This window comes from Erpetoichthys calabaricus, chromosome 7 (genome assembly GCF_900747795.2).
Source record: "Erpetoichthys calabaricus chromosome 7, fErpCal1.3, whole genome shotgun sequence".
In the NCBI taxonomy this organism is placed as follows: Eukaryota; Metazoa; Chordata; class Cladistia; order Polypteriformes; family Polypteridae; genus Erpetoichthys; species Erpetoichthys calabaricus.
Window position 1 is genome coordinate 107383505 of NC_041400.2, and position 213381 is coordinate 107596885.

Here is a 213381-nt window from a genome sequence, read left to right on the forward strand (position 1 = left end):
GAACTTGGTCGTCATGTTATTATATAGTTCTTCAGAAAAGAATGACATACAGTATGTTGTTGTTTACTGTCTAATGCATTTGTAACAATTGACCAAGGAATACCTTGGGCTCTGCTACACTTTATGTGAAGTTGTTGCTGCAGCAAGTTTTCTTCTCCCTCTCTGGATATTCTGGCAAAACTTTGAGCATCATGTGGTGAATATATCACAAGACATTCCACTTAATTTGGATTTTTTATTTTATTAAAAAAAGCTTGTTCAACATCATTCATTGTGAAAAGTGTTTTACAGATTAAACCTCAATGAGATTAGGTTAAATATCCAAACATTTTGTTAATGGTTAGAAGGTTTACCAATAATTTCTGTGTCCAATTCTTTTGCACATTGTCCAACCTGCTATATCCTAACAGAGGGTCACGGGAGTCTGCTGGAGCCAATCCCAGCCAACACAGGGTGCAAGGCAGGAACAAATCCCCGGGCAGGGCGAAAGCCCACCACAGGGCATGCACACACACACACCCACACACCAAGCACACACTAGGGACAATTTAGGATCGCCAATGCACCTAATCTGCATGTCTTTGGACTGTGGGAGGAAACCCACGCAGACACGGGGAGTACATGAAAACTCCACGTAGGGAGGACCTGGGAAGCGAACGCAGGTCTCCTAACTGCGAGGCAGCAGCGCTACCACTGTGCCATCATACCACCCCTCTATTGCTCATATTATGACATATTTTAATGTAATATAATGTTATTTAAATAAAAACACTTGAAAGCAAACATGGCCATTAGTTTCTTCCAAAAACAAGAGTTTTTTCTAGTGTAACTGGTTAAGAGTTTTCCACTCTTTCTCGTTTTTGTGGTCACTGCTAGTAAGTATGTTACATATTACGTTGTGAAATTAACCATAATGAAAACTTAAAACACAGCCTCCTAGTCTACAGTTTTGTTTAAGCCTCATAGGCTTTCTACACAAACTGGAGAATGGAAGGCTGTTGACTTGTATCATGAAAAAGTTGGCACAGCTAAGTCGAATCTGCAACAAAGTGTTCTTGAGCAAAGAAGAATGAGTCCAAATAATTCAACACATAGGAAATCTAACTCAAAGTTAGGTCATTGCAGAATGTATCAGATTTTTTTCTACGCTGTGGGAAAGATTTACCTTTTTATTTTTCTCTATTCTCCAGATTTACAGGAAAAGCTATTCTAATCAGAGATGTGCACTCTGACTAATCATTGTATTGGAGCATCTGTAGAGTTTAAAAGATAATGTGATTTTGGGCATCCATTCAAGACTCAGACAAAGAATTAACTAATATTCTGATCTGATAGTTACATAGAAATGTTCTGATCTGATGGTGTATATGGAAATTTGAATGGGGTACCTCAGATGTACAGTATATTAATCCATACAGTATATCACAGCATAAATGCTACAATCCTCGGATGATATATTTGACCTTATATGCATTTATGCACATATCTAATGTAGACCTGATGCATAAATGGCTTGAGTGGATAAGCTAAGAAGAAATTTTAATGAACGGTTAACATCTTATTATTAACAGTATTGCAACTAGTCTTTCACAGATATGTAGGATGATTACTGTTACACAATATGTATCTATGTATGAAGAAAACTAAATGTTCCGGAGAGACTCACTGACTAATTTCACAAGAAATTCTTGACTATTTGCAAACAACCTCAGGAAAAACAGTCTTCACTTACTGATCAATGCCATGGCCCTGAGCACCACGAAAATTAAAAAAAATAAACTGCAATGATGGCTTGAATTTGACATCCAGAAAAGGCAATCTTAGTGCCGGTCTACAGTGGCTGTAAAACAGCACAGATGGTATCACATTCAACTGCAAGTCAGCTACATCTTGTTTTGTCTTCTGTCTTTTTTTTTTTAATTGATCTTATTAAAGTTTCATACATAAAAATAAATGAAGAATCATTATCAACACAATGTAAGCGATATTAAAAATGAATTAAGTAATATGAAATTGCTTTATCATAGAAAAATACTGTCCAGTGTTCTAAAAAATGTAACACTTGTTTGTTTTATAATACAATACAATACAACTTATTTTTGTACAGCGCAGGCACAGAGCACTGTGAACATTTCGCATTTAAAATACAAGTATTGATTATACTAATTACTAAATACAGAATTAGCACACAAAAAAATACTAATTTGTTCAAACACGTGGAAAACAAGGTAGAAAATGATTAAACATATAAGGAAACCAACAATATTTGTCAATTAATTAATTGACTAACTATGGCCAGTTGACAATAAAGGAAATTTAAATTATAAAAGAGAAAGTCAAAAACAAAGTCAGGCACAGTTGCAGTCCTGGAGACCCTGTTTAACTGGCCACATACCCTGTCTGCTGGGCATTCTATAATAGAGTCTGTGCTGGGCCATCCAATCTGGTGAAAAGAATCTTTCCATCTGACGATTCCAATGCTCTATTACCCAGGATGCCTTTTATATACACAGGACAGCAGTGTGGCAGCACAGCAGTGGCATCAAGTATTTTAGTGAGAAAGGGAAAATTAGAAAAGGGGGCCTGCGGTGGGTTGGCACCCTGCCCGGGATTGGTTCCTGCCTTGTGCCCTGTGTTGGCTGGGATTGGCTCCAGCAGACCCTCGTGACCCTGTGTTTGGATTCAGCGGGTTGGAAAATGGATGGATAGAAATGGGGGTCTATGATCTATGATTATTAAGCATATGTGGGTCTAGCTCTGGCATCTTAAGTAATGGTCTGATAATTAACACTTTTAGTTCATCAGAAACTGCACCATTCAGTAAAGAACTATCGATAACAACAATAACATTTATTTCTACAGCACTTTTCCATACAAATGATGTAAGCGCAGTGGGTAGCGCTGCTGCCTCGCAGTTGGGAGATCTGGGGACCCGGGTTCGCTTCCCGGGTCCTCCCTGCGTGGAGTTTGCATGTTCTCCCCGTGTCTGCGTGGGTTTCCTCCGGGCGCTCCGGTTTCCTCCCACAGTCCAAAGACATGCAGGTTAGGTGGATTGGCGATTCTAAATTGGCCCTAGTGTGTGCTTGGTGTGTGGGTGTGTTTGTGTGTGTCCTGCGGTGGGTTGGCACCCTGCCCAGGATTGTTTCCTGCCTTGTGCCCTGTGTTGGCTGGGATTGGCTCCAGCAGACCCCCGTGACCCTGTGTTCGGATTCAGCGGGTTGGAAAATGGATGGATGGATGATGTAAGTTAAAGTGCTTTACAAGATGTCTAAGTAGTTACATCCAATGAAAAACAAATTGAAATTAAATGAGAAAAATACTGTATAAATAGTAAACAAAACATAAGGCAGATTTACATAAAATAGATATATAATTAAGAGAAGCAGAGTCCTTAAATGCAGAATTGATGTTTTAGTCTCAAAATGACAGTTTGACGAAAAGTTTAGTTGGCCATGGTGAACAGGAAAAAATTAAAAATTAAACTCAAGTTAAGGTGGAGAAAAAAACAAAATCTTTACGGGTTTCAGATCAAATGCCAAGCATAAATGTTCTCAAGCATTTCTTTATTGTTGTATTTCTTATTTTAAGAAGTTGTCTTGGATGATTTGACACAGTGGGTCTTGTGGCAGGTTTGGGTATCTGCTTTCATTCAAACATCACAGGTGGCTGCACAGGACTTTACCACCACAGAAGAACTGGAAAAGAAAAGAGAGAAAAAAAAAGATTAACAAAGATTGCAGATTCATTGAAGAGTATGATAATTCAGTGCATATATACCGTAGTTGATTTAAGGTGGAACTAAATTGTAGCTACAAAAAGGCCACATTAAAAAGGGGTTTTTAGGAGTTTTTTTGAAATGACCCACAATGTAACTCTAGAGTATCTCTATTAGTAAAATATTTCAGATTTTAAAGGCTGCCTCATCACTGCTTTTATATGTGGCTCTTGCAATAATAATAGAAGATCTAAGGTTATAACTTGAAATGTAGGAAGATAGGTACTCCAAAATATAGGAAGGAGCAACATTATTTTATAAAGTTTTGTATACCATTAGTAGTATTTTTAAGACATTTCTAAAAGACACAAGGTAAAACCGATGAGATGTGCCCTGGCTTTCTTTTTCTGGCTAGGATTCTTGCTACTGCATTCTACACTAACTGCATCCAATTGATGCCTTTCTTTGGTGGACCGGTTAGGAGCGCGTTACAGTATTCTAACCAACAAAAAACAAAAATGTGAATTAATTTCTCAGTATCTTTAAGTATTATAAGAGTCTTTTTAAATATTTAGTTGGGGCTGGGTCTAAGAACAAGTAGAAGGTTTCATTTTAGAAATTAAAGCTATGACTTCCTGTTCTGTTACCAAATTAAAATGACAAAAGTGATGTAAGACAAGACAGAGTTTGCTAATCTCGTATCAAGTTTACAAGGTGAAGGTGAAATCTGGGATCTTATGTTGTCAATTTTCTCATTAAAAAAGTTCATAAAGTCTGCACTGCTAAAGTCTGTAGGTAATTTGCATTTGCTGCAGCTTTGTTGCTGTTCATCTATGTTCCAGTTTTAGACAATCTAATTTAAGAGTCTGAGTACTCGCATTAAAACAAGGAAAGTTTATATGTTCTTTAACCACTCTGTCACAGTCATTTTGTTTTCTATAATTATGCCTGAGTTTCTCAAAATAACTTTGAGGTTTTATTTGTCTGGAAACATTGCAACATTTTTATAATTTCCTTTGACTTTTCCACCACCCTCCTCAATGATCTGCAATTTAAACTGATTACATTACTGTGGTCCCTTAAGAAATCAGAACTATTGTTGACTTTCTCTATCCTGCATTGTCCTTTATTATTTCTATGTTTGCTTTTCTGCACAATGGCTTAGAAGTGAGTTTAAAATTATTAGACCAGTTCATAAGTATGTACGGACACTAGAGGGTGCTCCAGCTCCCCAAACCCAACACAACAGACAAAGGGCTCAAGTTAAAAGCTCAAAAGAGCCTTTTTATTGCGTTGGAAACTCTTCACACCAGTGTTTCCCACCATCACGCCACAAGTACAAAAATAGTACAGCACAATGGCTCTTCTTTCTGTCTGTGTTTTGGTCTTTGCCTCCTCAACTCCTCCCAGCATGCTTAGTCCACCTTCCACCCAACTCTGGCTCGCCTCTGTGAGATTGCCTTTTTTGGCAAGTCCTCCTATATTGGCCAACCTGGAAGTACTTCTCCTTTTCCGCCCACATAGTCTTGAAGCACCTCCAGGTAAGGTGGAAACCCCATGCCATATGGTTCCTCAGTCTTAGCAGCACCCCCTGGTGACATCCACAGTAACCTTAAAGGGTGAGGTAAAGAACTCCAAGTCCCATGAAGCCTTGTGGGAATCTGGGTTACTGCTGCAATCCAGAGGAGTTGCCATCTAATGTTCTGGGGGAGGCAATGCCCTAAAGAAGCTGCCTTCCCCCATCCTTTAATCTCTTGGGTGTCCCTGCCGGGTTGGGCTGCTGACCGTCCCTTACATATGTTATTATTACTCCTTTATGTACTGTAATGATGGTATAAGGAGCTGGATTAAAGCTCCAGCCACTTGAGGGTATGGGATTGAATCCTACTGGGACTGCAGGAATACACCTATTCACTTTTTTTCTGAAATTTCTATGCTACTAATGTTGAAGCGAAAAATACACACTTTGAATGAAGGCTCTAGGAGTCGGAGGACAGGCAAACCGAGTAATTAGTTTTATTGCAATAAACAATAATACAAACTCAACCCAATTAAGCCAAACTGAGCTGAGCCCTCAAAAAGCCAAAAATCACAGTTTATATAATCATGTCTTATCATTTTGACCTTGCTCGTAACAATGCATTTACTGCCTTATTCTGACTCACTAATCCAGCTGGTTTCTCATGGGCCTTTATTGGCCACCAATATTTTCTGCATCTCGTCATTCAATACCATTTTCTGCTTCCCTTATTTCTTAGCCGACCTTCAAACAACAAGTGTTCTCCCTGTTCCCCCTTATCTGTCCTCGGCTAGTTTCTGTATGTCATTCTCTTCCTGCTCCTTCTTTCCGAGTTACTCAATATTCATGGTTTGCTCTGAGCTTAACTAAAAAAGAAATATGGCAAATGCCTTTATTTAACTATTTGCTTGACATATCTAATTCTTGCTTACAGAAGCTCTTAATTAGTTTTATGTCTATTTATGCTAATATGACTTTATTTTCCATACTAAATGCATATATAACGTTTATATATATATATATATATATATATATACAGGTCTTTAGAAAGTGACCATCTTTACAACACCTGAACCACACCTGTAATGCACGAATTGAAACTGATGACGCTTTGGCAAGCCAAACAACTGCACACAAAGTGGAACTCGTATCATTTTACTTATTTTTTTTATTACGTTGTAATGTTGCCAGGACCAAGCAGATAAAGCTGTTATCTGAAAGGATGAGAAGGTATGCCTCAAAACACTTAAACAGATATGATAGTAAACGAAAACATACGGCAAATATTTTACCAACAATGATCTAAAACTCTGATAAGCTAGTTTATAGATAGTCATTGCACTGTTTTATACTAAATACAGAGGCGTTAACCATTGCTGCTAAATTATGGCAAAAAGAAAGATCGATCCAGGTATTACGTAAAAGTCTCAGCCTGCACTAAAACAGAACTTTTGCATGTTGAGTCTCAAACATCGCTGTTTGCAACGGGAAGAATTTACGACTGTACAGTGTTACACTCGTACATTCCAAGTCTTTATTGTTAATAACTGTACAATATTACGAGTTAGAAACATATCAACTGTTTTTTTTTTCTTAACTTTTTTTTTTTATTTTGGTGCCTTTTGCAAATTCGCCTAATATACTGCAAAGCGTTGCTCCGTTGCTTCGCTTTACTCTACGTCACAATTACGTGGCTCCCCGCCCACCTTGGGACCGGAAGCAATTCTATGGGGTTGCAGCCGTTCTAATGTCCCACCCAACTGCTACCGGTTGTTATGTTTTGATTTACGTTTTTTTTTTCTGCTTTCACTGTGGTAACCAGGTGGAAGCGCAGGGTGTTTAAATGGGAGGCGGTAAAAGGTTTTGTTGCAGCGGGTAGAAAACGGTTAATGTGGATATTGGCTGAAATCTACAAGAAGCATCTAGAAAGGATTTGTAAGCGAAGAACGTTGAGATGATGGGGCCGAAACAGGAGCAATTTCTGATTGTTGTCTCTATTCTGGAAGGTACGATTGAATATATTTTGGCATAGCAAAGCTCATTTTATTGCAGCCATTGCAACATTTGTAGATTTCATTTTTTAAGTACGGTGATTTCAGCTTTTTAATGTGTGATTTAGTTTTTGTTCTTATTCACGTTTTATACATTTGACTATTTAAAAAAATGTTAAAAAATGATGCAGCTATACTTTATTTTGAGCTTTAAACGGATATAGATATTTTTGCTCATAATCAAAAAATAAGTTTCACCAGTTTAAGTTGATCACCATCGATGAATGAGTTTTTTACGGCTTTGCAAGAATATGTAATTGACAGGAAAACTTTGATTTATGCAACTTTTATTTGTATCTTTTTTCCCAAATCACTTTGGATAGCATTTAAAAGTTATAAAGAGAAATTTAAAATTGTAAGCAGCTTTGAACTTAAATGAGGTTTACAAAACATGACGTGTATCCTCGTTGCAGTGCGAATCTGTTTTATTTCTTTATTTTTTTATTATTCATTTTATTGTAATCATTTCTTACAAATAGATACATTTTTACAAAAAATAGGATTGAAAATCAAATCAAATCGAATCTCAGTTTTAGATTTTTACATAATTTGTGAAATGTGTATTATCTGGAGTTTTTTTTTTTGTTTTTTCTGTCCACCCTGGCCATCGGACCTTACTCCTTTCTATGTTAACTAATGTTGTCTTATTTTAATTTCTTATTCTGTCTTTTATTTTTCTTGTCTTCATTATGTAAAGCACTTTGACCTACTTTTTGTATGAAAATGTGCTATATAAATAAATGTTGTTGTTGTTGTTGTATTAGTTTCATAGTGGCAGTGCTCCCCGCATATGTGGATTTGTGTTCTACTGTACTGTACTTTCATTCTTACTTAGAGCGCTCCTTGTAATGATTTTAGTAAGCATTTTATACCAAATACCTTTCAAACACAAAAGCTTCCCAAGTATGATATAATAATTTTGTAGCCTAACAAACGATAAGTAGAAGATTGCAAATGTTTACGAGAATAAAATCAAAATTTTGCGGTCTTGGTAAAGAGTTGCATTTCTTGACAGTATGTAGTATTCAGAACTTTGAAGTGGAAATGTCCTGGTTTCTGAAATCTGTTTTAGGTTGTCATCTGAAATCTACTGTAGACATAACCACATAGCGTGTGGTGACTTTTAATAAACATGTATGCTTGAGGATGGTAGTAGAGGGGATGGCACGGCACAAAATGGGCATTGCTGGCATGCTAATGTCACAATGAATACGCACAATACCTTTTAAATAATGCCATTTCTCTAAAATGACTAAAAGTTAAATTCTGTAATTTAATTTGGTTTGTAATATGAATCAGAAGCTTTTGTTGATGTTTATGTTTGTGAGCCATACTGTAGTCCAGTGCTTCACTCTCGGTTTTGGAGGGCTGCAGGTTTTCATTCCAACCAGTTTCCTAATAAGAAGACAGTCTTTACTGATTTAAAAAAAAAAAAACAAATTGGAATTTAACAGTATTGCTTGTTAGAGAATTCATTTGTCTAAGATTGTTTGTAGAGTTCCCATTTCAGAGAACATTTTCCGTATATTTTGTGGACCTGAACAGATTTACACTTCTACAACCCCTCCCCCCCCCGGGCCGCATTTACTATATCTCTAAACGTTTTATTAAAGGATATTGTATTTCTTCACACGGATGGTATACTGTATATGCATTTGCCACACAAAATTGTATTCCAAAGTCTATGTTTGCAATACATTGTAAAAAAAAAAAAAAAAAAAAAAAAAATGAATACTGTGCTCACACTGGCATTTTACACTGGAATTTATGAGGTACTGGTACTACTGCAAAACAAAACCCTTATGAAGTACAGAAAATATCCATTCCTTAAGCCAAAAATGTTGTTGTGTCTTGATCTGCGTCTGGAGCTTGCATGCCTATTGCAAAACAGTGTATCCATGTTGTTTTAAGAAAGACAAAAAAGCAAAAAGTAAATCATTATTGTGAAATTCTGACATTTTCAAGAGGAGGCTGTGCAATTTGCTGTGCTGCTCGTCTCATTCTGTGGCATCTTTCAGGGCTAGGGGGCAAAGATTCACCTTGTACAATCATCACCAAGCACTGTTGTTGACACTAAATGTTTATGCCCTGATGTAAATTGCTCACTTACAATTTCTTAAATTCTTTCATTATACTTGCGCTAATGGTCACGAAGTGAAGTGGCAACTCATTGTTGTAATCACTGAGATTGAAAAAGACAACCCTTACTCGCAAATCATTATTTTCAGTAGTTTTAACCATGTCCTTTCTAAATATATGCAGCAGAATAAAATGACCTACCAGAGATGGAAATATTCTCGATCACTGCTTGCAGCTATTCAGGATGCTTATCATGCCTTCTCCCATTCCTCCCGTGATACTTCTGACAATTCTAAGATTCAGCTTATTCCTACTTACAAACAAAAGCTGAAAACTGCAGAAAAACAAACTGTTAGAAAGTGGACCAGCAAGGCAATGGAGGAGCTTCAAGAATGCTTTGCCTGTGCAGACTGGAGTGCCTTCAAAACTGCCACCTCCAACATACAAAAATACACTGCTGTAATTTCATATATTGGTTGTTTGCATTCTAACAAAAACAATTGTGAAGCTTAGCAATGATAAGCCTTGGTTCACTCCAGAACTCGGACAACTCCGCCAGGACAAAGAGTTTGCTTTCAAACTTGTTGGCAATCATGAGGAATACAGAAAAGCTAAGTAGATCTTGGAGAAAGGGCTCAAAGGTGCAAAAAGAAAATACTCAGATAAGCTGCAGGAACAATTGTCTGCGAATGACAGTGCATCAGTCTGGCGAGGCCTTAAACAGGTCACTAACTACAAGAAACAAACATCAAACAGTTCTTCTGATCCCAGTCTGGCTAATCAGTTACATCAGTTTTAAGGTGGCTTTGAAAGACAATGGGACATAAATCTACCTGACGGGCTCACTGTTACTACTCTACACTCCACTTCTCTCAGCTCCACCCAAACATCCCCAACCCGCCCATGTCATCACTGCCAAAGATGTCTGCATCTTATTGAAAAAGCAAAATATTAAATAAGCTGCAGGCCAGGACCTTATTTCCCCTTCTACACTGGACCAGTTGTCTACAGCATTTGCATATATTTTTAACTAATATCTGGATCTGTGCACCATTCCTGCCTGCTTCAAGTCCTCCACCATCATTCCAGTATCAAAAATAAAATCAAACGTCACTGGCTTAAATTACACACAGGCACAGTGATACTCCAAGGTATAGTTTGTGAAACACTGTTATAAAAAAATTGTGAATCATAAAAAAGTAATGTTTGAAATGATTGTGTGTGTGTGTGTGTATATATATATATATATATATATATATATATAATATGATCAAATTAAATGGTTTAAATCAAAATAATTCAAATGATACATGATAATATGTATAAATTGTATAATGAAAATCATTTTATCATCTCACCAGAATTAATCAGGTTGGCACAATGGTACATTGGCTCACACTGCTCTGTCATAACTTCAACGCCCAGGTTTCCATCCCAGCCACTGTCTATGTAGAGTTTGTGCTGTGATTTAAAAACATTCACATTATCTTATGTGGCAAGGTGTACTCTTCACTGATATACTTTTTGATTTAGTGATGTTTAAGATAAAGATCAATTAAATATCTGAGCAGCTAGAAATTGTTTAAAATTGGCATTTTATGACCTTTTTGACTTAGTTTCATATTGGCAATGAAGGAATCAGACACCAGGTAGTTCCTTAGATATTGATGGTGTCACTATATCTATATTGTATATCTTTCACTGTTGTTTATGAAGGAAAACTAAGCCTGCTCTTTTTGCTTATTATGGAAATACTGTATTATAACTGGGGTGGCATAGGTGGTGTGGTGGATAATGCATTGGTTTTGAGCTCCAGATGACTTTATTCAAATTCTGCATGTTTACATTCATTGGGCTGGTGCCTGCCTCTGAGTATTCTGGTTTTTTTTTTTCAATTTAAAGATGTGCAATTTATGGTACTTGCCAATATGAAATTGGATCAATATGAGTATTTACATAAATGTGCTCTGCAGTGAACTTGGTAGCCTTTCCTAAGTTGCTTCCTGGTTCTATGTGGGTAGAACAATTCTTTCATGAACCCGGAAAAGTGGATTCAGTAAATAGGTAGATTTGAAATGTGGCAATTTGGTTCTAGTTTTTCCTGACAGGTTACCTTTTGGGACTTGATTTCAGCATGAAATGCAAAGTTCCAGTTTTGCCCTTATTTGCAAGATGTTCTTGTTTTCCACTCGAGAACTGATTAGACAGCACTTATATGCTCATTGGATGGACTAAATTACTAGAAAATAGAAATGGGTGATCACTGACATAATCTATCCCATAATTATGAATGTGGCACGTAATAACTTTTAAATGTGTTCAGAAGGGCCTTGCCTATCCACAGGAAAGTATCACGATGCTAATCAATAGATAAATGCAAAGTTTTAACTTTAATAAAGTTTATTGACATACAGTACATTTTAAATTATTCTTGCATGTCTGTTATTGACTCATAATGTGCATTAAATTGAGACTGAGAATACCAGAAAGAAAAATAAACGTCTATCAAAACTGGTAGCCGATGATCACCCAGTTTGTAAGAAGTCTGTAGCAGCACTGCTCACCTATACGGTATATCAATTTGGCATTCAAGGGAACCTGTGATATTTCTGTATTTACAGCTTAAATCTATATTCAACTTTTGTCAATGCATCATTATGTACAGTACATAATATGAGATATTATTAATCTGTATTACATCAACAAATATTCACTAAACACCAGTGATGTCCAGGACTTCTAGTTTATACCTGCTTATAAGTATTGTGTACTTAAACTGTTTTCAGTCTTGCAATCCTAATAAGAGTGCAGTACAAAATGAAGATTGATTGACAGACAGTGTGATGTAGCAACTAAGGCATTGGGTTTTAGACCACAAGGCTGATGGTTATGTTCTTGCTTGTGACGTTGCTTGCTCATGATCAAACACAGTTTCTGTGCTTCAGTAGTAAGAAATGTAATTAAACAATTGCATGGTGCCCTAATCATGTAAGTCACCTCGGATAAAGCAGTTTGCCAAATAAACAACACTTGACTGGTAGCTTAATAAAACTTTTTCAGGAGTCAGTTGAGGTTGCTTTGTGACAGTTGAATATTTGACTTGAAGTTGCATGTTTTGGACACATCCAGTTCAGTAGTTGTTATACTGGTAATCTTTGTTAATTCTACGCTAATAATACTTATTTTGATAACAGTGATGGATGGATATAGATTAATTTAGATTAAGTAGGCTTCCAATATGGTACACATTGAAATCCCAGAGGTGGCAACGTGGGGGTACACTTGGTATACTGACAGAATTCATTTTTTCTTTTCGTTAACACTAGAATTACCAGAGCCTACGAAAAAACTCGTAAATCCGTCCCACCTTAAATCGCGTCTTACATCCGTTTGCACCTCTCCGCCAGAGTCTTTTGTCATCTAAATGTGCTGATAAACACAAGCTACTAGCAGCCAGCTATTCCATCCCCCCACCGACTTAGAACGAACTTCTCCTAGCTCATGCCTTGCCTTGATTTGATTACAGTATCTGGGATTGAAGTGGAGTTTTAGAGTGGAAATAATATAGCGTTATTTGGAATACACGCATTTGATGTGTGTTCCGTTTCTATAGTAGTCTGTGCAAACACATTTTTAAAACAGAAACTTTTTTCATATTCTAATAGTAAATGACAAAATGTAGGCATAAACTATATAACGTATGCAGCCTGAAGTCCATATATCAAAGAAACACTTTCACAAAAGGTACAAATAAGAGAACACGTGCGCTTTTATTCAAAAATATAACTGCACAAAAAAAAAAAAAGCCGCGTTAGCATGTCACATTGACACTCTTACTACAACCGCCGCGGTGGCGTAATGGTATCCGCTCCTGACTGGGAATCAGAGGGTGGCGAGTTCGATCCCGCACGGCTCCACTTCGAGAAGTGAACTGCTCTTATTCTTACAATTGTAGAATAACAACATAAATTTGATTTCAGTCTGTAACAGCCGGTGTAACTTATGATACTGGTAAAGGTTAGCTTTTTTTTTTTTTTTTTAATTCACTTTTCATTCTCGCAGTCGCATTCAGAATCAATCCATACAACCCCATCTGACATAAAGACGTGCTATAGGTCTGCAGTGTACCACGATGCATACTACCGCCCCCCCCCCCCCCCCAAAAGGGTTCTGACACACAAACGCTGGCGAAGCTGCCTTCTTCGTATCTCACCGTCACTTGAAATCAGCAGTTCTTAGCATTGCACCACGCAAGCTGTTGTATCAACCACCAACTGTAACTTGCTTTCTTTATTCTTCGGTTGTAGTCTTGAATAAAAGTGCACTTTTATTTATGTGAAAACAGCTGTGTCAGATGGGGTTGTATGGATTGATTCTGAATGCGACTGCGAGAATGAAAAGTGAATTTAAAAAAAAAAAAAAAAAAAAACTAACCTTTACCAGTATCATAAGTTACACCGGCTGTTACAGACTGAAATCAAATTTATGTTGTTATTCTAAAATTGTAAGAATAAGAGCAGTTCACTTCTCGAAGTGGAGCCGTGCGGGATTGAACTCGCCACCCTCTGATTCCCAGTCAGGAGCCGATACCATTACGCCACCGCGGCGGTTGTAGTAAGAGTGTCAATGTGGCATGCTAACGCGGCTTTTTTTTTTTTTGTACAGTTATATTTTTGAATAAAAGCGCACGTGTTCTCTTATTTGTACCTTTTGTGAAAGTGTTTCTTTGATATATGGACTTCAGGCTTCATACGTTATATAGTTTATGCCAACATTTTGTCATTTACTATTAGAATATGGAAAAAGTTTCTGTTTTAAAAATGTGTTTGCACAGACTACTATAGAAACGGAACACACATGAAATGCGTGTATTCCAAATACCGCTATATTATTTCCACTGTAAAACTCCACTTCAATCCCAGATACTGTAATCAAATCAAGGCAAGGCATGAGCTAGGAGAAATTCGTTCTAAGTCGGTGGGGGGATGGAATAGCTGGCTGCTAGTAGCTTGTGTTTATCAGCACATTTAGACGACAAAAGACTCTGGCGGAGAGGTGCAAACGGATTTAAGACGCAATTTAAGGTGGGACGGATTTACGAGTTTTTTCGTAGGCTCTGGTAATTCTAGTGTTAAATGGTTCAGCCTGGGTCTTCTATGATGCCGTTTCTGTCTGGTTTCTACCTTGATTCCATTCTATTATGTCAGTTTGTAAAACCTCTGTGCCAAGGCTTACAGTATTACCTTTACTAAGCATACAGTTGTCATACACCAGGTTATAATTTGTTTTATTGTTAGTACTGTTTATACAGGTAGTCCCCAGGTTACGGACATCCAACCTACAACATACGAATGGGGCCGCAGCTGCGACGCATGCGCCTCAGTAACTGCCGCTCAGTCATCTTCGGCCTGCGGACGCTGCAAGCGGTGGCTGGACTGAGGCTGGAGGGGGGCGATTTCACTGCTCGCGCAGTGTAGTGTCCCTCGGGTGGCTCCCAGCAGCAAGCGGTTTCACTGCCCGCCCACCACACACGGCTGCCCCGTTCGTTCTAGGTGCGCGGCTGGTAATACTGCAAGCAGTGATCCGGTTGTGGCTGAACGGGGCGGCGGGGGTAGCATTGTAGTGTGCCTCGGATGGCTGCGTGTTGAATGGGGGTGGTGGTGTTGCGTACACTGCAGGCAGCATACTGTAGTGGAGGTGACTGTGAGGTGTGCTGGTGATGAACCGTCCCTCGCTGCCCCCATTCATTCTCAATAGCAAGCCTACTTGTACTGTTGCGCACACAGCAGGAAGTTGTCTCTTGTCAGTACAGGGTGGTCCAGATCTAATTATGCAGATCCGGATCGTCTGGATAACTTTGATTTGTGCAGGGACGATTCCAGTTCGGCGCGAAGACGATTCTTCATGTCATCAGTTCACACACTTCTCGATGGTCCGGAATTTTTTGGGTGATTTTCTATGTAATAAACTGAATAAGTTATAGTGAAATGAAAATTGCATAATTAGATCTGGACCACCCTATACATCAGACGTGTTGACGACTGGTGCCTTCCTGCTGTGATAGCTGTACAGTGCTGTGCAGAAGAGCTCATCTTAACCTTTTGTCTTCACCCTTCAACAATGTCTCTGAAACACAAATCTGATGCAAGTGCTTGTGATATAGTAAAGAAGAGAAAAACCATCACCATTGAAAATAAAGTAGAAATAATAAAAAGGTCAAAAAGAGGTGAAACTCCATCATTCATTGGCAGAGCACTTGGTTACAGTCGGTCAACAATTGCATTTGTTAAAATAATGTACCTGTTCCGACTTGCATACAAATTCAACTTGAGTGTCTACTCCGGGTTACGTATGAGATAGGGACTGTAGGTTTGTACTTAAGAACACATTTTATTCCAAATACATCTTTGCTTCTTTGAATATGAAAAAAACAAATTCTCCAGGTCTACTAAAATGCTGTATAAAATAACAAATACCAAAACTTGTATGAGAACTAGTGATACTTGCATTATTTGAGACTGTGAGAGTTGTAAACCTGTGGCCTCTGGTGCATAATATAACAGAGAAAAGAAAAAAACAAAACTTTCAGAGTTCTTCTTTCAGTGAATTCTAACGGACATTTATTTAATTTCATCTCATATTAAGATTTACTTTTTATTTTTAGGTCAACATTTTCCCAAACGTCCTAGACATTCTCTTGTTGTAGAGGTCAGGTTTGATGGTGAGCAGTTGGCTACTGATCCTGTAGATCATAAACATCAGCCACAGTTCTCTACAGAATTGGCCTGGGAATTGGACAGGAAAGCTCTCCACCAGCACAGGTAATGAATATATACACTGGTTATATTGTTGTCACAGAAGCTGTTGTAACCTATTCCACAAAATCTACCATAGACTAATAGATCTTAGTGGTTTGTTTGAATGAGTTTCTAATTTTTTTTTTCTGATTTTTATCAAAAATAATAAGATGCAATAGCAGAAAAGTGACCAGGAAACACACATGCACAATTAAAGTAGTAAACATTTGGGTACTCCAAACAGGACTTCTTTAGAAGATGACATGCACTTTATCCAACAAAGGGGTCACTTAATCTACATACCTCTCCTATTCTAAAATTGAATTTTCTGTCTCTGTTACTGAATTTCACTTCTATTTTCATCCATCCATCCATTTTCCAACCCGCTGAATCCGAACACAGGGTCACGGGGGTCTGCTGGAGCCAATCCTAGCCAACACAGTGCACAAGGCAGGAACCAATCCCAGGCAGGGTGCCAACCCACCGCAGGACACACACAAACACACCAAGCGCACACTAGGGCCAATTTAGAATCGCCAGTCCACCTAACCTGCATGTCTTTGGACTGTGGGAGGAAACCAGAGCACCTCGAGGAAATTCACGCAGACACGGGGAGAACATGCAAACCGGGTCTCCTAACTGCGAGGCAGCAGCGCCCCACTTCTATTTTCCAAAGTCTATTCTGGTATATTGTAATTGTTACAAATATGACAGGCTCCCTTTCTTGTTGAAACTTAAACATACAATTAAACTAAAATGATGTCATTAATTACATCTAAGTTGGACATTTGGACCAAGTTTAAATTTTACTATTTGTATGTAATATACGGAGGTTAAGTACATTATTTCTTAAATAAAGAAATAAAACAAACACCACAATTTTCAAGGCCATTTATAATTTTTTGATGGGTTATGGGTAGCTATTTCCCAGTTAACATGTTTACTGCGTTGAATTGTAGCCTGCAGCTTCACATGTTGATGTATTCTTTTCCACTTTCCTTCTGTTTTCCAGTGTGTTTATGTTATGTTGTTTGAACCATCCATCCATTTTCCAACCCACTGAATCCGAACACAGGGTCACGGGGGGGTCTGCTGGAGCCAATCCTAGCCAACACAGTGCACAAGGCAGGAACCAATCCCAGGCAGGGTGCCAACCCACCGCAGGACACACACAAACACACCAAGCACACACTAGGGCCAATTTAGAATCACCAATCCACCTAACCTGCATGTCTTTGGACTGTGGGAGGAAACCGGAGTGCCCGGAGAAAACCCATGCAGACACGGGGAGAACATGCAAACTCCACGCAGGGAGGACCCGGGAAGCGAACCCAGGTCCCCAGATCTCCCAACTGCGAGGCAGCAGCGCTACCCACTGCGCCACCGTGCCGCCCTGTTTGAACCATATGCTTGTAAAATTTTTTGTATGAAAATGTGCTATATAAATATTATTATTATTGTTATTAAAATACAGAAATGAAGTACTTGGGCCATTTTTGTTTTATATCAGCATACTGTTTTATTAAAGTAATATTGCATTTGTTAATTTAATTTTCTCTCTCTTGCTTGCTGCATTTCACTTCTACATTGCAACATCTATTCTGGTATTTCCTTATTTATTATGAATATGAGAGGCTTCCTTTCCTGTTAGTATATTAGCATACAGTTATGATAAAACGCAATAAAATAAAGTAGTTGTTGAGAAGTAAATATTTCAGTTTAATTTTGTATAGTTTTTTGTGAAATGTGCACAATTTTTGGTTTATGATTATTTTAAATTTTCCTTATTTGGAAGTTCAAGTACATTGTTATATTTATTTCTGGCGTTTCATTCAATCACCTTGGAAATGTCCTAATTTTTAAGACTTTAACTTTTTATTGTGACTGAAGTTATGGGATAGAGTAGTAGAAGCTAGGCTAAGAAGGGAGGTGATGATTAGTGAGCAGCAGTATAGTTTCATCCCAGGAAAGTACACTACAGATACAATGTTTGCTCTGAGGGTGTTGATGTAGAAGTATAGAGAAGGCCAAAAGGAGTTGCGTTGTGTCTTTGTGGACTAAGAGAAAGCATAAGACATGGTGCCTATAGAGGAGATGTGTTACTGTATGAGGAAGTCGAGAAGTATGTAAGAGTGGTACAGGATATGTAGAAGGGAAGTGTGACAGTGGTGAGATCTGCGGTAGGAGTGATGGATGCATTCAGAGTAGAGGTTGGATTACATCAGGGTTCTGCTCTGAGCCCTTTCTTATTTACATTGGTGATGGACAGGTTGACAGACAACATTAAACAGGAGTCCCCATTGACTATGATATTTTCGGATGACTTTGAGATCTGTAGCGAGATTAGGGACCAGGTTGAGGAGACCTTGGAGAAGTGGAGATATGCTCTACAGAGGAGAGGAATGAAGTTCAGTAGAAACATAACAGAATACATGTGTGTAAATGATAGGGAGTGTCGAAGAGAGATGAAGAAGACAGTGCAGGCAGGGTGGAGTGGGTGGCGAAGAGTGTCAGGAGTGATTTGTGACAGATGAGTACCAGCAAGAGTGAAAGGGAAGGTCTACAAGACAGTAGTGAGACCAACTGTGTTATATGGGTTGTAGATGATGACACTGACCAAAAAAGAGATGACAGCCTGTTGTTTAATCCTGTTTTGGTGAGTAGTATTTTAAAACTAAGGATGCTTTGCTTCCTTGCTTGAATTAGTTTTTTACATGAATTGTTTCTTAGTGAATGTCTACATTGTCCTTCAGGGTACCATTCCATTTTCCATTCATTAGTATTCCTTAACAGTTACCATGAAATTGAAACCTGATGTTTCTACATATTATAGGTAAAGTGTGCTGCTTAAAACACTTCAGACTAAAGTGTTTATTTGTTGCACTCGTTATTTTTATTTTGAAAGGAACTTTGGGGGGAAAAAGTAGTCTTTATATAGTGAATTCTACCCTGACTGTGTCATAGACAGATTTATTCTGTAGTGAAAAATGTTTCCCAACTTCTTGCTTAAAAAAGTATGAAAATTTTATTTTTTGGGTACAGTTGATTTTACTGATGTAAATGTAGGTAATCATCTTAATTGGGAACCTTATTCATTTCTGACATCACGTAATTCCAATAATATTCCCTCTCTGTGATGGATAATTAACATGTAGTTATTTGGTTATTACTAAACTAACTGATCCATCAGTTCATATTTATATTTGCATAATTTAATCCATATTAATAGAGGGTGCAGGTGTTATTCTATCCTTACTAGGCAACAGACAAGATATAAACCTGGAGATCTCCAGTTTATTTCTAGACCCATTCATGAACACACAATCATTTTAATGGGGCCAATACAGACTTGCTAATATTCAAAAATGCAAATCTTCAGGACATGAAAAGAGATCACAAAATGACATGGAGACAGAATCCTAAGACTGAAGTTGTCTTACTATTACTGCAGATTTTATTTTTTTCTCTAGCCGTCTGGAATTTTTTTTTTGTTTTTTCTGTCCTCCCTAGCCATCAGACCTTAGTTTTATTCTGTTAATTAGTGTTCCCTGATTTTAATTATTTTGTCTTTTTTCTCTTTCTTCATCATGTAAAGCACTTTGAGCTGCATTATTTGTATGAAAATGTGCTGTATAAATAAATGTTGTTGTTGTTGTTAAAAAGCTGGAGGTGGCAGAGTTAAAGATGTTAAGATTTGCAGGATTAGAAATGAGTACATTTAGTGGGTCAGCTCAGGTTGGACAGTTGGAAGACAACGTCAAAGAGGCGAAATTATGTTGGTTTGGACATGTGAAGAGGAGAGATGCTGGGTATATTGGGAGAAGAATGTTAAGGATTGAGCTGCCAGGTAAGAGGAAAAGAGGAAGGCCTAAGAAAAGGTTTATAGATGTGGTTTGAGAGGACATGAAGGTGGTGGTGTAACGGAGCAAATGCAGAGGACAAAAAGATATTTCTAATGGGAGCAGACAAAAGAAGAAGACTGTGGCTTAATTCTTATGTGTTTGCAGCGTTTGTGTGTTTCTTTTTTTCCCTTCCCACTTGTATGACAAGAGTAAAGTACAGATTTTCTTTTCTGGTTTGCATTCAGGTTACAGCGTACTCCAGTGAAGCTTGAGTGTTTTGCTGTTGATACACTGTCCTCTGCAAAGGAATCAGTTGGATATATTATTCTGGACCTGAGATCTGTTCAAGAAAAGAAACCGGCGAGTGTTCTTTTATTTGAACTACATTGATGTCTTCGATAACTGCTAATAATAAATAAAAAATACATAATATTTTTTTGTGTAGTTTTGATTTCAAAGAAAAGTTTTTTGTCACATTTATTTTTAATTTATAAAATTTTCTTTTTTTGTCAGAAAATCCCATCATTACAGGGCCAAAATCTTTTAATGATAGGTTTAATATTGCTCAAATGTTGAAACAAGATAAATACTGCATAATGTTTGACGTATCAGTAGTTCTTATTCGTATTCTTCATTCTGCATCTCAGTTTTTTTTGTGACTACTGCTTAAGCAACCGAATTACCTATTCACTATCCTGTATTTGCACTTTATTTTCAAAAATAACTACTGACAAGTGTCTTTTGGCAGAGTTGCAGTATTTATTTCTTAAAACTTGTGAGATTAGTGAGTATTGCAATAAATGTATCATACATGAAGCACTGCTGTATGTCTTTATGTAAAGCCATGCATTTTTTGCTAATTGTTCAAATTAATATGTGGTTTGAGCTATACTTAGAATTCAAGAATTCAAGAATTGAAAAAATACGTAAAAGGCTAAATGTGCATAATCAAAGCACATTTGTACCAAACTAAAGAGAGAAAAAAAAATAAAATGTGTTTTTTCTTTTTAGGCACCTAAATGGTATCCATTATTAAACACCAAATATACAAAACTTAAACCTGCTCTTCTGATTAGCATGGTGTTAGAAAGTGATTCAAAATCTATAGATGATGGATTTAAAGCCAAAGAAGCACCACCCAGAGAAGGTATAGGTGAGTTTAAGCTATGGTTTTTGACTGCTTTCTTTCAGTGCTAATAGTTCACTTTAATCATGAAACATTTACCACCTCTTTAGAACATGCACACAAATATATAATTTTTATATAATAGCTTTGATACAGTAGGTTCTTGTAACTAAGGAAAGATTAACTAGTTTTGTGTTCTGTTTGTTTTAGGACTCTTCACTTGAGATTATCTATTTTAACTGTCCTGTAACACTTATTCCTAAATAGTACCCCATGATGTTGTTTAATCGATTTATTTTGACCTTTTTTGTGGGTTGCTTTTGGTTAAATGCATCTGCTAAGTGAATAAATGTAAACATATGCTAGTTGCCATGCTTAATGTGTAAAACACTGCTAAACTTGTATGGAGTTTTGCACTCCATTTTCAAGTCTGTTCTTTTTTAACAGATGCTAAATTACCATTTCCATTCTGGTATACATTAGAGATGCTAATATCTTAAAAAGTATACATATTGGCAAACTGAATTGCATATAATTGCTAATCACCTTAAAAACCTAGTGTATTTTCCTGCTCAGTTTATTATGTTATGTGAAATTTATTCTAAAAAGTTAAAAACATCATTCTAGTTATGTATCACTGGAATAAAATAGTTGCATTTTACTCTTGTTGCCTTAAAGCACATACTCATCTCATTCCTCTTACTATATAACATTTGACTGTGGTGTCTGCATGAATGGACTCACACGGGATAACGTTGATGATGTATTTATCAATTCATTTTCTGAACCCTCTTACTGAAACTTTAGGATTGCTCTGGGTTCCAGATCCTATTCTGGTAGCCTCATACTCAAGGCATGAAATATCTTTGTAATGAATGCTCTTATGCTTAAACTTCTATAACAGGAGGGACTGTTATAGGTTATATAATGACTGACTTCTTATCATGCCTTTATGAAATACTAGCTGTGGTACCTGTGTAGGATGTGTTAAAATCTAGTAATCAACATAGGCCTCATGTTTTTATTTGATACATGGATTGTCCATTGGGTCTGGTATAATAATATGCACCCGATCCCTTTCCCTTGTGGCTGCCTTTTCATCTTTGGACAGAGCATCTGTTTCCTTTGAGTGTCGCTTGTTAAACTGACCACTCTTATAGTAGGTTTTTGCTGGGAAATTGAGTCAGGAGTTGCTACCACATTGTCCTGGTTTAGCAGCTCTAGCCTAGTTGTTTCAGGACTTTGGCTTCCCAACATGCACATTGTTTATCATCATGTTCACTTATCCCTTGCCCACTACACAAAGTTCTCAGACAACAGCATTACAGCTGTGGGAACCTTTTTCACGTTGCCCAGGCAGGTTCAAGAAAGTTGCTACCACATTGCCGTTATATAACGGTGGGCAACAGAATAGGAAGATAACATTAATTTTCTAATTTTTAGACCCTTATTTTGTAATTTTATAATTTTACCCTTCTTCTACATGTTTTGTCAATTTTTTCCCCCTATCCCTAGCAACTAGACAAACACACTAATACACAGAAACACACACCTCAGCACTTGTCCTGTTATTAAGGTGTATAAGCTGATTTCTGTCCATCTAGTAGTTATTCTCTGTTGGATATATTCAGCATTAATGTTTGCAGTGTACCATCTATTGGAGTGTATTTTGTAATCCATGTAGTAATAATGTGAACGCCATTTTTTTATTCCAACAGATGTCGCATCACAAACATTTGCACTGCTTTTATGAATCCCATAACAAATAACATTTAACAGAAACACAGCAACGGTATGGATACACAGACATAATCAGACACTTGTCCTTTTATTAATATGGATATGTACTATACTAATTTGATTTTCTTTAACAAATGAAGGGTTATTCAAACACATTCCCGTATTGTGTTGAAATTATTTTTCACTAAGCTGCCAGGCGACAGAAACGGGAACCACTTTCCCACCAACAAAGCGGTTTTCCTGTTACTCTGTGTAGACCAGTTATTTTTAAATTGATATCATATTCCATATCTATATATATAATTCACTAAGCCACCGACAAGTAGCCACCCATGGAAAGCACGCAAGACAGCCACGCCCACCAACTCTAAGACCATTGGATACGACGAAAACTTGCAGAGCCACGCCCACCAACTCGGACGCAGCAACTCACAAAACACGATGTCATTGGATACGACGACAACTCGCCGAGCCACGCCCACCACCTCGGACGCAGCACCTCACAACACAGGGCGTCAGTCACATTCGTCTCTGCTAGACTCCACATGCACATTTGAGCCACGTTGACTTTTCATTATTCTTTTCGGTTATGACGCACGCACCACCATCGCAAACTGTTTTACACGCCATGGTGTTAGAGTTGGTGGGCGGGTCTCCGTGAGTTGCTCTTGCGAGCAGGCACATGACCAGGCGGTGTGTATGCTTTGAGAATGAGGGTGAACGTGGCAGGACCATGTAAGAAGAGGCATGTTTGTCGCGGATGTGAATCGCTGAATGAGCGTGCGACGGCGGTCCTCCAATTGTCAGTCACGGACAATTGTATGTTTCCCTCTCAAAACACAATGAAGGAAGCAGTCTTTAAAAACCAATAAGCCCTGTGCCTCTGTTTCATTAGCGTCTCACCTGCTTCACTGATGCAGGCCCTGCCACCGTCGAGACGCTCTCTCAGCAGCTGACCTTCTACACAAGCTGTGTGGGTGGGTGGGTGTTACTTAATTAGTTACTCGAAGCATTTCAAGATTTAATATGCACAAGCGGTAACACTGCAAAACCAAACCAGAAAAGACGGCTGGCAAAAAGTGTCCGACAAATTAAACGCGTGTGCATTGTACTTACTGAAAGCAGCGTTACGGATTTTGCAAATGTTCATTTTTTTCCCTCCTTTTAGACAACTATGTCTTTCCGGAAGTGTTCAGCCATCAATAAATAATTATGCGGCGTATGCCTGCAGGAACACGTGCAGCGAGCGAGAGAGAAAGCGCGAGTGACACACACACATATACAGGTGCGTGTGCGAGAGAGAGAGCACTGGACACATAAGAATAATAATACTTCGTTACATTGATATAGCGGTGTTCTCAGTATTCAAAGCGCTATCCACACAGGGAGGAACCGGGAAGCGAACCCACAATCTTCCACAGTCTCCTTACTGCAAAGCAGCAGCACTACTACTGCGGCACAAGGCAGTTAAAGAATGCACCGGGCTCGATTTTGTTTTCACTTGTGTTTACAGCGATCGGGTCATAAATAGCATTGTTGCAATGTTACTTTTCTTGGTGGCTTATTACATTACGGATGTTTCACATGTTCATTTTTTCCCCTGTGCTTAAAAGACATTAAAAAAGTGTTTCTCCACTGTGACTCTGGAACCTCACAGTATGCAAGCTATATTAAGCGTCAACAACGAAGACCCGCTATACCTTAATTTACAAGTACAGACAACTGTGTTGTTCAGGAAGTGTTCACCCATCAATACATAATTATGCGGCGTATGCTATGCTGCGGGTTGGCTAGTATTAAATATTGCATACTTTGGCAGTGGTGGGAATATGATTACTTTTAGTTAAGTAAAATAATCTGTAATCTTCATGTATCTCTTATTCCGGTAACATATTCTAATTGAGTATGAATCCCTGGATCTCTTTTGATTGACAACAGTTTTTGGTAGAGAATATAAACAGGAAGTTATCCTGGATTTCCTCTTCATAGCTAGCCAATCAGTTATGAGTTCATTGCAGTCTGATTCCGACCACAGTTTCAATGTATAGTTATAGAAGTGAAAATTGATTGTGTGATAACTCTGTCTTTAAAAATATGTTTACTAATACTATGGATAAGAGTGTTCTATATCATTAATAATATTAATAGCCATAGTGTTGTATGATACAACTGGTGCCTTGCCAAATTTGGAACATAGAATAAAGAACCATCACAAACTTAAACACTGTTATTACACAGTACTTAAAGTAATACTATTGCATGAAACCTATATTAAGATTGATAATCATTTTAGCATTTGCACACTTCACTGTTTAAAATTTAGAAAACAGCTCTTAATTTTAATCGCTTTTATAAGGTCAAAGGCCCTAACTAGTCCATATACTCTGCTGTAGATTTATTGTAATGATAATAGTAATTCATTATATTTATACAGTAATCCCTCGCTATATCGCGCTTCGACTTTCGCGGCTTCACTCTATCGTGGATTTTATATGTAAGCATATTTAAATATATATCGCAGATTTTTTGCTGGTTCGCAGATTTCTGCTGACAATGGGTCTTTTAATTTCTGGTACATGCTTCCTCAGTTGATTTGCCCAGTTGATTTCATAAAGGGGACGCTATTGGCAGATGGCTGAGAAGCTACCCAACCAGAGCGCGTATTACATATTAAATAAAACTCCTCAAATATATTGTGAGCACGGGGGCTGTTTGCACCCCTAGAGGATACGGCCGCTCCTCAAAAAACGCTGAAAGATTACCTTCACATTGCTCTCTTCCTTGCTGGGCTTACATATGGCTGCTTTGTCAAGCGATACGCTTCCTGCACGGTGCTTCGCATACTTAAAAGCTCGAAGGGCACGTATTGATTTTTGATTGTTTGTTTTTCTCTGTCTCCCTCTCTGACCTTCTCTGCTCCTGACGGAGGGGGTGTGAGCAGGAGGGCTGTTCGCACCCCTAGACGATATGGGCGCTCGTCTAAAAATGCTGAAAGATTACCTTCACGTTGCTCCCTTCTGTGCAGCTGCTTTGTCAAGTAACATGCTTCCCGCACGGTGCTTCGCATACTTAAAAGCTCGAAGGGCACGTATTGATTTTTGATTGTTTGTTTTTCTCTGTCTCTCTCTCTGACATTCTCTGCTCCTGACGGAGGGGGTGTGAGCAGAGGGGCTGTTCGCACACTGGCCTAGAGGATACGGACGCTCCTCTAAAAAATGCTGAAAAACTACCTTTACATTGTACATCCTTGCAGCTGCTTTGTCCGGCAGTGCTTCGCATACTTAAAAGCCAAACAGCCCTATTGATTTTTGTTTGCTTTTTTCTCTCTCTCTCTGACATTCTCTGCTCCTGACGCGCACTCTTTTGAAGAGGAAGATATGTTTGCATTATTTTAATTGTGAGACGGAACTGTCATCTCCGTCTTGTCATGGAGCACAGTTTAAACTTTTGAAAAAGAGACAAATGTTTGTTTGCAGTGTTTGAATAAAGTTCCTCTCTCTCTACAACCTCCTGTGTTTCTGTGCAAATCTGTGACCCAAGCATGACAATATAAAAATAACCATATAAACATATGGTTTCTACTTCGCGGATTTTCACCTTTCGCGGGGGGGTCTGGAACGCAACGCCCGCGATAGAGGAGGGATTACTGTATAGCACTTTTCTCTCTACTCAAATCGCTACCACACAGGGAAGACCCGGGATGCAAACTCATGATCTCCTTACTGCGAGGCAGCACTGCTACCACTGCACCACCTGTGTGTAAAGCAATATACAAAAAATGAAAATACTAGAAAGGTCATTTAATCCCATCCAACTACTCCATGAGCAATCACACTCAGTACCTTAAGAGAACACCCAGTGTTAAATAGTGTGCCACATGGGGACACGAGTTTGGGCAGCTGCTACACTGTAATCTGTAAATTTACAATTATAGTAATCTAAAGTGTAAACTGAAATATTATCATTAAAGTTAAAACTTATTTTATTAATATTTAATAATAAAATAAGACTATTACACATTAAAAATAAACCCTAGCATGAAAAATATATATTGGAATTTTCCCTGTCTTTATTCAATTTTTAAGACTTTCTTATATTTCTTGGTTGCATTTCTAAATGTTGCTGTCAGTCCAGCTTGTAAACATAACACCATATTGTATTCCTGACTTACATTGCTGCTGCTCAATACCATTTATAGGATGTTCTTTTTTTTCGTCAATTTCAGACTTTTAACCATTGACTTGCTCCATGGTTCAGAGGAATACATTTTATCAGTCTTCAAACCAGAAAGTTTTTAGTAAAGAATCTCAAATTAAATTTACTAATATTTCAATCCCCTTTTCCCTCTGAGATCGCAAGAAGTCTCAGGTTCCATCTCTGAGATATATTTTCAGAGTCTGTGCTTTTGTCTAATAGGCCATTTTACTACAATGATTCTGATACTTTACCATAGTTACCATTTATTCAGCTTTTTCTATACAGTATATCGATAGATAGATACTTTATTAATCCCCAAGGGGAAATTCACATACTCCAGCAGCAGCATACTGATTAAACACAATATTAAAGAGCAAGAAAAACACAGTGCAAGTTAAAAAAAGAAAAATGCAAGGTGGAGAGTGCGAGGCAGGTATATAGATAATAATCTTGTGTAGTGTTAACGTTTACCCCACCCCGGGTGGAATTGAAGATTCGCATAGTGTGGGGGAGGAACGACCTCCTAAGCCTGTTAGTGGAGCAGGACAGTGACAGCAGTCTGTTGCTGAAGCTGCTCCTCTCTCTGGAGATGATACTGTTCAGTGGAAGCAGTGGATTCTGCATGATTGACAGGAGCTTGCTCAGTGCCCATCACTCCGCTACAGATGTCAAACTGTCCAGCTCCGTGCCTAATAGAGCCTGCCTTCCTCACCAATTTGTCCAGGCGTGAGGTGTCCCTCTTCTTTATGCTGCCTCCCCAGCACACCACTGAGTAGAAGAGGGTGCTCGCCACAACCGTCTGATAGAACATCTGCAGCATCTTATTGCAGATGTTGAAAGACGCCAGCCTTCTAAGGAAATATAGTCGGCTCTGTCCTCTCTTGCACAGAGCGTCAGTATCAATGTAGCTTTTATTTGATCTGTACTTATTTTATCTATCTGTTCATTTCCATACATCTTTTTCTGTGTTTGCTGCAAAGTCGGCTAGTTCTACTTTTTAATGCCTTGCTGGCTTTAACTCAACTGTGTTATTGTGTTATTTACTCTCTAAACTCCCAGGTCACCCTAATCAGCCAGGGTTTTCATTACATATTGTATTCTTTGTTAAATTTCTTGAAGTAGACCCTGTGGATGGCACATTAATTAATGACATTAATATTGGAAGCATGCCACCCTTGGCCTGACTACAGCCAGGTGTAACATTCATTGTCTAGGCCTTCTCCACCACCATTTTTTTGGACTGCCTCTGGGATCTGCATCATGCTTTTCTTTCATATCTGAAATATCGGGTGATATCTGCTAGGTGTTTAAAATGTGGAAATCCAAAGGTAAATAAAGTAACAATACATATAAAGTCAAAGGATGTCAGGGAGACATCTAAAGTGTTCATATAGGAGATTCAATGTCTTCTTTGTATGATGTTTAATTTTTATTTTGCTACATGCACTCTGGGCTCCTTGATTGTATTCATTTCTCTTTATTTGCAAGTTGCTTTTAGCAGCCATACACCACTGGCAGACTACTTCATACAAAGCTTTTGAATTTCCGTACAGAGGGTGCTGTGGTCTTAAAAAAATCCTCTGATGTTCATTTTTGTAATGGTTGCCATTGCACAAAGTATGACAATATAATTAAATCCTTTGCATCTCTTGCTCAGGTTTTTTACTTGCATTGCTTTTTGAACTGTACATTGTATTTTATTATTTGGCATGTAGATTTGCCAGTGAAAAGTGTATACACACCCATATAAACTTTTTTGTAACCACAATTTGCTGTGTAATTATGTAGTATGTTGTATTCACAAACTTGTTTAATACTGAAAACAGTGTACTGAAAAAATAGACTTTGATTTTTGGTAAGCTTAACCTTTTTTTAAGGACAGATATTAATTAAGCTGAGTGCCCCTAAAAATAAAACTCAATATGTACTTCAGAATTAAAAGATCACACATTTCAAGCATTTCAGCCAAACTCAGCCTAACAGTACTGCTATTGCATTTTTATAGGATCGTAGAAAAGAGACAAATTATGTTGTTATGGCCCTGACAATAATGCATGAGACAATAAGTCATTTCTAACTTTTAAAAAATATTTCTGAATTGTTGCTAATATGCTTTTTGCTATTTATCTCATTATAGTAATTCCTCCTTTAACAAGTCTCGATCCAAAAAATGTAGTACCTGCACTAAATGAAGATGAAGGATATTATCAAATTGGTCCATCTGAATACTGCAATGAAATGTTTGTTTTGTCAGTAACTATAGCTTTTGCAGCACAACTGGAACAGGTAAATTTCATATTTTGGCAATTGTTCCTTTTAGTTTTGGCTTTGTAAAATATGATTATTGCTGTAACTGTAATGTTACTTACAAGCTCTTTAAACCTTGTTTAATGCTGAAAAACTAGCTTTTCTTCTGTAGAGGAAATCATCAGTTTTCCATATATAATATTGACTTGTCAGTTTGGATCATTGATTAACATTTAAATTTTATTTTGAATCATATAAGCATTGTAGAAATTTGATTTTTTTCCCCCAGTGGAATTGCTCATGGAAATGGTAATACATGCAGAAGCAGAAACCTTAATAATTTATTTGTAACAGTTTTTGCTTAATACTTGACTGTAAATATCACATCCCAAATCAGTATTGTGTGTCTTGCAAAAGATCAAATGGACAAATTTTTTTCCTTTAAAAAAATACATGTGAATTTAACCACTACTACTATATTAATATAATATTGCATATTTATAAGTGCTGTATATGGGTACGTTATTAATTTACTTTCTTGGGGTAGAGAAAGAAAGCCATCTGAAGCAAGAACAAAAATAAAAGTCTCCATTTTAGCTGGCCTTTCCAACTGTTATCGGTTATAAGCAGCACTTAACTGTGAATGAGGGTTTCTCATTTTAACAGATTTACAGCCATAAATAAAATTATGCCTCCAGTGAGTTGCTTTCTGGTTTTAGTGCACCAATATTTCTATCCTTAAGTTTAGCGATAAGGTGAGTCTCGTTCCTGCGTAGATTTTGCAAACTGTGTAGGTTTCTTCTGCCTAGTCTTTGATGTTTGTTTTTTTGTTATCAAGTCGACATAACATGATCTCCTCCATTGTGTTAGCCTTCATCTCATACATTGAGTGCTGGACCATCATGTACTATGGTCTTTTACAGATGAACTACAATTAAGAGTGTTTTGTTCAGCTTATTGTAATGGGATGTTTTTACATTTGAATGTGCATTTTATCACTGTTCTGCCTCGCAGAATAGTTGTTTGATGTTCAAATGAATATTAATATAACCTTATGAATATTCATGTACATAGGTGTAAGGAAGTCGAAATAGAATTACAGGAAGTCAGTAGTTAGCATGTTTTACGATTAGTCAGTGTTAGTCCCATCGAAGCAAAGCCTGTATTATTTTAAGTTAATTTGATAAGTATAGAGCAAAGTTATATTGTTTATTTAAATCAGTAATTATTTGTATTTTACTTCTTTTCAGTTTCACTCTAACTTCATTAAATCGAATTAAAATTGGAGCAAGGCGCTATCTCCTGACTCTATTAATCTTTTGTGAAGTAGAGTTTGGCTGCTGTTTAGTTTCTGGTTCAAACACCAAAGACGAGAACAGTACAATTGCATTTAAAGATTATGAAAAAAAAATCTATAATTTGTTTTACTGTTCTTAATTATTACATTATTAATGTACTTTAATATTATGAAGCAATTTTTTGATGATTATTTTGTGAATATATTTTAATATTCATTTAATTTTGCCTTTATTTCAAGTTAATCCCTAGCACAACAAAACTCCCAGATGAGAGACCAGAGTTTTTCTTCTATTATACATTGCTTGGAAATGATGTTACCAATAAACCTTTCACTGACCTAATTAATTGTGATTTTAAACCTGAGAGAGCATCAGTGAAGATACGAAGTAGTCCTGAAGTCCTGAGAGTGTATTTTAGTGCTCAGCCCAATTTACAGGTTTGTGTGGGTCTATAATATTCATACTAAATACAAATGATTGGAGAAGATTAGAGAAATGGATGACACATTACTAACAATACTAAGGTGAATGTCTTCCCTCTTGCAAATCATTAGTATACTAACAACTGCAGATGTTTCTACCTTAGCAGATGATACAATATTGGTCACTTTATAATAGGATGATGGGGAAATAACATGGACCATTTAGGCTGTTATTGCTACAGGTGTTGGTCATTCTTATTTATTTTTACATGTGACAAAGGTATACATCTGACCACATATTTCAGTGGAAAGAGCCTATTAGACATGTATTTATGAAAGTAGATAACATTAAAAAATGTTTTTTTTTTTTTTTTTAATTTGACACTACATCAGTGATTTTCGTTATTAAAAACATTCCTATATCATATGTATAGTTAAATAGGAACACTGCTAACAAGAGTATGTAGTTTGTAAAGATTAACCTCCAAGCAATCTAGTATAACATAAGTGTTTTACTGAAATCTTTAAAGTTGTGGCAGTCCAGAAATATCCTCTTTGTCATGATTTTTTGTGACAATCCAAGCAGTGGAGGAGAGAGCAAAGCATTTTTTGTGTTGTCTGAATTTGTTTTGATAGATGGGTAGGCAGGCATATTTTAGATTATTTTTTTTTTTTTTTTACATTTTCTTGAAACTTTTATACTTTTAATTTTAAAGTGCTTGTTTTGTTTTAATTTGTTTTGAATATTTCTTGATACTGATTTCACTGTAATATTACTTTGTTAATGTTTATTCTAATGTAATGTGAAAAAGGAATTTGAGGAAATGGTTGAATTACTCTGAATTTCCATCATTACAATTTATAGTACATTTTTCTAAGCAGGTTAATGTAATTTTGAACTATGAATGTGAGATTAGCATTGTTTCTAGTAGTTAATTGAAAGCTGCCTTCATTTATATTTGATCAAGTATTTATCTGACACTGCAGAACGTATTAAAATGTTATACTGATCAGTGGTGATAGTCTCAATAAACAGACCAACAGAGGGCATGTTTCAAAATATTATTTCAATTAAAATGTAACAAATGATACTTGTGTTCCTTACAGTTTTTTCCATAAATATTTTACATGCAGTCCAGTACACCTTAAATCTAATGCTTTAGCTTATTTCATTTTCTGTTGAACATCTGGGTGGATAGGCAATCGTCCTTACTATAATTGAACATTTAAACATATGTTAAGGTAATGCACAATGTCACATAATGTAATTTATAGGTTTTTCATTATGTGGGGACACCTATATCACAACCCAATCAAAGGTCCACATGATCCAATTAAGAGATATAGGAGAGAGGAGGATCTGATGCAACACAGATGACCAACATGAATAGCATGCTGACCCACTACAGAACCCACTTATGCTTATACCCGTTGTCACTCATATAGGCCAATTTATAATCATGATTTTTAGCTTAATTCACATTTTTTGTATATGGAAGGATAACCAGAATACAAAGGGAAAAATATAGACAAACACCACAAAGACCATGATGACGGATAGGTTTCAATCTTAGAGAGTTGGATCACTGTGTCACCCTATACTATTAGTACAAATTGTCAATTATTGTTTATTCACCTTTATTTCTTTATAGTCAAAATAGTGAAAATGTTTTTATGAATAAATACTAAAAGATTTCCTTTATCATGCAAAATTATTCTAAAAATAAATATAAAGTACAAATAATAAATATGTGTATACAGGGTGAGCCAAAATGAAGTACCACATTTCTCAAATTCATTGCACAAGTTAGAGGCAGCTGAGTTGGTTGGGGCGGGTTCCTTTGATAGCTGATCCCTTGTAGTTTTCATTCGGCAACATGCCTTGGTCTGATGCACACGATGCCTTTGCTATCAAAGCATTCTTCAAAGACAACGAATCCATCATCACTACGTAACGTGCCTTCTGAACGCACTTCAGCATTCCTCCTAACGGTGATGTCCCAAATTGAAAACAGTTCTTCGTGGCTATATTTAGACAGATGGGTACAACATTGAACAGAAAATCTCTAGGCTGTCCTCAGACTGTACGAACGCCTGAAAACATCCAAGCTGTAAGAGCATCAATTTTGCAGTCTCCTAGACGTTCTGCATGCAAACATGCTTCTGCCTTAGGCATTTCCAACACGTCTTTGAGGAGGATTTTGCATGATGACCTTTAATTTCCATCCGTACAAAATGATGTTAGTGCGGGAACTCACTGAGAGTGACAGTTGTGCGTGAACATTCTGCAAACCGTTTATCATGACATTTCCATTTGAATTGTTGCGTAAATAAGCAAAACTTTTGCTGTTGGGCTGCAACCAACCCTCATGAACTTCATCAGAGACCTATGCACAGTGAGCATGTTATAGTTTTGTGCGCCATTGCAGAATTTGGCATTGTAGGCCCTTACCTTTTTGAGGAGGGGGGAGCAACGGTCACTATCACTTCAGAACATTACATTGAAAGGCTAGAGAACTTTTTGCAGCCCCAACTAGAAGAAATGGATATGATGGATGCCAGGTTTCAACAGGATGGAGCAACGGCTTATACGGCGTGGAGATCCATGCAAGATTTGCGGGAGATGTTTCTGGGGAAACTGATCTCCCTGCGAGGCAATGTTGGGTGGCCTTCACGTTTGCCTGATCTTGCTCCGTGAAATTTCTTCTTGTGGGGCTATCTCAAGTTGAAGTTATACACTCACCGACCTCAAAACCTTGAAGCCCTCAAGGACGCTGTTTGCCACAAAATCGGCGCTGTTCCCCTTGAAATGCCTGAACGAGTCATGCAAATGTTCAGAAATTGTCTCGAAGAGTGTATTGCTAATGATGGCCACTAGCTTGAAGACATCATTTTTAAAATGCAGTGAAAAAAAATCTATTTTGTATACCCTTTCTTGTCATGTAATGAAATTTATTTTACTAGCCAACCCGCGGCGTACAATACGCCGCATAATTACGTATTGATGGGTGAACACTTCCTGAACGACACAGTTGTCCAAATGGGGTGGGTTTGAGGATACCACTGTGAGTGAATGAAAAGATGGACCTCTGGAGAGAGCAACATACAGTTGTCCGTGACTGAAAGCGGGATCGTCTGTGACGATGGAGGCCACGCTGGTGAAAGTTACTTCGTCGGTAGGGATAAGTTTCAGCACTTGTTCATTAAGGTGTAGCGAGTCTTCGTTGTTGACGCTTAATATAGCTTGTGTACTGAGTTGTTCTGGAGTCACAGTTGAGAAACACTTTTTTAATGTCTTTTAAGCACAGGGAAAAAAATGAACATGTGAAACATCTGTAATGTAATAAGCCACCAAGAAAAGTAACATTGCAATAATGCACGCTACGACCCAATCACTGTAAACAGAAGTGAAAACAAAATCGAGCCCGGTGCATTCTTTAACTGCCTTCTCTGCCTTGTAGCGCAGTGGTAGTGTTGCTGCTTTGCAGTAAGGAGACTGTGGAAGATTTTGGATTCGCTTCCCGGTTCCTCCCTGTGTGGATAGCGCTTTGAATACTGAAAGTGCCGGTATATCAATGTAATGAAGTATTATTATTAATAATATTAATTATTATTATTATTAATTAGAGTCCAGCCCTCTCTCTCTCTCTCGCGTGCGCCTGTATGTGTGTGTGTGTGTCACTCGCTCTCTCGCTGGCTCGCTCACTGCACGTGTTCCCGCAGGCATACGCCGCATAATTATTTATTGATGGCTGAACACTTCCAGAAAGACACAGTTGTCTAAAAGGGGTGGGTTTGAGGATACAACAGTAAGTGAATGAAAAGCTGGAACTCTGGAGAGAGGAACATACAACTGTCCGTGACTGAAAACTGGTTTTGGCAGATACATGCATATCTTTTTGAAAGTTTGGCCCTGTGCCTTATTAATTGTCATTGCAAAGGCCAATCAAACAGGAAAAATTGTCTTTGTGTAAAGGTAAAAGGCAAATTATCCGCGACAAACAAACTGTTTTACACGCTGCATACCAACCCGCGGCGTAGTATACGCCGCATAATCACGCCGCTTTTTTAATGTTTTTTAAGCAGAGTGAAAAAAATGAACATTTGCAAAATCCGTAACGCTGCTTTCAGTAAGTACAATACACATGCGTTTAATTTGTCGGCCACTTTTTGCTAGCCGTCTTTTCTGGTTTGGGCTGCTTTTGCAGTGTTACCGCTTGTGCATATTAAATCTTGAAATCCTTCGAGTAACTAATTAACTAGATAGATAGATAGATAGATAGATACTTTATTAATCCCAATGGGAAATTCACTAACTAACTAACTAACTAACACCCACCCACCCACACAGCTTGTGTGAAAAAAATGCGCCCGTTCTTTCATCATTTTGTTGCAGCCTATCAAAGACTTGCTGATCATGTTTTCTAGACTTAATATACATTGGCTTTTCACTCAGCGCGGGGGCGCGCATTCATCTCGGATTATTACATTCAGCTAGACTAATCTGCTACACGGCTGTGTTTGAAAAACCGACTTATCCCGGATGAGTTTCACCGGCATTAATGATTAGGAATCCGGTTGGAACAAAACCCTGCAGACACAGGAGTTTGGGAAACACTGCTGAACACAGACGAAACCGACTCAGGTGAGGAGTTGGGGCGGGCAAAGTAGTTGCAGCTATTGATTATTCAGTGTTGTTTGCCTGGGTGTCTGATCTGCTCGACGGGATCAGAAATAAAAGGAAAACAATGTGAAGGCAATGTCACAGGTGTTCCTGTGGTATAGCGGGTCCACAGCTCCCCTTCAAAAGGCCATTTTTAAATAAATGATCACCGCGCTCACAGCGTAACGAGGGGCGTGGAAGTGTGGCTGAAACGGTTTCCGGGAGGAATCCTGCTGCGGGCGTTTCTCCCCTGTGCAGTGTGCGAGCGAGTGAGGAGAGAGAGAAAGCCGGTACGTTAGAGTGAGCGAGAGCAGGCTCGAAAGCAATGTGTTCCTGTGGTATAGCAGGTCCATAGCTCCCTTTCAAAAGGCCATTTTTAATCAGGCGACTGACAGTAGTGGAGTCAGGCACAGAGAAGGTCAGCTGCTGAGAGAGCGTCTCGACTGTTACAGGGCCTGCATCGGTGAAGCAGGTGAGACGCTAATGAAAAAGAGGCACAGGGCTTATTGGTTTTTAAAGACTGCTTCCTCCATTGTGTTTTAACCTCAGTTTTAAAGGATTGTTTTAAGGATCCCATGGGATACCCCTCGCAAGCTGTTTTACACGCTACATACAGCAATTCACATCCGCGAGAAACATGCCTCTATGAATAGTCAACGTGGCTCAGAGGTGCATGTGGACTCTAGCACAGACGAACATAAATGACGCTGTGTTTTCTGAGTTGTCGTGTCCGAGTTGGTGGGCGTGGCTCTGCGAGTTGTCGTCGTATCCAGTGGTCTTAGAGTTGGTGGGCGTGGCTCCGTCCTGCGTGCGCCATGGGTGTCTGTCTTGTCGGCGGCTTAGTGAATTATATATATAGATCCTGTAGCTTTTTTGTAAAATAAACGTTTTAAATGTGGTACTTCGTTTTGGCTCACCCTGTAAATATAATATAAAATATAGATTAGCAGCCATTTGTTTTACTTCTATACTTAAGATACCATAGTCCCTTGTGATGTACTATCTTCCGTTACATTTTGCTCTTTTTGGAAACCAATCAGCTGTACTCTTAAGCGTTATGTGGTGAGGAGTTAAAAGAATATGTACACACCTTTTATCTGTAATATTTTAATTAAGAAACCCACAATTTTTTGCAATACTTCTTGATTGTAATTATAGGTGTGGTAGAAGTTAAATAAAGAAACTCATCCTCTGTTAGGACAAGTTTGATAAAACCTCTTCGAGGCAGTAACCAGTGAACCGAAAACTTATCCAATGTGTCCAAATGTTGAAGAGGGAGCATTCATCAGAGCAGTCTGTTACAAAATGGTCAAAAAAGTAAGGGCAGAGGTCTGTTTTATAACAACTGAATTTGCATAACAGTGCCGCATTAATGCTTACATATCATACTCTGATTGGGTAAAAGACATGAGGTGCTTTAGCACAGAACACAACCGGCATAAAATAGATGTCTTTCTCCATTATATCCATGTTCTTCAAAATCTCTTGAATTCAGCTTATCTTGTTATGAAAACAGTATGCGTTCCAACTAGCAAATCTTATTAGGTGCATGAAAGAACATTACTTCAGCTGGTTTCTTGAACCACCCCCCTGGAACATTCTGCTTGTTTGTTTGACAATTTCAGCAGTCTCTTCATGACATTTCTAAAACAAAATACTTAACTATTGTTACCTCTAAATTTATTCTCTCACACAGGTGTAATATTTTTTTACTTATGTGTTTTTTTACATATAGTATCTGTTTTATGTTCCCTATTAATCCTATAATTTCATTAACTCTTAAACGTTTCTTCTTTAGATCTACCTTTGCTGTGGAGACCAGTCTCTTGGAAGCACTAACATTTCATTGGCAAGCTTCTTGAAGAAAAGCATCACTGATGTTGAAAACCAACCAGTTGCAATAGAAGGAGTCTTCACTCTTATACCTCCTAATCAATCTAAACAGAAAGTGCTATCTGTTCCTCTTGAATTACAACCAGCAGTTGGTGTATCTGTAACATTGAAGAAGGAGAATATTCATTCACAGGTACCTGTCACAATTTATGTTTATATAATATAGTCTGTAGATTTGCACCTGTGTTATTATCTCAAGAGCCTCACGTTTGGAAATTTTTTTCTGCTACTTTGATTGAACTATCCATTGCTTTATCATTCTTCAGTCAGTATTCATATTCCATTTAACAAAGTAAAAGGAGGCATTTCTTATCTCTTTCAGAATTTTTACATCTGCAGAATGAATTACAACATTTAACCACATCATAAATGTTGGAGTAAGCATCAAAACACCATAAAAGCAACACATTATTTGTTGGGAGTAACTAAAAAAAAAAAAGGTCTCAAATGCCCCAAAATAATATGTGTACTATAAAAACAGGATTTTTATTCTGTGCTTTTACTGTTGTCAAATAAGTAACCAGAACATCATTCTTGTTTAGCCAGCACACTTGTTCTGTATTTCTCAGTGAATGTCAGGCATTGTTCTTTTTGAATACTGTATATACAATTGTTTAATGAATTGCGTATTGTATAAATATTACAACATGATAATGTTAAAATGCCTCTACCAAGAAAAAGTTTACAATTGTAAAATCAATCCAAATAAAAAAAACTTAAGAAATTGGTGAAATTGAAGAATCAGCACTGAAGTGAAGCTTCAATAAAATTTTCCTGATATTACCATAACAACAATTTTTTTAAAAATGACATCGCTCCACCTAATAAATTGAATACAGTATTTGTTTTTAAACTTTTTTTGTTTGTTAAAAGTTGTTCACGTTTCATTTGTACATTGAGCCCTCCATATATACTCTGTATATATGTAATTATACATACATGCAGGCATACTGTACATATAAGATGATATCTTCCCCCTCCAACTTAGAGCTGGATCTAGAGCAGTATACGTTTTCAAACGTTTTCTGACTCCTGCTCCTACTAGTTTTGTTATGCGAGTACCAAGAATATAACATTCACAGACTTGGGAAGGACATTCTAGCTGCACACAATGTTTGGCCCAGGATTTAAACCCAAGATTCCTGAGTCTTGAAACAGCACTATTAACCACTGTACAACCAAGCTGCCCCACAGAAGAATAAAGCTGGTTATATTATTGCAAGTTTACAGTATATGGACACAATTTTCGGAATGTTTAAGCTAAATAAAGTTTTCCTGTGTTACTTCTTTTATGTAGCTTTCTACTCCAGAAAAAACCCAGGGTATAGGTAAAAAGGGAACTACCTCCTCCCCTCTTCCAATGTCTCCTATTCCAGAGCAGATTACCACCACTGCCTTGCATACCAGGAGCCCATCTCCTCATAATGTCCGTATTCCTACTGGCAGTGAAATCACAACAGAAAGTGAAGCAGAAAGCATTCAGGATGACCACAAGATGACTAGGAGAGGTTTGCTGGGTATGTCAATGAACCTTTTATATTTAGAATTTTTTCCATTTATTTGTAATTGTAAGTATGCTTAGTTAATCTAGTTTAAAGTAACATTGGCAATAGAAAGCTGTTATATGCCTATCCAGTTAAATTTCTGGTGACAACAGGTAAGCATAAAGCGATTCTTAAATAATCCAAAGAGTGTGTTAATGTCGAGAAGTAATGAGAGTTCCCGTGAAAAAAGGGCTGGGTATCAGCACTGATATCCTGATTTGATTTGATTCTTATTCACAATGCCTCGATTCGATACAGATTTTTTTTTTTTCTTTTTCTCCTCTTTGACTGAATTAGCATGCATTAATATATCTGAAGTGGTGGCTTTTTTTTAGAAGTTACTGAACCATGCATAGTGAACATTAATATTATGTGACAAATTTTAGTAACTCTTTATTTGAAGGATGTCTACACACTAACTTCATAACATATGCATAAGCTTGGAATGACATTTAAGAAGAAATATTTGAGTAGTAATGAACAGTTAACATCAGTATTTGGATGATGTGGAACAAAATATCATTGCTCTTTTAAAAGAAAAAAAAACTAATTCAAAATTCACCATAATTTAACTAACCACATCAGAATCCCACATTATGGGAGGGGGCACCTTGTTTTAATACAGCGCAATGGCATCTACTTTATAAAACATCTTCTGAATAATATTATAAAATAATCAAATATTGCTTCTTAAATAATTCAATGATATACAATATCATATTCATGTGTTATGAATAACCATGTAGACACCCTTCAACTAAACTGTTTGCCAAATTTATTCCCCTATTGGACATTTAAAATAATCTTGACTTAGTCAAAATTAAAGATATAGTAGTAAGACTGGTGTCTTTCTATAATTATACAGATTACACATATCTTCAGTTGCTCATTTGTAGCAGTCATGTTAATTAGTCTTGAAAATGTGTCCTCACAGTCTTAAGACTAAAGGGAAGCATTTTAAAATGAGGATCTAGAGCTGATGCTTGTGTGACAGTAGCTTTGAATGATTGGAACATAAAAGAAAAAGATCAAGCCATCAAGACTGATAACGTCGCTATTATGGAGCTGATTTGCTTTGCGCACATGCTCACTTTTGTATCATGGGCTGCTCTGAAAATTTCAGCAGTTGCTCACTTGCTTTGCTAGGTGAGGCACGATGCAAACTTTTTTAGCAAACTTCTTCCACTGTATTAGTACAGCTAGCCTGGTCCTTAAAGAGAAGCATTTGGGACAACAGCGAGTCATCTCGGCAACTTAGGCAGCAAGGTTGCTCCCAGTGTGACTGACATGCAGCACACTTGTCTACAATACATCCACCACAAGTACCCAGTCAATTTTAAAGTATGATTGTCATGTAAGAATCTGCTGCTGTCACAAGTTAGGGCTACTCTCTCCACTGACCTGAGAGACATGGCAATGCTTTGCATAAGAGCTTCATAAAGCCTACAGTAGGTACAGTAACTTCACTTAATCACTTTCTGGTTGGCAGTTCAAAAGCCACAATTCAAAAACCTGTATCATTTGTAGAAAGCCATCATTTTCAACAGCAGCGTAGGGTCTCTTAACTTTACAGACAAAATCTGCTATAGATTCTGTTATTTTTAGGCCATGAGGTGTATTAAATGGAAGCTTGGAGCTAACCATCATCTCCAGTGTAGATTGTTTAGGTTCAGCTTGTTTTGGATTTCAACAGTGTTTACTATTATGGATGATGTTGGGATAAATGATTTCTCAAATTTGTTGTGCTACAACAATAATTAACATACGAATTGCACAACTTGCATATGGGTTTGCTTTTATCCAGTTGTTCTTTATCAAGTCAACATTTGAATCATTAGTAAGTCCACACATCTGATTTAATTGTCGAAGATGCTGATTTCAGTTAAAGAGAAACACACCATTTTATGCAAGATAGTAAAGTGCTTTTTCCTTAGAAAGCCTTAACAGGCACATTAACAACATCTACTGGATTGGATGACAAAAACAAAGATAAGCAAAAATCTACATACAGTGGAACCTCGGTTCTCGAACGTCTCGGTACACGTACAACTCGGTTTTTGACCAAAAAGTTCACCAAACTTTTGCCTTGGTTCACGACCACACACTTGGTATACGAACAAGCCAGTTTCCCTTTCGGTTTGTACGCGACGATGATTGTTCTTGGTCAGACGTGTGTGCTTGCGCGTGCGTGCATGCGTGCTTTCGCTGTGAAGTCTTTGTGCTCTATTTCATTTCCCTTCTGGTTCGTACGCGCCGATTACTGTATTTAAGCACGTGTTCAGCCTCTCCCTGTTCATTGTTCTCAGTCAGACGTGCGTGCTTAACCTGTTAACTCTTACTCTTACAGTATTTCGTGTGCTTTTGCAGTTAACCATGGCTTCTAAGCAAGTGAAGAGTGGTGAGAAGAAAGTGTTGCAATGTTACTTTTCTCTTTTTTCAAATGTTTATTTTTTTCCCTGTGCTTAAAACTCATTTAAAAAGAGTGTTTACAGTGATCGGGTTGTAATGCTATTAGCGTGAACTCCTGTAATGTTACTTTCTTGGTTGGCTTTTAAATAAAGTTCGGATTTGTTCAAATGTTCCTTTTTTTCCCCTGTGCTTAAAACTCATTTAAAAAAAAGTGTTTATACAGCGATTGGATTGTAAGGCAATAGCGCAAGCTGCTGCAATGTTACAGATTGGGGGGGGGGGCTCGCGTGCTGCTGAGAGGAGAGAGAGAGGGCTCGTGTGCCGCTGAGAGAGGGCTCGTGTGCTGCTGAGAGAGGGAGAGGGCTCGTTTGCTGCTGAGAGAGGGAGAGGGCTCGTGTGCTGCTGAGAGAGAGAGAGAGCACAAACAACTTGCTAGGCCTCCCTGCAGCGTCATCTGTTGGCCCCTGTGATATCCAGCAGGGCTGTAAAGGAAAACTCCATTGTCCATAATTCCCTGCTGGTCTTCGGGGCACTTCCATGCTACAGGGAGGGCTCCATCTAGCGGCCTGGGGGTATTGGCCGGGGTAAATGGCCGGCCATCCCTCACAGTTCCCTCTCCTAAGTGAAGACCACTGGGGCGGAGCGGCCAGCCCCGCGAGGGACGTCTTCCTCCAGGAGAACCCTTCAGTCGGGCCTTGGCTGCGCTGTCTAGACTCCCCAGAGAACCTAGGGGGAACGGTGTATCGGTTGTCCCTCCGATCCCCTGTCCTCCAAGGACAACTTCGCCATATGTGGCCCGGCTGACGACAGTTATAACAAAGGCGTCGCTCTCCTGGTTGTCTTTCTCGGCGAGACTGGAAACACCTCGGAAACTCCGTCAACTCCGCCCTTTTCTCCGCCAAGGGAGGTTTTAAGGCCGCCTCAGTACACTCCGCCCTTCTCTCTACTTTGTCAGGAGACCCGCATTTTATTTTGAGGATCTCCTGCTTAATCTGGGGTTTGTTCACAGTTTGGGTCTCTCTAACAAAAGAGAGCCCTTTCACTGTCTGAACACCCTTTGACCTTATTTTATTCCACGGCGGCGTCTTCAGCACCACATCGCCCCGAGAGACAGTACTTTCCAACTGCTCCGGTTTGATTGGCACTTCCCCCGCCCCTTCTGTTACCAAGGACAACTCCCTTACAGCGTGCATCAAGGTATTGAGGTCTGCCTCGCTCCGAGAAGCCATCTCGTATAGCTGCCCCAGCTCGATCGGTCCTTCCCCCAACCACTCGGTTACCATTTCACAATCTTTTGATGGGCACGCAGTGCTTTGGCACCCGCTACAGCACAGGTTTTATTTACCTGAACCGCTCTTTTAATCTGGGGCATATCCACAGTTTGGGTTTCTCTATGTGTATAAGAAAGCCCCTTTACTGTCTGAATCCCCTTTGATTTACATATGACCGGTGTTGGTGTCTTCAGGGTCGCATAGCTCCAGCAGACAGCACTATTCAGCTGCTCCGGCTTGATCGACCCTTCCATCAAGCACCCGGTCCACGTTTCCGCCTCTCTTGTAGGGCTCACGGTGACTTGGCACCCGCTACTTATCAAATGCGGGCCCGTTTCACACTGCGTCCCTATTTCATTATATACGGTACCGGTTTTACCCACCTGTACCGCCAAATCAAATAATACGGGAGGCTGTCTACCCAACTGCCGCAGGTACTCATCTACCTTTCTTAACGGCGCTTCAGCCGCTGCTCCCAGCTCTCCAACGATCTTCTTTATAGATGCCAAAATCTGCAAGAAACTGTGCACGGGCTGATGCAACTTCTCCAGCTCGTGCACATCAAAAAAGTTATTTAATTCAGCCGGAGGCAGGCATAAGCCATCACTAGCCAAACCTCCCAGCTGGGAGCCAATGAGCACGCCCTCTCTTGGCACGTGCTCGATTGGGTTGCGCACAGGCTTCTGGGAATTGGTTTTCTTATTGTCTGAGGACCGGGTTGCCTTCTTCGGCAGACTGCGGTCTGTCTTTTTTAATTTGTCGGCAGACCGATCAGCCATTTCCCGGCCCTCCTTACCTTCTTGCGGGGTGAGCGGTGCTTCGCTCGCCTCCCCCATTCCCTTCGGAAAGTCCAAGTCCGTCTCTTCAGAGACGAAGGCGCAAACAGCGGGACGCGGACCTCCTCCTTCCGAGAACACACCGGGGTTGATTACGTGTCCCTCGCCAGCACCCGACCTGCGGAAGTTCGTTGTGTTGTCCGTCTGCCCGCACAAAAGCGCCACACCGTCTTCGGGAGATTCTCCTGCATCTCGCAGAACTCCGGATGATCTTTTCCGAGGTATGTGCACGGTACAAAATGAGTAATTTTAAATAAGTTATCTATTATATCTCCGGCACATCCCTCGTTGTAGTTTTCTTCGTCCGGAGGCCTCTCCCGATCCGTGTAGCCACCCTGTAACTCATCCCGAGTGTCGGCCATGACGAACATGGAATCTCCGCAAGCGTTGTTGCCCTGCTTTGCCTTCTTCTTCCCCATGACGGACTTGAAAATAGGGTTAGTGGCGATTTTTCTGCGTGTCTTGATGCTGCCTTCTTGGGGTATTCTGCCCACGGTAAAATTTATTTAAATTCAGGTCCTCTGCCAACTGACGGCCAGAAAATCCTGCCGAGACTACGCCAACTGTGACAGATTAAGGTCTCCGTGACCCCTTGAACCCTCAGACTAGACGTCAGACACCAGATAAAAGTCCAAATAATAGTTTATTATTAATAATAAATGTGCACAAAGCACCCTCCACTCCACAATACTCAAATAATAATATTTCCATAAACAATAACCAATGCTCCACTCCCAGACGCGTTGCCACCCTTCCACCCAGCTCAGCTCAACGTCTGGGATTTCCCATCATCCTTTTATATTCCCTGACCCGGAAGTGTTTCCCATCATTCCCTACAGTCCATGTTATTTCTTATCACTTTCCAGGTCAGATAAAAAGTCCTTTTCTTCAACCTGGAACTTGCCTATGACGAACTTCCGGGTTATAGGGCACAAACAACTCTCTGGGCCTCCCTGCAGCGTCATCTGTTGGCCCCTGTGATATCCAGCAGGGCTGTAAAGGAAAACTCCATTGTCCATAATTCCCTGCTGGTCTTCGGGGCACTTCCATGCTACAGGGAGGGCTCCATCTAGCAGCCTGGGGGTATTGACCGGGGTAAATGGCCGGCCATCCCTCACAGCAGCAAACAGTCTGCTATCCCATCAACCCCTAAAAACCAACACAGTTGAAGGTGCCAGGAGTTGTATTAGGTCAGGTTAGAGAGCATGCACTGGTACAGGTAAATAATACATCGTTATTTGGAATATGTGTTCTGTGTCTACAACGATCTGGGTAAATGTTGGATGACAGGAAATGCGAGGCAAGAAATGTTGAACACATAACTAAAACAGAAATTTTTTTCATGTTATAGTAGTGTTTGACAAAAAGCTGATGTGAAATGTATAATGTGTGAAGACTGAAGTCCAAATAGAATAAATGCTTTCACAAAAGGTGTTACAAAACAAGTGCGCTTTTATTCAAGAATATAACCAAAGAAAAATAAATCAATTTACATGTTACTGGCAATGTGTAAAAACTGAAGCCCAACTATTAATCGACAGAGAGCCGACACGTCTGCTTGGCTGGTGCAGAGGGAAGGACTGCCGCCTCATAATCAAGAGGTTAGCGGTTCAAACCCGGTTTCTTCCCGTTTTGAGTAGTGAGCTGCTTTTATTGTTACTATTATATACTGTAATAATGATTCAAATCAAATGTATGTTTTTAACACCCAGTATACATTTTTCCTAACTGTAAAAGTTACCTTTTTTTTTTTTTAATTCAGTTTTATTCACGTTGTATAACAAACTTGCCTCTCCCTCTCTGAGTTGATGGTGTTTATCTCCATTCTTTTCACAAGAGCAGCGATGACCACAGTTGGTGCTGTGATTGATGCCTTCTCAGAACTACAGTATTCGTTGTACCAGCAATCAAAGATTCAATGCCCCGTGACTGCTATCAGACTGTCATGCAGCATTTGCGCTTTGACAACGAAGACACTTGTGCAGAATGTGTGAAAAACAACAGATTTGCTGTGATCTTGGACACCTGACAACGTTTTGTTGAGAACTGTGTTTTGAGTTACAACCCAGGGCAACAACTGTTTCAAAACAAGGTCCGTTGTCCTTTCTTCGAAAACATCTCAACCAAGCCTGACAAATTTGGCATAAAGTTTTGGATTGCAGCAGATTGGGAGACAAAGTACACGTGCAATGCCACTCCTTATTTAGGAAAGAATCCCAGTCGTCCCATGGGAGAAAGACTTTCAGAGACTGTGGTCATTAAGCTTATTGAGCCGTTTCTGGAGGACAAAGGCAGAACTGTAATGACAGACAACTTCTTCACATCGCTTTCACTGGCTAATAGACTGCTGCACTGCAACACAACTCTGCTTGGCACCACGACCAATTCTCCGTACCTTTTGTTTACAAGCTACAGCACAAAGTGCCAGCGCACAATGCTCAGTCCTTTCTTCCTCTTCTTCCTTCTCTGTTTCTTAGCCACCTCCACTCTTCTCCAAGCAAGCTTTGTCTTCCTTCCTCCTAACTTTGGCTTCCTGAATGGAGTGAGGCGGCTCCTCTTATTTAGGCCCTGGGAGTGTTCCAGGTGGTTCATCAATATTACCTATTATCCCAGGTGTGCTGGATGTCCATTATAGGGCTCTGCAGCTCCCCCTAGCGGCCCCCACAGAACCCAGCAGGGCTGCACCAAACTCCAGCTCCCAGCCTGCCCTGCTGGAATCCATGGTGCCACCCATGATGGTTGCACTCTAGAGTCTTAGGGGAGGTATTGCTTGACCGATGCTCTCTCCTCTGAACCTTCCACTTCGTTGACGTCCCGGCTAGGTAATGGACATGGCTGTCCGTCACAATGCATAATAATAATAATTTTAACATGTATTTCTATCAATATTGCACTAAAAGTAGAATTGCATTTATTGTTATGCTTTTTTTTGTCAACATTGTCATTCATGAACAGGACTGATTCACTGTGAAACTGTTATACCTGCTGTAATCATGAACAACAATAAAACCAACAACAACAACACAACACTCTTAAATGGGCCAGTCTAGCACTGAAATCTGGAAGCTACATTGGCTCAAAATAAAAGGCATATAAAACTTAAACTTTCTCTCACAGTAGTACCATTGGTACCAGTGATTTTGTGAAGGGTGGCAAAATATAAAGAAATGCTAGGTTTACCAACCTCAGTTAACTAAGTATCATATGTCTGCAGACAATAGGTAATGATCAATTGCTCTAATGATGGTCTTTGAATGAGTTTATTTATGTTAACCAGCCAAGAAACTGCTATCAGTGATTCTCAAAGTGTATTCTATGGACCACCTGTTATCTACAAGCACAAGTCAAGTCACCTTTAAATTGCTAAGTTATGTCAGTTCATTTATATAGGTGTTTATGTTTTAACACCTAAGCAACTGCTCAACATCCACATGCAGTAAACTTGGATCCAAGAGGAACTGATATAAAACTACCACCATGAAGCATTCTATCTTACTTTCTTGCCATTGTTAACAAATGCTTCACTAACTTTGTCAAACGTTGACATGTGAAGAAGATTCACAATGAGTAAACACAATGAATGAACAGGAACATAAGTGAACATTATTAATATCCAAGCAGAAAACTGTATGGATGATGTCCTCTTCACCACTTCTTAGACACGGGCACTGGTGTTTACTTAGGGCACCATTCTTCATTACTATACTTCATTTAATGAACTTGCATACTGCTATGTTACTGGTCATATATAAATATGACACACCATATACTACTGTTGGGACCATCAAAGTGTATTGCTGATGGGTCCAGTATCTGCAGGTTTTTGTTCCATCAATTTTTCCTAATTAATTTATGCTGACTGATACAATTATTATTCAGACAGCTTTTTTGTGCTTCATTTTAATTAAGTTGCTTGTTAAGATTCCCAGTCTTTAGTGGCATTTATTATTAAATAGCTGTACAGTATTCACTATTTTTAGTTGATTTTTGTTTCTTTATAAGATGTCAATTTATAAGGAGTTTCAAATGGCATAAAAAATGTGAATTATTAGGAAAATTATAAAAAGAGTTAAGCATTTATAACTATAGCAAGAATACAAAGGATTATAATTTGCTTGTAAACATAAATCTTAATACTGTTGTAATTTTTGGAATACAGAATAGAAGAAGACAAAAAGAACATCAGATTAAACAATGAGACCAGTTGGTGGAAAATGAGTCACTGATTGTAAAACTGATTGGAACAACAACCTGTTGCCACAAGGGCTTCCAGAACTGAACTAAAGAAAAAAACCCATCTAACAAATTTCACTGTACAACAAATTTTTTGCTTCTTGAACACTGTTGGGTGTTTCGTATAGATTTTTGGGTGCTGATCACGAATATTACTTTAAAATTTACCCATCACGTACCGTTTCAGAGAAATCTTCAGTTTTTTCTTATATTTGTATCCAAACATTTTTGCTCCAGTAAGTGACTTATCAACAACGGTTTGTGTAGCCTGGGCATGTCCAGGCATGGAATCAGGCCAGGTTGGAAGCTGTTCTGTGGAAGTTGACATGCTGGGCAGGTCTGAACAAGCTTGACGCTGTCTCAGCATGCTATAAAGGTGGCTTGCATACACCGATCCTGCTCATTTGGTTAATATAGATAGCCAGTGTCTATGTATAGCATCAGTATAGTATCTGTAGCAATATAACAGTAAATAAGCTTGATGCTATAGACGTTTTGGTGTCGGGCGATATGTCTCGTCAATGTCGTAACAGCCACAATACATTCAGCTATATATGTGGCGAATATACACTTGCACCTCTGAGACGTTGGATGACTGCTCTTGTGAAGAAAGCTTATCATCTGTATTTCGGCTGCAAAATTGGTGATCAAGACAAGGAATGGGCGCCTCACATTTGCTGTGCGACATTTGCTGTCGGTCTGAGAGCCTGGCTCAGAGGCACTCGAAAGACGATGCCGTTTGCCTTTTCGATGATATGGCGAGAACAGAAAGACCTGCTGGACTGCTACTTCTGTTTGACTAATGTGTCTGGTTTCTCTGCCAAAAACAGAAGTCAATTGAATATCCTAATCTGCCTTCAGCAATGAGACCCATGCCACATGACGACAGTCTTCCAATTCCGAAACCACCAGAGGATTGGACCTTAGACGAACCAGATGAAGAAACTGCAATACAGGGTACTGACCTGGATTTTGAACTGTGCTCATCAGGCGATCCACATCTGATAACACAGTCTGAATTGAACTATTTGGTTAGAGATTTGGGTCTGTCAAAAGCAAAAGCCGAGCTGCTGGGTTCGAGACTGCAGGAATGGTGTTTGCTGTCACCAGGTACGAAAATTTCTGTGTTTCGAGGCCGACATCATGATATAACCACATTTTTGCACAAGTCAACAGTCTCTGTTTCTGTTGTGACATTGAAGGATTGTTCTTGGCCTTGGGTTGTGATTCATTGATTCTTCAATGTTAAGCCTGAAAGCTGTTCTGCTACACAATGGCAACGCTTATCCTTCAGTACCTGTTGGCTATGCAGCACACATGAAAGAAACGTATGAGAATGTGGAACTGTTGCTGAAGCACGTCCAGTATAGCAGATACAACTGGAATATCTGTGGAGATCTTAAAGTTGTTGCTCTGTTACTAGGACTGCAGCTCGGCTATACAAAGTACTGTTGTTTCATCTGTGAATGGGACAGCCGTGCCAAAAAGTCGCACTATTCTGGACAGAACTGGCCACTCCGTAAAAAGTTAGTTCCAGGACAGAAAAATGTGGCACATGAATCGCTTGTCGACCCTGCAAAGATATTTTTGCCTCCTCTTCATATGAAACTGGGACTCATGAAGAATTTTGTGAAAGCACTGAACAAAGAAGGTGAAGGTTTTCGTTATTTAAGACCGATGTTCCCAAGAATAACTGACGCCAAGATCGAACAGGGCATTTTTGTTGGCCCCCAGATCAGACATGTTATGAGTGACAAGCGGTTTGAAGATCTGTTAGTTGGGCCGGAAAAAATTGCCTGGAAAGACTTCAAAGACATTGTTGACAATTTTCTGGGCAGTTACAGAGCCCCAAACTACAATGACAATGAAATGCAACATGTCACTCAAGATTAATTTCCTCCACTCACACTTGGACTTCTTCCCTGCAAATTTCAGTGCTATCAGTGACGAACACGGTGGAAGATTTCACAAGGACATTGCTACAATGGAGAAACAATACCAGGGGAACTGGAATCCGTTAATGCTTGCTGACTACTGTTGGACACTGCAACGTGATGCACCAGACATTGAATACAAAAGAAAATCAGGTGCAAAATACTTAATTCTATTGAATTTAATAGCTTATGCGAAACATAAATGTGACTAAATACGTTATTGTCAGTAAACATATAAATGTCTATTTCTCAGCGTTCCTACATGATGCAGTAAAACCAAAACCATATTTGTGCATACCCAGTAGGTACCTGTCACAATCAGCAAAACTTTTCAGGAAGGAAGAATTTTCAAAAAAAAATTGTTGTGCTGTGTTCAGGGAGAAAACAAAAAAAAACAATATGGTTAAATGCAGCTCTGTTTTATTGCATTTTATGAAATACTAGTCCCATGTGTTAGACACCACACCAGATATTCAGCAGAAGATTTGTATGCACTATCCCCAAAAAAAGAAAACAAGTTCAACTCACTAACAGGATCCAAACTAACTAACCTTTACATGGAAGTCCAGATCTCTTCTCCAACTTGTGTCCAGTCCGTTTCTGTGTTAATTTAAAGGTAGCTATCTCAGACAGTGCACATCCCAGGGTGATTTCTGCCTTGGTATTATTTTTGCTACAGATATCTGTCTCCTGTTCTGATGTTCCCAATCTCCACTGTGTTAGTTGGCAGTCCTTAAATGTTCCCCCTACCATCTAACGGTACACCACATCACTTTCTTCTTCAGCAGTTATCGCAACCTGAAACGTCAGACTTTGCTGAATGTGGTCCTTAAAACTCGGCCGTTGCCTTCAGTTCCTATATAAATATAAAAAATAAGTTTAATTAATGTAGTCTTGCAAAATTAATTCACCACCCAGGTCTTTTTTTTTTTAAATGCACTCTGATGTAAGCCTGGAGAACCCACCTGTGGCCAATATCTTGTCTATTGCATATGTGTTAACGCATTTTTAATCAAAAAAGAAAGAATATTGAATGTATAAACAGCAAAATTTGTTGTTTATCTTATATTGATGAAACTAAACAGCCAATTTTACCATTCTAATAATGTGAAATTTTGTTTTGAACGAGTTTTAAAAAGCATCCTAATTGTTTCCTACTCATATTTAGAATTATCCTCATTGTCATAACCAGTTTAACTGCTCTTTTTTTTGGGTTTATCTAAGTTAGCTACTTGAAAGTTCTTTTTCCTTCTCTTACTACAGTCTTGGGCATTATTTTGAGATCCATTCTTCTCATTTTACCTGACACCCCCAACTGCAGATTTATTGGTCTCTGTTGGGGCCTTATCCCCACCACATCCATCGTGGTGCACGTGTGTGCCCATAACTTCTATGCTAAGTCGTTTTGTCCACTCCTTCATTTTCCTTTGTCATCCATGATAGCCCACACATCCATCTGATAATTATCTGGTTTTTTTTTTCTATCTTTCATGTTTTGCCTTTAATGACCATGTGTCACTCCCATATTGCATACTGCTTATCTTCATACAAGTATCAAACATTTTACACCAATGCCGGAGAAGCTCCTTTAGCAAACGTACTTCTCACACTGTCCTTTATTGCTTTCAAAATTGTAACCCTCAGTACATGCTTCCTCTTGCATTTCTCCATGCCTCTCACTAAAACATCTACAATGAAGTGATGTTGTGATACACACCCTATCCCATTGATAATGTTACATTTTTCACCATGTCCCAGTCCCCTGCTCAGACCAGTAGCCTATTGTGTACCTTACATCACAAAATTGAAATATCCCCAACTTTTTTACATCCTCCTTAAACATGGAGTTGTAACACCAAACTTCAGAATTCTCTTACTTTCAATAGCCACTGTGGACACCTTCATAACCTTAAGCCATGGTTCAAACATTCCTATTCAGCACCACAGATTCCATCTTCATCAACTTGTTGTAAATCTCGTTATCTTCAATTCTTTTGTCAACCTCTGTCAACAATCATCTTAACAACTGCAACACACTCACTTACCCTTCTTAGCTCCACCACTTTTTTTTTTTTAACACAAGTACACCAACATTGTCATCACTGCTCCCCTGCTAGGAAAATTTTTTTTTTTTTTTTGCTACTTGCACTAAATATTTAATTAAACAGAGAGAAACAGATCAAAAAGTTAATATGGTGGCAGTTGAGGAATCCAAAAAAAGAGCAAGTGGTTTGGAGAAACTACCACTACATGGCTAACTTGTCTTTTCTAATTGTTGCTTCAAGGGCCATATTATGGTGGAAGTATTTCATAGATGTAAATGCACTTGTAACGCAGGCAGTTTATTGATGAGGAGTGTTAGTGAATTATGACACCTGTTTAGTCAGACATGCCAATGACAAATGTGAACAACAGATCACTCATGTATAGGAAGAGATAAAATTAAATCTTACCCTAAAAATAGACAACCAAATTACATTCTTTGACTTTCTGAGAATTATGCCAATGCTATTCTTTATACCTACTTCAAGAGATATCCAGTTCTGTTTAAAATGTTTGTCACATAAACATTGGGGTCCAACAAATGTCCTTCTATTACATTATGATTATTAAAAATGATAAAAGTGCTAGTAAAGATTTTACAAAGATTCATTAAACTTTATTTTTCTTGGTTGCTTATAATCTGAGATATTCCCCTTTACACCCCATTCTTGCTTGCTATGAATAACTTTAAATGTTATTTATGACTTATTTTTCTATAACAAAGTTTCTTTGCTTTTATTTATTTTTATGGTTTATAAACATATTTATGTTTATTGATATGGTTTTGGTTTCTCAGATTCAAAAAAAGAAATCAGTAAATACTCTGACCAGATGAGAGCAGATTCTCTGAACAAGGAGCGAACATTTCAGGCAACACCTGAAGGTAAATTTTAGGCAACTGTTCTGAATAAATCATTCCTCTTAGTACACATAAGGTTTGCAACAATGTTGTGTATGCTACCATCTTAAGCTACATAGTTATTTTATTTTTAGAGTATCTTTTCAACTTGTATCCTTTAGCTATGAATGGGGAAAAATTTACCATGGTTTAAACTTCCATATTTCCCTTATGTACAGTACTGTAAAGTGGATTTTGTTTTGTCTCTAGTTCTTTCACTTTTTAAATTTGTTACTGTGTCATTTTGGAATTTGTTTTCTTACAATTTGGGAAATGGTTCCCATTCTGTATATATACAGTTTTTTTGTGGTTTTAATTGTACTTTTTTCTCCTAAGTAAAATATTAAAATGTTTGTTAATGTTTAAAAGTATATTATAATTTACACTTGAGTATTTGTAGAAAATGAGCAAGTGCCAAAGATGATTGAGTATCCACTAGACTTGTCTGTATACAATATATGGGTCTAGGTTCTAATTTTAATTCTGCAGTTGTATTTTGCTAAATATTAAAATAAAAAAATAATTAAAATTTACTTGACAGGACTTAATTTAACCTTTTAACTGAATAACTTTTAAATGTTTTTGTAACTAAAAAAGTAAAAATGCAAGCAAGGAAAAGAAAATGTGTCATATTTAGAAACAAAATAAAGAGGAAATAGCTTAATAAGCTGTTGAACATACATTGAATAAGCATGTGCTGTTTTTATATCGTACTAAAAACAATATCACATCTCTATTATCTGCCGATATAATGATTCACCATTTCTCTGACTTTAATAGTTTTATTAATAGGCCAGTTTGCAAGTCTGCATTTATATTATCTGCATGTGCATATAATTTGGCAAAAAAGTGTAATTAAATTAACCCCATACTTCCAATAAAAAATGTCTAAGTGGCATAGCCTTAGTTGATTACTGTATTGACTGTTGTCCAGTTTCAGTACTGGTAATAAAAAGCCATTAGTCATACATAAATGTGTAAAAAGCTTTAGTGATTAAAAATGTGTTAATTTAATCCTAAAACAGTGCTCCCCACACAAGTTTTTTACTTCTGTAAAATTAAAGATCTGAGAATTTTACTGCAAGCAGTGCAGTTATGTTAATTATTTGAACAATTTTCCAGTATTATTTTAATAGGTCCTTTCTATGTTTCAGAAAATGTTTCCCACTTCCAATCAGAAGCTGATGCTACTGCCTTCAATAGTTCTGTTTCAAGTTCTGAACTGAAGATTGCAATTCCAGCATCTGCTCATCATTTTTGCTTTGCTTTGGATTTAAGAAGTATAAAAGATATGGATGTTGGATTTCCTGTCAATTGTATGTTAAGGTAATGCTCATTTGAAAGTATAGTTTTTTTGCTATATAAACTGATGACATATTACTAAGTAGCAGTTTTTCATGATATAGTTGTAGAATGATGGGCTTGGGTGATTTTATCTTTAAGATATAAAAAGTAGTTTTAATTGGATATTAACATGTTCAGTTGCATTATAAACCATTAAAACTATTTTATCATTCAATATCAGTGATTACTGTATTTATTTCTTAATACTCCGTTTTACATTTCAATAGTTACATTGGATGTAACAACCAACAGTATGAATGCCAGCATGTTTCAGATATTTATTGGACTTCAATGCAACATCATTAATCAACTAAAACTGTGTGTCACTGGATGAGTGTTGCCACCTGTGCTTGAAATACTATCTTGTTCCAGTAATGCACAGGCACACTTTGGCCAAAAGAGTCTCTTGGAAAGAATAATTTGCAGATCTTCTACTGAAGTGGACCATACAGCTAAAAATAGTTAGGATAAAAAGTAGATTTCAGATAGTGGTAATTTATTGCAAAATACAGTAAATAATACTTTATGTTCTTTATAGTAGAAAGATAACAAAACCTCCCTTTACAGAGCAGAGCACAATTTTGACACTGTTGGTGGAATAAAAGGTTTAAAATTCTAGCTAAAGTGGTGATAAAAATCCCATCTCGTACAGCACACTAGACTAAGAAAACTTTATTGTGAAAAATAACCCACCATGTTGTTATCATTGCTAAGTAGTTTAAAATATTTAATAATTATAACTGCCATTTTATCACTTGGCCCTGTTTACAGTGTTACTTATGTACTATGGAAAACAGTGTTTGATATATACAGTATATATAAAATTGTTTTCAGGTGATAACCTTTAAATCTGCAAAAACATTTTGTGTGTTTTTCTCCTTTAAAAAGGTATTCATATTCCTTTTTTGGAAGTGCGGCACCTATCATGACAAATCCTCCAGTCGAAATACAAAAAAATATGGAAGTATTCCTACCTCAGTCATACTGTGCATTTAATTTTGCCGCTTTGCCACATCAACTGCAAGATACCTTCCTTAGGTATGTATTTATTTATTTCCGTAATTATTCATTTTACACTATACAATTAACTCACTCACTGACCTTACTAATTAATAAAAATTATAATAAATAATAGCTTCTTTTTTGTGTGTCTTTTTCTCATTTGTTTAATTTTTTACTTTTGTTTGTGAATCTGTAATGCTATTTTAGATTGCAAGTATGTTGTATATACACAGCCAGTCAGTCCTGCATTTCTTAAAAAGACAATTCATTAGTTTTAATAGCTTTAACTAACTGTGGTAAGGAATAATTTTATACAACTTTGAACACTTTACTTTTTAGAAAAGCATGCCAGTTTGCTTATTAAATATAAGTACAAGTCTGGGACTTCTCTAATGCACTTCATTTAATAATATGAGATGCATTGCAAGAGCATAAACATACTTTAATCTATTTTCAACTCTTTTAATGTCTGGTGTAAGCTGTTAAGGCACAGAATTCTAGTACATATTGTATACAGAGAGTGTATTAGACAATATCTGGTTTCTTTTCAGGCTCCCAAAGTAGGACTGAGTGCCCATTTGGAGTAAACTGGCCTAAGTAGTGCTGATCCTTGATCTGCTAGGTTGTGGGCCTGGTTTTTATATCAATATACTGTTTACTAATGGTGTAATGGTTTTAAACCAAATCGTGATGTAGACTCCCTTTTTTGTAATTGTTGCGCTATATATAAATCAGTATTCATGTTCACTATCACTACCTTTTTTTTTTCCCCTCATGATTCATTCTCTCTTGTTTCCTTTTAGGTCACCTCTGTTAGTTGAGCTGTGGCACAAAGATAAAACATCTAAAGATATTCTTTTGGGGGTTTCAAAACTTCAGCTCTCCAATGTTCTTACAGGAGAAAAAAAAAGACTTTTAAGCCATTCTGGTGACCAGTGCTGGAAGCAGTCTTGCACAGAGAGAGTGCCTGTAATATCAGCAAAAGGGTATTTATTTTCCACAAAATTATTTCTTACATATAAAATGAATGTGCATATATTATTTATCGTATATTTTTGACAGGCAGTGGGGATATTAGATACAAAACTGGAACCCACAAAGTTCCATATTGAGTAACCCAGAGAAAATTATGTATGTGTGGTTTTTGTAGATTTTTACATACTCAGAAAATTAAGAGAACACTTAATCATCACAGGCTAACACCAAATAATTTAAGCTTCAGGGATATCAATCTGTCCAGTAAGGAAGCATAAGCGATTGTGAAAAAACTTCACCTGCTTTGGTGCAAATGAATGTGACAACTGGAGAGGCAACAGCAAGACAACTCCTAAAAAGTCAGTGCTTTTGCAGGTGGTGGCAATAGACAATTGCTCTCTCCTTATCCTACCTGACTGATTCTTCTCTGGTTTTGCATTTTGCTAAGGTTCTTGTCACTACTGGTAGCATGAGGTGGTACTTGCAGCCAATTCAGGTTGCACAAGTCATCCAGCTCTGGGATGGCACATACATACATGCTGCCACAAGAAGGTTTGCTGTGTCTCCCAGCACAGTCTCAAGAGCATGGAGGAATCACCAGGAGATGAGCCGTTACATGAGGAGAACTGGTCAGGGTTGTTGGAAGGGCATCAACCCAGCAGCAGGACTGGTATCTGCTCCTTTGTGCAAGGAGGAACATGAGGAGCCCTGCCAGAGCCTTACAAAATGACCTCCAGCTGGTTACTGGTGTGCATGTTTTGACCAAACTATCAGAAACAGACTCCATTAGGGTGGCATGAGGGTCCAGTGTCCTCTAGTGGGATCCGTGATCACAGCCCATCACCATGCAGTATGGTTGGCATTCGCCAGACAATACCACAATTAACAGCTTTGCCATTGGTGCCCCATTCTTCTCACAGATGAGAGCAGGTTCATACTTGGCACATGTGACAGACGCGAAAGAGTCTGAAGATGCCATGGTGAACGTCATGCAGCCTGCAGAATCGTCCAGCATGACCAGTTTGGAGGTGGATCAGTGATGGTCTGTGGAGGCATATCCTTGGAAGGTCGCACAGACCTCCATGTGCTAGGCAACGGTACCCTGACTGCTGTTAGGTACCGGGATGAAATCCTCAGAGCTATTGTCAGACCTTACATTGGTACAGAGGGCCCGGGTTCCTATTTGTGCAGGACATTACCCAGCTTCATGTGGCCATGTGTGTAAGCAGTTCCTGGATGACGAAGGAGTTGATGCCATTGACTGGCCCACAGGTTCCCCAGGTCTTTGAATCTAATTGAGAACCTCTGGTATGTTATGTATTAGTGCATCCGGTGTCTCCAAGTGATTCCACTGACTGTCCAGTAGCTCACTGATGCCCTGATCCAGGTCCCAGAGGAATTCCCCCAGGACACCATCTGCCATCTCATTAGGAGAATGCCCAGACGTTGTTGGGAGTACATACAAGCACCTGGTGGCCATATGCCATACAGAGTCGCATTATGAGTTGTCATGATGAAATTCACGCAAAGTAAATCAGCCTGTGATTTCAATTGTTGTCGTTGATTTTTGGTGTGATGTTGAATCCAGTCCTCAGTAGTTGGTGATTTTAGTTTCCATTGACCATTGTTACATCATTTGTTTGCAACAAATTACACTATTACTCAGTAAATTTTTTCCACTTGAATATTTTGCTCACCAATATCCAATATGTGATTTAAGTGTTCCTTTCATTTTTTGAGCAGTGTATTTCTGCCTTTACTTATCATTTATAATCAATAAAAAATGTACCTCTTCATATTAAATTTAAAATCCATACATACAGTAAAGTTTAATGAATCTTGGTGTATTTAGTTTAAAAAATTAACTCAATTACACATTTGTCACTAAGCATTTTTCTTTCTGTGATTATAATTTTTTTTATGAGATGAGAAATTTTAATACATTTAATGTGATTCTGTTTTCCGTGTTACTTTATTTATCTTGAGCAGTTTTCAAAGTTATGCCCTAAAGTCTGATGTTTCACTAGATGGCAGCAGAGTACCCCTGTTGATAGCTAAGGAGCTTTTTTTGTACTTGAATAGCTTTTATAATAAAGGCTTTACTTACATTGTGGTACATGTTTTATAGGTAAATGGGAATTGCTATGTTAAATGTACTTGATAAACATGCTTGCATTACTATTCAGAAATTTTTTTAATTTGCTTATTTTTTCCTTTTCTTATAGACCCAGTGTGCAAATAGCTGAGCTTCTGTACTTTATGACCATAAAAGACTTTGGTTTAGTTAAAACACAAAATGTCTTTGTTTCTGAGTCTTCAGAGGTAATATGTTAAATATTACATACGAAACTAGTGATTTTTTTAATTTGTGAAAAATAATGGTAATAGTAATAATAATAAATAATACTAATAATTTCATTTTGGTTGACATCAACAAATTACTATTGACAACATCTACTCTTTGACCTTAAAGAATCATCATTGGTATTAAAAGATTCGTCATTAGACAAAATTGTTTTTATTTAAATGAAACATTACAATCTTTCACATTTGAGGAGCCTGGTCTTCTGTCTGCAATAGGGTGGTTGTGTTGATAACTCTTTAAAAGGCATTTTAGGCTACTTTTAGTTTATTTTAGATTTCTAGGAAATATTTTGTGCTTTTTGGAATAACAACAAGATCAATGTAAATTCGTATCTTGAAACATTTATTAAAACTTTTTTTTTTTAGTTTTTTTTTTTATATAACATAAAAACAACAACCAAAACAATAACAAAATAATGATACTCTAACTAGAGTACCATATGAGATGCACAGAAGGCATACTAAAACTATACAATCAACACAGCTTCTTGACTGTAACACTAGACTTTGAATGAATCCCTAAACAATTAAAATATAAAACTTTAAAACAAGAAAAGCAAGTTAATTGTTAAAAAGGAATATTTCAGTCATCATGTTTTGTTATCATATTGGGCTGATCAGTTTATTCCACGGACGTGAATTTAATTTTTATGTTTATGGGGCTGATTTTGTAAGATTATGATTTTTGCACTCACTGACACTGGTCAACTGATACGTCAACTTCAATTCCACCTTAAGTAGCCTGTAGCAATATATAGACCTAAACACAACTAATATAGCCTCGTCAACCCAATTTTATGAGCATGGCATTTCTTTAGAATCACTTCAGGCTTTGTGGGTCATTTTACCCTATGTCCCCCCATAGCCATGTCCCTCCATAGCCAGTGGCTGATTTTATATATGTGTGAAAAAACTGATAAAATTTCTAGGTCAGGCTTTAAACTATACTTAATCCTTATATAAATGATGGTAATGTAAAAGCAACAAGATCGATTATAAGAGGCCTATGTGCTTTTTTAATTATATGCACATATACAGTGTGGGTGTGTATTAGTGTTAGATTAGTACTAAACTTTTTACTTCGGTATTGATACGAGCTTTCTGATTTCTCTACTAGTACCAAAAGGGTTCTGAAGAAAATAACAGGTAATTCTAAAACCTTGTGTGTTACTCTAGCCTACCAGGTACACTGCAGCATTGTGCCACACTATGCACTGCTTGCCTGTTTTTTTTAAATTCCTGTATTGCTTCATGGAACTTTTTTTGTGTAATGTCACCTAGGTCCCATGGTGAATTTTCTGTTGTTTAAAATCTGTGACCTTTCAGGGTGGATTTCAACTTAAGGAACAAAATAATGTTAGCAGGGGCAGAACACCCATGTCTGTGCTGGACGATTGTCACTCAGTCGGTAAATGTGATGCAGCTAAAAGTTTTCAGTTTTTTTAAATTGGCATGGTCCAGCAACAAGATCAGTAGCTGCAGCTGACAACTCTGACTTACCCCAAAACTAAAAGTGGAAAAATGTGACATCAGCTTAAGTACAATATTGAATGCCATTATTTTGACCTTTCAAAATTAACCATTCCTTCATAAGGAATCATTTGTAAATAAAATATTCAGCATAGTTTTCCCACATAGAAATACATTTTGTCCTTGTAATAATAGTTTTTGCTGAAGTTTCTAAGCATTTAAATTGTAAGTCCTTTTTGAAAATAAGCTCAAAGACAAAAACATGAGATTAGATGCAACCTAATGGTTTTTATTTTACCACAGTATTCAGTGTAAAAAAATGAACAGAAAATATCTTATCTTTCAAAGTACCATTTACTGGTTTTAAGTTAGCTACAGGTGAGATTATGTAATTAAATTAAATCATTAAAAACTAAGAATTGTTTTAGATATTATAAATCCTCTGTTGCAGCCAGCATTTTAAAATTAAATCATAGGCTAGGTGATGGATTAAAAGTCTAGTTATGATAAATTGTTCAGCCTTAAATATTATACTTTGACTTGTGATCTTTATATTCTCCAAATTAATGTACATGTTTGTTTTTTAAATGCAGAGTGTATGTGCTGGGCAGTCAAAATCCTCTCAGCCACCTCATATTCCAATATCAGAACCACGGGAGACACTGGAGTACAAAGCAGCTTTAGAGCTAGAAAAATGGAAGGAAATGCAAGAGGATTTGTTTGAAAATCAGGTCTGCTAATTCATTTTATTATTATTTTTAATTCTATACACCTGTTTAGATTAACTAAAGGCACATTCATTAGGGAACTATAAAAAATATATATTTTTTTTGCCAAATGGAACATGAAAATTTGTTAGCAGTTCAGGTTGCCAAAGGTAAAATCTAAAACACTGAACGCTTTGCATATTTCTGAATATTTATTTGATACTGCCATTTTGTATGTGTTTATTATTATTTACAGTTTTGTCATACAATTTTCTTTCTATTATGCAGATTAAGTAGGAATACGAGCATCGAAGAACTACTCAAAGACACTTTAAGCACGATCTTTGCTAGATTTTTGTTTTTAAGGTGAAAGAAATGTATGGATGTTATTAAATAACATCAAAATTGGTGATGGTGCTCAAAAGTACAGTAAAGCTGGAATAAAAAAAGGCCCAGAAATTGTTAGTTTTATTGTGAAACATACCGTAGCTCTGATCCAGAAAAAGAAATTGTTTTGAGCAGTTTTTCTTTCTTCAGCTTTTATAGTCACTATTATTGAATTAAAATAATTTTTGAATTATGGTTTTGTAGCTGGAACAGATGGTATGAAATCTAATTTAGTTCATTCCATAATAGACACTTTAGCTGTTAACATTATTGTTTACTTTCTGCCGAATTTCTATTTTTTCATTTCAAAGAACTATCATTGGAATTAATATGTGCGTTTGTGTATCTGTATATGTATAGTCTTGCGTGCGTGCGTGTGCAAATCCTGCAATGTAAATTTAGCTGTCATCTCCACCATACTTTGTATAGATTTTTGTTGCTCTGATTTAAAGTTGTTTTCCATCTAGTATATAATTTTGTTTTGTATTATGATTTTAAGTAAAGCCATTCTCTAAGGAATGCCACAGTTACTAATGACTAGAGTGAAAAATATAATTTTAAAATGATACTTCAACATTTCATGGATGGTGTGACTGTTGAATGATTAACATTTCCAATACACATTTAATAGTATTTTTTTTTCTTGCATGCATTTGTGTTCATAAAGTAATTTATCTTATAACACCCTATATTCAAAAAATAGATTATTATATTAATGTGTTTCACATAACGTACATGGAAAATAGAATATTGTTTTAATGCATTCCATACTTAAATCATATTAAATTAACTTGCAATGTTTATTTTTAACCTGATAATTGATATCCAAAATAACTTCAGGCTGAACATGATGAACATTCAGGTGCATTTTACAAAAGTAAATAATATTTTAGTTATAATTTGCATTAATTGGTTGTAGTTTTGTCATTTTTATAATTTTAACAGGTAAAACAGAAGGAACTTGCTTACCTGCAAGCCTTAGCCGAAGAATGGAATAAAAGAGAGCGTGAGAGAGAAGCACTTGTAAAGAAAAAAGTAAGTTATGTCACCATATTTAATTATTGTTGGGAGTTCTTCTGTATCATGACAGAGCTGAAATAGAATTATCAAATTATGTAAAATTACACAGGGATAGATTCTGTATTATATTTTTGTTTTATTCCGTGTCTGTAGTGGTAAACACTTTATTTAAAAAAAAAAAAAAAAAACTCTTTTGAACATCAACATCTTGGAATGGTAGAACTTTTATTACTGTTTGAGCAATGGCCATAATAAAATTTAATAGTAAGTTGTATATGCGAGAAATAGAGTGGTAGTTTAACTATTCCTAAAGCAAACAGGACTGAAATATTGTTGGATAAACTTGACAACCAAAAAACCTCTGTGACCAAACTGTATTATATATGAATCCATCACTTACGTAGTTGAAAATCATAAAAACGCAGTGAGTATTTCCGTCAATTTTCAGTTATATATCCAGTGTACTTCACTTGGGCCCAAAAATTTCAGAATTATGTAGATCAGAAAATAATTACATTCTTTGCCTTTATGATTTTCCATCTATTGATCCATTTTCAGAACACCTTCCTAATGTGCATGTCACAATCACAGTACATTGAGTAACAACTGCTTGTTTTACCAGGGCCTTACTCTGTTCCAGATTAGAATACACTTTAGATTAAGTATCTTCTCTTCTGTCCACTTAGTTAAATTCTAAACTGTCTTTTAAAGACATTGAAATTCCGCACTTAACAATTATTGGCTTTTGGATGATCACTGTGTTATTAGTTCTTATCTTTTCAAACATATTCTTTATAATCCTCATGATGGTTATGTACATTTCTGTGGTAATGAAGCACAAATGCCGGTCAGACTTTTCCTGGCAGTGGACAGCATGCAAACTGAGAACACTGTGATCCCCCTTGGAAATCTTGCAATGTTCAGTACCAGAATAGATGAAAAAAAATCCATCCTAGACTAGAGCCTGTACCCAAAGCTCAAACAAAGTTCGAGGAAGTCTGACTACCATGAATTCTGCAATCTGATATTCCATGTTGAGACAACTAGCTTACCACATGTGAAGTTACACCTCTGTAATATCTAGGAGTAGAGGTGGTAAGACCAAAAATCAGTATCACAATACATTTCGAAATTCTGATGGTTTTGGCATATATTTATATATACTTTTAATAATGAAGCACGTTTTTAAAATAAATAACAGATGTAATAATTGATTGATTGTGCACGTAGTAATGCTACTTATTTGTCAAAATGCTTGTTGACACTACTTGGATTGATTCACTTGCAGGTACTCGCCTCTCAAGCTTAAACCAATAAAGGTGTAGTTTTTTTCACTCTTACTCATCGTTCCACCCAAGCAAATGCACTACCAGACACAACATTTCCTGTCCCTGCTCCCAGTTTCAAATGACTTTAAACAGACATGTGTTGTCAAAATCTCTTAATACAGTGTGGTACTGAGCCAGAATTGACACACCAGATTGAACTACAAACTGTAGCACTCTGGGCAGTATTTTTAAGGGATAAACTCACTTGCTGCACACAGGTTTTGTTGAATGCAGATTTGACTGGTTTTTTTGATAAGATGTACTGTATTTTACATTTAAATGTTTCCAAGTCTTCTAGTAATTTTAAGCAACTAGCAAAACATTAAAAAAAAACAAAAAAAAAAACCCTTGCCATAAGAAGAACTTCATTGAGTATGCTAGATCAACCGATTTATTGCTTACCCCTAGTAATATCCACTAATAACCTTATTGTAGTCAGTAATTTTTTGAATGTGATATAGCTGGGATAGACTTTGGTTCCCCGTGACCGTGAACTGGATTAAATAGGTTTCATAATATTGTGTTTATATTGTCATTTGAAATAAACGAGGAATAGTTTTACTCATTGCAGAATTATGACTAAAAGATGTTTTATTTGTTTGAATTATTTTGCTTATACAGTATGGAATTGGTTTTTATTTCCTCTGCTGGAGATCTTCTTGGGTAGCACCACTTTCTTTGGGGTTCTGGCTCTCTTTTGAAAGAAAGCAGAACATGCTTTTAGGCATCCAGAGTTGTTGTTTGTCTGTTGTTGTCACTGTGTTCCCATCACCGCAATTAGGCAAAGAGAATTCTGAACACACCATAAAGAACCTTAAGGATGCCCTGGATTTCAACATATGGAGACACGATCTTTTCCCTAACAAAACCTTGTAACTTCATCAGGTCCTTCTGCAGAAAAGGGATAGCATCCAACAATTGCAACAATTTAGAGGCTTATTATCACTTATTGAAAAGTTAATTAAGAGACAACTATTTAACAAAACTGAGTCCCTTCTGCACCTTTACCAGTTTGTATACAGTGCAAAGAATGGTATAGAGGGTAACACAGCAACACTTTACAGTATGAGCAATTAGAAGGATCAAAAAACAACGCAAGATTGCCATTTATAGACTTTTTTTTTCATCTTTTAACATGATCCAGTCCCACATTTTAGTTGACAAACTGATTGATCTGTTCTGTTTGGACCCTAGCTTGGTGGGATGGATTCTGGACTTTTTAACAAACATAGCACAAAGAGTTGGGTGTTAATTGCTGTTTTTCTAATAGCTTAAGCACATATGTTGGTGCTGCCTAGCTCCTCTTTTGTTTGTCTTATATACAAATGACTGCAGGAGTTCACACAAGAATAGACATATCCTGAAATTTGCAGACCACTCTGTCCTTGTGAGTCTTTTACAAGATAAGGAAGACCGCTATGGACCTATGGTCGATGAATTTGTACAATGATGTGACCACTCCAATTTACGACTAAATATTTCTAAGACAAAAGATATGGTGGTAGATTTCAGGTGCTCCCCACCATCCACTGTCTCAACTTTATTTAAAGGGGAGACAGTAGAGATGGTAGGTAGATACCCATCAGTCTTAGGAGACTATGGAGTTGATTGCTCAGTTCAACTTCTAATGCAGCATCTGTTATGACTTAGCAGGCCTGGCAGACTACTGCACTTGGTGAGAATAAAGTCTGTTGTCGGTTTTTCTGTAAGCTGTTTAGCCTTTCTTCTTGGACGTTTTATCTCTGTCTGTTGGGCAAGTGATTCTTTGAATTGCATTTTTGCATCATTTCTTATATGTCTGTGTTTGTGTTTAAGGACTTCATGGCTCTCTCTTACACACATCTTTGAATCATAGCTGTGGTCGTCCTGCAGGCCTTTTCCAATTTACCAGTTCTCCGTACAATAGGTCCCTGAGTATTCGGCCAACACCCATCTGAGCAACATGTCCAAGTCGGTGCATCCGTCTTTGCTTCAGGGGCGGCATGTATGTGCTACCGATCCCAGCCCTCTGAAGGACAGCATTGTTGCAGACTTTGTCCTGCCAAGAGATATTGAGGATTCACCTGAGGTTTGCTCCACGCTCTTTTGTTTAGTCAGGACATGGTAGTAGCGTTTTCATCGATACATTACTTTAATTGGCTTCAAAGGAGAGGGAGTTAGAGGTGGTTGAGCTCAGGTATACAAATTCATGGACAACCTCCATTTCATGATTGGAGATTTTGATGTTGGGCAAATGGTCCACGTCCTGCCCCATGACCTGTGTTTTTGTCAGACTAATGGTGAGACTTAAGTCACAACAAGCTCCACTGAAGCAGTCCAAAAGTAGTTGGAGGTCATCGACTGAGTCAGCAGTAATTGCTGCATTATTTACGAAAAGAAAGTCATGCTGGCATTTCACCTGAACCTTAGTCTTAGCCCTTAGCCTGGAGAGTTTGAAGAGCTTTCCGTCTGACCTTGTGCAATGGTAGATGTCCTCAGTAGGAGATCCAGAGGAGTGCTTCGATAGAACTGAGAAGAACATCCCAAACAGTGTGGAGGCAAGAACTCAATCCTGCTTTACTCCTCTTTGTATGTTGAAGGTGCCAGATGTTAAGCCATTAAAGACCACTATGATTGAAGACTGCAGTTGCTCACTTTTTAAAATTGTCATTGAAGCCAGGTATCCTAACTGTACAGTACAGCAATACAAATATCTGGGAATCATCATTGATAACAAACTAAACTTGGATCTTAACACGGAGCAAATTTGTAAAAAGGGTCACTACTTTTCTTTCTTAGGAAACTCAATTATTTTAAAGTAGACAAAACCATAATGACACCTTTTAACAAGTTCTTTATTGAATCCATTGTTACATTTGCTTTTTTGTATTGGTTTGGCAACCTCGGCAAAAAGAATATAAATCATCTTAACAACATTATAAAAATTAGCAGTAAAATTATTGGTTTACAGCAGACCTCTATCACTAAAACATATTGCAAACAAGTTAGAAAGGTTCTGTCAGACAGATACAATCCTCTTTTCTATAAATTCTAGCTGTTGTCACCAGGCCTCAGATTTAGGTTTCCAAAGGTAAAGAGCAACAGGTTTAAGAACTCTTTTATTCCTAGAACTATAAGCATTTTAAATTTAGTTACTATTAGGGATACTGCTAAATATTAAATGTTAAATTCTGTGTTATTGTTTTGCGCACTGTTGAAAGTAATTATTCATTTTTGTACTAATCTTGAATGTGTGTTTATGTAATAACATTGGTTGTCAAATGTTGTTTCGTTGTTTACTTATTGGATCTCTGTAGCAATATCTTCTGTTTTTGTACTTTCCTGCTGTAGACAAGATTCCCTCTGGGATAATAAAGTCTACCTATCCTAAGCGCCCAAGGTTTTTAAAAGTGATTGCTGCAAGAGATGGTCTGATGAAATATTCAAACACTGCATGATCACTGTTAATATTCACAGTTGTTATTGTTTTCCTGTTCTCATTTGTTTTTTTTATTTTATAAGTGATCTTTGTAATTTCACTCCAATAATGAGTGTTGGAATTATGGTTTCAATCAGTATATGTTATTATATATAAAATTATCAACTAATTTCACTTATTCCACAGGTAGCAGAGTACACTGCTCTCCAGGAACAGCTTCAGAAAACCTATGCTGATCTGGAAAAAAGAGAACAGCACCTTGCATTTTCTGAATTAGAGGTTGGTGTGGAGTTGTGTTTTTTTTTTTTTTTTAATAAACCAGATGGTTGTGTATATGTTCTATTTGACTTCATTACTTTGTCACAGAGAATAAAGAAAGAACATTTAAACCACGTGAAAACCTAAAGTAATGATCCTAATTTGCTGTGTGTGGAATGGCCAAGTTCCTACTGAAGGAGATAGTTGCCCTCCTTTTTCCTCGGCTGTTTCAAAACTGTAGCTTAACTGTCTTATTTTAATTTGCATCTCTACCTCTATGCCAGCTAGCCTTTGCTCTTTGCTTTTACACTTATAATTTGTACATCACCAGTTATAGGTGACCATTTAACACCAATGTTGGTTGTCACTCCACGTTTAAGTATAATATTGCGCTGTTACAGACACAAGTTATTACTGTTTCATGTAGGAACAAGAGATCAGGCATTAATAAGACTCTACATATAGACCTACCCACCCTAGAGCCACCTACCTTCAGTATAGAGTTCTGTTACTTTTTTTCTTACGGAATAATGGGAATCAGGAAGGAAATTTATAGGGGGACTCCAACCTCAAACACAACATGGTTGTACTCCTAACAATGCTGCTTTGGTCATGGAGCAAATATCATGGGACTCTAGTATATGACTGCACCCCGTTGTTGTGCTTAGTGACATTTAATATTTCTTTCACTGTATGTTACTTACCATATCTTTCTTTATACATGCAGACTCCAACTTAACACATTTTCTAATACACTTTGACATTTTGTTAATCTTTGTATTAATTCAGTCACTTGCTTTAATTTTAGTATTTAATGTTTTCCTTTCTTTATAAATGATATGCAGATATTTGATAATTTACACTGCCAAATGAAATGGTATAATTATTACGAATTAAACCAGCTTTGTCACTTGTAGGTAGCAGAAGTGAGCTAAAATTTTTCGTGAATATATTTTCTCTCTCTCTCTCTACTCTATCTGTATTTATTTTTAATTGGGATTTTCTTAGATGGTTTGGATAATTACATTTTCTTATTTGGCTGACATTTTTATCCAAATCATTACAATGTTTGGAATACAATTGGTTACATTTCATTTGTTTTTCTAATTAGAGCACAGGCAGATGAAGTGACTTGCTCTTTCTTAGTATCAGTAGCAGGATTTGAACCCATAATCTGTGTTTGAAGTCCAAAACCTTAACCACTACACCATGCTGCCTGCCTATACTCCCAAGATAGTTTTTTTTGACAAATACACATTCGTATGCAGATGTCTAAACATGGGATTATTTACATTTTTTATGAGTGAAAATTTAATTTGAATCCAATAATCTACACACTTACTTTACTTGTAGTGCATAACTCTAAACTACTAAGCACTTTCCCTCACTTTGGTGCTTTTTGTAAATATAATTATTCTTTAAAAATTTCAGTAAGGCCTTGCTGGGTACCCCTGGAAAATTGCTGTTAAACCGATTATGATGATTTAAAATTTACAAAAAACTGTTCATATTGTCCCTTGCCAGGCCAGACTACAGCACCTCTCATTTCAGCAGAGGTGCTGCAATGTACAACGATAGCGCAAGACATGGTGCCAATCAGCATGATTGACAGCAAAAGCTGCTAATCTGTTATTTGAAGTAGAATACCACTTTCCATCTAGAGGCACTGTAACAAGACATATGAAAAACATTTTGTCAAGAAGAAATAAAAGCTGGAAACTCCACTTACCCCAGCCAGAAAGCTTGTACTCGCAACACTATTGAACTAAACTAACAGCTAGGAATTATTTAACAATGATGAGCTGCTACTTAGATAAAGACTAACAGAGGATGCTGGACGTAGCTATAGATACAAGATTTTCCAGCTATATGTACAGGTGATAGCCTTGATAAGAATATAATTGCTATCATATAGACTTGAGGATTTGTAGGAATAACAGTTTCATGTGTTTCTAATATTGCACAAGACTGGGAGGCTTCTAATTCATCATCCCACATGTATGTTAATGATGGCATGAGGATACCAGAGTATGTCTGGTACTTGGGCCCTCTGGAATAGCTACTCATGTAATTGGTATGTTGCTTTTCCTAAACAAACGGATTTAAAAAAAATTATAATGTAAAGAAAGAGTTTTTGACTTACCATAAAAATGGATTTTGAATGCATGTTTATATAATACATAAAATAAACCTTTTCTGCTAAATTTATCTCATTTTTATGTGTTATTAAGCAGGGTGTCTCTTTTTAACAATTACCAGTTATTACTTGATAGAAAGGAGCCAACTATTGAATAGAAAATGTGAGAAACGTTTTTGTCCTTGGTACAGGTACATAATATGGCCAGTCTTCAATATCTTTATTGGCCAGAAATGGCATAAATACAGAACTTCAGACATCAATGAATTATACATTTGTGCTCTCATTGTATTTATGTGCAGATGAGTGTTAATAGGTCTAAATGAAGTTCAACATCTTATCCAAACATAAAGCTTTCTGTTTTTTCAATTTTCAATGTGCTCATTGATGATTACAGTGCTTCCAAGTTTGGAAGGCACAGTCAAGTATAGAGAACTGACAATGAAATGTCATTTTTTGAATTCAGCATTTCTATCACTGGTAGTCCTTTTGTAAAGTGTATAAAGAGGTACATTATATTTTCAGCACAGACACCATCTTAACTGTCTTTGAACAGTCACAACCAAAATCCCTTGGTATAAACCAGCATCCATATTTCTGATCAGTCATCCTCTAGAGGCAGTGTGAAGTATGATTATACCTTTTTACCATGGACTACTTGGCTACATAGTCTCTCCTTTAATATTTGAAAATAGTATGTTTTAGTTTGTTTCTGATATGGAACTTTTAATTGCAAATAGGATCATTTACTCCTGTATTTTTTATTTGCCTTTAAATTTATATTTTATTTCACCTGCTAATTTTGATCATTTTAAATATTTTTGTGTATGAAATATATAATTACTGTTGCTGCTATTTAGCTGAATACTGTTTTTGAGAATAAAAGTGTAAACGATGTACTAAATTTGTTTAGAAATGTACTAAATTTGTTTTGTTTTAAAAGAACATGACAATTATTTGTTCAGCTTGGTGGTTGTCAAGTAATGTAAGGTTGCATAATCAAATTTTCTTTTGCATCTAAATTAAGCATATACTGTACATCATTATGAAAAAGCATTCAGCAAGTTGGTTCTGGCTATGGAAATTATACGTAGAGTCAGTGCACCACTACTCCTATTTGAATAAGAGGATTTAGAAAATGAGTAAATACATATTTCTGGAAGAGAACTTTAATTTAACTGTACTTACACAGTGTGTTGTTTTTTATGTTTGTTAGATAATACAAAATAAAATGTTTTTATATTAAAGGTTAAATACACATTATTTTTACCATTATTATCTTTTTTTCTGAAGCTGAAGAAAATGAGGAAGGAAATGCAATCTGACCATGAGCGTGGAATGAGAGAGTTACAGGACACCAGCAGACGAATTCGGGAAGATTGTGCCCATCAAGTTGAGTTGGAGAGGTTAAAGGCTAAACAGCTGGAAGATGATAAGCACCGTCTTCAACAGCAGGTAAGTAACAAACTTTTGAAATGTTGACCCTGATAAGATATTGACTTAAAAAGTTGAATTTTATTCTAGTACTAGCAAAATACCCGCGCTTCGCAGCGGAGAAGTAGTGTGTTAAAGAGGTTATGTAAACATATATATACATAAACATATATACTTATATATACATATCTACATATACACATATCTACATATATACATATATATATATATACATATACACATCCACATATATATACATATATCAACATATATATACACATACATATACACACATACATACACACACACACACACACACACATATATATATATATATATATATATATATATATATATATATATATATATATATATATATATATATACACATACAGACACATATTTACATATCTACATATATATACACATATATACATATCTACATATCTACATACATACACATATATCTCATATATCTATCTATATATATATATATATATATATATACATACCCGTGCTTTGCAGCGGCGAAGTACTGCTTTTAAATTTTTATTAAGAAGAAAACCTTTTTAAATTGAGTGAAAATCTACCAATAACAATTTGTTAAGGATCTGTTTTTTTGTGAAGCTGACTTCACACAGCCTCTCCGCTGTTTTATAAACGAACGTCATATAAGGTCTTCCTTTTTCGTTGCTTTGCCAACAGAAGCAGCCTTTTTATTTAATCCTGTTTTTACGATTGTTCTGTTTGTATATCACGTTGTCAGTTCAGCACTCCGGTTGTAATATGACCAAGCCGTGCAAGCACGCTCTTGAGAATGCAACGTATACTTGTACAGGAGAAAAGCAATCTTGCCTGAAATCAATGGCAACCTTTTGTGGGTCTATGAACTTAACTTAAACTTTAGGTTTACACGGTGCTTTCTTTCCGAAGTACCTGCACTCATGAATATGTCTGCATGCGTCAGTCGCTCAAATCCCCGCAGTTCGCACCGGCGAAGTTCTGCTTTTAAATTTTTATTAAGAAGAAAAGAAAACCTTTTAAAATTGAGGTAAAATATACCAATAACAGTTTGTTAAGGATCTGTTTTTTTTGTGAAGCTGCCTTCACTCGAGTGATCACTTCGAGCTTTAAGCCTGAGAAATCACCCCGTAAATGCACATGTTTAATTGCACATCTCTATCTATCCATCCATCCATCCATCCATCCATCCATCCATCCATCCATCGCGGGGGTTGCGTTTCAGAGCCACCCGCGAAATAAGAAAATCCGTGAAGTAGAAACCATATGTTTATATGGTTATTTTTATATTGTCATGCTTGAGTCACAGATTTGCGCAGAGACACAGGAGGTTGTAGAGAGACAGGGACGTTATTCAAACACTGCAAACAAACATTTGTCTCTTTTTCAAAAGTTTAAACTGTGCTCCATGACAAGACAGAGATGACAGTTCAGTCTCACAATTAAAAGAATGCAAACATATCTTCCTCTTCAAAGGAGCAAACAAATCAATAGGGCTGTTTGCTTTTAAGTATGCGAAGCACCGCGGCACAAAGCTGTTGAAGGCGGCAGCTCACACCCCCTCCATCAGGAGCAGAGAGAGAGAGAGACAGATAAAAAATCAATACGTGCCCTTTGTGCTTTTAAGTATGCGAAGCACTATGCAGCATGTCGGTTCACGAAGCAGCCGCACAGAAGGTAGCCAACGTGAAGATAATCTTTCAGCATTTTTAGACGAGCGTCCGTATCGTCTAGGTGTGCGAACAGCCCCCCTGCTCAATCCCCCTACGTCAGGATCAGAAAAAGTCAGCGCAAGAGAGAGAGAGAGAGAAAAGTACGTTGGGTAGCTTCTCAGCCATCTGCCAATAGCGTCCCTTGTATGAAATCAACTAGGCAAACCAACTGAGGAAGCATGTACCAGAAATCCGCGAACCAGCAAAAAATCTGCGATATATATTTAAATATGCTTACATATAAAATCCGCGATAGAGTGAAGCCGCGAAAGGGGAAGCGCGATATAGCGAGGGATCACTGTATATATATATATATATACTAGCAAAATACCCGCGCTTCGCAGCGGAGAAGTAGTGTGTTAAAGAGGTTATGAAAAAAAAGGAAACATTTTAAAAATAACGTAACATGATTGTCAATGTAATTGTGTTGTCATTGTTATGAGTGTTGCTGTGTTTTATATATATAAAATACACACACACACATATAAACATATATATACATATACATATACACATATATATATATATATATACATATCTACATATATATATATATATATATATATATATATATATATATATATATATATATATATATACATGTACACATCCACATATCAACATATATATATACACATATATACACACACACACGCTTTATGGGTGATGATTGTTTTACTCTTTTTATCTTTATTTTATTTTATTGTAGAATCAACTCCTATCTGCGCACAGCAGGGCAGCCGTGGGCGGATGCGTATGGTGTATTCACTCCATGTTATCGTGCATTGCGCTGTCAGTGGTATTTTGATAAAAGAATTTGAACAACATATAAGAAGCGTATAAATTATTAAACAGTAAAACATTAACATTTAAGAAGTAAAGTTACATTAAGTACTACTGCAGTGCCTTCGGGTATACCTCATTTTTTGTTTGCCCATTACATGCTTAAATGTATACATTTTTTGGTGCACCTACCGGAGAACACGCGACATATAACCGAGCGTGGAAGAAGCATGGATTTTAAACACGCGTTGAGTTCATCTGCTGGTCTCCCTCGTGGAATAACTGGTAATGTTTGACTAAAATCTACAGCGAGTAAAACGACATTACCTCCTATTTTTTTTTTTACGATCTCTGAGATGTTGCTTTTTTCGGTTCAAGGCTTCATAAGCTCTTTTATGTTGTATGGTGTACTTATCCCAAACCATCATCTTTGAATGTTGCAAGACTTTCGCCTTGTATGTAGATCGGGGTAATTACATTCATTGCATTCCTAGTCTGAATCACAATCTGATTGTATGGGTGGTTACCTGGCACTGTAGGGTTGCCACCCGTCCTTTAAAATACGGAATCGTGGCGCGTTTGAGAATGAAATTGCGCGTCCCGTTTTGAATCAATACTGGACGGGATTTATCCCGTATTTTTTTTATCATTTTTTTTTTAAAGCAGCGTCTCATGCAAATCATCCCACACGCATTTTATGAAGATGCCTCCTTTCCTACTTTTGATTGGGTAATACTTGATGTCATCGTTAGTTTGATTGGTGTTTTTAACTGTCCAGTGAGGAGGGCGTGTCTTTTAAGTACAGTCTGCAAAGTGTTGGCACTGAGATGTGGCGTCAGCGCCATAGTTGAAGCCCCTAACATTGCGGTCAGCAAGTCGGCTAACATCCACCATGTGCCGTCTTTCAGTTGCGAGAAGCAGATCATAGAATGGTTGAAACTGTTGCCCCTAACGTTGCGCCACGGCGTGTGGTTCGTTTATACCTCGTGTCTTCTCATTAAACTTTTATCTCGCGAATATGTTATTGCAATCCGCCGCGGGAGCGTTTCTATAAACTTAATTTAAACTTACGTTTTACACCGTGCTTTGTTTCCCTTATGAACATGCTTGTATGCTTAACTCGCTCCGTTCTCAATTGTTTAATTAATTTTTTGCTCTTCGCTGTGTGCGGCTGTTCCTCCATTTCCCCCTACTTCGTTCTTTTATCTCGCGAATATGTTATTGCAATCCTTAACGGGAGCGTTTCAATAAACTGATTGAAAATAGTTTTGCATTTACCTTTTTAGTAAAAGGCGAGCTTTTAAGCCTGAGAAATCACCCCGTAAATGCACACGTTTAATTGCACATGTGTTAATATGTATGGTTACACAGTATTAAAAGACAGTGAACAACGTCAGTTACCTTTGTTCCCGCGTTTGATAAAAGGTGAGCTTTTAAGCCTGAGAAATCACCCCGTAAATGCACACGTTTAATTGCACATGTGTTAATATGTATGCTTACACAGTATTAAAAGACAGTCAAAAATTAACGTCATTTACCTTCGTTCCCGCGTGTGACTCGTGCTGTAAATGTCTTCCTTGTTTTTAGTTCACGTGATTACGTAGGAGGCGTGATGACGCGATACGTGACTCCGCCTCCTCCATTACAGTGTATGGACAAAAAATATGTTCCAGTTATGACCATTACGCTTTGAATTTCGAAATGAAACCTGCCTAACTTTTGTAAGTAAGCTGTAAGGAATGAGCCTGCCAAATTTCAGCCTTCCACCTACACGGGAAGTTGGAGAATTAGTGATGAGTCAGTCAGTGAGTGAGTCGGTCAGTCAGTCAGTGAGGGCTTTGCCTTTTATTATTATAGATATATATATATATATATATATATATATACTAGCAAAATACCCGCGCTTTGCAGCGGAGAAGTAGTGTGTTAAAGAGGTTATGAAAAAGAAAAGGAAACATTTTAAAAATAACGTACAGTAATTATGTTGTCATTGTTATGAGTGTTGCTGTCTTTTATATATATATAATATACACACACATAAACATATATATACATATACATATATATACATATCTACATATACACATATCTACATATATATATATATACATATACACATCCACATATTTATATATATATATATATATATATATATATATATATATATATATATATATATATATATATACATACATATTGCCCCCTTCCTGATTTCTTATTCTTTTGCATGTTTGTCACACAAAATGTTTCTGATCATCAAACACATTTAACCATTAGTCAAATATAACACACGTAAACACAAAATGCAGTTTTTAAATGATGGTTTTTATTATTTAGGGAGAAAAAAAATCTTATTTGACAGATATATATATATACACAGACACATATATATACATATATATTTACATATCTACATATATATACATATCTACATATATATACACATATATATATATACATATCTACATATATATATATATGTACATATATACATATATATATGCATATACACATCTACATATATATACATATCTACATATATCTAGACATACATACATACATACATACATTGACACATATATCAAAATACCCGCGCTTCGCAGCGCCGAAGTACTGCTTTAAAATTTTTATTAAGAAGAAAAGTAAACCTTTTTTAACTGAGGGAAAATGAATCAATAATTATTTGTTAAGGATCTCTTTGTGTACCACGTTGTCAGTTCGCCCCTCCCGTTGTAATATGACCAAGCTGTGTGCTGAGCTTACTGTTGAGCATGCAACGTACAGTTGGCCATGTGAAAAGCAGTCCTGCCTCAAATCAATGCCAACCTTTTGTAGGGTCTGTCCCTGAGACTTATTGTCATTGCGAAGCAGAGCCTTAGTGGAAATTGTAGGCGTTTGAATTGAAATGGGAGATCAGAGGGTATAACGGGGATGCGAGGAATAAAACCTCTCTCCCCTGAGCCACCGCCAGTAAAAATAGTTACCTCAATGAGGTTCTTTTGCAGACACGTGACCTGAAGTCTCGTGCCGTCACAAAGATTAAGTGGCTGTATGCAAATCCACAATCGGTTTCATATTGTTTTCGTATGTTATCAATTGTGTAATGTGTTTTTTGAACAGGTTTGATTCATCAAAGTGGTCACTCCTGCTGCGTTCAGTCACTTCACGTGTGCCGCTCTCTTGTGTGATGTTGCGATGTCCACGGGTTTATTTAATGTTAGCTAAGACCCGGCAGTTAAAAGTTTCTCGCTACAGCAATTTTAACTCTATTACAAAGTGATCCAAACTGTCGTTTATACCTCGTGTGTTCTCATTAAACTTGTATCTCGCGAATATGGCATTGCAAACGGCAGCGGGTCAGTTCACGTGCTTACAGGGGAGGCGTGATGACGCGATATATTTTGATATATATCAAAATACCCGCGCTTCGCAGTGGCGAAGTACTGCTTTAAAATTTTTATTAAGAAGAAAAGTAAACCTTTTTAAACTGAGGGAAAATGAATCAATAATTATTTGTTAAGGATCTCTTTGTATACCACGTTGTCAGTTCGCCCCTCCTGTTGTAATATTACCAAGCTGTGTGCTGAGCTTACTCTTGAGCATGAAATCTAACGTGGTTTGTGCCCTTCAGAATGAAAACAGTTTGCAGTTACCTTTTTAATAAAAGGCGAGCTTTTAAGCCTGAGAAATCGCCCCGTAAATGCACACGTTTAATTGCACATGTGTTAATATGTATGCTTACACAGTATTAAAAGACACTCAAGAATTAACGTCATTTACCTTCGTTCCCGCGTTTGACTCGTGCTGTAAATCTCTTCCTTGTTTTCAGTTCACGTGATTACATAGGAGGCGTAATACGTGATGACGCGATACGTGACTCCGCCTCCTCCATTAGAGTATATGGACAAAAAACAGGTTCCAGTTATGACCATTATGCATAGAATTTCGGAATGAAACCTGCCTAACTTTTGTAAGTAAGCTGTAAGGAATGAGCCTGCCAAATTTCAGCCTTCTACCTACACGGGAAGTTGGAGAATTAGTGATGAGTGAGTGAGTGAGTCAGTCAGTCAGTGAGGGCTTTGCCTTTTATTAGTATAGATACCCATGAAAGAGTGATGATTTGGGGTTCAGGTCTTAATTATTGGGAAAGCTTTAGGAGTAGACAGTTTAGGTGAGTGCATGAATTCCTTCTTAGGAAAAAGAATTGTGGTTCAGATGAACAAACAAGTAATGGTCTTCTTTCTAGATCTTATTTTTACAGGAATAGTAGTGCAATTGACACTGCTAAATAAACTTTTACCTAGAAAAGACATTTTGTCTAATCACACAGCCTTTATATGTTGTACATCCTTTTGCTTCCCTAATGTGATTGCTTACATTCAGCACTCCCATTCAATAGTGCATCTCTTCATGTAGCAGGTTTTATGAATGGGTTAAGGCAGTTTTTCTAATTTTACCGTATTTTAAAACATAGAGATATTTAGGAGTATAATACATTAAAGGAGTATAATATATTAAAGGGTTGTAGATTTCCAGAGGCTCTCTTGACAACAAAAGGTGCAAGTTGGAAAGCATCACATGACTTTTCATCATAGAGAAAAACAGGATTCCCATATATATCGAGCTCCATGGTGCCGGGCAGTGAACACAGGTCCCACTAGAGGACATCGGGCCCTTAGGCCACCCTCATGAAGTCTGTTTCTGACTGTTTGGTGAGAGACATTCACACCAGTGGCCTGCTGGAGGTTATTTTGTAGGGTTCTGCCAGTGCTCATCCTGTTCCTCCTTGTCCAAAGGAGCAGACACCATGACCTGCTGATGGGTTAAGGACCTTCTGCGGCCTTATCCAGCTCTCCTAGAGTAACTGCCTGTCAACTGGAATCTCCTCCATTCCCTTGAGACTGTGCTGGGAGACACAGACATCCTTCTGGCAATGGCACGTATTCATGTGCTATCCTGGAGAAGTTGGACTACCTGTGCAACATCTATAGGGTTCAGGTATAACCTCATGCTACCAGTAGTGGCACTGCCCGTAGCCAAATGCAAAACTAGTAAAAAAAAAAAAAAAAAAAAAAAAACCTGTTAAACCATTCCTGTTTTGGGGGTCATCTAATGGTTGCCCCTCTAGTGCACATGTAATTTCATTAACACCAAAGCAGCTGAAACTGATTAACAACCCTCTCTGCTACTTAACTGACCAGATCAATATCCCAGATATAGTATTTAATATAATAAACAATGCAAAATAACATAAGAGTAGCATAATGTGGCATTGTGAAACCTATTTTTTCCTGTTCAATGTTAAAAGAAAGGTAGAGCCAGTTTCAGCAGTTAACAACCATGGACACAGTAGTAGTCCATCAAAAGTCCTGCTCCACATACATCTGCAATCACACAGGGCCAATTTAGGAACATTAGTCAACCTAAGTATTATTTCTTTGGGGATGTGAGAGGAAAACTAGAGTGACTGTAGGGGAATCCTTGTAAGCCCATGGGGAATATGCAGATACAGTATCACACATACAACATCCAGGTGTGACATTTGAGACCAGAACATTGAAACCATGTGGCAGTAGCCCTACCTACTGCCCCACTATATATCCTCAACATCAATGAAATTTGCTCCAAGCAATAGAAACAATTCTCAAACAGAATTGCACTGTTCAGAACATTGTGTGAGCAAGGGAGAATATGGTAAGACATAACAGTGTATATTAAAACATCTAACACAGTAACTTAAGATGCAAGTTGTTTTGGAGAAGCAAAAGGAAGCTGTCAGAATACTTCACTTAAAATTATTACCTCTAGAAACTACATCTCTTCCTCCCACTAAACATAAATTCTGTTAGTGCTCAAGGCATTGTTGCCAAATAACTGTTTTTTGTCTCTTTCTCTCTTGCTCTTTCTCTTGCCTTCTCTCTCTCTCCACATTTATATACTGAACATACAGTGCATCCGGAAAGTATTCACAGCGCATCACTTTTTCCACATTTTCTTATGTTACAGCCTTATTCCAAAATGGATTAAATTCATTTTTTTCCTCAGAATTTTACACACAACACCCCATAATGACAACGTGAAAAAAGTTTACTTGAGGTTTTTGCAAATTTATTAAAAATAAAATAATTGAGAAAGCACATGTACATAAGTATTCACAGCCTTTGCCGTGAAGCTCGAAATTGAGCTCAGGTGCATCCTGTTTCCCCTGATCATCCTTGAGATGTTTCTGCAGCTTAATTGGAGTCCACCTGTGGTAAATTCAGTTTACTGGACATGATTTGGAAAGGCACACACCTATCTATATAAGGTCCTACAGTTGACAGTTCATGTCAGAGCACAAACCAACCATGAAGTCAAAGGAATTGTCTGTAGACCTCCGAGACAGGATTGTCTCGAGGCACATATCTGGGGAAGGTTACAGAAAAATTTCTGCTGCTTTGAAGGTCCCAATATGCATAGTGGCCTCCATCATCCGTAAGTGGAAGAAGTTCGAAACCACCAGGACTCTTTCTAGAGCTGGCCAGCCATCTAAACTGAGTGATCGGGGGAGAAGGGCCTTAGACAGGGAGGTGACCAAGAACCCGATGGTCACTCTGTCAGAGCTCCAGAGGTCCTCTGTGGAGAGAGGAGAACCTTCCAGAAGGACAACCATCTCTGCAGCAATCCACCAATCAGGCCTGTATGGTAGAGAGGCCAGACGGAAGCCACTCCTTAGTAAAAGGCACATGGCAGCCCGCCTGGAGTTTGCCAAAAGGCACCTGAAAGACTCTCAGACCATGAGAAAGAAAATTCTCTGGTCTGATGAGACAAAGATTGAACTCTTTGGTGTGAATGCCAGGCGTCACGTTTGGAGGAAACCTGGCACCATCCCTACAGTGAAGCATGGTGGTGGCAGCATCATGCTGTGGGGATGTTTTTCAGTGGCAGGAACTGGGAGACTAGTCAGGATAAAGGGAAAGATGACTGCAGCAATGTACAGAGACATCCTGGATGAAAACCTGCTCCAGAGCACTCTTGACCTCAGACTGGGGCGACGGTTCATCTTTCAGCAGGACAACAACCCTAAGCACACAGCCAAGATATCAAAGGAGTGGCTTCAGGACAACTCTGTGAATGTCCTTGAGTGGCCCAGCCAGAGCCCAGACTTGAATCCGATTGAACATCTCTGGAGAGATCTTAAAATGGCTGTGCACCGATGCTTCCCATCCAACCTGACGGAGCTTGAGAGGTGCTGTAAAGAGGAATGGGCGAAACTGGCCAAGGATAGGTGTGCCAAGCTTGTGGCATTATATTGAAAAAGACTTGAGGCTGTAATTGCTGCCAAAGGTGCATCGACAAAGTATTGAGCAAAGGCTGTGAATACTCATGTACATGTGATTTCTCAGTTTTTTTTATTTTTAATAAATTTGCAAAAACCTCAAGTAAACTTTTTTAACGTTGTCATTATGGGGTGTTGTGTGCAGAATTCTGAGGAAAAAAATGAATTTAATCCATTTTGGAATAAGGCTGTAACATAACAAAAGTTGGAAAAAGTGATGCGCTGTGAATACTTTCTGGATGCACTGTATATACATCCTTATAATGTCTCTCAAATAAACCCTCAAACAGAATATTTACTTTTCTTCCTGTCTAATGAGAGATTTGACGATAAGCAACATGTTCAACTTCCCCAATATTCTTTCATTATCTGCTGTAGAAATTAGTTTTCATCTGTTATAAAGATAAAGTTTACAGTTCCAAATTATACCATTTATTTTGAAAAGAACACCTCTCTATATTCTTAGTGTTGTCAATGAGACCTTTCACTTAGAATATCAATACACTTTTTCTTAATATGTGCAAAACATGATGTAACATGATTTAAAATTGCACATTACAGATGTTTATTTGACTGATTATCCAAAATGTATAAAGGAGAAAACCATCTTGTAAAACATGTTGTCGGGCATCTGCATCACTGGTGCATGTGTTCTGTGAATGCTTACACCCATTTGTAAAAAAAATGTTGCTTATTTAGTAGAGAGTCTTAGGATCACAGTAACCCCAAATCCTCTAACAGCTCTACTTGGGACATTACTGCTTAGAGCAGTGTTTATGAAAGTGGAGTTCATGATAACTTGCAAAGGGTTCTGTAGAATAATTGGTAATTCTTAAATATTACCTGTACCTTGTGTACCAGCGATCTGATTATTCACTGTAGTCGTATTGTCACATCCCATAAATATTGTTTTCCAGCAACCAATCAAAACCTGATTAGCTATTGCCCTGTGCAGCTCTGCCCAACACATCCACTTTTAAAGGGGAATACAGTAATATAGCCCTTGCAAGAAGTCAGGGCATAAGCACGCAAGCTTAAATTTGTGCCTGTCACTACCGTAATGTTCTGAGCCAATAAAAATCATTGGGAAGTCTTGCATCACTCTTTTTGTATACAGTGATATCATTCACATGAGCGTCAATCACTCTTTACTCTGCTTTGCTCAGTTGCACTGAAGCTACTTTGCTAGTTTGTAAAAAAAAAAAAAAAAAAAAAATTAAGCTAACTTTGCAGGTAACAGATTCTTGGGTCAAGCGTCTACATTGTCAAGTGAAAATAAGGCAGCTTCATCTAAAAAAACAAAAATATGATGACAATTATAGAGTATGGCTTTGTGAATCCTCATTAAATGAATACCTCTGTTACCTTATTAAAAGAAACCCGCTGTGAGAAAGTTGTAAAACACATAGTGAAGTAAGTAAAAACTGCAACAAATTACAATAAAGTAATTCTATGGTATTTACAATTGCTCCCATATGCCTTATCTAACTCCCTTAGAAGGCAAGCTATCTGTACTCGGGAGCAAGGGTGGTGGTATTTTTTATTGTCAACCTCTTGTTTCATTTCCCTGTGACTATAAGAAACTGAAATAAATCATAGATATATGGATTTCATTAAGCATTACATTATTAACTTTGTCATACACTTGCTCCTTTGTTTTCTCCGTGACCTTTTAGTCAAGAGAGGCCCCAGGATCTTACAGTGAGAAGTGTAAGCTATTTAACAGAGGATTCACATTTTATTTGCATTCCTATGGCATTGCTATCAAGGCAGAGATAATAAAACCATTTATCTGTGTTTACTGTTATGTACTTGTATATGCTACTTGTAGGTCATTCTTTTTATGGACACAAATGGCATTCATTTATTATAGAACTTGCTATTTAAGCTCCTGTATTTGTTTCACAATAGATTTCTGTGATAATTTTGTTAGCTAAGAGTGCTTTTGCATGCCAGGTATTCACCAGGCATTTATAGTCTTATCTGATTGTTTGATTGTTTTATCGTTTTTCCTTTATCCTTATTATTGATATTTTAAAAGTAGTTGTTACTATATTTAATAGTGATTAGAACAGAAGAAAGTGTACATTTTCTATTAATTCTAAAGTAAAGCTAGTTTTTCGTTACCGTGTAGATATTATTACATTCAGATTTTAATTAGCACAATCTGAAAGATTGCCTTCTTTTATTCACTTCACTGTAAAAAAATTTGCTAGTTTACTCTCGTTAGCAGTTCACATTTGATTCGAAGGCAGTGTACTTGTTGCAGTACTTTAAATTTTGAAATATTATAGTTTACTGACCCTTTTTTGCCTCAACTAAGTGAATGTAACTTCTTAAATCATTAAAATGTTCAATTTCAAATAACAAATCATTATCCATTCCCATGCTTTTGACAGTACGATAAAGATGTTCCATGTGTATAATGCACTTAATAATGAGTTCTTAATGGATATGGTGTCAAACTTGTTTTCTGTATTATGGATCTGTGCATCGCTTAAATTGCTCTTGTATTAGTTGGACATCTCCTAAGAAGGATAAATAATGAACTGTGTAGTGAAAAAAAAAAAACTAAACTAAAGACTAGATACTATACTGCTTTCTGTTGTTTCTACTCATGTCAAGACCATGTAAACAAAGACATTTTTCTTCCATTTCCTAACTAATGTATAATTTATCTGTGCTAAATTTTCTGTCCCATATGTTGAGCACTCCTCCACACCACTGAATCCCAATTCTTGTAAACATTATTTTCTTCAGCATCTGCTTATTGTCAATGATAGCACTTAAAGCTTAGGCTATTTCAGCAAAAGCATAGCATTATTGATGCTTACAAATGTTATACATTTTCTGTTTCTAAAACTCTTTGTCATGTCAAACAAATCTGTTTTAGTTTTCTTTGCAACAACTGATAAAATATGTCATCACTCTTGGAGCCAAAAATGAGCTTACAAAAACAGTCCATGATGTACTGACATTAAGTCAAATAATCTACAACTTTATGTAGAAATTTCCCCATAACACAGGAATATAGTTTTAACATTAGTGTTGAATGGAATTTAGAAATTTGTTTCCCTTAACTCTTTTTGGCGTTTTAAAATTAAAAAAAAATACTGTTTTAGATTCGCTTCATTTTTATTGTCTGTCTTGTGCAGAATGTTGTGGAGCAACCAATTTTTTAGTCCCTTTTTGATTCATTACTCAACTGAATGACTGACATATCTAAATATTTCATTTTTAAAATATGTATATTCGTTGATATATATGGTTTCAAAATAATAGGTATATGAGCAACATCACAGTAGCTAAATTTATTATGATTTCAATACATTCTTTAGATTTTAATTCTGATGTTAAACAAACAAAATGTTTTTAACATTGTTTGTGGCTGAATGTTGATAAAATTAACCTTTAGGAAAAATACAAAAGTTCCCCATGCCACTCTGCTGTCCATAATCCTTTTTGTCATGACTTTGTGTATTTATTTTTAAATTCTTTTCCTACAGTTTAGACTGGACTTCAGAGTACAATGGGGCAAAGTGTTAAATGCTTACAGTTTGTGCACTGAAGCATCTATGCACTACGGTTTTCAGACAAATTTGATGTATGCCACTTGAAAACACACAAAATTTCCTGGGACTGCATATATTTTTCTTGACACCACTTGTCCGAAACAAAAGCAGAGGACAACAGCTTTTTCACAAAGGACTAGTGAAAGTCTGAGTTTTCCCAGATTCCACGTATCAGGCAAATGACATGATTGTATAAATCTATAAGGCAGGATTTATTAAAAATTAACTACACTTTCTTTGCTTGCAGATTATATCATCTTGACTTAAATGTACTGTACATTCTTCTGCATTACTATTTATTTCACCACCGTTACAAAAGATTACTTGGAAATAAAAACTTACTTTCTAAAATAAACAAAACTCTAATTCTGCTGCCTGTGGGAAGTTTAATGAGAACACTGTCTGCATCTCCACAGCATAACATAGCTAGCAAGAAAGACCACTACTAAAAGAATGAAATTAAAGGTAGAGAATATACTAAATTAAGTTAATGTTACTAAAGAAAGCACAGATGTATATATACCATACCATTTTCTAAGCCCGCTTAATCCTGAGCATGGTCATGGGGAACTGGAGCCTGTCCTAGCAAGCATGGAATGTATGGCAGAAACGGTGCCCTGGACAGGGCACCAGCCCGTTGCAGGGGAACACATTCACAAACACCACACACCCAACCCAGGCCTCCTCCTAAAAGACAGCAGTGTTAACACTGCACTACTGTTCATCCTCACAGCTATGCATATACAGTTAGGTCCATAAATATTTGGACAGAGACAACTTTTTTCTAATTTTGGTTCTGTACATTACCACAATGAATTCTAAATGAAACACATTTTATGCAATCGTTTTGTTCACCCCACTGAATTAAAGCTGAAAGTCTACACTTCAACTGCATCGGAGTTGTTTAATTTAAAATTCATTGTGGTAATGTACAGAACTAAAATTAGAAAACAGTTGTCTCTGTCCAAATACTTATGGACCGAACTGTATATTTACATTTTTTTTGAATGCATATACATATAAAAATGCATTCCTATATAAAGTAATAAAGGACTATAAGCACAGAATACAAAACAAAAGAATTAATGAAAGAAGATTTTTTGGATTTATTTACAAAGCTAGCATAAACCTGTCTGTAACTGATTAGATTATAACTGAATGGAAAATAGAATGGTAGACAGCACAATATCTAAATCATGAAAACCAGAATAATCTCTCCATACATTTTATGATGATACAAAAAAGTGCCAGAGCAAAAGTCCACAATTGTGTTTCTGATGTCCACCTTACTGATTGGTGAAGTCTATTGAATAGGCATGATAAAACGTTGTAAAAGTGCTGGTTAGATCCATGCATTAGCAATGTAGTAACGATCACCTATTTCTTCATTCTAACAACAGTGTTAGTTTCTGGATAAGAATTGAGTGCTGCATGCAGGTAGGGGAACCCCAGGCGTTTTGTTTACTTGGTTTGTTTACTTGCTTCTCAAAGATTTCATTCTGCTAGAAGAGCTTTCAGTTTGAGTTACATTTGTGAAACATTTTCAGTTTTTTCCCTTGAAGGTTAATGTTGAGTGTATTTAGATAATGTACTCATTATTCTCTCAATAATGTCAACGGGGAATTCAATCTCTGGTTCCATTTCTGGATAAGACAATTCAGCCTGAGGCTATTGCGTTTACTAGAGAAACTTAGCAATCTCCTTTCAATGAAAACCTGCTTAAGGAATAATTCATGACTCGGCTATTAAACATAACAATAGTAGATCAAATCTCAATACTCAGTTTCACAGCAAAATTCTTTCAATTGTTGAGTATTGTGTAGTCATCAGTCATTTTCTGACCTTCTTACTCCTGAACAGGGCCTCAGGGGGCTGCTGGAGCCTATCCAAGCTAGCATGGGGCACTAGGCAGGAACAAAGCCTGGACAGGGCACCAGTCAATTTCAGGGTGAACATTATTATTACAAACACACACAAGGACCACTTTAGTATCAACAATCCACCTAACCTTCTTATCTTTTGATTGTTGGAAGAATCCAGAGCACCCAGAGGAAACCCACAAAGAGATCAGGAGAACATGCAAACTTCACGCACGGAGGACCCAGGATGCAAATCCAGGTCTCCTTACTGTGAGGAAACAGCGCTACCCATGTGCCACCCTACTTTATAGTTCACATTCTTTATGACTATAGACCTGACTAGTTCTATTTTAATAATTAAACGCGGGGCCCCCTTTTATAAAGTGCAGTTAAATCAGACTATATAACATATCCATTCGCTGTCCACACCCTCCTGAATATTATGGAGGACAATCTGTTCAGCACAGTTAGAGCCACCATTACATGTTTCTGTTAATCTCAGAGTAAAACCTATTGCACATGTTTTGCCGTGTTATGTATTACTTTTCTTTATCCGTCTCATGAATCACCTTGGACAGTTTCAAGTAATGCTACAATGATTTTATTTTTGAATGTTAGATTTTAGGAGAAAGTCATATTAAAAAAGGGTACATGGTGTCATATCAGTTACACAGAGCCAGCTTTCACTGTTCAAGTGCACATTCTACCTGTGTCTGCATAGCCTTTCCTCCCGCATAGCCTTTCCTCCCACATATCCTAACATGCAGGTTATTTTAATTGTCGGTTCCACTTTGGGGCCTGTGCGAGTGTGATTGTGTCTGATGGATACCACCCTGCCCAGGGTGGTTACATTCCTTGCACCCAGTGCTGCCAGGATAGACTTCTACCTGTTGTAAGACTTTACTGGATTGCACAAGCTTGAGTGTTTTGTTTTGAGATAGATGAAACATAGCAGGACACCAGACATGGTAAGTGTCTGAGAACACATTTTCAGAAATTTATAGAAGTAAGAAAATTAGGACTATTTTTGTCACAAGTGGTGAATTTAGTCTTTTTATAGATGGATGCATGCTTTACCAAACAACTTCCACCCCCTCAAATACTAACTAGAGTTGCTGAAAAAAAGGAGAATTTCTGACTTGGCTAATGGTAAAAAGAGCATTCAGAGTCACACTTATTAAGGCCTCAGTAGTGTTTCTTGACACAGTTCTTTTATATAGTTAATTGGAAAATAGTAGTCAATGCTAGTGTGTCATAATGGCCCTCAGGTTTGTTTTCATTCCCTTCTTCGCTACTACCTCCAGTAGGTTGAGAGTGCATCCTATAACTGAGACTGCCTTTGTAATTAGCCTGTTGATTCGCTATACCTCTGTTAAAGTGGTATTAATGGCCTAAAACGCCACAGAGTAGAAAATTGCACTGTTCATCACAGAGTTGTAGAATATATAATAGATGTCAGTACCCAATAGTGTTGGATTGGTTCTAAAATTTTCACTACTCTATTGATGCCAGCTTTCAGACCTCAGTGCCAAAATGGTACAGAAGCAAATAATGAATAAATCCAACTCCCCCTCTCTTACTCCAGCCTCACTGATGCCCTGCACAATTGCTGCTTCCCTGATGCCCCATACTTCGCATCGCTTTTTTCTAGAAGCCACTAATTTCCTATAACGTTGAAGTAATAGTATAAGGGAGTGGGGGAATTGGTGTCCACGTAATGTCCTAATTGTGTCAAAGCAATAAAATGCCACCTATGAAATTCCGATTGTGGCAAAGCAATATAGTGGCAGGATAGATATACTGTACACACAAGGTATACATAAGCACATCCAGCAACTAGTGTTACACCTTTCAGCTCTTTGCTAATTAATTTGTTTTTGATAGTATCAAGTTTTGGTGTTGACTGATCTTTAGTGCAAAGACCTTTTCACAAGGTGCAGCAAGGATCCTGTCAGAGTCAAAGTAGTTCTTCTGAGCTGGCAATTCCTGTGCTATGGAGGGAACAGACAAGCACGTAATTTTTCTGATTTTTTTTTTCCCCCAAAACCTCTTCCTGTGGCATCCTAAAATTAGACCCTGTAGGCTTACCAGAGTGGTCACATATGTTAATCTAAGGTAGTAATAGTTTCATCAAAACAATTCCACCTCAGGTTTCACAAAGAGGATAATGGTCAGTTTTTCATGCAAAACTCACTCATTACATATGCAATTAGTTGACAAAAATTACTGTTGAGTGGCTGAAAATATTATGAGCTTCAGTGAGTCCTCTTCACCTTGTTGTCAAAAACTAAAGAGTGAAGGATTCACATAGCTCTGTTATAGAGACCAAAAATGGTATTATATAATAATCTGGTTTGTTTGTAATGTATACAGTTTCTTTTTGTATATTTGATATTTACTGCACATTAACTTGACAGTAGAGATTTGTGAAAGTTGATCAGTGCTGACAGCTAGGTAGTAGGTGTCATATCTTCCTACTACCTAGAGCAAAGGGTAAAGCCCCACTAACTACAACCACCATACAGCTTTCACACGGATTTCCTGCTGCTAAATCAGCACCAGGCACACACAATGCTTTCCCACAAGTCTTGTTTGTTTAAAGATAACATTCACATATTTTTTGTCTGTGTGCGTGTGTGTGTGTTTTATTAATTCAGCGTTTTGTTTCAGTGAGATACATGTACTGCATTGAAACTTAATGTGTTTAGTGTTTCTTCTTCTTCTTAAAACTGAGTTTTCTGTCTCAAGCAGTGACATTTCTATCTAACTTTAATATTCTGTGCAGTTTGTTTTGTAGAAGTATACAAGTGTTTTCTCTTCCTTTAGGCTATTTCTTGTACTATTTTCCTCTTTTATTGTTTTCAGTTATGATCGCTACTATTGTTAAAATTGTTTTGTAATTTAAATTAGTCATTAGTTTAAAATATCTATTCTATATTTTCTTTTAGAATCTTTTACTGTTTATGCCAACATTAAAACTACAGCTAATAGTATTTATTTTTTACATTGTATTCTTTAGCTTCAGGAAGCTGAACAGAAGTATGTGACTTTAGAGAAAGACTTTTTGCAGCTTAGAGAAAAGCAAAGCAGCACACCCGAAATCCGTCTGCAGTCTGAAATTAATCTGCTGACACTGGAAAAAGTAAGAATTTTTTTTGTATTCCAAATATGTAATATTGGCTTTGTGGAGCTTGAAGGACTTAATTGGCTTTTGTTTCTGCAGTTTTACTTCACATTTTACAGGCAATTGGGAAGCACATAATACCAGAGCTATCACAGCAATCTAGCAGAACTTGCATGCTTCACACTAGAATTGGACTCTTTCAGGGAAGTGTACTGTAGCTGAGTTGATTTTAACTGCATCATCAGATCCTGTCTGAGAGTCCTTTAGAAGCTGATCTATCCCGCAGCCTGGGTTCTTGCTGAATTGTGAAAAAGAAATAAAAGTCTTTGACTGCAAGTCCTCTTCTTGAGCAAAACAGAAAACCAATTTCTTTTATTATTTTTTTTCCTCTTGTGAAACTGGAATATCAATACCAGACGTTTATGCCACTTTCCAGATCCATGTTGCTTTTGCTGTACATTTCTTTAAGCAGGATTTCTGGAAGCTTTTGCTTCAGTGAGAATGATAGCTAAAGGAAAACGTTGGCTGGAGCTGTGCTTGTTGTATTGTTAAGGCTGAGTGTAGTCAGTGCAAATCACCTGGTATAATTCCTATGTATTTTTGTTGTACATGCAGTATATGCAGAATCGGCCTCCAGATCCACCAGCACTAGACTCCTTGTTTTGAAATATAGCCTTAATAATGTCTATGTGCAATTCCCACATGTCTTCCCCATGTATGAATTGTTTTTTTCTCCAGTTATTTTTACTTTACTACCAGTAGGAAAGATGTACATTTTATAAACTAATCATCCGGTTTGTGTTGGACAAGGTGATGGTTTGTGCATGCAAGTGTACCCTGCAATGGACTATGAGGTTGCCTGAGTCATAAATAATCTAAAATTAAATTAAAAAAAAATGCTTCAGATCGGCAGTCCTATCAGATGCATGCCATTTACAAATATGTAACTGGCATGTGGCTAACCATTCCATCTGTTTCAAATCATCTTCATTAAGAAACAAACATTTTTATAAAGAACAACTTTGCTGTGCTTTATATAACATAATATATTTAAATAACAGCTAATTGCAGCTTCACAAGTCTTTATAGGTAGATGGTTATTACTAAACAACCTGTTTTTATTCAAAGATGAGAAATATTCTAATTGCAGAAAGCAATCTCTAAAAATAATAAGTTTGCTGATGTGGTAATCTTAGATCTGACCACTGTTTTGCAACTTTACAGCATTGTGTTATTTTAAGAAATATTAATATATCCTTCCGTCCATTCAACTTGCAACCTGCTAGAATCCGTCTTACGAGCATTGGGCACAAGACAGGAGCACAACCAATCTTTGAAGTGTGAATCCTATGAAAAACCCATGCAGACTGTTACAAAAAGAGACAAGAGATTATAGATCTTTGGGGCACCCAAAGCAAACTGTATATTGTAAAAAAAAAAAAAAAAAAAAATGTGGGTATTGACTCCACAAAATGAAAAGAAAAACATCATATAGACATGAGTCTACAAAATAGACTGCTCAAGATGTTGGAGGTTCCGGTATTATTGGCTCCTGGCAGGAAGATGTCAGAGATGTAATGATCATTAGTAGTCTTTCGGTCTGCAGGGAGAGGAAGAGAAAAGGCATCACTTGACAGTGCTGTCTGGCTTTCCAGCAGGAAGTCACAATTATCTGAGCCCTTATGCTGTCCCCCATGCACACGCATGTGACAGGATGCCCATTTCCTCTGCTTCCTCAGCCCAGATCCGTCAGGTTGGGTATTCTGAACCTGGGATAGAGGTGTTGTGAATGGAGAATGCCTTGACAATGAAGGACTTTGAACCAAACTGACTGCAGATCTAAGAACCACCTGTTCATGTGAGGATTCGACTCCTTGTGAAGTGCCATCCACTGTAGGGGAGCATGGGCTGTCACCAGAGTGAACTCACCGCCGCCTACTTGGTTTCCCGATTCAGTACTTTCCGGCTCACACACATGCTGAGATGTTCAGCACCATTGATGGTATAGCTCAGCATGGCACGAAGACCTGTGTCCGAAGCGTCAGTCTGTAAGTTAAAAGGAGAAAAAAAGTCCGGAGTGATCAATTTTGGTGCTGACGTAAGGGTCAGTTTTAAGTCACAGAATGTGGCCACTGTTGTAGCTTCCCATTCCACCATGTTGGGAACCATCTTCTTTATAAGGTCCAACAAGTGCTCTGCACTCAGAAAAAATGAGAAACAAACTTTTGGTAGTACTCTGCTAATCCCAAGAAAGCCTTTTCCTGCTACTTGTTCTTCAGAATGGGCCAATTCATGATGGCATCTATTTTGGCGCATTGTAGACAAACTGCATCCCTGCCCACCAAGTAACTTAAATATTTGGACTCTGTCAATCTGAAGAAACAGTTCTTTGGGGACATGCATAGGTCAGTTTTGCTTAGTGTCAAGAGCACCATGCAAAATGCCGTAATTGTTCCTCCCAGGTGTCATAATAAATGACAATGTCATCCAGGTAGATGCCACTATAGGCATTGTGGGGCCACAGCACTCTATCCACCAGACGTTGGAAAGTCACAGGGGCCCCATGCAATCCAATTGGAAGAACACGATACTGCCGATGACCGCTAATGGTATTGAATGCGGTCTTTGCCTTGACATATTCCATCCATTAAGGGAATTGGCCAGTACCCTTTCGTCATATCAAGAGTGGTCAAATATTGAACCTTACCAAGTTGCTTGAGGAGTTTGTTCACTTGCATAATTGGATATGCATTGAATTGGGAGACGGAAGCCATTGTAAAAGCTGGGGTGGAATCGTGAACGAGACTGAGAGAATAAAACTGAATAAAAAAAAAACAAAGCTAAGCTTTACAAGTTCCATAAATTTACACCGGCTGTTACAGACTGAAATCAAATGTATGTTTTTATTCTAAGATAGTAAGAATAAGAGCAGCTCACTTCTCAAAACGGACTTGTCCGGTCTCGAACCCGTGAAGTTTTGAATTATCAGTCAACAGTTGATACCGTTGCGCCACCGAAGCGGTCGTAGCAAATGCGCACCTTTTGTGAAAGTGTTTATTTGATCTTTGAACTTCAGGCTTCACACATTATATAGTTTATGCCAACATTTTGTCATTTAAAATATGAAAAACGTCTGTTTTAACAATGTGTTTACACAGATTATTGTAGAAACGGAACACACATGAAATGCATGTGTTCCAAATAACAATCTATTCCACTCTAAAACTCCAGCACTTCACTCCCAGATAATCAATCAAGACATGAGCTGGGAGAAGTTTGTGCACGTTCTAAGTCGGTGGGGGGATGGAATAGCAGGCTGCTTGTCTTAATCGGCACATTTACAGGACAAAAGACGCTGAGGGAGAGGTGCGAACGGATTTAAGGTGGGCCGGATCTACGAGTTTTTTCGTAGGCTCTGGTAATTCTAGTGTTAAGGAGGGCATTCATCAAGTAATCACAGGGTACTTTGTCCACAATCTTTTTTTGGTATGTTTATTTTTGATCTCAGCCAGCACCTGACTCGACCCAAGTCAAAAACCTGGGAACACTTTGGCTTGGCCACTGAGGGTCAAAACATCACTCCCGACATGCCATCTCCTGCTGGTCTGGGCTGATGCCATATTGTAGCAGCACCTCTGCTTTTAGTTGGTCATATTCACCGGCAGCCTGCTCGTCAAGGTCATAATAGCCCCACTATGTCGGTCTCCTCAAAAATGGCGCCAGTACGTGTACCCATTCCACATACTCCCAGTGATGACAGGCAGTGGTGCGTTCAAATACCAGAAAGAAATTCTTAATATCGTCATTGGGGTGTAACAGAAGTAACAATTGTGATGGATCCAACAATCGTTCCTGTTGGAGAGAGGTACAGGTTTCATTACATACTTCTGTCTCAGAGAGCCATGTCTGTTGCTCCCCCACCTGAACCTTTAGATCTTAGATTTCTGCTATCATGACATGTAATTGGTTAATCACTTCCTGTTGTTCCATACTCGGCAATGTTTGTAGCAAACCCCATATGTTGTAAAGAAAAATTGGGTATTGATGCATTGAAAAGAAAAGAAAAATGTTGTTTAGTTACGCGTCTCCAAAATTAAACTGCTCAGGATTTTTCGTTTTTTAGTTATTTTTAGTTTGTACTTACAAAGCAAAACCAAGGTCATTCCTTTTTGGTAGGCATTAAGGTATGTCTGTTTTCTCAGCATCCTTAGGGAATATCCTTGTTCTCATTTCCCTTCTTCCTGCATCAGTCATTGGTATTAAAGAAATGCAACACCTACTGTCTAATAATGTTGTTTTAGTGGAATACTAAAAAAAGTACTTGAATCCTAATGATTTAAATACTAGCCAGTTATTTTGCCAGTTTAATGTAATCCATAATGTACAAGTGCAAATTCAGCATTTCTGTGAGCCAGAATCTTACCTAGCAGGAATAGGTACAATTCGGGAAACAACCCTGAAGAGTCTCGGTCTATCATAAGGGTTCATTCCAGCACAAATACCCACAGCCTAACATAGGGGCCAGTTTAGATGTGTTAATTTTTAGGGATGTGTTTGGATGGTGGGGGAATGTACTTTTGATGAAATCTTACCCAGACACAGGGAGGTAATACAAACTCCACATTGATAACAATGGGTTATGGTGTTTGAACACAAATGTAAGACAGTGCCACTGACCTCTGCATTTACTGAACTGTCTGTCATTCAAAACTATAATAAGTAAATGTTGAATCTTTCATGTTTATCAGTTTTTTTTATTATTCTTCATATAAAATGCATCTAGATCTGGAAAGAATAGCATTTTTATCCATCCATCCATCCATTTTCCAAACTGTTGAATCCGAACACAGGGTCACGGGGGTCTGCTGGAGCCAATCCCAGCCAACTCAGGGCACAAGGCAGGAAACAATCCTGGGCAGGGTGCCAACCCACCGCAGGACACACACAAACACACCCACACACCAAGCACACACTAGGGCCAATTTAGAATCGCCAATCCACCTAACCTGCATGTCTTTGGACTGTGGGAGGAAACCGGAGAGTCCGGAGGAAACCCACGCAGACACGGGGAGAACATGCAAACTCCACGCAGGGAGGACCCGGGAAGTGAACCCAGGTCCCCAGGTCTCCCAACTGCGAGGCAGCAGCGCTACCCACTGCGCCACCGTGCCGCCGCATTTTTATTTGTTTTGTTTTTTTTTTTTTTTTGGGTTGTTGTTATGTACCCTCTGGTACTCTGGTCTTGGATTGAGTACTGATGATTTCTGTCTTCCATTTAATTCAGTGGGCCCTGGATCATAGTGAACCAGTAATGGATTATGTACATTTAAAAAAAAAAAGATTGTATGGATAATGTCATAATGTAAAGATCCTGTACATGGTAGAGTGCTAACCTTACATGTTGTGCTGTGCTTCGTATTACAGGAAAGGTTTATACAAGTACTATATTAAAGCCAGAAACAAGCCCTTGATTTATTAATTTAACCCAATACCCCATCACCGCCCAAGTCTGAATTACCTTATAAGAAACATTTGATGCTGTGACACTACAGGTTGCGTTCACGAAAGGGCTGTTGATTTAATGTAACAAATCCTTGTCACACATTCTCTAGAAGGACTTTCTTACAAAGCATAGCTTCTGTATCAATTAATGTTTTTCAGTTCATGTTTTATTTAATAGTAAGTGGCAATGTGAATTTAATCTTGTATTTGCGGTATTCATTGTCTGGACTTTGTTGTGAATGCATATTAAAGTACAAAACCAGGACACATGTGCCCACCCTATTGAACCTTCATTCTCATGCTTTCAGTAAAGGCTGTAAGTGTGACAAACCTTTCCAAGATATGTATTTCTATTCTCAAAGGAAGAGTGTAACTTTGAGGAAATGCTCTACAAATTTCAAAGGAACTTCTTAAGATGAGCAGTATTAGAAATCTTCATCTTACTGTTTGTCTGAACCTTGGCTCATATCATTCTTACCAATTAATACCACATCAGTATATATTCAACATGACATGTGACTAGGGCTGCCACAATTGATTACAGGTATTTTGTAAATGATTAATCTATCAAGTATTTAACTGAGTAATCTAACAACTGAGTTTGACCGAATAATTCAAGTAGGCATATGACTGTTTGCTGTATTTAAATATTGAATGATTTTATATACAGTATAGAATTTGAAAACATCAGAATATGAAAGGAAAAGAATAACTCCAACAAGAAGATGACACTGTTAACTATAATATATTTAAGTGAAAAAAAGCCTAAAAGTAAAAAATATTTTTGAATAGTAATGGACTTGTTAACATTACTTGATGTCCGCGATGCAGCATGAAACAAAACCAAGTAATTAGGTTTATGGATTCATTTAAATTTCAGTTTTACTATGGAGCCTTTCTAATAGTCAATTTACAAGTATTTCTATTTTTAAAATAAATCTTAAATTCAGATACCTGCTATTCTGTCTATGCATATTTGGCATAAATCATCTTAATAATGTTTGAAAGTTATAAATTATGCAAGCTGAAATCATATTGCTGAAGATGGGAAACTCAAATCTCTTGAAGAGAAGACTGAGTTAAAAAACAATATTCTACAATTTTGCTGTGGCAAAGCATTAAATTATTATACATTAAATTTTTCAGTAACACTTTTTGCACTGCCAACTTTGGTACAGCTTTGTACTTTCTGAAGGGTGCCATTTCTGCACAATGAGCATTTTTATTCAATCCCACTACTTGTCATTGTCATCTTTACTATTAAAAATTTACTGTTTTAAAATTGTAATGAGCAGGGCTGATAATACACATGTAAATCGGTTAATTCGTTTTTAATTCTTGGTTATAATTTGTAAATTTTTGCTTTTTCAAAAGCAACCTACTAGATATTTTAATATTTAGGTTACCCCATATAGTAAGTGTGCATTAATTATCCATCAAAAATCCTTTGCAAAAGGTTCTGTGCAACACACAAATAAGTTCACTCAAAACAGCTGTGCTACTAAAAGAGTTACTTTTCCTAATTGTTTCAGACATAGGAGGGGATGTGAAGTAGGAGAAAACCTTTACATCGAAGAACACTTCACATGTAGCACAGTATAACTCATCCAGTGCCGCCTTTTATAGCGAGACAGAGGCAGCAGGTAGTCATCAATGTGTCGTGGTCCAGTTTAAGAAAGATTGTGAGAAGAGCCAAAACCATTATACTTAACATTAATATCAAGATTTTGCTAAGCTGCACATTTGGCAGTGTAAACAGCGTTAAAAATTCTGTTTCTTTTCAAAAAAGCCAATTTCCTAGAAGTACCACCTCCTACAGATGGACGGCTGCGTGTTGCTATGATGCAAACTCTTTTTCAGTTTGGAATGGACTCTGTATTAAAAATACATCTTCTTGTGTGACCCTGATTTTGTTAATTGAATTTGATTTATTTATAATTTAATGATTGGTGAAAATATGCAAAATACTTTATAAATCTGATCTTGTTTATATAGCATGTTATTGCCACTCAATTTTAACAAATGCTGAGAAGTAGTTTTGTTTCAGATCCAGGTAAGAGTTGCAAGTTGCTGGCCCTGGCATAAATATCTGACAAAGTGTGAAAAATGCTACACTATCTAAAATAAATCTAGTAAATGCACTTAACAGACTAGTCTATTGTACAGTACAGGCTAGCTATATACAGTTGTGCTTGAGCGTTTGTGAACCCTTTAGAATTTTCTATATTTCTGCATAAATATGACCTAAAACATCATCAGATTTTCACTCAAGTCCTAAAAGTAGGTAAAGAGAAACCAGTTAAACAAATGAGACAAAAATATTATACTTGGTCATTTATTTATTAAGGAAAATGATTGAATATTACATGTTTGTGAGTGGCAAAAAGTACAGTATGTGAACCTTTGCTTTCAGTATCTGGTGTGACCCCCCTTTGCAGCAATAACTGCAACTAAACGTTTCCGGTAACTGTTGATCAGTCCTGCACACTGGCTTGGAGGAATTTTAGCCCATTCCTCCATACAGAATAGCTTCAACTCTGGGATGTTGGTGGGTTTCCTCACATTAACTGCTCGCATCAGATCCTTCCAAACATTTCGATTGGATTAAGGTCAGGACTTTGACTTGGCCATTCCAAAACATTAACTTTATTCTTCTTTAACCATTCTTTGGTAGAACGACTTGTGTGCTTAGGGTCGTTGTCTTGCTGCATAACCCACCTTCTCTTGAGATTCAGTTCATGGACAGATGTCCTGACATTTTCCTTTAGAATTCTCTGATATAATTCAGAATTCATTGTTCCGTCAATGAAGGCAAGCTGTCCTAGCCCAGATGCAGCAAAACAGGCCCAAACCATGATACTACCACCACCATGTTTCACAGATGGGATAAGGTTCTTATGCTGGAATGCAGTGTTTTCCTTTCTCCAAACATAACGCTTTTCATTTAAACCAAAAAGTTCTATTTTGGTCTCATCCATCCACAAAACATTCTTCCAATAGCCTTCTGGTTTGTCCACGTGATCTTTAGCAAACTACAGACGAGCAGCAATGTTTTATTTTTGGAGCGCATTGGCTTTCTCCTTGCAACCCTGCCATGCACACCATTGTTGTTCAGTGTTCTCCTGATGGTGGACCCATGAACATGAACATTAGCCAATGTGAGAGAAGCCTTCATTTGCTTAGAAGTTACCCTGGGGTCCTTTGTGACCTTGCCGACTATTACACGCCTGGCTCTTGGAGTGATCTTTGTTGGTCGACCACTCCTGTGAAGGGTAACAATGGTCTTGAATTTCCTCCATTTGTACACAATCTGTCTGACTGTGGATTGGTGGAGTGCAAATTCTTTGGAGATGGTTTTGTAACCTTTTCCAGCATGATGAGCATCAACAACTCTTTTTCTGAGGTCCTCAGAAATCTCCTTTGTTCGTGCCATGATACACTTCTACTCTGTGTTAAAGAGCAGTGATCCCTGTTCTTTAACACAGAGTGCCCACTCACACCCGATTGTCATCCCATTGATTGAAAACACCTGACTCTAATTTCACCTTCAAACTAACTGCTAATCCTAGAGATTCACATACTTTTGCCACTCACAAATATGTAATATTCGATCATTTTCCTCAATAAATAAATGACCAAGTATAATATTTTTGTCTCATTTGTTTAACTGGTTTCTCTTTATCTACTTTTAAGCCTTGAGTGAAAATCTGATGATGTTTTAGGTCATATTTATGCAGAAATATAGAAAATTCTAAATGGTTCACAAACGCTCAAGCACAACTGTATATAGCTAGCCTATATACTGAAATATTATTTTACTTCAGTGCACTCATGAGTAATAATGGCAAGTTCATTCTGGAGACAATTTATCTGTTCTGTCCAAAGAAATGCCAAGACTCTAACTTCTGTCCCAGTGCTAGTCACTAGCATGAATTTTTCAGGTTAACAATCTTCACAGCACTAAAGGAACTATTGTTGAACAGCTAAATAAGTTGGTTACTTACAGTATTGTTGGCTTGTCCATTGCTGTACTTCAGTGTGCTGCTTCTTTCAGGTGTTCATGCATTGAGCTAGTGTTGTTATGGAACACCATCTGTTTTTACATAATGAACAACCATTTTTCTAGAGTTTCGGTTGAAGCACACAGGAGGAGAATTTTGCATGATATTTGTAGGAACCATCTTCCACTGAATGTGGTGAAGCTGCCACCATGATTAGCCTTCTCAAAAACAGTACAGACAGTAATAGTATGGCGTTGCGCAATGTTGGGGAGTAGCAGAGACAACCAGATATTTAAGAAAATATAATTTGATTGAAATTTTTAGTTGATTACAACAATTTATCGCAACAGCTCTACAGCTGACTGAGAAGTTGAACAGGTTATACTGATAATGTTACCATCTCACATATGGTACAAGGAAAAAATACAGTATAAGTCTGAAACATACATTATAACAAATAGAAGTAGGATAGTCTGGAAAATTAAGAAATCATTCCCAGTATAATCAACGTCTGTATTTCAATTGTTGTTTTTCTGAATGAAACCTATGCCCATAATACAATAAACAATAAATTGACGCTGAACACCAAAAGAACAATGCAGTAATCTGAACAACTGAATATTAGTCAAGACATGTATTTTTTTCCGTTGGGGACTGCAGTACACCAGCAGCATACCGCTCTTTGTATTTCTTCATTTAATACCAGATTAACTACAAATGATCCATCACTCTTGAATATCACAGAAAAGTATAAATTTAAATTTAAAAAATTCTATAACATACAGTAAATAACTTTTACAATGTACTGTGAATAAACCTCCTTTTCAATGTGTAAGATATCTCTAAGACAATTTGATATAGGGTAACAAGCAGTATTTTATCTGCACCTCAGACTACATTTATAACATGTAATATGTATTATAGATGCAAAAGACACTGGTGAATGACCTGGTTGGCAGTCCTACATCACTAATGTGAAACAGTAGTTTTTGTTTAGAAAGATACATTTTTCGGATCTATTTATCTACACAATATTGTGTTATCATTTTATATACTCAGTTTGGGCATTCTTAAAAGCATGTTACAGCATAGGACATTTTTATAGCCACAAAATGTATTAATTCTCATTCACTATTTACTGTACACAAATTTGTTCAATAATAGTTTCAATTTACTAAATCTTGTATTTTTTTTTTTTGGTATTCTTTTATACAGCATTGTGTAAGAGAGAAGTTAATCTCAAACCCTAGTGCTTTTCTGTAGTGATAATACTGCTGAGTAATAAAAAATAAAGTAATATTTTAGCAAAGAAAATGTTAATCTGCCAAAATATTTATATGAAGTGACATAACAGCTTGAAACCATATTGTGTCTTAGAAGAGATAAACTTTCTCTGAGCCAGACTTTTTGTGTATATCATCTTTCAATGGCTCTTGGCAGTGAGATAAATGTTAATACTTTAATCACATTTCTTTCTTTTTAAGGTGGAACTAGAAAGAAAGCTCGATTCTGCAACCAAATCCAAGTTGCATTATAAACAGCAGTGGGGACGTGCACTCAAAGAGCTTGCAAGATTAAAAAAGGTACTTTTTATCAGTATGATATTAATAAATCATGTAACTGTTTACTGTACACTTTGCACAGAGTAGCTGTGAATATATATTTTATATATATATATATATATATATATATATATATATATATTAGAATATATTTATATAAATATAAATGCCTGACATTTCTCAAGTTTAGATAAACTGATCTATTTTATGACTGGATTTGAACAGATGAAGAATTTTAATAAATTACATAGTTGTTCTTTGATGTATTTTTGTAGTAATTATTTAATGTTTCCCTAATATAGTCTACAAATTGACTTTTTTATTACAAGACTTGATAATACTATAATAATGGTACACTTTTAAAAAATTCAGATTTAAAAGGTGTGTAAATGACCTGCTTACTCTAAATAGCTATAGAACTGTAATTTCAGTAAGCAATTTATGTTAAGAGTCCTACTGGAAAGGACTTTCAAAAACATTTGCGCACTGAGGATTAGATACTTAGAGGTTGTTAATAACTGTTAATGACAAAATCCAGCTGGCCTAGCGTGCATTGCTCAATGTTTAAAATTTTAGAGTTAGATGGAAAGTCAAAGCAAAAATAAAAAAATAAGGAATCATTTTAACTGAACTCACAAGTTTCTACAGTTATAAAGTTTGTATATTTTTGTATGAAAGAGCGATTTTGAAAGTGTAGTTTTACTTGTCTTATTGTTTCTCATGTAAATTGTTAGGGCTCCATATTTCATAATATATAGAAGGATTCTAATACTCTGTAAAGGCTTGCTCAGATAAGCTACACATTAGAATATGTGTATATATTTATTTAGATATAAGAGCCAGATTAGAAGTACTGAGAGTTTAAAAATATTAAATAACTTGCCTGTTTAATATGCTGCAACCAGCATATTTCATCATTCCATTTTCTGTTAACACAGTCTCCTGGCTCAACTTTCCGTGGTATTCCGATACTTTTGCCAGAGGATAGCTTACATGTTTCTAAATTTGTATTTCTTTTTTTCTCATTTTCAACATAAGTTGAAAACTATACAAAAACTAGTAAATCCATAACCATATTTACATTATCAGTTCGTGCTTCTTTTGTATTTGATTCGAAATATCATCAAATATTGTCTGTCTATCAAAATGACAAACATGCATCTTAATAAGAATGTGGTTTTTAATTCAGTGATGCAAATATACTGTTTGTGTAGAACATGTGAAATAATTATATTTTATTTATGGTGTATGGTTTTTTGCTGTGCCTGATGCATTCACATTTCATATATGAAATGTATTATTTTTTTCAAAAGAAATAATATTCAGTAATCCTTGTAATTAGGGCATTGTCTGCCTGACTGGAATGTATTTAATTCCGTATCCTTACATATTATATGCCCGATTGTTTAGGAAATTACAAAATTGCAATTCATTGTGTAATTATTATACTTCTGAAATTATAAAATAATTTATTTCATTAAAGTAACTGGAATTTTTATTCTGTACAATGTCATGTCATATTTTAATCCACTTAGTCCTGACCAGGGTCACATGGCTGGAGCCTGTCCCAGCTAGCACAGAGCACAAGTCAGGAACAAACTCTGGACAGGGTCCCAGTCCGTTGCGTGGTAAATACACACACACGCACATGCTAGGGCCAATTTAGTATCACCAATTTACCTAACCTGTATGTTTTTGGCCAGTGGGAAGACACCGGAGCATCTGGAGGAAACCTATGCAGACACGGGGAATACATGCAAATGTCATTCAGGGAGGTCCCAGGACACAGACCCTGGTCGTCTTATTGCACTGTCACGCCACATCTATTCTGAGCAATGAGATTTTAAAAACAACAACACATTTTTGATAAATAAATTTAACTTCAGTATACCTTTCTCATAATTAAACACAGTTCATCCTGTTCATGTAAGCCATTGAATTCCTGCTGTGTGTCAAGTAAAAGTATGTAATAGATTGTTATTTCTTAAGTAGTCTAATATGAGTGAGTGTGGTAATGTGTATGTCTGCTTTTGCCTGTTGCTTTAAATAATAGACCTCAGTTCATTGTAAACATATAAACCTTTTTCTGTAATACCTTTATGCACTGCCGTGTATAAATACTTTTTTGTCCTTAATGTATTTTGTCTCTGCTTTGCAATTTTCCTATGTTATTTGCAATGAAAATAATAATAATATTTCTAATAGTTGTGTACCACAACAATATTTTTTTTATGGGTAAATATATTGCTGACTGATCCTGAGTGCCAAAATAAATACTTTTATTGAAAAGAGAAGAATAATGATAGATTTTTAAAAACAAAAATATGAAAGTAGGTAATAAATTCTTGTTAAAAATATCCTGGATAAAACTCTGGAATTATGTTTAATTTCCAAGGAAGTGTTATTTAATAATATTAATATACATTAATATAACATTAACAGTAACACATGTAAGCCAGGGCCTGAACTTCTTTGTTCATGGAAGCTTCTTAAAGTTTTAGAACGAATAATATATATTGTTTTCATAAACTAATTACCTAGTTTATGTTGATATGTACACATGGTAACATTTATTAATTGATATTTATTTTTTGGTTATTGAAAAAATAAATAATATCATCAGTTCTGTAAAAATGAGAATCTAAACATTAACATAACAATATTAATGCCTGAGGTTATTCACAATATTGTCATTTACAACATTTTTTTTAAACCACTCTTCAAAGCTGCCTTCGTAGAAAATCTTTTCAAATCAAGTTCAATCATTTTTGTATCTGACATTTTCAGTTGTGAGATGAATGTTTGATTTTGTATATTTAGAAAACATTAGCATCTGATTAAATGTAATCAGGACATTTGACATAAATGATCAGTTGTTTTCTGCAGCTTATTTTGGTAGGCTAATCCAGAAATACCTCTTTGATTGGACTTTTTAACTGCATTAATTTAATTCAATCAATAATCAGTGAACTTGCAATTATAGACTGCATTCTCTCCCATACTATTAAACTGTATACTTCATGTGTTTTCATCAGATTTTTACTGTTGTATTGATGGACACTCAGTTCTTTCCAAAACCCTAATGAATGACACAAATTTAGTATTTACCAATTTAATTTTGTCAAAAAAGTATTCTTTTGATATTGCTATCATCACTTGTCTCCCTTTCTGCATTTTTGCTTTGTAGTAGCATCGTGTGCACAATTTTCTGGCGTAGGGCCAATGTGAAACGTTTGAATTGTTGATTTTTGAATTTTATGTTAGAACAAACATATATAGAGGAGGTACTGTAGACGTTTACAGAGGGACCACTTGGTTTGAAAATTTACATTGATTTTAACCTTATACAACTACAGATCCAGTACTTTCAGAGAATGAATGGAAAGGCACTGTTTTTTATTTACAGTGATCCCTTGTACTTCCATTTCTAATTCCCTTGATTTGATTAATTGGCTTTGCGAATAGTGAGTTGCTGAAAATTAAAGCAGTAACCACTTACAGCAAATTGTTTTGTTACATCAATGTACTCTCAAAGCTTGTGAAAACCCTTTTTTTTTTTTAAACCCATAGTATAATTGGAGATGTTTGGCAATAATGTCAGGTTTTTATTTACATTGCTTTCTTTAATGAGTAGCAGGACTGTAATGGTGCAGGTCTGGCTCCATGCTCCCTCTTCTCATTTGGCAGCCAGTTGAACCCGGCACTGTTGATAGTCATGACCGGGATGAGCTGTACAAATGAGGACACTACATGAAGCAAGGGGAAGGTGCAAAAGCATTCAGTGCTTTTATTAAATACAAATCTCAAACAAGTATTCAAAAGTAAAGTGCATGAAAATATTAAATAAACAAATCCAATAAAAAACAGATATAAAAAGTGGAGGTGAAAATAAAAACAAATCTTTAAAACAAGGCTAAAATCCGCTGGCAGGAACAGACATTTATAAAAGCCCAGTGCCACCTTCTTTTAACACTGGTGGCTCCTCTGCTTATCCTGTAGAGGAGTTGCCTACCAACAGTCATAGCTGACCTTCCGCGCGTCGTGATTGCCTGTCGTTCTATGGCTACAGACAGGCTCCCTCACTGGACCGAGACTCGGGTCTCCAGTGGCCATGGCACTCATGCTGGAGCTCTCCTCCAAAGCCTCCTCAACCCCCGGTGCCTTCCTGGTCTTCTGCGGTGGGCCATGCAAACTCCCAGTCGCACCTCCACTCCTTGTAACAGCTCAGTTGGAGCGACCACTTCTGACTGCCCGCACAGTGTCGGCCACACACTCCTTTCCAGGGGCTCTCCTTCCAGCTGCCTGCCTATTCTCGCGCAAGCCTGCTCTGTTTCACACCCGTTCTTTCCACCTCCTGCCTTCTTCTCTCAGTAACCTCCGTTGTGTCTTTACTTTTTGATCCTTTTCCTCCTTGCTCTCGTACTTCCCCTTTTAAAATGGGGACACGGCACAGCTGTGTTGATTAACAGCTCCTGGCACCAATTAGGGTCACAGACTCCTATACCTGTGCACTTAATGTAGGGCCGTCTGCTCCTGCATCGCCCTCAGAAACCACTCTTGCCATGTTACCACTCCCCCTCCTACTAAAATGTGAGTACAGCGATTATTTATTTACAAAGATGCCAATCAGCCGTTGACCTTATTTTACTACAAGGACTTTACTACTTTATTAAGTTAAGTTAAACCTTGTGGGACTTTAGAAGATAAAGCACTTCACTCACAACCCTGTGCTGATATTCAAGCCCAGTAAATATATTTAACCTAACTTGTGTAGCGTACACTAGATCCAAATTCTCTTAACGAAAAGGTATTTAAAAAAAATCCTCAATACAGTTCCTTACTCAATTTTAAAACTAGTGAAATGAAAATGCACCTCATTAAATATAATTTTTTTCAGTAGCACCAAGAAAATTACCTTTATGTGACCTTTGTGTCTAATTTCAAGATTGCATTCTAGTTTTCGTTTATTCTTGTTTTTAATAAAAGTAATGATCTCAAAGGACACACACACATTTGAACTTCATACAGTTCATCTCTTCTTTTTTTTTTTTTTTTTTTTAAACCACCGTACAAGAGAAATTGTGTGATTGTATGAGATAATAGAAATATTGTCCATTATTGTGGATAGCAATTTTTTAATACATGAAGTTATAGAGCTGTTCCCTTCTCTTTCATTCCTAATGACAGGAATGCAGCAAATGTATATACTGTACATTTTTAAAAATATTGATCATTTAACACCATTACACTCACACTCTGTGGTTTAAATGTAATTCTCAAATTATAAAGTACATTATGCCTTGACTCCAAACTTCATGTAATGTTGAGATATAAAAGCATGCCTTTTGCATGGTGGCATGTATTCAAATCCAATTCCAAAAACAGGAATTCGGACTTAATTTGTGTACATTTACTCTTGGACTATTTTGTGCTCCAAGTTGTGATGTTTCACCTTCCCAGTTCATTGTGTTCATGTGGGCTTCCGGTTGGACTATTTGATGAAATGCACGGTTACTGTTATTTGTTACATGTTCTACAAAAATAAAAACAAATGGAATTTTTTTTCTGGAAATAAAGAGTAAACTAGTATTAAATATGTATCACTTTTCTCCAAATGCATTTCATCCAGGTGAAAGGTCAGCATTACATCACATCTTGGACTATTCAGGTAGCTTTGTTCTCTCTGAATTGTCCAGGTTGGACCTCTGAGTTCATAGTGCGTTCCCATGGAATTTCCAACTAAGACGCTTATGTTTACCATCTGTCTAATAGCATGTGAACACAGCATTATTCAGGGTATTCCCCTACATCATTAAGGGAGTCTAAAACAATTTTATCCTCACTGTTATTACAGGTTAACTTTTGATTGGCTTCTCAAGGTTGAGGTATGCAGTGTTTTTTGTTTTCTGTGATTTTTATTTGCTCAACAAATCCATTTAAAGTAGTTTTTCCCCTGATATTCTATGCTAGTAAGACTGTGAATAAGATGTTAACAGTAATTTTACATCACTCAGTCAGTGTTTATTCTATTTTCTATTATTCTATTATTATCATTTCTACAACTGATCAGTACAATAAAATCAAGAAGATAAATACAAAAATGCAGTACTACCTGACACCCAATAGGCCCTTGAAAGTGTACACCTAACTGATTTTAATATCTAGTATCAAAAATTTTTACATAAAGTGACTTTGGCATTTAGTGGCTGTGGATCAGTTTGAATTATCCTTGAATCAATCACTTGCTTGATAAATTTAAATTTTAAATAACCAAAATATAAAACAAAATGCCCAAATATAGATTTTTTTTTAGAATGTGTTGCAACGATTTGAGAAGATGGGGCCCATAATGTTTAAGTAAATTATTCTGGCATGTTAGCAAATTGATTCTTAAAAATTTGTGTTGAACGTAGCTTTGGAAGCATTGGTAGTTTCATCATCAACAAAAGTGGCTTTTGAAAGTTGTGAATATATTAAGAAGCAAAATAAAACCGATGAGTCTTTAGTCTACATGTAGATTTGAATATTAAGACAAGAGCATCCTCATGATCAGAACTGGAAAGAGCATTCGGTAGAGTATGACCAACAAAGATGTATGAACATTTGCCATGAACTCAAAAATGAAAATTTGTTTTAGTAAATAGGCCATTGTCAAACTATCTTAATATTCTAAGACTGTTAAGATGTAAGTAGTGTTGACAGATATTCCTGACAGTTGAAGCAAACCGCTTTATAAGGCAGCTCCACGGTTTTTAACATGATCCTATATCTGACTAGTCAGCCGTATATACAAACTATCTGAGGGGTAATGTGGTTCAGGTCAGGACCTTTGCAGCATTATTTGCCAATTTTGTGTTTCTCTTCTTATAATGGCAATATTTTGTTACAACATGAGGAGAGCTTATTAATGAAAGCAATGCAAATGTCCAGCTTTGGAGTATACTTTAATACATTTTTGTTTATAATGGACTGGAGAGTGGAAAAGTTTTTAATGTTGGTCTGACATGCAAGTATGAATTATATAGAGCTTTCTAAATATGACAATACTGCTACCACTATTACTACTTTTCACAGGAAGACTATTAAAAAGAGAGCAGTAAAAGTCTAAACATGAGATGATGGAAGTATAGCAATGTGTTCAACATTCATCTAGTTGTTCCATAATGTATAAATGAAAAGTAGAAATTGATGTAATGACATTGTTTGTAGTTTTGAATTCTTGCAGTAAAGCGAGTATGGAAAATCTGCAATATTCCTAAGGAGCTGATGCCAATGATATTTGTGCTGCTTTGAGTCTACGTACGCTTTTTCCAAAGGTTTTTTCTCCAACATACCAAAAAAATATGCCTACTCCTTTAATTGATAACTTTAAACTGGGCTCTGTGAGTGAGTGCGAGTATGAGTGTATGTTTAAGTGTGTGTAGTTTGGTTCTTGCTTTTCTCCAGTTGCTGCAAGGGCTATTTGGAAAATTTAAGATAAACTCAAAAGCTGCGCAATGTTAAACTTATGTTGTTTATACAGTATCTCTGCTTATATTAATATGATAATTCATTGTTCTGTGTTAAGACATTTATCCATAGACTATTTCATTAGCTGTTCAAGGCTGTGTACTATTTTGGCAAGAGTGGGTACTAAAATAGGCTGCAGCCTTGAAGGGATACTTGCCCTCAGTGGGATACACTGAACTAGACTTGTTCTCCCATTGAAGTAATTTAGCATCATCGTTTCACCTTGCAGTATTTCTTTGAATCCTGGGAGAACTCTCACACAAATCTAAACATAATTTGCAAATATTCACCTGAAACTTAATTAGCAACTCACTGTGCCATTGTTTGTTTCTGTAATAAAACATTTGAATATCTTGGTGCAAATAATTTCAGTTAAAGTATGATGTAATGTGTGAATAATGTCCCACAGTAATTAATAAAGATACATTCTCAAAATCACTTAAACCATTAAAATAACTTAATTGTGTTGTTAGGCTCCAGCCCCAGCCAAGAGTTGGATTAAAAGAAAACACACACACAAATTCTTCAGGCGCTGTCAGCTGAACAGACATGATTTTCAAACACAAGATGGCAGCAGCACTCCTACTGACTTTAATTCCTGTGGAAATTCAGTATTACAGTATATCTTATACCAGGTTTCACTTGCAAGGCACTTTCATTTATATTTTCTTTTAACATCAATGAGTAATTGTTCAAGAGTTTAAAAAAAGAAAAAGCTCCCAAGAGATTGAAGCAGTGTGATGCTGTAACAGCTTTGTTATGTATAGTATAGTGAAAAGTTTGATCATAAGTCTCATAATGTGTGATATCACAGTTGAAATTTGTTTAATATCAGATAACAATAACTTTGAAATTACAGACTGCAATTTAAACCCTTGATGATGTTAATTTCTTTTATGTTAGTACATTCAATAGGTCATTGTAAACATAATTTACAGGGATACTGGATCTTTGGATATGGCATAGTGGTTAGTACTGCTGCCTCATGGATTTAGTGTCATGGGTTTAAATCCCATGCTTCGTTGCTTTCTGTGTGAAGTTTGCACAGTCTCCTCGCATATGTATGGATGTTTCTTTTGTTACTCTGGCTTTCATCATACATCCTGAGAAATGTGCATTAAATCTTAATTCTGAATTTACCCATATGGGAAAGTATGGGTATGTGCATAAGATGACTCTGCAAAGGGGCCACATGCCTTCTACATTTGGCTTCTGTCTTGTCCCAGATTCTGTTCTCTCTTGTATACGTTATTTGGATATGAGATTGTGTTTGATCTAGTTTTTCCTCTGATTCAGAAAGATGTATATAAAATTAATTAGCATTTCTATATAAGGAAAAATGGATATGTTTGTGAATGGGCCCCGCATATGTGCTTTGGTTCTCTCCACCATCAATAGGGTTAAATGGGTTTGAAAAATGTTGTGTCTAAATATTATGGAGGAATTAATCATTTACAACCTTTGAAACTTTTTAGCAGAAGGTTTTCCAAAAACAACTTTGTAGAAGCCTTACTAATTTAAGAAAGAAAACTCCTGTTGTTGCTAAAGTGAATGTTTAAAAAAACTGAATTTTAACCTCATATGAGTAGTCTATATTGTAAAATTTTATGAAAAAAATTCAAGTTTTGAAAATATCCAGGCCTTCCTTCCAACATTCTAGACCCTCATCAATTAAAAAAAAAAAATTGTCTCCAGTTCTTACTATGGGCATCCACTTCCAACCCTTATTGCAAGTGGGTGGTAGTATTTGATACATAATGTTTAGCCTCTGTTTAGTCTGTTACATACATGTTTAAATACTGCTTGTGATTTATAAGCTACAGTTATCAACAAAAGAAATTAATTTAACTATGTAGTTAATTCAGTAGTAAAATTATTGCACCTTTGCTTCACCTAATTCTTTAGATCATTTGAACAAAGTGGAAATACATAATTATGCAAATATGTTATAAAGATTAATATTCCACAATGAAATAATTTCTCCAGTTGGTTACATATAATCTATGCCAGGATCCTTTTTTTTAAAACACACTAAGAGTTACAATCAAATTGATTTTAATAATTAAACTTACACTCATGTTGTGTATAACCTGAGAGGGTGGGTTTCTAAAAAGTTAATATCTTTAAGTTCTAAATTGAACTATACTATTTCAATAATCATTTTACAAAAGCACTTAATGGTGCAAATCTTTTTTATTTTTTACAAGTTCCAGCTATACTGATGTAAGGGATGTATATACTTTCATAAGCATTGGTTTTATTTTCCTTGCAGTAGATTAACATTTTTTTCTCTACTTAACACATTTGCCTCACAGCTGTGTCAACAAAGAATAAGGACTTTATGGCAACATACATAATGCATCTCAGAGTAAAAATTTGTCTGAGTGTATGTAAATTGTCAGTGTGGGCTAGGGTTGCACGGTACACCAATTTTTAAAATGGTATGATACCAGCATTTTGTGAATTTCGGTACCGGAATTAATCAGTATGTTTGAAAGACCTTGTGCTTAGCTCTTTGTTCTTCCACTCTCCAGTGTGCTATAGACCCTGCGAGGGACAAACCCCCACCCCATATAACATCCTACAGCAGTGTTTTTATACTTTGGGTTGCGAATGTTTGTGATGGGTTACCACATGATTGTGTAGTAAAACTGCGAAAGTTCATCAATATGTGAATTCTGTGCCAAGTTATATGTTTGCCACTATATATTATACTTTTTATTGTGAAATTATGTGAAACAGTGCCATTGACGTATCACTGAGAGCTTTTGTTTTGTGTGACACGAAAATATAAGAGGTTTCCCTTAAACTTCTACCTCACAATCTATTAAACTGTCAAGCTGAGAACACTGACAGCAAGGACATGTACAGTATAAGAAAAGGATAGAGGGGAAGAACTTACAAAACAGTTTGTGAGGTGAAAGAGACTGTGGTACTAGATTAAAATGCCTAAATTAAAATAACAGGTATGGGACAAGGATGTGATCATTTTTCAGAGTGCAAAATGCAGTAGCTCATTGCATGTTCGCTGTTATGGTGTACATTGAATCCAAATCTGTAGCAGAGGTTCAAAGCACATTTGCATTACATTTAACATGCCTTGGAAAGGAAGAATTCCTTCTCATCGCACTGTACGAAAGTGGTCTGATAAATGTCTGTCAATTGGTATTGTAAAGGATGTGCATGTTAGACCACTGAGAACCATAGGCACACCAGAAAATATAAACAGTAGACATTCAGCAAGATGTCAGTTGGTAGAGGAAAAAATTTGAAACTGGTCTCAAATCTTCAGCAAGATATATTCCATTGACCCATTTAAAATTCAAATAGTGCTTACATTTTTTAGAAATAATTTATCCTTATTTTTTTTTTGTTTTTTACTTGATTAATTGAATTGTTTAATCAAACTCGAGGTTTATTAAACTGTAAACTCATTTAGAAAAATGTTTTGTTAATTGTGGGACTTATTTAAAAAAAGTTTATTTTAAAAAAGTTATTTAAGACAATGTAAATACGCTGTGACAATCAATTAATTTTTTTAAGTTCTTTATTCCTTATCCAGCAACTAAGTTAAGTGACCTTTCATAATGTCCTTTCAAAAATCCTCATATCCTATATCGAGCTCATCTGTCTCGCTTAAAACTGTCCAAAATGTTTCCAGGGCAAGATCCAACGTGTGAATGCTGCAACCACGCTCCTGCCTCACTGGGTCGCATGTTTTGGGCCTGCACCAAATTAACATCATTTTGGACAAAAATTTTTAAGTGCCTTTCAGACAGCATTGGTGTCACAATCCCTCCTAACCCATTAACAGCTGTGTTCGGTGTTCTTCCAGATGGACTTGTAGTGGAGAAGGACAAGCAAACGGTGATTGCATTCACTACACTTTTGCTGACTTATTTTGTTAAATTGGAAAAATCCTAACTCTTCTCTGATAAGTCAGTGGGAAACCGATGTTTTATATTATTTGAAATTGGAAAAAATCAAATTCACAGTTAGAGGATCTATACAGAATTTTTTCAAAACCTGGCAGGATCTAATCAATAATATTTTAGAATAAGAAGAAATAATTATTTCGGCATTTCTTTCCCTTCTCCATTTTTTATTTACCTATACAGTAATCCCTCCTCCATCGCGGGGGTTGCGTTCCAGAGCCACCCGCGAAATAAGAAAATCCGTGAAGTAGAAACCATATGTTTATATGGTTATTTTTATATTGTCATTCTTGGGTCACAGATTTGCACAGAAACACAGGAGGTTGTAGAGAGACAGGAACGTTATTCAAACACTGCAAACAAACATTTGTCTCTTTTTCAAAAGTTTAAACTGTGCTCCATGACAAGACAGAGATGACAGTTCAGTCTCACAATTAAAAGAATGCAAACATATCTTCCTCTTCAAAGGAGCAAACAAATCAATAGGGCTGTTTGGCTTTTAAGTATGCGAAGCACCGTGGCACAAAGCTGTTGAAGGTGGCAGCTCACACCCCCTCTGTCAGGAGCAGAGAGAGAGAGAGAGAGACAGATAAAAAAAATCAATACGTGCCCTTCGAGCTTTTAAGTATGCGAAGCACCGTGCAGCATGTTGCTTCACGAAGCAGCTGCACAGAAGGTAGCCAACGTGAAGATAATCTTTCAGCATTTTTAGACGAGCGTCCGTATCGTCTAGGTGTGCAAACAGCCCCCCTGCTCATACCCCCTATGTCAGGATCAGAGAAAGTCAGCGCAAGAGACAGAGAACAGTAAGTTGGGTAGCTTCTCAGCCATCTGCCAATAGCGTCCCTTGTATGAAATCAACTGGGCAAACCAACTGAGGAAGCATGTACCAGAAATTAAAAGACCCATTGTCCGCAGAAATCCGAGAACCAGCAAAAAATCTGCGATATATATTTAAATATGCTTACATATAAAATCTGCGATAGAGTGAAGCCGCGAAAGGCGAAGCGCGATATAGCGAGGGATCACTGTATATATTTTTTTCCTTATTTTTTTTTGTTTTTGTTTATTTTTGCCCTATTAAAAAGCCCTAAGCAATTCTCCTTTGGCCATGCTCTCCTTCTCAAGGGTGGGATTTGATTTGTCTTTAATTCTTTTTTGTACAAATTGATCTATTTGTATGGAATGATTACAATAAAATTAATAAATAAAATTTTTAAAAAAAAATCCTCATATCCTTCTGCTGCACCCCAATAATTTCTTTCAGCTTCACTAAATCTTACAATAGGCATTTCCACTGGTAGTGATATACCTCAAGAATCTATTCCCTGTTTTGAATATAATTGTTTTATGTTTGAGCCCTAGGTGCTCACTGTGTGGATAATAAATGCTATCCCTGTGTGTATGCTTGTTTCCTCAAGATGCTCTGGTGTCCTCCCACAGTTCAATTAAATGCAGATTGGTAATACTAAAATGGCCCTGGTGTGTGTCTGTGTGTATTCACCCTGAAGTTTGAATAATACATTTGTTTCCCACTTTACTTTTTTAGGAGTATTCATGTGAGAAATATGTTTGAAAGGAAACAAGTATTTACTTTTTTATTGTATGGCTATTATTATTTGTCTCTTTATGACTGTGCTGCAATTATGATATTAATCCTTCTCTTGGGAGCCATTATGGCACTAACTTTCTTGTTTTGGTCCACACATTAAAAAGTTTAAGAACCCCTACAGTAGAGAATTCAAAGGAAACTGCTGCTTGTAGCAAGACAGTGAGGTGTACTATAGACTTGTCCCCCGCTTTGAATGTACTTTAGACTCCACAACAGACAAACCACCATACCCTCCCCTTCTTCTTTTTGATGCGCTAAAGACTCTGAGGGTAACAGCAAATTTCAACATACTTGAGAATTCAAAGGAAAACCATATTTGTAGTTGCTTTGTCTTGGCAGAGTAATATTTTACTCTACTTTCCCCTTTTGTATTATTAATATGTAGCCTTTGTCAGAATGCCTCAAATCTCACAGACTTACCAATGTATATAAGGTATTGTACCATATAACTTCTCCCCACCTTCCCTTCTACATCTATAACCTCAGGCAATTAGGTGTAGTAAAAGACAAGCAGGAGTTAAGTTACAATTTAAACAATGTGTTATTGATAATATTCATAAATAATAACAGTATGGAAAGTACATTTAAATATTGGCAACCATACATCCTGATAAATGGTGATGTGTAGTTTCAGGCAGCGCACAAACTTGTCAGTTACTTAAAATGTCTCTAGTTAAGGCATCATTTGTTGTCGTCTTTCTTCAGAACAGGCCTCCCTCAATATGGCTGCAGAGCTGTGCTCTTCATTGTGTTGTCATTTTCAGTTCATGGTGTGAGATGGTCTTCCATGAGTTTGGTAAGAGAGAGAGGGTGAGGTAAAGCAAGCAAATTTATAGGTTTTCTGTCCAACCCCTAGAGCCAATAGGGTGTTGTGGTACTTAAAGGCTTTTGATGCAAGCCAGTTCCAAACAGCCATACTTCAGAGCAATGGGGGAATAGAACATCTTCACACCTGCCCTCCAAACCATATTTTAAGGTAAAGCTTGGCAGTTTGACAGCCTGGCTTTCCTGTGGGGGTTGACTGAGAGACTTTAGCAGAGAAATACTTGTTTGAGGCACTTCACCCCAACCCTGTCATAAAATTACAAAGAGACTCAGTCCTAAACGGGGGGAAGGAGCTCTTAAACCACTGCAGTTCCTATCAATGATATAACACTAATATTACATTGCTTTGTCTAAGTTACAAATAAAGACATAAAATATTTATCAACTTGTATGCAAAATTTCACATCATAACAGTAGTAAAGTAGGGAGGTGTGCAATTATGCAGCACGTAACTTGGGTGTGATAATTCAGGACAATCCAATTTGGCAGTTTTCATAACTATAGATTTACATTTTTTTTTTTCTTCCCTAGCTTTTGTGAAAAATATTTCTTTAAAAAATACCTTTGGTTGCATCCAAAATAGAGGCATACTGCACTCCTGTGTACCTTTTTCCATTAGTTTTTGTATCCATTCCTGAGTATAGATTTTATACTTTCAGTAAACTAAGTATATTATAGATGTGTTTATACATATAATACAGTAGCTCTGGAAGTAAAGAATATTTTTATTTACTGTCAGTAATGTGAAATAGAATAGAAAAATAATTTTCAAGTGTTTTTTCAGTTTATATTATCCAATTTCAGCATTATACTCAGTTTGAAAGGTGTTAATTTCTTCAGTTTAGAGGCAGATTTAGAGAGTGACTAGTAACGATTCATATAATGCCTTTAATCAGTAGCTTTTATTTTTACTTACTTTAAAGCTATTAAGTTATCTCTACTTTGTTTTAAATAATTTCACCATTGAATTGACTTTTTGCTTCATCATAATCAGTACTTTATTTTCTTAGAATATTTTTATGTTCATATTTTTTATCCTTTTATTTTTAATGTATGCTTAAAATATATTTAACACACCAAGGATTAAATACAGTATGTCTCTTCTGTCATCGTATCTTCCTGTATTCCTCACAGATGCATCAGAAATATTAAATATTCGTATATACAGTATGTAAATAATAATACAAAGTCTGAATTGTGTATATTTCTGTTTTTTAAAGAGAGAACAAGAAAATACTGTGATCCGCATGAAGAAGGCACAGCAAGAGGTAGAAAACCTAAAGTTGCACTTTTTAGCAGCTGGAGAGAAAGAAGTTGTGAAAACAGACCGGCAAGAACTTGAAGAAATCAGAAATGAACTTAACAAGTAAGCAAAGTCAAGATTAAAATTTAAAGAACAACACTGCTACGTTGTAGAACATATGGTCCTTTTTATTTCATCCAAATTAAAATATTCTTTAATTGTATAATTAGACTAAAATTTAAACCATTTTTATTTTACACCTTTAAAGTGAAAAGGTGAGATACTAAAATTGTGGATAGCTATATTGCCATACAGCTCAAAGGACATTTTTGTTCTTTTAAACAATTATTTTTTGATTCTCTAGTTACAGCTAAATTGATGTTTCTGAATAGAGCAGAGTTCTCTATTTAAAAGATACAACTATTTTACTTTTTCATGTAACTGGAGAACTAGAGTACAGTTAATTTTTTTTTTTGTTAATGCTATGATACCATATTGTAGTGCTATCTTCTGCTTAATTGTTTTTACTGTGAGACCACTGACAGTGTACTGTTTCCCGGAGTTTTAACTGTGCATCTCTTATGTAATCAAGGCAGAAAAACATTTATTATATATATCAGTTAATTCATCTCACCATGTTATTTATTTGTTTGAACCTGCAAGTAGCCAAATCAATTTAACGACTGGCGGTCATCCGAACGAGAATCATAGAACTATATCCCCTCCTACACGCACTCTCAAACCTCTATCCTGTGAATAACCCAGTCAGTATTTGTACAACAATAGCTACATGAGTTGCACTATAATGTCGGGTGAAAAAATCAAAAAGCGAACAACATCAAATTTCTTGCAAAATTGAACAAAATGGCCCCAGAGACTTATGAAATGATAAAAAGTGTACGGTGATATTTGTTTGTCTCACCTACAAGTTTTAAGTGGCACAAACATTTCAAGGAAGGACAAGAAAATGTGGAAGACATTCAACAACCTGGTCGACGGGGGGTGCTTCACCAAGACAATGCTCCCGCATACAATGCTTTTCCATAAAGCAGTTTTTGACTGACAAAAACATTCCTGTCCTTGATCATCCTCCCTATTTGCCGATTTAGCTCCCTGTGATTTTTTTTTTACTTGTTCCCAAAAATCAAAAGTAACCTGAAGGGAACACATTTTTCTTCAATGGATGAAGTGAAGACAGAAACGGCAAGCCTGCTGAACAGCCTCAAGCAAGAAGATTTCCAGCACTGTGGAATATACGTATGGAGTGGTGTAGAGATCGGGATAGGCAGGGATATATAGAAGGTGACAATGTTTAGAATGATGTAATTCATCAATAAATATATATATTTTTTTACCAATACGGTTATTTTTGTGTCTCACCTTGTATTGTGTAGAGAACTTGGAGTCCCAAAGTACACAAGTTCCAAAAACACTTCTGAAACTGCCCAATAGAGGGGGATATCACTGTCAGACCCTGGCTAGTAATAAGGGTAAGCACTCAATCTTTATAAAATAAAGTTTATTTTCACGAAAAAAATGCTCTGTTTCACTATGAAGCTCTGAAGAGCACAAAAGGCATAAAGTACTTGTCGGCAAGGCAGTCTAAGGAAAAAAGTCCCAATGCAATTATCCAAAACAAAGTCAAAAATAGAGCAGCAGTTTAAAAATCCAGTATACACCTGAGCATGGCAAGAAACAAAAACTCAGCAGCTTCTTAGGATGTTTGACATGAACCACCAGGAACTAGGTAAGTCCCCCTGGATTTATAGGGCAGAATGCAGTTCCTGATGGTGACTGGCGGGTCGCCCCACCTCTTGGGGAACCACCCACAGAACACATTAAACATAACATAAACAGCTTATAGATCAAAAACAAAAAATGTACATAATCATCAAAACAACATTAATATAAATAAAGCCTCAAAAATGAACAAAAAGACATGAAACAATACTTTGAACTACTGCTGGCTGAAACATGACTTATTGTTTACATATATTTTCTCTTTAAATGTTAACAAATATTTTCAATTTAATAAGAAAAAACGTTTTGGGGGCAGCAAAATTTTTCTTAACTGATTAGTAAAAAGTAAAAGAACATATTTCCATCACTATAATACATAAAATAATGAAGTAAAATTGAAATAAACAAGTAAAAGTGTTCATTAAGTAAAAGGTTGCAAATCAAAAAAACATTAAAGAATACACCCACACATGTCATTTTTTAACCTGCTTAATCCATACCGGGGGTGGGGTACAGGAGCGCATCCCAGCGAGCATAGGACACAAGGCAGGAACAATACCTGGACTGGATGCCAGTCCACATATATACTGTATACACACACCCTAGAGTCAATTTAGCATAGCCACTTCAATTAACCTGCATGGCTTTGTACAGTGGGAGGAAACCAGACTGACCATAGAAAACCCACACAGACATGGGGAAAACATGTAAACTCTACAGATAGTAGTTTAAGTAGTTTTCTTTCCATCTAAGGATTTGTCTTAGAAGATTCAACACAGTGGGTCTCATGGCAGGTTGGGGTATTCGCTTTCATTTAAACATTCAAATATCACGGGTGGCTGCATCAGATGGTGGAGGTATAGAACAATGCCACAGAAGAAATGGAAACGATAACAGAAAAAAGTAAAGATTAATAAAGATTGCAGGTTCATTGAAGAGTATGATATTTCTGTTCATATCTAGATTAATAAGTATAGAACTAAAATGTAGCAATGAAAAGCCAAATTAAAACAAGTGGGTTTTTAGTAGTTTTTAAAAATGGTCTACATTGTTAGCTTGGCACATCTCTTTTGCTGAAGTTCTCCAAATTTTTAGTGTAGAACAGCAAAAGGTCATTTCACCACTTCTTTTATGCTTGACCCTTGGTATAATAAGTTGACCACTATTAGAAGAGCTAAGGTTAAGGTTTTCCCAGTTGATTCTGGGATTCGTCAGGGGTGTGTTCTTGTTCCTACTCTGTTCATTGCTTGTATGTACTGGGTGTTGGGCAAGGTCGTGGGGTCCAGCGGCTGTGGGGCATCTGTTGGTGAAGAAAGATTCACGGATCTTGACTTTTCTGATGATGCTGTGATCTTCGCAGAGTCAATAGAGGTTCTGATAATTGGGGTGCTCGAGAGACTGTGAGTGAGGAGTCTGAGTGTCTGGGCTTGCAAGTGTCCTAGATAAAAACCAAGATCCAGGCCTTTAATGACCTCTTGTGTACAGCCATCAGTAGTGTGTCTGTTTGTGGAGAGAGTGTTGACCTTCGAGAGGTTTACTTACCTTGGCAGTGACATTCATGTCTCTGGAGACTCTTCCTATGAAGTCAGTAGCCGGATTGGGAGAGTATGGGGTCGCTGGAAAGGGGTGTGTGGCGCTCTGATATCTATGCAAAAGGATGAAGTTTCAAGTCTTTAGAGTCCTGGTGCTTCCTGTCTTGCTATATGGTTGTGAGACATGGACGCTATCCAGTGATCGGAGAGAAGACTGGACTCCTTTAGTACTGTGTCTCTCCAGAAAAACCTTGGGGTCAGTTGGTTTGACTTTCTGTCGAATGAGTGGTTGCTCATGGAGTCCCGAATGAGACACATTACCTGCATTGTTAGGGAGCGTCAGTTATGGGACTACGGCCATGTGGCACGTTTCCCCAAGGGTGATCCGGCTTGTAAGATCCTCATTGTTGGGGACACGAGTGCTGGACCAGGCCAAGGGGTCACCCATGTAACACCTGGCTGCGGCAGATAGAGGGTCATTTCCGGAGTGTGGGACTGGACCGCGTGTCTGCCTAGGGGGTTGCAAACCGGGATCCCGAGTTGTTTCATCATGTAGTGGGTGCGGCAACGCACTGTACCAGTGCATGTTCCTCAACTTGACTTGTTTCAACTGGAATGTACAGGGATAGGCACTCCAAAATATAGGAAAGTGAAAGATTATTTAAAGCTTTATAAAGTATACCATTAGTAGTATTTTAAAGTAATTTCTAAAGGACACAGGTAACCAGTGTAATAACAGTAAAGCGTAAGTTTTCCTTAGATTTTCCTTTTGTAGTTAAGAGTCTTGCTGCTGCATTCTGGACTAACTGCAACCAGTTTATTTTTTTCTAAGGTAGAACAGTTAGGAGTGTATTACAGAGATCTAGAACTAAAAACAAAGGCATGAATTAATTTCTTAGCATCTTGTAGTGTTATAAGAGGTCTAACTTTTGCAATGTTCTTTAAATAGAAAAACATATTCTTAGTAATATGGTTAGTATGCAGTTTAAAAATTAGGTCAGAGTTCATGGTTACACATAAATGTTTTAATTGTGCCCTGACCTTTAATGCTAAGGAATCAACTTTATTTCTAATATTCTCATTTTTTCTGTTTTTACTATGAGTAAGATTTCAGTTTTCTCTTTATTCAACTACTCATTTACTCAGAAATACAAGAGATGTTTGGGATTAAGAGCCCTGGCATAAGGGTCATCAGGTGCTATAGATGGGTAAAGCTGCATGTTATCTGCATAGCTGTAGTAGTTTACTTTGTGTTTTGATATAATCTTGCCTAGTAAAAGCATATATATTGAAAATAACAATGGGCCCAGTATAGATCCTTGTGGTACAATATCATGGATCTCTGAAGTACAATCACCACAGCTAACAAATCGACTACCTGTTAAGTAGGCCTGAAACCAATTTAAAAGACTCCCTAAGAGGCCCTCATATTGATTAAGATGATTTCTAAGAATACTGTGGTCTATGGTGTCAGATGCTGTGCTTGGATCTAGATCTATTAGAACAAAAACAGAAACAAGGCCCAAGTCTGCATTAACCTGCAAGTCATTTACTACTTTAAGCAGTACAGTTCTTACTATGATTCATTCTAACACCCGACTGAAACTTATCAAGAGTCAAATGTTTATTTAAATCATCATTTAAGTTCTGAAAAACTACCTTTTCCAGAATTTTACATAAAAAAGACGATACAAAAGTTGTCAAGTACAGAGGGGTCAAGATTATTCTTCTTTAGGACGGGTTTAACTACTGCAGTCTTTAAGCAATCTAGGAAGACTCCCATATCTAATGATGAGTTCACTATGTCAAGTACATTACCAATTAGCACATCCAAGATTTCTTTTAAAAAACCTACTGGGACTGGGTCAAGGACACAGGTGGAAGGTTTTAGTTGAGAAATTATTCTGAGGATTTCATTAAAGCATATTTCAGTGAAGGAATTTTGGAGGGACGTCTTATATTAATTTAAATATTAATTTTGTGTTTTTTAAAAAAGTGGCAAAACCTTGCAAGTTTCGCTAGAAGTTTCTGAGATGCATTCTTTTGAATGAACTGGGTTTTAAAAGGCAGTCAGTTGTTGAGAATAATGTTGGTAATATTACTAGATGTGCTAGGACAAGCACAAAATTCAGACTGAATATTGAGAATTTTAACAAAGTTACAGTCTGTGGATGATTAAAATAACATAGTATGCGATTTTATAGTTCTAATTAGCAGCATTTCTACGTTAAACGGAATATAGAAATGGTCAGATTTACTGATATCCACGACCTGCCTTACGTCAGTTTTCAGTCTTTAAAAATGACTAAATCCAGTGTGTCTCTTCCCTCATGTAGGCCGTCTGAAGTGCTGGCAATCAAACAATTGCAACATATTAATAAGTTTTTTTGCTTTAGGGTTGCACTGAATAACCACGTCAATTTGAAATTCCCTACAATTAGGAACCTATTACAATTGCTTATTATTATAAATATTAAGTCTGAGAATTCTTCAATAAAGGATGCATTATATTTTGAGAGTCTATAAACGGTCAATATGAGAGAATGCATCACTCATTGAATAATTGTGGCAAGATCCTTGAAGGACATGCAAGTTCCAAATCTGGTTTTCTTTACAGTATAATCAGCTCAAGAAAGTATACGTTAAAACACCACCTTTCATACATTGGCAAAAAGAATGAATACAATTTTAAATTGGAAGTGCTGCTACAATTAACACTGCCACACTATCTCTACTGAGCCATGTTTCACGTAATGTAAGAAAATATATTTTCCTAGTATCTATCTATCTATCTATCTATCTATCTATCTATCTATCTATCTATCTATCTATCTATCTATCTATCTATCTATCTATCTATCTATCTATCTATCTATCTATCTATCTATCTATCTATCTATCTATCTATCTATCTATCTATCACTAATAAGATTGTTAATGTAGAAATTTTTAATGGTTAATACTTAAATGTAGTGAAGCTACATTTAAAGTCTCAGAAGAGCACAGCTGTTTTTGGAATGTTGGAGCACCTTGAAATAGCAATTAAGTTATTTGCATTTATGCTGCTTTGTCCAGACCTTTTAGTTAAACCATTGTACTGTATGTTACTGTAGTGCTGATAAAGTGCACATCTATAGGTGAAGCCACTGCAGAATGATCATATCCTAACATGGGTTTATAGTTAACAAGACTAGAGCTATATAGATAGTTTAAAGCAGCATCACTGCTATTATTATTATTTACAAAGAATAATTTTGTAGTTAGAGCACTGCTAGGTAAGGTTGTTTTACAAGTCCAAGGTTGGTATGATTTCATCAAACAACTAATGACAGTGATATTTATTAAATTGTGGACATTAATCCCATGTTGTATACTGTTTTTATTCTGTTTATTACTGGTTATATTAACTTAATATAAAACACTAGATTTGAAATATATAATAATCAAAACTGATTAATTACTTTAGTTATATTGTCTGAGAGGACCCTGGCACCTTGTCTCTTCAGATGTAACCCATCTCTTCTGAAAAACCATTTTCGCTCCCAGAACAAATCTAAATTGTCAATGAAGGCAAGATCATGCTCAGCACAGAAAGTCTTCAACCAGGAAAATGGCCGACTAAAGGCCTTATCTGAACATTTGAAGCATCAAAAGTGGTCCGGAGATAACAGTCTGCTCAGCTGAGTTCCGGTTCCCATAACAAGTGATGTGCACCAGCCATCTGAGCTCCTCTTTCAGGACCACTGGCTGGCAACTGTGAATTTCGTTTCACAGCGCAAACATCTTTATACTTTGCAAGGACGGATGGAGTTTTTTGTTTTTTTTTTAAAACAGTGTGCTCCGGAAAAGCAAGACACAAAAGTTTTCCAGCCAGATAGGGCGCAATCCAGGTTTTGTATGATGGAGTCCCCCAAAATAACAGAAGCACTTTGACAGGCAGCTGTCGCAGGATTGAGTGCTTCAAAACGGTTTTCCCACTGTCATATAGGTGCTTCTCTGGGTGCTTGAGTTGAAGGCCCCCTTTTTTGTCAGTGCTCCCCCACTCCTACCTCACTGAACGTAGAGATAAAACAGATACTCGCTGGCTTCAGGCGCTGTTGGGGTGGAATGCCGGCCCAGAATGCCCTGCTACATCATTCTTTACGGCTTTCAGGTGACTTTCTAAGCATTTCTGTTCCTTGTCAGGTGAATTGTATCTGTGGATGTGACGAGCCCTGTTCCCTAACCACTTCTAGGTGACCCATTTTCTATGTCCATGGTCCCAGGTGATGTCACAAAACCGTTGGGCTGAAAGGAGAACTAACCCTTAATTGCCCAGGTGTTCCTGTATACCTTCAGCACCACAAAGCTACACCAGTGAGAGTCAGATTATCTGTCCTCCCTGGTGCCCTTGCACTGCTATACTGTATTGTGTATGATCTACATATTGCCCCCCAGTGCCTTGCACTGCTCCACATAAATTAACAGGAATTCCCATTTACACACTGGCACAACACCCTATTGGTCAAAAAAAGTTATTGTTAGATGTCTTAAAAAATGAACTTTATCTCTGCTTTCTGTGGTCAGCTAAATAATTGCAATCTATCCTTTCTGTTAACATTTTTCTTGAATTCTTTTTTAAGTGTTTTTAAGAATGAAAGTATATCAGTTTACTGCAGAGGGATATTTGGAGCTCTTTTTAGTGGAGTAAAATAATCTGGCTAACTTCACAATGAAATGATAATGTCTTATGGAAGAAGAACCCTTTGGGCACAGGCCACATTATTATTACTGTATATTACATGAAGCATCGTTGGTTTAGAGTTGCGTATCATGCTGATGTTTTAAAGGGGAATGAGATCCAAATGCATAGTTCTGTTATTACTACAAAGTTTAATGAAAAACATTATACTTGGAATGTTGCATTACATACAATATAGCCGTAGTACTAGGGTGTTGTACTGTGTTAGCCATTATGAATGTAGAGAAAAGCCAAGCAAAATGACACCTTTTATTGGCTAACTAAAAAGATTACAATATGCAAGCTTTCGAGGCAACTCTTGCCCCTTCTTCAGGCAAGATGTATTACAGAAACTGGAGTTCCCTATGTTTATATATACACACTCTAGGACAAGAAACAACATTGGTAAATCTTTAAATGAGAAATTTTAAATGTAAAAAATTAATAGATTAATTCAGGCTAGGGTTAATTTAACAAGAGAGAGAACAATGTATGGTCAAGATCTCTGGATAAGATAACTGTCCAACAAAGTCTTTTGAAGTTTGTAATGAGTTTTTTCAAAACAATGTAGATCTGTAGACAGGTTGTCTGTCATTCTGAGATATGTAAACAATCCTCATATCTGGCCATAAAACTCTTGTCTCTATTCAACCCATGTTGTAATGTATTAAATTTTAGTATATAGATAGATAGATAGATAGATAGATAGATAGATAGATACTTTATTAATACCAAGGGGAAATTCACGTACTCCAGCAGCACCTTACTGATACAAAAAAAAAACAATATTAAATTAAAGATTGATAATAATGCAGGTAAAAACAGACAATAACTTTCATCCATCCATCCATTTCCCAACCCGCTGAATCCGAACACAGGGTCACGGGGGTCTGCTGGAACCAATCCCAGCCAACACAGGGCACAAGGCAGGGAACCAATCCTGGGCAGGGTGCCAACCCACCGCAGGACACACACAAACACACCCACACACCAAGCACACACCAGGGCCAATTTAGAATCGCCAATCCACCTAACCTGCATGTCTTTGGACTGTGGGAGGAAACCGGAGACAATAACTTTGTATAATGTTAATGTTTACACCCCCGGGTAGAACTGAAGAGTCGCACAGTTTGGGGGAGGAACGATCTTCTCAGTCTGTCAGTGGAGCAGGACAGTGACAGCAGTCTGTCGCTGATGCTGCTCTTCTGTCTGGAGATGACACTGTTTAGTGGATGCAGTGGATTTTCCATAATTGATAGGAGCCTGCTGAGCGCCTGTCGCTCTGCCACAGATGTCAAACTGTCCAGCACCATGCCAACAATTGAGCCTGCCTTCCTCACCAGTTTGTCCAGGCGTGAGGTGTCTTTCTTCTTAATGCTGCCTCCCTAACACACCACTGCGTAGAAGAGGGTGCTCGCCACAACCGTCTGATAGAACATCTGCAGCATCTTATTGCAGATGTTGAGTTTAACTTCCCATTCTTTTCTCTCTTGCTGTGTTTTGAAGTTGCCCATAAGCACTGTGACTTTAAAGTCCCTTTCACAGTGTCCATGGCTGTAGAAGTGGGCCGCTACAGGAACATCTGTGTTGCTATGTTTAATGTGGAACCTGTGTAAATTCATTCTCTGGCAGAGTGTTTGTCCAGTTTCTCCCACATAGAGTGCAGTGTCAGGACATTTCAGTATAGCCCTTAACTAAAATTTGTAGGTGGTCTGAAAATGGGAGGACGAATGAAGAGTGTATTATTTGAAACTAGACAAAGAGCCCGTTTCGACAACGTAAGATGAAACGGGCACGAGTTTGTGTCAGCAGTGTATGAAGAACAAATGATAAGTAACGAAGAAGTTATTTTGTAATGATTGTAGTCCGCTTTACTCATTACTGTACAGGCTTGTACTGTTAGTTGATGAATTTTCCAGGCCTATAGTATAATATTGAATGATGAATGTTCCAGTACAATATGGAATAGTAATAAGTATAAGCACCACAAACCTGATATAGGTGTATTGAATGAATGCGTAATTGAATCAGAATGCGTAATTAGGCCTCAAGCTGTAGCCGAAATCGCCTTTCAGGCCACTAGAGCTTTAATCGAAGTCGCCTTTCTCTTTGAATTTTTGCGGCTGTAAATCCGCCTCCTGTCGCGATGTTGGGGTTGGATGTTGGTCTCGTAAGGTTTTTTGGGCAGCTGCGCAGAAGGCGACGGCGCATTCGGGTTCGGATGGATGTGAGTGAGTGAGCGAGGAGGCAGGCGAATTATGTATTAAGATTTATAATTTCATTCTTCTGCATTCAGTTAGTACAGAACTTTCATCAAGCTGTTCCATGGAGTTTTCTGTATTACCTGTTTAAAACATCAGATTATACCACAAAGCAGTCATAGGGGACCGGTATTTCATACCTGAAAATATTTTTTCTTTTCAGTTCTTCATATTTTAATCTGTTATGTAATGATAGTCTGCTATTCATATTTTGTTAAGACTAGAATGATAACAGCCAATGACAATTGGTGTTTAAAAATGTAATTATTTCAACAGTATGTGTCGCACCCCTGTCCATCCTTGACTTAACCCAATTTTCTGCACTGCAAATGTTGCAATTCTGAATCTCTGCTTGAAAAATATGATCGATGATATCATACCCTGCCAACCCACCTCACGAAAGACCCCCTATTACTGCCAAAAGCAACGCACATAGAACATTGGTACACAGGTGTGCATCGCCATATCTCTCTTCTGACTCGCACTTCACTGCATTTGTATATAATTTTTAACCTCGAAAAATCATCTCCTGCCAGTGTTATCAACATTGCTGAATGTTGGTTTCCCAGATGTGACTTGCTGTCTGTCTAAAGCAGAAAACTGTGATATGATCAATGAAAAAATGATCTTATAAATTGTTTCACAACACATAATGAAGAAACTTAGCAATCCAGTTATTTCAGTTGGATGAAACATGACTATAAACTCACTTGAAATGGCATCACAATGTTTTTCATGCTCCTTGGAATTTAAGGTAACACAGCCATTACATGAGGGTGGGATGTGGTGGACAAAGCAATCTTGCTGTGAATGACGAGAGCAGCGGTGGATGGTGGCTCACTTGTAAGGTTTTATAGATGTGGTGGACCTAATGCAAATGCTTGAGTGAATGGTGGGCTTTCTTTGTGAAAATTTAAGAAGTGATGCAACATGGTACTTGACCATAATTGAGGCACCTTTTAGGAGAAAAACATGATTTGAGTACAGCAATAGTGAAATGTTGGTGCATACAGTCATATGAAAAAGTTTGGGAACCATCCATCCATCCATCCATTTTCCAACCCGCTGAATCCGAACACAGGGTCACGGGGGTCTGCTGTAGCCAATCCCAGCCAACACAGGGCACAAGGCAGGAACCAATCCCGGGCAGGGTGCCAACCCACCGCAGAAGTTTGGGAACCCCCTCTTAATTCTTTGGATTTTTGTTTATCATTGGCTGAGCTTTCAAAGTAGCAACTTCCTTTTAATATATGACATGCCTTATGGAAACAGTAGTATTTCAGCAGTGACATTAAATTTATTGGATTAACAGATGCATCATAACAAAATTAGACAGTTGCATAAATTTGGGCACCCCAACAGAGATATTACTTCAATACTTAGTTGAGCCTCCTTTTGCAAATATAACAGCCTCTAGACGACTCCTATAGCCTTTGATGAGTGTCTGTATTCTGGATGGAGGTATTTTTGACCATTCTTCCATACAAAATCTCTCCAGTTCAGTTAAATTTGATGGCAGCCGAGCATGGACAGCCTGCTTCAAATCATCCCACAGATTTTCGATGATATTCAAGTCAGGGGACTGTGACGGCCATTTCAGAACATTGTGTACTTCTCCCTCTGCATGAATGCCTTTGTAGATTTTGAACTGTATTTTGGGTCATTGTCTTGTTGGAATATCCAACCCCTGCGTAACTTCAACTTTGTGACTGATGCTTGAACCTGAAGAATTTGTTGATATTGGGTTGAACTCATCCAACCCTTGACTTTAACAAGGGCCTGAACTAGCCACACAGCCCCACAGCATGATGGAACCTCCACCAAATTTGACAGTAGGTAGCAGGTGTTTTTCTTGGAATGCGACGTTCTTCTTCCACCATGCAAAGCGCTTTTTGTTATGACCAAATAACTACATTTTTGTCTCATCACTCCAAAGCACTTTGTTCCTAAATGAATCTGGCTTGTCTAAATGAGCATTTGCATACAACAAGCGACTCTGTTTGTGCAGTGAGTGCAAAAAGGGCTTCTTTCTCATCACCCTGCCATACAGATGTTCTTTGTGCAAGTTGTGCTGAATTGTAGAACGATGTACAGATACACCATCTGCAGCAAGATGTTCTTGCAGGTCTTTAGAGGTGATCTGTGGGTTGTCTGTAACCATTCTCACAATCCTGAGCATATGTCGTTCGTGTATTTTTCTTGGCCTGCCAGACCTGGGTTTAACAGCAACTGTGCCTGTGGCCTTCCATTTCCTGATTACATTCCTTACACATTTGAAACTGACAGTTTAAACATCTGAGAGAGCTTTTTGTAGCCTTCCCCTAAACCATGATACTGAACAATCTTTGTTTCCAGATCTTTTGAAAGTTGCTTTGAGGATCCCATGCTGTCACTCTTCAGAGGAGAGTCAAAGGGAAGCACAACTTGCAATTGACCACCTTAAATACCTTTTCTCATGATTGGACACACCTGTCTATGAAGTTCAAGTCTTAATAAGCTAATCCAACCAATTTGATGTTGCAAGTAATCAGTATTGAGCAGTTACATGCATTCAAATCAGCAAAATTACAAGGGTACCCAAATTTTTGCACAGCCAGTTTTTCACATTTGATTTAATTTCATACAACTAAATATTGCTTCACTAAAAATCTTTCTTCGGAAAACACACTAGTACTCAGATGTTCCTAGGATATGAAAGACATACCACTGTTATCTTTTTTGTTGAAAATAAATTATTATGCAGGAAAACTTTTTCATATGACTGTATTTTGAACTACATTCATACATAATAGTCCATTGAATCACATGCATGTGTTTGATGGCAGATGTGTGCCCATGTAGGGAAAGCTGGCAATTTATTCCTGTATTTTATACTTGTTGTGTCAGCCCTGTCTGTGGGGACATTGCAGGTGGACTGCATTTGCTCCTTCCTTGATATGCCAGTTCATAAGTTCTCATTTACCCATGTGGAACTGGTGTTGGCTTATAGTGACAGCTTTTCTGCTAAGTTAGACAGATGCCACACTTTCTGCAGAATTGTTTCTTGTGTTATAATTAAGGGCAGGCATACTCGATGGTTATGCCAATGTTGATGCCATTTCATGCAGTGAAAGTTAAACAAACCTGTCAAGTCTGGAATCAAATTTTGAGTAGCTGCTGATGTAAGTAACAAATACATACATATATATATATATATATATATATATATATATATATATATAATATATATATATAATACACTGTGTAATAGATTCTGTTGCCTGTTTGGAGAAAGATCACAGTTGGTTGCCAGGGAAGCACAGTTTTGCTGTTGATGTGATACATGAACCTTTCACAAGCATTATGACAAAAGTCACAAATGACCATGTTTTCACATGACTTTCCATAGTGTTTTAAGTGGGCACTTATCATAATGGTTGTTTCACTTTCAACAAGATTTTATACTTCCAAAGCAGACCCCTGTGCTCCCCAAAATAGTAAATATACAGGGGTGGGCAAAAGTAGGTTTACAGTTGTTTATATGGAAAAAGGCATGCAGGTTACAGTGCATCCAGAAAGTATTCGCAGCGCATCACTTTTTCCACATTTTGTTATGTTACAGCCTTATTCCAAAATGGATTAAATTCATTTTTTTCCTCAGAATTCTACACACAACACCCCATAATGACAACATGAAAAAAGTTTACTTGAGGTTTTTGCAAATTTATTAAAAATAAAAAAACTGAGAAATCACATGTACATAAGTATTCACAGCCTTTGCTCAATACTTTGTCGATGCACCTTTGGCAGCAATGACAGCCTCAAGTCTTGTTGAATATGATGCCACAAGCTTGGCACACCTATCCTTGGCCAGTTTCGCCCATTCCTCTTTGCAGCACCTCTCAAGCTCCATCAGGTTGGATGGGAAGCGTCGGTGCACAGCCATTTTAAGATCTCTCCAGAGATGTTCAATCGGATTCAAGTCTGGGCTCTGGCTGGGCCACTCAAGGACATTCACAGAGTTGTCCTGAAGCCACTCCTTTGATATCTTGGCTGTGTGCTTAGGGTCGTTGTCCTGCTGAAAGATGATCCATCGCCCCAGTCTGAGGTCAAGAGCGCTCTGGAGCAGGTTTTCATCCAAGATGTCTCTGTACATTGCTGCATTCATCTTTCCCTTTATCCTGACTAGTCTCCCAGTTCCTGCCGCTGAAAAACATCCCCACAGCATGATGCTGCGACCACCATGCTTCACTGTAGGGATGGTGCCAGGTTTCCTCCAAACATGACGCCTGGCATTCACACCAAAGAGTTCAATCTTTGTATCATCAGACCAGAGAATTTTCTTTCTCATGGTCTCAGAGTCCTTCAGGTGCCTTTTGGCAAACTCCAGGCGGGCTGCCATGTGCCTTTTACTAAGGAGTGGCTTCCGTCTGGCCACTCTACCATACAGGCCTGATAGGTGGATTGCTGCAGAGATGGTTGTCCTTCTGGAAGGTTCTCCCCTCTCCACAGAGGACCTCTGGAGCTCTGACAGAGTGACCATCGGGTTCTTGGTCACCTCCCTGACTAAGGCCCTTCTCCCCCGATCGCTCAGTTTAGATGGCCGGCCAGCTCTAGGAAGAGTCCTGGTGGTTTCGAACTTCTTCCACTTACAGATGATGGAGGCCACTGTGCTCATTGGGACCTTCAAAGCAGCAGAAATTTTTCTGTAACCTTCCCCAGATATGTGCCTCGAGACAATCCTGTCTCGGAGGTCTACAGACAATTCCTTTGACTTCATGCTTGGTTTGTGTTCTGACATGAACTGTCAACTGTGGGACCTTATATAGACATTTGTGTGCCTTTCCAAATTATGTCCAGTCAACTGAATTGACCACTGGTGGACTCCAATTAAGCTGCAGAAACATCTCAAGGATGATCAGGGGAAACAGGATGCACCTGAGCTCAATTTCGAGCTTCATGGCAAAGGCTGTGCATACTTATGTACATATGCTTTCTCAATTTTTTTATTTTTAATAAATCTGCAAAAACCTCAAGTAAACTTTTTTCACGTTGTCATTATGGGGTGTTGTGTGTAGAATTCTGAGGAAAAAAATGAATTTAATCCATTTTGGAATAAGGCTGTAACATAACAAAATGTGGAAAAAGTGATGCGCTGTGAATACTCTCTGGATGCACTGTATGATTGCTACACTCAAGCACACTTTAGTAACAATAAGAAGAAGACAAATACGCCACAAATTCAAGTAAAAAATACAGTAATTAAATAATAATAAAAGAATAAACTATGTTTCACGTACTCACAATGGTAAACCTACTTTTGCCCACCCTGTATATATCTACACACACAAGGACCTCAAAGGGGGAACCGAAAATTATTAGTTTCTACTTCATGTACTATTCTATGTGTTCATGTGTTGTTTTGCTTTTCACAAATAAATACTGCTGTGAAATGCTGAATTTTTTTTTTTTATTGGGATTGATAACATTTTTTTCTTCACTCTGCTATATTAGACTATCTAAGGTTTTTTGGGATGGGACAATAGGGGTGTGTTACCAGGATGGCAAGCTGATTGGCCATTAGTGAGAACAACAGAATTCAGATGACATTTAACCTGGGAAGTTTTTATAGAAAATATTGTACGTTGATCTCTTCTTTATACTACTGAGAGTTTACAAAATGTTTTTGAAATGTACACTTCAATATGACTTGTTCTGCATCTTTATATCTAGTCTTACTAAGCCTTATGTGAAATGAGCAGAACTGGCAAAGTTGTAGGCCCTGATTTGAAACACATTGCCTAGCAAATCATAAGGGAAGGCTTAAACAAACCTTTGAGTTAATTTTCCCTGTGAAGATGATGCAAATTCTGCTGTTGTGAATTACGTGTTATAGTATTTAAAAAAAAAAAAAAAAAAAAAAAAAAAAAACACACAACCTGAATTTCTAACTTTTTATTCAGCTGATTAATAAAAGTCTCCTATTGAATACATTTCATGAGCTAATTGCCTACCTTTGAATTCTTGCGTTAAATATGTCTGCTGCACTTCACCCTCTACTGTAAATATATAATAATAATAATAATGATGCATTTTATTTATAGGGGCACTTTACATTAGCAGTAAATCTCAAAGTGCAACATGAAAAGTTTAAACAAAGGCAAAGCAAGATAAAAACAGAGATAAAACAACAATAATTATAGCATTCTTGTTAATACGCTTTCCTAAATAGAAAAATCTTTAGCTGTTTTTTTAAAACAGCCCACAATCTGTTGTGTTCTTAGGCTCTCTGGTAGGGCATTCCAGAGCCATGGAGCAGCGACTGCAAAGGCTCGGTCTCCCATTGTATGAAGTTTGGTCACGGGGGACGAAGGCGGTAGGTATTTGTAAAACGGAGGTTTCTTGTAGTGGATTGTAATATAAGGAGTTCTTTAAGATATTGTGGAGCATTTCCATGGATACACTGGTGAATAAACAGAGTTTGTATTTGATACAGAGATGGATAGGGAGCCAATCAAGTGATCGAAGGATTTGTGAAATGTGTTCATATTTCCGCACCCTCATCATGATTCTTGCAGCACTATTTTGAATTTGTTGTAGCTTTTGAAGGTTCTTGTTGGGTATCCCGATGAGGAGTGCATTACATTAGTCCAGTCTGGATGAGACAAAGGCATGAACCAGCTTTTCAGCATCGCAGAGGGATAGGGACGGAGTTTGGCTGTGTTTCGGAGATGAAGGAATGCAATTTTACAAAGGTGATGGATATGTGTATCAAATAACAGATGGGAGTCTAACTTGACACCCAGATTTGTAACAGAAGGGGAGAGGGTAATGATACGGTCAGAAAAGGAAATACAATTTACAGAGGAACGAAGTTGGTGGGGGGGTTCCAATTTAAAGAGCTCCAGTTTTGATGCTGTTCAACTTGAGGAAGTTCTTGGACATCCAGGCCTCAATCTCATCCAAACAAGAGGAAAAAGTTGATGGAGGTGTAAGAGAAGTCGAATCCAGTCTCACATAGAGCTGCGTATCTTCAACACAGCAATGGAATGAAACTCCATGCTTGCGGATGATGTGACCCAGGGGTAGTATATAGATATTAAAGAGGGTCGGCCCAAGGACTGATCCTTGTGGAACCCCGCAAGTGACAGTATGGGTATGAGATTTAGCATCCCCCAAGGCCACATACTCAGCCCTGTCTGTAAGATAGGACTCAAACCACTCCAAAGCAATGCCAGAAAGACCAATTGTATAGTGAAGATGATGAAGGAGAATATTATGATCTACCTTATTAAATGTAGCTGTAAGGTCCAGGAGGATAAGGAGTGATGGAGAGCCCTGATCAGCAGCCATCAGGAGGTCATTGGTGACTCTGACCAGGGCTGTCTCTGTACTGTGAGAAGTTCGGAAACCAGATTGAAATTTTTCAAACAGATTGAATTTTTTGAGGTGATCCTGAAGCTGAATCAAAACAACCTTTTCCAAAACCTTAGACAAAAATGGAAGGTTGGAGATCCAAAGAGGATTTTTTTTAATGGACTATATAATCTCTGTGGTTTTAATTATGAGTTAAAATATGTTATTCCAACTGCTTTTTAATTTCAAAATCAGTTCTGTGTTTGCAGTTACCTCAGTTAAGATGATTTAAATGTCTTAATTTCGCAGCTCTGCTTATGTACAGTATATGTAAATCACTGCAATATGTTAAGCTGTGTCACAGTCTTGCCTGGTCATAATTCAAAGTTTTTTTCTTATTAATTTTGCTTTTTGAAGAAGATGTTTTTTTTAAAAATTATCATTTTAATCATAACCTAAATCTTTCACCAGAATACTTGACCATTTTTATAGAAGCCTTTTGACTGGAACATCAAGGTTTTTTTTTTTTTCTGAGACTTGTGGGTGGTAATTCTTTTTTGGTTGTCTTGTCAGGTTGAAGCAACAAGAAGACCAGAAACAGCTGCAGGATACCAAAGATGCTGCACCAAGCAAAACAGATGGAATTGGTGTCCAGATTTTCAGTGAAAGCCTTGATGATTATGTAAGCAGATTAATAGAGGAAAGAGAGACACTGCTTAGGACGGGAGTTTACACTCATGAAAACCACATTATAAGTGAGCTGAATAGACAAATACGAGAAGCACTGGCAAGAAAAAATGTCAACTATTAAATCCTTTTGGACTTTTGTTCATCCCCTGTTAAATGACAGCGATATATTTATTACAACCCGTACAATTAAAGGTAAATGTGTGAGGACTTTCTTTTTATAACATGTAAAACTGAACCAGCTGGAGGTATTTCGTGTGAAGTTTTTATAGTATTGTTTTTATAGTATAATGTGTCTGCAGATTTTCAGCATTTGTTGCTTTATGATGATGTAATTTATTGTTTTTAATAATTTGTTTATATAAATTATGTTTCATTATATAATATGTATTTTAATAAAGAGGAAGAAACCTTTTAAAAAGTGCAGACTTTTATTTCTCACCAAGAATTTTGCCTCTTCTAGTAAGAAGGAATCTGTTTATCTTTTTATTGTTGTAACAAATGGAATGCAAACATACAGCATGTACTGTGTGTGTATGATTACTGTGCTTATTCAGTGTCCATGTAGCTTGGAGGGAAACATTTGTTACTCATTCTTGTGGAATTAGTGAACGTAACAATTTTCCTGTTATGATCATAAGTTGCTTTGGTTTTCCTGCACTGGGCCTCAGACTGTGTTAAATGAGATTCATTGAAAGTGTCATGTTTCTGAAGAGTGCCACCTAAGACTGTAGTCTTTTATGATACTGACTGTTTCACTTTCAGATCAGACAGGTCTCCTGAACATTTTTGGAATGATGGCATTACAAAGATATAGTTTTTGGTCCACTCATCATTGAAATGGCAATTCTCTGTGTTAGTTTTCCTCATGGAACAATTTAGCAGAGACATTTTGATAGCTAACTTCCACGTTGAGAGAAAAGATGTGATTTAGTACAAACACTGGATTTACTAGAGAAAAAAAAATTTGTTTTTTGTTATTAAGCTTGGTCATTTGGAGTTATACTAACATCACAATGATTTCAGTGCAACATGTGGTTTGTGATTACTTATCTTGTACAGATATAAATTTGGCAGATTTGGACTGACTTAATGTGTGATATGAGTGAGTGGATGATTGGATGAAAGTGAATGAAGTAGTGCGTGTGTGGGAGCATGGGTTTGTGGGTTGTTATGATGCGGCCTTGCCTGTCCCAAACAGTATTTGGTATGCAAGTCAAATCTATTTGATGGCTCTGATTTAGAGGGTGTTGCTTCATGTTTTCATCTTTGGTATTATTTTAAGATTTATGAATATAAACACAATAGTAAAGTAAAATTTTAATCATATGTAGATCATTAAGGAGTTAAAATAGGCATATATTTATAGGCTTGTGATAAATTAGGAGGACAGTGTGGTGTATTGGCTAAGGCACTAGGCATTAAACCCCAAGGCTGCTGGCTCAGTGCCCGCAATACACTATGTTAAGCAAGTTGCTTAACCCGCCTATGTGTCAACTTTAAAAATATTGTGTTGTAATTTATCCTGATCTTATGCTGATCCTGATCATATAGGAAATAGGCATCAAACAAACATACTGCAGTAATATTAATATTTGTAAAAATAATACCCTACGTTTAAAGAAAAAAAATTGAATACATACTACATTCTCCAGATGTAAAATAGCAGATGCTACCAGAGCTTCAAAGACTTTTTTATAGGACTCGTTGCCGACATTTAAAATATGCCAAAGAGTTTTTTAAATAGGATTAAATTTTCATATAACAAATTAGTTTGGAAACAAATTAACTTTTCAGCTACAGTGTTTGGAGAAAAAAAAAATGCATAGGAATAAGTGCTTGTTTCGGTAAACCAATAAACAAGGCATTCATCTATTAGATATGACTTTAGGGTTGTGAAAATAGACTGTGGCACTGAAAGCAAATGAATTCAAGCAGATATTTGCTATCCAATCTTAGAAGTTAATGCCCAATATCCTTCACAATTCTGAATCTAAATTGTATTGGACATTTCAGCAGCCCAATACATATAAGACTGAACAGGCACTATGACGTTATCATCCAAAACTGGTTCAATGTATGACTGAGACTGATTTTCATGGTTGTTGTACAAGACATCACACCTCACATTTTGTTAACTTTTATTAATTTCCATTAATATTTATCTTTTTTTTCTTTTGCCCTTGATCAATTCTCAGATGGCAGAAAATGTACACTGCCATCTTTTATAGGTGGAATGAGAATACTTAATACAGTGGGCAAGGTAGGCTGTAAATGTAGGCCATGTAAAAAAAATAAAAAATCACAACAACAGTACAAGAAAACAAAATACAAAAGGCTTTCACAAAATTAATGGTAAATTTAATAAACAATTTGAAATAAACACACAAACATTCCAGGAACTTTACAGATCGGATCAGGGATGTTGAAAACATGAATTAATCATCCATCCATCCATCCATTTTCCAACCCGCTGAATCCAAACACAGGGTCACGGGGGTCTGCTGGAGCCAATCCCAGCCAACACAGGGCACAAGGCAGGGAACCAATCCTGGGCAGGGTGCCAACCCACCGCAGGACACACACAAACACACCCACACACCAAGCACACACTAGGGCCAATTTAGAATCGCCAATCCACCTAACCTGCATGTCTTTGGACTGTGGGAGGAAACCGGAGTGCCTGGAGGAAACCCACGCAGACACAGGGAGAACATGCAAACTCCATGCAGGGAGGACCCGGGAAGAGAACCCAGGTCCCAAGATCTCCCAACTGCAAGGCAGCAGCACTACTCACTGCGCCACCGTGCCGCCTGAATCATATATTACCCAAAACAAATAAACTTGAAATAGTAAAGTAAAATGTCAAAACAAAAACTAAAAAAGAATAAAGCTGCAAAAGAATTTGCCAGAAAAATGAGTTTTCTTTATTGTGTCAAAAGGCCTGCCTATGTAACAAAGTTTAGAGAATAACTAATCATGTATCCTGATGCATCTAAGGCACACCCCTAGCAATGTACCAAAATAATAAACACCAAATAAGGACAAAAAACTAATAGTAAAATGTGATAGCATTAAAAGCTTTGGGAATGAAGTTAAACACAACACAGTCTTCAAACTTGGAAGAAAAAAAATTGTATTTACATATATGTGTGTGTATATGTACGTGCATGTGTGTATATGTTGTCACATACTCGACAAACAGCCATAGCAAGTTTTGGGGCAGCCACCCGTATATTGTTTCCTGGCTGCAAAGTCCTGAAGCCACTCCTTTGATATCTTGGCTGTGTGCTTAGGGTCGTTGTCCTGCTGAAAGATGAACCGTCGCCCCAGTCTGAGATCAAGATTGCTCTGGAGCAGGTTTTCATCCAGGATGTCTCTGTACATTGCTGCAGTCATCTTTCCCTTTATCCTGACTAGTCTCCCATTCCCTGCCGCTGAAAAACATCCCCACAGCATGATGCTGCCACCACCATGCTTCACTGTAGGGATGGTATTGGCCTGGTGATGAGCGGTGCCTGGTTTCCTCCAAATGTGACGCCTGGCATTCACACCAAAGAGTTCAATCTTTGTCTCATCAGACCAGAGAATTTTCTTTCTCATGGTCTGAGAGTCCTTCAGGTGCCTTTTGGCAAACTCCAGGCAGGCTGCCATGTGCCTTTTACTAAGGAGTGGCTTCCGTCTGGCCACTCTACCATACAGGCATGATTGGTGGATTGCTGCAGAGATGGTTGTCCTTCTGGAAGTTTCTCCTCTCTCCACAGAGGACCTCTGGAGCTCTGACAGAGTGACCATCGGGTTCTTGGTCACCTCCCTGACTAAGGCCCTTCTCCCCCAATCGCTCAGTTTAGATGGCCGGCCAGCTGTAGGAAGAGTCCTGGTGGTTTCGAACTTCTTCTGCTTACGGATGATGGAGGCCACTCTGCTCATTGGGACCTTCAAAGCAGCAGAAATTTTTCTGTAACCTGCCCCAGATTTCTGCCTTGAGACAATCCTGTCTCTGAGGTCTACAGACAATTCCTTTGACTTCATGCTTGGTTTGTGCTCCGACATGAACTGTCAACTGTGGGACCTTATATAGACAGGTGTGTGCCTTTCCAAATCATGTCCAATCAACTGAATTTACCACACGTGGACTCCAATTAAGCTGCAGAAACATCTCAAGGATGATCAGGGGAAACAGGATGCACCTGAGCTCAATTTTGAGCTTCATGGCAAAGGCTGTGAATACTTATGTACATGTGCTTTCTCAATTTTTTTATTTTTAATAAATTTGCAAAAATCTTAAGTAAACTTTTTTCACGTTGGCATTATGGGGTGTTGTGTGTAGAATTCTGAGAAAAAAAATGAATTTAATCCATTTAGGAATAAGGCTGTAACATAACAAAATGTGGAAAAAGTGATGTGCTGTGAGTACTTTCTGGATGCACTGTATATCAATATAAAGGGGTAAAACCAAAACACCACCCAGCCTGCAATACAATAGATAACCTGAATTCCCCAAGCAAAATGACACCTTTTATTGGCTAACTAAAAAGATTACAATATGTAAGCTTTCAAGGCAACTCAGGCCCCTTCTTCAGGCAAGCTTGCTTGAAGAAGGGGCCTGAGTTGCCTCGAAAGCTTGCATATTGTAATCTTTTTAGTTAGCCAATAAAAGGTGTCATTTTGCTTGGCTTTTCTCTACATTCATAATGGCTAACATGGTAGAACACCCTAGTACTACCAATATCTCAAAAATGCTTTGACTGATTTAATTAAAATTTGTTGATGTTCTGGAAGAAAGAAAATTAGCCAATACATTTGTTTATTTACTGAAATTTATTGGTGATAATGCTTTAGCAAGTACGCTATTGTAATATCATTGAGTCGAGATCAATCACTAGGCCAAATGTTTGTAGCATACTTATGAGTAAGGAGTTCCAGTAAACTAGTAATATTAGCCCCTGGTAAAAAAAAAAAAGAATAATTATTGTATACAGAAAAATACTCAGTTTGTTACATAGTACTACTAATCCATCCTATTAAGTGATGGCACTATAGCCAAGACAGCCAGTAGATAGAAATAAACTAGCCTGGCTTTTAGCTTTATAGGACCTTACAAAATAAAGGGGGAAGTCCCATTATTTTGATGCATTATAAAGAGCCTGTGTTGATATCCAAAGTATTTTTTGTCCAACAGGTTTATTGCTCTGAATTCTGTTTTTAGATTTTGGCTTTGCTTGTTTGGATTTTTTTTATATAAAACACAAATTTTTATGTAAAATAAAGTGACAGGTTTATTGAACCAAAAAAGATGATGTTGTGGTGTGAAATTTTGTATATAAGTTGATAAATATTTTGTATGTCTTTATTTGTAAGTCAGACAAAGCAAATGTAATATTAGTGTTTTATTTCATTGGTGTGCTTTCATGTCTAATCCGTCTTTAGGACTGACTCGGAAAGTGAATTTTATGACAGGATTGGAAGTAGTGCCTAAAACCAGTTTGGCAAGTGATTCTTTGAAGGACTCTTTCTATCAACCCCCACAGGAACGTCAAACTACCTATCTGGCAAGCTAAAAGTTGGATTTTTGGTTTTGAATCAGAAGCTATTCTGTTCCACGATGCCCGATTGACCGTATGATTTGAACAGAGAATGTATAAATTTGCCTGCTTTACCTGTATCCCTCTCTCACACCATCACACACCATAGACTGAAAGGAAGACCACACTGAGAAGCACAACTCAGCAGCCATATTGAGACAGGCATGCGGCCTGCTCTGAAGAAAGCTAGAAAATGATGGCTTAACTAGAGACATTTTAAGTAACTGTCTTTGTGCCACCTGAAACTACACTTCAACATTTATCAGGTTGTATGGTTGCCAGTATTCACATGTACTTTGCTTATTGTTATTATTTTACGAATATTATCAATGATACATTATTTAAAGTTGTAACTTAACTCCTGCTTGTCTTGTACTCCTTGTGATTGCCTGAGGTTACAGATGTAGAAGAGAAGGTGAGGAGAAGTTACAGTGGTAAGCCTATGGGATTTGAGGCATTCTGACAAAGGCTACACATTGAAGAATACAAAAGGGGAGAGTAGAGAAATATAGGACAAAACAGATGCCTAAGTACCTATTGGCAGTAATCAACAGAAATTGCAAACTTTAGTTCATAATGTACCTCCATGTCAAAAAAGTTGGCAGAAAAAAATGTTCAGCGTAAACAGTGCTAAAAACAAAGTATGGAGTGGAGCAGATTACTAATTCTTAGTCTTTTGTGCTTTTCCTCTTCAATTAGACTAGTCCTCACTTTAAAAAAATTGTATATAATATGGAAAAATTAGTACCCAATATAGTGATCACGATGATATTAATATGAAAACAGTAAGATGAACTACTTTTATGGCATGTATTTAAGGACTGATTCCTTTATTAACACTGACATATTTTCTGAACTGCTGTTTCCAGTAAAGGATGGCAGGAACTGAGAGCCGCATGCTTCAAGATGAACACACACACACACATGTGTAGAAGGAGCAAAGTTAGATGGTGAGCTGCTGGTTCTTTTGTCATTTGAATTTCATTGTTAATTGGCAATTGGTTAAGATGGTTAAAAAGCAATTAAAACAGACTGAAAAAAATTAATTACAGACTGAAAATCAAACACGCAATTGAATCTTAAAGAAAGCACAATCATGTTGCTTGAGCAATAGCTGTTTTGTTGACAACAGGCTTGGAGACAGAAAAAGAGTTGGGACTCCAGGGGAGGCCCCAGTTAATGTCTAAAAGAACCTGAAATTGAAAAAAACAATTGTAGATCAGGGCGGCACGGTGGCGCAGTGGGTAGCGCTGCTGCCTCGCAAGGTGGGAGACCTGGGTTCGCTTCCTGGATCCTCCTTGCGTGGAGTTTGCATGTCCTCCCCGTGTCTGCGTGGGTTTCCTCCGGGCGCTCCAGTTTCCTCCCACAGTCCAAAGACATGCAGGTTAGGTGGATTGGCGATTCTAAATTGGCCCTAGTGTGTGCTTGGTGTGTGGGTGTGTTTGTGTGTGTCCTGCGGTGGGTTGGCACCCTGCCCTGGATTGGTTCCTGCCCTGTGTTGGCTGGGATTGGCTCCAACAGACCCCTGTGACCCTGTGTTCGGATTCAGCGGATTGGAAGATGGATGGATGGAATTGTAGATCAAAAAAAATAATGTGTGGTGCTAGTTAGGCACAGCCTAGTTTTTATTCCTTTAAGTAGTCTTCCTGAGTCGAGGTTCCATTGTCTATGGAAGTGTGTCAAACAATGAACCCTTGGTGGTCTTTAAATAGTGGCGGGTGTTTGAGAGGCAGGCAGGGATGGATCCTGAATCTCGATGTTTTAGACCTCCATGACTTTCTCGTATAACAAGTATAGGGAAATTATTGGAATCCTCCAAATATTCCATTTCGAGATTTTGATGAATCTCAATATTTTAGACCTCCCTGAGTCCGAAAGTACCATTTTTGGAATTATGTCTTTGTGCGTGTGCATTTGTGTAAACACAATAACTTGAGCACACTTTCAGTTAGGTAAACCAAATTTTGCATACAAGTATTAGGTACAAAACGAAGATTTCTATCAACTTTTAGGCTATTTCTGCTAACCGGAAGTGGTACTTTACTTGTTATTCATGTAGCTGCAGAGTCAGATTTATTCAACTTTACTTTTATAATAATTGATCAATATATTATTAATTTGATTTGTTATTGATGGATCTTTAATGTACATAATATAAAAATATAATTATTGCCTTGCGGTTTACTCCTCAAATATCCATCCGCATATCTGAGTATACGAGAAAGTCTAGGGGAGACCACTCCCGATTTTTTTTTTTTTTTTATAAGACATCAAAAAGAATGTTAGAACTTTGTTATACTTGCTGAGCAGATATCACCTATTACCTGCTTCACACAACGATAACTTGCTTTGGGATTAGCATGCTTTTCCTGAAGTGCTTGCAATAGACAATAGCCTATACACACTTTGAATTCAATAATAAAACACAAATACCGTAAAACTAAGTGATAACATGAACCTGAAGTAGTACTTCCTTCCCCACAAGTAGTCACAAAAACCACAATCATAAATTCTCTTGGAGTGAGACTGTCCTTGGTAAAGCTGAACGAACTGGATTTTGCTGATATGATACATCCAACACTTTGAAACACAAGCTGCACTCTAAAAATCAAACGCTGCGCCGATTGTTGACCTGCAAACAATAAAGGTTTGGATGGTGTGGAAACCAAGAATCAGAAACGTAATAATATTTATATAAAGAATATTTATGACTAATGCAACATTACTGTAACACATCACCAGGAAAAACTAGAACACAATATGGTGCTGTTGATGATAATATTCATATCAGAAGTGTAGGATGAGAAAATACAATGTTATGTATTTAAGAACTGTTGTCTTTATCAACACAAACACATTTCTTAACCAATTTTTCAAGTACAGAATGGCAGGAAGCCAGAGCTTAAATCAACAGATATGCATGTGATGAAATTTATCACACAGCAGACTCCAGCACTTAGTGTGCCCCCAGTTACTCTAACAGGGCCAGTTTAGAATTGCTAATTATTGTAACACCATGTCTGTTAATTGTTGGAGGGAAACCATACAAACGTCACATAATCTCAACCAAGGCCCATGTGATTTATAACTTCACCAATAATCCCTGCTCCATCATATCACCCAGTTCTAGTGTTTACCTTCACATTCACAAAACGAAAATTATCCTCCTTCCTTTCTACTTGTTTTCCTAAGAAACACGATGCAGAGATGCTCAGCAGATTAATTTCTTTAACCTTCAACTTTATATGTGCAGAAAGAAAAACAAACAAGCAGTGTAGCCATATTTCTGTAATTTATGAGCGAACCCCTGACACATTATTAATCTATTACAAAATTGGGTCATGTTTTTTTCTATCTTGCCAAGTCAAAGAGTAGCCATTAATTTTTTTCTAACAAAGAAAATTACATGTGAAACTCACTTGTGTATTTTAGAAGCAGCAAGTACTGAATAGAAAGCCCCCTAAAGTCTGGTTAGGTTGATCCTCTAGGAAAGCATAGTAGCAAATGTAGGCTAAGACCAACAAAATGATAGCATATGAAAAAGAAAATCCAACTTGAGGAAGTTAGCATGGTGTATTGGCTGACATTTTGTAAACTCTTTGCTTTAGCTTCTTGGGCAAACCTAGTCTCACCTACTCTCAGACGTCTAGGGACAACTTGTTAAAAAATTTGTAGTCAATAGTGGTGAACTCAAAGGCTATACCTACAGGGCTTGTACATACAGTGCATCCAGAACGTATTCACAGCGCATCACTTTTTCCACCTTTTGTTATGTTACATTTTTTTCCTCAGAATTCTGCACACAACACCCCATAATGACAACGTGAAAAAAGTTTACTTGAGGTTTTTGCAAATTTATTAAAAATAAAAAAACTGAGAAAGCACATGTACATAAGTATTCACAGCCTTTGCTCAATACTTTGTCGATGCACCTTTGGCAGCAATTACAGCCTCAGGTCTTTTTGAATATGATGCCACAAGCTTGGTACACCTATCCTTGGCCAGTTTCGCCCATTCCTCTTTGCAGAACCTCTCAAGCTCCATCAGGTTGGATGGGATGCGTCGGTGCACAGCCATTTTAAGATCTCTCCAGAGATGTTCAATCGGATTCAAGTCTGGGCTCTGGCTGGACCACTCAAGGACATTCACAGAGTTGTCCTGAAGCCACTCCTTTGATATCTTGGCTGTGTGCTTAGGGTCGTTGTCCTGCTGAAAGATGAACCGTCGCCCCAGTCTGAGGTCAAGAGCGCTCTGGAGCAGGTTTTCATCCAGGATGTCTCTGTACATTGCTGCAGTCATCTTTCCCTTTATCCTGACTAGTCTCCCAGTCCCTGCCACTGAAAAACATCCCCACAGCATGATGCTGCCACCACCATGCTTCACTGTAGGGATGGTGCCAAGTTTCCTCCAAACGTGACGCCTGGCATTCACACCAAAGAGTTCAATCTTTGTCTCATCAGACCAGAGAATTTTCTTTCTCATGGTCTGAGAGTCCTTCAGGTACCTTTTGGCAAACTCCAGGCGGGCTGCCATGTGCCTTTTACTAAGGAGTGGCTTCCGTCTGGCCACTCTACCATACAGGCCTGATTGGTGGATTGCTGCAGAGATGGTTGTCCTTCTGGAAGATTCTCCTCTCTCCACAGAGGACCTCTGACAGAGTGACCATCGGGTTCTTGGTCACCTCCCTGACTAAGGCCCTTCTCCCCTGATCGCTCAGTTTAGATGGACGGCCAGCTCTAGGAAGAGTCCTGGTAGTTTCGAACTTCTTCTACTTACTGATGATGGAGGCCACTCTGCTCATTGGGACCTTCAAAGCAGCAGAAATTTTTCTGTAACCTGCCCCAGATTTGTGCCTCGAGACAATCCTGTCTCTGACGTCTACAGACAATTCCTTTGACTTCATGCTTGGTTTGTGCTCTGACATGAACTGTCAACTGTGGGACCTTATATAGACAGGTGTGTGCCTTTCCAAATCATGTCCAACCAACTGAATTTACCACAGGTGGACTCCAATTAAGCTGCAGAAACATCTCAAGGATGATCAATAGAAACAGGATGCACCTGAGCTCAATTTCGAGCTTCACAGCAAAGGCTGTGAATACTTATGTACATGTGCTTTCTCAATTTCTTTATTTTTTAATAAATTTGCAAAAACCTCAAGTAAATTTTTTTCACGTTGTCATTATGGGGTGTTGTGTGTAGAATTCTGAGGAAAAAAATGAATTTAATCCATTTTGGAATAAGGCTGTAACATAACAAAAGGTGGAAAAAGTGATGCGCTGTGAATACTTTCCGGATGCACTGTAAAACAGTCCCCACTAATTTCTTCAGTCTGTGCACTAAACTAAACCATTGGGGTTCAGGGAGTGAGCAAAAGCAACTGAATAAAAGTCTTGATGCTGAAAGGAAATAAAAATCCAAAACTCAGTAGCAGAAGGCACTGAAGCTGAAAAAATAACTTGTATATTGTAATGACAGAAGAGACAGACAGACACACATACATAGGCCACCAAAGCTACATGCATGTGAGAAATGCTTCTATTTGCTCAGATATCATTGTTTCATTTTGAATATCACATATGGCATAACAACAACAAACAGAGTTAAGATAAACATTGTGGTCTATGGATATACAGTACAACGTGTTAAAATTCTGTGGCTATTCTGGTATGGCACATTTGCATTTCCAATTAGACAGTAATATTACTTTCTTCATTTAGACATACAGTTGGAATGTGAGTGCTGTGCATCCTTGTCCATGCTTTACTGGTGTCGCTAGTCAGAGTTGTTGATTCTGGTGTTTTGAGTACCAAAATCTGCATTTACTGTGATTCTTTGTCATCAGCTCTCTTAATGGCAATCCATTTAACAGGGTTTATTTCAAATGCATATTTTGCAGTTCATATTTTCACAAGCATAGCTGCTAATTCTTTCAAACTCTTTGACTCCTACAATTTTGTCATAACGGTGAACAATGGAGCACACACAGCACCTGTGACAACGTATTGTTCACATTTACAACTCATTCATTGATGCCTCCGAATGCCAATAAATAATCTGATGCTATAAAAAGGTTGTGTTTATTTTTAAAACACACAATGTGCTGTCTGCACACGCAACACAAATTTATATGTCTCTGTATTACTAAAGAAAATCTTAAGAGTAGACTATTGCCAAGAGATTTTTTCAAGTCCCAGCCTCCTCTCAACCATTTCAGGTTAATGGCCCACACCCACGGTCCTCTCACCTCTCATTCATGTGAATGCTTTTGTCAGACACAGTTCCTGCACTCACAGCTCTTATAAATTTTTACGTTTTCCTCACTTTCAGTTTCCAATTAAAGAATACTTATTATGTCTAAATCTTATTGAAGAATTTCATCTTGAAGGGTTATCAAGGGAGTTCGCAAGCAATCCTAGCACAGAGAAATCAAACGAATTAATACGAAAATTGTCAATCAGTTAGACGGCAAATTGGTTAAATGCATATCAGTAAACTATGCTGAAACAGTTGGTGGTGATGGTACGGATAATTTATGTATGAGTGATGGGCTATGCAATAGGACAACATTAGTTGTATTCAAAATTGGTCAAACAATTCTGACATGTAAAATTTTAACAGGCGACAAAAAAGGGAATATATCTTCACTAGAAGATCTAACATTAGACACCAAAGGAGATCTTGATATGCCATTTATATTAAAACATTTATAGTTTCCCGGTAGAATAGCTTTTGCTATGACAATTAACAAATCACAGGGAAAAACATTTGAAAAAGTCTATTTATTAGAGAGAAAGAAATGATATTCACTTACGGCCAGTTATATGTTGCGTTGTCACAGTGTAACTCCAAACACGGAATCAAAATTCAATTTGATATTGACGAAAAGTTGAGTCCAAATATTGTTTTTACTGAAGTTTTACAGTAAAAGTGTAAGTTTAAAAAGTATTTGCATGTTAATTTCCAAGCCAAACAGAACAAAAATGTATAACGCAACGAATACCTCTAAAGCAACATGAAAAGCTATTCTAACAGGAAACTGTAAACATTTTAATACGAATGGCATATCAAGATCTCCTTTGGTGTATGTTATTTGCGGAAGATTATTCATTTGTAACAATTCCCATAAAAATAACAAGTTGTTTAAATTGTACATCGTCTTCCCCATACGCAAGCGGCAGAGCCGCAAAGTAGCTAGCGTGTTGTGCCTGCCCAGGGGTCGGCGAGCGAAGCGAGCAGGGGGCAGAGCCCTCTAGTGTAATAAAGTTTTTTAAGGAGTCTTTTTGACTATTCATCATAATCCAATGTTTGCTGTCTGTCAGACCAGGTTAACGAGAGCACCGCTGCTCTTGGCAGTTCGAAATCACCACCCGTTCATTGAGTGCCACCTTCATGAAGCATTGGATTGGTTTAGAAATGTGACCATCAGTGAGCCGTCTGATTGTTCTCATAAACTTTTAAGCAAAATTCCCTTATAGTTGTCTCCAGGCATATATATTATACATCTGGCTTAAGTGAGACTAGGGCATGCCTTGATGTTATCTGATTTTATTGATCAAGTAATTTAAATGTTCTTTTCAAAGGCACACCATGTGAGCTTGTATACCAACCCATTTTTTTACTGATATACAGCATGGTTTTGTAGTTTATTTGATCAAAGTGTAATATTGTCATTTTACCTGAAGGGACTATGTATAGGACATTTCACGGAGCAACTGGGGCTGTCATACTGTGACAATCGCAAAATGGGATATTAGCGTTCATAACATGTGAATCCCTCTGCCTTTCTTTTTGTTGTTTTTAATAACATTCAGTCACTTAGACTAAGAGTGAAGTGAGTTTCTTCCTCATATACTTGCTGAAGAATCAGGTTCAAGGGCGAGTGTTCTATATGGTACTGTTTGTGTACATGTGAAGATGAGAGCATTTTTTTTTAATTCAATAGCCTCCAAAATTTTTGTACATTAAATCTTTGCAACCTGGTATTGTAAAGCTTCTCTTAGAGGGTTTTTCCATTTTCATTTTGTGTGTTTATACTCCTGATTTGAGTGTGGCTTATGTGAATATTTGGCCCTTTGTCAATACTGTCATTCTGTGATTATAAACAGATATCAGGGGTGTTACATTACTGTCAATTATTCCAAAAGCCTTATTTAATTTCAAAGTGTTTGATAAGTCTTATAATCTTACTTTATTTAGTATAGTAATATTTTCACCATCAAATAAGAAAAGACAAAAGGTTAAAAAAACAACAGCCAAAAAACTCACATTAAACAGGATGGAATGGACTCCGTTTGTATAGTTAATGGCATGGCGTCCAGTTTGTTTACATAGTCTCCAAAGCTGTTCCTTAAAGAGGACAGCTTATCACAGACAGCTTATGCAATTTATATATACAAAGTTTGTTCTCCCTTCTGAAGTCCTCCACATGCCTCATCTTAAGAACTGATTTATATTTTTCCTTGATTTGATAAGTAGTCCCCACCTCTGGTACTAGTGCAACACTTCAAGATGATAACCCGCTTTATCAAGGAACAAAATAATCCCTCGTGTTGCTGTATGGTTTATTTATGCTCTTGAATGTCAAGAATCATTAAGAACTTTAACGGTAAAGAAAACTAATTCCATCATTTACTTTGCTTAGATAGACCATGTAAATGACTAAAAATTCAACATGTTAAATACGCCTTCTGTAAAATAAATAGATTGACATAAAAGCAAAAAATAGTTTAAAAGTCTGTAACAGTGTAAGCTGCTCTAATTCAGGGGGTTCATAAGAAATGTAATAATTTTCTTCATGAGGAAGAAGTGCATAACAAACATCTATCCATCCATCCATTATCCAACCCGCTATATTCTAACTACAGGGTCATGGGGGTCTGCTGGAGCCAATCCCTGCCAACACAGGGTGCAAGGCAGGAAACAAACCCCAGGCAGGGCACCAGCCTACCACATAACAAACAAGAATAGATTATTAAAATATCTGAAAAATTAACATGTGTGCTTCAATTTAATTTTTTTAAGGCTAACGTTTCTTCATTGTAATAGATATTTGTCATTTTTACCGTCTGATGCAAGTCTAGAGAGGGCTAGAGCTCTAGTCAGGGATCAAAAAATCTAAAGTAACATCATATTCATAATCACTGACGTTAAGAGTCTAAAACAATACCCCACATGCTTAAGTTTGGAATCTGTCATTTTTAACCTTCTGGGAGTGGTTCTTAGAGATTTGGGACAACCAGCAATGAATCAGATATCAAAAATTTTATCATATTCGTAATTAACTACATTGGAATAAAATGAAGCGACACTTGACAAGGCTATATTACTGATCCCCATTTTTTCAAAGTTTTGTGAAAAGGAGTATTTGACTCCTTGTGTTCAAATCGTGGTGAACCCGTGGGGTTGGGTGATGTGACATGCACAACCTGAAGTCTTTTTAGCTGAAACCACCTATTGGTTTATTATAAGGGCATACTTTTATGATAAAAATGGCACACAAATAACAGTGTTTTGGGTCTAGAGAGCCAAAAATAAGGGGAAAACCCCAAAAAGCTTGGCAACTTGCGTAACTAGACATCAAGATGAGTGAAATGGTATATCATATGTGGCGGTTTACTTGTACTAGTTAGTCAGGAAGTGACGGACAAAAACAACTGACGTAATTCTTTTGAATACAATAGTTTGTAATGGTAAAATTGTAATAAACAGTGTACAAAGTGGCAGAAAATGAGTACAAAATCTACATGCAGGCTATGATATTTGAGCAATACAGTACATCAAGATTCTCTTTCCACATGGAAGACTAACTCTGAAACTACAAGGTATTAGCATCAGAGGTGACTTGCAAAACTGAGCTTCAAGTAAATCAATCAACAGAAGACAGATCTCTTTTCATGTTGTCATTAAAGAGTCTTAAGAGTTCAGTTAATCAGTGTCAAAAAAGACAAATTAAATCCACTGTGATTCAAGTAACTATAAAATGTGAAAACTCGCAAAGGGTGAATACTTTTAGTCGTTTTACAGGCACAGTATTTGAAATTGTGGATAATCCCCCTGGTGACACAGACACTGGCATCAGAGTCAGGAATGGCAACTCAAAGGCAGCTCTCCTATAGTTAAGGATCATTTGGGGGTCCAGGGACCTTTCCATTGAAATTAAGATCAAGTTCTTTAATACCAACGTGAAGTCAGTCCTAATGTATGGAGCAGAGACATAGAGGACAGCTGTTATCACCATTAAGGAAATCCAGACCTTTATCAACCCTTGTCTGAGAAGGATCCTCCAGGTACACTGGCCTGATACCATTGACACCCAAGAACTGTGGAAGTGAACAAGACAAGAGCCAGTGATGTGAAGGTAGAGATTCTTTGGCAGTGATGCAGGTGGATAAGCGAGAACTCCTACAGAGCAGCTTCTAGCATCACCTGATAAGCCATTACATGGAACCCCCAGGGAAAAAGGAAAAGAAGCAGGCCATGGTATGACATGGAGGGAAATGATAGGAGAATGGGATATGCCTGGGGCCAGATGGACCAAGATGGGCTGAGATGCCTGAAGAACTCTGGTTGGCAGTCCATGCTCCAGAGAAGAGTGTGATAAAGGTAGAGAAAAAGAGAGGGAGAATATCACAATGAATATATAAGCACTCTCTTAGACATCAAGCAAGCAAAAGGAACACTTGTTGGCATTTACAGACAATTCAAATGAAAGGAGTCTTTGTGATGTTCTCTTAATGGTAATTAGCTCAATGGTGTAGGTCATCTTTGGGGGCTCTGAGTTGCTTGCAGTTTGGGTCCGATATGAAATTGCCCTACTCTGGGGTGTCCACTCTTTATTACTCCTCTGACTATTAGGGGTGGAGCCAATTGCACTCGGTGAGCATCTTCTCACTGCTCAGGGTGACAAAAGAGACAATAATGTTAGCAACTGCAACCCCTCTCAGCCTGGGGTGGTATTGATCACCTCTCATAAATCTGGAAGGTGATCCTCCGACAGGCATAGCGTGACAATATATATGTTGTAAATAACAACAAGAGAAAAGATATTAAGTTGGGCCACTGTGGTAATCCCCGCATAACTGATGATAAGGCACACAAAATTGATTGTGTTGAAAATAGCAAGTTATGTCTTTTCAAACAGGAGTCAGAAGTCAACTAACTTAAGATGGCAGTGGAGCGAGTTTTCAACTTGGAGGACAAGAAGAGGTGAGTTCAGGAGGTCAGGAACCGGAAGCAACGTCATTGGGGTTGCGACTGTCAGTCACTACTTCTGCAGAGGGAAGAAGAGAAAAGGCATGTGTGTGATAATATATTACCATAAGAAACAAGGTAGAAACAACATGAAGTTCTGGGCGCCTGAACAACAACAACAACATTTATTTATATAGCATATTTTCATACAAATAATGTTGCTCAAAGTGCTTTACAAGATGAAGAAAGAAAAAAGAAAAATATAAAAATAAGATTAGGCAATACTAAGTAACAAAGAATAAAGTAAGGTCAGATGGCCAGGGAGGACAGAAAAAAACAAAAAAAACTTCCGGAGGGCTAGAGAAAAATAAACCAAAATCTGCAGGGGTTTCAAGGCCACGAGACCACCCAGCCCCCACTGGGCGTTCTACCTAACATCAGTGATCCAAATCAGTCCTCATAGTTTTTAGGCTTCACGTGGAACAATTAGATGATGATGGTCATGTGGACCTCTGACCTTCAATCCATCAATGTAGGGACTGCACGGTGCTTTGGTCAGGTGGTGGTGGTGCAGATCGCTACCACAGAAAAACAGAAAAAGAAAAGCAGAGAAAGTAAGGGTTAGTACGGATTTTGGAGCCATGATAAAATTGATAATTCAGTGCATATACAGAATATCAGGGTTACACTAAAATGAAGCTTTAAGAAAGCCATGTCAAAATAATGAGTTTTTAGCAGTTTCTTAAAGTGCTCCACTGTATTAGCCTGGCAAATTTCTATCGGTAAGCTATTCCAGATTTTAGGTGTATAACAACAGAAGGCTGCTCACCACTTCTTTTAAGTTTAGCTCTTGGAATTAAAAGCAAACACTCATTTGAAGATCTAAGGTTACGATTTGGAGTGTAAGGTGAGACGCATTCCAAAGAATTGGATGGAGAGAGATTATTTAAGGCTTTGTAAACCATGAGTAGTATTTTAAAGTCAATTCTAAATGGCACAGGTAACCAGTGTAGTGACATCAAAACTGGACAGATGTGCTTGGATTTTATTTTCCTAGTTAAGATTTTAGCAGCTGCATTCTGCACTCGTTGTAATTGATTGATGTCTTTTTTGGGTAGTCCTGAGAAGAGTGCATTACAGTAATCAGGCCGACTAAAAATAAAAGTGTGAACTAATTTTTCAGTATCTTGCAAAGTTATTAGGGATCTCATTTTTGCTATACAGTAATCCCTCCTCCATCGTGGGGGTTGCGTTCCAGAGCCACCCGCGAAATAAGAAAATCCACGAAGTAGAAACCATATGTTTATATGGTTATTTTTATATTGTCATGCTTGGGTCACAGATTTGCGCAGAAACACAGGAGGTTGTAGAGAGGCAGGAACGTTATTCAAACACTGCAAACAAACATTTGTCTCTTTTTCAAAAGTTTAAACTTTGCTCCATGACAAGACAGAGATGACAGTTCCGTCTCACAATTAAAAGAATGCAAACATGTCTTCCTCTTCAAAGGAGTGCACATCAGGAGCAGATAATGTCAGAAAGAGAGAGGAAAGCAAACAAATCAATAGGGCTGTTTGGCTTTTAAGTATGCGAAGCACCGCGGCACAAAGCTGTTGAAGGCGGCAGCTCACACCCCCTCCGTCAGGAGCAGGGAGAGAGAGAGAGAGAGAGAGATAGAGACACAGAGAAAAACAAGCAGTGAAAAATCAATACGTGCCCTTTGAGCTTTTAAGTATGCGAAGCACTTTGCAGCATGTCGCTTCACGAAGCAGCTGCACACAGAAGGTAGCAACTTGAAGATAATCTTTCAGCATTTTTAGACGAGCATCCGTATCGTCTAGGTGTGCGAACAGCCCCCCTGCTCACACCCCCCCTACGTCAGGATCAGAGAAAGACCGCGCAAGAGAGAGAGAGAAGTAAGTTGGGTAGCTTCTCAGCCATCTGCCAATAGCGTCCCTTGTATGAAATCAACTGGGCAAACCAACTGAGGAAGCGTGTACCAGAAATTAAAAGACCCATTGTCCGCTGAAATCCGCGAACCAGCAAAAAATCCGCGATATATATTTAAATATGCTTACATATAAAATCCGTGATGGAGTGAAGCCGCGAAAGGCGAAGCGCGATATAGTGAGGGATTACTGTACTGTCCTAGTGATCTGATTAATATGTGATTTAAAATGACCCCTAAATTCTTTACCTCTGTCTTGACTTTTAAGCCTAATGGATCAAGTTTATTTCTAACTAATTATTAAGCCCGTTACAATAATGGGCGCTAGAACAGTAGTGCATAAACATTAGTAGGAACAGTCTATATTAAATGGCAAGGGACCTTGACCTCATTCTGTTTGTTGGTCGTATTTTTCTTTGTCTTTCTGCCTTTCTTTTGTTGATGTTTACTTGCTGAGCTGACCGTTCTTCATGGGCTGCCGCCGTGTATTGTATGTCTTTAATCTTCTGTGACACTAATACTGTCTTGTACGTCCGCTGGCTTGTACGTCCGTAATATACCTTTAATTTTCTCTGGCGGTAATACAGGCATGCGCGCCAGTAATATGCCTTTAATTTTCTCTGACAGTAATACTGGCTTGTATGTGGCTGTAATATGCGTCACTGTATTGTGTACCTTTAATTTCCTCTCGCAGTAATACTGGTTTGTATTTCCGTAAAACGCCTGTAATTTTCTCTGACAGTAATATCACGAATCGCACCATGCCCCGCGCATGCGCACTTCACCAGAAGACACACACACATGGACACCTGGATGCACACAGGGATTTTATTAAAGAGGATATCCTCATTATATCCACTTTTGCCAATCATTAAGATTCACTAACCTCAAATAACTGTATGAAAATAAAACACACTATACAGAATAGTATTGAAAACAAGCATCTTTAGAGACAGGTGACTAAATGTTGACTGCTTTAAGATGGCGGATCTCCTGGCTTCTCCAGCAGGAAGAGGCGGGTTCAGGTGTACAAACACCAGAAATGATAAGCTGTCAATCTTTCGATCTGCATAGGGAGGGAAAGAATAGGTGTTAGTACACAGCGCCAAACCCTGGAGTGACAGGAAATTACCGTCACCAGACCCCTTATATATATATTGTGGTAGTTCAACCTCGGCACAGACAGACACGGACACAATGTTCCTAAAACACACACTTTTAATTTACAAAAGTCCAGCACACAACACAGTGTCCCTGCACCAAACACCTTTCTTCCTATCCTTTTCTCTCCCTCCCTATGGGAGGACGTGGCCACCGCCAGGGGGCACCCGGATGGTTATGGAACCCTGGATGGCAGCACTTCCGCCACACCAGGAAGTGTTGCCGGAAGAAATCCCAGGGGCACTCGGATTGCTTCCGGGTGCTCTCCTGACACTTCCACCACGCCAGGAAATGTCATCAGACGGAGCACCTGGAGCCCATCCAGGTCATTATAAAAGGGGCCGCCTCCCTCCAGTAGACGAGACGGAGTTGGGAGGAAGGAGACGGAGCTTGTGAGGAGGGGAGTGGAGGTCCAAGGAAGAGAGAGAAAGAGAAAGAAGAGTTGTTGGGATAAGGCATTGTGGTGCCATAACAGAAAATAAAAGTGTGTGTTTTGGACATTCTGGTGTATCTGTCTGTGTCTGTGGGCTGGCTTTCCATACATATATAATATATGTGTGTGTGTGTGTGTGTGTGTATATGTATATTGTCACACACGCGTGTTTAGGGGACAACCAAAGGGCCTGAATAAATGCAGTTCCACACAGGACCTGGGAGTGGCAAAGTGCGCTAATTCTCTCCCTTAATTCCTTGCAGACCATTCTCGGGAAATCCCACCCTGTTTGGGGAAGCCAATGATGTCACTTCTGGTTCCGGTCCTGATGACATCACTTCCCCCCATGAGGGTTTAAAAGCTGCCATCTTAAAGAAGATACTCAGTTCTGTTTTGGACTCAGTTCTATGAACATGTTTTGATCATTTGACAGATTTTGGAGCCAGGAAATATTATACAGGTGGCTGCCCCAGACCTTCCCAATTTCTTTGGCTATTTTTGTGACAGTGGCATAGCCGGCAGGATGGAAGAGTCCCAGAAGAAAACGGGATTGGATCTGACTTATAAACAGGTGGGAGAGTACTGGGGCCAAGTTTTCGGGTGGGGGGTTCGTTACGGATTCCAGAAAGAACTGGTGCAGACTCCACTCCCTTTGTTTAGTTCCGGGCCTCATAAAATGCATAGGGTGAGTGTCGAGGGAACACACGGAACTGGGCTGGTCTCTGTGGGGGAAGCGACAGGGACTTATTATGCCCTCACAGATGAGAGGGTTGTCCTCTCCACTGGGGTTAAGGCCCCAGTGAAGGGTGGAAATTCCCCAGACCAGCAGGTGAGGTTTTAGCAGACCTGGAAGCTAGATCCAGAGAGATCTACCCAAGAGCAGAGTGGTTGAGTCCCTCTGAATGGTCCACCTTTCAACTAGTAAAGAAGGTGGCCTGCTTTATATTTTTGAACAAAATACTGGAGCATCTTGCCCAGCCGGTCTGGGGGTAATTCATTAATATGGACAAGCTCATCAGGCTCGTAGAAACCGCCAGGACAACCTTACAGTCTGGGAGAGCAGAACGGTCCTTTAGCAGACGTCATGGATGTTGCATCACTGCTAAACTGCTCCCTCGGTACAAGCCGGAGTTTGCACCGGAATCCCTGGGTCCGCGGGTGCGCCGCTTACTAGGGGACAAGGCGGAATGTAAGCGGAGATGGAGAGGTGGATTGTGCGCACTTTCAAACCCCTTATCAATGCCTCATACCGGAGTGGTAATTCTTAATGGATTGAAAGTGGAAGCCCTATTTGACTTCGGCAGCAACATTTCCATTGTTGACCGTCGTTACGTACTGCCGCGACAATGGATAAATGTAAAGACCAGCATAACCTGTGTACATGGAGATATCCAGTATTATAAAACCACCCGATGTTTCGTCAGCCAAGGAGGGCTGGTAAAATAGATCCCTGTAGCGGTCCTTCCGAAGTCCCCTTTTGCCGTAATTCTAGGGCGGGACTGGTCTAGCATTAAAAGCGGTGAAGTACTACTCACTCCCGATGCTAAGTTAGACCTAGTAACAGCTGGGAACAATACGTCGCAAGACGTGGATGGGGAGCTTCCCGGTCCGTCGCAACCCGTGACGTCAACGGAGTACGCCTCGACGGATCGGGCTGATTCCCCACCCCTTGAGGTCAGACCAGACGCGCTCTCTGATCTAGGTTTTCAGTTCAGACAAACGCCGGTCTCATTTAAAAGGGAGCAATGGAATGATGACTCCCTGAAGTTTGCAAAGAATGCAGTGGTAATAGTCAACGGCCAATGCACCAATCAACCCATGCCACAGGGCCCCCACTTTGTAATTGAAAATGATTTATTATTTCGAGTTAGTGAACATGAGGGGGAGGCAGGGAAGATGTTGTTGATTCCGTGAACCTTCCGGCGGCAGATTTGTGAGTTAGCACACGCCCACCTCCTAGGAGGCCACCTGGGCACCGAAAAAACATTGGAGCGAATTAAACTCCGGTTTTATTGGTCGGGAATTAACGAGGAGGTTCGCCGCTTTTGTATCTTTTGCTCAGAGTGTCAACTGCGGCAAATTCCTAGTAGGGGCCGTGCTGCTCTCATTCCCCTTCCCCTAATTGATGTCTCCCGTTTGAGAGAATAGGAGTCAATATCGTAGGACCCTTGGAGTCCTCAGCCCGAGGTGGTGGCTCTGAGGCTAGGGATCTGCACTGGCAATCGGAAGGTTGCCGGTTCGAATCCCGTAAATGCCAAAAAGAGACTCTGCTCTGTTAGGCCCTTGAGCAAGGCCCTTAACCTGCAATTGCTGAGTGCTTTGAGTAGTGAGAAAAGCGCTATATAAATGCAAAGAATTATTATTATTATTATTATAAATATATATTAGTCCTCATGGATTATGCAACCCGATATCCAGAAGCTGTTCCATTGCACTCCACTAATTCCAAAGCCATCGCACAGGAACTGGTAGGCATCTTTTCGCGTGCGGCATCCCTAAGGAAGTCCTTACGGACAAAGGGACGCTATTTACCTCGGAGACATTCAAGGAGACATCCAAATTACTTAAAATAAAGCACTTAAAGACCGCGGTGTATCATCCTCAAACTGACGGTTTAATTGAAAGATTCAATCAGACTCTCAAACAGATGCTCCGCAAGGTGGTCAGTGGGGATGGGAGGAACTGGGACCAGCTCCTCCCCCTCGTGCTCTTTGCCTACTGGGAAGTCCCTCAAGCCTCGACGGGGTTCTCTCCATTTGAATTATTGTACGGATGACAACCCCGGGGCATATTAGACATTTTGAGAGAAGGCTGGGAAGGAGAGGCTCTTCCTTCAACTAATATTTTAGAATATAGCATGCAGTTACATGATAGATTCAAAAAAATTCAACCTATCCTAAAAAGTCACATGGAAGGAGGTGTAAGCAGCACAGGCCCATTATTACGACCGTGGCGCAACGCTCCGGGAGTTCCTCCCTCTCTAAGCTACTTGCCCATTGGCAGGGACCATACGAGGTAAAGGAGAGGAAAGGTTTGTCGATTATTTGGTGAAACAGCTCAATCGTCGGCCGAGCGAGTGGGTATATCATGTGAATATGCTGAAACCATGGAAGGAAAGGAATCCTGATCCCTCCTCCGGCCAGCCCTGCTCATTCTTTGCTCAGACCAACATCCTTAACTTTGGCTCTAATTTAAACACCCGACAGAGATGAGAGCTCGAAGCAGCTATCTCGTCCATCCCGGAGGTGGTAAACGAAAAACCCAAAAGGACCTCTCTGATTGCCCACGACATTGTGATCGAACCCAGGGTTATAGTCCAAGAGCACCCCTATTGTCTTCCCGAGGCAAAGAAGACTGAATTGGAACTTTAAATCAAGCGCCTGCTGGACTTAGGAGTCAAAGATAAGAGTTATAGTCCCTGGTCCAGTCCAATAGTCTTGGTTTCTAAGCCCGACGGGAGTTGGAGCTTTTGCAACGACTTCCGTCGACTTAATCAGGTTTCCCAATTTGACGCTTATCCTATGCCTCGAGTGGATGACCTCCTTGAGAGGCTGGGTCAGGCGAAATACTTGACCACACTTGACATGACCAAGGGGTACTGGCAGGCTCCTTTAACGGACTCCACGAAGGTCAAGACTGCATTTAGCATCCCTAGTGGACACTGACAGTATCGTGTCCTTCCATTCGGGTTACACGGGGCCCCTGCGACTTTTCAAGTGCTACGGCCCCAAAACTCGTATAGTGCTGCCTACCAAGATAACGTTGTCATCTATTCCAGCATGTGGAAGGAGCACCTACAGCACATCCAAGTAGTATTACAGATGCTGGGTGAGGCCGGTCTTCAGATCAATCCAAAAAACTGTTTTTTTGGGTTGGAGGAAGCCAAATATTTAGACTACCTGGTGGGTTGTGGTACTGTGAAGCCACAGTGGTCCAAAATAGATGCCATTTTGAAAAGGCCCCTTCCGCAAACCAAGCGGCAGGTCAAAGCATTTCTTGGCTTAGCCGGGTACTACCGCTGGTTTGTGCCTTGCTTTTCGGAGAGAGCGGCGCCCTTGAGTAATTTGACAAAGAAGAGGGCCCACAACACCGTGATATAGACTGATGCGACGGAAACTACATTAAGTGACTTAAAACGGGCCCTGACGTCAGCACCTGTTTTAAAAGCACCTAACTTTGCACTTCCTTTCACTCTCCAAACGGACGCTTCGGACACAGGCCTAGGAGCAGTGCTGAGCCAAAGCATCGATGGTGCTGAACACCCCGTCATGTTCCTGAGTTGGAAACTGCTGGATCAGGAGACCAGGTATGCGGCGGTGGAAAGAGAGGCTCTGGCGATCAAGTGGGCGATTACACAGTTGAGGTACTACCTTCTGGGTCAGTAGTTTACAATCGTTACGGACCATGCCCCTCTACAGTGTATGGCTCTACAGAAGGAGTCCAACCCTCGGGTCACTAGGTGGTTCCTTGACTTGCAGCCTTATAAGTTCTTGCTCATTCATCGGAAAGGCTCTCTCCACACCATCGCCGATGCTCTCTCTCGCGTTCACGACCTCTCGGTGCAGGACACAACACCCGCCAGGTCTGGGCTGAGGGGGGGTCCTGCCACACATATATGTTTAGGGGACAACCAAATGGCCTGAATAAATGCAGTTCCACGCCAGACCAGTGGATGGAGAAGTGCGCTAATTCTCTCCCTTAATTCCTTGCAGACCATTCTCGGAAAATCTTACCTTGTTTGGGGTAACCAATGACGTCATTTCTGGTTCCAGTCCTGATGACATCACTTCCTCCCGTGAGGGTTTAAAAGCTGCCATCTTAAAGAAGATACTCAGTTCTGTTTTGGACTCAGTTCTATGAACATGTCTTTATCATTTGACAGATTTTGCAGCCAGGAAATATTATACGGGTGGCTGCCCCAAACCTTCCTATGTCTCTTGGCTATTTTTGTGACAATATATATATATATATATATATATATATATATATATATATATATATATATATATATATATGTGTGTGTGTGTGTATATTGGAGATCCACAAAGGGACAAAAATGAATTGTGTATCATAAAGTAGTTTTTATTCCTGAGCTTTCAGCCCCTACCAGGAGCCTTCATCAGAGGATGATGTTTAAGCTTACAAGAATCAAAGGCAATATATAACACAATTCATTGGGTTGGTACAGTTTGAAACGTTTTATTTATTATGAACATATTCTACTTAAGTTTGCATATGCTGGGTTTATGTCCAAATGTCTGTTAATGGCGTTGTTGTCTGATAGCCAAGATTCAGCCAGTTCTCTGGCACTTTTAGTACTGGCCTTAAATCTTATTTGTACATTGTCCCAGTTAAACGTATGTCCTGTTGATTTTGTATGCGTATAGATCTGTGATTGTGAGTCCTTCCTTCTAACACCGTTGCAATGTTCCTGTATGCAAGTTGCAATTCTTTTTGATGTTTGTCCAATGTATACCGCTGGGCAAGAACTGCATGGAATGCCATAAACTGCGTTTTGTGTTTCTATTGTCAATTTCTTGTTTTTAGTGTTGAAAAGGACAGTGCGCAGATTGTTCGTGGGTTTGTGTGCTATTCTGATGCCTGATTTGGCCAGGATGCGTGTTGCACCTTCAGACACACCGCGTTGATAAGGAAGTGTGTACCAGGTGGGATGGGGGGGGGGGGGGGGGGTCTGGTTCGAGTCAATTGTTTGCTGAGTTGTTTGGCATCTTCTGTGCAGGCATTGTTTAATGATTGTCTTTGAGTATCCATTTGAAGTGAAAGATGGAAAAGATAGCGTCTTTCATTCATTTCTGTTTCCTTTGTATTACAATGGGTGTGGACTCTTCTGAATAAAGTTTTAACACAGCTCCGTTTATGAGACAATGGGTGGTTGCTGGCGAAGTGTAATATCTTGCCTAAATAGCATTCCTTACGGTAAACACTAGTGGTCAGGGTGGTGTCGTTATTTCTTTCAATGGAGATGTCCAGGAAGCTGATGTGTCGGTTCATTTCTTTTTCCATGGTGAATTGGATTGCAGGGAATGTTGTGTTGATATGGTTGTAGAACTTGTTCAGCTGGTCATTTTTTAATTTGATGAATGTGTCGTCTACGTAGCGTATCCAAATTTTGGGTGTGAAATTGGATAGACCCATGTTTTCAAATCACTGCATTACCAGTTCCACTAGGAGTCCTGATAATGGCGATCCCATTGGCATGCCTTCTTTTTGAATGTAGTATTTGCCATTGAAGTGAAAGTGAGTTTTTTGGCAAAGTGATATTAGGTACATTAAGTCTTCAGTGGATAGCTTAGTTCTTGTCTCTATAGTGGGGACATTATTCAGTCTCATTAATAGTGTTTCTGTGACTAGATGAATCAGAATCATGGTATATAGCGACACAACATTGAACGAGACCATGAACTCGTCTTCAGCGATGGATACATCTTTCAAGCGTTGCAATTGCAACTCGGCGCTGTTCACCGAATATTCCAAGTCATAAGTTAAATGTTTGAGCATCTGGAAAAGTCTTTTTGACAAGTTGTAAGATGGTCCACCTATTAGGCTGACCACTGGTCTGAATTTCAGTGGTGTTTTATGTATTTTTGGGAGTCCGAAAAATTCGGGGCAGTTAGCATCACTGGATTTCATTTTGTAATAATTCTGTGAGTCTAGGCAGTTGTTATTTTGGAGCTTGGTCAGAGTGGTGTTTATTCTGTTAAGTGTGGTTTTAGTTGGGTCATTATTCAGCTGTTGATACTGTATATATATATATATTTATATATATATATATATATATATATATATATATATATATATATATATATATATATATATATATATACAGAATTTATATACTGTATATATATACACATGTGTGTGTGTGCGTATATATATATATATATATGTATATATGTATATGCACAGTATATACAGTATCTACAGTATATGTGTGTGAATGGAGTGGTGGCTCTGAGGCTAAGGATTTGCGGTGGCACTCGAATCCCATAAACACCAGAAGTGAGTCTACTCTGTTGACCCCTTTGAGCAAGGCCCTTAACCTGCAATTGCCTAGTCCTGGGTATGACATTAATCTGTATCCAGTCCTGAAAGTAGGTCCTCAATTTCACAGGGAAAACTTGGGGATTGGTGGCAGTATTGTAAATCTCAAACTGTTCCAGTGTGATGCTTATGTGTCACTTGCTTCACCTAGGTCCCAGTCCAGGTGCTTCACCATGTGGTGGGTGCTTCAATGTGCTATCAGCATATGCTCCCAACCTATATGATTTAGTGCAATGATTTTATGTGATGTTTTTATGTCACATTTTTTGTCATGCTTTAAATCAGCCTTATTTTAAAACCTTTATATATATGTTTGGTATCATTCTTTTCAGAATTGATCAAACTTTAATGTGATGTTGTTAGATTTTCAGATTATTATTCTGCTTTTAAATTATAAACTAAAATATCAAGAAAGTCATGGTTTTTAATATCAAGAAAGTCATGTTTTTTTATTTCAATAAATCATTATTATTTCAATAATTTATTTTAATAATTGAATTCAATAAATTACATTATTTTTGATCGAGTAAACTTTCTTTCACAGGAACAAACTATTAACAAAAAAAATTATCTATTCATAACACCAATGCTTGTATTTTGGTGATTTAGTTAGCTGAAGGTCAAGTTACCATGACCCATTGCATACCACTTTAGTTTTCACGTGATTTTTCCTGTTATTTAAATTAGTCATTTTTTAAAAAAGGTTTTATTATCTATAAGAATGTCAGTTAAAACAAATGGATTGTTTATTTAGTCTCTTATAAATACTCATAAAGCATAGTGGACCTCAGTTTAATGGGAATACTTCAATCGGTAAGAGAGTAAATATTTTATTCTCATTTCATGATTTTTACTCCATAAAATAATAATAAACTACTGTATACCAATCCAGAACCTTCAGTTTGTATTAACAACAGAAATTTTCTCTATATGCAGATGATATGGTACTGTATATATCAGACCCACAAAATACTGTGCCTGCAGTCCTAACAGCACTTACAGAATTTCAAAAGATTTCTGGTCTCAGAATTAATTTGACTAAAAGTGTGCTCTTTCCAGTGAATTCTCAAGCACACAATATTAGATGGGACACCTTCCCTTTTATCATTGCAGATCAGTTTAAATACCTTGGGGTAAACATCACAAGTAAACATAATGCTCTTTATCAACAAAATTTCACTGTCTGTATGGAAAAAATCAAGCAAGACTTGTATTGATGGTCAACCCTTCATCTCACTTTAGCTGGAAGAATTAACATTATTAAGATGAATATCCTCCCTAAGCTTCTCTTTTCATTTCAAACTATTCCAATATACATCAATAAATCATTCTTTATGAAATTAGATTCAACCATAACCACATTTATTTGGAATTCAAAACATCCACATATCCAAAGAGCAACCCTACAAAGGCCAAAGGCAGAAGGTGGCATGGCTCTACCCAACTTTCAATTTTACTACTGGGCAGCAAACATACAAGCTATAAAACCTGGACATTGACACAAATAGAACATATGCAGTCTTGGTTTGCAATAGAAATAGAATCCTGCAGTTCATCTTTATATTCCTTGCTTTGTGCCCCAAAAAATGCAAATTATTGCCAATATACTAATAACCCAACAGTGCTTCACTCACTCAGAATATGGAACCAATGTAGGAAGCATTTTAAGATAGAGAATCTTTTATTGGTGGCACCTCTGCATGAGAACCACCTTTTTCAACCCTCGCAAACGTATGCAGTTTTTAATGTCTGGAAAACATTTGGGATTAAATCACTTAGAGATCTGTACAAAGACAACGTATTTGCATCCTACGAACAATTACATTCTAACTTTAACTTTCCAGCAACACATTTCTTTCACTATCTTCAAATTAGAAACTTTGTTAAACAGAACCTGCCCAATTTTCCTGACCTCCCACCTCCCTCTATGCAGGAAAAAATATTCATCAGTTTCAAGTACTTAGACAGCATCTCTGCAATATATAAAACAATTTTACAGTCCCTCCCCTTTAAAGATCCAAGAGGACAATGGGAAAAAGATCTCTCCCTCAACATATCAGAAAAGGAGTGGAAGGTAGTAATGCAGAGAATTCATTCGAGCTCCATATGCGCAAAGCATACAATTATTCAACTAAAAATTATATATCAAGCACATCTGTCTCGCTTAAAATTGTCCAAAATGTTTCCAGGGCAAGATCCAACCTGTGAACGCTACAATCAAGTTCCAGCCTCACTGGGTCACATGTTTTGGACCTACACCAAATTAACATAATTTTGGACCAAAATCTTTGAATGCCTCTCAGACAGCCTTGGTGTCTCAATCCCTCCTAATTTATCAACAGCTGTGTTTGGTGGACTTCCAGATGGGCTTAAAGTGGAGAAAGACAAACAAACTGTGATTGCCTTTACTACACTATTGGCACATAGACTTATCTTGCTCATCTGGAAGAATCCAAACTCTCCCCTTTTAACTCAGTGGGTAACTGATGTTATATCCATCAATCCATTTTCCAACCCACTGAATCTGAACACAGGGTCACGGGGGTCTGCTGGAGCCAATCCCAGCCAACACAGGGCACAAGGCAGGAACCAATCCTGGGCAGGGTGCCAACCCACCGCAGCGGATGTTTTATATTATTTGAAATTGGAAAAAATAAAATTCCCACTTAGAGGATCTGTGCAGAAATTTTTCAAAACCCGGCAGGATCTAATCAATAACATTTTAGAATAAGCTTTTAAAGCACTGAGGAAGCAGATTCTCTCCTTATTCTCTTTTTTTTTTCTTTTTCTTCTCCTTTTATCTATATTCACTTATAATTTATCTATTTACTTATTTTTACTAGGTTTAAGTTTTATTCTGCTGCCCATGCTCTCTTTCTCAAGGGTGGGGGTTGATTTGTTTTCAATCCTATTCTTGTAAAATTGATCTGTTTGTATGGAATGTTGTGTGATTTCAATAAAATCAATAAAATTAAAAAAAAAATTTTTTTAAATGTTCTTTTACATATTTATAGAATTTCGTGATTTTGGCCGCAACTGGGGGTTGGGCGATGAAGGCACCAGGGGGCTTTGCCCCTGTAATGTATATATATATATATATATATATATATATATATATATATATATATATATATACACATGTATATGTATGTATATATATATATATATATATATATATATATATATATATATATATATATATATATATATATATACAGTATATATATATATATACACACAGTATAGATAATATACCCTCTAATTGATGGTGACAGACAATTTCCATCATGATTATTATTTTATCTTATCATGTCTCAGTAAAATATTTAATCCTCCACAATTAGCCAATCATCAATAATGTTTGCATTAAAAATACTTCTGAACAAGTGGAAAAAATAGTTTTTCTCAAATGAACACCTAATTCTGAATTTCCCCATAGGATTGATAATATTTATCTAATCTAATCTAATTTTAGTTCTCTTTACTTTGCTCTTTACATGTTGAAACTAATTTAATTTATGAACACTGCTTTGTATTAATCAAGAGTAACAAATGAGTAAAAGCTATACTACAGTGAGAGTAAATTGGTATTGTTTACTGTGTAAATTCAGGATTTGTTAAGGATACTGATTGACAAACAGATTTTGTCATAGCCTGCTTACTGTGGCAGATACATATAAGCTCTTCAGAAAGTGTTCTTATTGATAGATTGTATAGTATAGGAAAAGCTCAGTTATCATTCTTACATAACATAATAAAATCAATGAAGCAGTAGAGGACAATGCCATTTAGACTTGGCAGGCTCACTTAACTTTATTTTTTTTCTTTCTCATCCTGAGGAGGCAATGCTATCTTACTGGAGGAGACTTAACACCAGCTCTAGATACAGAGTTCACACTTGTCTGCAGGTTATTTTGGGATGTCTTTCAGTATGGCAGAAGCCAATACAAAGAAAACATTTTTTAAGAATATCACAATGGTTCATCAATTTGTCTTTCTCTTGTGATTTTTACCAGCCATATGTAGTTTATCGGAGATAATTGACCATAACTTTATGAAAAAAAAATTATCAACAAGCTGTATTATGGAACTATTGCATATAAATGTAACATAGTGATTGAAATAGTCTTATTTATTTTTGATCATGTTGACAGTAAGCTTTTTCTCCATATCAGTCTTTGTTAAAATCTGTTTACGTTTAATTCAATTAATTAAAGCAATTTTTATGTTTTCTGTTCTAGGAATGAATCTTGCAAAATCAAGCTGCTGTAGTTGCAAAACAGCATATTTTGTAGTAGAAAATCAATACAGGCATAAAGCTGATATTCTTGCCAGTTTTGACATTTCCCACACTTAAATCATCTAGCTGAACTAATACTTTTATATTTAAATAAATTTGTCTTTTAATAAATGTTGTCTTAAATATATAAACCTTTTCTTTACTTTAAGAAAAAAATATTACATGTCTGAAATGAAATCAGTTTGCCCTGAGCGAAGGGTTTAAAACTTTCTTGTTCTTGATACACGAGGGATAGCTAAAGATAAACAGATCGTGTTTTGCATGGCCGCAAAGTGGGTGAAACATTTAAACACTTTCAAGAGAACTCCTAAGAAAACAAACATGACATGAATGAAATATGTGGAGCTCACACTTAAATGGTTCTGGTCTGAAAATACTTAAAAGAAAAAAAAAGCACCACTTTCTCATAATGGGAAGCTCCTGAAGAAGCAAGTCAACATTAATACACCTTAAGAAAATAAATTGGAGCAACCCTGGCTAATCACACTATGAAAGGAAGAGGTACTTTAAACTTGTTAATATTTTGACACAACAATCATGTATTTTTTTAATTTAATAATTATAATGAAACAATTAGGTTCATAAAGTGGATAGATTTTAAATATTTGATATCTCTTGCCTACGTGTTCCTTGCTCGGTATCCTTACGTGTCTCACTCTGTCTTGACTGATGATGTCTCCTTCAAGTGCTTTCCCATAAAGCCTGCTTCTTAGACTCTGTCATTATTTTTAAGGCAACTTGCTTGGCTCCTGTCCACTTTTATGTTTTGAAGACGACTCTCGGCGTGCCTCCTTCCTTGTGTGTCTCCCACTCACACTTCCTCTTTTGATCGCAACCAAAGTCAAACTGACCAATTTAAATTGCTCTGAATAACTCACGCACACACATACAGACCTGAGCATTTTATTATATAGTAGAAGGGTTTGAAGGTCATCATTCACGGCTGCAGGTTCGTAACTGAATGTCGACTTCCAGGTGTTGCTGTTCTTATATGAAGACCGGGTGTGACGATGCGGGTTCGCTTCATGCTCCCCTCTCGCTTTTGGGAGCCCTTGAACCCCACACTGTCGGTAATGTCACCAATGAGCTAGGCAGTGAGGCACAACAATGAAGCAAGGGGATGGTGCAAAAGTGTAAAGTGCTTTTATTAAAACAACAAAACAAGTGTTCAAATAAATAGTGCAGTGCTTTAAAAATCTTAAATAAATAATCCATAAAAATGAGTGATAGGTGGAGGTTAAAATTCAATAGAAAAAAAAATCCTTTAAAAATAACGAGGTTAAAATAATGGCTGAAAGCAGTCTGTTTAAAACACAAAGCCCGGTGCCTGTCTACTGGTGACTCCCCTGCTTCACCCGTCCAGGCTATGCACCAGGGGAGCCACCCTACCTGCAGATGACCTTCATCTCTGCCTTCTCCTGCTGGTCCGTTCGCCTCACTGATCCCTGGCTCCAGTAGGCTTCACTAAAACTGTGACTTGGGCTCCCCAGCGACAATGGCACTCAAGTTGGGGCTTTCACGTCCCAAGTCCCAAATCCTGCTGCCTTCTTGGCCTTACGCGGTGAGCCATCCTTCTTCCGGTCACTCTCGCTCTTCATAAAATGCTCAGCGGGAGCAACCACAATCGACTGCTACTCAGGTGCCAGCCAAACACCCAGGCTCATTGCTCAGCTGCCCTCGAGCCTGCACTTGCTCGTTTGCTCTCTCCTGCACCGGCTTTTCTCTCCCTGCTTCCTACCTTCTTCTTCAGTCATAACCTCTGTTTCTTTCTTCCTTTTCTTTTTTCATCCCTAGCTGCCTCACGATTCTATTTATTCCGGGGACGTGGATCAGATGTGGCAATTAGCAGCTCCGCGGAACAACTACAGATGCGGACGACTCCTCACCTGTGCACTTAAGCATGGATCGCCCGCATCACGAATTCCCCGAGAACCGATCCAGTACACTACCACGTCCCCTTTCTAAGCTGCGAAGGCGGTGATTATTTATTTAAAAAGTGGCCTTCTTGACATGAGCTGTGGACCTGCTACACCACACCGGGGTGGAAGAAAACAGGAGCTTCATGATGTCTGAGGAAGTGATGCTATAATTCTTGTGGCTGACTGTCACCAACTCTCAAAGCTAAAGGCAAGAGGAAATTAGTGACAGCGCCAACCCCTGGTTTTGGAGTGAATTACATGTCGTTTCAGAATGTTATATATGAATTTTCTATATTTCAAAACCATTAAAGAAAAACAAAGAATATGAAATAAACACTAAATGAATGAATAGAAAAATGAAAGAAAAACCAGAATTGCAACAATTGTATGTGATGCAATTAACAGTTTCTTTCCATTTTGAGAAGTAATCCACAACCATCACCATCATCAGGCTAATTTTATGGTTGTTATTAGTTATTAGAGGCCCCATGTGTTCAATCCCACATCTCTCCTGGGGCAGCGACAGCTGTTGATTGGAGTTCCCCTTGAGGGAAACCAGTTGGGATGTTTTATCATTGACATGTAAGACAATTCTTAACATAGGACCACACATTCTTACAAATATGTGGCCACTGTTCCACATTTAAGATGTTCACTAGGGTTTATCTTCTTAGGGTCAATATTGTCACACATACAGAGTCTAGTGAAATTCATACTAGCATGTGCTAATCAACATTTCAACAAAGTCACCACTCTCCAACACCATGATCAGCGACTATTACTACCTTCTGTCTTCCTTAACTCAAAATACCTGTCTTCGTTATCTTTCCTATTTTATCTCAAAGTAAAAGTTATTATCAGAGAAGACCCATCAGTCTCAGTACCACCATTTTGTTTCATATTAAAGAATATGAAACAAAAACCAGATGAAAAGAGCAAAAGGGGACTTAGTGAGTCTGTCATCTTTTTCACAAAAAAGCGAGTTGTGTTAACGGAGACAGTCATCTCCTTGCAGTTGTGGGTTTCTAATTCAGTATCAACTTCCAGGTGTTGCTGTTTTTATATGAAGGCCAGGGTGGAAGTGGCGGAAGCTTTATGACGTCAGAGGAAGTGACACTCTAATACTTGTGGCTGTCTGTCTTCCAATCTGAAGGCAAATGTGAAAGATGAATTAGTGACAGCACCGACCCCTGGTTTGGAGATGAATTACATGTCATGTCAAAGTATAAAAGGTGCCCCGTACTCACGAGGGTTGGACAGTACACACATATATTTATTCATGTATATATGTTTTCACACACATGCGCGTGGGAGAAAGTTTACGGGCTCAAATAAATGTGTTCCTCCACTGGAACAGGGGTTGGTGCTGCATTCTAACACTTCCTTTTCTGTCCCTCTGCAGACCATCTGAAGGACCTACTGTGATGCTAGAGCAGGGGTGGGCAAAGTCAGTCCTGGAGGGCCGCAGTGGCTGCAGGTTTTTGAACCAACGCAGTTGTTTAATTAGAAAACAATCCTTGCCAATAATTTAATTTCATGGCTTGTTAGTGCTTTAACGCTGCCATGTCAAGTCGTTCTCATATTCTAGATGTTTTTTTCCTTTCTAAGGATATCATCCAAATGATTTGAAGGCTAAAATGGATGAGGAATTCTCAGTCTTTCACTTTTTTATCTTCATGTTTCTTTCAAGTATTTTATTAAACCCAATAGTGCAAGATAAATACACACAGGTGTAAATGGTAACAAGCTAAATGGAGAAATGCTGCTTTCCTTTGTCATTTGCATCTTATTGCTAATAAGGAGCAATTAAAAACAGAGAATACAGCTGTTTAAGACTAAAATAAGCAATATGGGTTCAAAATCGTAACGAGCAAGACAACTAAAATGAAGCAGAAGTGTTACTTGAGCAGTAAGTGCTTCATATTAGGCCATTTGGTTGGAACAAAAACCTGCAGCCACGGCGGCCCTCCAGGAATGACTTTGCCCACCACTGTGCTAGAGTCTCACCAGGACGCTAATACAGTATTGTGCCAACAGATACCGGGCAGCAAAATTCACAGATAGCATAATGGGCGAGCTGCAATAAGCAATATGTCAGGGAGTTTACAGTGCGAAAACAAGGTTTTAGGCTTACCAGCAGGCTGTTTCTTTCTTGTTTTTTTTTTTTTGGATATTCCGGTAATCATTCCAGCTACTATCCTAGCGCATAGTTTTCCATGTTGACCAGCCTGTGTTTTAAAGGTGACGCCAAAGCTAAGCACAGTCGTGGGTGTCTGGGAAAGCCGAAAGGTAGCTACAGGGGAGTCCATTTTGGATAAATAGTACATGTGTACGGTAATGTTTTCTTTTGTGTCTAAGTAATAATAATAATAATAATAATATATTTTATTTAAATAACACCTTTCCCCTCGAGGTTACGTATAAATGTTTTTTTTTTTTTTTTGGTTATTTAGTGTTTAAATATGTGTATTTTGCTGTCAGATGTTTTGATTTTTTTGTTCGAGGTGTGTGATTCCTCCGGCAGGTACAAAAGGGTATCTCCCTGTGCGTAGGCAAGCTGACCAGGGGAATTGAGACGTCTTTATAAATACAGTTGTGGCCTCAAGAGGGGAGAGGTTTGGGAAGAAGGGTTAGAGTGTGCAAGGTGCGCCAGGCTAAGAGGTGCCTGGTGGCTGAGCAGGTGGTTGATGCTAAGGAGTGGCTGAGAAACAAAAACAGCTCCTGAGATTTTTTTTTTTTTTGAGGAGTTGAATTTATGTCACGGGCTGAAACCAAGTCCAGCTTTGTTTTATTTCAAGGCTGCTAATACTCTTACCTGAACTAAGAGTGACTGCGTATACATCAGGGTAAGAGCCTCTGTGTTGTTTTACACATTCTGTTTTTCTTTTTTGCATTTTCATAATTAGAATTGTTTTGCCTTAGGCACTATATATATACATATTTTTTTGCAAACATTTACATCAGCAACTGGTTTTTTTTCACTATTTTTAAATAAAAAAATACCTTTTTTTGTACATCTGCCTCTCTCTTGTGCCTCTCTTATTTCCCCCTCAGTCCTGGTCGGTCCCAAACTATTAGCAGGCCATCTGCTATAGTAGACAGCTTGTGACACCTACCTCCTAGATCACATCACTTCTGCTTCCGGTCTCCATGAACCCGACAACCAAAGACATCATTTCCTCCTCCGGTACCATTGAGCCCTCCTCTTCCTGCCTACCACCTATAAATGGCCATCATAACTACAGTTTTTCAGCTGTGTTTTGAATTCACATCTGCAAAGACATCTTGTTTATTTTTGCCTCAATTTACCAGAATCTTCAAATATACAGGGTGGCTACCCCAAACCTTTTTCTATGTTCCTCTGTTTTACTTTACAATGTATATTTCTTTGTAGCTTTATCACATTTGCATAATTAGTGATTTGCAAAAAAAAACAATCTGTTGCCTTCTAAAGTCTAAGAAGACCTAAGTTACTTTTGAGTGGCCTGAAAGTTCTTACAAGCGTTAAATCTGAACATCATGGAGCTGACAATTAACTGAAAGAGGACCTTGGCAGACTTATTTTCAAAACTACGTAATATTACTGTTTAACTACCCTCCCTGAACTATGGCAACAACGAAGAAGAAGTTTAGAATATGCTAAATATATCTGGTCACTAACATTTGTTTTAATAAACATGGCATTTCCTCAGTAGTGAGACAAATGTGGTCATTGTATATTTTGTACGTATTATGGAAAAACTGACTCATGTCTGCAACCTGGGACTTTATTTTTCTTAAAAACTATTAATATGGTAACCTCATTATAAGAGTAAGAGCATTAGTAACTACTTAACTATTTTATTTTAACTGAGTTTATGTTGCCTCTCAACTCGTTTGTGTGTGTGTGTGTGGTTGTTCCTCCAGATGCTCTGGTTTTCCTCCCATATCCCAATGATGCTTGGCTAAACTTATTTGGTGTTTCCAGACTGGCTTCTATGAGTGGGTGCATCAACGGACTGAGACCCCCATCCAAGGTTATGTCTGTCTTGTTGTGCTCCTTTATACTCATGTGGTTAAGCTCCTGGTGAGGGTCATAGTGGAGTCTCCTGCTATTGTTCAAACTTCAGCAAATGACATCGCACAGTGGACTGCCAGTTCTTTAAGACCAATTTTATCTTCTAGATGAAAAGTTTAGGGAAGAACTGATACGGTGGTTCTAGCATGCAAATAAATAATTAATCTACTATCAATGTGTCAATAAACAGTATGTACTGTATAATCAGTATAGATTGAGGTTACATAGTATATACAGTACACACACTACTACTATTAACATCACTACTACTACTACTACTACTAATAATAATAGTAAATGTGTTTATATAATATTTATACAGTACTCCTCATGCACTAAATGCCCTTATGAGTGTAGTTAGCCTGTTACAAAATGAACACTGTCATTCAAAAGCCCAAACAGTCATTTGAATGAACTAAATTCTTGGAATTGGCTTGATAGGTTAAGACAGCTGCTTTCTGCCATGTCAAGGTCAAGACTCAAGTTCATGTCAAGGCCCAGAATTCGGAATGTTTCATTGGTAGGCTGCCATCAATACAAAATGACTCCTGTTGCAATGGCTTGGATTTGTCAGATTTAGTAGGAAAGAGTAGCTCACCTTGCTGGGTAAAGTTTTGTGAGGAAGAGTCTGTTGCAAGCTCATATGCTGTAGTCAAAAATGCACATTGTCACATAGAAAGGAGTTCTTTAATTTGATGGGCTAAGATTCCCCCATTTTTTTTCTTCATACAGAGGGCAGAAGTCAAGTTTACTTTTTAGTTCACAATGGAACAGAGTCACACCGAGGTTGCCGATAATACAAAATGGTCTTATTACACTGGTGGCACAACTCAGATTCACCAAAACGGCACTTTGAGAGTAAGGGAAGATGGGGCAAGTTGTCTCAAGTTTTACTTAGTCAGCTGTGGATGGGTCAAATATAAAGTTATTGCTAAGCAAAGGCCTGCATTGATTAGGTAAATTACCATTAAACAGATACAAAATAACAAGCATTATCAACAGGGATACTTAGTATGTAATAAACTAATTTAAACCGGGACACTTGAGATGTGACAACATACCCCAGATACATTTTGCCACAAATAGTTAAAGCTGTCATCAAGTAGGCCTTTAGAACATACCAACTACTACAGACAAACTCAGTTGCAACAGCATCATGTTCCTGTAACAAAACACAATTTTACAGTCATAGGCTGCTCACTGTTACAGGTCTAGTCCAGACCTATGTCAGCGCCATAGTTGAACAGCAATCCATAAAGAAACCTAAACTGCTTGCTGCTTCTGGCAGTTCCACCAACGTGAATGGGGGCAGGCAACTTGATGATGATATCAGTGGCATCATGCTCCCATATTTCATCCTTTTCCGGGAAGATGAAAATGAAGTCTTGTTTTGACGGAATTTGATGCATGTGACATGTGACAACATGCGCCAATAGAGGTCAGTACATTTCAGTTTTCAGCAGCACCAATGAAGTTAACGTAAACAACTAGCACATTGCACAATAAATTCAGGATTCAAAGATCTTCAAATGAGGGCTTAAAAAAGTTACCTGTGTTGAAATACTCTCCAGAAATGTCAAACTCTCTGACACACGAAAAGATGCTTTTTTATTCACAAAAATATGAGTTTTAATCCGTGATGTAACTAACAATCCTACTGTTTACCTGACTGTCTGCAACTCATCACTGTATTGTTTACACACTATCCAGTGACGTCATCACACCATAGATATAATAACTTTTGCTAGATGACCCTTGAGACAACATACCCCTGAGACAACCTGCCCCGTCTTCCCCTACATCTCATTACTGTGAGTGAAGTTCAGTGAGGCAGACCATAACAGTTCAAGATGAATCAGGTGCTCACTAAATGAACACTTACAGTCAAAAGGCCAAATTATCAATTGAATAAAATTTCTCCTTTTCTCCAAGTGAACTGCAAGAATTGAGAAAGAACTGACAGGCCAAAATGGCAAGAAGATGGACCAGGTAATGAAATCATAAAGCAAATACTTGCAAGAGTCAAAACCAGAAAGACATGCTAAAGTACAGCAAAGCTCAAAACGTAACCAAAAAATGAATTCCGAAAAGCCTAGCCAAAAAGACTTTTAACTGAAAGCTCTAAGGATTCACATGTTGCATTTTACAGTGGCATCCAAGAAACAACATGGTGTTGGGAAGCGTTACTTTTAAATATGGCGAGATATCACCTAAGGCCACAGGTCCGCCACGTCCTCGACCCTCTGCAGTTCGCATACCAGGAGAAGGTGGGAGCGGAGGATGCCATCATCTATATGCTACACTGATCACCGACCACTTGGACAGAGGCAGTGGTGCTGTAAGAATTATGTTTCTGGACTTCTCTAGCGCCTTCAACACCATCCAACCTCTGCTCCTTAGGGTCAAGCTGACAGAGATGGGAGTAGATTCATACCTGGTGGCAAACAGACCTCAGTATGTGCGTCTCGGGAACTGCACGTCTGACATTGTGGTCAGCAACACAGGAGCGCCGCAGGGGACTGTACTTTCTCCGGTCCTGTTCAGCCTATATACATCGGACTTCCAATACAACTCGGAGTCCTGCCATGTGCAAAATTTTGCTGATGACACTGCTATCGTGGGCTGCATCAGGAGTGGGCAGGAGGAAGAGTACAGGAACCTAATCAAGGACTTTGTTAAATGGTGTGACTCAAACCACCTACAACAGAACACCAGCAAAACAAAGGAGCTGGTGGTGGATTTTAGGAGGCCCAGGCCCTTCATGGACCCCGTGATCATCAAAGGTGACTGTGTGCAGAGGGTGCAGACCTATAAATACCTGGGAGTGCAGCTGGATGATAAATTGGACTGGACTGCCAATACTGATGCTCTGTGTAAGAAAGGACAGAGCCGACTATACTTCCTTAGAAGGCTGGCGTCCTTCAACATCTGCAATAAGATGCTGCAGATGTTCTATCAGACGGTTGTGGCGAGCACCCTCTTCTATGCGGTGGTGTGCTGGGGAGGCAGCATAAAGAAGAGGGACGCCTCACGCCTGGACAAACTAGTGAGGAAGGCAGGTTCTATTGTAGGCACTGAGCTGGACAGTTTGACATCCGTGGCAGAGAGACAGGCACTGAGCAGGCTCCTGTCAATCATGGAGAATCCACTTCATCCACTAAACAGTATCATCTCCAGACACAGGAGCAGCTTCAGCGAAAGACTGCTGGCACTGTCCTGCACCACTGACAGACTGAGGAGATTGTTCCTACCCCACACTATGCGACTCTTCAATTCCACCCAGGGGGGTAAACGTTAACATTATACAAAGATATTGTCTGTCTGTATACCTGCATTGTTATCACTCTTTAATTTAATATTTTCTTTATCAGTATGCTGCTGCTGGAGTATGTGAATTTCCCCTTGGGATTAATAAAGTATCTATCTATCTATCTATCTATCTATCTATCTATCTATCTATCTATCTATCTATCTATCTATCTATCTATCTATCTATCTATCTATCTATCTATCTATCTATCTATCTAGTTTAGTTATTGATAAATTCTAATGAATTATAAACATTGTGTTACTTCTGTATTACCATATATACAGTACTCGCGTATATGTCAGGTCTTGAAACCCGAAAAATCAATCATAAAAATACGACACTTACATTTTTTTTTAACATCTTCTTGCTTCCTCCAATCTTGCACTTTGGGTATTACCGTGTGGTCACATAGGCACAATACATAGAAAAAAAAAGACAGTGTACTCCATAGTTACTCTCTCAGGTGGGCATTAGAATATCATAATCTTTTGGACCAATAGCATCAGCTTTCTGCATTCGACTTATACGACCAAAATTATAAAATACTGGAAATTATACAGTAAATCAAGCCTTGAGTTATCTGCGGGAGAACTTAAATGCAAGTATATACAGTACTTGTGCAGGAAGAGCTGTACATTTCACTGACCAGCATTTGTTATTAAATCCGAAGCTCATATATGAAACTTCATGAAGCTGACAAGAAACAAATTTGATAATTTTCTTCTAGGGATCTGCACCAGCAATCAGAAGGTTCACAATTCAAATCTCGCAAATGCCAGAAGGGACTCTACTCCATTGGGCACTTGAACAAGGCTCTCAAATGCAAATTGCTTTGTCCTGAGTATTACATTAATCTGCATCCAGCCCTGCAATCAGGTCCTCCAACTTGAAGGAAAAACTTGGGGGTGGGTGGCAGGATTGGCATCCCAGCCACTGTAAAAAATCTCACACTGTTCCAGTGTGGTGCTGAGGTGTCACCCATTGAATGGCTGAACTCAGGTCCCAATCCGGGTGGTTCGTCATGTAGGGGGGTGTGGCAACACACTGTAATCAGCGCATGTTCCCAACCAACCTTGCATTTTATAATATGTTCAGTTCTTCTTGTGCTGTGAAGTAAATAACATCCATTCCCATTTTTCAACCCAAACGAGCCCCCAAAGAGGTGTGCTATGCACACTGGCTGCAGTGCCACCCGATCACACTATCAGAATATCTGTAGCAAATAGATGGATTAAAACTAAACTAACACTTTATTTACAGGTTTCTATTAGTGGATTGCACTCATCACAGGCGTCTGTGCCTGTGTGTGCGATTGAGCCCTGCTGTAGGCCGCCACCATGTTTGCTTCTTGCCTTTCACCCAGTGCTGCTATGATGCTCACTGTCTCTCTGTGACCCTAAACTGGGCAGATGAAATTTACCCCACAGCACATGCAGGATTAAAGGCATACATAAAACTTTTGTTCAGTTCTTTTCATTTAGTTGCACACTACGCACGTGTTTAAACTCTTCTACCACCAGAGCCCCCTCGTGCATGATTGTTACACAGGCAGCCACAAGTGACGTCATCACAAAGAAAGGCAAACTTCTAAGAAAAAAGTCTTTTTTTATGGAGAGATGGGAATAAACTTCTGTAGTAATGCCTAATGCACTTCTGTCAGATATTTTTACTTCAAAAAATTAAGAATTGCATTAGCTTACTCATTGGTTTAAAAAGCATTCTGACTACATAGTTCACATTACTTTTAATGCCTAACCCCCAACACTGTTAGTGAATGAAACTCTAAACAGTGGAACCAATGAAAAAACAAAAATGGTGACACAAAAATATGATAAAATATAGCTATTAATCTAAAAATAAAACTGAACTAAAATTAAAAGTAAAACTAAATTAGCAAAGTCCGGAGTGGTGGCTCTCAGGCTAAGGATCTGCACTGGTATCCAGAAGGTTGCCGGTTCGAATCCCCGTCACTGCCAAAAGAGATCCTACTCTGCTGGGCCCTTGAGCAAGACCCTTAACCTGTAATTGCTCCAGGGGCGCTGTACAATGGCTGACCCTGCGCTCTAACCCCAAGGGGTATGCGAAAACTAACAAATTTCTAATACGAGAAATCGTATAAGACGAAATAAAAAAAAAAAAAAAAAAAGTCCATCATCTTAGAAAAAAATAAAGCCTTTAACAAGAATTTATTGAACCAAGAAAAAATAAAGTTACTGAAAATCATAAGGCATAAACTCTGGGTTGTGCACACAAGGCTTGCCAGGATTGTGAAGATGGAATGAACATAATAATCTTGAGAAGGATCCCAAGATCATTTTTCTGGATCATAACCACAACCATGTGCCAGATATAAGAATCTAGAACCCTGGCAATGGGAATCTAAATTATTTGTGTTCCTAATCAAGTTGGAGGGAGGAGACAGAACAAGCTTATATGTAACAGAACAAACCTGTTCAAAAATTTAATATGGAACAATAAATAGTGGAGCCAACTTGCGGAACTCTAGTGAGCAACACCTTCTGTCCAGCCTGACACTCTGGGACTATTTTATGCCTGTGGTTAGCAAATGTTTTGCATCCACCATCCTTAAGTGCTCCATGTCTCATATACCCTCACAAGGTACTTAACCAAACTAGGACAGGACAAAGAAACCCAGCTCAATATTAGAAGAACATGCTGGAACTGTTACAAGCATTCAAAAAAAGACATATTTACAGCGAATATGGCGGGCGGCTGGGGCGCGACTTTGACACTGGATCCAGGGGAGCAGACATGGGATGCACACTACGTCCCCTAGAACACTTGGTGGCAGGCCCCCTGGGTTGCATCGGGGCCACAATTGTGGAATACCAGAGCTACATCCCTGATGGACTCCGTGGCCACCACCAGGGGGAGCTGCACGGCTTAACGAGCCCATGTGGGCTGTGATGGAGCCACATTGGAGGTGCAGTGAAGTGAAGTAGGTCAACGAGCACGTGAAGCACTTTTGGGTGGGCTATAAAGGGAGCCTACAGCCACTACTCAGGGTGCCAGAGTCGGGAGGAGGAGGACAAAGCTGCCTGGGAGGAGTGGAGGAAGAGGAGTGATTTAAGAGTGTGTTGGTATTTTCGTTTAGTGTGTTTTGGGACTGTGCTGTAGCTGAGGGACACGGGGAAGACGTGATCCCCCAGCAGAAGAAAAATAAAATCTTTTTGTTTATTTTTACACGTGCCTCTGGTGTCAGTCTGTGTCGGGTCGGCGCCAACCAAGCGCTTCTGCCACACGAAACATAACAAAATATTGTCAGCGAATTCCATTATAGGTAATATAACTTTCCACTTGCTTATTAGAGAAGTGCAAAACATTTTTCAAGGGGCTATTGACTCCTTCAGTCTGACCATTACCCCATTAGGTTCACGATAATAATTCTGTGTTCAAATTAATCTATTTTTGCACAAACATTTAACAAACAAGCAAAACAATTTGAAGTCTTTTCTCAGAAATAATGAAAAGCGGAAAGCCATGGAAACAGAAAAATCTCCTTTCAAAAAGATATCAATTAATTCTATGGCTATAGGTAATGAGAAATGGGAAAAAATGGATGCAATTAGGAAAAACAATTCACTACCTCCAATATAGTGCGACGTCAATACTAAAATGCATGGTGGTGGCTTCCCAAGGTCTACTGCATGATTATTAGTTGTAGAAGATTTAGGAAGGTACTTGAGTCGGATTAATCCAACAACATATATCACAGGCTAATATGAAGCTTTGAATATCCTGATGCGTGCTTGTAGACAAAGGTTTAAAGTGTGCCACTGTGATCTGTGACTTTTATTCCATATTACATTGTATTACTTAAGATGGGTAGCTGAGGCCATGAATAGACACAGCTGAAGCATTCAGGCCACGTAAGCCAGCGGGCAGGGAGAGGGCAAAACACTATATATATAGTCACACATGCGGTGGGCTGGTGCCCTGCCCAGAGTTTGTTTCCTGCCTTGAGCCCTGTGTTGGCTGGGATTGGCTCCAGCAGACCCCCGTGACCCTGTAGTTAGGATATAGCGGGTTGGATAATGGATGGATGGATAAAGTCACACACGTGCTAATTGGAAACAGTTAAAGGGCCTACAAAATAGTAATTATATGCCAGACCAGAGGGTGGCAGAGTGTGCTAACTGTCTCTCTCAGTCTCTTGTAGACCACTCTTGGGAAATCCTACTTGGTTCTGGCACCAAAAATGACGTCACTTCCGGTCAAGAAAACGCCACTTCCAGTTCCGGCACTGACAATGACGTCACTTCCGGGTAGGAGGATGTCACTTCTGGTCATGAAGACATCACTTCCGGTTCTGGTGACAATGACGTCATTTTCCATTTTATCAGTTAAAACCGCCATCTTGTCTCCATGCAATCAGTTCTGTTCTGGACTCTGTTCTATGCACATCGTGCTACTTCAATTCAAACTTTTGCAGCCAGGTAAAACAATATACGGGTGGCTGCCCCAAATCTTTATGATGTCTTTGACTCTTTCTAATCACTATATATATATACAGTATACAGTATATATATATATGTATATACATTTGTTTAGTAAAAAAGTGCAATCTCTAACGAACATATTCCCCGGCAACATACAGCTCCTGTGGTATTCATGGTATCCCATCCAAACTATCTTCTTTAAAAAAGACATCAAGTCAGAAAAAATAATCTTACTGAGAGTCGTAACACTAAGAGAATTTCCTTTCTCTTCATATGTAGTAGCAATGATGTGGTTTGGAAGAGGAGTTATTAGCAGTATTTTGCTGGCCTTTCAAAATAAATGCTCTTGCACAAATCCAAACCAAATTGGCTCTAACATAAAAAATAAATAAACAAGCGGAATCAGTGTACTGGCCATTAATGTTTGTAAGTAATGTAGCTGATTTAGAAAAACATATAAGAAACAAGATCATTACATTTAAAGATGACATTAAATTGTGTTGATTAGCAGATTTCCCAGAGTCTGTACTATGCTCCTGTGTATATTGACAGAGTTCAGAAATGTTGCAAATAAATCTTATTGTAAATACAGGTATATTTTCATGTATACGAATTGAAGTATTTTCCTACCTTTTTGTTAAAAAACCAAAAAAATAAAAGCCTATTTTATGTTGTTCTGTACTGGCATTGTAAGAATTGTTCAAAATTAAGATTTCTGTCATTTCTCTAAATTATTTTTTTGTTTTGAATAATGCTTGTAGTTTATGATAGTTTTATATTTAAATGTTTATTTTTCCACATGTTACTTTCATCGATTTCATCAGTTTCATCAAGTTTTTCATTCTTTTTCATTTTATTTCTAGCGCTGTCACATCTTTACAGGCAATGGTTTGCTGTGGGACATGGACTGGCTGCTAGCTTTTACTGCCCTCCAGATACAAGTTTTTAAGTGAAAATGCAGTAGCATCAGCTGCTTTGTTCAAGGTGTGGCTTCAGCCAGTAAATGTGTGGTCGTGGAAAGTTTAATATTTGAGATTAAAGACCAACACATTGTACACAAATTTAACTCTCGCTACATTGTCTCAAATAGGTTTTCGTTTTAGTGTTTTGACTCTGGTTATTAAATAGGATTTTTTTTGGTGAAGCTCTTTTGCATTCTAGTCTAATTATGCTCACAGTTAAGCTCTCTGATTAGAGAAAACTACTTTATGTGCTTTAAACAATTTATCTTTTGTTTTCAAGTTGATTTCCCAGTCTTTGAGAAGAGGAAATATTATAATCTATCGATCAGCTTCATAAAACATGGCACCAGTTGGTTAGTTGGTTTGGTTTTGTTTTGTGGACCATTTTGTGTCCTTAGAAAAGTCAGAGCTTACCCTAAGAGCACTTGATACAATGGGTTAGCTGATTGATGACTCCTAATGGAGGGAGATCTTTCAAAGAGACAACTAGCATTTTGGGGTCTCTGCCCACACCTCTCTAGTTTTGTGCAAAATGATTTAATTAATAATAATAATAATACATTAAAATAATAATAATTCATTACATTTATATAGCGCTTTCTCAGTACTCAAAGCGCTATCCACACAGGGAGGAACCAGGAAGCGAACCCACAATCTCCTCCAGTCTCCTTACTGCAAAGCAGCAGCACTACCACTGTGCCACCTTATATATATATATATATATATATGGGGCGGCACGGTGGCGCAGTGGTAGCACTGCTGCCTCGCAGTTAGGAGACCCAGGTTTGCTTCCCGGGTCCACCCTGCGTGGAGTTTGCATGTTCTCCTCATGTCTGCGTGGATTTCCTCCGGGAGCTCCGGTTTCCTCCCACAGTCCAAAGACAAGCAGGTTAGGTGGATTGATGATTCTAAATTGGCCCTAGTGTGTGTGCTTGGTGTGTGGGTGTGTTTGTGTGTGTCCTGTGGTGGGTTGGCACCCTGCCCAGGATTGGTTCCTGCCTTGTGCCCAGTGTTGGCTGGGATTGGCTCCAGCAGACCCCCGTGACCCTGTGTTCGAATTCAGCGGGTTGGAAAATGGATGGATGGCTATATATATATATATATATATATATATATATATATATATATATATATATATATATATATATATTGTGGATGCTAGGGGTCGCTGTTGCCCCGTTGAACCCACCAGACAGACGTCCAAGACACACGTTAAAAGCACCAAGAAGAATCTTTAATAATTTTTCTTCAATAAGTGCACAAAGCACCGCACACTCCACAATTCTCCAATAATAAAGCAATAATAATCAATAATCACAATAATACAATATCCTCCACACCCAGCAGCTCCGTCACACTCCCAGCTAACTCCGGCTCGCCCTGCTGGGTCTCCAACAGTCCTTTATATATTCCATGACCCGGAAATGTTACTCCTCTTTTTCCAGGTCAAACGCCACATCATCCTCCCTCAATGTCCCGGAAGTACTGCGGCTTCCGTCCTCGTGACCCCGAAGTACTTCCAGGTTAGCATAACAGTAATAGTCCCCGGGTTCTTGGTGAGCTCCCCCTGGCAGCACCCACAGTACCCAACAGGGCTGAAGAGATGGACTCCATGTCCCATGCTGCCCTGTGGTAATCCAGGGAACCATTTCCGTCCAGGGGAGCTGTCATCTAGCGTCCTGGGGGATTCAGTGCCCTGAAAAGGCTGCTTTTCCTCCTTTTCTTTGTTGAGGGATGTCCCGGCCAGACTGAAACGCCATCCGTCCATCACAATATATATATATATATATACATACACAGTATATAGTTAATTTTTCATGCTTAAAATGCTTCACAGACTTTCAGAAAGACCAAAACATTGTACACAAATTATAATACCCATATAAAACACTAAATACAGATTAATAAAGAATGTACTTTGTGATACAAATTCAAAACAGAGAGGTTAAACTGAAAGAAGGGCTGGAATGTCAGGGTAAGTTAATGCCTTCCTGAACAAACACATGATAAGTTTTTTTTTAGAAGAATCAAATTGAGTCAGCTGACCTCATTCATTTAGGGAGGGAGGTCCAAAGTCTGGATGTTATAGAGCTGACTACTCTGTAACCCATTTAGCACAAGTTAATTTGGGGCACAATGAGGTTTCCAGAATCAGTGGACCTTAGTGGGAGAACAGGAGCACAGTGATGGAGGAGGTTACTGATGTAGTCTGGTGCAAGGCCATTTAAAGCTTTGTAGGTTAGTAATAGAATTTTATACTCAATCATGTAATTCACAAGTGAAGCCATATTCTTGAGTGAAAACTGGATCTGACCGTTTAAACTCAGATTGCATATGGATGTTCACCTCTAAAGTAGAAGTTCCACATATGTAAACTGCTTGTATCTGATATTAAAAAAAATAAGTACTGTATCATCATCTGGCTTTTGTGTGTTTAGACATAATTCTTTGCATTTATATAGCGCTTTTCTCACTACTCAAAGCGCTCAGCAATTGCAGGTTAAGGGCCTTGCTGAAGTGCCCAACAGAGCCGAGTCCCTTTTGGCATTTACGGGATTCGAACCAGCAACCTTCCGATTGCCAGTGCATATCCCTAGCCTCAGAGCCACCAATCTGTCCGTCAGATAACGTTGGCATCAGGTGATCATGAGGGAGAGGTAGTGTAAACGCATTTTAAGTCTTTTTCACACACATTTGCATTATGTTAATAAACAAGCAAGACAAACATATTGGAAAAAATAAAGGATTCTTCTATTGGGGTGTTCACCATGCAAGTCAATACTGTTCTGTTCTCAATACTTCGGCTACCTTAAATTCCAGAAATCTTTAAGAAAAGGTAGGTGTGCACATTTATATAGCAACATTTCCCCAGTGTGGCGGAAGTGCCGGCTGCATCCCCGGAAGCACTCCGGGTGTCCCTGCTCCTCTTCCCCCCAGCACTTCCGGGTGTGGCGGAAGTGCTGAGGTCCAGGGCTCCCAAGGCATCCGGGCGCCCCTGACGGTGACCACGGGCCCCTACAGGGTTGAGCTTCACAGCTCTGTACCCGTGGTCCATAAAGCAACCAGGGCGGTCGCCCCCTCATGGTCTGGAGGAGGCGCCAAGCCCTCCTCCAGTCCTCTTGGGCGTCCCAGCTGGGTACCACCCCCAGCCGCGTGCCACACCATAAACTTCAAATGTACATGCATGCTACAGGCTCTGTCACATTTCAGACATTTCCCGAATATGTGATGTTGCTTCAACACTACACATATCCATCACCTGTTTTTCCTTTTTTAAACTAGAGTGGTGGTGGTGAATATGAAAAGAAAATGTAAATTTAGAAGAATAGAGAAGGAATCGGTCAATAAATCAGAGGCAGGTTTCTGGACCCTGCCTGAAGAAAATAAAATTGCCAGGATGGTAGGAAAATATCCTGGTCCAGGGACAAGTGTTTCATAGGAGATAGTAATATATTTGCTGGAAATAATTATTGTATAATGTAGCTTTCTCCAGTTCTTCATCCTCTTCATCTTTTCCCACTTTTATGTGGGGTAGATGTGCTTGATCAGCCTTCTCCATACAGCTCATTCCTGCACCTCCTTGCCAGTCAATCCCTTTTCCTTCAGATCTTCTTTTACTCAATGCATCTACCTTCACTTTGGCCTCCCTCGCTTTCTCCCCCTCTGTACTTTCATTCCCATCATGCTTTTGCCCACATATTCATTGTCTTTCCTCATCACATGTCCATACCTATTTTCCTATATTTTCTTAAATATCTCTTCCACTTTCGTTGCACCTCTGATTATTTAATTTCTTATTCTGTCCTTTTTTTTCCACACATCCATCACACCATTCTCATTTCTTCCACATCTAACTTCTTCTCCTGTGCTCCCTTTACTGCCCGTGTCTCAGCTACATACGAGTCATTGCTGGTCTTACCACTGTCTTAAACATCTTACCTTTAACTTTCACTTTAAATCTTCGATCACACAATACTCCTGATACCTTCTTTCAATTGTTCCATCCACACTGCACTTTATGGGTTATCTCTGCATCTCACTTTCCATCTTGGACTACCACTGATCATAGATATTTAAATTTATCCATTCTTTTCAATAGTTCTCTCTGCAGGCTAACCTCTGAACCCTGATCATCATTAGACCTCATATATACTGTCTTCTTCCTATTTATCTTCAACCCTCTATCTTACAAAGCCTTTCTCCATTCTTCCAACATCCTCTCTGTTTCCTCTTTTCTGGTGCTATCACAGCACAATGTCATCAGCAAAAAAGCACATGGGGGAATTAGTGTTTTAACCCATGACTCAACATATTCAAAACTAGATCAATGAAGTAAGGACTTAAAGAAGATCCCTGGCGCAGACCTACTGGAACTGGGATCTTGTCTGTTAAACCAACACTGCTTTCAACCAGAGTCCTTACTCCCTCATACATATCCTGAACAGTCCACACTTGCTTCTCTGGTTCTCCTTTCTCTTTCATGAACCTCCAGAACTCTTGGCATTCCACTCTATCATAAGCCTTCCCCAAATCAATAAACACCATATGCAATTCTTTCTGTTTTTCTTGATGCTTCTCTATTAGCTGTGGTAATAAATAATTTCACTCAGGATACTTGGGGAAATTGCCCCATATAATGTCTGTCAGAAGTGATGAAGATTTGAATGAAAATATGATCAAATGTACCAAAGCAGTGTTGAAATGAGGATTTATATACAAAAATGGTGACAGGAAATGATTTGGCAGGAAATTACATCAATACAGAAGTGATGTCATCATGGTGGGACTGGAAGTGACATCATCCATAGGAGCTGGAAGTGATGTCATCATGGTGGAGCCGGACATGACGTCATCTTTTGGAGCCGGAAGTGACAACATCACGAGGGAGTCGGAAAGTGACGTCATTCATGGGAGTTTGAAGCGGGGTGGTTGTGGAGTGGCCGTTTTGGGTCTGTGAAGAGAGAGAGAGAGAGAGAGAGGCGTTAGTACCCAAAATCAACCCTTCATCTCGTGGTAGATCACTCACCTTAGGGCTTGTTGGCTGCCTCCTAAGTGCACGTGTGTGACACTGTCTCAATGTAAAGACTGCATCAGTTGTTCTTTCCTACCTCCACAAAATGTCAAATTTGATGTAAAATACTATACATATCGTATAAAATACTATATATATATATATATATATATATATATATATATATATATATATATATATATCCATCCATCCTAACCCAACTACAAGGTCACGGGGGTCAACTGGATCCAATCCCACGGCCCAATTCCCAGGCAGGGCACCAGCCCACCGCAGATATGTGTATATATATATATATATATATACAGTACTGTGCAAAAGATTTAGGCAGGTGTGAAAAATGCTGTAAACAAAGAATGCTTTCAAAAATGGAAGTGTTAATCATTTATTTTCATCGCTCAACAAAATGCAGTGAATGAACAAAAGAGAAATCTAAATCAAATCAATATTTGGTGTGACCACCCTTTGCCTTCAAAACAACATCAATTCTTCTAGGTACACTTGCACACAGTTTTTGAAGGAACTCGGCTGATAGGTTGTTCCAAACATCTTGGAGAACTAACCACAGATCTTCTGTGGATGTAGGCTTCCTCACATCCTTCTGTATCTTCATGTAATCCCAGACACACTCGATGATGTTGAGATCAGGGCTCTGTTTGGGCCATACCATCACTTCCTGGACTTCTTGTTCTTCTTTATGCTGAAGATAGTTCTTAATGACTTTGGCTGTATGTTTGGGGTCATTGTCCTGCTGCAGAATAAATTTGGTGCCAATCATATGCCTCCCTGATGGTATTGCATGATGGATAAGTATCTGCCTGTATTTCTCAGCATTGAGAACACCATTAATCCTGACCAAATCTCCAACTCCATTTGCAGAAATGCAGCCCCAAACGTTCAAGGAACCTCCACCATGCTTCACTGTTGCCTGCAGACGCTCATTATTGTACCGCTCTCCAGCCCTTCGACGAACAAACCGCCTTCTGCTACAGCCAAATATTTCAAATTTTGACTCATCAGTCCAGAGCACCTGCTGCCATTTTTCTGCACCCCAGTTCCTATGTTTTCGTGCATACTTGAGTCGCTTGGCCTTGTTTCCACGTCGGAGGTATGGCTTTTTGGCTCCAACTCTTCCATGAAGACCACTTCTGGCCAGACTTCTCCGGACAGTAGATGGGTGTACCTGGGTCCCACTGGTTTCTGCCAGTTCTGAGCTGATGGCACTGCTGGACATCTTCCGATTTCGAAAGGTAATAAGCTTGATGTGTCTTTCATCTGCTGCACTAAGTTTCCTTGGCTGACCACTGCGTCTACGATCCTCAACGTTGCCTGTTTCTTTGTGCTTCTTTAAAAGAGCTTGAACAGCACATCTTGAAACCCCAGTCTGCTTTGAAATCTTTGTCTGGGAGAGACCTTGCTGATGCAGTATAACTACCTTGTGTCTTGTTGCTGTGCTCAATCTTGCCATGACATGAAACTGTCTTCCACAACCTCACCTTGGTAGCAGAGTTTGGCTGTTCCTCACCCAGTTTTAAACCTCCTACACAGCTGTTTCTGTTTCAGTTAATGACTATGTTTCAACCTACGTGTGACATTGATGGTCATTAGCACCTGTTTGGTATAATTGGTTGATCATACACCTGACTATAATCCTACAAAATCCCTGACTTTGTGCAAGTGTACCTATAAGAATTGATGCTGGTTTGAAGGCAAACGGTAGTAACACCAAATATTGATTTGATTTAGATTTTTCTTTTGTTCGCTCACTTTGCATTTTGTAATTTTGTAAATTGATAACAATAAACAATCATTATTTATATTTCTGAAAGCATTCTTTGTTTACATCATTTTTTTCACACCTGCCTAAAACTTTTGCACAGTACTGTATATATATATATATATATATGTATATATATATATATATATATATATATATATATATATACTGTATATATATATATATATATATATATATACTGTATATATATATATATATATATATATATATATATATATATATATATATATATATATATATATATGGAGTAATGTTTACTAAAGTAATATTTTCACTGTGATTATATGTATGTCCATCCCACTCTGGGGGTTTATGTACCAGTGATTCTTGTTTAATGATCTGAAATTTGTTTTATCTTCTCATGTTATGTTTCGCTTATAAATGTAAGTTAGTCTTGCTAATGCGGTGATACCACGTGGTGAAAACAGCAGCAGCCATTTTGAAGGTGACAGCATAGGGCAAGATGTTACATACACCTTTCTGCATTCCACAAGTATGCAAGTATATACTGATTGTCTTAAGCCTGGTTTATACTTGACTTGTCCGCACTGGTCTCAAAGGGCTGTGTATGACCTTAAAAAAATTAAAATGACATCAGACGCAAAGAGTTCCCCAGTCACGTGGGCTGGGTTTTCACCAAACGTTACATATGGACACTCCACCTTTTCCTACTTTTTTTTTCCTCTTAAAGCTAGTAATAGGTTCAGAGGTTCATAATAGGCACAACTCTTCTTCCATCAGCAGAGTCTTATCGAGTGTAGCCATCTTTCTCTGAACAATCATATAAACAGTTTACTTTCTCTACTGTGAAATTGTTTGAGCAAATTGTTCATGGTTTGAGTTAAACATTTAACTCCGTCCATAATTCACTGGCGTCAGACCCCATTTTGCTTGCTGGGAGTGACAGTTGTCAGGCTATGATGACTGTACATGAGATAACGCCTCATTATACTATGGTTAAGATTAGGGTTGTGGAAGGGTTATCTGCCTGAAATAATCGAGTAAACCAAGTTACATAAATGTTCAGTTTTCATTATTTGCATGCAGGTCACATCTTTCCTTCCTTAGCATGTAGCTTGGCACGACCCAAACGCATGACATCAATGAATTATAGGTAGGGCTAAACATTTAACCCTATATAGGTTTAGGCATGTCCCTTTCTGCATGCTGCAGTGAGGACATTCTCATATTGTTACATAAGTGACACCTGCTGAGAGAGAATGAGCTGCCACAAATATAAATGCGTCTTTGTCATGGTTTGGGTACAAGTTCAATGAATTAAGTAGATATAGGGCTTATGATTAAAATGTGGCGTGTGCACATAACAGTGGACAGTGAAGTTTAGAACACCAACAGATGGCACCTGTGTAAGGTATATAAGGTGCAGGAGCCAGTTTGCCTGGTTCTCTTTTAATTTCTTTTAGCCATTGTAAGATTTTTTTCTTTAACAAATTTGCTTTTGCACCATAGATAGAATTGATCTAAACAAATGAATGGAGGTTCCTATTGTGGTTTTTTTCAAATGATTGTTATTTTAAATAGATATTTTTGTCACTATTTAATGTTCACACATTCTTTGAAATGGTGCAGTGGAGCTGTTTTTAGGATTGCATTTATTTATTTGTGGGTTGTTTACACTCATAATTCAGAATTTTTGCAAGGAATCTGTTTCTTGTAATTGTTCTGCTGGTCCTTGGTCCTGTTACTTGACCCTGTTCTAATATCCTCAGGGCCCAATGGTACTTCCAAGGGGTGGCAGAGGGTAGCCACGGCCACCATCCAAAAAATAAACTAAAAACGTCCATCTCATTGGTTACTACACTTTGCACCTTTCAAAAAGTCTGAAAAACTGAGGCTGAACTTTCAAGGCTTTGGCTGCAGCATTACATTTCAAGAATGCACATTTTCTTTGCCCTCGTGCCCTCATTTCACAGAAGGATTGACAGATGTGTGGGTTTTCCGCCAAATTAGGCTAGTTTAAAACCATTTCAAATGTAAAAATATCAAAAAGACAAGGAGCAATTTTTGAGCTGTTTTGGAATGCATCATCAAACCTGTACCAGCACCTCACACTGTAAACCCCCTACCCTTAACACCCCAGTCCCTGTCTACCAGTGGCCTTCAAACACCAAAGGGGCCAATCTGCTCCCAGCCACGTTCTTTGTTACTAGATATGCTCTAGAAAGACCACTCTTCAATGGCATATACTTACATCATTGCACTCAAAATTCCAAGGGGGATCACCCCAAACCCCATGAACTCTTCAGTGTAATATTGTGCATTAGATTAAAAGGAAAATTACTTCATTTATTGGTCCAGCTTCAGTTGTACTGGGAATTTTTATAGGGCCTGTCAATCCTGGCTGAAGCAACTTTATTATATGGTGGCTAATTATAATGCTAACTACGGCCACAGAAGAGATACAGTAAGTAACACAATGTTAATTTAGCTAACTAGTTAACTTTAGCAAGTCAATTTGTGTAACTAGCAAGCTAAGTTTAGCTACGTTACAAAAATGACATGTTGCCTGTAACATGGAGTGTGTGTGTGTGTGAATGAGATTGTGTTAATTGAAGACTACTTTACTGACATGGAGATGAACGAATAACATAAACATATATATATGTATATAGAAGTACTATCTGTCCCCCACAGCTCTACCTGTGTAGTATTGAAACAGGACAATTTTAAAAATCAATTAGAAAAATGTAATACTTTGTATGGAGAAGGATTTATATAGATAGCTTTCTTATCCGTGGGCATCTTGATATACAATATTTTTGGTTTTGCTATCAGGGGCGAGAATGTAGCTGTGATCTGTTTGCCAAAAATGTAAAAATGGATGTGATATCTCTGGCAGTGAGCAGGTACTGTCTAAAACACACTTAGCTCTCAAAAACATCAAACGTTACCCTTTAGCAATATCTAGATGATATTGTCTGCTGAACAAACAGGTATCGCTAGCTAAGCGGAGGCAAGGTGGGTTCCAACGTGTGGTGAGAGGTACAGCAACTCAAACGGAGGCTGGCGTGTGAGTGAGGATGGCCCCGGCCGGCTCCCTACTCCTGAGGTCCCGCCTCCCCCTCCCCTCGGCCAGCAGACTGTCTTTCGGATTCACACGAAAAAATCGGTGCCACAACCAAACTATAATACTTAATGTGATGAGAGAAGTCACAAAATCAACTGGAATGTTCAAACAATTTATGGAAAAAAAACGATCTAAATCCATTAACACAGACAGACAAATGTGATAGTTTATATATATATATATATATATATATATATATATATATATATATATATATATATATATATATATATATATATATAGATGGTTGTATGTTACTAAACTTCCATTTTTGCAGATCTATTATCACTGAGATGTGGGCAGCAAGGCATCCAGACAGAGCATCCAGAATGTCCATTTATGGATATCTTTGACTTAAACAACAATGTAATGAGGATATTTTCTTTAAAATGAATCTGTATTTTGGGATGGAGGTTACTTGCAGATATATATTGACAGCATTCATGTGCTGTTTTTCTATTATTTTTTTGACTGACAGGGAGATGTACAGAGAACATAAATATGTCACGTTATGTTATTTTCTAAACCACTTAATCCAAACTAGAATTATGGGGGCTTCTGAAGCCTATCCCAGATAGCACAGGGCATAAAGCAGGAACAAAGCCTGGGCATGACACCAGTCCATTGCAAGGCGAGAGCATAAATATGTGTATATTAAAGTATGGTTATACTTTATATTAGTATATTCCAGTTACTTCTGTGTAAATGTTTAATATGTTTATACTGGAATTAGTTTACTGTGGAATAAATTGAAAATGAAATCTGGTTTGTGGTGCCTTTTAGTTACACCAGGCCATTAACATTAGCATTTATAGTTCACTCTTAAATATATATATTGTGGACCACTGGGGCGAGTATAGCCACCCTAACCTGACATAAACAGGCAGAAACACAAGTACAGCACGCAACACACCTTCATTCACAGCCGGGAAGTGCTTTTTCCTTTCTCCCCAGAGCACAGCACAGTACAATACATCAAAGTACAGTTCACAGTCCTTTTCCTCTCTTCTTCTCTCTCTCTCTCTTTCATTCTTTCTTCCACCTCCACTCTTCCCACAAGCTTTGTCATCCTCCTCCCAACTCTGCCGACTCTTCCGAGTAGTGGCGGCTGGCTCCTTTTATAAGATACCCAAGAAGCACTACAGGTGTCCAATGAGCTTCTTCCAGCAGCACTTCTGGGTGTGGTGGAACTGCTGCCAATCAGGGCTTGGCCAATGTCCAGGTGCCCCCAGGTGGTGGACATGGACCCCAGCAAGGTAGTTCCAAACCCGTTGCCCCACTACAAGCCAGGGGGGCTGCCCTCTAGTGCTCTGGGGGAGATAATGTCCTGAATAAATTCTCCTTCTGTCCTTCCATCATTGAGGTGTCCCTGCCAGGTAAAGACCCTGGCTGTCCGCCAAAATATAGAATACATACCCCTATCAGTATCAGATTATAGTGATATCTGTAGATACTTCTATTAATTTGACCAATGAATGACCTGAGTGGCATATAATGTTGTTATTACATAATCCCACTATTAAATCACTGGCCATCCCACTAAAAATCTTCTGGAGGCACCCCTGAGAGGGACACATGTTGTCACGGCCCCTTATCCTGGAGATGGTTACTCATTAAATACACCAAACTACTGTATATTCAATGGCTGACGGAAAAATGTATTTTTATGCAACATTTGTCAGATGTTTGGATGGTTGTTAATTTTTTTTTTTAATTTTTTGGATGAATCTGGATAATACATTAAATTACATTCTTATGATTTCTCTTTTTAACAATTGAAAATGATGTATAATCTCCTTTTTGTTTAATGCCAAATATATTAGTGAATATTTAATTTTCTTCGCTTGGCACATTTTCTACTTATTTTCTTAGCCATGCAAGGCAGTAAAGTATTTTTTACTATCAATCAATTCAATAACCCTCCATTAAATGAGGTTAAATAAATATTTTCAAATCTTAAACTCTTCTTGTCTCTTCTTGCCTGCTTTCAATTAGTGCATCACAGTAAATTCTTAAAAAACAAAATAAATAAACCATTACTTATTATGTAATTGTTTTCAGAAATTAGTTCTTTCACATTTTTGAAGACAGGAAATTCTGTTAAAGGTAAAATAACAGTTTTCCACTACTGTAGCACTTTCACACGTAAAACTGAAAAAAAAGAGAAAGTAACAACAATTTTTAATGTCACCATTTGTTAGGCTTCGGGGTAAAATCGTGTTTTACAGGTCCTCAGTTCCCATGATACGGTAACATGAGACTGATGTCTGAAATATTAACTCTGTTTATTTTATGGGATTTTTTTAAAGCTCCCTGGAGAAAAATTTCTCCAAATCACTCAAAGGCTTCTAAAATTTTTGGAGAGACGTCTGGATTATGATTACATTTTGGCCACTTGATTAGGGGTAAAGAAATGTAGACAGACACTTTTTAAGGTTCCAGACAAGGTTTTAATGTTTATGAGGGAAAAGAATGCTTAAATTTCTTTATTTCTGACAGTTCTTTTTATAATAGAAAGAAAAGTTCAACTTAATGTAAATGTGAAAACTAGACGGAGTATGGAAGGCATTAAGCTTCTTACAGGGGAAGAAAAAGAACATTAAAATCAATACTGTTACTGTAAGTGGGCTTTTAAACTAGCCCATTTAGACATTCTGCAATCAACCCTGACAGAACATCCCTGTTAATTTGAGAAAAAGAAAAATACACTGTAGCCTTAAATGAACATCTTAACTATATCAGAGCAAAAAATATTCATTTGTTGAAGAGCGCAGGAATGGTGTGTGGAGAAACAAATTACTGGTCTATGGTGGTTTGTGAGTTTTTAAAATAAAAAGAGTGCGGCTCAAGCTTGGTGGGTGTGGATGCCGATGCAAAGCTGTGCAGTGTGCAGTGGAGAAACCAGCTGATTGCATGAGAGTCTAAGCAGGACAGAAAGTGGGGGGAAAAAGAAAGGATCAAGAAGGATGTCTGGGGAGAGAAATCATGAGAGATAGTTGAGAAGAAAGAAAGAGCAGTGATCAGCAGTGTGAGCTGGTGCAGTGGACAGCTGCACCAAGGGGATTGAAAGGCCCTGTGGTGAGTAGGAGACTCCAGTGGTGCGTTACTCCTGTTGAGCATTGAAGGTGCAGGAGCAACTGATGGCTTTGCGGATGCCAAGGGATGCTGGTGGGATGATGAAGCTAGGCTTTGGACATCCCAGTAGGTACCGGCTGAAGTGGATGGGTTACGTTCAAGTGTTTAGGGTGCCTTGTTTATAGATGACATTACCGTGACATCATCACCACGCCAAATGGAGTCAAAATTTGAATTTACATGCATAAAAACCCCAATGTGACAACTGTGTGACCAACCCCTTGTCTTATACGTCTGCAAAAGTCACAGGACTGTGGCGCTGGTGAATTCTGTTATCGACTCTCTTTTGAATTTGTGGATTTCAGTTTTTTTTCTTTCTGATATTTGGTTTATTGACTTTGGTTCTATTTTTTTGGAATTTGATTTTTGACACAGACTTTGTTTTTCTCGCCAAAACATTGTATTTTTTAATTTGTTTTATTTATGCATTTTCATTCTTAAAAGTAAGGAGGAGCAGCCAATGACTTTGTGGATCATTTTACAAATGCCAAGGGATGGTGGTCGGATGAAGCTGGGCTTTGGGCATCCCAGTGGGTGTCGGCTGAGGTGATCTGGGATGTAAGCTGATTGATAAAGGACCGTGCTCACTGGTGTTTCAGCCATGCTGTGAAGACCCCATGGGTGAGAGGAGAGGCACAATGAAGGCTCGCAGGTGTAATTACAGATTTTAACATCTTTTTGGATTGATTTATTTATTGAATGATTTTTAACTCCCACTTGATTTTATGGATTATCCATTGGATTATTAATTGACAACTTGATTTGCACCACACTTTTTCTTTGGATACTGCCTGTGTGGAATAAACTGCGCTACTTTTCCATTGTCATGTTGTTCATGTCCTCATTGCACTAGTCTACCCTTGGTTCATAACTATCGATGTTCTGGGAACAGGAAATTGCCAAGACTGTGGGCACCCAGGACATCACATAGTGCTTTGGGTGGTCCTGATGCCTCATAGCTCCAGAGTTCTGGAGTTGAACCCCAGCTCAGGTTCTACCTGTGTAGCGTTTGCATGTTCTTAATATATGCATGTGGTTGTTTCCTGCAACTTCTCTGCAGGTTTGGCAGGTGACCACAGAGTTTTTTTTCAGGCACTCTGGTTTTCCTCCCATATTCTAAACACATGCATATTAGGTTAACTGTCAACTTTAAACTGACTTAGCATGAGTTTGTGTGAGTCCAGAGTTATCATTTTCTGCTCTTTGCTGTCAGGATGAGCACCAACACTATAAACTGGATCAACAAGTTTAAAAAGACTGATGAATGGAAACAGTGTGCCTTCGAGATTGCCAGAAGCTAGGAAATGTAACATTCAATTTTACAGTTGTTATTTTAGATATACATATTACACTATGTCCAGATACAGGATACTGATAACCTGCTAAATAAATTTTCCATAATACAATTTCATAACCTGATTCTTAAATAGTTACAGTGTTTGATCTTCTGAACCCACTTTATCCATTATAAAGTCAGAGTAAGGCACAGCCAAACCAGATGATGTTGGACTCAACACTGGAAATCTTAGGCAAAAATCGTACCTCTAGAGCCTACTTGAAAATGAAAGATGTTTTAAAGATGGGATACAGAGAATTGTTTAGATTGCTCTATTTATAGGACACATCTTGTGATGTCACGTGACCAATTTCAAATTCAACTTTATATTTTCAAAACTAAACTTGAAACTAATGTCAAATTTTTAATCTACATGCATACAAATCCTGAAGTGATAGCTGGGTGACCACCCTCTTGCTTTATAACTCTGTAAAAGGCACAGGACTGTAGCATTACTGGATTCTGTTATCGACTGTCTTTTGGATTTGTGGATTTCATTTTGTGTTGTTTTTTTTTCTGATATTTGGTTTATGGACTTTGGCTCTGTTTTTTTTCTGGGATTTGAGTTCTGATTCAAGGACTTGCTTTAGGTTTTGCCAAAATATTTTTAAAGGTTTTTATATTGTTGTTTTTTGTTATTTATTGCATTTTTGTTCTTAAAAATAAACTCCTTAACCATTAAAAAACTTTTGGCCAGGGTTTTACAAAGTTCCCCTCTCCCATTGCTCAGGATTTGAATGTTGAAGCCTTGATCTCTTTTTATTGGTACTGTTTCTTAATTTTAGACCCAGTTTAATTTTGAGTCTAAGCCTGAACCTTGAAGCCCAGGTTTTGAAGACACATCTTCAGTTCAGACTTTTCAGAACCCAGCACATCATCACAGTTATATATATCATAATTATAATCTCTTACTCATATGCTGCACTATATGTTGTTGGTGAAAAAAAAAATCTATAATTTATGTTACATTGGATCATTTTATTTTTGGTAGAATAGCTAGGCTGATCACAGCACATTAGGTTTTGTTATGATTCCTGCCAAACTGAAATAGCAAAAAGGAATACAGGCTTTGTAAAACAATCAAAAATATGCTTGTCTTCTTCACATGTCTGGGTCCAGTGAGCAGGTCTCATGCCAGGTAGTCTAGCCCTAAACTGGTGGTCTTATGGCCTGCAAAGGCTCAAAAATATGGTTAAGGCTTTTTAAATATCAAAAGTTTAAAAAAAAGTCCACAAAATGGAGGTGAGGAAAACCATAAAATCTTATGTCCAGAATGCAAAAATAAAACACTGCAGGTGTTGAAACCAGAAAAGAGAAATACAGTTCAGAACCAAATGACAGGAATGAAAATCAAAAATGCTATGCTGAACCTGCTATTCTATGTCCAACTTTGGCTTAAGTACTGCTGGGTGTCATCCTTCCAGCTGCAAGATTAGGCGGTACTGTCCCTTTAGACTCTACATAAAGAGGACAGGGCAATGAACAAAGAAAACTAATACAGTCAGTCAGTCAGTCAGTCAGTCAACTGTTAGCCCAACAGGGTCAGAGGGGTCTGCTGAAGCCTATCCCAGCTGGCATAAAGTAAAAGGCCGTATCAAACCCTGGACAGGGCACCAGTCCATTGCAGGTCAACCACATACACACACACACCCCAACCACACACTAAAGCCAATTTAGTATCACCAAATCACCTAACATGCATGTCTTTTTACTTCAGGAGGAAACAAGAGCACCCAGAGGAAGCTCAAACAGACACAGTGAGGACACCGAACACGAAACCCTGGTCTCCTTTCTGTGAGGCAGCAGCACTACCACTATGCCACCATATACTAATACATAGACACTGTAGCGGGCGACCGGGTCCCATGCCTGGCCGGGATGCCCCTTGTACTTATGTCCCGGGGGAGCAGCCACGGGCTCCTCTGTACCTCCCCCGGAACACTTGGTGGAAACCTCCCTGGCTGACAATGGTGCCTCAGTTTCCCACAGGGTTCCATGGGAGATGGAGTTCTCCACAGCCCTATGGGGATCTGGGGTGGCTGCCAGGGGGTTCTGCATGGATCCCGGAGCCAGCCTGGACCACTCTACAGCCCCGCCCAGAAGTGCAATCAGGAACAGGTGATCAAGCACCTGGAGTACTTCCGGGTGGGCTATAAAAAGGCCAGCGAACACCACTCAGAGGCGAGAGTCGGGTGGAAGGAGGACAAAACTGTGGAGGAGTGGTGATGAAAGAGAGAAGGGTTGTGGTTTGTGTTACTGTGCTTGGGACTGTGTTGTGGCTGGAGGGTTCATGGGGAAGATGGGAAGACTAAATAAAGTGGAGCACTTTAAAAAACTGCTGAAAACACATTATTTTAACATGGCCTTCTCATAACTTCACTTTAATTTAATCCTGATACTCTGTATATCCAATTCATTATAATAACTATTCATGGTGGCTCTAAAATCTGTACTAACCCCTACTCTCTCTTCTGTTTCCTTTTCCGGTGTCCTTTTGGTGGTGGCTTGCACCATCTACTCAAAGCACTGTGATGTTCCAGCAGTGATGGATTAAAAGCCAGAAGTCTGCATGACCATCACCATCAAGTCCTTCTGTGAGAACCCTAACTAAAAGAGGACTATTTCATTCATGTTAGGTAGAATGCCCAGAGGGAACTGGGTGGTCTCGTGGCCTGGAACCCCTGCAGATTTTATTTTTTTCTCCAGCCATCTGGAGTTTTTTTTTTTTTTTTTTCTGTCCCCCCTGGCCATTGGAACTTACTCTTTCTCTATGTTAACTAATGTTGTCTTATTTTAATTTCTTATTTTGTCTTTTATTTTTCTTTTCTTCATTATGTAAAGCACTTTGAGCTACTTTTTGTATGAAAATGTGCTATATAAATAAATGTTGTTGTTGTAAAGAAAGAAATAAAAGTCTTTTGTTGAGTTTTACACGTGCTTCAGTGTCAAGTCTGTGTTGGTTCGGCGCTATATAGCGTCCATTTCACAATACTTAATATAAAATTGCAAAATAATTAATAAACAACAGCATACTAAACAAATAAAATGCATAATAAAACCAAAAACAATAACATACTACACAAAATAATATTTAAAAATATTCAAAAAAATTAAATAAAGAAACAAACGTATTAGAGCCAGTGATAAAACTCTGCCTGAAACATAACAAGTTTAATTTCTGCCAGTTATGCATAATGCGAATTTCCCATTGGGATTAATAAAGTATCTATCTATCTATCTATCTATCTATCTATCTATCTATCTATCTATCTATCTATCTATCTATCTATCTATCTATCTATCTATCTATCTATCTATCTATCTATCTATCTATCTATCTATCTATCTATCTATCTATCTAATGCAGTACATCTGTATAGCTAAAAAGAGAGCTGTAAAGAATTTGTATAACCGAGCAATATATGTGACAATCAAGCAATTTAACTCAGAGGCATCAGTGTCTGTTCAGGACAACTAAAGGAGTGTTGTAAGTGTATGATGGTCTGTTTGACAGAAAAAGTTGATATCCAGTAGTTTAAGGGTAAAACCCTAATTTGTGGCAAGGAATACTGAGATTTGTTGTATCTATTATTTCAGTCAACTTTCAAAACAGTTAACTAAGTCCATGAATGCACCTAAATATATTTCATAAATAAATAGCGAATTTCAGTTCTCTGAATAAATTTTATGATACCTAGACCGTAACAATCAAAAGATAAACTAAGTAAAGGATATTAATAACACCATTCTCTGTTTTTTATTCTTCAGTAGCATGAGAATTGAGAGTTTATCAAGTACCAGTGGGCACAATAATAATAATAAAAATACATTTTATTTATACCGCATCTTTAAAGGCAAGAACTAACCGTGAATGGGGTGCCAGTTCACTGCAGGACGCTTTCATTCCCACACATTCACACTCACTCATAATGGGCCAATTTAGAATCACCAGTTAAATAATATGTATGAGATTTTGTGGAAATGTTTTATTAAATATAACATTAAAGTACATGCTACTAACATCTGGATCAGATGTAGCTTAAAGACCCAATTCAATGAAAAAGTGTAATTTTGCCTTAACTGCTATTTCTAGTTAAAAGAAATACAACCCCATTAATCAAAAATGTACACATACATAAATATAATGTCTGAAACTTGAAATCTTTAAACATATACGTTGACATTTTTTTGTATTTACTATTTCTGATAGACGCCTTGAAGAAAGATTTAGTACACAAGCCATTTTTCTTTGTGCTTTCTATGTGTGTAAAAAATGTGCTAAAATGACAAGACAGATCAGCGTTTGAAAGATGACTGTTTATTGACTAATAAATCAAAGTCCATGCACTTCTCCGAGTTTAGTTTCTCCAGGTTAAATAATCCAGCGTCTCCAAAGAAGCCTGCACTGTTAAAGTAAATGTACTTTAAAATATTAGGGCCACCATGACTGAATGTGCTTGCTGTGTTTTAAAAAGTATTGTCATGAACTAGTGGCTTATTAACACAGACAAGCAATTCATTAATAAAATATGTTGAATTTAACAGTTCACTTATTTAAATTAGATTAGATACATTTACAAATCTAATGTTGATAAAACAGAATATTTCTATATGCAGATATGAATCTATTATTATCTACAGTATGTACAGCAACATAAACATATTGTTAAATTTTCTTAGGGTTCTTAATGATAGAAGTATGCATTGTGAACTAAGCTAATGCCTGTTGAGGAGCACAAAACTCATTAAATATCATTAAATTATATTTCCCTATTCTGCTGTCTGATCCTAGAAGTGAAGCTGAATTAGTTATTTGGGATATGAATTTGACTCTGCTGTTAGTAAATTATTTAAACATTTAACCTTGTGTAACTCTGTATGTTTTCCAGCAATCTGGACAATCTGACCAGTTTATTAATGGTCATAACATAAACATTTTATTTTATTTTTTTCCAATATTTAAATAATCAAAATGTGACATATCAATTAATTCAGTTTTTTAATTTTAATATTTTTAAAGTAAAAGAAAATCAAACAATTGTCATCACTGGAAAAAATAAAACTAAATGGAATGGAAAATCTTCAGCTTTTGAAACTGCAGATTGCTGATATTATGTTATAATTATTTTGCTCAAATGAACCAGGATGAATTTACAGGACTTTAATTACAGGCATTTCAAGCATCTTTTCCTGATCATTCTTACTGTATTGTACTAGTAAATTATAACCTTAGTGCATTTTTATTAATTGGTTTGCAATTTAATGGAGAGAAAAGAAGGCAAGTACACACCAAAGAGCCACAGAAATTGTTTGAATAAGTTAATAATCTTGGAATGGACAGATGCTGCAATACTCCCACGTGCAAGATGCAGTAAGATTTTAGCCTGCCAATGTATAAAGGTAATTAGATGGGCTATGCCTGCCCTTCTGTCTTTCCTTTCTTGAAGTTTGTAGGCAAACTTCCCCCATTCATTTCGTAAAAGAAAAGGGAGCTTCAATAGTACAGTATGAATATTTGAATTACTGAATTCTTTACCCTTCTCTACATTAGACATGATATTCATGCCGCAGTCAGAGCTGCACCATCATTCTGCTTTATTTGAAACCATTTCCATGGTTTGTCCAGATATGCGTCGGCTGTGTATATCTGGTCACCATAATAACTGTCAAGTAGATTTCTGGCTTCTGCACAGCCTAGCCTTGGTGGCATTCGGGTGCAGCCTGTAACCATGTCTTTAGGAGAGCCTCTGGTATACTGGATTAAGTAATCTATTTTATTTTAAGGGTTCTCTAACACATTGCCTACATTGTGATCAAAAGCCCTGATGCAGTCTAAGTAGGCCAATGGGTCACCTGAAAATAAAGGGATCTGTCCATGTGGTACTTCAGTACGTGATGCATGTGATTCATTTTGTTCATGTCTTTGCTGGGCTAACATTCTGTTGACTTCAGTGACTTTTTTTTTCCATCTGCATGAACTGACGTATATCCCACAAATCCTGCTGGACACTCTGGGCATTAGCGCTTATAATCAGAGGTGGGTAGAGTTGCCAAAAATTGTACTAAAATAAGAGTAAAAAAGTATTTGGTGAAAAGACTACTCAAGTACTGAGTAACTGTTTGATCATATTAAATTATTTATTTTTTAGAAATGTTGTAATAAGACAGACAAAAATATAAAATAATGTGCAAATTCTGCTGTTTCTAAATAATAAAATAAAAAATGAGTAAAAATAAATAACATCTTTACAAAATAAAGATGCACAAAGTTCCAAATCTCAGTTTTTCACAACAAAGCTTTTGAAGCCAATACCTACAGTAGGTAACATGAATGTTTGAACAGTACAAACTACTTACAGTGACAAGATATACTGTACACTGACAGTATAATACTGCATATTCACTTGCCCTCCAAATAGCACAGCTGATAGAAAATAACATTAGACGAAGGCACCTTGTGCACGTACATGAAGTCTCACTTTACCTTGACTGGATAGTTGACACAGACTGCTCAGCCAATCAGAGCGCAGCAGGCCTGCCATGCCTCAGAGACCAGAGTTCGATTCCCTGCTGGGGAGAAAGTGTTATTTTTTTTTTCTTTTTAACCTCAAACGGACATAAAATTTTTAAATTGGTATGCACTGTCAGTTAATGAGATCGTTATATTTTCATGCGGGATGCTCCTTTTAATTTTTTTTTTTTACAATTGAGACTGCAATTAACATGAACAAGTGTCCTTATAACTGTTATTTTTAAGATCCATAAGACACAGACAGACAGAGCACTGTGTAATAGAGAGACAGACAGACAGAGAAGTCACTAGATATATAAATAAACAGAGAAGGCACTGTATAATAGATATATAAAAAACAACTAAGGGGATAGATATATACAGTAGATAGATAGGAAGGAAAGGCACTATATGATAGGCAGACAGGGAAGCTGCTATATAATAATAAAATTACTGTTATTACTATATAGATAGATAGGGAGTTCACTGTATAAAAGACAGACAGATTAAACACTACTGAATGAAAAATGGTACAGCCTTTTTATTAATCAATACTTTGGGAAGGCAAGCAGATAGTGAGAGTACATACAGATGTGAAAAGCACTAGACAGACAGATAGATATGGAAGGCAATGTATAACAGATACAAAACTGTCAGAAAAAAACAGGGTATACAGTAAATAATATAGCAGGCAGAGAAGCCACTAGATAGGTAGATAAATAGACAGACATGAAATGCATTATATAAGACAGATAGATAGGAAAGGAACTATATACTAGGCAGAAAGGGAAACCAAAAAGTAATAATACTATTATTACTACATAGACAGATAGACAGGGAATTCACTGTATAATAGGCAGACAGCGAAGGCACTATATAAGAAAACAGACAGAGAATGCACTAGACAGATAGATCTCAGCATTAGCAATATATTAGTTTTATTATATATATACAGTGTATGTGTGTGTGTATTTGAGATTTGTGTCAATAAAATAAATGAAAAATGATTCAGTCTGTTTATTATTCAACAAACACTGCAGGAAAGCAAGAAGGCCGTTAGAGTACATATAGATCTGAAAGGCACTAGATAGACAGATAAATAGGAAAGTCACTGTATAATAGATGTGGGATGCTCTTTTTAAAAAAATTAAAAATTGAGACTGCAATTAACATGAACAAGTGTCCTTATAACTGTTCTTATTTTTAAGTTCTGTAAAGACATACACTGTCAGACATCACTGAATAATGCACAGACAGAGAAGTTACTAGATAGATAAACTCGGAAGGCACTGTATAACAGAAGATATAAAACTGTCAGGAAAAAAACAGCTAGAGGGATAGATAGATAGATAGATAGATAGATAGATAGATAGATAGATAGATAGATAGATAGATAGATAGATAGATAGATAGATACAGTGGTGTGAAAAACTATTTGCCCCCTTCCTGATTTCTTATTCTTTTGCATGTTTGTCACACAAAATGTTTCTGATCATCAAACACATTTAACCATTAGTCAAATATAACACAAGTAAACACAAAATGCAGTTTGTAAATGGTGGTTTTTATTATTTAGGGAGAAAAAAAAATCCAAACCTACATGGCCCTGTGTGAAAAAGTAATTGCCCCCTGAACCTAATAACTGGTTGGGCCACCCTTAGCAGCAATAACTGCAATCAAGCGTTTGCGATAACTTGCAATGAGTCTATTACAGCGCTCTGGAGGAATTCTGGCCCACTCATCTTTGCAAAATTGTTGTAATTCAGCTTTATTTGAGGGTTTTCTAGCATGAACCACCTTTTTAAGGTCATGCCATAGCATCTCAATTGGATTCAGGTCAGGACTTTGACTAGGCCACTCCAAAGTCTTCATTTTGTTTTTCTTCAGCCATTCAGAGGTGGATTTGCTGGTGTGTTTTGGGTCATTGTCCTGTTGCAGCACCCAAGGTCGCTTCAGCTTGAGTTGACGAACAGATGGCCGGACATTGTCCTTCAGGATTTTTTGGTAGACAGTAGAATTCATGGTTCCATCTATCACAGCAAGCCTTCCAGGTCCTGAAGCAGCAAAACAACCCCAGACCATCACACTACCACCACCATATTTTACTGTTGGTATGATGTTCTTTTTCTGAAATGCTGTGTTCCTTTTACGCCAGATGTAACGGGACATTTGCCTTCCAAAAAGTTCAACTTTTGACTCATCAGTCCACAAGGTATTTTCCCAAAAGTCTTGGCAATCATTGAGATGTTTCTTAGCAAAATTGAGACGAGCCCTAATGTTCTTTTTGCTTAACAGTGGTTTGCGTCTTGGAAATCTGCCATGCAGGCCGTTTTTGCCCAGTCTCTTTCTTATGGTGGAGTCGTGAACACTGACCTTAATTGAGGCAAGTGAGGCCTGCAGTTCTTTAGACGTTGTCCTGGGGTCTTTTGTGACCTCTCGGATGAGTCGTCTCTGCGCTCTTGGGGTAATTTTGGTCGGCCGGCCACTCCTGGGAAGGTTCACCACTGTTCCATGTTTTTGCCATTTGTGGATAATGGCTCTCACTGTGGTTTGCTGGAGTCCCAAAGCTTTAGAAATGGCTTTATAACCTTTACCAGACTGATAGATCTCAATTACTTCTGTTCTCATTTGTTCCTGAATTTCTTTGGATCTTGGCATGATGTCTAGCTTTTGAGGTGCTTTTGGTCTACTTCTCTGTGTCAGGCAGCTCCTATTTAAGTGATTTCTTGATTGAAACAGGTGTGGCAGTAATCAGGCCTGGGGGTGGCTACGGAAATTGAACTCAGGTGTGATACACCACAGTTAGGTTATTTTTTAACAAGGGGGCAATTACTTTTTCACACAGGGCCATGTAGGTTTGGATTTTTTTTCTCCCTAAATAATAAACACCATCATTTAAAAACTGCATTTTGTGTTTACTTGTGTTATATTTGACTAATGGTTAAATGTGTTTGATGATCAGAAACATTTTGTGTGACAAACATGCAAAAGAATAAGAAATCAGGAAGGGGGCAAATAGTTTTTCACACCACTGTAGATGTGAAAGGCACTATATGACAGGTGCTGCAGAAAGGCAAGCAGGCAGTGAGAGTACATTCACATGTGAAAGGCACAGATAAACGGATAGATAGGGAAGGCACTTATATAATAGGCAGACAGAGAAGGCACTAGAAAGATACATAACAGTATTAGTTATATAGTAGTTTTGTTTTATATATAATGTATATGTATTTTACAACATGGAGAATTATGTCAAAAAGAAATACATTAAATCATATATCAATCGACACACGCTGCACGCAGGCAAGCGGGCAGTGAGAGTGGAGATAGATGTGAAAGACGCTAGACAGATTGTATACAACAGGCAAAAACAGCAACCACATGATAACAGTATTAGCTATAATCAATGAAAGCATGAATTAATCAACAGAAATAACCGCGATCGACTTTTTAAACTTAACGATTTACTTAAGAAAAAAAAAAAAGAAAAACGCCCCAGCACGTCTATGAAGGCAGACGCTGCAGGAAGACAGGCAGAGCGGCTAAAAGCGCAGAACAGCGCCCCCCGAAATGGAAGTGACAGAAAATAGATTGCATTGGTAATGGTTTAGCACTACCATAGAGAATGAATGGAAAACGGTTTAGGGAGTTTTAGCTAAAGAATACGTGGCAGCCGCTTCTGGGCCGTGCATGTTTGGAATATAGCGTATATAATGGAAAAAAAGTAACGATTCGAGTGTTGCCCAATACGGAAGTGTATTAGGGCCACGGTGAAAAAAAAAATACGGACACAGTGAAGAACCGTAGGGCCCAATGTAGCGGAGTAAGAGTAGCATTTCTTCTTCACAAATGTATTCAAGTAAAAGTAAAAAGTATGGTGCAGTAAAACTACTCTTAGAAGTACACTTTTTTTAAAAAGTTACTCAAGTAAATGTAACGGAGTAAATGTAACTCGTTACTACCCACCTCTGCTTATAATAGATGTTGGTAGCTCTTGCCTTTCTTCTGTGGACTCAAGCTCCTGAAGCCTTTGGAAAAGTCTATTGAATTCTGAACAATCTATTGTGATAGTTGATGAAGATGCTGTTGCCACAGTTGACGAGTTGCGTAATTTATCTTTGATTGTGCGCTTTAACTGTGGGACAGGGGCGCTGACTCCCTTATGAACTTTATCTTGTAAACTCACTGTTTACTAGCTTCACCCGATGGCAGTTTCATTTGCTTCACTTGTTTCATGGAGCTGTGTGTTTATTCTTAGACTAAGCTAGAAATTACAGAATGTATTTATAGTTTGAAAATGGAAGAACTACGGAGGAACTTAAAAGATCAACCACTCTGATCAAAGTCATTCATCACAAAGACAACATAGCCAATCAAACGTGTATAGTCGTGGCCAAAAGTTTTGAGAATGACACAAGTATTGGTTTTCACAAAGTTTGCTGCTTCAGTGTTTTTAGATCTTTTTGTCAGATGTTTCTATGGTATAATGAAGTATAATTACAAGCATTTCATAAGTTTCAAAGGCTTTTTTTGACAATTACATTAAGTTTATGCATAGAGTCAATACTGCAGGCCTCACATTGGAAATCCCCTAATTGCCTTTCCTTTAATTTTTGGCTTCAGCTGTGTGACCAGTTGGGAAAGTGGTAGGCCAACATTCAGCATCACTATCTCCTTTTTAATTTCTGACCTATCAGAAGTTGAGTGTGTTTTCTTCCTCTTCCTCATCTCTTGAGCCAAAGCCATTGGTCGCACCTCTCACCAAGTCTGCACAGGCTTACATGAAAATTGATTCCCCGGGAACTTCTTTTTACAAGGCTTGGGTTTGTACAGTTTATTTATTTTTACCCATTTTTATGGTAATGTTGATACATACTGATTTTTACTCATTTTTATTTTTATAGCAGCCGCATGATGGCATAGTGCTTAGTGCTACTGCCTCACAGATGAAACATCTTGGGTTCAAACTCCATGAAACTTGCTGTATGCATGGTGTTTGCAGGTACTTTCTACATTTGTGTGAGTTTTCCACCAGATATTCTGCTTTCCTAAAAAACATTTCAGATTTGGTCGTCCGTCAGTTCTAAAATTACTCCATGTCAGTTGGTGTGAGCGAGTCCAGCGATGAACTGGAACCTCATCCAGGACCGGTGCTTGATTTGTACCTGATGCTGGCAAAAAAGGACTTCAGTTCCCTATAACCCTGAATTTAATTAAGTAGACCCGAGAATGATATGTCTGCTGTGGCAAAAATAAAAATATACTAGAAGGATTAGAGCAATGAAAAGTTTATATAAGACAGTTTTACTATTTCTAGGAGTAGAATTAGAAAAAAATAAAAATAAAAACATCGTTTCAAGTAAATTTATTCATCTTTTTATAACAGCCTAATTTATAACTGTTTCTGGCCACAACTACATCATACGTCTTTCAATGTTTATGTTCCTTATTTCCAAATAAAGGGCAGACATTTTCATTTCAGAATTGTTACATCTTAAGAATGTACCTAAATTATAGCAGAATAACTTGATAAATCAAAACTACATTTTTACCAATGAAAGTTATTTTTATTTCCGTTAAGATACACTTTCAAGTGTGAAGGTTACACAGAATTTTGTAAGAACAAGTATTTTGAATTAGTTAAAGATTATTCTGTTTCTCTGCCTTTACTGCTTTTAAATAAGTACAAAAACCATATCATCATGATTCTTTATTCAAAACGCTTGACACATACAGTATATGTTTAAGTGGAGGCCAGACATTATTTTTTATAATATACTAGCTGTGCTAGTGTCATCTAAAACAGGATGAAATTTTATATAATCAATGTAGACCTCAGTGTATTTGCAGTACGCCATCTGTTGGAATGTATTTTGTAGTGCATGTAGTAATCAAATGCATTTGTTATATTAGGCGGCACAGTGGCGCAGTGGGTAGCGCTGCTGCCTCGTAGTTGGGGGACCTGGGTTCACTTCCCGGGTCCTCCCTGAGTGGAGTTTGCATGTTGTCTGTGTGGGTTTCCTCCGGGCGCTCCGGTTTCCTCCCACAGTCCAAAGACATGCAGGTTAGGTGGATTGGCGATTCTAAATTGGCCCTAGTGGGTGTTTGTGTGTGTCCTGCAGTGGTTTGGCACCCTGCCCGGGACTGGTTCCTGCCTTGTGCCCTGTGTTGGCTGGGATTGGCTCCAGCAGACCCCCGTGACCCTGTGTTCGGATTCAGCGGGTTGGAAAATGGATGGATGGATGGATTTGTTATATTACAGCAAGGGTTCCCTCCTGGCTGGGGCTCAATCCCTTGCTTTTTTTTTGTTATTTATTTATATCAGCGTTACTTTTGTTGATTTTTTTGCATTATTCCTTGTTTTTGATTTCTTCACTAAACCTTTTCCATGTACCTTGTGTCTTGTGGGTGATTCCCAAGTGATGGGACCACCTGCCCATTACAGAGGGGTTTCCCACAGTTCCTGCCGATTTTTTTCTGGACTCGGTGAGTTTACTTGTATTTTGCTGTGCTTGTGCTGTTAAGCTTTTCTGGATTTTTTGACCTACTACTGTATTTTGACCATTCTCTGGATTATTGAATTGGGACTTGGTTGCTTTTGGAATTTCCGTTTGCTGACATTGTAGGCATTGTGTGCTCTTGGGAACTTTACAGTGTAACAAAGCCTTTTGTGAAATAAATCTTTTATTTTGTAAAGATCCAGTTTTTTCCCTTTTATCTGGGTTTGAAGGTAAATCCCACCTAGTGGACATTTTTTGATAGTCTTTTTGGAACTCTTTAGTGCTTTGAACTCCAGGTTCATTACAGCATTGCATTTGACATTGCAAAAGATGGCACATCACAAACATCTGTAGTAAAAAAATGCATTACTACAAATGTTTGTGACGTGCCATCTGTTCGAATGAGAAATTCAATGCATGTCTTTGTTTTATGTCATTTAGTATAACATTCATAAAAGCAGTGTTAATGTTTGTGATGTGCCATCTGTTGGAATGACACATGCAATGCATTTTATTACTACAAAAGTATGTGAATCGCCATCTGCTGGGGTGACAGAGACATAGCAAACAGATGGCCACACAGATACACAGACACACAGACACTTAATCCTTTTATAGTTATTAAACAATTTATTATATAAATATTACAACACAATGAGCTGCAAGCCTCTACCAAAAATGGAATTTGTAAAATAAAGTCATATAATCGGCATGGCTTATAAGTGACATGCATCTATTGATAAAGACAGCGTGACCTATAAAAGACTCATGTTAGAATAATATGTGAGGGCTATTCTGATAAGCTAAGGCTGGAGAATTCAGAAATTTGGATAACAACCAGCCCATCACTTTGACATGAAAACATAAACGCAAGTACCCTGTCAAGCAATTGCTACAGCAAATGGAGATAAGTGTAATCAATTTGAAAGCAATACTTCCACTCTTTTTTTACTTTCTAGATGCCCCAGCTGTAGAACAAAGATAATCTCAGTTATTCGGTAGAAACCTAACGTCTCCAGGCTATGCAGCAACCATAACGGAAAGCTGTTATGATGATACTGAAAAGTGATGAGGTGACTTTGTCCATCAGATTTTATTTTCATAGTCAGGTCAGGTCAGATCAAGTTGGGGAGCATGTCACACCCACTACACAATGAAACAGCCTGGGATCCTGGTTGGCACCCAGGCATATATGCGGTCCAGTTCCACCCCAGTTTTCGCCCTAGTTTCAGTAAACCTATACAATAAACCTGACGCATGTGGTCACATTCACTGGTCAATAAAGCTGTCATATAATTTTACAGAAGCTGATGCATCATTTGAGATTTTTACTAAACATATTTATTTGTGTGGTATGCTATGCCATTGACTGTTTGAGAGTGGGGTTTTGGTTTATCCTTCACAAAATGTACAATAAACAACACTTAAATAAACTGCAGCAAAACATAAGTATTGAAGCTACAGCAAGGCTAAGTATTGGTGCTTACCAGCTCTTAGCAATCAGCTATCATCCTATTATCTCTTGACCTTTGACCATGGAGCACTTAGTTTTGTTGTATTATCTCCCAGGGAGACAATTTTTAGTTTTCCAAGACACTGAAAGATTTATAACTTCATTTATTTGCTTGTGGAATTCTGAGGATATTGAAGAAGGCATTTATCCTGCACATTGCAGAGCTGCCTTCTTTAACTGTAGTTCACGTCTATACCAAGTCCATAGTACTGAAGAAATCGTTCTCCAGAATATATATAACCCTTGGTTTGGTGAACCAGATATACAATTTAAAGAGATTATTTTCATTTCATTCATTTTCATTCATTTTTTATTTCTTGATATTTGCCAGTAATAAAGCTGTAGTGAATGAGTTATTCCTCCTCCCCAGGAGGCACGCTTTAAGCCAGCTGCCGCTTGTGCTGTGCTTTGTGATCTGCATGTCGCACTGCGTGTCAATCATTTAAAAGCCTCTATAGCAGCTGTCCTTTGTGCTGCATGATCTGCATGTCGCGCTGCGTGTCGATCATATAAAAGCCTGTACAGCAACTGTCCTTTTGTCTCACTTCCTTTTCTCATGGGATGTTAAAGTGTCTCAGAGAAATTGTTTATAAGTAGGGCGTGGCGTGAAAAAGTCACCTTCTCACGGGTCTTGCTTCTTAAGGTTGTGATGTCTAGTCTCGCGTGACATGAAAGTGTCTCTCTGAAATGATCACATCTCATCCCAAAATTTTTTTATATAATAGATATTGTAGATATATATATATATATTTATATATATATATATACACACACTAGCTGTGTCAGCCCATGCTGTAAAAATCCCAGGGTCCTAGAAACTATTGAAATCATCAGAAAAAAATTGAAATGTAGAGATGTCAGCTAATTGAGAGGAACTACTCTGGGTATCTCTCTCCTAGGAGATTTCGTTTTGCCGACGTGCTCACATCGCTTGTGCATTAGTGGCTAAGCGATCGTCTTTCTTCAGACGTTTCATTTTGCCGATGTGCTGGCCTTGCTTGTGTATCCTCAGAGGTGGATGGATCCCTTAGCCCGACTCCACCTCTTACTTCCGGGCTGGACAGACACACACACTTCCACATCTCCACATGTAGACATATATATATAGTGGTGGATGGCCAGACCCTTACCTAGCCAGGGTGCCTGTGTTATGAAAGGACCAGGGGAAAGGACTTGCACAAGGCATTATCTCCCCCGAAACGCTAGATGGCAGTTCCCCCAGGTAAAAGCAGTGCCTCAGATTCCCAAAGGGATTCATCGGAGTTGGAATTCAACACAGCCCTGTTAGATTCCGTAGATGCCTCCAGAGGGTGCTGCAGGGAGCCCTAATTTTTTGGGCTTCCGCTTTACTCTGAAGTGTTAATGGGCCACTAGAAGTACTTCTGAGTGTAGGATAAAAGAAGCCCACTGCCACTGCTCTAGAGCCAGAGTCAGGAGGAGGAAGGCAAAGCTTGCTGGAGGAGGACTAGAGGTGGAAGCAGAAAGAAGGACAGAGAGAAAGAGAGAAGAAGACACTGGGACAGAGAAAAGAAATGCATTGCTGTTCTTTATTATCTTTGTAAGGGTCGTCAGGACAGTGGAGAGAACAATTGGTTGTACCCTTCCCACTCTGGAACAAATCTACACCTCCCGATGCCGCAGAAAAGCAATAGACATTTCACAGGATTCATCACATCTCGGTCATTGCCTCTTCCAGCTTTTGCCATTGGGCAGGAGATACAGAGCAATGAAAACCAGGGCAAACCACCTTAAAAACAGCTTTTATCCAAAAGCAATCATGGCCCTGAATTCAGAATAAAACTGCTCCATAACATTCTACCAATGTGCAATATAGACCTTAAGTCAACCAGCGCAATTTGTACATTTAACCAGTGCAATTTGTATATATAACAAGTGCAATTTGTATATTTTGTAAAGTTCTTTTATTACTATTCGGTTTGTTGTTATTTTCTCTCTTCTTGTCTTTTTAACTCTTATGCCTCACACTGTACCTTCAATTTCGGTGTTCCTTTGTAAAAGTGACAATGACAATAAATATCTATCTATCTATCTATCTATCTATCTATCTATCTATCTATCTATCTATCTATCTATCTATCTATCTATCTATCTATCTATCTATCTATCTATCTATCTAATGATAAGTTCACTGTGTCAAATACACTATCAATTAGGACATTGGAGACTTCTTTAAAAAAGCCTGTTGGTACTGGATCAAAGAAGCAGGTGAAGGGTTTCAACTGAGAAATTATTTTAGATACTTTGGGTAGATTCATTCCGTTAAAAGAATTTAACTCACTTAAAAAGGTATGCTGGGATACAATTAGATTAACTTTGGGAGGTTGCACTATGTTATTTCTCATATCATTTATTTTGTGTTTAAAAAATACGGCAAAAGCTTCATAAGTTTCAGTAGTAGTTTTAAGGAGGCATTCTATACAGTGTGCTGGGTTTAAAAGACAATCAATAGTTGAAAATAAAACTAGCATTATCACTTATAATGTTAGAGAAATAGGATTGTCTCTCAAGGCGGACTGCGTTGTTATATTCAGTTGTTTTTGCCTTCAGTATTTCATAGTGAACTAGCGGTTTAGTTTTCCTTCTTATATGGCCAGCCCTCGGGCATGTTCTCTTTAAATCAGACACTGGTATAATAACTCTGGAGAATTTTTTAATATCTTTTCAGGCGCCACTATGTTAGCTGCAGCTCTTACCTTAGCATTAAAAATTTCTACTTTATTATTCACACTATTAGAACTATTGAAGTAAGCACTACAACAAAAAATAATGATTTTTAACAATGTGCTTCACATTAGTTGTAGTTATCAGTACTTCTGCATTAAATAATATGCCAAAATGGTCTGAAATGCTGACATCCATGACCTGCCTCAAGTCAACTTTTAATCTTTTTAAAATCACTAAATCCAAAGTGTGGCCTCCCTTAATCATGGGCTGGCTGACATGCTGCATCAGATCAAAAGATTGCAGTAAATTCAGGAATTCTCTTGTTTTCGAGTCACATTGGTTATCCACATGAAAATTAAAATTGCCTACAATTAGATAGCTATCATGGTTCGTTGTTATTATGGAATTCCTCAATAAAAGACGCGTCATATTTTGAAGGTCTATAAACGGATAATATGAGAGTCTGGGAGATTCCATGAATAATGACTGCTATATACTCGAAAGATGTGATGACACCAAAACCAGCATTTTTACAGTTTAATCAGCTTGAGTAAATATTCGCTAAACTGTCTCCTTTTTTTTCCTTGGCAAACTGAATGAGCAAAGCTGTAATTTTGGGGTGCAGCTTCAATTAATGCTGCAGCACCATTTGAATTAAGCTATGTTTCACTTAGTGAGAGAAAGTCTATATTCCTATCACTGATCAGATCATTAGTGTAAAAGGTTTAACTGGTTAATGCTCTAATATTTAGCAGAGCCATATTTAAGGACTTGGAAGAGCAGAGCTGAGACTGAGTGCTGCAGCAGCTTGAAAGAGTAAGGCCATCATATAGCACAAATTGCTGAAAAAATTAATGCTAACCATGAGAGAACACACAGTGCATTGCATCTTGTTGCATATAGAGCCAAGTAATCACAAACTGGTCAGAGTGGCCATGCTGACCTCTATCCATCGCTGAGAGTGCCTACAATGAGCAGATGAGGGTCCAAACTGGAAAACAGAACAAAGGAAATTGGTGGCTTGATCTGATGAATCACAGTTTTCTTTTAAATCATGTGGACGGCTAGGTGTGTGTGTGTCATTTAGCAGGGGAAGCAATGGCAGCAGGATACACTATGGGAATAGTACAAGCCAGCAGAGGCAGTGTGATGCTCTGGACAATGTTCTGCTGGGCAGCCTTAGCATTCACGTGGATGTTATTTTGACAGGCACCACCTTCTTGCAGACCACATACAGCAATGGTATTCCCTGATGGCAGTGGTCTCTTTCCGCAAGATACATTCCTGCCACAAAAAATTGGCAAAAATTGTTCAGAAATGATTTGAGAAACACGACAAAGAGTTCACAGTGTTGACTTGGCCTCCAAATTCTCCAGATCTCAGTCCGATCAAGCATCTGTTAGATGTGCTGTAAAAACAAGTACAACCCACGGAGGCCCCACCAGATATGACAAGACAACATCAGAGGTTTAGTGGAGTCCATATGTCGACAGGTGGCAGCACAAGGGAGACCTACACAATATTAGGAAGGTGGTTTTAATGTTATGGCTGATCAGTTTATATATACAGTATATGCAATTTTCAGATGTCTGAGGGCAAAATTGTGTTGACACAAAGGATATAAGAGAGAGAACTGGTGGTCTGTTAAAGTCTGCAATTTTTGTAGCAGGTCTCTAGAGCTGTGTCTCCCAAAGTCCAATACAACTACCTTCAAAGGTGAAGAAAATGTTGTGCCTGTGCCTTTTATTCTTCTTAATCAACTCCTCTGATGATGAAGAGAAGAACCTAAGGTGGAGTAGTTCAGGAGAGAGTGTTGTACTACCAAATATCCTGGTAAGTGGCCATGAAATACCTGATGAACTAAAAGAAAAGTATGCCCTACTGCTGTCTTCCAAGTTGCATAAAGATAACAGTCGACATTAGTTACAGGCACGTAAGAGAG

The 213381-nt window shown here is 38.0% G+C and overlaps 1 protein-coding gene across 1 annotated transcript; it reads left to right on the plus strand.

Moving 5' to 3' along the window:
- The first annotated feature begins 6968 nt into the window (after positions 1 to 6968).
- Positions 6969 to 133859, plus strand: LOC114654609 (centrosomal protein of 120 kDa). The gene is made up of 21 exons (XM_028805243.2): positions 6969 to 7240; positions 16029 to 16185; positions 20249 to 20363; positions 21015 to 21156; positions 29204 to 29352; positions 30851 to 31048; positions 37495 to 37722; positions 38887 to 39106; positions 52656 to 52742; positions 53912 to 54083; positions 54990 to 55139; positions 55907 to 56089; positions 58304 to 58400; positions 60506 to 60643; positions 61952 to 62041; positions 66959 to 67051; positions 70461 to 70622; positions 88886 to 89008; positions 99978 to 100076; positions 115157 to 115302; positions 133341 to 133859. The coding sequence occupies exons 1-21, from the start codon at positions 7189 to 7191 to the stop codon at positions 133576 to 133578; spliced, it is 3039 nt and encodes a 1012-aa protein (XP_028661076.1). The 5' UTR covers positions 6969 to 7188; the 3' UTR covers positions 133579 to 133859.
- The last annotated feature ends 79522 nt before the right edge of the window (positions 133860 to 213381 follow it).

What these genes read in the sequence shown, in the direction of transcription:
- LOC114654609 (XM_028805243.2), top strand. Translation starts at nt 7,189, where the DNA reads ATGATGGGGCCGAAACAGGAGCAATTTCTGATTGTTGTCTCTATTCTG. An exon ending in TGTTGTCTCTATTCTGGAAG is followed by an intron (nt 7,241 to 16,028) that starts GTACGATTGAAT and finishes TTTTATTTTTAG; the next exon opens with GTCAACATTTTCCCAAACGT. An exon ending in AGGAGAATATTCATTCACAG is followed by an intron (nt 37,723 to 38,886) that starts GTACCTGTCACA and finishes TCTTTTATGTAG; the next exon opens with CTTTCTACTCCAGAAAAAAC.